The following is a 211,810-nucleotide window of genomic DNA, read 5'->3' on the forward strand; positions in this document are numbered from 1 at the left end:
AACAGACCAATTCTACATAGTGCTGAACTGCTGTGCAAATGCCTCCAAATCAAGCAGAAAGTCAAGATTCTGTTTCTAGTCCAGGGTTTATTCTTATTCAGCTGATAAGGCATCTCAAGAGACTGACCCAAGTTATGAACCGTCTACTTCAATTTATTGATACAAAGTGATTTAAATCATTTAGTACGTGGTTTGATTTTGTCTAAAAAACAAGCTGAGCTTTTGCGTTCTAGATTAAAAGACTGGAATCTACTTTCTCCTGGTATGAAAATTTATTGTTTCCGACATCGTGACGATTAAATGAAACCTTACTTTTCTGAAGCCGATGATTCAGTCCCTTGTAATAATATTCCTGTGGTGATAAATTTATTGAATTTTGAATATGATCCAAGTCACTGGCTATTGTTCATTGATTCTTCGAAAATTAGCTGAAAGCAGTGTTTTCATACAACGGAAACAAATGCCCATCAGTGCCAGTTGCTCATGGTTCTGATATGAAAGAGACTTACATGAAGATCTTTCTTGAAAAAATTAAATACAGTCAACATGCTTAGAAACTTACAGCTACAGGTTATACAAAATAGTGTTGTTTCACTTGTGAATGGGACAGCAGAGACAGAAAAAAGTATGGCCCAAGCGTGGATCACTTACTCCAGGGCAGAAGAATGTTAAAAATGATCCTCTAATGAACCCTAATGACATATAAAGCTCGACCTCATGCCTAAAGATGGCAGTGGATTCTTATACCTGAAAGAGAATAAATTTATAAATAAATAAATATTTATAGGTGCACAAATTCGGAAGCTAATGAAGGATACAAATTTTGAAAGAAAGCGGAATAATCTAGAAAAAGTCGCCTGGAAATGTTTTGTGAATGCTGTCCAAAATTTCCTAGGAAGCCATAAAGCACAGAAGACAAAGAAATAATAATACATATCCTGCACTCTCATCTGGATTTCTTCCTCGAGAAGTTGGGTCCTGTGAGTAACGAAAAGAGAAAAGCGCTCTCAAGGTAAAAAAGTCTAGGAATGCTAGCAGATTACTATTGGAGACTTAGAAGGAACCAAACACATTATCAATATACAATTGTTCTATAGTTTATGGTAAAGTGTCACATCCCTAAGGAATTAAAGTACGAAAGAAATTGCTCCGAGTCATTAGTCATTAGCCATGTCTTTGTGATTAGGCTTAAACTGAAATTGTAATCTTTGGAGGGCATACTTATGACATTCAATCAAAATGTGCTTTATCGTTAAATTGAAACTATAGTTGGTACAAATGGGTCTAGTGGTAGAAGAAATTAGATATCCATGGGTGAGTCATGGGTGGTCGATTCTTATGCTTCTTGCAATGGTTAAGTCTTGTTGAGGGTTTTGTATAAAGTGTAATAAAAAATTGAAGTTTTGCTGCCAGGTTATTCTGGTTTTTCTTTTGAAGTAAGATTTTAGGTCCTTAAGGATAGTTGTATTGTCGGTGATGGTTTGAGTTAAGTCACTTATTGTCTCCTGGTCTGCTAGTTCGTTATTAACGATGCCAATTTGGAAAGGTAACCAGATGATAGTAACTTTTATTTTTTGTGATGTGGCAAGTTGGTAAAAGATTATATTCCAAAGCCCGTCAGAATGAAAGGGGCCGAACTAGCCATTAAGTCAGATATTAACCATCTCAGAATGATCTTCTATTAGAAACTGACATGGAGACAACACTTCGAGGTAGCAATATGAAGCCCATCACCCAAAATGATGACCGAATGTACGAATCCGTTGCATGACATAACATGGAGCTTTCATGTGGTGGTCAGGAGCAAAAACTAAAATTGGGGCAACAATCCTAGATAAGCTGCATATGGCAGCTTGCCTTGCAATAACAGACACGTCATGGTCATATTCCAGATGCAGCACTATAAGAAACTTCTTTTATGACCTTTATAGAAAGTTAAGCAATAAATAAAGGCATACAAGGAACAAAGCATGAAGCCCGGCGACTCGACTGGGTCTAAGGTACTGCATCTAAGCATTCTAAAAGAATGTAAACTGAACTGGCTTAATCACAGATGCCATTTTTACAAATAATGCTTTATGAAAAACTATAAAGTCACGATAACTAATCGACAGCAATGAGCAAATGCGAAGATTGCGTTTTGATGAGAATGGACAAGTAGGGCAGGCATGTAAAACAAAGAAAAGAAGATTTATTTCTTTTTCTATCAATTTGTCTCACAAAACTCTTTCATTTAGCAAAGATAAACCAACAACAGTTACTAGTATGTCCGGTGAATGATCATCTGAAAAATATCGGAGAAACTCCCGACGGCTCTTCTGTAAGAAATCAAATACGAAGACCTCCTTCGTGAGTTTGATGCTGTCTATAGACAAATGCTTCGGTACTTACATTCAAGCTTCTTAAACCCAGAACGTATAAGCTGTATAGTCACCAGACAGGTTAGTTTGCTACTTGACTGGTAAACAGTCCGGGGTACACAATAGATAAAAATATTTGGTTAAAAGTCGATCCACAGCTTTCACATTTAAGCTGATCTAATCTATATCCCATTCAGAATACTCGTCATTACAACTAATACATTTGACTCACCGGTCCTTCTACTGTTTAGAACGTTCGTTTTACTCATATGTAGAAATAGCTGACAGATCCTTCTCGTTGCCCTTTTTAGAACGATATGTTTCAACTCGATCATCGTTCAGTCCGAGCCCGAGGACAAAGCTTACAGTAATCCTTTCAATTACAAATTTGGTACCAGTAACAGTATTAATTTTTGTGTTATTTTGAAAATATAAATACTAACTAGAGCACGTATCACTAGAGCACGTAGCACAGAAAAAAAGGTTATGTTTTGGCACTTAGTTCATTGTTCTGACAGTCAACAAGCGCGCACTCTGTTGGGAATTTTTTTAGTACAACTTAATAGCCGTGGCACTTAGCGCTTTATATCTGTTGTTGTTCATGGCACGTTTCGCAAGTATAAAATGGACAACGATTTTTTTTTGGCACTAAAGCAAATTAATTATTTCGAGTCATCAACAATGTAGAAAGTGTGGGATTAAAACAAACCCCAATTTCAATTCATCTACTTACATTTGATGTTTATTTTTTCCAACAGAATAACAAATGGAAGTTAAATCCTGATGGAACCACAAATTATGTACTTTAACTTTGAAACGAATAAAAAATGCGACTTTCAAATTAATTTGAGACCTCAAAAGATTCTTAAAAAAGTTGTAACAACATTTCAAGCCTTTTACTTCTAAAAAGTTGACGCTTTCCTTTTTTCTTTAACGAATAAAGTTTAGAATAAGAATCAAAAATTATTAGCACAGGCTACAACGTTAACAGAAATTAATTAAAGGAGAAACATCATTTCATGTTTTAATTAAAATTAAACAAAAGTGATTTTGGAAGAGTAGACAGCGCTGGAATTTTACTGTCTAAGTGTCACCAAAACTCAAGTATTTCCCCGTTTTCGATTTTCTATATGTCTTTGCAGGTTTGCCGCTGTCTTGTATCCCTATTCTCTTCATCATTTTACTCATCTATCATCTTTTTTTCTTTAACTTATTAAAACTATAACAATTGTGTTTTATTCGAATAAAGCTTTTGTATAATTACTAAATGCGTTACAAAATGCTGTTATATGAATGGAAAAGAGGAAAATGACTAATTTCATTATAATTCATAGTAGTTTTACTCTAGGTCTACTTGATATCAGGTTCACATTCTGTACATTCTGGGCAAATAAGAACGACCGGTCATAACTCAGGAGACGATTATATAACAGTTTCAAGGGAAGAAATTATAACAAAAGTGGTGCCGGGAAACAGTGGAAATTATTTTCAGAACTTTAGGATCACCACTAGATGGCGTATTTGAAAATATAAAATTAAAAATTCACCCTATTAAGTGGCACTTTATATACAATAATCGAATTCTGCGTATTAAAATAACGAAAACGGCATGTCGATATCTTTTTTCTGTCTCGAGATATCTTCTCATCTATATATGAACGGCGAGAATTTTTCTTCCAGCGACTAGGCTAGTTCGCCAAAACGGAAATTGAAAATTTTTCTGGATGGAAAGTTCTTACATTCGCATACCAGTAGTAATTTAAACTGTTCTCATGATAATCTTATTATTGCCGCTAGATGGCGTTACCTAAATGTATAGCTAATATTACTAACTATGAGAACAAATCATTAAATGAAACTTGTGGTATGAACAAAACGCAGAATGTATTGAAGAATTCGATTATCGAATATAAATTGCCACTTAGTTGGGTAAATTGTTTGAAAAATGGTTTTTTTTAATAGCGTATTTTCAAATACGTCCTCTAAAGGTGGGTCTAGCGTTCGGAAAATGTTTTCCATGCTAATTTTTTTCCCCTGAAACTGTAATATAATCCGTTCTTGAGCTAGGGCCATTTTAAGTTGCCCACCCGTTACATAATTTTTATGATGATAAATTTTATTATTTTCTGGAATAAATATCGATATGATTTACATAGTTTGTAGGCTTGAACCCTTTGAGGTAATTTGTCAAGCTATGAGGTTTGCCCAAGTATTTGAATTGCGCTCGTATGAGTGCTAGACACTCACAGAGTAGAAGTTGTATAATTAAAGTTTTGATTTTATCGTCTGCCTAGGTAGATATGGAAGAGCAGGAGAGTCTGTTCGATGACTAATTTAGATTTCCATTAGTCCAATAGTTTTCTATTGTAAGTATATTACTGCAGTCATTGGAGCGTTATTGTTCCGAATTATTTTTACTATGAACCGTTTTGCATAAAATTTTGGAATAAAGCTCATCTTACCCTTAACTTAACTTACCAAATGTGAAAATGATCTCCAAACCCACCCTGGTGGTGGTTGCCACCCCTTCTCGGTAGTGTCAATTTTTTTTTCAAAATAACCTCGGATATCAATAGAAGGCCTAATTTTGAGAAAAAATGTTCTATAAAGTTTTCCCAAAAACCCAATACTTTTCAAGTTATTGGTAATTGAAAATTCAGAATTTTTTCACGATTTTCATCTCCAAAAATATGCATTTAAACGAAAATTTTATGATGAAAAAATTGTAGCAGGTAAAAAACTAAATAAATCGGTTTTTTAGAAAGTGTTGTAATGCAATATTAAGAGAGATATTAAAGATCAAAGCCTCTTTTTCTTTTGTCTGAGATTTAATAGATGTATTCAATGCCATCTAGCGGCGAACAGATATATTTTATGCATTCTAATGAAATAGGGTCTTGTAGTGCTTGAAATAAGCTTCAAAATGATTATTGTTAAAAGTCTTTTGCATGTAAAATGAGTGAGCTGTAATGCAAATAAGAGGAACATCTGATGGTTTTTTTCTTTTAAATCAATGGGTTTCATAAGTGCCATTTCCACCAAAATCACACTTAACCATATTCCGTCTAGAATTAACTTCAATATAAAGAGTTTGATAGATTCTAGCAATTTGGCTGCCTTAGGACACATATTTTTCAGAAAATTACGATTTTAAGAAAAAAAAAACCACCTACTTTTCATAATATCTCAAAAATGATAAAAGATACGTATAAAAGTATGATGATGAAAAATGTGGGTCTTTTACTTACAAAAAATATGGATTTTTTTCTGTCTGTTTAAAGAGCGCGCGGCAGCGCATTCACAGTCTCTCCTGAGCCCTTTGACCCTTCACCGTTTCAAAATAAAAGGTTTTTCACTATATATTGTAATGAAAAAATTTTTGGTTCTTTTAATTACCTTTAAAATGGTTTTTTATAAGTTGTGATAGCGTCAACATTGAAGGACTTATAGTCCAAAAACTAATTCAATCTGGTAGAGTTTTAGACAACTTGTAAGTTCATATTTTATTCAATAAATGAGGATTTCTTACTCTATAATTAAATTATTTTTAAATGTGTAATCATATATATTCACTGTTTTAATTTAGAAATAGTTTTAAGGGTTGAAAAGCTTGATAATATGATAATCATTTTCGAGAATGTGGAATAAAGTTTAAATCATTCTCATTTTATGAAAAGAAATTTTTTTAAATATTTTTTTATCAAGGTGTTGTTTCTAAGGTTAAAAAGGGGGTTAAAAATTCGATAATTAAGATAGAGAACATAAAATATTATTTACTTTATACTTAAATCTTTTTCTGTCGTACCAAATTAATTTTTGATGATTTTTTTCAATTTAGGGGTTATTTGCAAGGGTTGTAAGGTTTTCAAGGAGTTAAAAATGATTTTATTATGAGGTAATTGTGTTAGAAAACACTTTACAATTTCACCCCTTAATATTAAACGTTTTCTAGCGATAAAATGACTCAATATCAATTTTTCCTTTAAGGGGTTGTTTACACCCCTTAAAAATAATAGGCGGAGCTCAGATCATTTTCACTTTTGAAGATTGCCTAATTGCAAAATTTCATGTAAATCGTTTCACAGTAAAAAAAATTCGGAGGTAAGACCAAATTTTTCTCTTCAATGACTGCACTATATTAGATATCCAGCACTCTCAATTTGTAATTCTTAGGCCGGTCGTACACCAGCGCTAAGCCACCGCTACGATACCGCAACGATATTTAAAATAAAGCGATTAGATTAGAACATGGGCAAACTTTCTATTGAGAGGATCAGAAAAAACAAAAAAATATATAGGGCGGCAAAAAAACTCCGGCTTTTTCCTTCCGTTCTTCCTCAGTGATACTTTCAGAAGTGGCGTTGTTATATTTTGTCATGAAGTGATATGAAAGTGTTCTTGAATAAGGCTACAGCTTCATTGCAAAGGAGGCAAACAGGTTTATCTTTTATAGGAGTAAAAAAGTATTTCCAAGTCTACTGGTCTTTAGAAACACGACATTTTGAATGAACTTTACGTTTTTTATTTGTCATTGTAACAATCAAAAGCAACACTCGAAATTGTTCCTAGGTCGTTGACCGTCCCAACTACACTGACTTTGAGAACAATCCGCCTATGCGAGGTTGCCGCTGCAAAGTGCAAACTCGCACGACATTTAATGTTAGGTGCTCCCCACAGATAGAGTCAATGTTTACGTTTACCCGTTTACGGGACAGGTAGTACATCGGTGCTTCCCTTCGTCCCTCACCCTCGGTTGACGAAGTGCTCCCTCTCTCTACCTACCCGTCGGCAAACTCGTCGTAAACGGCCATCATGCGTGTTTTTGTAATTTTATTCAAAACCCCGTTGCGGGCCAGATTCGAGTGGTACGAGGGCCGCATTTGGCCCGAGGGGTCCATAACTGGATTATATGATAACTTAAAAAACTCCTGATCCGTACACCAAGGCTACCCAACTCAATATTTTGTTTCAAAGCCTAAAAAATTAGAGTTGTCGAAATGTCGAGCAGTGAATCGAATATATCTCATGATGGCTTATTATTAGTATTATAAAAAGAGATAACGAAGGTGAAGGTATATCCGCATATCAAAAGAAACATTTAATATGTTATTGATCGCAGTATCTCCCCAGTATTTTATTTTTCTTACAATGTTAATTCACGCTTTTTGAGTGATATCTTTTCTTGAATAATCTGGCAAGGTAGAATTACAAAGGCACGGATAATTTTCAACAAGTTGGACAAATTTAATATAATTTGCTACTCCACTCATTTCATTAACGTGTATAATCACGTCGTTATTCCTTGACGACTGATGTGTCGAGTCGCACGACAACAATATTTTTTAGGTAGCGCAGCGATCGCGTTACCGTATCCTTGGGGGGACCGCTCTCACTAAAAATAATCATGACCTTCCAGCGACGAGGCGTTGCGGTATCGTTGCGGTCACGTAGCGCTACTGGACAAGCGACTTAACGGTAATCTTTACGGCTAGTGGACAAACGGCTTTATGGTAATCCTTGGCATGATAGCATCTCGGATTCGATCATTAGTCTTTGAATTCGGTGTAGCTAGTTTGAAACTCTTGTTATTCAATTGTAAAAATTATTTATTTCAGTCTACGACGTGTGGCTATTCAAAGCCGTTCTCGTATATTATACCCCTAATACACCCCTACAACGTTCTACGTGAACCTTCTATTATTTGAAATAGTGTCAGATGTGTTTTTCGGTTAGTTTATTAAAAACGCGCACCGTTTTCACATCTACAGCTCCAAAGTAACCAAAACTTATTAATTTTGGCGTATATTTCACCTTATGAACCAAAGATAAATCGCACGGTACAAAATCCTTGTGAATAACATAAATGGTCTAGCACTGGGTTGCTGAATTGAAGACTGAATAAACAGTCGTATTGTCTTAGTAGGTAACCACCAGATTTTTATCGATATTATCATCCATTTTTGATGTGGAAGGTCGATCCGGATGGAAGTTATCTAAAATATCTTATCGACTGTATTGTAAATGATCAATGATCAGATAAGCACTTACTGCTATAAACTAACTCCTTTCAAATTGCACGTAAGAATTCGTTGTTCTACATTTTCCGGGAAGAAAAGCAACAGCTCTGATTTAAACGAAGGATACAGCTGAACTGATTTGTTTAAAGTAGTGAGATGCACTACATTTGTAGCAGAAGATTTACTGATACACTGTTTACATAACCACTATACCAACACTCATAATTATACTGTCCGACGCGCATCTCGATAACCAAGTTATCGTCTTCAGGGATTGAAGAGTTTACTTTCATTCTGTAAATAAACAACAGATATCCCAAACCATTCACGGCGACCGGTACAACCAATGTTAATACATAGACATAGAATACTTCAACCACCCAAGGTTCCTCGACGAAATAGTACTGATCACCAAGAGTCCAAACGAATTACAACAACAAATAAATGAGCTAAACATCGGGAACATTGAAATAGCAAACATAAAGTTAATGTACAACGAACTGAATTAACGAATTAACATGGCGCTCATTCGGAAGAAACACCATTATATTAATATCAAGAATTCCAATCTACCAAAAGCGTTTGACCAGTACGTACCACCATGAGCATGCGAAGCCTGGACACTATTATCATAAGAAAACTCCAAATAATATGAAGATCTTTAGATCGAAGCATACTAGGAATAAAATACCAGCATACCGAATATACAAAGAGATCATAAGAGAGTGGATAAGACAGAAGACTTCATACCACTACACCAACACTCAAAACTACACTGAGTGTAGAAAACAGAAGATTCAGGTTCCGGATGTTATTCACAAAATAAAAGCACTCAAGTGACAATGGGCAGGATACTTAGCGAGAAATATTAAAAGACCTAGAAGAAGACTTTCCTTTCGGTGGAACTATGATACTATCTATATATGGCAAAATATTTATCATCTCTAAAAATTTACAGAAAATATTTAATATCTGAATAACTGTGAGGTTTAGGTATAGGAAGGTATACATAAATTTTCCTTATATTTTACCCCCGAATGCATTAAAATAGAAAAAAACCGGGTGGTTCTATTTAAAAAAAAAATAAAGAAATTTGATATTTATGAAGTTAAGCTTTGCACACTTTTTAACACACCCTGTATAAAATGAAAAATTTTTCAACATAGATTCAAATACGCCTGACCTTGGTAAAAGCAATCGAATAGAAACCAGTTTCTTATCTTTAAGGGTATCGTCGTAAAAAAATAATTTATAAGGGTCAAATTTTTTACAAAAAAATTAATAACTCAAAAAGTATGCATTTTTCGGGAAGAAGTTTTTAGACAAAAGTATACTAAAATTTTATGTAGATTTCAAAAATGTATTCATATACAGGGTATTCTATTTAAAATAACAAAGTTATAGACTCTACCTGAAGTCGGTAATCTTTGAAAATATTTTAATTAAAAAGATCGTATCCGAAAAATCACAGGTAGAAATTTTCATGATTTTACTATAAATATTTTGCAATATACTGATAGTTTAAACTCGTCGTGGGACACCCTGTATATGAAAAACAATATGAGTTAGGCTACAAATGATGATAATTATGTGTTTTCAAATAGGAATATCCATCCACGATATGACGTAATAATTTAAATTGCAAACTTCTGTTTAGAGTAACAAATATCTTCCACAAATGGGGTATTATTAACCCCCATTAACATAAGAAAATGGCATTGCGGGTCGTTTCAGATCTGATAAATTAACGTCTGTCTCTCTATTGTCATTTGTGTCATCTCAAGCGTGAGTTAATTACAGACGTGATAGACATAGTAAGGGCAGAGCTTAAACGTTTTTCAACAGAACTTGATGCAAAAAACGACGAGACTATATAATAGTGATATACAGCCATGTTATTGGAGCTGAATGGAAAAGAATAGTCTGAATCAAATGGTAATATACCCGATCAATTTGAAAAATACGAGCAGTAATATTTATAATATAAATTTATCAAGAACATACATAACAATGAATATTTTCGTTACGATTGTGATTTTTATGTAATAAACAAACTCAGACACACTACTGCTTTCTAAAATCAATGTGAAAATACTTTATACTAAGTGACATTCGCAATTTTAACAACTACTGTATTAATTACGAGAAGAAACAACATTACCTCGCAGCACCACTATAGTTTAATATACATCTCTTTTTCTAAAAGGATAGTTAGTCAGATATGCTGATAGTTGCATCACAGTTATGGAAGTCAGTCTACTAGCAACTTTGTATCATATTTCAATTCTTGGCTACATCCATTGAGGCTGCTTAACATGCGTAGATAAAGTTCAGCTGATTATTTGAAGATATCGCCCTTGCAGCATTATCGGTTTGGTGCCATCTTTATTGCGTGCAAGTTGCAATTCTAGAGAGAAATGAGTTTCTAATCTGGTAATATTACGTCTCTCGCAAAGGATTTCTTAGTTATCTTATGTTTTATTTTCCTTAAGAATTTTTCAAATGTTTCTTCAAGCATTCTCAAATACTTTTTGTATTTTTTTCCGTCTAATTCTATAGCTAAGTTCATATTTCTCCTTGTTCTATCTCCCCAGGGTCTGGCCCACCATCGACTAGGTGCTCTTTACTTTCCATCAAACTCCAAAAGCAAGACAGCAGCTGATATAATTATTGCCAGTGATGTATTGACTTTTTTCTACATTACTTCACCTAACTTTGTTATTTTCATTTTTAAACCGCCTACCAAATATTATATAAAATGTGAGGTTAGGAAATTTTTGAATTTACATTGTAATGGCAAGAGACTTATATAATTCAATATTCGTCTATGCTGTATATTGATGCAATTTCTTGCACGTTGTCTTTGCATTATGTCAAGTTGTTTACAATATTTCTATATTTGTTGGCATCAATCTTGATTTTCTTTTTGTCATTTCTGCTAAGGATCCTACATGAGCAAAAATTAGTCGTCGATTTCTCAGAAGCAAAAGCAGCGTCGCCTTGAATGTCGTGAAAGTTTTTTACCGCGAGGAGTAATCCGATCAACTGTAACGGATGATGAAAATATGATGTTTCACTATGATCCGAGATCCAAAAGAGATTCCATGAAGTGGCAACGTAAAGGAGAGCCAGTGCCAAAGAAAGGAAACGTCACGAAAAACACCAAAAAAGTGATAGCTAAAATATTTTGAGACTGCGAGGATTTTCTTTTTATTGGTATTGAGGAACCCAATACAACCGTGAATATGGAATATTAATCTTCCTTATTAAGAAAGTTGCGACAAAAAAATTATCCAGAAAACGCTTCATGACAATACTCCATTCCACACTGCTTCGCTTACTGTACACCAGTGGTCGCCAAACTTCTTTTGAGTTAGTGAGCAATCCTAGCATTTACAAATCTTTTAGTGAGCTACTTAGGAATATTGGATCAAAGAAAATACAAAAAAAGGAATTTAAACCAGTTTATTACAAACGAACATTTATTTCTAGTAGTACTCAAAATATATGGGAAGTGTAATAAAAAAAATTAAATGTTTATTTCAATGAGAGGAGTTAAACTTTTTTTGGCCATCAAGTATTTTCTTTGAAGTTTGGAGAGTATATTGTAGCCGCCATTCTGATGAACTGAACTGAACATAGCTTTCAATCTCAATGCAACTTGAACCATAATTGGATACTTTTCTTTGAGGACTAGAGGCCAGACATTTTCAGTGGTAGGTGGTGCTGAAAATCAACAGCTTCTATTTCAACGGCAGCCAGATCTCCACCAAAATGTTTTACAACACAAGCTAAAAAATCTTCTACAAAGGCCCGCCACTGTACAAATGAAGCGTTGATGCCTTCGACAAAAGCGTATTTTGCTGAATTGCCTCTGGAATAATTAAGTTTAATGAATATATATAACACTTAAGAATAGAATATTTTTTTATAGTAACGTGAAAATTGCTGCAAAATGGATCCCCAAATGTTTCAATGTTAATTCTTAATTATTAAATCGAATTTTTTCTATGGATGAGACTTGGATACATTTCTACGATCCAGAAACAAAGCAATAATCGATGGAATAGCGATACTCTGGTTCTCCAAGACCTAAGAAGTTTCGTGTCCAAAAATCTGCTGGAAAAGTTCTTGCTAATTGGGATTGCCATGGAGTAATCATGATTGATTTTTTGGATAGGGATAGACCACTACGGGAAAAAATTAAAGAGAAAAGAAGCGGAAAGCTTTAGCACATTAGGTCATCCTTTTTTATGTAGTGATATCATTTGATTTTCTTTCCAGTCTCTGGGTATTTTATTTGTAGTACCTTGCTGAACTGAATAATAAACATTCATTATAATCTTTATTTCTACCTTCAGGTTCTTTCTGTTTCCAGAAGTTTTTACCAATATGACAACTACCAGTCTTATAAGAATTGATTAGAAATATTATCCACGGCTTTGATTTAATTTCTTTAGTGTTTGTATCTTTAATGCAATAGTTTCCTTTTGTCCGATAAGGCATAAAGAATCTTCTTCCCACTTATCATTATTTTCATCGTTTATTTCACAAATTATTTTCGATTTATAATGTATATTACCACCTTCTCATTTACGGACTTTTTAGTTTTCTTCTCTTTTCTATTTTGAATCTGGTATATTCATTCTGATTTTAGTGTTTATGAAATAAATCGATCGTTATTGGAAGTTGTCTAGATGCATTAACGTAATGTAATTGCGTATGAATGAGAATGTTCACTTTCACTTATTAAAGCGTGATCTTCCAAAATGTGACTAGATAGATAACTACATATTTCTTCATTGCTCCTTGCGTAATTGGAAGAAACTATTATGTAATGGGAGGTTAGTACTTCAATGTATCTACGTTCTAACGATTTATACCTTTAATAGATTTGCTTTAATTTTTTTGAGTGATGTGCAGGTTTCATTTGGGTGAATTGTTCAACTTTTTGTCATCAATAAATAAATACAATAATTTAAATGTGTTTTATTATGTGAAAATATCATACGAAACTTTTTTTGGAACCATTAAATATAAATCACAATCTAGGAGATAATTTATTAAATGAAATTACAATAAATACTCAAAACATCAGTTCTCTGGCTTGTCGCTAATTATTGTTGATTTCATTATTAATGTGTATTTTACAGGATGATTCAAAAAGAGGTGATCCCGTCTCTATGATAGATATAAAACTAAAAAATATGTTTTGGAAGCTGATACCTCCAATGAATTTGTTTTTGTCATAGACGGCACTAGTTACATAGTTCATACCAAGTAGTATTGAACATAACTTTTCCAATATTAGATTTATTAAGCAAAATTTCGACTTAAATGCTATTGCCGTGTGAAATTCGAAGTTAAATAATAATGGGTATTCAGCTATTTGAGACATTAGTATGAAACAAATAACATTTTGAGTCCCGCAATACATGATCATCAAATTGTTGTTTGTTTCATACTAAGCCCTCCACTAGCTCAGTGTCCATACTTATTTAACTTTGAAAAAGAAGATCCTATAGTGATGAGATTTCTGTGAAATGTTACAAGAAACGAAAGCCATCAGTCCCATTTTTTTTTAAATATATCCGTTTTATCGAAAACTACTACTGCGGAAAAATTATTTAGTTTAGTTTCTGTTCTTTAAAAATAAGGTCTGCTTGAAACGGATTTTAAACAAATGAATAGGCAAGAGAGAGAAGCGCGAATTTTGTTGAACTTGAGAAATATTATTTTTTGAAAGGTTTTCGTCAAACTACCCTCGTATATCATCGAATAAAGTTCTGGAGGTCGTACGGGGGCCATTTTTGAAATCTACCCTTTCAATTCTCGATATAATTTATTTATTATTTGTATTATTATTTAAAAATTTCAATTTTCCGTTGAAATGTTGATATTTCCATCTTTCGCATTTGATATTTCTGGTTTTTTGATGAAATTTTTTTATATTTTTTTAAATGCGCGTATGTAGATACAAATGTTGTAAATTTCCGTAGTGGGGGGAGGATAAAGGAAATGGGAGCAAAAATATAAAACACAAATATCCCGAAATGTTTGTCGATTTTATTGATTTTTATTGAGTTTTTAACATTTTTTGAGATCTTATATAATTTGAACGGGCCTATGGAATAATAAAAATATACAGATCAAGCCCTTAATAACATACATTATATTTCAATCAAAATAGACATTTTATCTTTATTAATAATATTTAATATATATCTCAACTAAAAAAGCATAATCCTACACTAAGGACTCAAATACATCACACATCATAACATAACACTTTCCGTATCTCTCTGGTATAATATTTGTCAATATTTTGTCTTTTAGCTTATCACCGTTTAATACGAATAACTTTCCCATAAAATTGAGCATATTATATAGTGTAGGTGCAAAACAAAGTACTGAATTTATCTGTAGTTCTATCACTTACTAATTACTTAATCCATTTAGAGTATACACGCTTTAAATTGTTGAATACTAATTAACTTACTTTTGCAATATGCTAAGAAACGTTTGCGCTCAATTATGGACACGATTAGAATAGAAAAAAGTATCATTGTATACAACTCCTTCGATTACTTAGTGGGAAAAAACAAGGAATCCAAGAGGACGAATGGTAGGACTCACCGCGAAACGATACAAGCTGGTGCTGAAAACCAGGCTTCTCATCCTCATCAGAATCATCCTTATTATCATCATGACAAGAATAATCTTCACTCATAGCAGCACATCAACCTCATGCAAATAGTGAATACTACTTGGTACATATCGGGATCCAGCGGATCTATCGACAGGTGGATCAGATTAAGGTCATGGAGGAAATCGTCAAAATATTTCTATTGTTCTACCAAACCAAACATCCAGCTTAGAAAGCTGACACTTGAGAAAACTACTCCAGGTATCCAAGGTGGAGAAACAGCTGGATCACTATCAGCAATCAAAACAAAAATATGAATAAAGAAGATTCATTTTTAGTCGAATTAAATAAAGAGGCTGTGAGGAAAATACCAGAAGCTAATGCCAAAACGAAAAAAAAACTACACTGAATAAACGAAGAGGATAGCCTGCCACTAAATTTGTGCAAATACAATAGAGAGGAAACAACAGAGGAGATTGATGATTCTATTGAACGAGATTGGGTATAGGTAGAAACTGTTCTCGAAATGCATCTTTCTTGGATGTATGTATTTGGATTAGGTGTGGTATATTACTGATTCGATCCAAGCCAAGTTTAATGTATCATATTGATGCAGTCGTGAAACCATAAAAGTACGGTATCCCCAAGAGTTATTTAAAATAGTAAACCACCAAGAGTCAATTGTAGCAAAATAAAACTCAACTGGATTGGTTTTATGAAGATTATTTGATTAGATGAGACAAAAATTAATAGATGCGGCAAATACGGTAGAAAATGGAAAGAAAGAAAGAAGGAGACTAATGAAAGAAGAATATTCTATACAAACAGTGAAACATAGTGGCTGCAATATTGAAATGTAAGTTGTCTAATAGCTCAAGGCATTGTACCAAAATCTAGATAGCAAATGTACCATGCCTTACTCAAAAAACACATCGAAAGTACTGGAATATTGGCTAAATAATGAATAAAAAGCTGATATATGAACGAGAACAAGAACATTGGTATTATGGGTAATGTGACAAAGTGTAGAAAGTAGCAAAACGTCATTGGACTTCTTCAAGTACCACACACTTTGTATCGTGTAGGTATTCTCTAGTCCAAAACTTCTAATCTATTATCTGAAGGCACCCCTCTTCTGCACGACGAAAAATTGTTGCTGCACCCTGAATGCCACACCAGTCTCTTAGATTCCGTAGCCAGGAATGTTGTTTACGCCCTGGTCCTCTCCTTCCGTCGATCTTTCCCGTCAGTATGCGCTTCAGAGTTGAATATCTCGGTCATTGGACGAGTATTGAAATTATGAAGTCAGTTCCAAAAGTGAACCAAACGTATTTGCGATGATTAAAAATAAATGTTTTTAAGCTTATCGGAATTAGTTACAAATATATTTATTTCCAACAGTTAAACCAAAATGTTAAACATGAACATTACTCATTTCTGCACCTTACTGTATATCTATTAGAAGTTTATATGTATTTTATAGAAAATTAAGAATGTTCTATATGCAATCATGTTTCGTTTTCAAATATTTGCTAGCGAATGTACAAAAGATTTTTTTAGGAAATAATAAAATACTAAATAATTACATATAATGATAAGCAATTTTTACAGGGAGGTACGAAAAGTTTACATCATTTCTGTAAATCAGAATCGATCGAAAAGTCATGCTTTGTTGTAATTAGATCGACCTGCTAATTTCTCCCTTCGCTAATAAGTACTTTAATAGGCTTAGTTGTGGAGGTCACCATAAACAGTCTATTATATTTCTGTAAGAATCAAACGGAGTACTAAACTATAGTATGATTTTTGTACTATATTATATATTAATTTACGCTTAGAGCTAAAGATTGTAAAAGTAACATTTATAGTCTATATTTTACTTGTGATTTTTCTCTTACGTATGTACTGGTATTATATATATATATATAATTAGATATAAATTCGATATATAAGGAAGAACGATCAATTTAATACAAGGCGAGGTACAGTAAAACGTTCCTTGATTCCGCTCTCTCCAATCCTTATTAAAACAAATTAATGAATTATTGACTTACTACAAAGAGAATTTAATTGAAAATTTATCATCATTCTAAATCCAGAAAAAGATTTTAATAATTTAATCTCTTGAAACCGTCAAAACATTAATAAAAATGAAAGTTATTCATGGTCCATACAAAAGCAACAATATTTATTACAAGGAGTAAAACATGATAGTAAAAACTACTATATAACAAGGTATCTCGACTTTGGATTATTATAATTTGAACCAAAAATGTGAATCTATTCATTGAATCAATTCTACGTAACAAACCGTAGCTGGTAAAAATCAATGTACTCATATAAACGTTATCGATCAATGAGATCGAAAGCCGAAATTTCTATGGCAACTTACGAGAAATGCACGCAGGAAAATCAACTAGTAACGAAAAGAAATGTACAAAAAAGATTTACAATAGTTTCAATAAGTTAAATTGAAGAAATGAAAAAGTTCAAACTTGAAGTGTCAAGAAATAGAACTGAGACTTTTGTGTATTTACATTCCAATATTGTTTTTGTACATGGAGTAGTTTCGTTTTAGAATATATTAAAGATAGGAGCAAAGTCTGTGGACAAACTAGTCCAAATCATGAGTGTGAATAGTTTATCTCTGACTGGTTTAACCAGAATTCCAGTGACAACAACCTCACTATATTTTTTATCGGTGAAATAATACAGTTCACTAATAAATAACATAGCAATTTAATGATATTTATCCAGAAGAAAACACAAATTAAAAAGGGAAAAGTAATAAATTTACTTGATGATTGTAAATATTAGTACATAAAGGAGAAGTTACATCGATTTCAAAAACAAACAAACAGATTCGAGCTAATAATATTAGGTGTGAAATGCGAAGTGATAGCAAACGATAGACTAATAGACGAAAGCTTTATCACTATAAGGATGAAAAAATATCAACATAAATTTTGAAAAAGTAGATAAAAATACAGATGTAGAAAAGTATGAAATGAAGTTCCTTGATTCGAAATGAAAGGCCAAAAAAAAACAAAGTACAAACATGAAACTGTGAAAATCTTCATTGGATGGAAAGGATTAGATCAAATTCTACTGTGGAACTCAATTACGTCTTATAATTTCTTATTAATTCAACGAATAACAGCGAAAATCCAGACAGGATTTTAATAATTTATCTTCTTTAGAAATTCCTGTCTAATCAACTCTGTCAAAACGTTAATGGGAAAGGATAGCTAAAAGTTGGTAGTAAAAACCAAAGTAAAACAAGGTACTTCAACTTTAACACATGAGCTCTGATATAATATGAATAGAAAATGCACTTGCGAGTCAAAAATATCCAGTGCGGAAATCGTAAGAGACGAAGATACAATTAACGATTCTCAAATTTCTTGAATCGAATTGAAAACGTGAGAAAAACATGATTAAGACACAGAAAATTTACTACTAGGTAACTCAATTAGAAAAAAAGAAAAAAGTAACATTTAATTTTCCGTATGAATATTCGAATTTGATATGTTACTTACTACATATTTTATTTTAGTACCACACCACATATCTCAAAGACATTTTAAAAAAATTGGAACCAATCGTACGGAGAATAATTTTCAAATGAATGAAATTAGAATATATAAAAAAATAAATCAATTTAAGGGCAGTACGTCACGAAAAGTTTTTAATACATCACTTAATTAAACAACAATTTCTGTAAACTTTTATCGAGATAGTAAAAACAATTATGAGTATAGAGGAAACGCATGATGTCTACTTAGTAATATTTTTCTGAAAAATAACTGTTTATATTAGATTGGTACCGTTTTTTTTTAACAAATAAATTATAATCTTAGTTGGATCTACAACTCCGTCTGATTCGAGTATTAATTTTAATTTTATACTAAAATTACACGACCAAGGTTTCCGACCTAGCTATATAAGTTTAAATGACTATATTATATCTCAAAATATATAGAATATATAATGAGTAACCCTCCGATTTCCTAATCGTGAATTTTAATCGATTGGGAAAACTAATGAGGTTATTTACACTGGGCATATAGAAATATATGGAATTTTATTTTTCTATTCATTAATACTTATTGCGATTGGGCGATGTCCAGTAAAATTTTTTTTTACAAATGTCATTTCGCAACCTGAAGGCCTCTTAATAAAATACAAAAAAATCCTAACAAACATTTCTTTTTCGATTAGATATCAAACATACACAGTAGGTATCCCATAAAAAATAATTAAACTAATCAGTTACACTGTATAATTGTAATACCATAGAATGCGTTATTTTATAAAGATGCTACACGTGTTTAACCTATGTATGTGTAGTAAAAGAATGATTTGTTGTCGAAACCCCCAATTTAGATATTTTCTAGTTTACTTTATTGTACTTTAAATAGAACCGAACCAAAAATTGATAATTCTCATTCACGAGTTGTGATCATCAAATTTGAGCATGATACCGATAAAAACAATTAACATTTCCTTAAAACAATTATGAAATGAGAATAGAGATATAATAAAGAACGAACAATTTACGAGAAATGAATGAATAAATAATTTTTTTCGTAATTAATCAGAGAACATCCAAAAAATAATAAAATATCAGGTAAACTATGCAAATAAAAGGGACAAAAATGGTAAATATAAAAAGATAATTAATAATAACCCCACCTCAAGCTTAAAGAGGACTTAACAAGATAGCATTTAATTAAACATGGCAACTAAATTAGTTTAAGAAACATTTTAAAACGATTAAAAACTATCAAAAAAGATGAACTTTTTAATAAGATCTTGTGTTATACCCCCAGATACTTAGAAAACAAATAGACCTAATTTGGCGACTTGTTCTTTAGGAACCATACGAGTAAAAAATCATCAGCTTTCAATTTGAATCAATACACGATAAGAACAAGAAAGATTTGTAAGAAGAAAACACAGAACCTTTTAGGAAGGGAGTAAGTAGAAGATGATGAAATAAATTCCACAACAAGCTTATATCTGATAATATTTGTTGTTTATCGATACCGAGGAAGAGTATGACACAATAAAAACGGAGACCGATAAACAATTTCATGAATTTTGAGTTGTCCCTAAAGCTCTTTGATCTAGTAAAGTAAACATGGCACTTTGATAAATTTGTTTTACAGTAGGGATTTCCATAGTAGTCGATATCGAATACTTGGGGTCGTAATCGGTTTTCCAGAGGTCGACATAAACGAAAACTGATTTTGAGATTGGATGATAAGTTTATTCACTGAACCAAAAGAAACTTTTTGGAATTGGTGAGTATGTTGTATCGATAGAAAAAATCTTGAGATGGTAGTTTTAAAGTGATTAGTCTACGGGAGTCTACGACATTAAATAATTTTGAAAAAGGTTTTTTATTACCAAAATAGTTCAGAATCCCTGTTTTAGAGGATATTTATGAGTAAAAATGCGAGAAATACACAGAAACGATATTAAAGAGAAAAATAAAATATATCAGACCTGGTAATTGATATTTACATAACAATAAGGGATGTATTTGAGAATAGACATATACCTTATCACACGTAAATAAAATTATAGTGATTTTTAAGAATAACAAGAAAACAATACACAAACCAGTAATAAGATCCATGGTGATATTATAGAAGAGGACTCTACACAAAAAACAAAAGAGTATCAGACAAATTTATAGAGAAAAAACAATATAGAGAATGAACCTAATCGTATCTAATATAATTCAATCTGAAAAAGATGGAACAGGAACATCAAAGAAAAAGAAATGCAAAGGAGCATTAATGGTGATCTGGGAAAACTCGGGAATAGAGAAAAGAAGAAAATGTTTCACAGCAATAGTTAAATTTTGCTCAATTGATTGTTTTCTGAAGTTTGGGTAAATCTTTTAGATCCTTTGTGGTTCGTATTTAACAATAACTAAAAAAATGTCAATAAAAGTCATTTACCATCATTTTTTTATGAGATGCTGTTAATATCGTTCTTCCTTTTTCGCTTATTTGTATATAAATATGCATAGAAGATTATATATAGTTGTTGCAAACCCAACTATTTTTCAGTCCTGGTTTTTGGATAAAGTAATCTCTGAAATCTCAAATTCACTTTGAAGGTATAAATAGTATTCAAATTTTTATTTCATTATGGAATCGACTACAATGTATTATGGACATAATACAAAAAATTATTTTTCTATTACTGCACCTACATATGCATCAGTTATACTTTTCATTTATAATGTTTTGGAAGCAAAATATTTTTTTTTCTTTGACAATTTCTTTCGCTCACTGTATATATAGAATTATTGGTAACTTCAAACTTAAAAAATGATTCCGTTCATAAAAAAACATACTAAAAATTCACATACTTTGGAGTTTAACTTTCTGATGCTCTATGTTATTTTAAAATTTTAATAGACACGTGTTTAAAATTGCAAATCCGAAAAATTGACGGTTATCAATTATTATTTTGCTAAATTAACAAAGTGTATCAAAAAGTTATAATATTTATTTAAAAGAATTAAAGATTACAAAGAAGTGAACATACATATAAAACTTAAAAATCTAAAGCGAAAAATTGCATACATTTCAAGGAATTTTACTTTAAACTTTCAAATAACATCTAGTATTATTAAGTTTTTATCTCAACGTTCTACAACTACAAGATGAAACTCTTGAATTTTAAAGCAAAATTTAACTTCTAGCTTAAGATTTTTCTAATTTATATTATATGTGACGTTTTTACTTCTCTGTTTAATATTATCATCTTGAATCTCATTTTACTATATTAATAATATGTCTATACATGTTATGTTAAATATGCATAGGTACTTGCAGTCATTTTTTTGCAGATCTTTTTTTTAATTTCTTTCAAGTAACTATTGATATGTGTTATGAATATAAATATAACGTAAAATAACATTAACTATGTTAAATACTACATATCCTAACTCTAAAACACAAAATTTTTTTAAAAATATATGTTTTGTGTTTTGACAATTTTCAAAGCAATTTATAAAATTTAAAGCAACATATTATCGTTTGAAAAACAATTATATTCCTTAATCTAGGATTATTATTCTACATACACTCCAAGTTTCATGAAATAAAAATTCCAAACCATAAAAAAGTTAAATATTAACAAATTTACAATTAAAATTTTTTTCTCACAGATATAGTCAAACATCTAATGCCTAACTAACTCCATTATTTTTAATATTATGCACTAGTCTACACCAATACATTGATAAAATTTGAAATACTATTAGATTCAAGATGACAACTAGTTTATATAAAGCACACACAAAGTGTTTAAATAATTTTGTCCAACTTCTTCAGAAGCAATTAAAGAAGGACAAGTAAATAACGATAAATATGTCATTAGTGAACATAAATTTAAAATCGGAGCAAGTTCAAGTTTTTTAGAATAACAATATCATTAGTGACTGGCATTTCTTCTTATAGTTAGTTAGTAACATATTTTTTGTTTTAAAATTGTTGTAAACAAATAATAAACTTGAAACGCAATTTAGATTCCGTGATTCAATTAACCTCGAATTGATCGAACTGATTACAAAATATGCATAGTAAAATGGTACCTTGAATCAATCATAAAATCTATTTTTTCTTTTAATTACCTTATGATATGGTGGATTGGTTATAAGTATTAAAAGGTCGAGATAAAGAAAAACATAAAGTTTGGTTTGGACGATAGTGGACTTATACTAAAGGTGGTAGTTAAAAAATCTTCTACAAAAATGATAAGAGTGTTTGGATATCGCAGTAAAATCAAAATCTCGTATTGCCGGTTTTTAGTTAGTATCGACATCTATTGAAACTTTTATAACGCATACATGACAAAATCGTTTATACTGATGATGATTCAGCAAAATTTCGTTATAGAAATTACTTGCAACTTAGCGAAAATGTAAAAAACTCGTACCACGTTTTGGTGGAGTGTGGTATTTCAAGTATTGCGTAGTCGTTTGAACGTTTTACTTCTAAGGTAAAAATTATAAACATTGGAAGTAGGAGCAAGATTGTTGAATAATTACTAGCGTTCTTCCGCAGGCACAATGTTTTTCCAGACGGTCTTCAACTCGTATTCGGAACCAAAAAAAAGATTATTGTGTAAGTAGAAGTTAATTGTTGAATTTTTTTAATGCTTTCCTCGCATTACTGCCGTTCTTCCGCACACAAAACGCTTTTACAGGCGGTCTTCAACTCGTAATCGAAAGTGTACCAACTACATACATAATAAAGTCATGCTTGTTACCTCTATAAACGTTTTTCTATCACAAATGAGAAAGTTGAACATTGACTTATTTCATAAAACAATAAACTAATGTTACTTTTGTAAGCAAGGACGTTCAATGAAATGATTTATGTTCGAAAGAAAGCCGAGAAACAGACAAGTCGAGAGCCATTGGAAATGCTTCAATAAAAATGTTCAAGCTGTACAACTGGTACCTCAAGTGCAACCTACAACAAACAAAAACTGGTTCGTCATTTAATTAATTTGTTACGTATGGCACGAAGGAGAACTAGGAATGGATGATAACTGTTTTGCCTAATGTTCAATTCCTTATTTTCAGAGGGAGATTGAGGATGGTACCTGAAAACACATAATTCTTTACAATAATCGATGTAGAAGCCAAAAGTTACAATATCAAACATTCTTCTAGACTTTGCCATTATCAACCAGACTGTAACTATTTAAAAGTTCTTGGTTAGTGGACAATTTCAGATAGAATGGATAATGTCCATTCAACTATCGATCGGCGCGATATCTATTCACCATCAAACTCGACTAAAAAAGTCAGTATCAGGTTAAATACGTCAATAATGGATTTTTTAAAATATTATTCTATAATAAATCCCTAGTCGTCTATCCGTTCTGGTAAAAAAGTTGAAAACTCTACTGTTAAGGATTTTATTGTCCTATTCAGAACAAAGTATATTTTGATAGACTGGAAACCACTTTCACACTGCAATAGAGATATATGAAGGAGCATTGCTTACAATTCCTGAAAGCAGTTAATTACCATACGGATTTCATGACGCCTTTGTTTACTAACTTCATTCAACTGGTTTAACATACTGTTTTTGTTGTATTTATAGAAAATAAAAATATTTTCATCATTATTCCCATGCATTTCAATACTTTCATTCACTCGTTCATCAGTTATCATTAAAATTTTCAATTTTATAACCTCTTATCCCATATCTCTTTGGTAAATCTGATATAAATGTTTTCTAATACTCATTGATTATCAAAAAATTTAGTTAATTAATAAATCAAAAGAATATCAATGTCAAGTTTCTAATAAACTTTAAATTATATAATTTTTTGTTGCTCCAAAATTGCATTTTTACGATGTTTTGATTTTACGGCGACGATTTTCAAAATAGGAATGTGACTGTGACTAAATTTAGAGATACTCCAGATCCATTCACAATAAAAACTCTAAAACACTAATTTAAACATATTTTTTGCTAAATATTCCAATAAAACTAAGTGAATAAAACACTGATAAATGTTGAAAAGTGATGAAAAGTTGGTAGAATAAGGACTCTAGAGAAAAACATTTAATGTTAAAATCAGAGATGGAAACATTTGAAACCAATGTAGATACGTGGATTTGAGTTTACGGATTTTTAAAATAACAATGTGACTGTGATTAAATTTAAACTTGAATACATATTAATCTGAATAGAACATTAAGTAAATGGAATTTGTTTCTCAATCAAGCTGTTTGAAAAACATAAAAATAGGTTATAACCTTTAAAAATATATTTTTTTTGCAATCGGATGCCAAATCTTCGTTTTTGATAGAACATTCTACAATCGAATTAGAATCTGGTTTCAGTTAAAGAACAAGACTCGAGATGCTTTCACGATATATACCATCGAACACAAATTTTAGCACATTTTTTGCTAGATATTGTGCACGTGGACCCGACAGAAGAGATTTCTAAAAAAACGTATCAATTGAATGGATAGAGACCCAATTGGAAATCTACCGGAAAAAAAAGAGAAGTAAAGCTGGAATATTTTGTAGTAGAGCTTTTGTCCATCCAATAATGGACTCTTCAAATATGTGTATTGAAAATTATTAAAGAAGAAAAGAAGAGAAAGGATCAAGTATATAACATTATTATTTAATCTTATTCAACAATCCTTTCATTCGAAGTTGAATCGATTTGAATCGAATTTTAAATTTGTCTATGCAGTACAAGGATTTTATGATAATATATAAAAGCAAATATATTTTTTCATATTATACAAATTTGTAATGAAATAAAATTATGTTTACTCAATGAATAAATAAATTTATCTTCCATTATAATGTTGAGTAGATAGTATTCTGTATTATAAATTATGTCATAGTAAAATATAGATATAATAGACAAAATAACAATTTTCAAATGTGTTACTAACGATTTATAAACGAGATGGAAGTTTGAATGTAATTATAAAATGATTTCTATAAAAAGCTTTCATCACTATTGAAACTAACAACTTTCGGCATCTGTCTGTTAAAGTTATTCATTATATATGTTATTCTAAAAACTCCTCATACACTTTTCTATAAAAATATATATTATCGTGGTTGTGATGTTGAGCAAAATTTATGGACTCTTCAGGTTGCTCTTTTTTTTTTTAATACAAAAATCGCTCTCTAATCGCTATTTGTTTACATATTATACACAACCCAAAGTAACGTATTTTTTGTTTTTTTTTCACAGCCACTCACACCAAAAAAGTAATGCATCATATTTTAAGAAATGTCAGCCTCAAATTGCAACAAAAACATTACAAGAGCCATCTTAAAAGTTGAATATATGTATTCTATATAATATTTGTTTATAGTAAAACAGGACGTAAAACAGAAAAATGAAAATTCGTAATTATTATTATGTTGCTAATAATTCTACGTAGAATTTTTAGGTATAATACAAATTTTCTTTTAGTTCATATAGGTGAATAATCTCGTTTTATACAATTAAGTTTATAAATCAGCTATTTTAATAAAAAAACTCATCATTTTGTAAAATTGAATTGACAAATAATAGTTAGTCAAAGAAAAATCATCAAAAAATGAACAATCTGAAATCTTTTAACTTGATTGTAATAAATCTGAGATTGAAATGGTCGCAATATACCTGAAGCTTGTGATGATAGTTTAATTTTAAAGAACACGTAAATTTTCTCGTCAATACTGATGATGTAATTTAGCACTGACGAAATAAGTTACATTTTTATGTACTATAACCAAATATATTAAGAAAACTGTTTTGATTGCAATCATTGAAATGTATTTGTTTGTCTTATTTATATTTGTAACACAAAAAATGCTCATTTACAATCTTACTTGGTATAAGCTTTATATCAAAATTTCGATAATTTTATAGTAATTATTTTTTTGTTTTAGTCCTGTAGCAGGAGAAGGAATAATTACACAACTCTACAGAAACATTTTGTTTGTTGCCCTGGATATATTTACAAGTACCCATATTGGGAACGTATTCATGAAAGTACTAGTCCAGGAGTTGTCAATCTAAAAAGTCCCTTTATACCGTGTATGTAATTTTTTTATGAAAATTAGTGGTACAAAATTACAGGAAATAAAAACGCGAGGTTTGTGTGGATTTGCGAAGCCGGAAAAATGTTTTATTCGAAAGAAAATTTCATTCTCTTTTAGAAAAAATTTACGCAATCCAATTTCCTCCATCACACACTTTTAAAAAAATCTTGCCTGACTCTTCCGGCCAAAAAAAAATGGTTTGAGAAAATTTTTTCTGAAAGAGAATGAAATTTTCTATCGAATACACTTTAGGCAAACCATGAGAGATAAACATTCATCGATTTTTTCAATAATTCATTTTTTAAAACATTTTTCCGGCTTCGCATATCCACGCAAACCTCGTGTTTCCAATTCCTACAGTTTTGAACTATCAATTTTCATAAAAAATTACATACATGGTATGAGGGGACATCACGTGCTCCACTCTCTCAGACTCTACCTTACAGAACAGCTGATGTCTCTGTTATTTGACAATATTGATGTACTAGAACGTAAAGTGGATAAGATGTTATATGCAAATATCCTTCTAATATATTTATCTTGTCATGAAGAAAGTGTAAATATAGTAATAATTTATTTTGTTATATTTGTGCTGTTTGATTAACAAAATAAAATGAAGTATCACAGACTTTGTGAAGCAGTATATGTCAGTTTTAAAATGAGCAAATAAGGGTTCAATAAAGTTTGTGTTGAGCCTTTACAGTTGTAGATTAGACTTTGCTAGGTAGAATATTTGATTGGCCTCTAATACGGCAATTGGAAGATAGAGAATTTTTCATATCAATGTTTTGAAAGTTGTGTGTTTTTAGTCGAAAATGGTGAGCAAATATTGGTTAACTCCGCAATCGGCTAATTTAAGAAATTATAGCTAGGGTCCCTTGGAAAAGGCAATGTGCAATAGATTGCATGCAATTTCTTGCAAGATCAATGCAATGGACGAATATTCCGCGTCACTTGACATTATGCAAGTTCTTTGCCAACGCGTCATAATTGCCACTAATCAAAATTATATAAGTAATTCACTATATCAAAACGAGCAAGGAATTATATTCCCACGAGTATGAAGTTTGCAGTAGGCTCTTGCTACAAATCATATGAATGGGAAATCAGCATTTCATGCGAGTTATCCACTATATTTTGTATACGGCTTCAATATATCTAATAGATAACAGTGAAACACCTTTTCTATTGGATCAACGGACTATTAAGAAGAATAGTACATATTATTTTTGTAGTTCCAAGTAATAATTTTTTCTTTTTTCATGACAAGGGAAACGGCTACTGTTGTTCAATACAACGATCGCCTTAATGTCGGTCAGAATGAGGTCCTCATCTAAGTGAATATACGAATATTAAGTGAATCCGATCGGTGATCGGTTTAAAAATGAAAATAACAATGCTAAGTAAAGTGAATAAGAAAAAGTGCATCACACGCAGTAATTATATCTGCGGCTGCCTTGCTTTTTCAGTCTCATGGACAGAAATATCACCTAAGCGATGTTGGGACAAGCACTGGAATCATATGACAAACCGTACAAAAATTATTCGAGAATAGATGAGGAAACAATTAAAAAACTCTTAATGAAAATGAAATATAAGATAACTAAGAAATCATTAGCGGGATATGTGATATCAGCCAAATAGAAACTTATTTTTCTCTAGAATTGCAACTTGCACGCAATAAAAAAGGCACAAAACCGATAATGTTGCAAGAGCGAGATCTTGCATGAGCTGAACTTCATTTGCGCATACTTTTGATCAAGAAATATTGCCTTTTGCATTGTACTGCACGTTGTATTGCATCATGTCAGTCCTTTAAGAACACAAGAGAATATTGCAACATGATTTAAAATTGATGGATGAAAGAAATCGGGAAAGGTGAGATGGTCACGTAATGGTAGATTACTACTGGTCTTTAAAAAGAGATTATCATTCAATAAATTATGGAAGAAAAGCTAATAAGGCGTTTTATTGGAATATATTTTCTAAATTGTGTCCTCTATTCACTTCGATTTATCCTAATTTTTCAAAACAAAAGTGACATTATAAACATATCTGTTATTTTATTTAATTTTTTTATGTATTCAACGTAAAAATGAAAATAAAGATTAAAAAATGTGAAATCTTATATCAAGGGCAACAAAATCACTGTCGACCAGTGATATTTCATTCGCAATATTCATAAAATATTGAAATAATAAATTTTTTATCGCAACTATTTTTTAATTTATATTTAATAAACAAAAATTTGGAAACATGACCTCGTAGAGTTTTGATTAGGCCCTTATTATTTGAAAATGAAGCTTTGGAAAAATATGAATCATTTACCTTTAGTGTTTCAACCCCCACATCACAAAATAACATTTAAGTAGAATTTTAAATATTTCAACATCTCTTCCCAACTTTAAAATATTTTAAACAGCAAACTATTTTTTATGAAATAATATAGAAAAATGTGGTATACGGACATTGATTTTTTGTTCCGCACTTTAGAAAATTATTTTTCCACAGTGGCACTTATTCAAATATAAGAAAAACTCAATATGAGTCAAAATAAGCTTTTATAATACAAAATGAAAATATATGTATATAATCCCGCATATATAAACAGTTTTTTTTTGAATATTTAAATTTTTTTTTGTACACCAGGCAAATTTTTTAAAAAGACCACCTTTTGCTCGTTGATACTATATCACAAAATGCTTAATGCTTATTGGGTCCGAGTAATTTTTAAAAAATTGGCCCGATATAGTTTTTCATTTAAATGATATCATATATTGATTATAAAGGTAAATAATTATCCATATAATTAGAACGCTATAACCGAGAAAAGTTAAATAAACACACGACATTTATGAATATTTAAATTGTGTTTATCAGCTCAGCGTATACAAGTTTTCAATAAAAATCCAAGCAATCCAATTCTCTTACACTATATGAATAAAGTTATATCACTCCATGTAAAGTGCAAAAAATCTCTTAAGATAGCCCTGCACATTTTTTCTTTTCGACAAAATAGCCCGGTCCATAAACTACGACAATTTATATTTCATAATAAAATAGAGTCTAATTAGCAACAATCACAAGGTTTTAAAGGCACAAATAAATTATCGTATATATGCTTAGAAAACGCAAATATTGTAAAAACTTATTCAAGGATAATCAATTCACTATTAATTTATGAAAGGCTGAGTTTAATATTAAAAGGCATGAAATTAAATTCCGCGTTTATATGTTATACAATTTGAATTCAATTAAATATCTGAAGTTTAAAGATTGATGTTTATAATATTTTTTTCTTGTATAAGAAACTAATTTATTAGATCTTATAAATGAAGTACCATAATTTCGTGTAGAATAAACTAGCCTAAAGTAACACACTGGTTTCAAAAACTTTTAGATTTTAGTAATAATTCTACCTAAAAACTTTTAAATATCAAGCTTTGGCTAATAAAGGAATGAAAGTTGCCAAAAACAATTTTTTAGCTTTTTTTTTTGAAGAAGAAGTGGCAAGAAGAGGCAAACGTTATTTGGCCTAACATAAGTTTATACATCCATAAAGTTAGTTATGTATAAATAAGTAAGTTTCCACCTTTTTCAAGACCGATATGAATGAAAATGAAGAAACGAAAATATTTTTCGACTTTTAATTATAGAATTAATTTATTTGCTTTCACTTTAACCCCCTGTACATTGTTTTAATGGATGATTCAATTTAGTTAGCCACATATTCTATTATCGTAAAAGTTACTATATATTGAGATATTTCTACAAAACTATGTTGTCAATTATTTTTGTTGAAAGGACCGGCCTATTAAATTTGGAATGGTTTCAAAACTACTATATATATATGTCACTGAAGTTCACATACGAGGTGTGTCCAATATGTAAAGTTTCAAAAAGTCACTCACGCGTATTTACCAATCGTTATCGACGCATCACGAGCAGCACTGTGGCATCCATGCGGTATTGCACGTGCAATAGCAATTGGTCTGGATGATTGGAGCATAAACAATACCGTTAGCAAATACGAGTGGCGGCGGTGGTTGTTGGGTCATCATACGTTGTTGGTCTTGGTAAAGTACTTGCCAAGCTAAGCTTTTGATAAGTTGAAGAGTTTGACGCCTTTCGTGTCCCATTAGGCAGACTGTAGATTCTTCGACGACGTCGTGTAGAAGCATCAGGTATTGATGACGAAGGGCTTCTTCATCGGGTTCAACAAAGTGGTTCCATAGATAGTTTTCTAGCTTGGCTTTTTGCTGAGCGATGTCGGAGAAATCTATGAAAAACCTTGAGCACATGTACCTGAAACAAAATAAATAACAAATAAAATAATACTCAATGTATAAATGAACGAAAACATTATATAAAAAGGAACTAAGATTATTAACTTCTCCAACACTTGATCTATTCTGTACTCCAGACTGGGGAGGAAAGGAGCACGACCAAATTACTCAAGACATGTACATCAACAAAACGTCAGATATTGGTCTGATGAAAACCGTCGACTACTTCAAGAATGTCATACATGTTTAGGCAGGTACAATAGGGAATCATATTATAGGTCCTTTCTTTATAAACGGAAATTTAAGTGGAGAAACCTAGTTAGAAACAATCCAGGTGAATTCACCCATGATATCGCTGTTCCAGAAGAACAATGACTCAACTGGTAAAATTTTGAGTAATTGATTTTTATTGCTTAATGGTATCACGAAGCCATAAAGTGTATGGTGGAGCAACGACGTAATTGTATTTCGAATCTTGGCCGCTGGAGCGTAGTTGTGTCGTTTTTGAAACATCGGCTGTTTGCCCCCTCCATTCAGGAGAACACCGCCAGTATCAATTGAGGAAATGAGTGCCTAAGAGGATATACTTGCTAGAAGAACTGTGACGCAGCAGAAAAATAGGTAAGAACAACTCCAAAATAGCGTCTATGATTCGTATTGATAAACTAATATGTCCTTACTTTAGTTTTACCTGATAAACTCGTTCAAAAAGATATAATTTTACTTAGGCATGGTCTTTTTTTTTAGGTACAAGATATCAATGTATTTGTATGCCGTCCAAAATCTTGATATCACAGCTATCAGTCACAAGTATCTGATTCGTTGACACACACAAAATGAAGGAGACGCAATCCACAGTATTATTGATAGATCTGTTGATTGGGCGATGAAATCTGGACTAGTATACGTACCTCATCAATATGTTTCGTTGATCAGAAATGCGAAGAAAAGGGGGAAACGTCTTCAAGTTAGCGACTATACTAAACATTTCTAAGGATTCTAACAGAAATACTTTTAAATTATTAGAAGTGAAAGTATTGCGATTTGAAAAAGGAGCTAACAAGTTTTTGTTTAAATACAGCTATAAGCAAAACTACTTGAAGTTACATTCAAACCAGCTAGGGATAGGCGATCAGGCATTCAGGCAGGACAAACTAAGAATATTAGTTTGAAATATGCATATGCAAGTAAAATCACTGTGCCTGACAAAAAAAGATTTAATCAACTTGTCACGATTCCCCACTATTATAAAACGTTTTATCAAGCTCTGTAAATTGACGTGTTTTTTTATTTTTTGTTTAAGGGGACTAATAAATTATTAATAAGGTTCTTTCTATCTATTTCATATTAATTTTTCAATGTTAAGCAATGATAATTTGAAATGTATCTTTTTCTTGGAAGAATAAAATAAAAAAAGTGTTTTGTTTTTTATGTTTTTTGTTTTCTATATACCTATTAATCAGTTATCCATTTTATATTACATGAATCAATAAATATTTATGCATTTTTGAAAGTTATTTAAACAAATAATGAATGGAATGTTAACAGTTACACACCATATAGTAAGAAAAAACTTTGAAGGAACAGCGGCAATTAAAAATTGAAAATTAGGGTTAAATATTAATATTGTTTACTTCCAAGTTTGTCAATATGAAAGTAAATGTGCTATACATTGACATTTGCAATATTGTCAGTCACTTGATATATTTTCACAGTAAGTATTTCAAATAATTTTTTTCTTCTTTTTGGTCTCCTATAAAATTTCAGTTTTAGCAGTTGTGTCATTGTTCTTTTAGAACAGCGATATCATTTTTTAGCGGGATAGAGTTCACATTATGCTATTCGAGTTCGAAGATTTTTAAACAATTTGTATCAGAGAAGATGAATTGGTCATAGTGGATACATTGAATGGCCACCAAGATCACCAGATCTGACTTCTCTAGATTTTTAGCTATGGGGTTATCTTAAATCCAAAGTATATGTGAGCTATTTGACGAGACTTGCTAAACTTTGTTAATGAATAATGGAAGAAATATATATGATTGATTAAGACTCCACAAAAGGTTAGAGAGATGAGGAAACAAAAGTTTTACTTTTGCCAGGAAGTAAATGGAGTACATTTCGAGCATCTCCTGTAGTAGATCAAGTTTTCTTTAGGATAATTTGTCAAGTTTCTTTAATTTCAAATAATCAATGTAGTATATTATTTTTCTATATTTTTTCTTAATTTATTGTTTCAACGAAAATTTAAAAATTATACATTTTTGAATTTTGCTTCTCAAAGCCTTTCCGACGAAAAATCGCAGAACCCCCTCGCTATTATAAAAAGAGAGATTAATGCTTTATTGTCAAAAATTGTTACAATTTGTAGACAAAAGCTTGTAAAAACTAAATAACTAAATAAAAGATACAAATGAAATAAAATTTCAATATACAGAAGAAAACCACAATGAGTAACAAAATTTCAGGTAATAATAATAGGTAATAATTAGTATATAAGTCCATAACAAAAATTAAACCAGTATGCAGCATTCCCGTTATTAAATATTATTAGCATAGAAGTCGTTTACAGAGTAGAGGGCGGCAAATTATTGTGAAATGCGGGAAAATCTGAGGGGGCAATTATCAAGCGTAAAAGAGGTTTCATCTTTGTATAAAATAACGGAGATTCTTGGGGAGGGCGGTAAGACTTGATATCCGTACCGTAATAAATAACCTATAAAAGATTAATGAAAATAATCTAAATTATTTCATAGACGAGATTAAATTATTAATGCTTATAGGTGAAGCTGGATCTTATTTAAGATTTAATTTGACGTACATACACTAATAGAAAAATTGCTGTCTACTTCCAACTTAATTAGAAAATAGAACGCTTAGTATCTTTTACTAAGTAATTATCAACAAACTGAAAATTTGGGAAATTTTCCTTTAAAAGTTTGATAAAATAATGCATTTGGTATCTACATCTAAAAATGTCGTGTGAGATAAGTTTTCTAATCAATACGACATCTACAGACCAGAATTTAACACCTTGTCGAATATAAGGAAGGACCGGAATTTGATATCTGAGAGGATATAAAATTTGCTCTAGATTAGAACGTTCTGAATGTTTTTCAATTCCATGAATCGATATCTCAATTCTACTAACTTTACTACATCAACTTTTCATATGGTAGTTCAACCTCACATTACAAATGATGTGAATAATGAAAATGTATGAATGATTGGTGTACCATCTAATTTGACCGCTGTCTGTAATTTTCTTTCCATTCATTATTGATGAATTCAAGGTTGAGAAATTATTCGGTTTCATGTCTGTTAGAAGAAAATAATGTTTAGAAATGGTCAATTGTGGAAATTGCTGTGTTTTTACTAAACAACAGTACTTATTAAAGTACAGTACACAATGTTCTGATCATAAATTTTTTATATACATGAGGATCTACTCAAACTTTAACAAAGTTGTAATAAAGTGGTTCAACTAATAGAATTATAACAACCAATGGATTTTTCTATTTAGTGATATATGATGTAAGGTTATGCTCTGAGGTCGACAGTCACCCAAGGGTATATACGAGGTATATCCACATGTAAATTCTGTTCATATTTTTATCAGCGGCAGCGCTGCAATGGCAGTTCCAAGCATGTGGAGCAGTTACTCTGCCTCAAGCTATTTTCATATTTCTACTGCTAATTTGTACTTTATAATGTATAATATAGGATGTGATAAGTGCACGATGAATAATTATGTGGACGCTCGTCTGGTTCACGCTATTAAACAGAAGCTTGAGCAAAACCGTAAGTTTACAATTAGTGCTCTTGCTTTCGAATTTTCCCAAATCTCACGATCACTAAATCATGAAATTGTTACAGAGGAACCGAAATTTCGAACACTTTGCTCACGTTGGATACCCAGCAATACAAAAAACAACGGATGGGCAGTACACAATTTGTGACAGGTCACAATGAAGACGGTGATGATTTTCTTACTCAAATAGTTACGGAGAATAAAACTTGTGTATCTTACGACGCCCCAGAAACTAAACGGCAATCGACAGAATGAAGACACAGTTCGTCCCCAATGAAAGTTAAAAATAAGCCGCCTCGAAAACCCATGTGCACCGTTTTAAAATACAGAATTTTGATGATTGATTCCCTACCTCGAGGCCAAACAATTAATGCGAGACTATCAAAAAATTTCGCGGCGTAATACAGAACTAGTGCCGGGAATTACTGTCAAAACGTTTTGTTTTTCTCCACAGGATTTTTCTGGGACGTATTTGATCATCCGTCCTATAGTCAAGACCTCGCTCTTAGCGACTTTCATCTCTATTCACACCTAAAATATTTTCTTGGTGGTAAACACTTCAACGATGATGAGAAGCTGAAAGAACATGTTACAACATGGTTGAAAACACAGGCGGCAATCTTCTATGAAGACGGCATACAAAAACTTGTACGATATGAAAAGAGGCTACAAAATTACGGAAACTATGTACGGAAATTAGATTTTTGTACAATAACTATTTTTTCTGTATCTGTACACGTTTTTTATATAACCAAACAAATTTGGGAAAATTTCCTGTATTATATATTTGGGTTTGACCAATTCTGAAAAGTACACTGGTTATTATCTTAGTCATTGACTTTCATATTTCTTTTTCTTCATGATTCGAGAAAAAAGAGCAACCATAAAATTAAAAAAAATTGAGGTTGTTTCATTCATTATATTATATTTTTAAAACTAGTAGACGATTTTAATATATTGTCCACTCAGTACATATTTCATTTTTTCATACCATTTGGAGGGAAATTAATTGATTTCTTACAAGAAAACAATGCATGAAATCATAAAAAAGGTGCGGCTAGGCAAAGGTTATGGAAGGGGAGACAGAGAAATCAAGATTTTGTGCTATGCCAATGATAACAAAATATGTGCCGAAAATGAAGATGATCTTCAAAGATTATTAAATATATTCAATCTCAAAGAATAACAATTTAACGGAACAAACACCTAAAGCTAGAAACAAAGCCACGAATTTAAAAAACGTCAATCAGATCTATAATGACCTGTACATCAGAAACAAGACCAGAAATGTCAACAACTCTTGGAGACCACAGGAATGGAAATTTTCAGGTAGATCTCGGGATCTTGAGACGTATTTTAAAAATAGAGCTCTGGAAACAAACTCAATCCCATGTGTCGCTAAACTACTCAACTATCTTCAGATTCCGAAGATCTTCTTGATTAATATATTTTTTAATAAAAACATACACTTTATACGATTTTTTCATCTAATTACCACATTTTTATACTGATCGGTGTATGTTATTGAGCATGCACATGTAATTGAATTGACCCACATCTTAAATAAACACACAATCTAATTGTAGATCGTTCATAACCTAATTCTTCGAAGTTCTTGGCATTCAAGAATCTCCCCAAAAAAACCCACGGAATTATTTATGTAACCTACTTTCCCATATATTGAATTTTAAACAAGAACGTTATGGAATATGGTTTTATATAAAAAAAGCAATTTCGAATCACATCAAAAATATCATTCAATATGAGTTTTAGATGATGGAAAACTAATTTTTTATATTTAATTATTTTAAAGATATGTATATGAAGAAATGTTTGGGATAACTTGGTTTTCACAATAGAAAAAAAAGGTCTGTTAGTTCAAGTAGGGTTTTCCAATATTCATAATTCAACTCTTTGTGGTCCTGAATATTGAACAGTAGGGAATGATTTTTGAACGAACTCACGTAAATGATTTTGAATTTTTTGTGTATTCCTTTTTTGTAACTAGAAAATCTCTTTATGTGATATGTGATTCTTAAGTACAATCACGAATATTTCAGGGATTGGCAAATGATTACGTAAATATTTTAAATGCGCACAAATGGCAGAAACCGAATGAATTATAAAAATTAACATATGATTGAATAACAAATATGTATCCGATATGACTATTTTAATTCCACTTGCAGATCCGGACACATCATGAACAGAATTTCATATGGAACTGAGCCTTCTTCATAATAATTCTCGTTGCATAACATTCCAGTTCAACAATTTTTTTTTACTCTCCGTCTGTTTTCTTTTCTTCGTCTATTTTTTTACAAATTATTTCTATGCCTATTTTCAAATTAACGTTAGACGTTATATTTATAGCACTTGGACCGAGTAAACGACTCCACATCAAGATGTTCAAAGTCTGCTCAACCATTTGGTTGATCTTCCCACCGTGTTTTGCACCAAACATCCAATTCGTATTAGTTACTGTTTATTAACTAACTAACGTGAAGATTTTGTTTCTTAAATAAACCATCGATACCTCATTGAACTGATTTAGAATTCTTTATATTTAAACATTAGCCACTGAAAACCGTTGTGCAGATAGCCTGATAGATGCCCGATGAGATCTAGTTGGAAATTAATCAATCCGAGTTTACTTTTGTAAAATACAGAAGATGAGGATATAGCTGAACCTGTAGTCAAAATAAGAGGACAATTCAGTAGAGATAAAGTTGAAAATTGAACCAGTTGGGTTCCTTTTAAATAACGGAAAAGGTGGAGACATAACTAAATATTGAGGTCATAATGTGGAGAGGACATTTTGAAGAGATCTAGTTGGAAATTAACAAGCTGGGGTTGCTTTTGTACAATAAAGAATATGAAAATATGTTTAAACACGTAATCAAAATGAAAAGAGGACAATTAAATAGAGATATAATTGAAAGTGTGGGGAGAGAGATAATTTGGAACGATTTAAGGCTTTAATAATATGGTTATACAGTTATTTGCAGGGAATTCGTGTTGAGAATGTAGACGATAATTTCTATTAGTGAAAATTCATTGACTGAAAACGTTCTGAACGTCTCTTGAATTAGCTCAAATCAATCTTGTCGCATAGAAAATTTTTTCGAAAACTATAGGCAAATCTAAAGGGTATACCTACTTACTTCACCGAAATTTTAAATTATGGCGGATTTTTTATAATAACATAATTTATTTGATGAAAAACTGCATTGTCAAAATGACATGTTTCTCCCAAAGTTATTTTATAATTGATGTGCTTCACAAAAACATACGACATCGTATTCCAACAGTTGATATTGCCTACAGATGGGAATAGATTTATTCACTTTTTTTTTCAAGAGAATAGTTATTTGTTATTAGAAATGCAGTTTTAGCAAAACAAGGTACAATGCAATACAAGATGTACCATATCTTGTTCAAAAATAGGAACAAATGTTGTTCAGATGATCGAACCAAATGTCAGTCAATCAGCTGATTGATTAAGTATTTTAGTAAACCTAATCTTTCTAACTTCTAACGTAAATCTAACTTCTTGATGATTCTTTAGTTTAATTCCTGGTATGTAATTGGAAGCTATTTTATTTTCTTCCATCTCTTGTGGCCAACAGTGGATAAAGTACCAAAAAAATAAGTATTAGGAGAGATATGGGATAGTTTTGGTTAGTGACAACAGCTATACATAATGTAAAACAACTTGTAAGGTTAATCATATTGAATATTTTTATCTGCATGCAACTATTTTGGTTTCTATAAGAGACTCACCTCTGTAAACTCTTGATATAATCCGGTCTAGCAGGTTTGTAGTTTTTCACCAACAAATTACAATATTTCAACAATCCCCCACCTCGTATTTCTTCTGGATGTCTGGTGGAAATGAGTTTCTTTTGAAGATGATACAAAGCTTCTTGAAAATCGCCGTATACGGATTCTCCCACAACAGTCGGGTAAAAGTTCTCACTGATCGGCAATTCACTGCATTTGTAGAACAACAGCAAAGAATCTAGAATAATTTGGAAGGAATCCACTGAGAATTCGAATTGCCGTCGCATACAATCGACGAATTTTAGTTCAACACCACGACCGCGAGAGTTACCCAAAGATATCAACGACCATCTGTCGCCTCCAGTGTTTTGGTTTACCTTCACCATTTTGCTGACATAAGCTTCTTTCAAACTGCAAGTAGATATACGTTTTCTATTTACTCCTTCTGGTAACATCTGCAACAAACAAAATTCAATTACAAAAATCTAATAACTTTGAAATATTTTTTTTTGTACAGTATTAGAAGAAGAAACAACAAAGCTACATTATATTTGACACGGCCTTCGAAAATGTAGAATTTCAAGAGTGGTAGAGGATATGTGAAAAATTATACTGCCAGTCGAGACAACATCAGGGATATACATTTGAAAACAGAAAATAATATTACAGAATGCAACTGATCAAATAAAGTTGGTATAAATTGCTAGAACTCAAAACTTATGACAAAAGATTACAATTAATTACGAAAATCAAAACGAGAAACTGATTGAGGTGGGAGTAGAAGAATTCGACATACAAGACGTTTTAAAGAAGTTATAGAATAGAATATTAACCGGCTTATGACTACTTTGAAACTAACCACCAAAATTAAGAGTGTGATTACAACTTCCAATTAATAAAAAGGATTTAGATCGGGAAGGTAAATTTATGGAATATAACAAATCGACATATTTATGTTTTGTATACCTAGAAAAAGCATTCGATCTCGTCCTTTACCACCTAACTATAACAGTTGAAAACATACACGAGAAGAATCAAATTAACGTCAGAATTAATGATAACATTAATGAATTAATACTTGTAGAAACGAGTATGAAACAAGTAGATTTCTTAAGCCCACAATCTTATCGACAAAATTATAAAAAGCGTACGTTAAATCAAGACATTTAGAATAAGTGAAAGGAATTAGGATCGTAGATTATGCTCACGATACGACTTTTAATACAGAAAATGAAAAAAATCTACAGAGAATCTTATGAGGGTACAATCGGGCAGCCAAATCACTCAATACGGTACCACCAAAATCTAAATGCATTGCAACCAAGCGACAATTTGAGATTTAAATAGGCATTGGAAAATGGAGAAGATAAGATTGAATTTGTGAGATGATACATTTCGCTGAAGAATTAATACTAGAAAAAATTAAGAGAAGGGACAGAAAAATATAGAGGCGAATTGTGGCAACGGCTAAAATAAGCATCAGACGTTGTAAATTTACAATATAGTAGTAGTACTTACCTCATATAATGAGCTGAGAACGGCACTTTTAATTCTATCGAAATTTCGCATACTTGATAATTCCACTCCAAATATGAGATCCAGGTCGTTATATGGTTGGCTCTCGGTGGCGAGGACATGGGAAGCGGCACCACCGTTCAAGCGGATGTCCTTAACTTTCATACCCGCTCCCCCGACAGTGGTATCAGCCTCAAGTTTTTCCCTCACAACATTCACGAGGTCTTTGAGGCGGATCTCCAGCGTAGGAAAGTTTCCTGCAAATAAAAAAATTGAAAATATAAGAGAAATATTCGGTTTTATAAATTTATTTCCTGGTCTTGCGATTATACCAAATAATTATACTATTCGCTTTTGAGTGATTGATATTTATTGGAATATATGTGACTCTCATCTTGAGAATTAGATTCTTTTTTATACAGAAAAAACAATATGATGTACTAGCATATTTTAGAGTTTTTTTTTGATCCCGTCTTATTTCATCAATTTTCTAGTTCTTCTATTGAGAAAAGACAAAAATAATTCCGCAAATAAATTAAACGGAAGAAGTAGTGTATAGATATTTAGAGGAGCTACTGTTCTGGTTATAAAAAGAAAATTCAATTCTAACGAAACTACTAGCGCATTTTCAGTTATAGAGAGGCGTTCTTAAGAAGGGATCAGCACAGTTCGGCTCCAAAAGGAATTTAACTAATATATTAAACACGTATTTAGTAAAACGTTGAAATATTCCACATTAAGGTGATTTAATTATAATAAATATTTAATGAGGTTATGTTAAACACGAAACAACGCTCTACTACAGAGAAATCTCAATAAATGATTCATTTTGATATAGGAATACGAACCCTTTCGGTGCCTAGTTGCTTAGGTATAGGGTGTTCAAAATTTTAAATCAAAATCAAAAATTTGCCATAAATCAAGAACGCCTTTAAATTTTTTTCTCAAATTTGGTGTTCAATATGATCCTAATAAAGTAATATTTTGACATAAACAAACTATGGAAAAATTTAACCAGTAGCGCGCTGTCAGGGTTAGTTCTCACTTTTATCCCCCTATTTTTTACGCCACTGGAGCAAATTTCTTTTTTTAATTTTGTTTTAAATTGCCTGATTATTTTTATAAAAAAAAAATTATAAAATCTTTTATGGAGCTAAAATTAACGGTGTAGAAATTTGCCTCTAAACAAAAGTCTGCAGGTAATTAAATACGACTCAATATTTCTAAAGCATAAATATTCGGTAAATGTGTGGGTGGTTATATTTGGACATTACTTAATCGAGCCTTACATTTTACCAAATAAATTAAATGGAGCAATTTATATGCGCTTTCTGGATGAAATATTGGATGAATTTAAATATTAGACAAAACATGTAGTTTCAACACGATGGGGCATCTGTTCATTTTGCTGCATCGGCAAGAAATACCTTAAACAGACGCTTTAGAGAAAAATGGATTCGTCGGGGTGGACCCAATTGTTGACCTCCAATGTCACCTGACTTAAATCCTATCGATTTTATATGGAGCTATATGAAGTCCTTAGTGTACGAAACAATAATCGAATCTGAACAAGATCTAATAGCTAGAATTCAAGCTGCGGAAGAAATCATTCAATTCCATCCAAATTTTATTCTCAAAGACACGTTTTTCAATGACAAAAATTGTATTGGAGTAAGCGGAAAACAGTTTGAACAATTGAGATTATTAATGATTTTTATTTGTTTTGAACTAATTACGCTTAATCATTATTCGAAATTGAATGAATAATTAATTATTAATTTGTAAATTACTTAAGTGGTTACAGACTTTTGTTTAGAGGTAAATTTCTACAACTCCGTCCAATTTAGCTCCATAAAAGGTTATTAGTTTTTTTCAACTAAAAATAATCAGGCAATTTAAAACAAAATTGGAAAAAAAATTTGCTTCAGTGGCGTGGAAAATAGGGGGAAAAACGTGATAACTAAACCTGACAGCGCGCCACTGGTTAAATTTATCCAAAGTTTGTTTATGTCTGAATATTACTTTATCAAGGAGCATATTGGTCACAAAATTTGAAGGCGTTCTTGATTTATGGAAAATTTTTGATTTTGATTGAAAATTTTGAACACCCTACATCTCAGTAACTATGCCCGTGATGGTTCGTATTCATATATAAAAATGAATCATTTATTGAGGTCTCTATGCAGTAGAGCGTTGTCGGTCAAATATAGAAACATCCTGTATATGTGTTTAAATTCTATTTCTGACGTCTGTTGTGGATATTTTTATTTATATATTTACCGAAAATTTTCAAGTTGTTCAAAAATCTTCTATTTAAGACCTACAGCGTACCCAAAAAAATGTTATAATATAAATCATTTTATAAAGTGTAGTTTTAATTTAGTTACGAGGACCCCCAGTTGTGCCTATTTGTATAAAATCCAAGTAATCCTGCAAAAGTCAGCTCTCCATTAATAAACTAATACTAACTTTGGATTTTGTAACAAATGAGTTTGCTAAATATATCGAGGTTAACTACATAAATAAGATATAAGTAATTAAAAAAGTTAAATTTCTTTCTTAATTACCAATTCGTGAAAGGACGACCTTAGGAATATTAGTCATAACTATTATTTCTATCGAGTTGACTGAAATTTTGTATTGATTCATACGAATATTGTTGCTGGCATAATAGTCACGTTATGGAGGACCTCCACCGTTTCTACTTTACATAACCTAACATTAGATTAGTATGAACAATTATACGAAAAAAACTTGAAACGACAGATGATCTTGAATTTGATTTTGTTAGTTTTCTCATCACTTTCAAGAAGATATTGAACTAGTAAAGTGTAACTATGTAATTGGAGATTTGCATTCGACGTTAATGGAAATATGAATTATAGTAGAAATTTGAAAGTACGAATATTCAACTTATTCAAATTTCACTTATAACATTGTTAGAATGATGATTTGAAAATATACTATGCTTCTGACGTAACATCGTGACGTACTTGAAGAAAGCTGTGGTACAACATACAAGAATTCGTTTTCATTTTTATCAATTATTCTAAATAAAAACATGTTTATATTGAATTATCATTTCGGTAAAAATAAAAGCAGTTACACCACAAAGTCGATAACATTTCCTGCTTACTTTTTCTTAATAATAAGTTTCATGTTTTCTACATGTACAGAATTATTATTGTGGAACAGAAATAGAGTAGATAATTAAATGACTTTGAATTTGGTTGGGATCTAATATATTTAAATCGACCTACCTCTTCCATGGATACAGACGAGTTCATCCATGACTTCGTTGAGCCTATTAACTTGTTCGAAACTGAGCACGGCCAGTCGCTGTTGAGATTCCAAATCGGTTTGTTTTGTATTGACAGTGGTGTTGACGTAATCATTGATGGTTAGGTCTTTCATTGCGCCAAGTTCGTCGTCGTCTGAATCATCATCGATTCCACACTGTAACAAAAATTCAATATGAATCTGTTAAAAAAGACTCTCGATTTTATAATATGACGAAAAAACTTTTTTTGATAATGTTATGAAATATTGTGCAAAATTATTATCTCGAAAAATAAACGGAATACCTTAATCCATCTTAATCACTGATTACGTGACAATTTGAAACATTGAACCTCATAATAAAAGCCACTTAAATATATGTTGCGCATTCAAAGGAATATGTAATAGATTATTAAATGACAACAACTGTTAATTTTCATTATATTGTGAATGGAAACTAAGCCCACATTTCATAAGTAATTACATTGAGTGTCTTATAAGTATCGTCTGTTTTGATATGTGGAAATTCTTAATCTTCAATTTAAACACATTGTAACTTGTGAAGTCAAGTCTCTAATTCTATAAATGGTACAATTACTTTAGTTTCTTTTGATCTTTCTCTCTTTGTTTATTTCCTATTTATGGATAATATGGTTGTCCGCCCGCGTGTGCATTTCATTTTCGCAGCTCGTTCGGAAAAGTACTTCACACACGAGTATCATACAATATTTTGTCCACGACCATATTAAAAAAAATTTTATGAAATAAACTTATATCAATGATTGAATTTGAATTTATGGTAGTTTCCAACATTAGATAATGGGACTATAACGTTGATTATTTCCATTGACATTGGCTTGACTTTTTCGAGAAATATGCAATTAGAACATTTTCCGTGTAATTTTTGATTTTTTAGTGTGCCACCAATCCAAAAAATCGCCATATGTATATTTTTCTTTTTCGAGAATAAGGTTTTAAGTTACATTGCACGCAATTCCTGCAATTCCAGGAGGAATGCAATCAGATTCTTCTTCCATGTGTATTTAACTTAACAATCAGTGTGTTTTCAATCGAAATTTGAAAAATATTTTGCAAAAAGACGACGACGTTTTACACTTAATAACTATTACAATTACAGATCCTTTGACAGAACCCAAAACACGAAATTATCTAATGTAATTTGATAAATATACAAATAAAAAAGAAGAAGAAAAAAAATAAAAACATAACGCTACAATACTACAACAATTGTTATTGAAAAATGAATTTTGAATCTTTCAATTATCATTATTTTTCACTAATCTTTACCGATTATCACTTTTCGTTAATTAAATATTAAACTGAATGTTCATTCAAGATGATTTAATATGTGAATGTAATTAATTATACTTCTAGAAAAGTGTACTGAAAATAGGGTTACATCACTAAAATTTTGTTACCAAGAAAACACGCGTGAAAAAACAGATTTTAGTGCCCAAAACCCGTCAACATGTTTAATCACTAACAGTTAAAAATGTCATAAAACAACTTTTTATTTATTTTCAGATATTAAAATTTGATTAAGTCGTCTTTTATCAAAATTTTGAGTGTATCTAACAAAACACTACACCAACAGTCACAATTACACTTTCTGATGCTCGTTTCGATAACAAAGTTATCGTCTTCAGAGACCGAAGGTACACAAATATATTCTGTTGTGAGAACAAAACCTTAATAAAATATTCAACCTAACAAAATTCGGATAAAATTTTAAATACGAGTCTTAAAAATACTGAAACCATTTTGAGGTAACTAAGTTAACCCAATTTTTATCAGCAGCCATTTATGCATAAAATATTTAAAATATGAACAGGTGTAGAAAAGAGTGTAATAATTAATAGTCTCATTTCAAGAGGAACACTTTTAAAGCGAATTCAAAAATTAGATTATACTACATTGTAATAAATATATAAAAATTTTTTTTCAACGAGTTTTCACTAAAAACATATTAATTTAAATAATGATAGTCTGACCTATTTTTCCAAGATTAACCTACCATTTTGTATTTTTATTTTATTAAGACATAAAGTATAATTTTAAAAAATTACAACTCAAAAGTTTACATTCCATTCACACACAATTAAAAATCAAAATTGTCAAAATTCAAAACGATCTATAACTTCGTAATTTTCTATTGTATAAATTATATAAATTTCGATTTTTCAGAAATGTAGGTTTTCGACTTATGACACTTTAGAAATTTTTATACGGCATGCTCATGATATTTAATAGCATGTTTGGCATTTTTTTAAGGATTTGGAAATAATATTCACCTGAAATATATACTGCGGTTTTTTGTATAACTTGGATACAAGAAGAAGGTTGAATTATAATCCAAAATTGAGTACTTATGAAAAAAAAAATCGTTCATAAATAGAGAAATTCTTAGGTTTAAGATTTTCGATGAATAATCACGCCAACTTTTTAGACAATAGAAAAACTTTAAAATAATTTAGGCGTTTCCAGGTCTCTCACTCACTATACTATACTACACAATATACTATGAAACATTCATGATTCAAAGTGTAAAATTTATTAAAGACTTCCTAGATACAATTGAAATTTGGATAACATAATATCTAAAAAATAAATCAACCCTTAATGTAAATATAATAGTGTTTCTCAACCTTTCAGTTCCACTTTTAAAGCTGATCTATATAAACATTTATAAATTTATTGATTGTTGTCTAATTCGAAGTATCAAAAAATAAAACAGGGTAGTTTTTATTCCCTACCAACATACAGAAAGTTTCTACTAGGTATATTTGAAATTTTGCCGAAATATATATTTGGCAACCGTGCTTCTATAGTAGAAATATGGAAAAGTATTGAATATGGGACATATTGAGGACAATATCTACTATAGATGACAATGGTTCCGAGTCCAATGAGAGTCACAAGTGTTGCACAAAAAATTATGGGTGATAGAAGAATTCTAGAGACAGTTTCTAAATAAAGATAATATCGTATTTCTGTAAGCTTCAGTTTAAATTTTCGTAGGCCAATGTAATATCATATAGATTGAAAAAATTGATGAAGCTACTTATTGTAACGATTTTTATACATCCAATTAATATTCTATATAATTGAATGACTGTTTAGGAATAAAGATAAAATTATGATCTCTGAACAATACTATAGGATAAATCTAAATTAGCAATAGCAGATCCAAGGGATTTTAAAGAATCCCAAAATTATATTAAACTCACGTTTATTAATTTTTCACATCCTTATTATATCGATATCACAAATAACTTGAACATAATTAAAAAAAAACTTCACTCTACCTTGTTGCAAAAACCACAATTTCACTGTAACCATTTTTTACTAACCTTATAGAGATACTCCTTAAGCTGCATGACAAGTTTCAACCGGTTTTTCAATACACTGATGTTAACGTGTACCTCAGTTTTCGAAGTACGACTGGTAACTGACGTAGCAATTTAATGTGTGTACAAATATAGTATACACTACAATAAATATTTTATCTCACCTGATAAGGCGTGATAAATAATTTATTATTCATATGTTCGTTTTTTTGATAGATCAAAATTGTTCTACGGAATAATATATCCGATTTTATAATATGGTGTAGATTTTAGTTTCCAAAAATTTAGCAAAATTATAAAAAATATTTAGATAAAAAATCAAAACACAAATTTTTTTAAAATAATCTATTCACTGAATTTAGTGTGATGATTAGAATATATGATTTGTATAAGTTAAAAATTATTCACACGTAGAAAGTATCTATGGAAACAATAGAGGTATGGGAGAGCAAAATCCACACATGTGATCGAAAAAAATCTGCAATAAGACATTATATATTATATGTGGAACTGCAGGAGGCATATGACTGTACCACTTAACAAAGACAACACTAGAAAGTTACAAATTATTCGTGAGTAGAAAGTACGAGTACCTATGGAAGTATAAAGGGAGTATAAGGATTTTGAGGCGAAAGAACAGGCTGGTTTCAGAGTCGACAGATCTACAGGAGACCACCTATACTGTATTACACATGAGATCGAAAAAAACTGCAAAAAGACAAGATTTATTATATATGGAACTGCATAGAGCAAATGACTGTACCACTTAACAAACTGTGGACAACACTAGAACAATAGTATAAGAATAATTAAAACAAACCAGGATTTATCTAATGGTTTTACTGCTAGGTCTAAAACAAGGGTGATGCCTCTCGCCAACGCTATTCAAGATATACTTAGAGTGGGCACTCAAGATGTAGAAGCTGAAATGCAGTGTGATGGGAATACCTCTCAGTGATACAAAATACAATTAAATAACTAAGGATCATAGAGAATTAAACGTCTTTTCCTGTTTTCTAAATTTAAAGTTTCACTTTGTTTTTACAAACATTAATTGAGCATTTTGTAAATTTTTAACTTTAGTTCTATAGATGAAGTGTACTAGTGTTTATGATAAAGTCAAAATACGTAATCTCATCTGTGTTTTGTATTCCATAGTTTGTAATTTAGAATTTCGAGTGAATGTAGTTCTCAAGAGAGGTAGATCGACTTATGTTTATATTTTTCGAGATAAAGAATTATTTTCATACACGAAAATGAAGTTACATTCAATATTTTCTCCACAAAAACTTTGAGTAGCTTTTGTATGAAACAAAATTATTTTGAGAGTGGGAGAAATTCTAGTGCGAGGAACTGTACATCAACATTCTAAAAATGAACTTAAAATGGTAGGAATAGATGATACCAGCTATACAGACTAAAATTGGTTATCTTTAAGCGAACAGTAGAAAATATTTATTACTGACTTCGAACACAGCAGTTGTTCTTTTTTAGAATAAAGATGTGTATTATCCAAACCATATAATACAAGTAATAAAATATGAATATATGATTATCAATTATTCCTATATCGATATCCAATATTTACAAAAAAAATTGTTATAACAATTATTATATCATGGTTGTCACAAAAAGAACGAATCAGGCTTTATAATTTAAATTTTTAATTATTTGGTTTCAATACAATAGGATGAAGTTTTGCCTCAATTCTAACTTTGACAAAATGTTTGATCTAACAACTAAATGAGCTTTGAAATTCCTATTTTTAATTATTTTGTTTCCATACAAAGACTAATGACTTTTTCAGAATATTGATACTATAAGACGAAGTTTTCCCTCAATATGTAAACAATAACAAAAACTTTGATCCAACAACTATTATATTAGACTCCGTTGCCTTGGAGCACGACATCTTCCGATTTAAATTGCGATCGTTTTGCGATAGAAAGGAGACATTTTGCGGTATAATGCGACAACATCAAAAGAGTTTGCGCCGATCGGTAAACCTCAACAAATATTTATAAAGATGGAAAATATAAAATGAAATTTAAATTTGCTCAAAAATTGTTATTTTGTTGTTAGAACCTTTAATTTCACAAATTTTTTCGACGTATTTACCGGGCAGCGCCAACTCTTTTGAAAGTGTCGCATTCTATCCTAAAATGTCTCCTTCCATTCATCCTTTATTTGAGCTTGATCGCAAATAGTATGTGCTCCATCGTGACCTTGGAGCACACTTTTGACTATCGATTTCCAGCACTTTCCTTGCGGCGCAAACTGTTTTGATGGTGTAGCATTTTATCGCAAAATCCCTCCATCCATTTAATCTTTTATTTGAATCCTATCGCAAAAAGTTTTACAATTTCTAATTTCAATATTTTTTTCTTAGAAAGGGAAATATTTTTCCAATATATCGATTTTTTTTCCAAGTTGATTTATTGATATGGACTAAACTTAATCCATCACTTTCAAATCTATCGATGTTCATGTATACGAAAAAAATATACACGGACATATTTTTCAAATGAAATGAGGCTGTGATTACATCGAAAAATGTTTATCAGAAACCCACTAAAGTTATATCACCACCCACTGTTTTCATTTTCGAGAAACAATCAACTATAGACGTCACGCGCAATAATCAAGATATGTACGTCACGTGTTTAGTTTGCGAAATGTTGTAGTGTAATAATTGATAAAGCACCTACTTGCTCTGTTAATAGTAATTTCATCGGCTTGATTTATTATTTAGACAATAGACAGATTTAACAAAAACGCGAATCATAAATTATACCACGTAAGGAAAAGAATAACACCATTGCAGCACTGGCTGTAATTTGCGGCCTTTTTCGAAATTGCAGTACGTTATTCTATACCTGAAAACAAGCATTTTTACTTGTGGTCACTTCCTTGTATTGTTTGAAGAATAATCTCAAGCACAAAAGATAAGCTACAGGGGTTTCAATTAATTATAGTTAAAACAAAACTATATTACAAATAAAGCCGTTTTAACTTAAAAATATACCTTTGAAGGAAGTAAAATAAATATTGATTTATGAATGTTTAAGGTGATGGCGAATTGTTTTGAAGATAGCGACCGTTGTTGGACATGGCACTTTCTCACACTTCGATGATCGTTTTGACTGAAATTCTAGAACTGCATGTCGAATTGTTTGACAACCGCAAAATTCTCCAAATTTGGTCTCCAGCTATTTTCACTGTTTCATAACCTCAAAGAGATAGAAAAAGAGAAATGCTTTATTTCAAAAAATGAATTTAGTATACCAAGTGGACAATTCAATATTTTTGCAATGGGAGAATAAATGATAGTTTCTAATACTTTCTATGACCTACCTTCCAGGCGAATACACACCTGGAAGTCATAAATGGACACACCCGAACAAATTGTTAAAAATCACATGGATTTTATTCTCATCAACAAATGATTCGGTAATATAATAACGCTATAAAAACAAATCCAGGAGCAGAATGAAAGCAGATCTCTATCTCATAAGTGCTACAATGAGCTTTAGAGAAAAATACTTTATTGTCAACAAATTTTTACAATTTTTATACAGAAGCTTGTAAAAACTAAAAAAATAACTAAATAGAGATACAAATAAAATAAAAAAAGTTCAATATATAGAGAAAAATCACAATTAGTATTAAAATTATTGGGGAATGCGGGAAAAGACGATATCGATTAGATTTCAATTGGCAAGTGATTATGCATTTTTTTGCATTGTTAAATATTGAGCCCTTAACTAATTCTGAACGTGGAGTAGGTAGGTGAAGGTTGTGCTCCGCGTTCGTAACTGGATATTGTAGCAGCGTGCTTACGAATTAGGCAAACGAATTTAAATATGAATAAGGATGAAAGTCAGAATTTTTAATCTTTTAAAGAAGTCTAACAACTCTCTTTTGTAGTTTGAAGATTCGCTCAAATTGAGTCGCACCACTCGTACCCCAGAAGGGAAGGGCATATCGGAGATGCTTCTTCAAAAGGACTTAATAAACTGTTAAGGAGGTGAATAAATTCCGTTCTTTGGAAACTGATCTCAACGCAAAACAGGAGGATCTTAATTTTTTAGACAAGGGGGCAATATGTAACTCCCATTTCAAGGTTCAAAGTTCCACTTACAGTAGATATTATATTTTCATCACATGAGGACAATATCGTCTAGTAAATGCCTATTTTAAGAGTGAATATGAATACGAATTATTATTTTTAAGGTTGTACAGTACAGTCCTGAAAACAAAAAATTTTGTTATGATTTCTAATCAGGAATCTTCAGAGCTTGTGTTTAGGATCAATTTACGGTTTGAAATATTTTGGCAACCATAAAAAACTTCATATTTAAAGAGGATTTCATTAATTCATTAATTTCAGGACTTCAACCAACTCTCTTTCAATCTACCAGAGTAAATGAATTATAATTAATTATGATGAATTTTAAGTTATTAGAATCATAATTGAAAATATTAAAACAAGAGTTAGGGTGTCCTCGAACCCACAATAATAAGAATGTTTGACATATAATTTATTGAATCGAAAAGATTTTTATAATTTAAGATAAACCGTTAAGCCTTTCTACCACAATAGTAGATTTTGAGCAATGGATAAAAAGAAATTAAAAAAATGAATTTAACGATCCAAAATGGAAGTAAAGTTGAAGAAAACATATTTTTTTAATGAGGGCTCAAAAATAATAACCGACTTCTTTAAGCTAACCAATATCCAAATCTAATATCAAAGTTGAAATTTCAATTATTTTTTTCTCTCAAGGTATGTAGCTTTTTTAAAGCCATATCTATAAAAAGAAAATCATTTGTAATCTGGTGGTCTGGAAGTTCACATGTATATGTGTGCCATTGAATTTTCATTATTCCAGGAGAGGCCTGTGATGTGCTTCCCTAAAATTCCTTCCAAACTTTTTGTGGGCAGATTGAGTTCGTACATTTCCGGTTCGTTATGATTTTCTGTCACAATTCCAAAAAATTCCATCCGCTTGATGTTGTCCTGTGAATATTTTGATTTCAAGCATTTCGTTTTGTATATTTTGATCAGTTCTCGTCGTACAGCTCCACGCTCTTCTTTTGATATTGTTCAATTCTAATAACGAAGATACTGAAAGTAATAGCAGTATGAATCCAACAAGTTTATTCTAATTTATTGTACACAAGTGGATTATATATAATATTGACATTGAAATTCCTTGTACTCTATGAAATATTTTTCTGTACTGTATGAAATGCATATATCCTAGACTATTCGCATCTAAATCATAGCGCCAAGTTGGCACGTTATCAAAAATGTCGACTGATTTTTCAATACAAATCAATATTTCTAAGTGGCGCTTAAAATAGTTTAATATCTTTTCGTAAGTAATTAGCAGTAAATTGACCAATAATTATATGATTTTATTATCAAGTAGTTCCGTACAAAGCTTCTAATCAGAAATATAAATAATTTTACAACACTAAAAATTCCTATATATTCATATTGTTATGTTGATAAAATATTCCCGAGCGGAATTATACTGAATATGTTTAAAAAAGTTTAATTATATGTAATACGAGGATGGTCCTAGAAGTACTTGGTCTGACCTAGAGATTGCGGTAGATGCTCGGAAAATTGGTGATCGTTATGTGAACCAAAACTTTTATTTGAAAGTCTTTAGCTCAATCAATATAAAGATGAACAAGATAGTACACTGGATGAAACTTCTCCTTCGTAAAAGTAAAATATTGGGTAGCAGAGTTTAAACGAGGTCGTACGACCTGTGAAGACTAGCACCACAGTGGTCGACCAAAGGAGGTGACGACTTCAGGAATGTTGATGAAAATCCATGGTTATAAAACGGTACTACATGATCGTCAACATAAAGTGCGTGAACTAGTAGACATAGGCATTTCAAATAGTGCGGTACATCGCACTATTTGAAGGGAGAGTCGGCTCTAAAGAAGGCAAAGTCCGTTCCCTCTGCACGCAAGGTCATGGCATCGGTTTTTTGGGATGATCGTGGGATAATTTTCATTGACTATTTTGAAAAAGGAAACACTATCAACGGCAAGTATTATGCGAACTTATTGCAACGTTTGAGCAAAGAAATCAAGCAAAAACAGCCGCATTTGGCTAAGAAGAAAGTGTTGTTTCATCAAGACAATGCTCCAGCTCCCACATCATTTATTGCAATGGCCAAAAATTAAATTAAAGTTTAAATTGCTACTTCTGGGACCATCCTCGTATGAGGACAGTACAATTTATAAAAATAATCTTGTCGAAGTAACAAAATGACATAACAGTTATTGTCCTGTGCACGATAAAACGTTCAAATATTTCATAATTGCTTTGTACTTTATCATGTCTACCGTATAATACCAAAACAAATATTAGACAATAAACCAGAATTGTACTCATAAATTTTTGAACGGTATAAAAAGCTAATTAAAATGTTTTGAATTTTGATTGACACTTTTCGATAACTAAAATTTCAAAAAATACAGCCATACATATAATTTTTAGTTAATTGGGATCAAGAATTTAGTGAAAATAATACTAGAGACCATAATTACGCAGAATAACAAGAAGAGTGCTCTTGGACGTAGATAAGAGTGAAAATATACCTAGTTGTTCATAATTTAAAAAACTGATTTATGCGACTGATTTTTGATTTTGCAAATGATGTTTTTCTTTTGTAAACCAGATCTTTTTTAACGATTTTTTTCCTTTTTAGAGCTTATATTCAAGCATTTCCAAACCAGACTTAAGTTTTTCACTTTCCCTATGTCTAATTCTGTTAATTCTTCATAAAGTCCCCAAGTACTTGATGTCGTTTATTCAAATAGAACAGATGCTCGACCGGCTCTGCTTTTCCGCCACAATCCCCATTTCTGCAGTCTTGCGCCAACTTTACATTTATTACTTCTGGTCTGTTTCGTGAGTCCTATAATTTTTTTAATTTTCTCTCCGTTGATCTTTGGCCACATAGCTCTGGATATCTTTTGTGATTCATTGGTTTACTATTGAGCCGTGTTTTGTTCTGATGATTGAGTTTTATTTTTGTGTCAATAGTACATTTTAACAATTGCATCGGTATTATAACTGTCTCTTCGGCATCCTCTCCCCGCCTTGTCCTAATTTCAGCAAACCTACCTGCTTAGAGTTCTCTTTCACTTCAATGTATCCAGGTACTCAGCAGAAGTTTACTTTAGTAACTGTACCTGGGTACAGCTCCTCACAACTTTTGATTTTGTCATTGTGAATGGTTTTAAAGGCTATAAAGCTGTCTATATAAATTGTTTTCGATTCACCACGTTTTCTGGTAGCCATATCTATAGAGTAGATTTCCCTGTAAAGTAAATTACATCCAGTTTTCAGTCTGTACAACTTTTTGATTTCTTTATCCCTTATGATGGAATTTCTATCTCATTCTTCTCTTATAACAATATTCATTCACATTATCTCCTTGAAATCAGTTGTTGTTATCAATTAGTCCGCGTTCTGAGCTAATGGAGCCTTTATCCTTTTTCCTTCTACACTCGTAGTCCAAAAATCATTCTCATGAGTAATAACCATCATTACTAGTTCATTTAATAATATACTATTTTTGGAAGTTGCACTACAACTAATATTTATCGCATTCAGGGGACAAAATATTGTAATTAAGGTTATGTTCAAAAATGTAAAGTTAATACCGGAAAAACCTAAAAATATAAAGCGCAATTATCGTATCTCTGTATTCTATAAACTAACATTTTTAATTATAATTAGTTTAGCTTTAAAGTACATATATCTTTTTGCAAATAGTAAAACTGTATCATATTTTTTATTTGAAACATAAAAATGTGCCAATGGAAAAGTTTGCGGAAATGTAAACAAATAAATTATTGAGATCCATGCTCTATTGTTATTACAGTGTAATTATTCGAGTTGTAACCATTAAATGAATGGAATATATGATTCACAATGTTTCACAGCGACCTTTATAGGTAGCTACAATTAATTGAAATTATATAGAAAAATTCCATGTATATATATATATATATATATATATATATATATATATATATATATATATATATATAGGTGCTAAACACAGGCCTTTTAGACCCATAGCATAGAAGTGATTTCCTTCCACTGTTTCCTTTTTATTTGTCCCTTATTTCAACATTTCATCAGCCATAAATACAGGGTGTCCCAGAAATTGCACGCCAGGCTGACACGGGAGGTAGATCAGCTTTAGATCTATCAAATAAAAGCAACATGACCTCAGTAAAAGTTTTTTAGTTTTCGAGATATTAACACTTTTAGGTTTTTTCAGAAAATCTCTACTTTTTGCCCTATTTTTGTCTGTTATGGGCATAAAAAACCTCTAATTTATAATTCTTTTTTTTTCTGGGCTACCACTAATAGTTGGTTGAGACAACCCAGTATTCATTTTAATAAAAAGTAGCACGACATTAACAAAAAAAACAACTCAATCTTACCTTTTGTTTCAAAGCGAAAACCTTAACTAAAGTTTGGTTAGCGACTGTGAAAAAAAAATGTACCATACTGAGTCAGAAAATGTTCTTAAAAACTAGCCTACTTAGTGCTGTTTAAAAATGGTATAATATTCATAGAATTATAAATTAGAGGTTTTTTATGCCCATAACAGACAAAAATAGGGCAAAAAGTAGAGATTTTCTGAAAAAACCTAAAAGTGTTGATATCTCGAAAACTAAAAAACTTTTACTGAGGTCATGTTGCTTTTATTTGATAGATCTAAAGCTGATCTACCTCCCGTGTCAGCCTGGCGTGCAATTTCTGGGACAACCTGTATAAAGTTTTTCTTTCCATATATCTAATTTCTGTTCCTCTACTTTGTTAAGAATCCACGTTTCACCTCCGTAGCTCAATGTTAGTCTTATTATTGTTTTGTATAGATGTAGCTTCGCCTTTCTCGAGATTTTTTGGTATCTTATTATCGCGTTTAGCGCTTCCAACTGTTTACTTCCCCTCGTTATCCTCGCTTCCAGATTTTCTCCCTCGTCACCGTCGTCCTTGATAACCACCCCAAGATATACATAACTTTGAATTTGTTCTAATCTCATTGTCTTTTCTTCGTTCAGTGGTATTGACAAACTTCTCATTGCTCCTTTCTTTTGTGGTGTTAACATTATCATGAACTTCGATTAATCTTCGTTGACTCGTAGATTCAATGCGTTTCTATGAAGGCTCTGTAGGTTTCTTAAAGCTCGTTTTCCGATTTTGAAAGGGTTACTACGTCGTCTGCGTATGCCTTGCGTTGTTCTTGTTTTTGGTGTCCGTGTTCTGTTCAAATCAATTTCACGTACTATCCATTCTAACAGTATATTGAACAGCGTAGTGGATAAGGGTTTTAGTCCTGTGTTGGTCTGGAAACATTTTGATATCCTTTGATTTGCCTTTACCTGCGTGGGAAAAGAGCAATTAAGGAAATGATTAATAGGTGACTAAGAACATCATAATAGAAAGCACATACTAAAAGAAAGCATCAAAAGTCAGCGGCTGTCTGAGAGATATAGTGTGGCGATGAGCTCACAGAGCAAGACCAGAATCTATAAAACGTGTACGAGACATATGCCTCAGAAACCGGAGGCGAGACATCAACAACAAAAAGAATAATGAGAACCACAGAGATGAAAATACTGCGAACTATCAAGGGAGTCGCCTTCATTGTCCGAATAAGGAACAAGCTGAGTTGAGGTATACTTCCAAGATAAGCGGACAACTTGCATAACCTGTAAACAACTGTGAAAAACTCAATTTTGAAGCTGCAATTAGGCAAATTCCTTTCCTCCGCCTCTAACCGATTTATAAATAAAAACAATTATTTAGCATCACGCACGTCATAAATATCAAAATGTATCATGTTTTGCGTTTAAAAGAGTTGACTCCAACGCAAATTCAATTTTCGTAGGAATCTGTAGTATCACGTAATATGGTAAAAAAATCTTCATACGAAGAAAATTTTCTTGCAAAATTGGTAAAAATGGATCCATGAAATAAAGGATTGGTAATAACGATGTTCACCACCGACGAAAAAATTGAAACAGGTGACATCATGGAAACCATATTTTGAGATGCCGAAGGCGTAAGTTTAGTATATCATTTATGAAAGCTGCATCCGCCCATAGCTACAGAGTTTTCTTTATATTGTTAGCTTGATCCTATTCAATAAATTTCTCCATTTGGTGCATCTTCTGCCTATTTATATACCAAACTTTCTTATATGTATATTACTTTGGTCTTTCATTTTGTCTTTTCCTGATCTTAATATCTTTTTCGAAATTCTATAATAGTTCAGTAAGACGTGTTGATTAAATGATGATTGGTCTTGAAAATGTCATTATTTCTTTATTTGTTTTTCTTCTCCAGACTCCTTCATTACATTGTATTTCTCCAAAAATTTTGCTAAATATTTTTATCACCCAAACTTCTTCCAATTTAGCTGTGACCTCTTTGAAACTCTAGTTTCTGATATTGATAATGTTTCACCTTTATGGCTCTTGCTGTTTCGCTCCTCTTTCCAATTCTTATGTACACATTTTGAATTTCTAAACTTTTATTTGTAATTATTACACCCAGATATTCAAATTCGGTTACCTCTTCGAGAAACATTATTACGCAAATCCAAAATTGAGTGGTACAAAAAAATGCCGAGGGAATAAACGCAAAAGGTTGTAATATTTTGAAGATTCCTTTGTTCACGTATTTTGGAAAAGAAGTCACTTTGTGAGTTTTTGAAGAAATTCATTTGTTATCGACTTCCCACTCTATTCGAGAAATACAATAAAACCTCGAAATTGATTCGAATTCTCCTCTACATATCTGCACAAGTTTCTGGTGATTTTATTCTTTATATTCGATGTTTTTTTTTTATTATTGTAGTCACAAAAGAATTCCAGTTATCTTTATTAATATCATTGTGTTTTAAGAAAAGTTTGTATAATAGTTTCCTTGAAAATTCGTATTTTCTATTTACTTGGGAAACAAAAGGAATAGAATAGATTCAGTTTTCTAATATGCTAGACCATAACTCCTTTTTATTCAAATCTGTTCTTCTTACTCGTTACTTCTTTAGTAATTTCCACCTGTGTTTCCTTCCTCATTTTATTTTTTTCCCGCAGTTTTACAGCTGCCAGGTTAGGAGCTCAACCAAGGATTAAGTCCATACACCAAAAAAAAAAAAAAGAAACCAACCAATACGCCAAAGAATCCAATTGAGGACAGCAACTATCCCGCATCTCCATAAGTAAGTCCCAGTCTTATTTTTAATATATACTTTGTTTAATTTTTATTATTACTTGATGGCGTCCAATTTAATATTAAATGTGCACCATCTGAGTACCAGAACTTCCTGAAGAAGAGTCAGCTGCCGGGGAACTATAAGGAATAAGGTGCCAACGGCCGCAATAACTCAGACAATCTCATAATTTAAAAAACATTAACGTGGTAAATAATAAGTGGTTTTAGAGGTTAAGTAATATTTTTCTTGATACTCGATAACCTTGATGAGAGAATGAAGTAAATATTTTTTTTCTCATAAGTTAACTGAATGGAAATTCACAAAAATTGTATTCAGTTCCGAGTGCGACAAGCAAAATAAGCAAAAAAATAACGTTTTCAAATTGTTTTTGCGGTATAGATTTCAGTACTTCAGAGAAATTGTCAAATAGTGATTTCATTGGCGATCTTTCTTAAAGTAGTTTAATACGGAACTAAAACCAAAGTATATGGATCAAATAGCAATTTAAACTTTTCGCAAAATTAGAATCGTTAGAGGAGAATAATCCTATAATAATTAAGAAGGGTTTTGAAAATAATATGACCTTTAGTTTCCAAGGATGAAATACAATGCATATAATTTGTCCAAATAAGCAGTTCAACTCGATAAATATTAAAATTGTGTCTTATGCATTTTATTTTAACGAGATTGTAATAAATCAACATTGCTATTAATGGTATTATCCAGTAGATTTAAGACAGTCCCGTTGAATATAGAATGAGAGCCAGTTCCTACCAGGTAATAATGCTTAGGGGATTACAAGTCTTGACCAACGGAACTTAACCAAGATCAGATAATTAAGGTGTGTAATAAATGGCTACATTATCGTTAAAGTATGACCTCTGATATTTATATATGTTATCTAACACATCTCCAGAATCAGAGAGATGATTGTCTACGCGTGTAAATACAAGGTGTCTCAAAAGAAAGTTCACATTTAAAAAACAAATTTAATAAAATTAAAGAGTTTATGAAATGGTTTTTTCATAAACGACTTTTAAATGTATAACAATTTGTCAAAATAATATAAAATGGTTTCAACAGAGTCTATTTCTTTGGAAAAGTCTTTTCAAAGAAATAGCTTTTACATGTTCCGATTAAAAAAAATGGCTTTTTCCAGTCTAATTTTGCCAGAAACGGCTTTTAAATGTATGAAAATTCATCAAAAAAATATAATGTGGTTTTCTCAGAGTCTAATTTTGTTAAAAAACCTTTTTAAATGTCCATTTTTTTAGAAAATAACTTTTCCATGTCCACATTTTTAATAAAAATGGATTTTAAATGTATAAAAGATTGTCAAAATAGCATAAAATGGTCTTTACAGTGTTTAATTTGGTCGAAAAAACCCTTTCAAACGTCCATTTTTTTGTGAAAATAGCTTTTCCGTGTCCACATTTAAAAAAGGCTTTTTTCAGTGTAATTTTGCCAAAAACGGCTTCTAAATATATGAAAATTTGTCAAAATAGCATAAAATGATCTTTACAGAGTCTATTTTGATCGAAAAAAACCCTTTCAAACAACCAATTTTCTATGAAAATAGCTTTTCCATGCCCATAATTTGAAAAAAATGGCTTTTTAAGCCCAATTTTTTCAAAAACGGCTTTTAAATGTATAAAAATTTGTCAAAATAGCATAAAATGGTCTTTACAGAGTTGGAAAAACCCTTTCAAACGTCCATTTGTTTGTGAAAATAGCTTTTCCATGTGCACATCAAAAAAATGCTTTTTCAATATAATTGTGTATCTTTTAAATGTAAAAAACTCGTGGATCGAAGTAGTGTCGGATTAAGATTTAATTGACCCGATGCTAAAATAATGATGGGGCCTCCTTACGCAATTCGAAAACCCGGAAAAATTAACCAACACACCAAAAAATACAGAATGTTTTCCAAATGATGGGGTCCTCTTGGATCTGGGGCCCGGGGATAGAGCCCCCCAAGTCCCTAGCTTAATCCGGCCCTGGATCGAAGCTACTAATGGCCAGAGGCCTTTTAATAAGAATAATTCGTCAATTTGTAGGTCATTTTCTTTGTAAATCGTTCGGCAACCGTTCCAGCGAGCTATCGAATAATCAATATCCAGTTAGTTTGAACACATTCATACTGCTTTTCGCAAATATATATATTACTCCTATTTGGAGAGTTTAAATGGGAAGGAATGTCCCACATTCTGTAACAGTTACATCAATATAACGATAGGCATATGTTAGCATTTCTTGAGCTTATTCCGTACTTTTTGTTCATCTCCAAACAAAATTTAATATTAAAGCGTGGTTCAAGATATATGTTTCACGACAGACGCTGCAAATGCGATCTCGTACGGGACAGACAAGCCGCAGAGAGTTCACATTTATTACTTTTTGTCTCATTACATAGGGGTAGTTGTTGCCATAAATTTTTTTTTCTTAAACAATTATCATTTAAATAATTTATGAGGGGATTAGTTAGTCCTTTTGTTGCCTATTGTTGCCGTTGTATTGAAAAATGAGATCAGAATGATTCCAATACAAGTGACAGTTTTTCTAGAAGTTCGACAACTGTACGAGAGAACCCTTGCCAGTTCAGTAAAAAAATAAATTCATATAATGTAAAAACACGGAATTGAAAAATGGCATAATGAAAATTATAGTTTATAATTATATAAATGTTCTGTAACATGCCATTCGGCTTGTTACGTTTTTCTTTAAACATTTTGAATATTCCTTTGTTCCAGTATTGCGGCACAGTAGTCACTTCGGATTTATTTCGTAGTTTTTGAAGAAATTAATTTATCACTTCCCACTCCATTCTAGAAATTCAATAAAACCTCGAAATTGATTCGAATTCTCCTCTACATATCTGCACTTGAAGGAAAAGTAAATTTCAATAAATTTGTGGTGGTTTTAATTCTTTATATTCGCTATTCTACAGCTGCCAGATTGGGAGTGTCCAGAACAATCACCAGACTATAAACTCAACCTTAACTGTAACATCTGGGAATCCAGTTGAGAGCTGCAACCATCCCGGATTTCCATAGATAAGTGGGTGATTCCATTATAACTGTGATATTCAATGTCCTGTATTGTTTTTTTGTACTAGTCATTAATTAATAATCAATTAATAAAAATTTTGTGTTAATTGAATAATTCTTAAGATATTTAAACATTATTTTTATACAATATAACTTGCCACTTAAAGAAAACTTATACTACATCACTTGAATGTCAGTACCGTGTCATGTCCATTCCTAGAATTTACCGATAAATTATTAATTTTTTTTGTCGTAACAAATGATTTAAACTAATTACCTTATAAATTCTAATGTTTATGATCAAACTGAGGAAAATTGATGCACTTGTTGTTTAATATCTTAAGTTACCATGTCAGTACCGTGGATAAATGAGTCAGTACCGTGGAACTCAAAATCCGACATTTGTGTCTTGCTCGTGATACTTTGAAGTTGTAGTAAATTCCTCTTAGAGTTTTATTTTTACAGTAAAATAGATGAATAATATGCATAAAAAAGTTAGAAAAGTTAAATTTTAAAATCTTGAAATTTTGAATACAAAAAATCACAGTTAGAACGGAATCACCCAAGTCACAGCCTTATCTTTAATATATCGACAAGTCTGAGTTGTTTTTAATTTATAATTGCTTTTGTTCGTTGTACTCTTTTGGATACGCAGTTAATGCGAATTTATTATTTTAAAAATAAATTTATTTGTTGTTGAAACTTTTTTATTGTTCTTAGCAATAAATATTAATTTGAACAATCGTATCCGGGAATAGTTTTAGATTGTTCAATTTTAATTTAATTCCTAAGGTGCTTCCAGCTTCTCCGCATTTTTATTAATTTTTAACGTCGTTCGTTAAAAAGCTGGTGGCGTCCAATTTAATATTAATTGCTCACCCCATCTGAGTACCAGTTTTTATATAGTTTAACTGAGGCCGAATATTACTTCCTGAGGAAGAGTCTCTTGCCGGGAATTTAAGATTGCAGTTCATATGAATGTGGATATACTCGTACATCGTAAAAATAATCACACAAAAGTGAATCAACAAGCGTCATAATGATCTAATCCTGCGTCATGGAAAATGTTTTTAAAGGTGACGAAATAAGCTATAACCCCATCTAGAATCGAATTTTCTAGGGACATAACATTGTAATTCATCACGTTTTAGCTCGATATCGTTCTCTAGTTAGTAAATTGCGTACTGGGAAAAGGAAACAGCTTTGTAGTGAAATCAATCGAATGTTAAGTATTATCACCCTTAAATGGAACTCAAGTCAATAAAGAAGATTAATATTAGCTCCCTCATTGAAAATACATATGATATATGACTTGTTATATAGAGAAATGAATGCTCTATTATGTTATAGTTGATTGTAATATTCATTGTAAGCAATATTTACCTCACGTTTACTCCCTTGAACATATTTGAATAGATACGAAAAAATTATTAGATAATATAAAATAACGTTTCTTACTAAGAATTTAGTTGTGACGAATATTTTGGCACTCAATTCGATTAGGTTAGGTTAGGTTGGCACTCAACTCGGTTTTCTATTTTTTGCCATTAAAAACAATATGAGAAGTCAAAACAAGCATTGTATAATTAGTTTTATCTATAATCACTTTATAACAAGTACTACTTTATCTACTAGTGGAACAATCTTGAGTTAACAACATTTTCCTCTTTAAGAATATTAACATTAATAGACATTTCTTTCTTTTCCGGATCGTCTAGTATTCTTATTCGTATTAGTGTCTTCATAGGCTTAATTACATTTTAGGATTTCCATCCGGAGACTACATCTACAAAATCTGTTAATTTAATAGAGGTTAACTTTCTGAAAATGGCATTAAATTTATAGAAACAAGTTGGGAATCGACAGTCCACAAAATGCAATCTGTACGGATAATCATGCTATCAATTATCTAGAATCTAGGCTCTTTTTCTGCAGGACAAGATTATGTAGTAGCACTTAGCCGCGTATGAATAGAAAAACTTGATGCTCAAAGTCAACTGACATAGTCCAATGTCAGGCAACCGATTATAAGAGTGTGTTTTTCAATTTTAGTGAATCAAGCTTAATAAATATAAGATATAAGACATTTTAACCTTAATATGAAGATGTCAGCACTTATGGATAAAGCTGAGAAATATCAATATTAGTTACGAAATATATTTGCGTGACAATGAGAGATTTTCAATATAACTTTAGCCATTTCGGACGCTTAGTTCAATTTGACAATCGTATGAGTGAATCATTGTGAAGATTTTTCTTGTAATGGAAAAAATTGAGTATTCAGTTGTCATTGAATACTTGTTACCGAAATGCAATACGCTCATGTAAATGAAATAGAGAGACTCTGTACTTTTATGACCGTAAAATTTTAGTTTTTGACTAACGGAGAGCGTTTTGGACGGCTAAAAACTGCGATAATCAAATATATAATCGAAAAAGTGTCCAAATGGTACTGGGCGACCGCCGGGTTAAGGTTAGAGAAGTTGAAGACGCTATTGGCATAACTAAAGAAAGAATTTGACATATACTGATTAAAGAATTATGTATGCGATAGCTACTCGAGCGTTGGCTCAATTTGGATCAAAAGCAATCGAATCAACATTTTCTAGACCTCATGAACGTGGTTTAAGCAAAATGAATCGAATTTTTTTGTCCATGTAATCATGAAACTTGATTCTACCACTATAATCCTAAAGCGAGAATACAGTCAATATAGTTAAAGTATAAACTGTATTTTTAAGAACCCAAATGCTCACAAGCTCCAATTGCAAGCTTTTTAATATATGAAAGTGAATAGAATTGAATTATCATTTAATGTAATCAAGTAGATACAAGTGCATCTTAAATTTTTATTTGATAACAATGGGGAACAAATTTGTTTAAGCGGTATTAGAAACCGCTTAATAATTAATCCTGGTTGTCCTTTATATTATCAATACAATTATAAAAAATTTATCTCGAGTCTTTTATTGTATGTATGATAACATTGATAAGTGGATTATATTTTAAAACGAAAAAAAAGAGAACGATTCTTCAGTATTTATTAGTTTATTTTCAATATTCATTATCTGCCGAGTTTATCCCCAAGAACAAGTTCTATTCCTTCATCAATGTTTCCTGATGCCTAAATAACTGTGTACTTTATTAACTGTTTCAGTTATAGCCCTACGATTGTTATCTCTCTCTCTCTCTATCATCCATTCTACACTTCTTTGCCTGTTCTAGTTATTTTCTTACGATTTTTATCTCTATATTTCAGCTTCTCCTATTCCACGATCCATTTTTTCATCTAGTTTACTGATTTTTTATGAATATCTAGATAACTCCACTTTGTTAACTGTTTCAGTTATAGCCCCACGTTTGTTACCTCCATCTTTCAGCCATTCTAGTTGTTAAATTAGAATTTCTGAAACCGTTGGTGATATTCATACTGAACACACTATTTACGCTACAACTAGTGGTGGTGTAAACAGTGTGTTCAGTACCCTAGCTGTTAACTCTAGTTTTACATCAAGTTTTTCCAATTATTTTATAGATGTCTACACTTGGTTACATTTTCTAGTTATTTCCCTACGATTTTTATCTCTATATTCTAGCTTCTCCAATTTCAAGCTCTATTTTTTCGTCTAGTTTCGTCTGTTTCAGTTATAGCCCTTCGATTATTATCTCTGTCTTTAAGCCATTCTAGTTTCGTCAAGTTTTCCTGATTCTTCCATGAATTTCCACACTTGTTCTCGTTAATTCCTTTCGATTTTTATTTCTATGTCCCAGCTTCTCCAATTCGAAGCTCCATTTCTTCGTATAGTTCTCCTGCCTTTTTATGAATATCCAGAAATTATACTTTGTTAACTGTTTCAGTTATATATAGCTTTCAGTCATTATAGCTATTAATTCCACTTCTTTATCAGGTTTTCTTGATTTTTTTACGAATATCTTCACTTTGTTAAGTGTTTTATTTATAGCCATCGATTGTTATCTCTATTATCCAGCTTTTCCAATTCCAAATTCTATTTCTTTGTCAAGTTTTCCTGATTATTCTATGTATGTCTACAATTTGTTACCTGTTCTAGTTATTGCTCTATGATTTTTATCTTATAACTGTTATGTTCAAAGACGGAAAATATATTCATTGTAAAGTTCCTTCAAACTTGATGAACTTGAATGTACGATTATCTCATTTTATTTTCCGTTTTTCGCTAGAACAAATAATAAGAATCTCATCCAGCATCGACGTTTCTGTAGACTCATTTATTTGCTACATCTATTCGCTTCCCTACTACGCTTGGAAACTGTTGCATTCTGTAAATAAATAGTTGATGGATTTTTCTAGTTCTCTCTTTTATTAAATTTTCTGAGGTCAGAACGTTTGTTCGTAAAATTATCACGTAGAATAAATAATTATGTTGATAGATAGTCTCGCGAACTTATTAACGGTAAAAGTAATAAAGACATCAATAAATGAGTTAATATTTAGTACCAAATACATCAAAATTGAAGGTGATATTATGGATTAAAATAGAAAACATGTGAGGAAAAGCCTAGCACCTAATGTTCTATAAAATAATGGTATTTTATAAACGATATTATCCAAAACAATTGGAAATTTCGAGAAAAGAGTGGTGGAGAAATATAGTTTTCTCAATTTTTGTCTTCACACTTTCTCAAAAACAAGAAAGAATGGGTAACGTCCACAGAATAGCACACATAATAAAAGAATCACTAACAGAAAGGGAATATACGTTGAACACAGTAGAATTGCAATAACAAAGAAGATTATGAAGGTTTTAACACAATTGTGAACAGGAATAAATGACAGATTATTACGGAAATCACAAAAATTAAAATTCTTATATAAATATTTTAAACTTATAGAAGAACTAAATAGAAATAAAATTCTGTGTGAAGGATGTAAATAAAGAATATCAATGTGGTTTTACAGAAAACTGAATCAGTTATCAAACAAAAACTTGCTTACCAAGGCTGACCATTCACTTGGTATACAACCAAAGTAAATGTTAATTTGTCTATCAGTTATAATAGCCTCATATACTTCCAAAATAGATAAAACGAAATTTTTAAAATATCTACGTCACGCCAGAAATGTAAGAAGAATAGCTATGAACATTTCAATAGAAAGAGTTAATATTTTATAAAAAAAGATCATTAAAAAAATTATATTTAGCCAAAAACCATATTAAATAAATTAGATCTGAAATAACCAACAAAGAATATACTGTGTATTTTTGTACGATCCTGTCCAAGGATGTTACAGTATGATAAGCAGCCAGCCCAAAAAAGCAAACTGTATGTTATGATTATGAACAGGATTTATATGTCAATAAGCTAATGACAGTAACTAAATCAAAATTGCTTGAATTTTTCGTTTACTTTCTATGTTAAAAAGAACTTTCGATAAAGTTTCGGATAGTGATCAATACGAACTCAAGATTGTCGCGGCTTTCCACACCTAAACTTATCCTCCATTATGTTATTTCAACTAAAAATTAATTTCTACGTCCTTTATTAGTTACTACATAAACTAATTTCAATTTTTTCCATTCTCTAAATTTGCGTAAAACACTATAATCCATTCTACGTTTTTCAACCCAGAAATGATTCACAATTTCAAACTTCCCAGTAGAATTATGAAGATGGTAAATTCGATATAATTAACTATCATTAGAATAGTGAACTAACAATACATAATAATTATCTTCCATGAAATTTTAATGCGTCTGTAGATCAATACGTAGAATTTTGCTTTAGAAGGTCACACACAAAAAATATCATATTGTTTGTACACATGCATAATACTTTTTTTGTCGGTATCTTCAAATACGAGGCCTGGTTATTGAATAACGAGTCTGGTTACGGAAAAAGGTTTTATTATAATTCTTTGGTGAGCGCCTTTAGGAGCTCTGCCGTTTTTTGCTTAATCGCTTCCATCGATTCAAATCGGGTTCCTTTCAAAGCAAATCTTTTTCTAACCTTTCAAGGAAATCTGAGCATGTGTAATTCCTCGTGTAAAATTTTTCATCCGGATGCACATCCGAAGATCTGCACGCACAATTTGGTTGATTTTGGTCACTGTTTCCGGAGTTGAAACAGTCACAGAGTGACTTGGGCGCTGGTCATCTTCAGTGTTTTCTCGGTCATCCCTAAAGCGCTTATACCACTCAAAAACACGCGCACGAGATAGAGAGTTGTCCCCATAGGTCTCTTGCAACAATTTGTAGCACTCAAAGCGTTATTGCACAAATACTATAATAGTGACGGAAACGTGTTTTGCGACGTGCATAGACAAGATATATAGATACCCAAAGCACTACTCGTTTTTTACCCCATCCCTCTAGAGCTATTTAATAGCCACATCTCGTATATACCAACAATCAAAGATGTTTGTACCTTAAGAAAATAAATCATAAAGTATGATTTATACGTAATGAACAAAATTGTAAGTACACGTTCCAAAGGAGAAATATTAATAACAACAATGGATCCAATTATGCCCTAAAGTGAAGCATTTGAGGCACTATATGTTACATTGGAAAAAATGAAATGGATTTTTGTTAACAGAACAGTTATTTTTCGATATAAGGACTTGAAAATTAGATATGATAATGTTGTGATATTTTAATTGATAATAATATTAAAATGTAATCATGCAAAAATTATATACTAAATCACATTTGGATTTATAAAATGCTATGTCAATGAATACTTGAAACGGAATCATTTAGGTTTACTCTGAATATTTATAATTATCGACTCAATGTTATTAGAAGAAGATAAAAATCGCGAACTACAAGTTGACATAGTGAATATTTGTTACAATATGTAGTAAGCATGTACGGATATGATGAAGTGTTCATAAATAAGGAAATGGATGCGATGATATGCGTTGATCTTCACTAAATATGAAGAGCACATGGAATCCTGGAAATCTATACACGCAATGAGTTCGAATAATATTCTATTCTTTGATTGACTATGAAAAATATCAACGCATTTTAAACGCAAACAGATATACCGGGACTAGTTTTAACTCTTTCACTTCTCTAGTCTGCTCCAACCAAATATACTTGCGAATGTTATTCGCACTTACCAAACGGAGCGAAAAAGTTGCTGCGATGGCAACTGATCCTTTAAACATGACCTTTGGCGATAGCAGTACTTTCTAGACCGCTTTCATTATAGATTATATTATGTAGAATCTAACCGATAAAGAGTTGGAAGAAATTCTAGCTAGAAGCGATGACATTGAACAAGAATATAAGCCGGTTTCTTCAGATGACTGAAAATATTCAAAATCAACATGAAAGAGTTGCAGATATACAAAGCTATGTTTTGGATACACGCTAAAAAACTTGGATAGAATCAAGCTCATCATCGAACTCGGCAGTTTCGACTGGTCAACCAACGAATTTTCACCTGATGATTATGATTTAAATGAAAGCCCTACCTTATGTGATGCTCTACACCAGTTTTTCCTAACATGTCTAACTTTAACCTTTCTGAATTTCTTATGCCCCCCTCGTATATAACACATATAAAAAATGTAATTGTTTACTAAAGAAACATATAATATAAAACTGGAATTCTAATTACAAATAATTTCAATATTAATTTATTATTTTAATTCACTGAGATCCTTATACTTAAATCTTGATAAATAGTGGTTTCATATTAGAATCCAATTTGGTTAGCTTCAGTCTAATGTCTTCACGTTGTGTGATATTTTTTTATCAGTAAATTTATCACAGCTCTAAATAGACAGTGAGCTAAATATAATAATTCGATCGGTAATAATAGTTTTAATGGACATTTTATTGAATTTGAATAGTTGATTTCTGTTTTCTCACAAAGCTATATCATCCCTCATTTAATATTAAATCAAGTTTCAACTGACTCACAACCACAAACATTACCTGCATCATCCATGTTGATAACTGAATTTGTCTTAAATCAGATAATATTTGTTTTGAATCAGTAAATAGAATATTTCAAATGATTGACAATAATAAGCAAAGCGGTATGAGTCACTTCAAATTTTTGGAGCCAAGAAACTCAATAAAGGTAGTGAAAACAAAAATATCTTCGCTCTAGCACCGACAGGAGTTTTATTTATTCCTTGATTTAATATATAAAGTTGGAAATTGAGTACTTTCGCATTTTACTGATAGAGCCTTTACTTTATTTTTGAATAACTAATGTTAGTGCTGTACTGTGTCATGTGATACTGGTGACATTGATGTAACTTTAGAAGAAGATGGAAATATGTGAAGTTTATTGTGCTGATTGTCAGAATTGGTATAAAAAATTCTGTTCTCGTGATTTTTTCCTCAAAGAAGAACAACGTTCTGGTCGGCCAAAGTCATAATCGAAGAGGATCGTCATATAACTGTTCGAGAGGTTGCGAATTAAGAAGCTTCATATTTGGTACCTCAAAAAGTGAAAATGAATTCATTTAACATAGAATCAACATTTGCGGTATGCATCTAAACGAAATGAAACCGCCCTTTCGTGAAAAGAATCATCACTGGTAATGAAAAATTGGTTCTGTACATTCCTGAACCAGCACAAACCCCATCAAAATATAATGGATAAAGCGATCAAAGAAAATCAGCCAGTGTTGTCAAATCGGAAATGTTTAGTAACTTGGCAACTCGTGGGAAACTATTGGAGCTTGGCTGGGAAGTGATGCCACATCCCACATACAACCCTGATCTGGTACCAGTATGCAGAATGGTCAAACTGTCACAATGACGATGACCTCCAATCGCACCTGGTTCAGTTTTTTGCTGATAAGGACTAGAAATTTTATGAGCGCAGAATCATAAAGCTGAAAGAAAGATGGCAAAAGGTCATTCAGCAAAATGGTGAATATATAATAAATGAGACAAAAAAGTGTTTTATTTTATTCTACGAAACCGAAGTTACTTTGTCGCCAACTATATATTGTGTGAGATTAATTGTGGATATATAAGTTTAAACCTTACCGTTTCCTTCCAAAATTCTTCGTAAGAATCCTCGTAGCTACTTGTGGACTCACTATCACAACTCATTTTTACGAAATAGTTAAAAACACATTTTAAATATTATAGTTAAGTATGCAGATAAAGCGTCACAAGAATGTTCACTTATACAGATATTTTACTGTCTGTTACTATAATAGATTTCTCTTAATTAACATTTTTTAGTTTTTCTAGTATTTAAAATGAAATTTTCCACTACACTGTTCGCTACAGCTATCAACACTTCCTTAAAACTATTATTATTAACAATCGCTATTTATGTATATTATATTATATTAACACAAAAACTTTTGTTTTCGTTTTTTTTTTTATAATATCTATATAGTTTTTTTCTACAACAAATTCCACGTTACTCACTTAAACTATTCACATTTAAAACGTAGATATATTAATAACTAGAATTGTTTTCTTGTTGCTATAACAATTATTGTTTTAGTTATACTAATATTTTTCAAAATAACTTTAATAATTGCATCAACTGGTGCAAATATTATTTGAACCGAATAACCACTTGTTAATTGAAACAACGATATTCGTATCGCGGTTAAATATTACCTAAACTATTAAAATAAATTTATCGGTGGCTTCACTCGATGAAACATTGCGCAGTAACAGAGACTAGAAAATTCTCCGTACAATCGTAGATCGTCTAGCGTTGGCGTCGCGGCGAATTCGACTACGATTCGAGGGTTGTGTTACGACGGCGCTTATTTCGGTTACTGCGAATAGTGGATGGCGCCGTCTACCAGAGTGACGTCACAGCGTCGCGTAGGCGTTTTGAATGAACGACGAAATGCGGGGTTGCGTGGGGGTAAAGTATCACGTCGAGTGATTTGGAGTAGGGTAATACAGGGATGAAGTAGTCTCGCAAATAGTTAAAACTAAACAAAAATGTAAGATGCAACAAATACCTCTACATTAGAATAATAGATTATTAGATTGTGGTAAAATTCTTTGATTAGATTATTGACAGACTTTATACGGGGATATAGTGGAGCGAACGGCACGTGTTTCAGAAGCAGTGGTAAAACAATGAGGCCGCTATCCTCATGTGTAGAGTTTTTTGGGTTCTGTCCAATTTTATTAACAAAAACTCTCCATTTCTTTCTTGTTTTATCTATTTCTGTAGCCTCTTGAGTTTATCTGTTGTAGTTCTTTCTCGATAGTTCTTAACCATGTTCGTACAGGTATAATTTAACGCTTACTTGGTTAAATTTATGTACGATAATCGATTGAATTATTCTTATTTTCCAAGTTTCGGCCCCACGCAACGAATAGTCTTAATTGTTTGTTGTTCTCGAATTACTTGTTGAACAACATTTTATAAGTAACTTGAAAGCGTTTTACGCCAGGCCCAAAATTCTTCGACTTGCTTTATTTCTATTCTTCCTAGGTGTAAGGATCTTTCGGGATCGGTTTACTGTGTCATATCTGTGTTTTTTTTGCTGTTGATGTTTTGTCCAACTCGTTAAATCCAACTCGAGTTAAATTTGTTTTCTCTTGCATGTGATTCCTATTCTTCAGATTTTAAAATAGATTTAGGTTAATATCTGACCTTTTATACTCTTGTACATTACTCTCAATTATCACAATTGTTATAAAAAACTTTTGGTGTTCTTATCTGATATCCGACGGTTTTAAAATTCTCTACATTACTCTTATATTCATCGAGTCTAATACTGTTTCGAAATCTATGAAATTTAACCTGGTATCTGTATTTTGCGCTTTTGTTTGCTCCAATATTATTCTCAATGACAGAATATGGTCAATGCAATAGTTCCCTCTTTTGAATCCAGCTTAGTTTTTGCAGATTTTAACGTTCAGAGGTTCTCTTCTTCTTATTCAGTAACGTGATGGATCGTCAGCTCTCACAATAAGTTCATTTTTTTGCTAGTTCAATTAACTCTTCATTCTAGTTTCCTGGAATTCTCTAATCAATCCTGATTTTATTGAGAAATGGATTAAGCATTTCAGTTGGAAGACATGTATGTGCTTGTATTAGAACTGCTAGAATACCGTCATTACCTTAAGCTTTTCAGAAAAAGAAGATCTCAGAGAAACGCGAGAAGTGACTATGAGTGATTGGACGGTCAGAAGAAGATATAAGACAGCTAACTTTGAGTCGAAAATGCCAACTACTGGCCACAAATTAACTCACCGTGCAGCCCGTGTACTATTTGCTAGAGAACATTGACGAATAATGTGGCTCCGTTTTCTTCTAAGACGGAAGCAAAGTGTGCCTGCATGGCAGCGATAGTAGAGGACGGATCTTCAGATAACCTGGAGAAAGATACGCGCAGAGAGGAGGTTCCTGAATGGTTTAGGTGGTAATTTTATTGAAACTGGCGTTGGAGTGTCATTCTTTACACCAGATTTATCAACAAACACTTCATCTTAATGAAGAACAATGCCCGTCCATATATTGCAAGTTCCGTACAGCAGTATTTACATGACGACATTATTGTCGCTTTGCATTGGCCGGCGCATAACCCGGACTTAAATCCTATTTAGTATTTATGGCATGAACCTAAGAGAAAAGTTTTTTGACGACATTCTTTATGTATGTCCCTTTTCGCGTCAAATACGGCACGTTCAAACAATGGTTTTATCTGTTTAAGTTTATTAGATTAGATTAGATTAAGATTATAATAATACGAGGGCAGTTGAAACATCGATATGATACGTAAAATGCCATTTCATTTACAACATACACTTTAAATCTGTCTTTGTGCATCTTCACCATGGAATGAATTTCTGGTTATAGTAAGTAAATCTCTATGGAATTTTTTTGAATCAAGACAATCATAAAGTTTTATAACTATTTGTTCTTTTCATATTGACTGATAACTGATATTTTCTTTTAGTTACATATTTAAATTATGCCAGTTTTATAAGAAGTTAACATATTTCAACTACCTGTTAAACTTTCTATTTTTTAGTTTACTTCTATGTGGGTAGTAATAAATTTTTTTTTACCTGAAAGTCTTCTCCAGTTCCTTTTTAAAAGTTTTGAAACTGTTAATATTCAATTTTTACTAAATATTTGTTTTTGTGTTACCTTTATTGACACAAGGTACGTTAGTATAATTTATCCTGCTGCTTTTGTTTTCTGAATGGGATAACTTAGTTATCGAAACGAAACGTGCGTTTTGTAAAATATAATATATATATATATATATATATATATATATATATATATATATATATATATATATATATATATATATCAAATTATATAATAAGTCCATTGAAAAAGTATGAAATCACATTATAATGATAAAAGTCGTGATTTGCCAGCCTTGGTTACAGAAACTTTGAGAGAAGAATATTTCAAAACCTGTTGTTTTACCAATAATAGCTGTACAGAAAACATAGGCATAGAGAAATTAAGTGATATACACTCATAAAAATAATATCTCACCAAGTAGTTGGAGTCTGGATTTGATGCGACTGTTGACAAGCTTTCAATGATTTTTAGAACATACGTGTTAAAATTTATGACTTTTTTTGCACACAAAATTAGTTCTGCCACCTGCCAATCGTGACGACGGGGTAATAAAAATTTGTCATTACTGTTAATGTCAATATGTCATTCGTCATCATGTTCTGAATTCCCACTTTCCTGATGTATGTTTTAAATGGGAAAAATTTTGTAATATTCAATGGTCTACACCAAATTATCCCTTGTGTGAAAATCATTTTCATTCAAAGTGATTTTTCAAATTACAATAGAAAATATCTGAAGTATGAAGCTATCCCATCTATTCCTACCTACATCTGCTTGTCTATTTCCATGGAGATTACAGTTAGGCCAAAGTTCATGACTGTGTAGTAAACCAAGAATATTCATATGCTGTAAATACAGGTATATACACTGATATGATTATCGAGGAGCATCAAATTGATAGTTCAAGTGTTCTTACCATAACATCTGGCAATTTACCTATAGAAGAGCCATTGAAGTTTTCAAGTGAATTTTCAGACTACATTGTTACAGAGGAAATTAATAGTTTTGACGAAGAAAAATCGGATTTTTTTATTGTAGCTGGAACTAGCAAGAACAATTTAACACCTAGGGAAATGGTTATGTATCAAATTCATCGGAATACAAAAGCCAAAATATCAAAATTGAAAAGCAGTCTAAAGAATAACTGAGAGCAGTTAAAGGCATTGAAGAATATGTGTGAAATTTCTCTGTCTACAGAACTGTACTCCAGAAGCAGTTTACCCCCAACGAGGAAAGCATCATTTAATGGAAGTGGAGGACGAAGAGATGTATCTGATGGAATCATTTGGGATCAAAATTTTCTTTTGGTTATTATAAGAGGCTGATTTATTTTACAATTTTATTGATTTATGTTTTTCAAATTTTCTATATATTTTTTTAAAAGGCTGTGTTAGGTATAATTGATTTATTTTCTTTTTTTTTGAGAAACGTTTATGAATTTTCGAGACTTTTCTTTGTACATAATACATTTTGTGAATCACAAAATGATATTATATGATATTTTTTCACTGTTTTATTTCTGTTTAGTATTTAATTACATATTACACTTTTCAATTTGTTTTTTCCAAAAATCTGTATTTTATTAGTTCTTATTTTAAAAGTGATATTTTAATCATGTCTACTAATTTTCCTTGGTTTAGTTAAAAATGCATATAAATAAGTAAACGTGTCTCAGTTCTACGGTATTTTTTTATCGTGAAGTGATGGAAATGAATAACATAAAATACAGTAGATATTCTGTGTTGTAAATTTAAATGAACCGCGAAAATATATCAGTTCTACCACCTGCCATCGAGGGCACTGACATCGAAAATCTGTTGTTTCTAGTGAATAACAACTACGTTTGCATTTCTTCTTAGGGTATGTTCTGTGGAATTTATTCTTAAACCGCCAGTCGTGACTTGGATGGTAGAGAGTAGTGTTTTAGATTGTAGAAAAGGGAAACCAAACTGCGTTGATTGCCTCCAATAATAAATATTTTGTAACCTGTTTGTGACTTTGATGGTCAGTCAGTGGCTTTTCATAATTATTAGATATATTTGCCGGCACATCTCGAGATACAGGAAGTTGCCAAAAAGTTGAGGAAAGATCCAGCACACCCTCGATTTTTTGATAGTTATGAATCACAATTAAAAAGATCGTACAAGTTTTCAACAATCGATACAGTCCACTTACAATAACAAATAAAAAAACATCTCTAAGCGATCACAGTAGAAAAAACAGTAAGTTAGAAAGACGAAATGTGTAGAATGAATTTGAGAAACTGAGAATTGGCAATACCAAGCAAAATCTATCATTATAGTTCAAAATTTTTGACTCCAATGAAATTAAATTACAAATATGTTCTAACTATGGCTTTCGAATTAGATAAAGTTTATTGATGCAGTTTATTCAATGGACGCCGATAGTTGTTGACGTCGCATAAGCGATCGGACCCTTCTACGTATCAACTTCCAATAAAACATAACTTTAAAGAGTATGTTTTTCTCATATATAAATACAAATCGTCATCTATGTAGATAAAAAAAATATATTGAAAGTACTTTTGGTATAGTGATAAATCACTGACAGGTGATCTTCTTGTGCCATGTTAGCGATCGAACTTAATAAGCTCTCCTTTTACCACACAATGAACAAGTTTACGAAGAAACAGAATGTCTTTGTCGAGTGGTTAAACTAGGCATTAATTATATTGTTAGAATTTTGTCATTGCCTTCTGCTAGCTGGCACGCGGAATTTACATTTTTCGATGTTGTCTAATCCTGGTTTCCATTCCGCGCCGACTTAACAGATTTTTATACGACAACACGATATCACCATTAAAAGTTATACAAATTTTGAATAGTTATTATTATTATTTTATATTTTAAATTACTCTCTAACCACTTGTTATTCTTTTGAAAAATATTTCGCGTATGGTTGCAACGACTCTGTACTCCCGCGACGCCTACGCAACGTAAAAGGGGAACATCCCGGTTGTCGGCTGTATAATACGAGGCATCGATCCAGTTAGGAGATGCATTCATTTTCCAGGAATAGCTAGAAGGAGGGATATTAAACGTGTAGGGGTAGTTTTTGGCGGTTTGTTGTTTTTGTTAAGTTATTGCGTACTAGAAAGATTAATTTTTTACCATTATAGTTTGCGTGGGTGTATACAACAGCTTTTTAATTGGAATCTGGAGATATGGACGTCTCATGTAATCGAATTTATTTTTAGTGTTTTCACAGGATGTCATAAAAACGTGAATTGAAATTTGTAACTGATAATATGAGAGGCAATATATCTATATTAATTAATCCTGCAATAAATTTTATTGTTATTGTTGTACTAAATCAGACACTTTCGACGGCATTTACAGTAGTTTTACTACATCCATTTTTGTAGTTATCCCAACTTTTTATAAGAAATTCGATAATTTTACAATATACAAAGCTTCTTTGCTTGAGTTGGTACTGTAGCTTCATTTTCAACTCATAAGCCATTCGATTAATCCACATTCCTCACTCGACTAACCTCCTTAAACTTCAATTTGATCCAGTGCTTCCAGAGTCCAATTCCTTGTATAGAAAATGATTCGTGCCTTATTAAGACAGAAATTGAGTCGAAATATCAAAAGGTTTCTATAAACAGAAGTAATAAAGTGAACGTCAAAAAGCAAGAGCATTGATTTAAGAAAAGGTTCAAGGTTCAAATTCATTTTGGCGAATTACATATCATATTAATATCAAAACTCGATCTACTTCAAAAATACAAATATTTTTAGTTTTGAATTGTTTTAATTTTAACTTCTTATATATGAAAAAAAATTATAATTCTCTCTTTTTCTTTAAGTTTGTTAAAGGTTTTACCTTTTTTTTAATCGTATTGATGTTTTTACAATCTACTTCTCGAATAATACGATATTTGTCTTATATAAACTGAAACTTATTTTGATGGTGTTTTGAATTTTAATATAATTTGTGGAATGTTTGAGTAGTTTGAAATTTCAATCGTATTGCCCACACCTGGCCCCCAGGGAGTTTTCCCTATTTTCTAGCCTCAAAGTTTCATTTAAAAGAAATAGATTGTCACGTTGAAACTTTAATGAGAAAGTCGGCAACTATTAGTTGGAATGATTGAAAAGGTTAGAACATCGTTAAACTTAATAGATTGAGAAGAAAAAGATTTAGGAAAAATATCTTGTTATGTCGGAAACATTTCAGACGACACTCGTAATATAATAATTTGTTAAATGGTGAGAAAGAGGGAACAAATTCCAATTTGGCAACTGTTCTCTACAAAAATCGATGTGGCATTTTTCATCTCTTGTTAAATTAGGTCTGGCAATTCATCATGAATAGATTGACATAAACGATTAAAATTTATTTGGAAAAGGACGGCTCAGTTCTATACACATATTGGGTTTTATGGTGCTTATAATCGTCCTTTGAAACCATTCATTCGAGAAACTGTTGATAGTTTTGGTAATACTTTATTATAATCGAAAATACGTATCTCGTAAAATATTATACAGTGTGCATACAAAAAGCGATTACAGCGTTATGTTGGTGATTATTTGAATGTCAATTCCCCATCATGAAACGTATTAAAAACTTTGAGCAAATATCTGGGTGTTCGTGAATATAAATACGACTTTTCCAGGAGGCATAAGGAAACATTGCTATTGATTCACAATTTCCTGTGGAGAAGCACACTTCTGGATAAATGGTTATGTGAAAAATTAGAGAGGATTAATTTGGGGCAAGGACAATCCCCAATCTATGTTCGAAATACTAATACAATTAACCGTTTGGCGCGATTATGGGTTGATGGTACAATTGGACCTAAAGCTGATGGTCAAAGCGATAAATATGCAGATATGGTAGAATGGCGTCACATACCGCGCCAAAAAATTAATTCACAATAAGAAACTTCTAATCAATGATTAATTTCTGGTAATAGACCTGTTAACTGTCCACTGGGTTCATGCGAGGATAAACCAAAAACATAGGAGCTAATATGTAATTGCCGGATTACAGCCTGCAGGTATGTGTGTGTGTGCGAAGTATGTGTGAAAATTGGACCTCAAGATTTTTCTCAGTCGTGTAAGCTCTTTACAAATGGTAATTATAGATGTTTCGCATTTTGATATTTAATATTTGCTTTGTTTGTTAATTGATTGATTATTTTTAGTCATTATTTATATATATGTATTATATAGAGGATAATTATTCACTCTCAGCGCAGTTTTTACTTCAATACATTAAATATCAGGACCTCAGAGGTAGATAACTCTATCAACGAAGTATACTAGGAAATTAAGTTCAAATTTCTTGAGGAGCAATTGGTTTAGTATACCATTAAAAGCAGTATATGTTTGTAGGCTTGTTTATTTGAATAAATCAAACGTTAAGGAATATTTATGGTGTAAAATACGTGGTGCAATCCTCAGGTCTTAGACTCATAGTAAATAGTAAATAAAAACCAACACGAATCAAAAACAGAACGGAGGCTGTTTAAGTAGACGTGTGTCCATTAAGCAACAATTAAACCTTAGTCCAAGTTACTTCGATGGGGACGAGAATCATTAGAACAGGACCCACGGGTAAGAGGTCCAATGACGGTGACTACTCCAGAAAACATTGCAGTACAGACTGTAATTTCTAAGTATCCTACATGAGCATTTGAATGTGACAAAAAATGGGTGCCTCGAAATCTCAACGAAGTGCAAAAGTGGTGTCGAATAGAATGTTGTGAGAGATTTTTCGAGTTTCACTACGAGGATCATGAAAATGTAATTCGATCAATTGAAACGTGTGATGGAACTATGATTCTTTAATATGATCCGACAACCAAAAGAGATTCCATGGGGTGGCATCCGAAAGAAAAAAATCAACGATTACGAGAAGCACCAAAAAAATAATTGCTGAAATATTTTGCAACTGCAATGATATTCTTTTGAATGCCTTTAAGGAATTAAATATTACTGCGAACGCAGCATATTAGTATTAATTACTAAAGCGTTGTATCAAAAAATTATCGAAAAAAGGCGCGGCAAAATCATCCGAACTGTGCGCTTGCTTCATAGCAATGCTCCAGTCCTTACAGCTTCGTTTTCTAATGCTAAGGTACACAAGTGTGGCTTCTCAGAGATTGAACATTAAATATAGTCCTGATCTGACCCTGTTCGACTATTTTTTGTTCTCAAAGCTGAAGGCCAAATAAAGGGTAAAAGACGATGAAATTGAACAGGTGGTGTATGAAATTTCGACTTCTAAAATTCATCATATTGCACAGTGGCACAGAAGCTTTAGTCAGATGTTCTGGGAAATGTGTGGAAATAAAAATATAATATATGGAAAAATAATCACATTTTTTTTATTAGCGACCTTTTTCTCTATGTTATGCTCAGGCTCACAAATTATTCAAATGTTCAAATATTATTGTAAAAATTTATCATGAAGCTAATAGGAAATATTAGGAGGCTTACAACATGAGCTTAAATAAAGTTAAAATAAGATAAAGATAAAAATATTAACAATTCAATTATTTAAAAATCTGGCTTTGTGCTAAACATTTTTTGAAGAGAATATCACCAGTCAAAGAAATGTTTCATTGTAATGATTTGGGGTTGCAGGCACCGATAAATGTAATTTTATAGAAAAATTTTAGATATTTTTCGTCAAAAAGAGAAGGTGCAGGTCCAGTGAAAAGTGTACATACTGTGACAACTAAACAAGACTTGATATAACCATTGACAGAGCTACATTATTAACAGCAGAAATATTATTATTATATTTGCCAAACGAGATTTAGAGCCTGTTTGATGATATGCCGCTACAAACTTGACAGAAGCTCTCCTACTATTAGTTTAGATGTACGACAATTAAATACACTGCTGTCTAATCAGATCTAGAAGGTCCTTTTCCGAGGCAATTGCAATTAAGAGACTTAAATTCCGCAGATTCTCAAAAATAAAACGTATTCAACAACTGTGTAAACCTGTAAACTAAGAAATATTTAATAAATAGAATTGTGTTATCATATTTCTTTTTTCCTTCCGGGTTTCCTCCAAGGTTTCTGCTATTCACCATCTGTTCTATATGCCGTAACCATTGTAGCCTCTTGTATCAGATCACATCTACTATATATTATATGTTACGTGTCTAAATTGCAGGCTGCTAAGTGGTAAACGATGTTAACTATCTTGTTTCCTCAATTAACAACATTGGGAAAATCGAAAGCGAAATACGCCGTCGTTTGACTATGGCAAGATCAGCGACTACCAAGTTAAATAAAATAAGGAAAGACAAATCTATCACGAAAACAACGAAACTCCGTCTAGTTGATGCTCTTATCTTCCCCATTGCAACGTACGCAGGGACAACATGAATTTAATGTACCTGGAACAAATAGCTAGAATATCAGGATCAGGATTAATGGGACGATTAATCATAGAAGGGAAAGTAGAAGGCAGATCCACAACAAGATATGCAAGCATGGAAACAACTGCTGAATCAAATATAAATGGTGTCACTTTGGAGGATAATGGAAAGAGGAGGAGGAGGATGTACCCATTACTGTTATCTGCAAGTCTCATTTATTCTTTATATAGACTATCTTTCTTCGATTCTTTATTTATTCTTCTAATTCAATTCAATTTATAGCAACTTTTTTAGAACCCAGTTTCGCTTGAGGGCAGTGCATACAGTGGGTCTTAAAACTGTTTTATATGAGCTTATTATCGTTCCTGCAGAAACCTCTTTCGATTTGAGGTTGTGGTGTAGCACTCCAGCATATCTTTTGTCTTTAGTCAGTCCATTTCTACTTCTTCGTCATAATTGTAATTAATCATGTTATGTTTCTTCTTTATCAATTTGTTGTTTAATTCCAATTCTAGCACTTTCGTTTCTTTCAGTTTTAAATCCATAGTTTCTGATGCTAATGCTTCTCTTTTTCTACAAAGCTATAACCAACTCGATAACGGCTCAGGCCTTGCAACACCTTAAATTCATTATTGATATTTCATATGCATAGCAATGTTTAAGCATGAAAAGTGGAATACAAGTGTTGTCCTTATATATTTTCAGCTTGAAGCCGTTTTATTACCAAAAGCGCTTTTTGAAATCTATAATCTGTTTGATAACATCTCTTTTGTTTTTGATGGAAATTTGAAATTTAGAACTCAACCTATAAGAACCTTCGAGTTTTATTATAAAAGTGCAAAAATGATTTTTTATACTTTGGAAGTGGGAGGAGCTCATTTTGATTACTGTTTGTTCTTTTTTGTTGTAGACCAAGAGCCAGTGAACAATTTGCTAAAAAACTAATGATAAAATTTTACCGTTTGACACAGTAGAAAAATTGAATAAATGCAGGAGAATGTTAATCTGTGTTCATTGAGGATCACGACCAATATGATGGTGCACACGAGGATGAAGACTATGAAACAACAGAATAATTCCACAAACATAAATTTTGTATTTTTTAATTAGATTAATAAAGTTTTTCTTTAATTGTATATATCCAGCTAATATATATTTTACTCTCCACATTTGTTTTCACTTACCTAAAGAATATTCTAAATATACGTCCAATAAAGTCTAAAGATGCTAAATAAACGCTCTCACTCTAACTAACAGGTTTCCATATGCATTGCTCGCACTCGCACGGACACTCTAGCAGACTGTTGGTGATGAAATTTCTTTCTGGCATTAGATATTATGTCTTATTAATCTATTTTATTTATTATGTTGAAATTTCATGATTGATGAAATGACAAAATTGGATTTTTTTTTATAAAGATTTATAATGTTCTGTCAACAATTAGGAGGTATGTAAATGTTCTGACAAAAATTTTATGAAGTAACAATATTATCGAAAGTAATTTCCTAGAATTTTATGATTTATACTTTAACAAAAATCAGTCTTATTTCTGACCGTTTTTAAAAATTTAGGCCACAAAGGGCTGCCAGAAGTGGCTTTTCAGCATCTGTAGGTATTAAGGTTTGACTGTGAAAAGTTTCATGACTTTTGAAATGACCACCTAAAATTGGTCACTGGCTCTCCCTCTATTGGTCAGTAATTTTACTCTAAAGATCTATAACTTGTAGTATATAACATTTTCTTGATGGTTTAATAACTTTTTGTTTTTATATTTTGATTCAAAGCAATAGCTGAACCAAATACACTATCATTTGCTGAATATCTCATGAGGATCATTTTAACAGTTGGAAATTTGAAAATTAAAGTTTGGAAGCAATTTTTCGTAAAAGAGGGGTTGTAATGTGAAAGTTTATAAGAAGTACTAGCAAAATTTGGTTAAAACTGCTCTATCGTTAGAATAAGAATAAAAATTTTCATCATCTTGGGTAGCTATCTCATTACGTTTTTCATTGTTTTTTACTGCCTACTTTTTCATTATTTCCGGTTCCAATTATGAAAATTCCCACCTGGTTTTTAGATTTCCCGTATATTTCCCATTTAATATCGAGTAATAAAAGCTATCTCCGGGGATTGAACTTAATGACGACCGTAAATCTTCCAGGATAAAGGTGGATATTAATATCTTTAACCCAGTGACGTATCAACATTTCAATTAAATTTTCGAAGAAATTATTGTGTTGTCATGAAAGTTTTTTTAAAATGGGTGGTTTCATTCAGTACAATAAAAAATAAAATTCTATTACAAAAACATGTTAGGTGGATGGAAATTGGTTTATTTATCAAAATGATAGAACAAGCAAATATATCGAATGGTGTTTCACTAAATACTTCCCACAGGAAATGAAAAATGTACAAAAGCATGTCTAATATTATTATACGGAAAACGAATTTGTGCAACTCTTTGCAGTCTCGTATCAAACATATGTTCTAATATAAAATTATTAATTAATTCTATGTACACATATTTGTAACAGTAACAAGGCTTATTAAGTCGGACTACTACGAAAAGTTTAATGGTATGTTCTATTAACGAGTCGCGGTTACGAGATTTTGGATGTAGTACGATGTTTCATATTAGAGGGTTGCGGTTAGAAGTTGGGTGTGGAAGGGTGTATCCTAATAACGGGTTGTTATTAGGTCTAGATAAAAGATTTTCGTAGTGGGATTGTGGCAAAATTAAACATCAACGTATACTAACACTAACTCTAATATATTCCAAGCTTTCGAATATTTTTGTAATATCTTTCGAAATTTAATATTTCGAAAATGTATTCTGCAGTTCTTCAAATAATCAAACAACTACTTTCCTGACTAATGACTAAGCGAATATTGAATTACTTCTCTTCTGAAGAGCGTGATGTTAATTGACCTTTTTCTGGATATTAACATCCCCAATCGATCGCAATTGAAAGAAGAAGTTTATAAGCACTGACTAGTTTCGACGTTATTACGTCTCATTAGGGTGATATAACAACTCTAGTCTTTCACAGCTTTAACAGACGTTAATCTTGTTCTATTTAAGTTTTGCACACACTTTTCGTATGTTAAAATTTTCATACAAAATTTGAAACGTGAATTCTATGTCAATTCCTATAGATTCCAATCCCACTAATACTTAGCCGACGGTCAGGCCTTTTGATATTTAAAATCTAAGAGCTAAAGATATTAGTTCCTAAATGATATAAAATATTTTAATATCTCTTGGTCTTACGGTCCAACAATAGTGCTAATTATAACTGACAAACTGACAAACAAGAATTCTACCTGAAAATAGTCACAAGTGATAAGCTCAAGGCCAGAATCAGCGATTAGTGGCCAGTACCCTGAACAAGAATCAGTCTGCTGTTTCGAGAGTTTACCGTCGTTACCAGACTGATAACTTTCATGGAAGACGCGGTTCCGGAAAAAAAAAAGTGCACATCCGAGAAAGATGACCGATTCAATAAGAACACATTACTGATACATCGAGCCCTCTCCGGTGTTGAAGTCCAACAAGAGCTCAGAAAAATACGGCGAGTGGCTGTGAGTAGCGGGACAGTCAGACGAATACTCAAGGTAGCTAACCTTTAGCCAAAAAGGTCAGCTACTGGCCCCAAATTAGCCCCAGCTCCCTTTCGAAAGCAGAAATTGACGGTGGAGCGGCGGGATTAACGGCGAACCGATACATAGAAGAAATTTTAGAGAATCACATCGTTTCTTACGTCAGTTTCAACTGCACAAACTTTCTAATGAAGGACAATACCCGTCCATATACTGCAGCTTCCGTACAGTATTTATAGGATGTTGAAATTGCCGCTACGGATGGATCAGCGGATAGCCCGGACTTAAATCCCATCGAGCGTTTATGGGATAAATTTAAGAATAAAGTTCGGGGTGTAAATCCTGCACCAGCCAAAAAATCGGACCTCAAAACGGCGCTTAATTAAGAATCGAAGTAAAGAAACTTATTCCATTCATAATAAAGCGATTGAAAGCTGTTAAGTTTGTATTTTCTTTAGTGTTAATTATAACCTTTTTTCATTGTTTAAGATTCCTTTCTGTTTCATTTTTTTTCTTTACCAAAAAAAAACAATTCGATATCAACATGGACCACTCACAATAAAGCTAAGACTAATGGATTAGAATCAGAAAAGGAATGGAAGCCACAGAATTTTTGCTAGAGACTTTTGACCCCGAACGTTCGACTTGAGTTGATTTTTTTAAATAATATTCAACGAGCACGTTTTCAAAGATAAGTTATTAGTAATTATCGCATTTTTCCAATTGTGCGTCGTTGAGTGTTGAACCATTAAATTTTGTAAACTGGCGTTGATAGAGTCCTTAATCGTTTGCTGGTTTTTGAAAGCATGTATAATCGATTTAAAATCATAATGAATTCATATCGCGGTCTTTTAGGAGCGGATTTAATCCGTCTTCCAAAGATCATTTCACATTTTCGATATTATCGGGAAAAAAGTTCAAAGCCTAAGGAGCAAAACTGCTAATAATGGGGTCTTGATTTCTTTTCATCATCTATTAAATACAAATTTATAGGTTTTTACATAAAATTGGTTATAAAATGAGGTTGAATCTATTTTCTTATAAAAAATTCAAAGTATTGTTTTTCGTTTCAAAACCTCTATGCAAATTTGAGATTCTTCCAGAATGTGAAGGTTTTCAATAATTTTTAGGATTATAAAATAGATTGGTAAAGTAATCAGAACTTTAATGCTAGAAAGAGACATCACCGCTGAAATGATGAAATATCATCATGGGTTAAGAGAGAATAAAGAAACTAAAAAAAATTACTTAACGAGAAAATGCCTAATAAATAATAATAACAAGTATACAAGCAAATATAATGAGAGAACAACAGAGAGAAAGAAGAATAAGACAAAAAAGGCAAGAATCAAAACAAAATAACTACTACTTTCCTGGCTAATGCCTCGACGAATATTGAATTACATTTTCTCTGAAGATCGTGATGTCAATCGACCTCTTTGTCGATATTAACATCCCCAATGGATCACAATTCAAAGAAGAGGTTTATAAGTACTGACTAGTTTCGACGTTATTACGTTTCGTCAGAGTGGTATAACAACCCTCGTTCGGGCTTGAGCCCCGCACTGAAGAGCGTCGCTATTTGGTTATAAACACGGCAGAAAGAAGAAAATCGCGACAGGACTCATTTTAAGCAAAGAAAATTTCATTTTCCAGGAAAATGTCAAAAGGCAGGAATCATAAAATAGAGGACAATCACTGGTCCCATCCCCCCCAGTCTATAATGATTTTTTCAATAATATTTACGAGTTCATTCCTTGTTATGTTCTATTGGTTTTCAAAAATGGTAAGTCGATAGCTTGCGACCATGAATAGATCTTCTAATAAATGCCATTTTTCTGAAGACGATATATACTAGAGAAATATGTCTGGAATATTTTGTTTGAGGCAAGACTTTTTTTATTATCTAAAGTTTTTCTATAAATTTTATGGGTTGTCCAGTGTGTCTGCAGAACAGAAGATACCGCATGAAAACATTATGTTTATTGCTACGACTAGTATTTTCTGCAGTAGATGCGTTCAATTATCTGATATTTAAACCATTCGAAGTCCAAGGATTTTCATTACAAAAACGACATAAAAATGGACACAATCTATCTATTTAATTTTTTGGTGTCTCGCAATTTAATTGAAGTGTAAGTAAAAGAGTTGATTAAAAAACTTACAATTAATTGAAACTTGCAATAGTCGTCGTCGGTATGCTCTAGTTCTGACAACCTACAGATTCCTTAGCGCTAACAAAATAAAATCAAAAAAATTGAGAAACATTTTAATACTCGCTTTCTAAACGTATGTTCTGGTTTATTCCGTTAATAAGTAACCAGCACGTTTGTTACAAAATCGGTATTTCTGTGTATTAAATAAAATATTAAACTATTGAATTGCAAAATGTTTTAACCGTTCCATTCATTGTTACGACATAAATACCAAAACACATTTATACAAAATATCTTTACAAGACGTAAACTTAAATAAACCTTTAAAAGGTCGACTAGAATTTCCGCTCTTTGACTCGAAACATTTTAGATGTTACTCATAAATCTTACGTATTAGATGATTGTTTATAAAAAGAATAAAAGTTATTACAGAAACACAGAAATTGTTTTTTGAAATTACAATTTTGGTCATTGGATATGACTATTGTTTTTCAAAATATTCCCCATTACGATCAATATACAATTGCAAGCGTTTGAACCAGTCGTCGAAGCATTTTATTCATTTCGATCAATGGTGAATTTACCAGTAGGTTGAGTAGGCTGTAGACTAGAGCGGCAAATTTTCTTTTCATTTCAATTTACAAAATTTAGAGAAAAAATTAAAGTTGACACTGCTGCTGATATTTATGAATCACTCCTAAGTTTTTCATAGCCGAAAAAGAAAATTTTAAGTAACTGTTTCGAAAAGAAGACGATGGAATTGAACGCATTAAAAAATATATTAAAGAAATGGATAATAAGGAGCTAAAGAGAAAGTTGAATAAAGCACCTGATGATGGACTCATATCCCAGTTAACAAAATTACGTGAGTGCAACTATCGGCTCTAAATAGCTAGTTTACTGGAAAAAATCCTTATTAACAAGGATGTATTTGTTCCTTCGAGAAAAGAATTTAAAAAATATTTATCTATACCTTAATATAGCACTTTGTCTCACTATTTGTACACCAACAAACAAATTCTTGTGGTGAGAGAAGCTTTTTTGCTTGAGAAGAGTGAATAACTATTCACAGTAATTTCATTAAACGATATACCTAATTATTTTGCGAATTCAAAGGCTACAAATATACTGTAATGTTTTTATAATTTAACTTAAACTGTAATGCCAACAGATAATTAAGTCAAAATAGTTATTTTGTTTTAAAACTGTGAGTGTAATAAAAAATATTTGTCAAAGTTACTCGTTGTGAAAGCTTTATTCATACTAAGATATGAGGTTGAATGTAATCAAACATACAGCCTACTTCAAAAGTAGTAGATCATTGTAATTTTATTTTCTTAAACAGAAAAATAATAACACTCCTATTCCGTGAGAAACGGATCTTACACGAAACCTCAGTTATCAAATTGTAGTTGGAATGGAATACTTGTGAAATAAGGTTTCAAATTTCAGAGGTTAGCTTACAGGCTGCAATTCTGTAAATTCGCGACTGATTCGAATTAAGCTACTTCCAAAACATGTGATTTCAACGCATCAGTCGCTTCTTCAGGTGTAGAAAAACGTTAAACCTCGCAATTTATTTTTTTTTCTGCAGGAATAAGAAGAAATCATTGGGTACCAAACAAGGACTGTAACCGGTTAACCCATCAGTTCGATGTTTTCACTGTTCAGAAACGTTTTTGTTTGTGGACTGGACTGATTCTTCTACGACGTCTTTCAAAGCACCGCGATTGAATTTTTTCAACATTTTCTTGCACCAATCGACACAACCGTTTATTTGAGCGATGGTCAAATTATGCGACGCGAACAAATCTTTTTGCTGCTAAATATTCAATGTATGCGAGTGGAACTAATGCCCAACTATGCTTCAAGATCACTGTATGTCACATAACGATCTTGGAATATCAGTTCACGCAACCAGCGAAACGTTCACCATTAAAAATGTCAAATTTCATGATGAATATGTCAGATTTGACATATTCACATTACTATGGCCATAAATCAGAACTCAAATAGCCACCCTCGTATAAATTAACAGAAAAATCACATATTTGGGAAAGCATCTTGCAAAAAACGCGCAGAATCAATTTTGCGAACTTTTAAGTTTTTGATAATAATAAATCCTTATGAATGAAACAAGAAAAACTATAACAAACATTTTGAATAATAAAATGTTCCCGACTCTCAGCAAAACTGTTATTATAAAATATTATTGAATTGGGAAAAGGGAGGATAACAGAAATAAAAACAGAGGTATTTTCTTAAAATCAAAAGGTCTCCAAACAAGAAATCTACGATCAGATAAAAATATTTTGAGGAACAGGAAATAATAGAGGAATTAGGTTTGAAAACAACTAACATGGTGAACTATTTAGAGAGAATATGGAAATTTATGAGCTTGTTTACAAAGAAAAAAACGTTTAGTCAAAGATCATATGCATTATTAATATACTTCCAATACATCTGAGAAAAGTCTAAAGTGATTCATATTTTTCAGTTTGGTAGAAAATAGTGAACTTCAGATTTAGTCAAATGAGAATAATCTGTGGACTGAAAGCCTTCCAACTAGTGGTGAATCATGACATCTGACGACAACATTCACAGGCCCAGACAACACTATTTATTTTAACCTAAAACACCACCAATTCAACATTTAACTACGACTAAAATTCTTCGGCAAAGATCTGGGCTACATATTATTTAGTGAAACATTTAAAAGAGTGTAGTACATTGTTGAAATGGTTGATATTTATTGGTTAGTCACACAAACAAGAAGATACATATACTGAGAAACTGTGTACATAAAAGCAATTGTCGTAGAAAAAAATGTTTTGAACTTAGGAATTTTCATAATGTCAGACGCAAATTGTGCGTATATAGATAGATCATTCACGGATATGTGGAAATCAACTTTTTATCTATTCAACCGAGTTGCTATGTGCGTAAAAAAATTTAAGATTTATTCGGTTTAATGATGCAAACACACTAGAAGTACGTAAAGGGGGAGATAAGACAGCGTCGGACCGCGATAGATAGACAATATTGAGTGCCAATTTATTGGCACTTTACAAATCAACTGAGTGTTTGACATTCGATAAGCAACTTACCCCTACAGAAAGCAAGCTAAATTCATCCAATATATACCATCAAAGATAGCAAAGTATGGAATTAAAGTATGGTTAAGGTAAGCGATGCAGAAAATCATTTCCGTTGGTTGTAGGTTGTATTTACCCTAGCAAATCAACAACTGGCTTCGAGATAAATCACGGTGAAGGAGTAATAACAAATTTCGCCACACAATAAAAAGGATTCGGAAGCAATATGCCAATATTTTATTCATAATAATAATAAATAATTCTTCCACACTAACTATCTTGAGCTATTTCGAAAGAAAACTACCAAAGTTTATTGAAATATACAAGAACAAAACTTACTATATATACATATACCAACAAAACTTGTACACAAACATATATACAAAACGCGTGCTTAATCTCTAGGAGCAGCGTAGTTCTGATAGAAGCGACTAAAGTTAGGAATAGAAAGGGGTGTCTTGAAACCGTGTGGAAGAAAGAGGAATGTAGGTTTGTTGGTTTTTCCTAACCATGCTACCAGGTATATCGGTGAGGTTCAAGTTAATTGCATTTTGTTAGGACAAGTCAATTCCCTGGGTCAGGCATTGGAGACACTGGGTGGTCAGACGATTATTGGTTTATTGAGGTGGGGAATTGTTCGGGGAATTTGGTCGAAGGGTGATTAAAAGTAGAAATATTTCATCTACCTATATATAAATTGATTGTAAACTATGCATTTGATCATGTAATGATCTTTAACAAAGTTGACGAGCAAGAGCCAACTCAAGTTTATGAGTGGTTTTGAAGAAGAATAATGGGTACGCAAATTTTTGATAGATGGCGCCACCACCAACATCCGGTTCAATTGTATTGTGAGATGCGGATTGCTGATTGACATCTAATAAATTTAAAGCATTTTCCGTATCTTTCCAGTACAACTATGTACTCAAGAATGTTCTGTATTTGAACGTTTCGTGTTATAAATTAACTGTTCAACAGGTTTGGATCAAAAACGTTATAAATAATCTAATAGTATTAAATTGAACGGGCACATATGGTAGGCAAAGTCTTTATTATAAATTACTGAAATGATCACCAACTTGAACTCATCTTTTATCTTTTTATATGTTTTTTTGATAAGAATTTGAAGTCATATTACCAGAATCATCGCAGAAGTAACTGTATCAACAAAGAAAACACAAAACTTTTGGAAACAATATATTTTTCAACGTAAACTCCTTTTAGCTCCATACAATTTTCCCAGCGATGTTTAATAATGCGGATGGAACGGTCTTTGCCTTCTTTGGAGCCGGATTTTTCTTTTCAGTCCATTGTTTTGATTATTCTTTGGTTTCGGATGTGAAGTGATGGACTCTCATCCATGGTTTTGAAACGGCTTTATTTTTAGATGGAAACATCTTCATGATGCTGTTTTTGTTCGATTCTGCGAAACGCGGCATCCATCTTGCGGCATCTCATGTCCAAATTTCCAGTTAATATGCGATGTACCGCACTTTTTGAAACGCCTGATATATCTGCTAGCTCACGCATTTTCAGCTGACGATCATCCAGTACCGCTTTGTGGGTTTTCTTCAATTTTGTCACCTATTTGGTCTACCACTGCGATGCTGGTCTGCTCAAGTCGTACGGCCTCGTTTAAAATCTGCAACCCAATATTTTACTGTATTGTATCAATGACCAAATTCACTGAAAAAGTTCACTATTGATGGCTGCCAAATAAATACTAAAAGATGTGGGATCTTCAAACTTGAAACATATGCTGTATAGATTGTGTACTTTCTAATACATTGGTATTTTTCAAACAACTACTACCAACAGCTGGGGAACTTCAAATTTCATCTAATTTCTATTAAATATTTATTAAGAAAACAAATTCATTATACCTACGAAGTTTCCCACTCTGTAAGGTTTCTATAGTACTTATTACTTCTGCAAATGTTGTAGGTCTGGGAAAGATTCATCAGGTTTATTGGTTTCTTTTTGGAAGTGACCTGCTATTAATTGTTTATAAAAATATTGTTCAATTCTGCCTGTATTGTTTTCTTATGTTTGCTTATTTCTTAGGGCGATTCTTTATCTATGTATGTACTCAATTTTCTACTTTACTATACTGATTCTTTTTTCCATACTGTTCGTTAATAGTAAACACCTACACTGGGCTAAAATTTCATATTTTATTCATATATCATTAGTTAATCAACGTGACACTTAGGAGAGTAGGTGTAGCGAATGAAATAGATGTACTTGTGAGGAAAAATAAAAAGGAGTGAATCATCAGATTGAACAACCTCTACGACCTTGCCAAATTAAGAACTCGGTTGTTCAGCTAATGCGATTCTAAGAAAAGAAGGATTGTCGATTAGACTTTTAATTGGGCAACTCGGCTACAACCGTAATTTTTTTTTCTTAATTCACCAGTTAATTGGATAATTTTTACAGTAAGAAATATACAAATGTTTAATTAGACCGTCGCAGAATAGGCTCCATGACATAAAAACGATATGAAAAGTATATGTAAATTTTATTTTTTATTGTTAAAAACTGATTTAGTTTGTTGAAATATCTTAAAATAACAATAATTTGTGTGTTTTTTTTCTAAATAAACATTATTAACTATCGTTGCTCACTCGATATGAATTCAGTTGAAATTTTTTCTACCGAATAGAACATTATTGATTCACAGATATTTTTTACCTCATCAGGTGCGCCAAAAGGTCTAGAATTTCCAGCGATAATACTTTCCTTCGTTTCTGTGGCAACTTCCTTAAGCTAGTAATAATTGAATCGGATGACATTAGTAAAATACTTGAAAGATCTGCATTAGTTAAGTACCTTGAAGATTTTCTAGTGTGGCTTCTCCGATATGGTCTCAAATCTTTACGACGATGGTTCCAGAAGTACCTGGCCTGACCTAGAGATGGCGATAATAGCTTGAAAAAGCCATTGTATTAGATAGATCTATACAGCATACGTTCCAAGTTTGAAGATGCCAGGTTGTTTAGTATTTGTTTGGCAGTCATCAATACTGAACGTTTTCTACTCTGGGTATCAACAGTAGCAAAGAAGACCAGCTTCATAGTGGTAGACCAAATGCGGTGACGACTTCAGAAATGTTGGAGAAAATCCACAAAGCGGTACTGGATGATCTTCGACTGAAAGTGTGCGAGTTAGCAGGCATTTCAAAAAGTGTGGTACGGATTATTTTGACATGAGAAAGCTGTGAGCAAGAAGACAAATTTCTGCGACGTTTCATAATTTCACACCGGAAATAAAAGGACAATAAAAAAAATGGACTGAAAAAAGGCAAAGACCGTTCCATCTGCAGGCAAGGTCGTGACGTCGTTTTATGGAATGCGCGCGGTATAATTCTCATTGACTATCTTAAAAAACGAAAAACTATAAACGACGAGTATAATGGGAACTTATTGCAACGTTTGATCGAAGGAATCAAGCAAAACCGACCGCATTTGGTTAAGAAGAAAGTGTTGTTTTCTTTGTTGGCTCATGTACTTCTGTGACCATCCTCATATTCCTGGATTCTTGTATTTCTATGGGCAGAATTGCAATAGAAATCAGAAGTGATCTGTGAAATAATATTTTGTGTATTGTTATAAACGGCAAATATTTCTGTGTTATACAACTTTGCTCCTATTATTATTTTTTCGCAGGGATTTTTGTGTGGTTTGCAACAACAAAGAGCGTCAATGCTACATCTGGCTTATAAGCCATTTTTACATTATTGTCACGATTCTTCCAAGCTTCTCTTATCCTCAAAGAACTCGTGGGCGTAGTATTCATCACTTCTGTAATCAGTTTCGACTCATCCAATTTTCCTTCTATTCTTAAACCCATTTAAGCTGCGTAAGCCAACTCTAATGCGCCTAATTCTACCCTAACAGATTTTGTTTTTCTTCTTTTAGTTCTCTCGCTACTTCGGGCCGTCTGATGCAAAAAGTTGATGGTGTCTCATCAGGCAAATAGACAATAGGTAATGAAAATAATTCATAAATCCAAGCAGCATTTTGTTTCCAGTCTATTAGTGATGCTACGTTCTAAAGATTTCAAAGTTTCTTCGCCATGCCTTCCAGATATTCAAAGCTTGCGGGCAAATGTTGCCATTTTCCGTATTATTTTAACCCTTCAGTTCATGGTGAACAGATTCTTACGTTTTAAAGGAAAAGCCGTAAAATGGAATAACCACATATAAATATCCGTTACTCATAAATAAGGATATTTTCAAAAGGGGCAAATGTGTGCAGTTAATTTGTGTTTAGCAGGTTCTAAATACTATGCTCTTTTATTAAAACAAAAAATTACAACTTGACTAATTTCGTATCTGAAAAGAAAGTTTAATTTTTATTGTTTTTTCTTCGACTTAAATTTTTCATTAAAAATAATTTTTATATTAATATTGAATTATGTACCCAGAATCCTTTTACCTATAACTAGATTATATCCAAAACACAAATAAATAGTTCAAAAGTTTCTTTAGATTAACATACTTAGACATTTCATGAACAAACGTACCGGTGCGTACTTTCAGGTGACAAAATGCGAAAAGAGAAAGTTTCAGATATATTCCATTCCACCCCGTTACAGACCCAATATCTCTTTTGCATAATTAGCAAGTTTTGCGGTATTCCTGAGCTCATGACAATTTGAACTTTTGATCAGGTTTTCACTGTAGGTTGTGGGTATGTGAATCAAATTTTTCACATAAATTTTTTTCATAAACTATAAAAAATATATGGGTTGGAATCGATATAATAATTACACTATGCTTGGTAATAATTTAGATATTGGCGTTTTTTATAGTCGTAGGTGATTGAATATAAAAAACTTATCTAAAATTTTCTCAGGTTATATGTTGACCTTGAACATTAATCTTGTTACTGATTATAGTCAATTTTTAGCATGCATAAAGGAAATTTTTATCAGCAATTATCGCAATATTTGAATATTAAAATATGGACTTGATTAAATTGGTCAAAATAAATGTACAATAATACATAAATATACAAAATGTTTAAACAAGCTGGATTATTCAATACGAATTATTTCATCATTGTTATCAATTAAATTTGAATACAATGATGATATAAGGTCAATAAAAAAATTAGAAACCACAACACTTAGAATATAAAAAATAGAATTTTTAGCTTAAATCTTGGTTCAATTGGTTTAGTCGGATTTAAAAATTGATAATGATAATAACAAAGTTAAAGAAAATATTGTGCACATATGGGTACAAAAATGAGAAAATCATATAGGGACAATTACTCTATAATAATTAGCTGAAAATCCCCTATTGACTAAAGTTAGAATTCCATGCATTTAATGTATACAGTGAGTGAGTATTCATTACGCCCACATAATTTCAACTCATTGCAATTTGTACATTTAAGGTAGAAACTTTTTGATTTTTTCGGGAATAGTTTTTCAGTAACTTAATCTCTCATTTTAGGTGGAGTACAAGTTAATTAATTATAAGTAGTTTTTACATATTTTATCATTTAATTATGAAATGAAATCTTCTTCTAATCGCAACGAAAACATCAAGCAAACAAAAATTTCTGTTCAAATGTCAGTTATTATTTTGAGCCTAATAAATATTTTTATAAAAAGTAAATAATCTTCAACTTGCGTTCCTAAGTTACTTGATTTTCAAAAGAAAAGATTTTATTTTCAATTTTACTATTAAATGTGGCGAGTAGTGGGAAAAATAATAGTATATACAACAACAGTGAAGATGTTGATGATGATGGTCCCAGAAGTATCTGGTCCAACAAAGAAAAAACCAAAAAGTTGGTGATCTGCTTTTAGTTCCATACACTTTTCCCGGCGATGTTCGATAAGTTCATTGTTGAAACTTCTGCGACCACCGACCCTTTTTTCAAAGTCTAGGAACAGAAAATACTCCGAGGGGTTAAAACTGGTGCATTGTCTTCATGAAACAACACTTTCTTCTTATCCAAATTCGGCCGTTTTTGCTTGATTTCTTCGCTCAAACGTTGTAATAATTTCGCATAATACTCGCCGTTGATAGTTTTTCTTTTTTAAATATAGTCAATGAAAATTATCCCACTAACAACTCAAAAAATTGACCTTGCCTGCAGTTGGAACGGTCTTTGTTTTCTTTTCATTTCATTCATCTATGGTTATGAAACGGTGCAAAAATTCGGCTTCATTTCTGTGGAAAATTGCTAAACACTCAATGAAAACATATTCACGATGTTGTTTTTATTCCATTGGGAGCAAACGCGGCTTTGTGGTATGTTTCAAGCAACTATCGCCATCTCTAGGTCAGGCTAGGTACTACTAGGACCATCCTTGTATAGCCACCGGCAAAGATCTTGCGAAATAATCTTGGTGGTCGGTCAATAATAATAGTCTTCACCATTTTAGTGTATAATATACTGTTTTTTGCTATTTTAAACTCGTCTTTAATATATATAGATGTATCGATTATTTTCTAACTCTGAAACGCGTTCATCTAGTTTCTTAATCTCATGCAAAGGATACAAAAAGAAACTCATGAATCCTTTAAGGAGAAAATAAAAATCAAAGTAAAAATATAACATTCACTCTTTTCATGATCATTAAAAAAATAAATAAAAATGAGATAACACATTTTGAACTTTATTAGCTGATATACGTTAAAATGCTTGAAAACAATTATTTATATTATAATTCAGTAGCGTTAGCAATTAAATTAATTTCTTTTTTTTATTTTTTTACGGCGAAAGAACGTTGCTACTTGATTCAAGGTTATCGGCATTTTTATTTTTAAACCAGTCTTACTTTCTGTAAAACTGGTATATTCCATTTCGCATAGTTTTATTTTTAGAATAACCGAAACGAGATGTTACGTTATATTCAGTGACGTGGAAATTATTTATCGGATTTTTTTTATTGAATTATCTATATTTTAACGTGGACAAACTAATAAAAGAAGTTGGCATTGAAATTATAAACTAGAGCAAATATTTAATGTTAAATGAATATAAACAAGAATTATGAAGTGACGGCTAACAATAAACTATAAGATATAAAAAAGAGCTCAAATAGAAGACTACAAATATCAAAAATATTTATCATAAATTCGAATTATATTACTAACTATAACATAATGACTTTAGTAGGTAATTGAGTGTTTTTATACAGATTATCGTTAAAAGTTTTTTTTAATGTGAAACTTACTGGTAGATAATAAAAATATATTATTTACGTGATAAAATGGGGACAACGATTCAAAAAATATAAATACACTTTCTAAGGGACGGATGTTTTCGAGATAAGAGATTATATGGAGACTTTTATAAGGCTATCAAGGCCGAAATGGGAAAAATGTTAAAACAACCAGATATTCAAGTGGAACTATGATAGAGTATTATATTTTTTACGACGAATTTTTATGTTGAAAATATAACTGTTGTGGAAAATTGGATACGAAACATCGATATTAAATAAGGGACAACCAGTACAACAGAGTGTCCATGCACTAAATCTAAACAAATCAGTATAGCCGAGACTTTCGTTTGTATTAGAAATGTTTTTTGTTTCTCCAGACAAATTTTAAATGTAACAGTAGGTATATCATATCAAATATCACATAATTTCTAGAAATAAGTGTAGGGCAGTGACTGTTTTTTACATGAACGAATATTGGAGTTGATCAAGATGATTTTGGGCTGCGTGACTATGTGCAGAAGTGTTGTAGTACTTATGGAGTATTTACACGACTCAAACGTATTGGAAATGATTATAATACGTAAAAATTCATGGCTTCTTTGCCTTGCAATGCTGCTACAAAGCGCCCATCTTCACCTAGAACCAAAAAAGCTCTTATGGGCAAATCGAAGATTAAAGCATTGATGATTGTTTTTGTCAATATTCATGACATTGTGTATCTCCCCTATCAATTACTTAGTCTTCGAGTTTTTACTGGAATTAGTGAAAAATAAGGACAAAAGACCCGAACTGTGGCAAGTTGTTTTATTCAACATTATCTGTCAAGAAATTTCTGGGTAGATTTATAATTCCAGTGTTAGACTATCCGCCTCATTCGACGGATCTTACGCCGCGCGATTTCTATTTCTTTCTTGAAATCAATTCTACAAGAAACAAGATTGGATTCCATTGGACATGTTCTGCAGAAGCTGATAAATGAAGACTTCCCTTCCAGCACTGTTTCCAGTTCACATTGCGCGTTCAAAATAACATTTGATATCCACACCTCCTTTATTTAAAAAGTCTACCACTATTTAGATAAGGTTGGGTTTTATATTATTATTAATCTTATTTTCTTAAAGTGTATTTCTCGAATATTTCTATTGCTGTTTGAGATATTACTCATAGCCACACTTTGTAAGGTGAAAAAATCAAAACTTGCTTTTTGGATGTTTCAACTTTTTATTATTTGTAACGTGAAATCCGGCATCTACTCTGTTTAACTTGAATTAGTAGAAACATGAGGTATCAATCCAAACTTTGGTCAATAAATTCGATTTTTCTTATATTTAAATACTCGTTTTGTTTTAAGCGATGTGTACGAGTTTGCTTTATCGAAATTGGAAAAATCTATAAAACAGATCAGCCTTTTTCTTCTAGCATACTATAAATATTTTATAATGAAAGAGCAAGCAACTCCATTGCCACATTTTTGAATTAGTTATATAAAACCAATATCTCTTGTTCTTGAAATATTAATGGCAACCTTTAAGAAGTGTACATGAAAAAAATCTTACAGAACTCTATAAATTTATTTATTTTTGATATACAAAACATTTGTATTTGTGAAACTGAAATAATAAATATTTGTTATATAGCGCTATCTATAAGACACTACAACTCGTGTTATCTATTGAAAATCATCCGAGCAGTCTCGCAAATAGAAAAATGAAAACATTTTGAGATACTATCATTCTTTATGATCTCTTATGTTTTTGAAAACAAAAATAATTCCAGTCTCTTCAAATTAGGAAATTACTAAATTTTCTCCTGAATATCATTACAAAGACTTTTCAAAGGTAAATAATAGTTTGAGAGACATTAGTTGAGAACAAATCATAGTTTGGCATTGAATAAGTCAAAAGTCAAACACGATTGATGCCCATTTGTTTTTGTGTTTGATTTTTGATAACGACAGTTTTAGACGGTAAATGCTTAGTTGTTTTTGACAAAAACGGTTTTCAAAGACAAATTATTGGTACTGAAAAACAAAAAACTTGTCTTCGAATGATTGGTTTCAAAGGAAAATTTTAGTTTGTTATTGTAAAGGGCAATTTTCAAAGAACATTAAGATAATAATTGAGAAAGAACAGGATTCTAAGACAAATGATATTTTATAACTGAAGAAGATAATACAAGAAAATTTAATAATTAAATAATTCTAAGAATATTGGCAAACTTTTCTAACATTCACAACCATTGTTAAAAGGGTAAAAAAGGTTGTAAAAAAATCCCACTTCTTCGAATAATTTTACTCAATTTTTCCAAAAGGAACTCTATCAAACCACTTAAAAGATGTTGTTGTACGATGTTGCATAACATGGTATAACATTCCAGAGTGTCTACTAATAGCAAATTTCTTCTTCTATAAGTATCTCGAGTTAAGTTCCATTTCTTTTTTACATTTAAATGTATATAATTATGATGTCCTGGTCACACTATTTTTGAAAAGATATTTACACTACCTCTAAAATAAGATGTCACTCAATCACCATTTCTATTTGAGATTTTAGGCGTTAATGAAATTTAATTAAAACCCAATCTACAAACTATTCCCTTAAAAATAAGTGGAACGTCACTTTGCATACTTTTGAATATCCTATGTCGGTCGAAGTTTAGAGAAAAGTACGTTATAAAATTCACACTCTGTATAATTTTCCGTTCAAGTAGGTTTCGTCTATATTAATTAGTAATAAGTAATTATAGGTACATAACTTTTCGTAACGTCACAGAACCACAAATGGTGTATATTTCCTTCAGTTTAAAATATTCTGTTAATAAATATCAACTACCGGATTTTTTTTCGATTGATACCATTTCCGGCAACAAATTTTCAATCGGTATATTGCCCGCGGATATTAAAATATTCACATTATAATTTAAACAAGTTTTTTAAAAATTAAAATATATAATCGTGATTTATACTGTCTGATAAATTGCTATAAAACTTGGTTCTTAACAATAAAAAAATTATTGGAGTAACAATTTTTTTTGGATAAGTTTCCCCTAAGTGGTCGTCAGGGCAAAAATCAAATATTAGTACAAGACATGAATATTCATTCATATTCACTTTAATCTATGGAATATTCTTAATAAGTCAGCTACAACATCCTCATAATTTTCATATTTTTCATTTCCCAAACTTCAACAATCTCTCTGAATAATTTTCAAAAAGTCTTTGGATTGACAAACTTTTATAACTTACCGAATCTGTGGGCTAATAAATATTCCAAACAAACTTTTTTCGAATATACCATACTTTTTTTATATAATAATTCTCTCTGGCCCCACTGTTTCACAGAAGAAGCAAAAGTATTTGCTAAATTCACTCTATAAACCAAATAATAAACCGATATTGTGCTTTCTAATATGTAATTTCGATTGGTGTTGCAGGTTGAAGACTCAAAATAAAACTGCCCAAGAGGTTTTTAAAATGCCAACGTTTCGATCCTTTATGTGATCTTTATCAAAGCTTCAACATTCGAGCTTTGATAAAGGCTATATTTCAAGAATTTTATACATATACATTAAGACGTCCAGGCAACCAAGAAAACAAGAAGGTATAGCCAACAGGCTAGTTCTTAACAAAAAGATAAGACTTCCCAGAATATTCCATAGAACTCAGTGAAGAGGAAGGAATCTACAAGCGAAACTGTGACGCGTACGAGAATGAGGACCTGTCGAAATTACAGGGGATGGTTGAATGTCTATCTTCACATCCATCCGAGGATTTATCCGAAGGTGGATGCTTAGAGGAGCGGGCTTCCTCGCGCGCAGTTGTGTATATACCACTATCAGTTATCCATCAAACGTCAATGGATATACATCTCCCTCAAAAATACACAAGAATTCTACCGGAAAATTGAGACAACAAGTGATAAAGTTGCTCAAGCGGTCATCCCATTGCGACAAAATCAGAGTCAGCCAGAAGGGGCCAGTGCGCTGAATAAGAGTCAGTCTACTGTTTCCAGAGTCCATCTTCGTTACCGAGAGACTGGTAACTTTCATGAAAGACGCAGTTCCGTAATAGAAAGATGACCTATTCATTATCAGCAAATCGCTGAGAAATCGGGGTATTCGAGTCTAACAAGGGCTCAAAAGAATACGAGGAGTGGCTGAACAATCCGAAGAAGACTTAAGTTAGCTAACCTTGAGCCAAAAAGGCAAGCTACTGACCCTAACCCAATGAGCAGCCCACCTACGATTTGCCAGAGAACATGTTAATTGGACTGACGAACAATCGTGTTCCGTTATCATCTCAGACAAAAGTAGAGTAGAGTGTGCCTGCATGGTATCGATGGAAGAGAACGAGTCTACAGAAGATCTGGAGAAAGATTGAGTATTGTTGCATAAAAGAAAACGTGGTTTTGGGAAAGGTACCTGGATGGTTTAGAAGGGCATTTCAATAGAAGCAAAAACCGGGTTGGTTTTTATTGAAACTGGCGGTGGAGCGGAGGGATTAACGGCGAACCGATACATAGAAGAAAGTTTTGTCCAAATTGCCAGCGCGTAGCCAGGACTTAAATCCTATCGAGCATTTATGGGATGAATTTAAGAGCATAGTTGGGCTTCACTGATTAAACTTACTCGCACCATGAAAAAGCGATTGGAACCTGATACACTAAATATTGATGGGTTAATTTAAAATATTATTTTGATGAATTAATTTTCGTCTGATATTTTGTCTTTACCAGAAAATGCTTCGATAAGCACATAGACTTATTATAGAGCTAAGACTAATGGCTATCGAGATGGTAGAATCAGAAAAAGAATGAAAGCTTTTTATTGATGCCGACTTTTGAACGCGAGTGTGCCACTTGAGTCGATATTTCTTCGCGAGTTTAGATTAAGACTAAACTTGGATGAGGGCTATTTAGAAAATAAGGAACGTTTATAAAATAGAAAAAGACCAAGAAAAAATCTACATCTTAAAGAGTAATTAAGTTTCTACTTTCTTCAAATACGGGCACTTTTCATATACTATTTCAACCAATAAGTGACACGCACGTACAACCTCTCGTTATCATTAAAGCGCTGTGTTGATAGCTATTTCTCTATCCTCAAAAATAAGAGTACAAGATCAACTTTCATCGACGTATGTTTTCAATCGTGAGAAATTTGACGATAGCTTTTACAAGTTGTTTTCCTGTTTCACACATTTACCAATGAATATTAATAGATTTTAGGTTATCTGGCTTATTGAATAACGAATTAGAATTACGGATATTGAGAAAATATTTCTGTTATGACGACTGAGATTACGTGCATGCAGACAAGATAGGCATTTACAAAAAAAGAATATACACATCGTATTTGTAAATCACAAAGTCAAATTAAAAACCATAGTAGACAAAAGATCCAGCGGAAATGTTTATGCCATTAAATATGAGCACTCGAACATAAAATGGTTGAATTGTTTAGAAGAATTGTTTGAAGCTGTTCAGTTACAATCCAACGGAATTTTTGTATCGATTTATTACTCTGACGACAGCATTGGAATAAAATTCTCTTTATTTCAACTTCGAATTTTACCAGTATCCACCAAATTTTCGAGAGTTGGTAACCAAGTGGGGAGAAATGCTAACGTAATGAGGAAGTCATCGCTGGGAAAAACCTGTTTTGAAACCAAAGAAATATCATTGAATGGAAATGATTTAAAAATATTGGAAAATCGTTGGATGATATCATTTTGGAAGGAAATTATTTTTGTTAATATTTATTTTTTTAGTAGTTTTTAAAATGAAAAATATTTATGGTTAGTTATTATAATAATTCGATATTATTATGAGAATAGTATGGGCTGTAGTGGATTGTTGAACAAAGAATAAAATGTTTGAGCTGTTTTTAGTATTTATTTAGTTTTCCGAAGTTGGATATCAATTCGATACGTGATATAAAATAGAAATATGTGCGCCGAAATATGATAAAAGGGGATTTGAGGATTTAGTTTTTATCTCATTTTATATCATTTAAATGAAAATTTATTACGTTCTCAACTACAAAATTCAGTTGCAAAAATATAACAATTTGGAAAGGTAACAACATTTATATGTCACTAGCGTCAACAACAAACTTAAATACTGCCACTAACTTTGTATTTAACAACAAAATGACGTGAATAACTGTCTTGCAAGACCTTTACTTTTTATTTGTGTTGGTAAATATTCGTAAATCTACACAGCTCTTCTGGTTAGTAGGAATATGATAAAATGGTGTCTATTTTTTTATCAGGTTCAGGTATAGAACGTCCAGTATTATTTGATATTTCTAAGGGATCCCGCGCGATTTTCACGCGCTCCTGCCTTAGGGAGATGTTCATTTGAAAATGATCATTTACGTTAGCGGATCCAACACCAAAAGTTAACTCAACCGCTTGATAAGTACAATTTGTATCTTCTAATACCAGCAAAACACAAATGTTGGTGACAGACCTTGAAATCACAATATACAACAAATCAATAGTTTATCAACAGAGTCATATTTGCCTACTAAAGAATCTTCACTTAAATTTATTAAGCCCTCTAAATGTAGCTTGAATATTACTTTGGAGAATCGTTTTGGCTTTATAGCCACTCTCTACGTATACCTAGAAGATATTTTGTTCGAGACTCTACATCTTATTGTTCTGCTTTCAAAATACATAGACTCTTCTCAAAGGAGGTTATTGTTTTGAAGTTTTTCTGTTCTACTTCTCAAGGTGTTAGTACTACTCCTTTTAGCAAAATTAGCAGGACATTCTCAAAGTAAACATTCTGCTGTTAACATGGTTTGCTCGCAGAATCTGCTGTAGTCATCCCCTGCAATGCCCATCGTCTTGAGGTGATATTTGATGATGCTGTGACTTGTTAGAAGACCGACCACCAGTTTCATATCGTTTCTGATCACGAGAAGTTCTTCAGCCTTCAGGTGATATGGTTTTGAATCTTTTGAATTGTCTAAGGCGCGTAATGTTTCTCCAATAAGACTCTTTAGCCATTCATTCAGTTCGTTATTGATGTGGCATCTCGAGAGGCAACAGAAGGGTTCTGGTTCAATTGAGTCGTTACCTCTTTTAGGGAATGTTGTCTGCTTCCTCATTTCCTGGTACACCCTGGTGATCTGGAGGTTACCTTTTTTATGTAACCTAGTGCTGTTAAGAGTTTATTTACACTCGCATACTAGTTTGGACGTGCACTCAATAGCTTTCAAGACCTCTAAAATCGCTTGGCTATATAAGAGAATGTAGATGTTCCTTTTAGAGAGGTTTCTATCCAAACAGTCGCTAACACATTTGTTTATTGCCAGCAACTCTACTTGAAGAATGGTAGGTGAGCTTGGATGTTTGGACATTTTTTGGATACCTTAGAATAAATTATTGTACAAGGCAAAGAAGACTCGAAATCGTCGAAATTCATTATTTCTATTGCATGAGAGGGAACAGAAATAAGAAAAAATTGTGGCTTAAAAACTTGGGAGCATAGAGTAATCCAAGATAATAACCTTTTTGAAATCAAAATACACACGAAAAGGTAATTTTTGATATTTAATAATACGAGACGGGATGAAATTCTTCTATTGGTTTTCAATAAAAAATACTCGTGATATAACTTTTTTGAATACTTATTAGTACAAAGCTCTCATTTGAGATGTTTTAACCCTTAATTAGCGCTCAGTTTTCGACTTATACGTTTACTGTTTTAAAACAAACTATTCTGCCTAGGAAAATATCTGGATTCACGTCATTCATGTTTTGGTCACATTATTGAATAGATACAAGTTTTATTTACTAATTGGTAACGATAATATGAGCTTTTCCACGTAAACATAAAATATAATCCAAACAAAATAATTCCGTTGAATAATATTATGTGTATGATTCACGATGTGTTGCACAACACCTTGTAATTTACTATTTAAATACGAATTAGAGCTAATTCATATAATATATTTAATTATATTGTTAATTCAATTTATGCCCAGGATTTCATGAGTATTTGTATGATATGGAAATCTAAACATTAATCTGGCATCTATCAGGCCCGGATTTAGAGAGCATACCGGGCGACAAATTCAAGCGAATGCACAACTTGTAATTACCGCTGATGATTCTTAACTTTAAGCACGTAAATAATTATTTTGTGCATAAGCACAGGCTGGGATTGAGCGACGACAGGTGCAGTGAATAAGTAAATCACGCTGACATTGATACATTTGTGTTAACCTGCCATCAACTAATTAGTTCTTGTAAAAAGTACCTTTCCAAACCTTTATATCATATCAGATCACTGGATTTAATGTTTTATTTACTTCTGTTCATGCAATGAACATATAAAAATTAAGCTAGTGATGTAGTATTGTAACAAAACGGTCAAACTTGTGTAGCGATCATTAATATACAGGGTGTTTAAAAAAACGTGATCCCGTCTCGATGATAGGCAGAAAACTTTAGATTTCATAGGAAAAATATTTATATAATATTTTTGTGATTTTACAGAAATTACTGGCAACATTGCAATCAAATTTTATAAGAATATATTTTGGAAACTGATACACCCTATCGATTTTTTTATATATCATTCTCACAGAGGCCGCTAGTTACACGATAAGTGCTAAGTAGAATTGATATAACCATTTTAAGGTTATATTTATTACTCAAAATTTCCAGTGAACTTAAAAATCATTCAATTTTACATCAAAAAGGTAGTTTTTGTAAAACTCGACATTGAGTACGATTTCGAAAAATTTGAAAATTATAAAGTAATAACCGATGCTGGTATAAAGTAGTTATTAATTAAGCAAAAAATCGACTTCACAAGAATATATTAATCTTGGGAATCACGCTATGAGATCTTCCAATTCTTAATATGAATTCGCCTCGGTAGTATAGACTGTTTTCTCAGAATCCGATCAGATGCAGTCCAAAGGATGGAAATCGCTTGACCGAAGTAACCAATAAGTTAGAGCTTCTACACTTCTACCAATGCCTCGATTCGGAAAATGGTTACTTAAATAATTACAACACCTTTCAAAAGAGTGGTAGGGCTCCATTCATACATAAAAAACGAAGACATTAGCTCGTTTAGCGTTAAAACTTCTAATATCTCAAATAAGGGATTGTTAAAAAAATCCAGGTACATGTTATTTAAATTTCCGCGAAGGATGTGATGTACTTAATGTTGCTGCCCTAATTTTAACTTTAAATGAGTGTTGTTAATGTGATACCCATCTGGGTATCACATGGGAGTTGAAGATATCTTGTCACGAAAAGGTGGTTTCGTCCGTAAAAAGAATACAGTTTAAGAAAATTGGATTGAAGGGTGTCCTTTCTTGTAAAACTCCATTCTAACCGTTAGGTGAGGTTAGGTAAAAAAAACTTGAACTGTAGTCTGTAATTATAAGCATGTAGCTGCTGCTCTTAAAGTAACCTCCAAGTAGGTACTCGAAGAAGACATATTTGTTTGTCTTGTCAAATTCCTTACACTAACTGTTGGGTGGAAACAATTTGAGAAAAATTAGTACATAGCTATTAAGACAATAACAGAAACTTTTAGAACAAAATCAGAGCAACGGGAGGAAGGAAAAGAAAGGGAAATACATAGAACAATAAGAGATTAAATATGGCAAGAATTTTTCTTCCACAAATTCTGCCAAAGGGACAGAAACATGACAATGAAAAAGAATTGGAGAATGAAAGATAATTATACTAGGATAGAAGAAAATTACAGAAGATGAAGTAGAAGAAGCAATAAGGAAAATCAAAATAGGAAAAGCGAGTGGAGGTGACAACATAGAATTGGGATTGATGATATATTAAGGCAAACAGGATGGCTATTGAAGATATTCAATTCTAGAGACTGGGAAGAAAATCAATTGATACCACTACATAAAAAAGATGACATAATTTGCTAAAAGTAGATGGATAAATGGATTATTATATGTAGACAACATTGTAATAGAAGCAGGTATATTTAATAAAATAGAAGAAAAAGTAGACATATGGCTAAAGACAATTGACAACTTTAGAATGGTAGTACATCAAAAGAGGGAACATGGAAAAGATATAATAATGAGAGGATAAAAAAAGATAGAGTTTGAATACTTGGGAGTTATTTTCACAGAAGTCGGAAAAACATATATAAAGATAGGTAACATACGACAATTTTCTGCAAAAAACTAATAGGCGAAGACAAAAATAAGAGTAATAAATTTCTTTAATTTCTTAGACCTTTTGATATGTTTATGTTTCTAAATCTTCTTGATTTTAGCTCTCTATGTTTCAAAATTAGTTTTTTTTTAATAATTTTTGTAAGATAGATAAACTTATGAACTACCTGAAAGCCTGCAAAGTAAGTAATAAAATCTAGATTAAACCTCAATTACTCGTTAATAACCGCGAGTGGTTTATGAGTAAAAAAAGATCAAACTTTTATTCTAGAGTGAAATCAAGTTAAGCGCATTTGTTGACATGTATATTTATATACATGATCTGCCTTTTCAAGTTAAAATATCAACCGTTGTATTCGTATATAAACTAGTGCTCGGTGAGTATAACTATTAAGCGGTTGTGTAATAATTTCGCCATTAATTAAATGAAAAATGTTGGGCAAAATCAAAATTAGAACAGCCCAAGAAAAAAAATTAAAAATTAAGCAAGAATTTCAGTGGTTAACTAATTCATAATGTTAAAGTGGTATGAATAAACTTATTAGCAGATTAAACTTTACATAATGTTTGTAAACAAAACAATATTAAGAGGTAAATTGCTGTATCTGATGTAATATTCTCGCAAACTAACGTGTATTGCTGAATGTAATTCAAGCCGAGAAAAGTGAATGTACTAAAATTAGACAAGGTGTAAAGCAAGGTTAAATGATATCATGATACTGTTATTTTATAGTTTTCATTACTTTTCAAATATTACTGTTGTAAGTGAAATTCGAGGTTAAATCTCATGAAGGGTATTTCGTGAATGGAAACGTAAGTAAGAGGTATTTATCATTTAGATATATTAAAAATACCAATGCGATAGAAATGTCATCAACGTAATTGGTACCCCTAATTGCCAATTCTATATTTCTAAATTTTTAACAGCTTCCCATAAGTGCTTCATGTTTTATTGTCATTATGAAGGTTATTTTTTGACCTAAGTGAATTTAAAATTTCATGAAAAATGTGTTATACCGCAATTCCTTGATGATAAATACAAATTAATTCGAAGCTTGGAATGTATATTGAAAAAAGTACACTTTAGTTCCTCATTGCGACAGTCCTACAACAATAACGTTCTTAAACTAGTTGGTAAAGACTTCTTTTCAATTTACATACAAATTTGGGATACCTTAAGAAAGGTGTTTGAATCGTCTAAGCTGTTGTCTATTAATTGTTTGGATTAAAGGTTCAATATTCAAGTATTCGTTTTTTATTCGTTCCATTCTAAGGTCATCTGTGACTGTGCGTGAATACCTCATTTCTATTTCTTGAATTTTGCTTTTAAGTGAGTTTGTTGGTACCCAAATTCCACGACAATGTACTAGGACTTGTCGGTTCTCTCAATCCCTCCGCTGCTTGATTTTCAACGCTCTGTATGTTTTTAAACATTTGAAATTATCCACTTTTTCCAACTGTACTTCATCTATTTGAACTTTGAGATCTTATTTCTCCACACCACCATTATGTTTATCTTCTTCATATTGATATTCGTATTTCTCAATTTTAATACCTGCTTTCAAGTTAATAAATTATGTTTCAATTCCTCATCATGTTTAGCAAACAATACTAGTATGGCTTTGAGAGATTCCAACTATTTCTATATTTCTGTTACTTATTTGTATCTGTTTCGCTCCTTTAAATACATCATCCATTATCAGTACAGATGGCACCGGCCTCAGTACTCTTTATTATTATCCTTCTTTTTTCACGGAATTCTCGGTCATTACATTTCATATTGTTTATCAATTTTATTCCAGCTCCTCTTTGTTGTGAACTCCCATATTTGCTTACCAGAAGCTAAACCATACATCAAATTCTACCGTGTTGAAACTACGATGTCATAATTATTGATGAAATATTTTGAAAAGATTGACAGCAAACTGACATTAACAAAAGTCACTAGAAGGAAAATAATTATTAAGTATGTAGTACAAATGTTTATTTATTCATTCATTAGTTCTCCATGGAATGCTTTATTGTGTTTTAATTTAATATCTTCTGTATGTATTTTTCAATAAATAATTACAATTTATGATAATTTTCTTCAGAATGTCTTTTTATGGCGAATGGTTTCCTTGGCATATACAACGATCTCAAAATCTACATATAACCTAATCCATAGATTTTATGGAGTTAAACACGTTCACGTCATCTCACTCCCGAATTTTTTTAATCAAGTCCCGGAACACTCTTTACACCATTATTAAAGTATTCAGACTATGATATCATTCCATTAATTACTCAATCACTGTCAAAAAATTTCAGTCATTTACTACTACTATTTACCACCCCTTAAAAATGAAACGACTCTGGATTTTTGTTGTATTATTTTTTATGTTCCAGCATTTTTATGTAGAAAAAATATGATAATTAGATGTAATGTAAGAAAAATTAATAAAACATTCCAAATTTATACGATTGAATTAATTATTTAGATGTTCATCGATTTTCATATAATTGTCGCTATTATTTGAAATTAAATCGAACTTTACGAAGCATTTGAGGGGATATTTGAATGTATTCATGTTCTATTCGTCGTCTTTCAACGAACCGGGATCGGTTTTATGAATTGTGCCCTTTAAATAACCCCAACATGCACACAGTTCAAAAAACAAACTGTCTTAATATCAAATTACTGTTTTCGCGCAATATTTGTGGCCCAATTTGTATTTTAGACCGGGGGCTGGATGGTCTGAGAGACAGAGGGAGTGTAAAATTTGAACAACACGCACATTATGATTCTGGATGTTGCCTGTAGGTAGTCCAATTTTCATAACCCACATCCTTTCTATTTTAATAGACTAGTGGGTAAATGAGATCAGCTGACGTTTAGTTTTTTGAAGTTTAAAAATTATTAATTCCCATTTTATGGTTATCTATGATTAGTTGTGTAATTGATAGCTTACTGAGGCTTTTATACTTTTTGGTATAAAAAAGCTTATCGGTATTAAATTGTAGTGAAAAATGTTCTACCCATACGAAGTTTGTCTATTAAGTAACGAAACTAGCATTGTTGCAGAAAAATTACGCATGGTTATCAACTGTCGGTTGTTCAGCCTGAAACCTAATCTTTCGAATGCGATGTCTACCGTGTCTGTAGATAAATCAGAGTAGCGGTGGCCTTTGTTTGCATAGGAGCTATTTTTTTGTTTTGCCGTAAAAATGAAAGTTAAAAATACCGCAAGGATTATTGTGATCTTTCACATGAAATTTGGAAAAACTGCCACTGAAACCACGTATTTTTGAATGATTTAAACGTTTTCAAGATGGCCGAGAAGATGATTCACGTTAGGATTATTTGACAGTCGAATAAGTATTCGTGTGATTGCTGAATCTACAGGAATTGACAAAGAATGTTTTACAATTTTAAGACATGGAAAATGTCTGCAAAACTGATGCCTTATTCCGCAAAATCTTTCAAGAGGTTTCTAGTACAAGTACAACATCCCAGTGTTAGACCATCCACTTTATTTGCCGTATCTTGCACCGTGCGACTTCTACCTCTTTCCTAATCTGTCAAATCTGCATTGAAACTGACAGAAAAAGACTTCCTGCAATGTTTCGAACAACGGAAGATTAACATACAGCGATGTAGTGATAGAAGAGGGGTATATATTGAAGGTAATAATAAATAAATATACATAATCAGTCACTTTATTCAATAGCCATACTTCGTAGAAATGTTTGTGCTGAGGCTTTTAATATATGTAATTTTAAGCTATCTGATGTGCAAATAACTTTAACAAATTCAAAACCGAAGCAGATATGTAGAGAAATTATTTTCATCAACCGTTGAGTTTTTTTTATGCTTTAGAGCTTCTCGTATGAAATCTAACGATGCAGCATTCAAGCATTTTTTTAGAGTCGAACAGCAACTACTGAAAGCGTGTAATGCTAACAAAAATGCACAAATATTTTCTCCAAAAGGATGCTGCAGCCAGATATAATCCTAAAATAAATTCGTTCTAATAGGAAACGTTAAACCATAGACCTTAACAACCTAGACACGCGAGCTTGTTCTCGAAGTAAATTCTCAGGATAAAAACATCTGTATCAGCCAAGTTTGATTTTTTCCGCGTAAAATATCATCAAATTCCATACAAATATATCTTGCAATCTTCATATCTAGAGGCAGAGGTAACAATCTGTTACTTATGTTCAGTGGTTGAAAAGAAATTATTACAATGAGTTGGGATTTGGTGTGCTCATTCGAAATTATGCAATTTCTTATCATTTGACTCAATTCTGTACAGCTGATTCCAAGTATTTCATTGATATACCCGTATTCGTATAATTCTGCCAATTCGTTTTAGATTTAGGTCCAAAATAGATTATGAATTCTATTGAAAAATGCATCAGCAAAATTGCCAAAAAAAAAAAACAAATAATAGTATGTAGATAGGTCGTTATAGAAGAATGGTTTTCTACTGACTACTCCAAACGCTGTCTTTGTAACATACCGATCGGGTAAAACGGCGAAGAAAACATAAAGGAACCAGCACAGTTGCCGGCAAAATGTTTTTTTATTTAACATCTCACTTAAAAAATTTGAGTATAGTTGGCTCTATGGGCGCCTGGACTAAATATTCCTCGACTTTCCAGACTATGAGACGTAGCCAAGTTGTATCGACATATCTTCAGCTACGGTGATGGCATTAAATCTTCTGTAAATCAAAATTGCGCTCTGACAGTATTATTATATCGATGAATTTTGATAAAAACTAATGTAATATTTATATTCTTCTCAATATTTAATCTAAACTCATGAATATTTATGATATTAATTTTATAACGAACCAATATTGTTTGGTAAAACATCTGTGCCTTTATTGATTGAGCTGTATTAATAAAGATATATATTGAGTTTATCAATTTGTTTATACCGAAAATAATTTTGAAAATTAACCAGAAGTATTACAATAGAAAAGATACTTGAAATAATCTACTAATAAAACTACAGATATTAGGTTAACAAAAATATCATTGATGGAGAACTTATGATATCTCTTGAGAATATTGTACAAGGGTTGTTTGACGAAAGATTAACTTTTCAGAATTTGACGCGAAAGCATAAGTGGATGATGCAGTTACTGATTATTTTCACGTGAAAAAACAATTAAAGATTTCCAGGAAGCTGGGTGAATATTATCTTGAAATCGCTCCGTCCATGGAAATGTCTAACTACTCCAGAAAGTTTTTTGAAAATCCCTCTATTGGTGTAACGAAGATATTGAGGACGCACAAGTTAAGACAGATTCCACATCGCGTGAGGAATCAACTGAAGACAAATGTTAGATCTAAACTAGGCGAGAACTTCTTAGACCATATCTTGTAGCAAGATTTTCTGCAGGTAACAGTGATGTGATATCAATCAGGATCACTAGAGGATAATAACTCAAAAACTTGGAGCTTTGATGACACCGGGCAGAATGTATCATCATGGATAGGATGAGGTACCTACTTGAGGTAGCCGATGACGTAAATATTTCAACAGAACGGGTATGCAAAATTTTACATAAAAGGTTACACATGTAAAACCTATCTACAAGGTAGGTGCCCCCAATGCTTGATGTTGATGTAAAGCTCACTCGCATTAGAGATTCAAACGAAGGTTTGGATATCTTTAAACATAATCCAAGTGAATTTTTCCATCGATATATCACATTAGACGAAACGTATACCTCAGAAACAAAAATACATAAAAGATTTGAGCCAAGAAACGTGCTCCTCAGAAATCATTGAATGGTTTTTCAGTCAATGATCATAGTGATTTGGGATCTTAGAGGAGTTAACTTTATCGATTAGTTAGAAAAAAGGGGGCGATAAATAACCAGTTTTTGTGACGTTTTTTTCCATTACTGCAGTGCGCCTGTCTGTTCGTCCACTAATTTTGCCAAACAATTGACCGAATTCCTTCACGATTCTCAATAGTCCGATATATTTTAAAAATTCCTGGAATATTAGGTACTTTTCAGTAGGTAACATTCTGGATTTTTATGAAAAAGCTTTGCTTTTCATGTATATAATAGAAAACGAATTATAAAGTAATCAAACAAGTGAAAGTAATTTTATACGTATGAAAGTTCAAAGCAATTTTTTGGATAAAAGCTCAGACTAGTTTATTAACAACACCAATTGCGATTTTCTGCATATAAAAATAATGTATACTGGATGTCCCGTTAAAGAGTTATAACGTAATCGTTACAGGATGTTTGCGGTAGTACATAATTTTCAATTTCAAGAAAAATCACCATTCTGGATACAAAAAATATGGTTTTTGCTGAGTCAATTTTTTTTATTGAAATTTTTCACAAGAAGGAACTCAAGTACCTATTCAATAGAAGAATATATCGATCTATCATATCGCAAAGAATAAAGGGACAATTTAGGAAGAACGGGATTTTAAGGAAGCAAATATTTATAGACAAAACGCACTAGAAATAAGGTTAACGATAAAGAATGGGAAAAAATTCAAGAGCTGCTTGTAACCAATACAAATGATCAATTCATTGGAAATGGGGTTTGGTTTTTTGGAAATAGATCAGAACTTATATCATACTGTTCAGATTTGAAAAAAGATTCAACAAGGAAAGTTTCCAAAAAAGTCCTACCTCTCGGACCTGTAGATTCAATATTTATAATTCACCGAGGAAGTTGCAAAAACGATCAAAAACGGGAATTCCCGCTTAAGTAAGTTTGGCCGTTTTAGACCTTTAATGAATATATGAGGATTGTCTAAGGATTGAGGATGGTGATGAGGTAGCACAATAAACAAAATTCGATGTAGGCGTTCGAGAACTGTTTGCTTCGCTGTCCTGAGATAGAATGTGAAGGGAGAGGGATAAAGTTATGTTGGTATATCATAAAACGTGTATAAGGTGTATCGGAGAGGATTAATTTAATTGCATTCTATTAGGACATTAAAAAACTAGGTTATAAAAGGAAAGTAGCTTGGAATATCCAGAAGAATACTTGGATTTCTCGGGGTGGTAGGATTATTGTTTTATTTATGAAGTTTTTCGGGGAAATATGTATCTGTTTTATTTCTTTTTTAATGCGAGGGCACATCACGTGGTCGCAATAAATATATATTATTTGAACTTATTAAATAAGAATTTGGAAAATTCGCTCACCAACAAGATAGATGAATGAACCGCAGTCAAAATTCTTTCCCGATTCTTCTATTAGGTGTTAGTTGGTTAACAAATTACTTCAACATACGCAAGTACGATTATTAACAAACAACAATTCTTACATGTTCTCACTTTTTGAGAGATATTGCGGAAAAATCTCAGAGAAAAACTTAAGAAGCTTCCTCCCTGGTTAAAAAGAGAGAAGCTCTTTGTGTCGCACTACTCCGCTTAACTCAGGATATACCGATATACACAAAATAACTTGATGCACTTAAGAAAAACAAGGCATCTCCCATCACTTCTTTCCAACATACATTTTAAACAGACGATACCCAATATTTGTTTCTCAGCATCTCATGGAATAGAATTTTACCACTATTCTTAACCAAATACTGCAGACATAAGTTGCCCGATGCCCTACCTTTCCTTGATGGAATCTGTACAAAGCACACATATACGCTGATATTTTAATACAGTCTGTATACCTATATAAGAAGGCTGTCTTCTATCTAAACGTAGCTATAACTTTGTTTTGGGTACTTCCAAATAATGTAGATTGATTAGCAAAAACAACATAAACCTCTCAACCGTAAGAAATCAGTTATTCAAAGATCTTCAAACTTCAAAAGATCAACTGATCATGGTAAGACCAAAATCTCTTCTAAGTTATCTAACACACAGCCATGTCTTCTGACCCACGTTTTTGATACCTTCGATGCAACACTCATCCGTCAAACAGACGCTAGCAGCTCTCAAGTAGAAGACAATAATTTGAAATCTCAGCTATGCTGGAAAAAATCGGATCATTGATTATCGTTCTAAAATCTGAATTCGAAGTACATTTTTTTTTTATTTCTTCTTTTGCCAACATATCATAACTCAATGTTAAGTATAATTTAATTAGTTTTTAAGCTTTTATAGGACAAGGACAAAGTATTGTTTTCGATATATTTCAATTAAATGTCTATAAATTTGCAAGAGGCTCTTGTTTGGTGTTAAAAACCCGTTGACCCGAAGAGCATTTGGTGACTAAACTATTAAATTTAAAGATACGTTTCGATATTAAAGTTAGACGTTAGTAGAACGAATCCTTAAAGCACATAAATTCCATCCTACATTCATTTTTAAAAATCTCAATATAAGACTGAAGTTTTGTAAAAAAATATGGATCAACTAGATCGACATATTAGTTGAGAACATTCTGTTTTCAGATGAATCTACGTGTACATCTAATGGTGAAATGAAGCTAAATTGTCCATAAAGTACAGAAAAGGTCATACTCAACGCCTAGAAAAAGTGAATATTTGAGCAGAGATTGTAGAAAATATAGTATGATATTTGGGTTTCTTGCAAGTAGAGTTAATCACGAATATGAATGTTTGGATTGAATAAATTATTAACACCTGCTTGTATGAATCCCCGTTGTTTACCCAGGCACATGATTAGGTAGAAAGGGATATTTTGAATGGCCACCGACATTCCCAGATCTCAATCTTTCTGAGCTTCTTATATGGTTACAACATGTATAAGTAATGATGTGGATTAATTGTGCTTGAAGTGATCAGAGATATATCTTAAATTAATATACACACCCTGTTTACATTATTACTATAAGTGAAAAAACATTAAATGAACTGCTAATATGATGGATTCCGGAGCGAAAGGAAATACAGTAGCTGATAAGCTCGATAAAGCGGAGACAGACAAGCCCTTGATGGGACCCGAACCGTTCTGTGATGTCAGCTATAGTACAATGGAAAAAGTATTGGAAAAAAGCTAGGAGCAAAACCAATTATAGGGACAACTTATAGGTTGTTCTGTTCTATCAGGGCACTGTCGCCTAAAGAAACACCTGAAGATTCTATACCTAGCAGATAATGCAGCGTGCAAGTTTTGTTGCACAGAGGACGAAACCTCTATCCATAATCTCTCGAAGTGTGGAACACAAAGGAACTCCAGAGCACTACACCTGGGCGCGCACGAAATAGAAGACGAAGATCTCTGGAAATGAAAGACATCACACATTCTAGACTTTTTGAAAGAAGTGGGATCAATGGATGATATGTAAACAGTGGGTCCTTTGGGTCTCAGACCCCAAATCTATATGTACATACATACATACAATATTACTTCAAATGAAAAAACTTTAAAGGAAGTGTTTATATGAGGGTTCGATAATTTGTACATAAAAAAAAATAGTAACTTAACCAAATTATATGGTATGGTCAAATATCGCTTTTTGGAGGAAAATAAATTGTCGTATTTTCAAGTAATGTATAGAAGTAACAATGTCATTCACAGTTCAGGACTATTTTTAGGTAATTATAAAAAACAAATACAAAAACTTATTTTCAAAATTATTCGGTTTCAATTTTACGTAGTAAATTGAAGGACACTTAAAAGTATAATGGCCTGCAGATCATTCAAAATTAGTTACAAAGCCACGGTAGACTCTCTATAGTCAAAATGTGCCGTTAAAGGTCGACTTAGTTTCGGATTTAGATTGTTCATTAAGACGCTGGACGACATTTCACATACATATATGAAACAACACAATGTTAGTTACCTTGAACTTGGTTCAAACTTATGAACTTTTGACGTATATAGTAAACCTGAATGAATATCGAGTTTTGAATACATCAAAAAAGTACATTGTCAAGATTTTCTAGAAAAGAATGAATACATATACATCGTCGAAATTCTTGTTATTCCGCTTTCCAAGACTCATTCCATACAAGTATTTTCAATTTACTGACTTTCTCAAGTTTTCATATCTATTGTAAATTACCTTGTCGGGTCATATATTCTTTGTCTTGTGCAGAGATGACTAAGTCATTTACAAAATGTAACGCTATATACTTTTAGGTACAAGAAAACTAAATGTCTTTTTAGGAAAACGATTTTATTTGGGTGCGCTACAACTCGTGACGATCTTTGAGCTGTTGAGATAAGAATGCGCCAACTCGAGGCGGGGATATTTCTGGTAAACGAAAAGGTAGTCCAAGTACATTATACAACTCGTGACGGATTCATTAAGAGTATTATCTGCAATTTCTAAATCCTTCAAATTGCATTTTAATATTAGGTAGATACTGAACAATATACATGAGAGAAATGAATTTTTAAAATTTGGCCGATGTGCAAAAACTAAGCGATCTAAGACATAAGCGATGTAAGCAATGCATGCAAACGTAAAGCAACTACCGACATATGCGAAAGACCTGTAAATATTGTACATTGGGAAATTGTTGAATCACCGTATATAAGTATCATTTAACTATAAAAGATATAAATTCAATTCGAAAAACCATTAATTGAAATCGTCTCAATATTACCGGAAACATATAAACGAAATTCACAATTTTATAAAAAATAGAGATCTTTTAAAAATTGACCGAGAAGAATATTTTTTATTGGACAATGATTAAACTAATGAAATAATTACATTTGGATCTGAAATTAATTAAAATTGTTTAAAAAACTAATTTTACATAGATGGCACTTTTGAATACTGTACAAAGTACTTTTTCTAGTTGTCCGCCATACAAGGCGTTCACAATGGTCATTATATTCCGTTGATCTTTTGCCTTTTACCGAATAAACTTTCAACAACGTTTGACGTATTGACTTTGAACTGGCTATTCATAAAACCATAATCACTGTTTGGTCATAATCAATCGTATTTGGATACATATTTCACCAAACGCAAAGTTAATTTAGGAAAATACAAACATTGGGATTAGTTTTGGTGATTGACCACCATGTTTCGTTGGTTTTCCGAATTCAATCGTGTTAGCACTTCGCTACACAATGAATTTCGTGAAGATCGTCCAAAATATCAGCTGTTGTACCAGAAAGCATCGATGAATAAAATGAGGTAAGTTTACGTGAGATTGGTTAGTTCAATATTGCATCAACATTAGGCTCTCTAAAAGATTTGTTCGCGTTAGATACCTCGTGGCGATTGGTGTAAAAAAATGCTGGAAAAATTTAATAGCGATGATTCAAAAGAGTCTATTAGATCGTGACAGTCGGATCATGGATCTATGCATGTAATCACGAAGCTAAACAAAAATCGATTGTATAGGTCTTTCAAGACGAGCCAAATAAAACAAAAGTTGTTCGCGTATGAAGAACTTCGAAGCAAACGATCGCCTATTTTTTCTAAATAACTGGACATGTCGCCGCCGTTCCATTAGAGCAGGGTTCTCTAAACTATGGCCCACGGGCCAGATCCGGTCCGCCAGTGCCATCAATCCGGCTCACGACAGCTCAAGACTAATGTCATCAATCTGACCCGCGACAGTCAATATTTTATTGCTGTAACTATTGTTGCGATAAGTTGATGGAAGATAATGGAAACACAGAATGATAATTACTCAGTTTTATTTACTGACAAGGTAAAACTTTGATGGCGCAGAAAACTCAACTGAATTAATAAAGCTTAAGCATATTTATAACTAACAAATATGAAATTAATCCCAACCAATAGAACAAAAACAAAAAAAAAGCAATAATGACATTTTTGGAGTTTTGTTTTTTCGAATGCGTGCACGTTGGTTCGAGCGAACAGATTACATATCGAGCGCACATTTGCGCAGGTATAAAGACGGTATCTTCAATTTCTCTATTTATTACCGTAAATAAAAGAAGAAAAATTATGAAAAAGTTAACAGACAGAGTTAATACTTTTTCATCAATGCGATTATAGTCATATTCTCCTAACCCAATCTGACCACTCTTTTATTAAAAGGCTTTTTTGTAGAAAATTCAGAATACGCAATTTTTCAATTATATCTGGAACCTAATACAAAAAATGCACTCATTCTTAGAAAAAGTAAATTTTTCTATCAATTTTTGTTCAATATTTTATATAATATTGAACATTTGCTCATTTTGGAAAATCTTGGATGTTGCTGATTGTTTTTCGTTTTGTCTTAATGGTAATACTTATTCAAAAGTTTGTATGTTTGCCCAACTCGACAAATCAAACTTTCTTGTGCGCTCGTCGAACAATGTTTCGGATTCGACACAGGTAGTATGCGCTAGATGCACGAAATTTTCTCTAATTGTGCCTGTGTACCAAAAACAGAAAACAACCCATGAGCAAATTTAAGCTAATTCCCAAATTGTTCCAACGGAAGGCAAAGATGAATTTTGATATTTGTTCCTAGACATATAACTACTATGTAAATCAATAATTTTCATTTGGGTTTCCAGTGCTAGGGTTTTAATGTCACAATCAAAAGTATTTTGAAAACGCTTAATTTCTTTCGCTATTACATCAAAGTCTGAGAAACGAATATCGAAATTTATCAATATTACATCACCAGTTCAACATATGAGAAACAGCACAAATTTAGATACAGATGTTCCCAGAGAAACTTTATGATGTTTTTAAAACTTTCAGTCTCTCTAGTAGTCTGGATTAAGATTTCCGTTTCTCAAGTTTACTCATTTCGTGGGATAGGATAAAATATGCAAATTAAATATCATACCTAAATGTACTGTTGACGCTTTTATTGGGGTTATTCACCTTTATGCAGGTAGTTCAAACTGATTTGGATATTAGTTTCCAGCAACACAAATAGACCGTTACAGATATGAAATACTAAGCATATTAACTACTATTTTCCTAATTTGGATACAATGACATCCACACAAACCGTCATCTCATAGAATTTCTTCCATAATACAATCAAATCATTCAAACTTTCTACATACAAGTTGAAAACAAAATTGGTTGGATAGAGGATAATTTTATTACGTAAAATTGTACAATTGCATTTGTTGAAGGTCAGGGATTGAATAAAGTCGTAATGTTGAATAACTTTCATTTCACTTCCTTCATTGTGATTAGATATTGACGGAATCGCCAATAATTACGTCTAGTAAGGTCATTCGACAAAACAGAGACTATACGATAATTTTTTCGCTAAGGGGATTTGAGTGAAATGAAGAATTACTAAATTTGAAAATTTTACGAGATTTACCAGATTATTTACTTTTCGTATAATATATAATGTAATAACGAGAGAAGTTTCTAACTAATCAGTTTTAACCTAAAATTAACAAGGTCGTACTTATTGAATCGATCTTTCACTTTTATTGTGGTCTATAACTTAATTCGTGCGGTTTTTTTTCAAAATTTGAACGTTTATTTAAAAAAAAACATGTACAATAGTATTATTCAAAGTATTGCCTATCTGAAGCTATGACCTTTTCCCATCTTTCTGGCAATTTGTGGATCCCATCCCAAAAGAACTGCGCCGGCTTGGCAGCCAAGAATGAATCAAGCCAATTTTTGATATCTTGCAGTGATATAAACCGTTTTCCAGTGAGGGCGTTTTGCATCGACTGGAACAAATGGTAGTCAGAGGGGGCAAGGTCTGGGCTATAAGGCGGGTGAGGTTAAACTTCCCATCCACCGTTTTCCAAATAGTTCTTAACCGGAATAGCAACGTGGGGCCGAGCGTTGTCATGATGGAAAATTATTGCCTCGTGTCTGGTCACGTATTCCGGGCGTTTTTCGGCTACTTCTATCTTCAAACGGATTAATTGTGTTCGGTAGCGTTCCCCATTGATGGAAGAATAGAGAGAATTACCTTCGCGCCATGGATAATCGGCTTTGCCGTTGAATTGGTTGGTTGGCCAAATTTCACATATGATTTTTTGCTCCTGAGTTTGTCGTAATGGATCCATTTGTCATCATCAGTAACAATCCCATGGAAAATGACTTCCTTCTGTGGCGTTCCAGCAGCATTTTGGACATGCAAAACCGCCTTTCGACTTAGGTTGATGTGGAACACAATTTCTTTGCTTTTGAATATATCCAGCTGCTTTTAAACGTTTTGAAATGGCTGCTTGTGTTTGGCATCAATCTTCATCGAGTAATGCTTCCAGTTCTTCATCTTCAAACTTTTTTGACTGCCCAGGAGTTCATCGTTTTCCAAGCCACTTTTAAATCGTGCAAACCACTTTTGGCACGTTCACTCAGCTAAAGCATGTTCACCATAACTTTTCACCAAAATACGATGACTATCGGGCAGCATTTTGCTTCATATTAAAGTAATGAAGAACTCCTAGCAAAAATACTTTTTCAGGAACAAAGTTCGACATATTTGAGTGAAAAAAAATTATTGTTGTTAACCCTTCAAATGAATGACATATACTGAAAAGACGTATAATAACAGTAGCTTTCCAACGCAGGTTCGAAACATTGGAACGATGTAATATTATACAAGTTACGCCATCTCTTATCAAACCTTCGTTGATTCGGAAATTTATAAATCGTTAATTCTCCAACTCCGATCATATTTGAACACTTAGAAATTATTCTTTGAACAATACTATTGAAATTTAAAGTACATCAAGGTTTACTTGCACAATCGATTTTCTAATATGTACCCGTGTAAGCTTTTTTTGACTTTTCCGTCAGTGAGAGTTGCTTTGTATTGTTTATTTGTTTTTTGGTGTTGAGAATACTTTTTCGATCTTTGTGTGACCGAAATAGATTTTTTCAAATATATATATTTTCGTAATGAAATTGTGGCAAAATTAAACACCAAAGTGTACTAACTCAAATATATTTCCATGCTTTCGAACACCACGTATTAATCATCAATTAATTAGTTAAGAATTGCGGAATTTAAGTTTTGTTGTTTATTTTAAAAATGATTAAATTCATCGAATTCAAACATTAATATTCGAATTGACGCTTGATCAACAAAATTTAAACCCCGCAATTCTTAACTAATTAATTCACTGATGATGAATTTGGATAATTGGATAATTTTGGTACAATTCCACAACAAAAGCTCTCATAAACTAGCTGGAAAAACTTCATTCCAATTCATATATATATATATATATATATATATATATATATATATATATATATATATATATATATATATATATATATATATATTTGTAGATCTTAGACTTTTTGTTTATGTTTCTAAATTGTCTAAATGCTTTTAGCTCTCTTCTGATTGAAAATTGTTTTTTTAAGACAAGTAGAATTTTGACGTTTCGACCTCTTGCGGTCTTTATCAAAATATTATTTGACATTGACAACTTTCAAAATTATATTGTTTAATAGAGCCCCAAAATCTATGTAAAGCATTTTAGGACAGGTGCTTTTGATTTACTGGTTTGTAACAGTTCCTCAATAATTAAAAGTCTTTTGTGGTTTGTATCTTGTATTAAACTTGTACGCTTTCAATACACATTTGTCAATTTTTTGTAGATTTTCTTTATTCGAATTACATTTCATCTTCTTTCTATTTTACGGCCAGTGTATATGAGAAATTATTTTATTTCAAACAAAGTAAAAAATGGGTGATCCATAATTAGTATAGTAAATAGAGTACGGTCTCAAAAAACTTTATGTACACGTCATTGTCAGAGTAAATGAAGTATTCTACCAAAAACACTGAAATCAAGAATACATAGAAAACCTATATACCTGAACTTTCCCAAAACTAATTAAGACGTGCAGGTCTAAACGCCTGTGGAGGTGAAAAAAATTAAATTTCAATTCTTCTCCGGTAATCTGTTCAGGTTGCTACGCTTATACATTTCTTGCTTGCTGGATCCGATCATAGCCCTTTTTAAGGACTAAGGACATATCTGACTTCTTATTTTTGAAAACATTTAATAAACTCAAAGAGGGTTTCGCTAATTCCACTATTCCACGTGAAATTAATGTATTAATTTAAAATATAATATGTCGATCCTAAACATTTCTCCACTCTAGTTTCAACGTGAACAAGAGTGTGAACAATGGATTAGGGACAAAACATAATAAGATCCATTATGTATTCATGACCTCATCCTTGAAGTAGACTCGATCTGAGACTGAATTCGTTACCACACACTAAATATTTCTAATCGAGGAAAAGACAAAGAACGAAAGCCAGAACTTCGTCGGCGACGCGTCGTATCTATCGGCGCCAGGCGTTAGTACGCGTTGTCGATCACAGTAACTATATAATTTAAAGAAAAATGATCAATTAACCCCGACGTCGCGACAGGTTATCAGAAATGCGGGAAAGATGAAGGACTATAAATGAGGAAGCCTCAATTATTTCGAAAATTTTGTATCAATCGTGTTTTGTACTATCTTCAATATAATGGAAGTCTTTATATTATTTTACATCGTTACGAGGGTTGCTTCACATTTTTAATCGTGAACGTACTCAGAACGTGTTATCATACGAGTGATACTTGAGTTATTTACAGATACTTAAAACATTAATCTTGGTCAAGAAGTAGAATTAAATTTTTGTGCGATGATTTTCTATGACTTGGATTGAACCGACTGCAGCCGATCAATCTCGCTTCGACTTTTGGTGATGAAGCAAATTCAATAGTTGTCGCACTAACCTAAACTAATATTTCAATATCATCTTGTGACTTACCGTGAGATTTTGGCCTATTTGGGCATTAGCTCCACTCGCATACGTTCAATATTGTATGAGCATTTGGCAGAAAGATTTTTTCGTGTGGTATACCGCATATTTCGTCAATTGGTGCAAAGAAATGATGGAAAAATTCAATCGCAGCGCTTCAAAAGTCGTCTACAAGATAAACAAAAATTGACTGTATGGGTCTTTCAAGACAAGCCAAATACAACAGAAGTTCTTCGCACACGAAGCAGATGGTTGCCTATTTCTCAGAATAGCTGGGCATGTTGCCAACATTCTATTAGAGCAACGTAGAAAGGTGAATTCTGATTGGTACACAAGCAACTGTTCGTTAGAAGTGTGAAAAAAATCAGAAAAACCATTAAAATTTTTCAGCAAGCTCGAAATGTATCACTCTAGTACACAGATGGTTGAGAGCTAGGACAAGAAGCTGGATTGGGCATTTTTGATCAAAATGCAGGTCTCCATACCTCTGGGAAAATCACTATTTTTCTAGTGGAGTTGAAAGGAGGATATTGAGTGGTAATATAAACAAACTTCAAAATTATCCTAATGTCGCTACTTTGCCACCATGGTATACGAGGCAGGCAACTTTGCCAAGAAAACCTCAACGACTTCATATATTGGATCAGAGGCCTTCCGTGGCCTGATTAGATGTCACATCAGTAACGAACTGACCAAATTGCCAAAGAATCATATAGAATTTTTCTGGAGAAACACTGAATTCTTAAGATAATCCAATTTATAACCAAATCTGGTATGATGTCTGGAGGAACTTCTTGTGATGTCCAGAAACGACGTTAAACTGGGCAGTCGATCTTTTGGCTTGTAAGGCATGCCAGAGAACAACAATTATTCGCTAGAAGTGTTCGAAATAAATCAGAGAAACCAATAAAGTTCTTCTGAAAGCTCGAAATGCATCACTCTAGTACACAGATGGTTGAAAGCTAGCACAAAAAGGGGGATTAGGCATTTTTTGATCGAAATGCAGGTCTCCATACCTCTGGGAAAATCACTATTTTGCTAGTCGAGTTCAAAGTCCTGGAGGATATTAAGTGGTAGTATAAATAAACTTCAAAATTATCCTAATGTCGCTATTTTGCAAACATGGTATACGAGGCAGGCAGCTTTGCCAAGAAAACGTCAACGACTTCACATTTTGGATCAGAGCACTTCTGTGGCTCACTCAATGCCTAGGATAATCCAATTTATAACCATATCTGTTAAGATGTTTGAAGGAACTTTTCGTGATGTCCAGAAACGACGTTAAACTGGGTGGTAAATCTTTTCGCATGGTAAGGCATGCCAGAGAACAATTGCAGATTCCGCAAGCAAGTAATAAATACAGCAAAGTGAATATCCTGCATATTTCATTAAAAGGCTTATGTATCTTGTAAGAGTAGTACAAACACCTTGGGCAGTGAGAGGATGCTACGTGTTTTGAGAAAAGAAAATTGAAATGGAAATTCTTGTATAAAATATCTTCTAGGTATAGGTACATTGTGGCTGAAAAGCCAAAAGGTCTTCCCAAATAATCTAAAATCAACAACCTCGTCAAAAATAATTCAATAAAACGTGGATAGCAGTAATATAAATGGAATATCATCGTTGGACTTTTGATGTCCTGAATTGTGTTTTACATTATACATTCGTCTTTCTTATTACATAATACGACCGTTAAGATGTGTCTGTGTCCAGCCTGAAGTAGTTAGAAGATTATCTTTAACGCTTAATAGAGTTTGAGCTTCATGTTTTCTGATACATTAAGATGTTCAGCATTTTGAATATTTGCCAGTTTCTCTAATTTTTAATGTTACTTACTGTTGATCGACTGATAGATCTATTTGGGTAATTTGCATTAATCAAATTGCTTGTACCTTTGAGTTGGGTTCCACCTTTGATTTTGATGTACTTGGCAAAACATCAATTGATGTTTCAATTGACATGAGATCATAAACTTATTTTATTCATTAACATCAACTTGGATTTTTAAGGGGCGGATGTAATTTGGGCGCTAAAGGATTAATGTACTTTTTACAACATGTAAACTAGGCGCCAAGACCGAAGGGTCATTTTGATCCTATGTGTATTTTGGGCGCTAACCGACTGAAGTACATGATTTATGAAATACAGTTATTTATTAAATCACCGACATTTATAATAAGATATATTTTTGGATTTTTAGATTTTCCTATAAGAGAAATGACCTATTATCACTTAAGGTCTGAAAAAATTTACCGTTAGAGGGGGCTACTTTGCACTTTTTTTAAATGAAAAATCAGCCCTTAATAATGTTTCCTCACAACATTTTTGTAACACTCTACAGAATAAAGTAAATTTTATATTTCTTTATATTTTTATCTAGTACTTAAGTACATATTACATACAAAATAAGAGATTTACATAACCTAACCTAACCTACTTAAAAATCTATCAACTTTCCCTCTATTGGGTTATTTTATGACTCGACCTACCTGCACTTCTTAGCGCCGAAAATACATGTCGGATTATCTACCCTTCTTGGTCAGACAGGTAAAGAAGGATGGTTAGCGCCCAAATTACACCCGCCGTTTTTAAGATTGATTGGTGTTGTGTTTTTGTGTATTTATATAGTTTCGTCTTTTTTTTTTCAAAAAAAAAGATGAAATAAATTGTCTGCAAAATAATAAATTTGTTCCATAATTTAGCCGCGCTCTGTATATGTATTAGGAATCGATTGTTTGATAATTGGAAGTAGACAGGGAGCGATGTAGTAAATATGTTAGCGGTCTGTTGCAAGGTCGGGAATTTAATTTTTTTATGGCTTCATTATAATACATGGAAAGAAGGAACGTTATATTTATAATGAATAAATACACGTGTTGCTATTAGACAATATCATTGCGGATGTTGAGAAATATCAATCAAAACGAAACTATAACTTCATAGTTGTATATACAATCAAATTACTTTGGATGAGCTATATTTTTGAAGAACGACCATAACTTTAAAACATGATTTTTCAAAATGAAAATATTAGAATTAATGACAGAAAAAATAGTGAAAAGCGATTAAATATTATTGAAAATGTTTTGAAGATAAAAGACAAACTGATATTTAATTATCTCTTTTACATTCTTAAATACCAATCAAGTCACATAAGGCATTTAAATTTCAATTAATCAACCTTTGGGCGTGCCGTCTACAATTATAGACCAGGTATATTTTAAGTAACATAATTACCAATAGATGCCGCGCTTACACACTTTCTTCTCAGTAGCTATTCTAAATTTAAGGAGAAAAATGTAAGATGATTGTTATATTTTTAGGGATTTTTATAACTTCAAATATCGATGTAAACATTGTAAAGAATAAATTACTTAACAGAATATCGATTGAAATAATACAAAATTTGATTATGGTTCGATCAACACTGCAACGGAATGTTCAAATTATTCAATGTCAATATACAGGGTGCGGCAGCATAACTTCCTTTTTTCAAAAGTTAATAAAACTTATTGTATGAATCAGAAAATTTTTATTCGTTTTTTATAATACAGGCACATACATAAAGTTTTGTTTTACTGAGTTTTGAAGATCAAATCAGTTAGGTGACGTCCCCCATTCTCCATACACTGAGTAAACCGATTTCTGGCGTTTGTCATGACTCTTGCCAGCATAGCAGGCGTTATGTTGGCAATTTCTTCCTGAATGTTCGTCTTCAAATCTTGTAGGGTCCTTGGACGGTTCACATACACACGGGATTTCAAAAAACCCCATAGGAAATAATCACAAGGGGTCAAATCGGGAGAGCGGGCTGGCCACTCCAAATCGCCCCTAATTGAGATAAGGCGCTCTGGGAAGTGTTCCCTCAAAACAGCCATCGATGTTCTTGAAGTGTGTGCCGTTGCTCCGTCTTGTTGGAACCAAGTGTCCCCTAAGTCCAACTCATCTAGCCGTGGGAAAAAAAATTCCTGTAACATGTTTACATACCGGTGCGAATTCACTGTCACTGTGACTTCATTTTCCTCAAAGAACCAGGGACCAATAATTCCACGTGAGTAAATTGCACACCACACTGTGACTTTAGGTGAATGCAAAGGCCGTTGATGCAATTGTCGAGGATTGGTATCAGCCCAGTAGCGCATGTTTTGTTTGTTTACGGATCCACACAAATGAAAATGGGCTTCATCACTAAAAAAAACAATAGCGTCCTCAGGAACGACTTCCAGAAAAACCTCACACGCGTTCCTCCGAGAATTGAAGTCACGTTCAGAAAGTTCCTGCACAATTGCCATCTTGTATGGATGAAAATGAAGATCATCATGAAGTATTCTCCTCACAGAACGATCGGAAAGTCCAAGGGCAGACGCATGTTTGCGCGCAGAACGCCGTGGTGATCGCAACACTGAAGTTCTAACTAACTCAATGTTCTCCGGTGATCTAATGGGCCGAGGGACTCCAGTTCTTCGTCTTGTCACACTTGCAGTTTGTCTGAACGTAGTGACCCACGTAACAATTGATTTCCGGTCCGGGACAGGGGCCAAGGGGGCTAAATTAAAGCGATTCCGAAAGGCGCGCTGGGTTGCGATCACAGAACATCCGCTCGAAAAGTAAACCTCAACGGCAAACGCACGCTCCTCACTGTTCCAACGCATGATGGCGACTGAACTGTGCCGGGACAAAACTTTATAGTCCCCCCTCTCGAACGAGACCACTAGCACTCCGTTACGACATCTACCGACTAAATGGCGAACTTTTTAAAAAAGGAAGTTATGCTGCCGCACCCTGTATATGATTTAAATAAAAATTATAAAGAAGTCTTTGCCATCTATGTTATAAGAGGTTTCTTCTTATTGGGAACGTGGCAATGAAACACCAAAGTGGACTTTAATATATTTTTTGAGCTTTCGAATACTTATGTATTCATCATCTGGGAAATAATTAATTAAGATTTTCGGTGGGTTTGAATCGTATTCTTGTAAAAAAATTTAAAATTCATAGGTTTCAAAATTCAATATTCAAATTGACGTTGATAGAATTACTGATTCAAAACCACCGAAAATCTCAATTAATTATTTCCCAGACGATGAATAAATAAGTATTCGAAAGCTCGGAAAATATATTAAAGTTAGTCCAGTAAAGTTAGTGTTTCATTGCCACGTTCCCAATAAGAAACCTTTTATAAATAATAAATCCTTAGTAATTGAGGGGATTTTAGGGGTTTCTGATTTTTGAAAGTTGAGAACATTGTATTTTACATCCCCAGTGTAGTTCTATTTAGTTTATTTACTGATGAATTCAGTTGGTCTTCGATTTTAGACCGCGCGCCTAATGACCTCACATTTTTATTTAGATTGACTTTTTGTTTCGTTTTGAATATTCCAATGCATTTTGAGTTATATTTTTTAAATGCTTTGAATAACAAACTGTTACAGGTACTTAGAAGACGTGCAACTCTTGGAGAAACTCCAGCAACCCTTTTGGAAAATACTACGTGGAAAAATTAGGTTGGATATTATAGCATATGTCCAAAATTTGTGCATATGTCCAAATAGCTCTTCTAGGCGAGATTGCTGTAAATTCCACCAAAAGTACAGTCCTCTTATTAGAGTTTAGAATTCAAAAAATTAATTTCTGTTTAGTTTTTTTTCCTTTAATTTAATTTTTGTTTTTGTATGTGGAATGATTATTAAAAATGTATAACAATATAGAAAAGAAAAGAATGAACGACGACTTCTTAATCAAGATTTCTCTTGTTGTAAATGTAAATGTAAATGAAGGTCTGCGAGAGTAGACCGTGCGCCTAAACACCTCAGTAAACGTCGTACACCTAACAATTAGATGATAAATTCAATTCAAAGCATATTAATGCCTGGAGAAAGCAAAATCTTGTTTCAAATTATATCACTTCACAAAACTACTACTTCTAACTGAAAATATACCTATAATACATTTTTGGAAATATTCACTAATAATCTATCACCCTTGCACATTCATCTTGAGTTTCCAAAAAATCCAGACTTTTTACTGATGATAATTTTATTTTATTGAAAAGCGCAATTCAGCCTTTCTTCTATTGGTCTATAGTGAACATGGTGGAGGTGGTGGTTTTACTACTGACACCTGCTGTATCTCTAGCTCTTTTCCTTGTGGCGAACCAGCCTCGCGAAAACCTACTATTTGCCCCCCAATTAAATTCTGTATTGATTGGAATTTTCTCGTTTTTTAACAGTACTAGACATTAAAAACACAATCACTTTTTGTATGATAACACCAAAACAACTTTGTAGATATTGTTAAGAAACTAATTGTTTCTTATCTTGATTTGAAAAAATATATTCGTAGAAATTATTTCTAATAAATCTATTAATAATAATTGTCACTTAGTATGATTTTTTATAAATTACAATTAATTTTTCATAAAAAATTTGTACTTTTCTCTTATCGAACCAAAAAAAGAGTTCCATACAATCATAAGGGGCAATACAATAATTACAGTTTCCGGGAAAATTATATTTAACGATAGTTTTTGAGGGTAACGCAAAAATCATAGTTGCTAAGAAAATTATATTTCACGAAACGAGAATTTTTTATTTAATATCTTAATCCATCTCTCAAGTGTGAGAGTCTCAATTTATTGAGATAATCTTATAAAATTTCTTTTCTTCAATATTAACGGACCAAAAAATATGAAAAACATGAGAATTCTGTAACATGGCAACTTGGAGAATCATTTTCAAAGATGAAAGTTATCAATCACGCAGACTCTTACACACTGGGAATAACTTTTCGGGACGTTCAACTTTTATCTATATCTTTTATCCGTTGCTACATTTTCCCCAAGGAAAAATACGTGATACTAGAAACTATATTGAATAATACAGTAATTTAATTTTAATATCCTTGTACAGATTTTGTGCGAGTTAAATTGGAAATGAGATATTGTTCACAAATTTCAATTCTTGATTAGCTTTGTCTAGACTATGACATGATTTGACCCTTTTGTTAGTTCATCTTACAATATTGGTAGTTTATAGTAATTGATTTTGACATGCTTTATGATTAATTGGAAACCTCCCGAATTATAGCACATCATTTGACACACTGCTATTAGAGATTAAATTATATATGTATACCTGCATCTTAGTATTTCGTAACACTAACAATTATTTACACTATACATTTAAGTAGATACGAGGGTTGCTACTGTCGTTTTGATATACACAAATTGAAACAAATATTTATGATTGGATATGGCATTATTGTTTTTCAAAATATTCTCCATTAACCCTTTTAGCACCAGTGGACGTACGCCGAACGTCAAATATACGTCGTTATGATTTTAACTTGGATTTTTTGCTTACAATGAAAAACTATTAATATTTGTATACTTCAATTTATAATTAAAGTTCGTATTTGCAAGTATTTTAGTTTAAAATTTTGATTTGAATTAAAGTCTTCGTTAAATTATTTATGCAAATATCTGCAATAAATTCTCCTCTTCTCATGAGTGACAGAGATTCAGACTCCGATTTTTTGTTTAATAATATTACATCAGACAGTGAAAATGACAATTTTACTAGTACTGATGATGAAATTTTAACAGACCTTCTTAACACTTCATCTGTTGATGACGATCCACCTGCATGGTATATGACATTTGATCCTTTTGGGGATACTCGACTTGATAATGTGCCAGAATTCCTTGGAATTGCAGGTCCAAATCCTGATGTGTTTCCTCATGAAAACGTATCTTTTACAAGGTGTGTAGATGCCTTTTTGCCATATGAATTGTTTAATTTCAATTATATTTTGCAAATCAACCACATATAGATTTTAAAAATCATGGTCTACAATGGTGCGATCTTACCACAAAAGAAATTACAATATTCTTTGGAATTTCAATGTATTGGATAAACTATATAAAAATTATAAACTAAATACTCCATGATTTCAGAAGAAAGGTTTGAGTCGAAACAGATTTTCATCAATATTGAAATTCTTAAGATTTGATTACCTAAATGCTCTACAAGCAAATGATTATGCCGTATTAGACCATTTTTAGAACGCTTCAAGAACATCGCTTGGATTTCCGACAGTTAGTTAAAGCATTCCAGATTTCGAGAAAAATTTATTAGTTTATGACTCTGATGGATATATGTACAGCTTTGTAATTTATACTGGACAAGGTCAGCAGCAGTTTTTTCTTCCTGACTACGTTGATAATAATAGATTATCGCTTTCAGAAAGTAGTAGTTCATCTTGGAAGGAACTTACTGAGCTTGGGTTATTCTTTCTAAACAGATAATTGGTATAGTAGCACTCTGATTGCTGAATATTTATTACAAAGAGAAACGCTACTTAGTGGTACGATACCATCGGATAGAGGGGTTTCTAATGTATTAAAAAATTCTCCACTCAATAAACACCAGTCAACATTTGCAAGAAAAGAGAATGTAATTATTATAAAATATTTTCACAAAAGTGTTACGTTCTTTCGACAGAATTTAGAGCGAAGCTTGCTGAAAGAGTAAGATATGTGGTTTTTGGTCAGCGAATTTTTTATAAAACCCACATTAATTCAACAATACACTCAGTGTATGCGAGGCGTCGAAAAAATCGATCAATTATTGCATGCCTATAATTGTTGACGTAAATCATACAACTGGTTCAAGAAATTAGGAATACATTTTGTTCAACGTGTAATATTGAATTCACATTATGTTTACAAAGAATTTAGCGACCAAAATATGATATTATTGACCACTTTGTAATTGAATATTTCGTGGAAGGGTGTTCAGAAGAAATCGAAAGAGTAGATGCAAATGAGCCACTTCCTAGACGACGTCGACGGCAACAAATTGAAGTTCGTGATGAACCTGTTGTTCATACTCTTTCAACATTTCCACCTAACCGTTGTTATCAGTGACCACAACGAAGACGTGTTATGTGTTTGTCAAATAACATCAGACGCGATACTAGATATCTTTGTAATTTGTGCCCTACAAAACCTGCATTGTGTATGCCAAACTGCTTCAACCGTTATAATCACTTTGTTTAAATTTGACGTATAATAAATTACGTATAATGAATTTTAATAAAATATTTTGTTTTGTATGTTATCTTTCAGGATAGATTCAATATTATGACGTACAGCGTACGTTCGTTGGTATATAAGTATGAAAACGAACGTCCGAACTTAAAGTCGCTGGGATTATTTATTTTAAATAAAAATGTTAGCTAGGGCAGAAAGGGTTAAAATAAATACATTTTGGCTTTGGCTTGGCATGCCTTGGAGCCAATTGTCAAAGCATTTGTTCCATTCTGATTGAGGTACCTACAAAACATGTGATTTGATCACATATACCGCTTCTTCAGGTGTTGACTTTGACCTCACCCGTTGACCAATTGTCGATTGAGGTACCTCCGCATCAACCGATTCTTCAGGTGTACATAAACGTCGACCTCGTAATTTATTTTTAATCAGCGAGAATAAGAAGAAATCATTGGGTGTCAAACAAGAACAGTACGGCGGATGACCCATCAATTCTATATTTTGTCTGTTCAAAAACTTTTTTGTTTGAACTGATGTGAAAGCTCGCTTTGTAGTGGTGGAAAATGATACGTCTTCTTCGTTTAGTTTCTCTGGTTTTTCCGATCACTTCTGGCAATCAAACGCTGGTGTATAATTCAGATTTTGACAAAAGTCGAAGCGAGTTGATCGACATATTGCTGTTGGTTTAATCCCCGAAAGTCATAGAAAACCATCGGATGAAAACGTTCCGGATTTAATTCCATTTTTTGACCAAGATGAAAGTTTCAAATATCACTTGTATGACAACATATTCTGAGTACGTTTACCATTAAAAATGTAAAAAGTTATGTCAACATTGGAAACCTACATTATCTACGATACACTCTTTATATATTTATCGTTGACTGTTGAGCTCTCTATCACTTGGATATAATATGGTTCATCAACGAGTTAGTGGGTGTTTAAATTTCAAAAAATATTCGCATCGTAATGCATATTTTTTATATTTACGTATGCAGTTCAAAAGCGACATCCATCAAGAATATTATTTTTGTTCAAGTGTTAAAATACTTTTATAGGATGTCTTTATTATTACACATTCGGATAATTGGACGACGTTAGGTATAAGTAGGTCAAGCGCAATTTTTTTCAAAATTAGTTCTAATAACATCCTGTCAAGTAACATGATACTAGTAAAGATTGAATAAGAAAACGCATAGTACAATTTAATACCTATAAGCTTATTCTCTTTAAACAAGGTACAAGAACTGAAATTTATAAGCAATCGTCTTGACTTTTAGACTCAATTCAAGTCGAATCATTACTTGTTACTATCATAATTGGTTGGATAGAGTCTAAAACCACAAATTCATCATTCAAAAATTTTATTTGATCCTATGATTAACTTTTTTCACTTACTTCATTTTGATATTTTTACCAGTAGTGCGTACGATAAGGCAATTAGAATCTCATTTGTTGAATTGGTTTTTAAATAGTACCGGATGTGTGCACAATATTTATAATAAAAAATTTGATAATTTTCAGTATTTCCTCTCGCATTAATTCAATTCAACTCCAAATAGTTATTTGTGAATATGTTTATTTAAAAAAAATTGCGTAATTTATATTATTTCATTTGAATTATAACTGTATGTTCATGATAATTATTAATGATTCAAGCTTTCATTTTAAACTGTGAATCCCTTGTTTGGCTGATCGGAACGCAAAGAAAAAAGCGACAAATATTAACACATACATTTCAATAGAACATCTTTCAGCAAGACCAATAGCAATGCTTTTTTACGCTCTTAAAATCGAGATAAGAAACTAACGAATTCTCCATGAAGATTCCAGGTTCGGTGTGGATGAATATTAGCTCTTCTTGTGCTTTTGCTACTTTGCATAACATCAGAGAGTAAATAAACAATTACATACTTACACTTTTCGTTTTACAACTAAAACTAAGATTGATATAGGACAGATTTATTATTTTTCTATAAAGTCTCCATCTTTTGTAATACATTTGGTCCAGCGACCTGCAAGCCCCCGTATGCCTTCTTGGTAGAAGATTTTCAATTAGCCATGAAGTCACTTTTGCAGATACATAAACAAATCGACGACATAAACTTCGTTTAGCGATCCAAAGAGAAGAAAATCTGAGAAAGCGAGATCTGGACTGTATGGTTCTTCACAAACCCAAGCCTGTGCAACCGGACAGCAAAAGCAAAAAATTTTTTGGTCGTAGACCGCGTTGTTTGTTTCGTATCAATGGCTTCAGTTTGTTAACTAATAAATCAGTGTCCCTCGCATTATTCATGTTCAATTAGTCTATGAGCATAGGACTTTTCGTCCTAAGACAGGTTTGGCAAGTTATTGAATTTTTTCGTTTTAAGGAATCCTGGGTGTTTTCACTTCACACTTTGTCGGTCACTATTCTGCTTAAAACTGTATTGCATTCCGCAGATTTCCAAACGTTTTATTGTGTTTTGTATGGGTATATCGCGCATACACTTTACTACTCTACTGTAACCATCTCTCGAGCTTGATGAACGTTGTCATCAGTAGTAGAAGTTGACTAACGCCTAGGTCGGTGTTTTTGCTACTCTTGTGCAACTACTTTTTTTATACGATCTAAAGCACTTCCTCTGTATAGCGACGTAAATGATTTTTCGTCACTTTCTATAGTCTCTAAACACAAAAAATTTGTAGCTCCTAGTTATTCCTCTGATATAGCAGAGCTGATTCTTCTAGATAACTGTCACAATTCAATTACACACACGTGTCATTCTAAGTTGTAGAACCAAAAGTGTGAGTAATTTTTCACTTCCCTCATAATACGTATATTTAAACATATATATAGTATATTTAATTGTTTTCTATCTTTGAATGAAATTGTATATTTGTATGTAAATATTTCAAAAGCACGTAAGCCAAAATGTACTTTTTTTAAAAAAAATACAGACTTTCTTTTGGGATAGTAATTAGAATTCTCATTTAATTGATCCATCGTGTATTATACGTTGTTCCAGTCGGCTGAGGGCAGATTTAGTAAGCAGTATCTATCTCCATTTAACAATCGTTTTACTTTAACGGTTCATTTGTTCTAGTGAAAATCATGTGAAAGTTCTAAATGAAGTATTAGATCTTTTTTAACGTACCCTAGTTTATTTGGAATATTTTGTGTTATGATAGATTCGAGCTTTCTATCCTGAAGACACGCATTCAATGAAGAATATTTGGTCAGTTAACACTATCAGTTCGTTCATTTACTTTGATAGAATGCCCTACATTAACAGTATAGGATGTACTGGTGTACTTACCTAGAACGGAAACGGAAAAAGCACTGGTACATACCTGTAACAAAAATTTTCTTATATAACAAATATATTTAATTTTGGATTGAATGAACAGCAAAAGATATAATTCTTTTAATATAATATCTACCGAAAGGAAATTATGGTTAAAACTTTTTTTGGAATGGTTGGAATTGTACTATTCAATGTGAGGAGCTGTGTCAAAACGTTTACTTTCTAACACATTGTTATTTTTTTTTGAAAAACCAATAAAGGGTATGTAGACAGTCAAATAAATATATAGCAACCAAAAACTACTCGCAAAAGAAATTGCCATTGTCATAAAAAAAATATCGTTGTCGGACTTTCATGATTCTTTCTCGACAGAGCTCTCGAATAATAAATCGCCTGTTTAGGTAAACAACTTTTTCTATTACCAATTTTTTTTTCAATCGTAAATTTTTTTGATAAAAAATTAATTTTCTATCATGATTTTTTCACATTTAAACATTTCTATCACTTCACGGCATTTTCTAAAACAGCAATTTTAATAATTCATATCTATTCATGTTATGCAGGGTGTTGCAAAAAAGGTAATCCTGTCTCTAGGATTTTCGGTTTGTTCGATAAAAAATTTTTCACGCTTTGGTCCAACTACTGGCAACAATGTATTAAAATTTTATACGAATATGTTTTGTAAGCTGATACATTCCATGAATTTGTTTTTATGTCATAGAGGGCGCTAGTTACACGGTTCGTACCAAGTAGTATTGAACATAATTTTTTCAATATTAGATTTATTAAGCAACATTTCAAGTGAACTTAAATATTTAGTTTTACACCATAAAGATAAAACTTAATTAATACATTTATCATTCTAGAACATATTTCATTAGAATGTTGCCAGTAGTTGTGGCAAAATAGTAGAAAATGTGTATAATTATTTTTTCTTCAACGCCCCTTACCAATGGCGTTACGAAAATTTTTTACTGAGAAACCCCAAATATTTTTCCGTTTTTTATCTATCCTAGAGATAGGATCACTTTTTTTGAAACACCCTGTATGTCCTTCAATTTGAATTTATCAACATAGTTGTGCTTAAAATATAAAGGCGTCTATGATTTAAATGAATACAAAATAACATATGTGAATTTATAAAAAAAAATACCGTTTCCTGCACAAAAACTAAACTAGCATGTTACTAAAACTAAAGGAGCTGAAATAAGTGTCGAACATACTAGAAAATGTAAAAAATGTAAATACAAAGTTAAATAACGAGACTGTGCGCCTATAGGGCGCCCTAGACGGGTGGGGTAAAAAACAAGTAGCCCGTTGGGTATCTAGATATCTTGTCTATGCACGTCCCAAAACACGTTTCCGTCACTATTATAAAAACAGGAGAAAAATCTCAAATTTCTTGTTAAATTGGAAAAAAACTCCGACTGAGTGCTATAAATTGTTGCAAGAGGCCTAAGGGGACAAGTCGCTATCTCGTCCGCGTGTTTTTGATTGGTGTAAGCGCTTCAGTGAGGGGCGAGAGAGCACTCAAGATGACCAGCGCCCAGGTCGCTCTGTGTCAACTTCGAAAAACTCCGAAAACAGTGAACAAAATCAACCAAATTATGCGTGCAGATCTTCGAATGAGTATCCTGTAACCGCCGATAAAGAAACGTTTAGAAAAATTTTACAACGGGTCTCATCATATTTCCTTGAAAGGTTAGAAAAGATCTGCTTTGAAAGGGACCAGATTAGAGTCGATGAAGCGGTAAAGCAAAAAAAAGGCAGAGCTCCTGAAGGCACTCACCAAAGAAGACATCCAGCACTGCTTCGATCAACGGAAAAAACGTATTGAAAGGTGTGTTGCGAGGGAAGGGGATTATATTGAAGGGGTGCATTCGAATGTAGAATAATTCGACACTAGCAAAAATTGTAATTTCTGTTATCAATGCTACTTATAGCTCACAACACATTTCCATCTGTTTTTCAGGTCGTAGATCGTTTTTTGTCCTGTAAAACTTGTTGATGCGCTATTCAAAATCGATGTTTCACAACAGAAATCGAAAACACTCTCTTACTAAAACAGCTATAGAAGCAGACGGAATGAGTTCGAAATTGTCATTGCTTGCCTCAAGGCATAAGAATATGATGATTATCGTTGAAATAGATGTTGTTGCTGATAATTCAAACCTCTTTCAATGCAAGACCGAAATAAAGTACATTAAATTTCTTCTTTTTCAACATTATTTTTAATAATGATTACCAAAAATCCTATGTACCTCTCTTTTTCGTTTATAAAAGAAACTTTTAAGTGTTAAATACATACAAACATATTGTGTTACTTTTCATATGCTGTTTCCGCGCTGATTGACCTTCATTTTTAGAATATTGCATTTACTCTTCCAAAGTTGTATTCGTTAACAAAACATTACATAATTTCGAAGAAATTATTTTAATATACAAATTAGGAATACGCAGAAGCATTTTTAATTCTCATAATTCTCGTCTTATAGAAGGTTCAAATTATTATTTGTATTGCAAACACGTAAAAAGAATTTAATGATGGATATAGTGGTTAAACCACAACATTTATTTACGTAAAATTTTCACAGAAAACATTACGAGCTCATACATGTACAACCATGTTAAAAAGTATAGAGAAAAAAGTAAAAAGTTCGCACTGGTGAGTTGTTTTTATATCCGTAATCTCACGACACAATATTGATTTGAATTATGAGGTACTTAAAAAGCCCAAATTCCCATTCCCAAAGGTTACATTAGCGAAAATAGGATTAGTTTCACTAGAGACTCTTGTTTTCCATAAAATCTGATTAATTTCCTTTAGACTACAAAAACATATTTCAAATAAACAATAATAGCATACTGTTACGAACTGGCTCACTGATATAGATCGTGAAGCCGGCACTGGTCTATTATATTGATCTACACTTAAGTTTGGCTGATGCGCTGGATACTTTTTGGTATTTGGGAAAAGAAGATCACTAAAATGAAATTACAGCTAGAATGCAGCGGCTTTTTATTCATACATTTTCAGAGAGAGATCAGTGGAACAGAAGCTGACGATAAAACGAAGCACAGACTGGATTGATGTAGTGCTAACGCAATTTTTATAGTCTTTCTCGCATCGTTGCGCGGAGAAAAGGAAGAGAAGATTTGTCAGTGGGTGGACACACTACCCATCAAATTTTTCCTAAGCGATGTCTCTTTCAAAGATTTTTATTTATCGATAAAAAAGTACCGTCAGGCCACATCTTAGATCTTAGAGTTCGTAGGAAAGATTATAGAAATAATATTTATGAGTAATTTAAATTGATAATGATGAAAATAAATTCTATTCCAGTGAGACATAAAGATTATGATTCCATGAAATTAGTATCACTTAATATAGCTAAGTGTACAACTGTAAAAATAGTATTGTTACGAATTCGTCCACTTACATGGACCTTGAAGTCGGTCATGTCCAATTATGTTAAACGATGCTAAATTTTGGTGACTACGCCGGTTATAAAACTATATTTATTTGTTTAGTTTTTATAGGTTATTTACATCGTGCTGTGACTGTTTTTATGCAGATAGTTTCTTGGAAGTCCTTTTTGTTTGTTTCTTTACGGCATTCTAGACCAGAATTATCTAGAAATTGTAAATAAATAAGCGCTAGTTTATCAGTAAAACTCAGTAAATAAGAATTAGAAAATGTATAGTAATCATTGTTAGTGGATAATTTAGTGAATAGTGTGGAGTTTAGTGTAAGTGCATGAATAAATTCCGTGAATAAGATAAGCAGCACATCCCATTGGGTTGCAAGAAGACATCGTTGTATCAACCCTTACAAACTGACTTCTTCTTATAGTATGTTCTAGACATCGAGAAGTAAGTATAAGGCAGGGACTCACGCTAAGGAGGATCTGAATATTGGAGATAGATTGTGAGTGATTTAAGATCCAAATCCCAGTGGTATAAAATGATTATTGATAGTGTGGAAAAAGTGGAACCTTCACCCTAGTAATATTTTTTCTCCATATTTACTCAACAACGGAAGCAGTTTTCTTTATATAAGAAAAACTAATTTACAACTGAGATATATGTAAAATAGCGGAAGCTAACGACACAATCATCGTAGCAAAAATATTGTCAACCTCTGAAAAGTCACTCAGTCGTACCGTTCTTGTATAATGTATTTAAACGAATATTATTTACAATAAATGGAATCTCCGGTTAAGTTTCATCGGAAAATAATCATTCGATAAGAAATTTTTGCGATTTGAATACTAAACTCGTAACGACTTTTAGTTGAGGTTGACTCATTGCCTGTCACGTGAAAAATCTCGTTTGCTTACCGGAGCATACTTTCAAAACTTCGACTGATAAATTGTTGTGCAATTCTATAAAGTTGATCGATATCATAAGTGAAGCATCCAATTTATGTTCGTTATTGGCACAATATTGAGTTCAGCGAACTGTAATTCAAGGAGGCTTGAATGTAGAAATGACATCTGACTGAGATGTGGATCTTTATTATTACACAACATTCGAAGTATAATATTTTCCATGTCGCATTGTCTATAAATACGACACCATTTTTTATACTAAATTAAAATGAAAATTATATAATTAAAAGAAGCTTTTCAATTTCCTTGTTGACTGTTAAGTAAACCAATTAACTATGTGACGAACACGCTACTGATTTACACAGTTGTATGCTGAATACATCCTGAGAAATATCAAATTCAAAACTATCATGTAAATGGCTATTATATAAATATGAATAATGTGGGTCTAATGTATTAGACAATGTTGTAAACACAAGGTAGTTCAGATTTATAGAGTGATTGATTAAGAAAAGTATTCTCCGTGTACTTCAATGTCCCAATTGATCATACTGAATTTTCATCTAAAAAAATATTAGCGTTTACTATCAAGTGGATGTTAATATTCAACAATTTCGGTAAAAATTTAATCACTTAAACAATGATGAATGCGTAAGAGCTCTAAGTAAATGGTAATCTTCTAACAATTAATTGGATAGCTTTTCAATATTTCAGTCGGAGAATAGGCCGATTAAACATCCTATGGATCAGACCCACGAAAAAGCCAATTTTGCCCGCATGCAGAAATATAATGAAAATTTAACAAAAACCACCATAGTCCAGTTTCGATTTTTTTGGGAAAGTGGGAAAAACTTTATGTAGCGCAACGTTTTTCTTAATTTGGTTTTTTCTCATGTAATACATATTTTATTTTATAATTATCGAATGTCGACAAAAAAAAATTAATCAAAAATTTGTCAATATTTCAAATAACAACGTAATTTTTCCTTTTTTTATGGACAATGGTTGTTTTTACGGGAATTTCTATGGAACTAAAGATTTCAACGTGCCAAAGATTAAAAGAAATGTTTATTTATTAAGTTGTAATAACTACAAATAAAATCGGCATCATTGTTTAATCTTCTTCGCCACTGCTATTGTCTTCGTTGTCTATTTCATCTCCAGGTCCAGTACTAGTACTGGTGCTGGGCAAGGTTTGATTATGGATTAAGATAATAGTGGATATTCTCGGGAACTTTCAAGTATTTAGCAAGATTTCGTAGAAATCCTAGATTCTGGGGTTTGATTTGAATCTCACCTTCATACAGGGGCTTTAATGTTAGTTCGGTATCAAGCTTTTTCCGGTTTCACAGATTTATTATTTCCCAGGCACTGTGTAAGATTACTTAGTCTGTATATAGTCTACTTCAGCAGTTATTTCAATCACTCTTACTGATTTTATTTTCATAGGCGGCTTTGGATTTGGCATAAAAAATGGCTTCGGAGCTTCGGTCATTTAAAAAAAAAAGGAGAAGGCTTTTCTCTTGCTACTGATATTAATCTATCCCAGTCAGCCTCCTGCAGTGTTATTCCTTTTTTTGCCTCAATTAAACTAAAATCTTGATCGTTGGGCAGTCGGAAATATCCTCGAATAGAAAAATAATATTTTATGTTGAATAATGCAACAAAAAAGAAGTAACATCATTTTGGCCTTTTTTTCCAACAGTTTCATCGTATACGAACATAGTAGCATCGTTGGTTGCCAAATCATGCATGCCAAAAACATAGTACTAGACCAATTTAAGGTTTTAGCTTAAAATCGAGTAATTTACCTCTACTATTTACTCAATTTCAATATTCGATTTTATTTTCTCGATTCTGTAGTTGAAATTTAGCTTCACATACCACCGCGGTATAAATAGTTCGATTTCCAAAAAATTCGTTTCTTTTTCAAATATGTGTATCAATTTAATCATATTACAAAATGTTATGTTAACGTTCTAAAATTAGATACTGTTTTCATTACGTAATAAATACTCGAGGCAAACTTACACTCTCATCCTGATGTCTTATGCTAATTTATTTACGTTGTCACTTTCTCGAATACATTATAAATTGATCCACATTAAAAAAACAAGTAGCGGTTGATAGGAACGTGACAATACGTTAATAATTAAACATGACAAATCAGTTTTACCACAGTCTATAGTCTGAGTTGCAAAAATAATTGAAAAAAACCTACTTCCGTTCAACAGAAACAGTAAATAATTGTAAAAATATATTTGTATATTTTCAACGTCACCTGTGGGGCTTCTTGGACACACAAAAAAATTGGGATAAGACACTTACCTAATGAAAGTGGCAGGACATCATCCAGATAATATACAGTTGCCAACTATATTGTTCCACACAGTATTATACTGTTTTTCACCAAATTATACTTTTTACTGTTGAATAAAAATGGAGTATACAAAATACTGTTTTCAGCATCAAAATGCAACCACATTATTATGTGTTAGACGCTCACACAAATTTGGTTTTATTTATTCAGAGGGCGCTCACTGCTCAGTGCAGCGCAATCACAAATCACGAACGAATCTGTCAATGTGAAATATTCAAGACTATCACTCACTGACAGACTTGCGAGTGTGTGCGTTCTCAGAACATAACCTTTATTCGCGTGGACCTTGTTTTTGTAATAGTAATAAGGTACAACTCGTTGGCTATCTCTTCTACCAGCAATTAATGCAATTATACTTAATTGGACACCAATTTGTAACTACTTTGTTAGTTTGGATGTTGACTGTCCAATGGTTATACAAAATTTATTAATGTTGGATAAGAATGTAGTTATCGATACAGTCTTTATGCTAGTAATATATCAAATGTTTTCAATAAAGCAATCAAAACATTAGAAGGAAATAATGTAACTATTTTAGATGTTTATAACATTATTGTTGGTTAAAAGACTGAGCTAATTCAAAGAAAAAATGATAAGTATTTTGTCCATGAAACAAAATAAGTATTAAATACTATTGCAGAGTCTTCCCAAGAAGTTTTTAATAGAACTACACGGCTTAACATGTGTTTTACTTAATATATTTTAATTATATAAGCATATACATAAAAAGAAATATGATTGGAGTTTAAAAATATTTTCTTTTCAAGAACTTTTGTGCCCAATCAATGTCGGATTTCGCATGCTATTGGAAGTAAGAGGGCGTGTGGGCAGAGTTTCTTGCATCGCTCGTTGTGTACGACAATTGGTGTTTGAATATTACAGAGAAATAACGTCTTTCTAATCAATATTCACTGTAACAATCTGTGCAAAATGGCTACAAGAAATTGTAAACGAGATGCTGACTAGTTTTGTTATATTTGCGGCCAATTTATTCAAGTGTGAGAGAAAGTACGATTCAAGTACAAATTCAAAAATTTGCGAGGCATATCAAGCTTACTATAACCCGTCAAAAATCAAGACAAAAATGGACTCCACATATATCATGTAACTGTTGCAGATACAATCTTGACGTTAAGTTCATTTTCTCTTTTTTATTCTATTAACTATCTTATAACAACATGGACTAGGTTTACGTTACCTTACATTTCATTGTAGAATGGTACCGATTGTTATTTTTGTATTTTGAATCCATGTATTTTGAAAATTCAAAGAATACAACTTATTCTGACCTACCATCTACATCTGCTCCAATACCACATACCGAAGAAAATCCTTTACCTGCTCCGCCATTGTTGGAAAAGCAACTACTCTCTCAAGGCAGCCCCGCAATCACGAAGTTCATCTGTATCCGTATATTCTGAATTCGTTTTTGAATCTGAACCAAAAATACGACATCTCATCCACTCTCCAGATCTCGATGACTTAATAAGAGACTTGAATCTTCCAAAAAGTAAAGTCGAGTTACTAGCATCGAGTTACTAGTTAAAGTAATGAAATTAAATTAAATCTGATATTCGAATATTTCGTCAAAGAAAACGTCATGAAGAATTTTCTTGTTTCCTCTGTAAGGGAGATGGCCTCTGTTTTTGTCATGACGTGAAAGGTCTATTTGCCAAAATCGGTATTCCATGTCATACATCTAAATGGCGTCTTTTTATTGACTGTTTAACTAAAAGTCTGAAAGATGTTCTAGTACACAATGGAACAAATTAAATATATGGAATAGAAGTGGTAAGTTATTGGTTATTCCAAGATGGTGTGTTTTTTGCCTACCAACAAAAACATTGGTCAGCACGTACTGAGCACGAAGTAGGAAAATACAATGTTAAACAGGAAGCAATTGTCGAACGCAAAACTGTATTAATGCCACCATTGCATATTAAATTGGGTTTTATTAAACAAAACTCCAAAGCTCTCAGAGATGAAAATTAGAGCTGGAATCTTTGTTGCTCTCCAAATAAAAAAAAATTAGTGGGTATATTTTTGTACAGCTACTTGGCAATAAAGAGAAAAAAGCCTGGATCAGTTTTAAGGCAGTAGTTCATGGTTTTCTTGGAAATCATATAGCTGAAAAGTACGAAGTACTGACTCTAAAAATGCATATGTCACATATGAACAAGGGAAACGCTTCCATCAAGACATAGTGTAATTTGAGGGACGTTACCAAGGCCAGTAAACTGAAAGCATGATGGGAGACTATATTTGAGGTTAATAAGAGAAACTTCTAGCGAACATGACAAAAAAAGCAAAAAAAAATTGTCGAAACTGTTGATTTTTGATATGCTTTAATAAATTGTCTCTTTATCGATTTTCTAAGTACTTTAAATGCTTTTATACTCATAAAAACAAATTCAGAAGTATTGTTTGTTCAATTCTCATCTCTAGGTATAAAAGCAATGAAAATAAATAACGTATAACCCGTGCGCAAAAATGTTGTAGACCGGTGATAATAATAACTTAATACTATTGATAAGACTAATTTGTATTTAGAGAAATGGTTCGATTTCCATCAGACTAACAGTCTTTCTTTAATTAGCTGTTTATCAGTGAAGTCCTCGGTCACACTTGATCATTTAAATTCAAAAACCAAACTAAAATTGTCTAATATCTACTTTCTCTTCCAGCCCCCTCAGCATTTACTGAAAGAGCTGCTCATTTAATTTAATTTCAGTAATAATTGTGGTAAAGCGTATAAAGTTTTTAGAAAACATAATAAATTAGTAAGAGGTGCAAGAAACTCTAAAAAATATGTATTTAAAACAATATATAAATAAAATACTGTTTAATTTTCTAAAATATTGTCTAATATTCTTCATAGACTTGAATATACTTTATTTCTTGTAAAAAAAGTTAGCAAACCTATCCAGATATGTGGGCCTGAAATACTGATGTGAAAATTGACATTAAATATCAGAACAAAACAAGCTATAAATCTTGCTGAATATAAGGATTAGATCAGATACCAATTGAGTAAATATATTAGAAATCTAAAATCTATAAAGTAAGCTACAAAATGTACAATGTACAGAACAGATAGTAATTCAACCGAAGTCGAAAAATACTTCCCGCTAGTCAGAACTACCTTGAATTTGTTCTGAATTCACTGGAATAAATTAACACTTCATCTGTCATTATGATGAAGGTATGAAAGAAATGAGACTGCGTTTGTGGTCACCCTGGAACAATAAAACTTTCACCACATAATGTGTTAACCATACACTATTACACACATACGTATTTTTTCGAGCTAGGTGCAATCATTATTTTTCTCTGAGGTGTGTATAACGAAATCTCGAGTAACGCGTAAGAAATTGAGCTATTTAGTGACTGAAACTTACAGTAAAGTATCACAAGTTTTTGTTGATGATTTGATGAGCATTGTACAAGTGTTCAAGAAGGCAGTGAAACTGTGGAAGACGAAGCACGTGTAGACGTCCTAATACGTCAAGTTAACAGTACGAATGATAGCAGATGCCCTACGTATCAACCGCGAACCGTCAAACAGATTTTAACCAAAGATTATATCCATGTAAGTGGAAAAAACATGTTAAAATCGTTTTCTGTAGGCTGAATCATAGGTGGTGTAATGCTACGACATACTTCATGAATGCGTTCTTTAAGATTTTGATCGAAATATTGCTTGCATACGATAGCTTGTGACAATCTCCATATACATACACCAGTTATATTACATTATAAAGTGCTAGATGTTAAGTTTCTCCTTAAAAAGTCTGCTAGAACAGCGTTTCTTAAAGTTTTTGACGAGTGGAGCCCTTTTAAATGTCCACTTTTTCCGCGGAGCCTTTGGTGCGCTTCAATTCCATGGTTTGAATGAATAATTTGAGATAAAAGTATTTATAATTACCTAAAATTTTTATTTGCTTCAAAATTTAATTTCAAAACCAATTCAAGTTTTCTCAAAATTTAAATAAGGTAATCAAACAGGAAAATATTAATGAGATAATTGATATTGCTTTTTATTTTCGCAGATATTTTTAATATTAGGTTTTATGGATGTATGTATATATGTAGTCACAAATGGAAAAAGGGTTGGTACGGTCTTTCTTGACAAATTGGGATATTCAATCTTCAAACTACACCAGAACTCGTCTAAGGTATTAATTTAAAATGTTCTACCAATGATGAATCTGTTGTCATTTCTATAAAATTTTAAAATTCCTCCGTTGACAAGGAAGACGGTTTTGTGTGGACACTAAAACGATTTTTAAACCACAATGAATTTTGATATTTGATATCTTGTTCCTTAGGACAATAGTAATTAAAGGTGTAGCTCAAACCTTCTAAGTGTTGAATAATATCCTTTATATTCTTCTTCTAAAAAGCTTTTCACAGATGGAAAACAATTCAAGTCGTTGAAGATCACAATGTCTTCCGGAATCTTATTTTTTTCTTAAAAGCAAGAACCTTCTTTTGTGCAGAAAATACTTTTACCAGTTTGCCCTGTAGAGTTAAATTAAGTCCATTTATTTTGTTAAAAATGTCACTCAAATAGGCAATTTTGAACAACCATTTCTATCGAATAATCGATCTTTTCAACTAAAAATTTTGTTCTAGAAGAAATATACGGTCCTCGTCCTTTAGTTCAAATATACGTGATATAATCTCTCCGCGGGATAATCATAGGACTTCGTATGTAAAAGAGATGTATCTCAACTTTCCATGTCTTCACATGATATTTTGTACAAACGATTATTCAACGACCGAGACGATTGCTTTCGATTCATTTCTCAATTTCGTAGATTTCAATTTATTTATTTTATCTGAATTATGAAATATTATGAGAAAGCTTCGCGGAGCCCTTGTATGGTCTACACGGAGCCCTGCGGGTCCGCGGAGCACAGTTTAAGAAACGCTGTGCTAAATAAATTATATCATTAAGTATCAGAATCGTCAGCAGAATTCATACTACTTAACAATAAAAGGGCCAACCCTCTTTTGATTTGTCACATTAATCGAAAATAAGGTTTCCTAACCGACTTGTCGTGGAACAGAATTAGGGTGATTTATTGGGGTATAAATCAAGAGTAGAATAAAAGTTAAGGTTTCAAATTATTATGGAACTTTATTCCTTTCATTTAACCTTGCAATTGAATTCTTTTCAATAAAAATGCAACTTACAAAAAGTACAAACTTCAATTACCTGGGCAGGTGAAAAGGAAAATAGGAGAACAAAAACCAAAGGAACAAACCAAGTATACCAAACAAATAAAATCCTATTAAGAACCAGATTATTGACTAATTAAACAGAGGCGAACATATACAGAACAACAACAAAGATCCGTAAGAAAATTTACAACATATACTATGACGACAATGGAAGAACAGAAGTTGATGATAAACAAACAAAAAAAATTATGATAATTATGAATCAAGTGTTAATGAAAGAGTAGGAGTATCGAAGATGGATGAATCAACAAATATGACAGAAAAAATTGGGAAGATATAAAGAAAAAAATTAAGGTTATAATATAATGAAGTCGCTGAAGCATTTATTGAGGCTAGGACCAGAAGGCTATGCAACCAAGCCATCCTGAAGGAAGAATAAAAAAAGATATATGTAGATCTAAATAATCAGAAGAGGTGGCCTTACTCAAAGCAGAGATTTTAAGACGGAGACAAAGAACAAGAAATTGGGAAAAACTGAGACAAAATGGAGAATATGTATAATGATAAACAGATGATAGTTGATTGATCTATAAATTTAAAGCGTCGCAAGCTCACATGTGATAATAAGCCAGGTAAATATGGGTCCATTATCCAGGAGAACATTCTAGGCGATGCACAATGGGGCGAACCTATGCATTTGGTGGACCTAAGACCAATATATCAAATTTCGAATTTCTCCATATTTTTCTGGTGTAGTTGTTCATCTTAGTTTCCATTAACGTCTCTTTTTGTTTATAAAAAATACCACCAGTATTTTGATGAACCAAAACATATGTATCATCTTTATAAACGTTCATCACGTTCATATAGAAAATCGCTCCAACTTGCTCAGAAATCTATCTCCTTTTTCTTCAAATATTGTCCCATGAATTCCAGTTTTTTTGTTTTTAATGTTTGCTTGTACTTTACGAACGTATTATTGTCTTTCATCCTCATGAATTGTGAAAACAAGAAAGTCAATAAAGGAATATTATTCAGTATATAGCATCAAAAGCCATATCCGGAATACCCCGTAACCCTTTTATATGATTGCTTCTAACAAAGTTTGGAATCATTTTACGACGTCAAATAATAGGGTTCCCATAAAAAAAAAGTTTCTTCTGGGCCACCCTGAACATCACAATTAAAATTTGATTACAGAAATCGATTCCTTGTTATAAATAATGGGGGTTTACGTTTAACTTTTGTTAGGCCTTAAAACTACAATGTCCAATAATTTGGTGTTTCGCCCCAGTGTACGATGGTTTGATTTCGTCCAAGATGTCGGTTAATATTATCCTTCACTATTGTTTCCTACGACCAATGTTGATATTAGAACTGGAAACTATTGGGAAAGAATCCAGTTGAAATTTTGGACAACTATTTTGTTTTCCGCTTTTATTAGAAGAAATTGAACGATTAAACGACGGTGAAAGTAGAACAAAGATAGTGAGAGGGGCTGATGAAAATAAATTAGTTACAAGATAATTGGCACGTTAAAGTTTACGGTGATTATTGCATAAATGAATTCGATTAGATCTGACAACACGGCTTCGTCATCGATCTACCCGAAACAAATTGTTTACAATAATTTCGAACGATGATCCGCATGATTTGATTATTATTTAACCAATTAACAAATGTTACTCGATTAGGAAATAAGAAATAATTCCAAGGATTTTATTTCCATTCCGATGAATGGAATGTCGGCGTGTGGGAGAGTTGTGCACGCTAATTTCTAATTGTGGTGAGGCTACGACGAAGCACATGTGAAGTATAAACTTAAAAATAAGCTGATTCAGACAATTTATATTATAGTACACGTACCGGGTTTAATGGTAGCTTACAAATTTCGGAGTTTGATATGAAAAAAAAATTAGAATTAGAAAATTTTATTAAGATATCGATTTTCATTTTGTACTTTTTTGTGTGGTAGTAGTGTAGGAAAATTGGTAGCTGTGTTTTTATATCCAAAGCCAAAAAGAAAAACAAATGATGTTTAGAGGTTAGTTTTCCTTTTCCAATACTCTGTGATTTTGCGCATTTTCTCTCCTTCACAATGTAGTTTTCTTTGGTAACACCTCCATGACGTTTCCTCACTTTTTAAGACCTTGTCTTTGGAAAAACTAACATTTTCGCAAACAATTAAACTTCTCCCGTGTTTTCTTTCAATAACTGATATTTATCACTATGATTCACTTCGTTCGAAGGTAGAAATAGCAATGACTGGTTTTTTTGTAAGTTAGGGCGTCCGGTTTTAGTAGGAATAGCGCAGTGTACCGTTGCCAATCGCGTTATCGCTGTTAAACATTTGTTAAAAAAGTAATGAATCTGTTATTACTGTTCAACGGCTCTTCCGCACAGAGTTCAATGTTCCACGAAATGGTTCGATACCTGATTGCAACACAATACTTCGTTGGGTTGCCTCTTTTCGCACAACTGGATCAGTTATGAAGCAGAAGTCGTCCAGTCGTCCTCGTACGGCGTGAGAATGTCGACAAAGTTAGGGCGTCGGTTTTACAAAGTCTTCGCCGCTTCACTAGGCTCCAATGAACAAACTCATAAATTGGGTAATCTAAACATTCTAATCTTGTGAGTCCATTTTGTATGTAATCAAAATAAAGCAAATTATACTGATGTGAAATTCATGCGTTCTTTTTGCTATATCCCAAGTAACACATAGCTTACACTAAATTGTTTTTTAAATAATATGCGGATGCTGCCTGAACAATGTAATAAGTTTTAAAGGTGATCTGAAGAACGTATTGTCTTATTGTATCTTTCGTTGATCGACGTATGTTTTATAAACTTCAAGAAAAATGTTAAACTCAATTAATAAGTCTACAAGTACCGTTGTTCGCATCGTTTCGCAAAGTTATTGAAGTTGGTGAATATATCATTTCAGGTTTATTATATCTGTAGTATGAAGGTTCCATCTATTCAATTTATATTTGATTCATACCACTTTTTCCATTTTCTGATAAATCAGTTGATAGTAGAATGTGATGTCATTCTCAAATCTCAAAAAGAAGTTAGTGGTGATGTCATTTGAGTCTCCTTACCGAATTTTTAACTGAGAAAATTACTAAGGGCAGGTTTCTTCACGTTCCAATAAAGTGCCAACTAATTATTAGTCACATAACTTTAGTAGGAACTTTTAATTGTCGAATAAATGTTTACCGTTTCTTCACCCTAGTTGCTTTGAATCCTAACTAACTAATAAGTATTTGTCACTTTATTATGTATTTAACAAATAGTCTACTGTTGGTAACACTAAGAAATAAGCGAAAAAACGTTGTTCTATTGAAGGTTTCATATGATTTGTGTTTGTGACAACGATCTGTGCGTAATTATATTTGGACGTGTTTTTTTTATTAAAAAATTCGCATCAACCGTATACTGGTTATTAGCGATTTAGTAAAGATTAAGTATTTCATCTATGAATATTTGTTAAATTAAATTTGTGATAGAGATCTGTTGAAGGTAATTTTTAAGGTATTTAGGTCCTAAAATTTCACGTATTGTTCCGAGTGATAAGAGATGGACATTCTGCGATTATGTGTTTTATAGTCAATTTGCAATTGCAGTTGCTACATTTTGGTTTAGGTTCGCATCAAATAAGTAGCTATGGATCAGTCGCGTATGGCCTAGAAGCAGACGTGTTAGAAGAACTTCATCTCAGCGATTTTTCGGTAGTATTGACCATGGTTTTACTGAGTCTTTCACTTCACGAAGTTTATGTGTGGGTGTTGACCATTTGTTCTCCCATTCATTAAGCACTTTACGTTTTAGGATTGTTTTAATATCGGCAGCAATTGAAAAGTCTGCCTCTTCGTTTCCTTTTATTTCAGCGTGAGGGGATCCAACAGAATTATATTTTTTTGTTGTTGTCTTGTATGTTTTGTTAAGGTTAATGTTGAGTTGTCGCTAGTTGGAGAAATATGTGTTATAATTATAGTTTATATTGAAAGTAATTGATAGGAAAGTAAAGAGAAAACGATCAAAAAATTTCATCATCGGACAAAAAATTGTAATGATCAATTTTATGACGAGCCGAATAAGCTTGTTCTGAAATTTTCTGTATTTCCTCTATCAATTCTTCATCAAACAAATCTTCTAAATATTTCCAAAATGTATATAAACAAACAAACCACTTTTGATGTATATTGAAGGTTAAGTTTCTATTAAACTCTTTAATTGAAACTTGTGACTGCCTAATAACTTATTTGGCAAATAACTCGATTTACTCGGAGGTTAACTTATTAGAAGGTGAAGACATCGGATTTTCATTTTCAGGAAATTTGTCATTGATCCTGAAGGAAGTCATTAACAGAAAACAGTATTAACATTTTAATGATATTTTTTGTATTTTTGCAAAATTGCATTTGCTCACATTCAATAAGGAGTCGCCTTTTTTGGAATGATCTTAAACAGATATCACAGTAAAGTGGTTTTTGTTGGTAAAAGAATTATCTTTAACGAGATGCACGTGAACGAAAAAAAAAATGAGAAATTTATACAGCTTTTAACGGCAACTGGAATGATAAATACCAAGTGGAAAAATATAATTCTTTACTGATATAATTACTTAGTAGTGGTTCATGAGAATAACAAAAAAGCTAGAAAACAGTACTCTTGTGGTGTTACAGTAGCCCTATATAATTGTTCTTTTGTGAATGTTTTGACCACCTCAATAAAACGGTCGAGAAATAAAATCGTCCTATTCAGATAAATAAGAGCTGTTATGTATTTCTAACTATATTGAGCACCGATCAGCTTCCGAAAATTGTTAGTAAACGATTATTTTTCGTTAATAAAACTAGTTGTGGTACTTGGGACACCCAATAGTCATTAACTAATTGTTCCGTACCTACAGATGCAGCTAGGTGATCAAGAAAACGCCGCAAACGAAATCACAAGTCATTAGTAGCAACCCTATTCGAAATGTAGGTAAAAGGCTAACCTTTTGCGACCAATTTACATTCGTCCCAAATATGGATACATATTATATTAGATCCAGTTATTTACCTGTTTATTACAACCTGTATATTTGAGTATTTTTGAGTTCACATAATCACAATTTTCATTATTTTTAAAACGCTAAAATTTTCATAGCATGTCGTGCGGTCCATGAGTTCTTGGCCTCATATAGTATAGACAAGCTTCACAAGAAGTTTCAACTTGTTGCTTCGATCAATTTTATTATAGTAGAGTTCGAACGATCACTCAGTCAGTTGTATTGAAAAATATCACAAATTGAACTTCGCACCGTTATAAAACTTTCAGCTAAAGAAGGATTAACTGACTACTCCAGAAAACATCAAATTAGTGGAAGAAATTGTTGACTGATGCCCAAAAACAAAAGAAAATGGAGCACAGAAGGGTCTTCCCAGAAAAAGTGTTCTAAAGAATGTACATGAGCATTAAAATATAACAAAATTAGTGCAAGGTGGGTTTCTAAAATATTTTGTGAAGTGCAATAGCAGCATATCCAAAAGAAAATCCATGGTGTCAGAAAGCAGAACCATTGCCAAAAAAGGTCACGAAAAGTGCCAAAAAAGTTATGGCTACATTATTTTTAAACTGCGAGGGTATGTTTTTATTGATTTTATAGAATCAAATATAATCATAAACGCGGTATATTACTCTAACATACTAAGGCAGTTGCGTGAAAAAATGATCGAAAAAAGACTTGGCAAAATCATCCGAGGTGTGCGCTTGCCTCTTGACAATGCTCCAGTACACACTGTTTCGCTTTTCAAGACTACTATAGCGAATGTAGCTTCACAAAGATTGAACACCCACCATATGGTCCTGATCTGGCCCCGACCATCTTTTATATGTTAGTACGTAATGTAAATTTAGTGAAAAGCTAAGATTACCTTAAGAAAAAAGTTGTGAGAAGTGATGAGCACTCAAAGAAACAACTAATATCAATATCAGTATTACCTAATGAAAAGCGAGGAAGTACTACAGCTTGTTTTTATGGGAAACATATCAAGAGGTTCTTATATGCAAACAATGTCCTGTTTGAAAAAATATCCTGTATTACAATCGATTTTAGAGAGGTAATCGAAATTCCTCCAATTATTTCCATTTTTGTAATCAAACAATATGTAAAAGTACCGGGGCCTCTTAAGGAATTCAAACCGGAAAAATTGAAAAAATAATATCAATACGTTAGATGTGTGGTATCAACACATCAAAAAATACAGTGTTTTCCAAATGATGGGGCCCTCTTGGACCTGGGGCCCGGGGCTATAGCCCCCCCAAGCCACTAGCTTAATCCGTACTTTTAAAAGTACCTAGGACTCCTTCAATATTGTACTAGTAGTTTAAGAATTGTCAGAAAGTGAATGAAATCTAGAGTTTCTACAGTTTTGCGATTTTAAATTTTCATTTCTATTTTAGACAATTACATTGACATAGACCTGAATAAAATAACCTCTTCATCTTTTCAATAGCAGCAACATCTGGATGTTGGATGAGAAATAGTCGGCCGTCGTCGTGCTATATATTATACTGAATATAAATAGTGACTGGAATATTCTAGAATGTGAGATAATTTGACTACCCACTTAAAAAATTATTTCATGAGCGGTAAATAATGTGACTAAAGCAATATCTATTATAAAATTATATATTCTCAAACTACATATGTGTTAAAAGCGAATAAAATCGTACTAAAACTAGAAACATAAACATATGAAAAGGTCTAAGAAGTAAGAAATTAAATTTCTTTAATTTCTTACTTCTTAGACCTTTTGATATGTTTATGTTTCTAGTTGTTCTTGATTTTGGGTCTCTTCTGTTTTAGAATTAGTTTTTTGTTATAGTTTTTTAAAGATTATGATTACGCAAAAATAAGAAGAGTTAGGCATTGTAGACGGAGACTCTGCACTTTCATACGCTATTTTCTTTGTTAGCCAGGTACTTCTTGGACCATTCTGGTATACGGCTATTAAATAACTAGACTGGTTATAAAAAAGGGTTTTATTATGAAAATTATTTTACATTCGAATGCTCCCCTTCAATATACTCCCCTTCCTTCGCCATACACCTTTCCATACGTTTTTTCCATTGATCAAAACAGTGCTGGAAGTCTTCTTTGGTGATGGCATTTAGGAACTCTGCCGTTTTTTGCTTCACCGCTTCATCGACTCAAATCGGGTCCTTTTCAAAGCAGATTTTATTTTCGGAAACAAAAAAAAGTCGCACAGTGCCAAATTTGAAGAATACGGCGGGTGTTCGAGCACAGATAGCGCGTTATGCACAGTTGCGTTGTCCTAGTGCAATATTCACGAGTTGTTCTTACACAACTCGGGCCGTTTTATACGAACTCATTCTCGCAGTGTTGCCAAACTGACAAATAGTAAATTTGGTTGACAGTCTGACCCTCTGGAACCCATTCACGAAAACGTTAATGTCGAAACAACGATCAATATTTTCTTGAATTTTGATTTGCTCTCTCGGCCCTCACTAAAGCGCTTACATCACTCAAAAACACGCGCGCGAGATAGAGAATTGTCCCCATAGGCCTCTTGCAACAATTTATAGCACTCAGTTGGAGTTTTTTTCCAATTTAACGAGAAATTTGAGATTGATGCGTTGCTTCTGTTTTTCGGCACGGGAAAAAAAGTTCGTTTTAAACCGCTCCTGCACAAATACTAATAATACTGACGCAAACGTGTTTTGGGACTTGAATAAACAAGGTATCCAGATACCCAACGCACTACTAGTTTTTTACCCCACTCGTCTAGGGCGCCCTCTAGGCGTGCAGTCTCGTTTTTTAATAGCCAGACCTCGTATAAATTCATTACTCGTTAACAATGATGTTGCTGTATGCAAGCACAATATTTGTATTTGTTTTGCATAGTTTTCAGCAAATATCGTTAAAAAAGCCAAATATTTCAATATTTCTATCAAACAACTCATCGATTAATATTAATCAGGATTGGTATCGACTACTACAAAATTCGTGATTAAACTGTAAAAAATTTATAAATTTTCTTTATACCGTTAAGTAATTCTAAAAATTCCAATGAAAAGAAGTGAAAGTGTTTCGAATGGCAGGTCATAGATAGATAGCAATATCAATCAACTGTAGCTAACAACCGATTGCGATTGTCTGGCTGTTTCCATGTTTTCGACCCGTAGCAACAGACCATTCAACGGTAGATATCGTACGCGGTATAAAAATAACCAACTATTTGCGATGTTGTAATTCTAATGACCATTCGTCCAAGCATGTGCTTTTAGAAACAGTGTTACCGGTAAAATACATTGTGATTAATGTTTTATATCTTAGATTACTTCAATACATCAATGTCAAGTTGATAAAAATGCGATACCAGTTTTAAAAGTGAAAAATTACTGTAACTGATAGAAAATTAGAATTAAATGAAGACGTCCTATCAAAACATTAATGATAATGATAAGAACATGGGTAAATGAACCTTACGTATAGGATTAAAGATGAGCGAGGAATAGAGCTCTTGTAGGAGATGGAAGAGGCGGAATAATATAAGTATACACGATATCCACAATTCAGAGACAAATATCATAAACAATAACTTGAAGAAACGTACGTAAAACCAAGTTTATTGAATCTCTGATCAGTACTAAACATAGCAAAGGCAATAAACACACTGTACCTGCTTTAATCTACAGCTGGACAGACCCTGAACCTAGAGATTAAAATATAAAAACAAGAAAAGAATTCTTCAAATATAGATAGAACCAGAAGTACAAGTTCTCAACCAAAACATTTCGCTAGCTTCGAACTGTGTAATCTGATGTTGTACTAATATTTCGAATAATGAACGTTAGTCAGAGCGGTGGTAAAAACCTACAACTACGTCTTGTTGATAAAAAAACAAAAAACGTGGAAACCTCACAAATGAACGACTGGTTCAGCAATGGAAGATTAAAGCTTTGAATGGTAAGTACCTGGCAAAAATTGGGGATAAACCTCATATCTCTCTTCAACTAAACTGTATCGACGAGATCTAAAGGAAGCCCAGGAAGCACTGAAAGCTTTTTTGGATCAACACGATAAAGTAGGTAAAATTATTTACAAGTAGCTATGTAAGATCCATAGCAACCATCCTATATTATGCAGCTGTTTGTGAAAACGATGTACGTATGTTTTGGAACATAAAGATATAAGATGAAACTTGTATAATAAAGCATGGAAAGAAATTTGTGTTGCTCACGTTGAGGATTCTGTAACTAATTGGTTTGAAGTTGCCATTTTGGAAATTTGGTTTTGAAAAGCTTCGATATGGTTTCTCTCAATAAGTAATCCGATGAATTTTAAAACTAATCGATACACATCAGTATGCAAGCTGTCAAGATATCGTTGATGCATTTTCCATCAAAGAATGGACTAGATATACAAAAAACTGGTCTTTGAGGCTGAAATCCAATTGGACCCATTTCTCCAGAGATCAATAACTGGCGATGGTAATCAAATATGACAATATGAACGCAGACTATCATCGTGGTCGAAGCGTAGTGTTATGTTTAATATCTTAGAAAACTCGTCCAATATTGATTGAATTTGGTTAAGGAGTAGGTCATATTTGAGGTTTCTCTATACTCCTGTGCTGTGTCGTTTTTTATACGACCTTGTATAATAATAATAATAATAACAATGAATATAATCACCAAATCAGTATACATCTCACAGGAAAATATACAGGAAAAACTGGAAAATACAGAAAACTAATAGAATAGAAAGAAAGAATATAAAGATAGAGTTGAGATAATCCCAGTAACGTACCATCAGAGTGACTCAGTGACTTCAAAAAACACAACTTACCACAACAGAATATAATAATGGATTGCAGAAATCAACAATATAAGAAACGTAGGTTAGTGAGAAAAACTATTACATAAGTTAACGAGATATGAATATTGCGAAAGCCCTCATACCTTTAAACTAAATAAAACGTGTGAAAAAATGATAATAATAGACACTATGATGAGAACTAGTGTTACCAAATATCGAAGATATCGAAGAAATATGGAAAGGCACGGGAAGAATAACATGAACGAAAGTAGAAGGCAGAGATTTGTTTTCACTATAACAAATGTCTACAAATATTACATTTTTTTTATTATAAAAAACAATATCCACCCTTACTAAAATAGCTTGTTCAAGTGACCTGTCACCATAGACTCAAATTGGCGAGGGAAATTTCAGTAACTAGATGAAATATGGTAGAAAGAAAAAACATTGAGTACTGTAGAGTAGCAGAAAGAGCGGCTGTTCAAAATCAAATAAGAAATACCAAAAAGTGGTAAATGACAACTACCTTTACTATACCAGAAAACAATGTTTCCGTAGTTCATATATTTATTTTAACGCACTGAAAATTGTAGTTCAATGACTCCTATTAGTGAATAATTTTCTATTAATCAACAATTTTATTACATGCAACCCAACGTACATTGTTCTTGCACATTTATATAACCGGAAAGATCCTGGTACAATCATGATTGATTAGTAGTTCCTTTTTTATTTGTACTACCAGAAAAGTACTATTAAATAATTGACACCCTCCAAAAAGATGACGAAAATTGGGAATAGCCGTGCCATTTTAATTGAATCAATGAGTGAATATTTCAATTTGTACGATGACAATTTTTTTATATTGCGTCCCTTTAAAAAAATTATTATTCAAGGGCGGATCAGCTGTTCCAATTGTCGTACCTTCTGTGCATATATGGTAGAAAATCCTGATTCTACCAGAAAATGAATTAAATTTTTTTGTTTTGTCCGTCCATCCGATATCTCATCACAGGAAGCATGTAGCAACCTCCGGTTTTTTGCATTTAATTTCTGTATAGCTGTAGATGTGTCGAAACGGAACAAATTTTAGGTGTTATTAGGAAAAATTTGAATAAATCAATAAAAAAGTGACCCCATTGACCAAATGACGTCAAATTACATAAATTGATGTGTATCGACATCAAAAGATATCTATCAAAATTTTGGGCTTTATTAGGAAAAAATTGAAAAAATCAAAAAGAGATGATCCCTTTGACCAAATGACCCCAAATTACATAAATTGATGTGTACCGACATCAATAGAAATGGAATAACATTTTGGGCATTATTAGGAAAAAACCAAATAAATTAATCAAAATGTAATCCCATTGGGTAAATGACAAAATTGACGTGTATCGACATAATAAGAGATTGATCAACATTTTGAGCAGTACTAGGAAAAAATTAAATAAATTAATTAAAATGTGATCTCATTGGTCAAATTACCTCAAATGACACAAATTGACGTGTATCGACATCATAAGACATCGATCGACATTAAATGACAATAGACTTCAAAAGACGTCAATTCATGTCATTGAGGTCATTTTTTATTTCATAAACAAATTATTATAAGAATTTTCGAGAAATAATAATGGGAGAATTATTAAATGAATGAAAATGGAGAGTTCCTTTTATAAATTAAGATTTTTGTTAATATTTACTAATTGCTAAAGGTTAAAAAAACGGGCTGTAGTCTCTTGCGCCGAGAATATGACGATATATATATATATACACAAGTGAAGAACGTGTTTATATAACTTCAATCTGTGGTTAACTTATAAAAAAAGATCATTTCTCTCACACAATCAAGAAATCTACTTTTACCAGTTCCTACGTACCCACTGAAACTACAGTTAGATGTGGTTATACTTTTCTATCCTTATGTTTATTATTAACATGCATATGTGCAGTAATTGTTCAAAAATTTGATTATCGTATAAAAAGTGTCAATAAATAGGGCGAATTTTGAAAAATTTTGCTTTTTCTATTACTCTCGGGGCCACTTTTGTTATAATTTTTTATTTTCATTTTCTTTATCAGAGCGATATGTCCAATACATAGTTAATTTTCAATTTAATTTTGAAACTATAATTCTGCCATATTATTTACTATACACAAAAAAGTTGAAGCTTCCATACTTTTGGTAAACCCACTTAGTTGTTATTCTTTTAAATTTCCGGACCGATTTTGTTGTACATAGTTGAAGTTACCGAGGACGACCTATCCCTAACGACATTCCTATCTTCGATCTCCGAACAATCCAAAGTATGTATGATAAATACTTAATAAGCGTTTAAGTTGTTAAATCACATTGTTTATGTTGGTTATAAAAGAGTTGATGTGTTGACACGGCGGTTAACGGCCAATAAAACAATTGAAATATTTCTAGTCAAGAATCAAGTAGCTGTGTCCAATGGAATGATTTCAAAGGCTATTGAATTGAAACCGACGATGCCGAACAATATCTTCGTAATAGTTGATAATAGCTGGTTGTTTCCTTCTCATTTGTATGCTCTTTAATTCAATTTACTTTTCGTTGTACGGAGTAATGCGTACTTAATTTTTACGATATGAATTCTTAATACGAAGGTCATTCGAAAAATTTCCTATACTTCAGATAATAATTGGTCATTACACAATGTAATAAATTATCGATATTTTGAATAAAAGTAACTTCAAGTTCAATTACTAGTATTAAATTAGATCGAGACTATTATCTTTAATTTTCAAACAAATAATGATCAGTAATACATGGTTCATTGAACAAAGACTTATTTCAGAAGGCATTTTAAATATAATCGAATCCTATGAGACTTCAGATTTCGTTCTCAATTCCAAAGAAACAAACTTAATACGAAATTACTCAGTTAAATTACCAATATGCAAAATTCAGCTACTTACTACCTATTCATTAACTTGACATACTTCTAACTTTTTCCTTAATTCCACCATGATTAGAAAATCATTATTACGAATATTTACAAGCTTCTTTGTTTTTTCACTTCTAATAATAGTCTTCAAGTTCATTTCCTTTCTCTTTATGATGTTTTGATTATTTCCCTTCATATCTAGTGCTTCTAGTGTATTCTGTTGCCAGCCAAATACAAGGTTTACTACTAAGTTTTGAGATGTAGCAACGCTGATGTGAATATGTCAAAACTGACATTGCTATCATAAAGTTTGACATTTTTACTGATAATTGGAACATTCATCTTGGTCAAAAAATGTAACATTTTCGTGCCATGATGAATGGTGATGAAGCACCATCTCCAGTTACTATGGTTCGCTGGTTTTCTGAATTTAATCGTGGTCGCACTTCGCTACAGGATAAATTTCGAGCAGGTCCTCCACAATCGGCTGTTGTGCATAAACTGATATTGTGAAATACCCACATACATTCAATATTGTATGAACATATTGCTGTGAAAAAGAAATGTTCGAGTTGAATACAGCATGATTTGACAATCGCTCGAAAAAAAGCTGGTGTCGATTGGTGCAAAGGAAATTTTTGAAAAAAGTCAGTCGCGGTACTTAAAAAAACGTCTATAAAATTGTGACTGATGACGAATCATAGATATATGCATATGAACCCGAAACTTAATAACAATCTATTGTACAAGTGTTTAAAGACGAGCCAAATCCAACAAAAGTTTTTCGCGCACGAAGCACTTCGAAATAAAAAGTAGTATGGTTTTTCGAAATAACAGGACCAATCGAATCAGCTCTCACACAACAGTTAAAACATAAACGTTATTGAACAGTGAATACATCGAATTGATGGGTCATCAGCCATACAGTCCTTGTTTGAAAATGTTTGAAAATTGGTTCAAACATAAGCAAACTTGTGATGTTGTTAATATTTTGGATAACAATAAAGCCATATCCAATGATAAATATTTGTTATTATTTGTCTCATCGCAAAACTTCAGTAGCAACCCTTGTAGTAGAAAGAACCAGATAAAGGTTATCATAAAATCTGTTCGATTTCTACTTATAAAGGAAGTGTTACCATTTTAGCTGAAGCCTAGCCAGGAAGCGTGAGTTCTAAATAGAAATTGTACCAAAAATATTAAGTCTACCAGGCCGGCGCGGCGGTGCGGTTCATGTTATAGGAAGGCTAAGTGAGTTTCGTAGTCCTATATGTGGCAAGATGTTCCTAACGCTCCTATGCAAGATGATGGTTATAACTTTGTGGGGTGATCTGTCATATCGTTATCGATGTGACCTGGAACACATGTCCTATAATACTTAGCAATATCGTTAAGAGATTTGCGGCATTTTATATACTGCTTGGTATATGCTACAAATATTATGGAATTACAAGAAGGTCTTTATTCCAAAATCGGCTCAGTAGTCACCTCCCCTACACATACTATAATCGCGGATCGTGAAGGCATTAAAATCAGTGGTTCTGAGCAGGATTTTATTAGCGCAGTCTTTTCGCTACAAAACATTGATTGGTTGATTGATTGATTGAATTAATCCACATCCTAACTTCCCTGGTCCCAAGTGCTGTACTTTTAATACATTCTCTTGTTGTCAGAGCGTTAGAGAGGTCGTGGATAGTGTTCTGTTACTGCAAAGAGCCACATATATTTTAACCCTGTTAAATTATTTACAAATTGTTGAAGGCCTTTCACCATATCAGAGGTACATAAAAAATCAAATTATTTATCCTTAATCATAGCGTGAAAGTCGATGACTCTTTTGAAGGAATCGAAAGTTAAAACAGGAAAAAATCTTAACAATGAGATAATGGTGTGGGGACAGAAAATACGTACATTTTTAGACAGCTGAGCAAGTGACTGAGAATGTAATTAATTGTTTCTCGTAGTTTAGCAATTTTCAAATCTACCAAGTATAAACATTTCGTTTCTGTTAGAAGTTTAGTTTCAAGTATGAAAAATCTAAAAGAAAACGAACGACGTGAAATAATTACCAAGGTTTATGAACCAAATCAAGATCTGAAGCCATCGTTTACGGTTAATTAGTTTGTAATAATTGGAATGCCAAATAAGAAGAGATAAGCTTTGGTTAAAGTGGTTCGCGGAACATTGGAAGTCAGTATGCGAAAATTGGGCAGAAAATTCAAAATCCATGAGAAATATGTAAGTAACATATAAAATGAACAGAATGTAGTTCAAAAATCAAGGAAATGGGCACCCAAATATTTTGCAAAAAATGGAGCAAAAATCAAAGCTTAAAAGTCTCAGAGACGAGTTTTCGCTCACTGAAGATTTGGAAATCATTATCGACGACGAGCGAATAATAAGATTTATTATTGTCAGAAAGGTGAGGAATTAATGTATTTCAAAAGACACAAAAAGTTCAACTCGAAAGTGTTGGTACGGTGGCGATATCTTTTCGTGGTAAAACCGCCAAAATATATGAGAAAACCGTGTTAGATCTAGATCAATAAGGTTCATAAAGAAAATGGATCCAGAATGAAATTTTGATTTTGGCCATATATGATAACTGCTTATACAGGGTGTTTCGGAATAACACTCCAATCTCTCAGGAAATGATTCTATAGGTAAATATAAAAAAAATTTGCTACATATAACAAAACTTCCAAAAATGCTTCGTAAGAGAGTTATAGTGAGCCACCAATAAGAAAAAGCCATATTGAATGTCTTGAGTCTGAAATTGTCGTGCAAATTTGTTTGGTCTATACGTATTTTGACCTGAAAAATTGAATAAAATGATTTTCAGATCTGTAACGTAAAATACAAAAAACTCAACTCCGAAATACACTTTTTTACGTTTGGAGTAAAATAACTTCGTTAAATGCCTAATAAATGCATTAAATTTTCAAATAAAACTTATAGAAAATTTAATTCTGAAGAGAATGATGTTTATACCCTCTATAAAAAGTTGAAAATATCTTTATTTTAGTGAATGAAAATCAAAACAAAAATGAGCAAATTGTGTATTAACCTTACTTTTAACCATCTTGTTGAATACAGCATTTAACACTACAAATCCATGCTATTCTAACTCTTCCAAATGTGTCGAGATTATTTCTGACAATTGCATCAGCTTCAATATTTCGGTTTTTAAGCTCTTCTTGTGTGTTTATTTGTGATGAATAAATCAAACTCTTCTTCATTTCAACTTGCTTTTACTTTTTATTGAGGTTGTACACATCATTCTCATCAGAATTAAATTTTCTGTCAGTTTTATTTGAAAGTTTAATGCATTTATTAGGCATTTAACGAAGTTATTTAGCTCCAAACGTAAAAAAAGTGGATTTAAAGTTGAGTTTTTTGCATTTTACGTAAAAGCTATTACAGTTACAAATCTGAGATCTATTTTATTCAATTTTTCAGGTCAAAATACGTATAGACCAAAAAAATTTGCATGACAATTTCAGACTCAAGACATTCATGGCTTTTTTCCGATAGATTGGAGTGTTATTCCGAAACACTCTGTATAAAATGTGTTAATTATAGTGTAGTAACCATTTTTGATAAAAGTAAAGTACAAATAAGTAAATTAAAACAGTTTGTACGGATACCCTTAGGTAACAAATTCAAATCAAAGTTTGCAATAAATGTTTAACTTTTAAAGATAAAGGGGGAGGGAGGTTTGTCCTATCAAGTTTAAACAACTGGGTTTTATAGGTTTATTAACTTATATACCTGAATTAATTAAGAAAAATTGTTCATGATAACTGATTAAACGGAAATTCAACCGATAATTCTTTTAGTATCTTTAGAATATGACGGGAAAAGTCAATGACAGATAATAGACAACCAAGTGATTGGAATAATAAGCTGTAGGTGATGTTATTGACCGTTTCAATTTCCAAACGTAATTAATTAAAATTTCATGATTATAAATTTTCAGAATACATCAATAAAACTTAATTTTTTTTCAATCTAGATATTATGAAGTATAAAAATTTGTAAGTTCTTAATGTACAAGTACTTATTCAACTTTTTGGAAACCGCTAACTTAAATTCTTATTTTTTTATAACAGATGGAATTTAGTATGAATGCTAGAAATTTTTGGGTGCATCAGGACTTTTACTTTGTCTAGCAGAGTTTGAAAATGAATTAATTTATGAATTAATACTCTTTAAAGGAAATTATATATTAAACAAAATTATACAGTTATGCCAACTCAGCGTCAAAAATAAATTACCTACGAGAAAGCTTAATGATCAATTACTTCCCAGAGTGTATGCATCTATAAAAAATTAATTATACTACTGTAGTAGTGAAAGACTACCTCTGCTGTTAATAACTTTTGCTTTTAATACCCGTGAGGATTTCCACCTTTTTCCGATTTATATTTATAATATTTCATGATCGTAAAATAGAAGTTTCTGCGTTTTTTGTATTTCTGTTTTTGGTACGGACATAATTTTTTTTCAGAATAAGTATTTCCCTATATTTCACTACCAAAAACATACATTTAAGTGATAAAATTCGATCCACGCCTATTTTATAGAGGAGAAAATTTTTTTGGAGATACAAATTTTAAATCGGGTATAATTTCAAAATAATCCCGTCAAATTAGTTAAAAAAAATATTCGTGGGGTACACAAATTCGTATTAGGAACACCAATATATATGAACCCGGAAAAGTTTCCATCCATTCCGTAGATTAAAGATAAAAAACGTTGGTTTTTCCCGTTTTCATTAAAACGGTTAGTTTTATTTAAAAAACGAAAATGTATAAATTCGTATCCAAAACCAAGGTTACTACAATTAATAATAGAAGGTTTGTGACATGCGCATGTTTTTGTAAACAAACGATCAGCTGCTAGAACACCAGCTACGTCATTATACATTTTTGTTTTGTTTATATTTTTATGTCAAATAGAACCTCACTAATCTTATGTTCGAGTTATAAGGATGTGTGTTATCTCTTAGGGCCCTTTCACACCAAACGAATCCGAATCAATCAGAATCACTCCGAAGCAAGTTGAATCTGATTGACCAAGATTCTGCTTCGAGCGCTCCGTTTAAAGGGGCTCTTTTCCCGCCTTCAGACCGGACGAATCTGGTTCAATCAGGTTTGATTCAACCTGTCAGATTACTCGTCCGGTCAGTCTTGAATCAACAACCATACGAGATGGACGCGGAGTTATTAATTTTAAAAGTTAAAGAAAATAGTGCGATTTATGACGAGTACGAAACACTATTGCATTTAAAACAACTGCGTCCATGATGATAGTTCAAAAGCAACTAAAAGAAGGAAAACAAAAAGAAGATGAAAGGATTTTTATAGATTCAGGTTGATTCAGCTGGTGTGGAAGAGTGGAGATGACGAATCAGATTCAACTTGATTCGGAGTGATCCAGATTGATTCGGATTCGTTTGGTGTGAAAGAGGCCTTACTGATCTGGCTATACAAACGAATATATTTCCAACTAACGAATTTATTGAGACTTGTTGCCGTTCTCACAGCTGTGTAGAACCGGTGAACCGGTTGTTATTGTCACAAACCTTCTATTATTCTAGTAACCTTGTCCAAAACGTTTTCCAATGCCTAATAGTCATTCTTTCCTGTCGTTGTAGTTCTTATCGTTCAGATCTCGTATACTCTTACTTGGTCTCTTTCTGTAATCCCGTAGGATCGATTCCTTTATTTTTTTTTGGTTATATTTCCTCCCTCATTATCTGCACGTGCCCGTAACAAATCATCACATTTTTCTCAATATTCTTTCAGATACATTTACTCTTTTACTGTGGCGTTTCTAACCGGTCTAACGCCGATATTCTATTTGTTCTTCTTATGGCGTCCATTTATGTGGTTTTCTTTTTTTTTATTAGTTTTCATTCTCGACGTTTCCCATGCATGTATAAACGTAGTCCTATTCATTCATTGTAGATTCACAGTTTTATTTATTTATGTTTATACTACTTTACTTTCTCATTGTATCATCTGCTTCTACTTTGTCAAAATCAACTCTTAGATTTTTATAGTTCTCACATCTCGCTATAATTTCGTTATTTTCTAGTTGTATGTTGGTTGTATCCTCTCATATACACAACATTCATCTGCAGTCTCTATTTTTCCTTTTGCTTACATATTATGTGTTCTAAGTCATCTTTGTCGTTTACACATATCACCTGGATAGTCATTCCTTTACATTTCTGGTTCCTTTAGAAACATACATTTTGAAATATGTTGGGGAGATGTAGCAATCTTGTATCAGGACTGTGAATTGGTATTCTCAAGAGCCACCTATAATTTTGATATTGGTATGTTACCGTAAGCCTTTTATAGATCTATAAACATTAGGGGTGTTGGTCTATATATTTCTGTTTTCTTCTCTATCAATTGCTTCAAAGAGGACACGTTGTCTGTACCTACAGGACCCTCCAGTTTCAAAGAAAAATTGTGGAGGATAAAATAATCTATATAATCTTTCCCTACGGTCGAATGTTTTTCTAATAAAAAGGTGGAACAGTTGAAGAAGCTGTATTTTCCATAATTCACGCTACCTACAGGTAGGAAGTCTATTATTATCCTGTTTAATAGTGAACCGATGAATAAGGAAATTTATGTATTTTAACAGCATATGGTATTATCCTAAAATTGAACTTATATAAAATAATGTTTGTTATTTCCTATTAATACCTGGTGTTTTTCCTCGGATCTTAGAATCTGAATACTTGCCTCAAGAACCGAACTAACCTTAGCCAAGCTGTTTCCACAAGGTATCCAAACTTAAATCTGTTTTCCTAGTGTCTTCCATAATGTTCGATTCTGACTTCTCTTGAAGATTTTTTGACGATATAAACACAATAGAGACTTGAGGTATCATTTACCACTCCCAAGAAACTTAATGCCAGTATTATAAATTAGGTTCCTTCAGTTGTGTCTAATTATTTACATCGAATCACATGGCTTAATCCTTAACTTCTACTTGACTGAACTGCTGACTGGCTCTTTGATAGCACAACAGCTGCATACTATTTATTACTACCGTCTTGGTGTTGAAGTCATTTTAATTAATACAATAAAAACCAGGAATAATAATTCTAGAGACTACGGCGGATGAAGGAGTAACCCACATTTTATTCCGTGGATTTTCCACACTGCGCAGCCTTGCATTGTTCTGGTGAACTTTACGACTTTACCAAATGAATTACTTTTTAATTTCAAATCCTCATTAAATCTTTGATTACCGTATGGATCCGAAAAAGACTTGTGCCATGAATTTATTGACTGACCAACTCACCCACAATTACGGAACGGGGCAAAATCTCGTGCATGTTGTGTTTGAACAACGTTAAGCTGTTTCTACTTGAGCAATTGAAACCGCTCATTTCCACATTCTTTCGTATTTTCATTCTTCGATGGTGTAACATAAAATTGTGAATTTTTTCAATTGTGTCGAATGAAGAGATTTCAAATGAGCGTCTAGAACATTCGGCATCTGTCGTTAATGTACGATCACAACGAATTTTAGTAAACCTCTTTTTTTAACAATGGAATATGGAATTGATTGTGCAGAATTGCCAGTTTAATTTAAACTGGCTTTAGCATCTCTCGTAAAAAAAATGTTGTTAAACACAAACTAAACGGCCCAGTTTGTTTAATGTTGACAAACGTTGATTGACAGATGTCTGTTGACCGCAGTATTGTCTTCCAGTCAAGAAAAATCGAAAAGTCTATCGTCCATGTTCACCGCTATTTTATTTAAACTCTTTATTTGTTATGTTAAGGTTTTCAATTGCTTTCTTATATTTTTCGTTTTTTTTTTCAGATTCTGTATTGAAAATATTAAAGTACCTTTTTTTAAAATTCAAATACTATGAAAAAATGAACAAAATTTTGATGTCATCTACATAAATATTTATCAAGTGTAATACTTATTATTTTAATTGTTTCAAACATAATAGCAACAGTTAAAAGTTATCAGGAATATTTTAGCTCCTATTAAATTATTTTTATGCAAATAATGAAATTACATTGAGCAATATATTAAAATTTTCTGAATTACTTTTAAAATTATCTAAGGATTAGATAATTGCAATTGACGTATTCTCTTACATTGGTCGTACGAATAGAAAAAATAAAAAAATTATCGTTATGAAATGTACAATGAGAATTTTTACGAAAAAAAGTTATGCTTTATGAAAATCTCTGCTTTCGAAAATAATATTCAGGTATTAGCATTTGACATTAGGTGTACAGGATGTTCACAAATTGCAAATGATTAATAGGAATTCATTTCGACTTAAATTTTGCTAATTTTAGTTGTGAAACACGTCAACTTTTATCTTATTTCACAAGTAAATACACCTTAAATCTTTATTTGTTATTTGAAATATTTTAGCATTGAATTCAAATCTGTAATAAATAAGTAATACCCAACAGAATAATGTATTTTCTACTGTAACACACAAAAGAAACGGAATAATTTAAAATCTAGGTGGCTCTGACAATGACATTTCTCCTACCAAAAGTCACTCAAGTAAAAGCTTTCAAGAAAGGAATAATACTTTCCATCAAGTTAATGTGGATTGAAATTGAAATGTAATTGCAACTACTTGTCAACTTGTCAACAAAATTGAAAACGTCAGTGTATATTAATTGTAATTCAAAAAGTAGCAGAAATGCCGTTGAAATTGACTCTTAACGAAAAAATTTAATTTGTACTAATTGTCGAAGATAACTTCAAAACCCATAGGGAAGCTGCAGTAATATTCAATATCATATATCAATATCAATAATGAAAAAATTCAGGTGAGATGGAAATGTTGATAAAAAATTCGCAACTGAAGATATTCAAAACCAAATAAAATCAGCAGTAAAAAATCCCAAAGGTCGTCAATATTTAAGGTAAGTAAAGATGTAGTTGCGAAGATATTAAACCCTAAAAATCCCAATTCATTCATACTCTAAAATCCGAAGTTTTTAATAAAAGGTTTGGATTTTGTGCTTGGTTCCAAGGGGAGTTAGAAGATAATCATTATATGGAACGGTGCATACTATTTTCGGACGAAGCAACGTTTACTTCTAATGGGACAGTTAGCCACAACATTGCCACTGGTGGAACGACACTAATCCGCATTTTACTGTCGAAAGTCGCGACAAATATTGTTTTAAAACAAATGTATCGTGTGGAATATTTAAGGACAGAATAGTTGAACCCTTTTTTTCAAGAATATTATGAATTCTGAACGTTACTTTCCGATTTTATGACGGGGCACCATGTCATAGTACCAGAAAGATTCAAGAATATCTAGTGCAAACTTGTAATGGAAGAGTATTAGGTTCGATAAACTGTCTTTCTTCGGTGGCTACCATGGAGGCATATTCTGGTCTCAACTGAGAACCGAGCAGATCCCCATTATTCCAACGTCTAATTAGATGATCCTGTGTAAAACGTAGGTGTGCTTTCCGATGAGCTGGAGGACTAATACTCACTCCGCGCACTCCGCGATTTGTCAATGTTGTTGATACAATAGAGCGGTCATCCCGAGCGGTTGTAAATCGCCTTCTGTCTGTTCCAGGTCGCCTATGGAAGGATCCAGTATCCTCATAACGGTGGCTCACTCTTCGAACCGATGCGCGGGTCATATCCAATTGCCTAGCAACAGCTAGCAGACCAAGTCTATTTTCGATTAAAGCAATAGGACGGGTTCTTTGGTCTAATAAGCATTGAACAAACGCACTTTTGAAACACTATTGAGATTATAAAAAACGAATAATATGCAAATTTCTGTTTCGATATTTGTCATTTTCGTTCCAATTACCACATAAACACGTATCATTTGTTCACCGGTGTCTACGTATATAAACGATAAGCCTGATAGCTGATTTAACATTTTTATTCATAGGGTTAAGGTCAAAAGTTTACAGTGGGCCTATTTCTATGCACATAAATCATGATAATCATGCCGAAATTACAATACTGAGAGTACAGGACTAGAAATTTAACAACGCATAAGTGTCAAGAATTATCGGTACATTAAATTCACTATCATGGTTTAAATAAATAGCTACAGCACTATTTTTAACGTCACTTCAGTGTAGTATAGTGTTGTTCAGATGCGAAACCTGGCAATAAAAATTAAACAAAACCAACTTATAGCAATGGAAATGTAAAAGCAGTAGGAAATATAAACGGATATTTATGCTTAGAATAAGATATTTTAATACCCCATTTGCATATTTTTAGTAGGTATGTGAGATTCCCATCACAAGGAAAACTTGTTTTATACTGTTTATTTTTTCGTGTGTAGGTTGGAACGTCCGTTGAAAATGATTATTTTAAGTTTAAAAGAATATAGTCGTTAATGGCTCGTTAATTTTATCAATATCCCCTGCACAACTGACCATTTATTTCAATTCAATATACTTTACTAATTATGAAGTACTTTATACATTGAGCTATATATTTTTCCACGTTTCAAATTGCCACGAAAATAAAACACTTTGTGTTCTGGTAAATCTTTATTTTAAATAAAGAACCTAAAAAGCTTAAACCTTAGATTGTCAAAGACTCTAGATATAGTCCCGGATATATTACCAATTTATTAATGACTAGACTTTTGAGAAAACTCCATAAAAAGAAATCAGCGAAAGATAGGTCTGGGTTGCAATGATGCCAAGGAATATCTATTATACGCGCGATAAATTTGTCTGAGAACATTCCTTCAACCAATTATGGCAACCACGTCATGCGCAATCGAATTTGAAAATATATAATACAGGTACACATTTCCCCGAACCACTTCTTAAATAAAACAATAATTCTTCGATCTCAGGAATTCAAAGTTACCTTCTTTTGAGAATTCAAAATCACTTTTCTTTTACAACCTTCTTAATATCTTAATAGCAAGCAAATAACTTAATATATACCTGGTATACGTTACTCAAGTCAAGAACATTTAGAACAATCATGTCAAATATACGGCCCGCGGGCCGCTTCCGGCCCCTGTGCCGTATCGATGAGGCCCGCGATCGCAATGTGTCACAGAAAGAAGATTTATGTTTTTTAGAGCCTTTAGACTTCATTCGATTCCTATACGGATGTTTTAAATACTCGTTCTCTTAAGTCTACGGATGTCTATAAGTAATTTCAAGTGCATCTTTCACGCGCTTCGAGTCTAGACTAGAACCTTCTTTAACCAAATATTCTCAACTTTTGCAAAATTTGATTACGGAATGCAACAATCGTTTTGGAGACTTTCACAAAATGAATGAAATGGAATTCCCAATTTTCAACAATCCATCCAATTTTGAAACTTCACAGGCACCAGTTCATTTGGAAATGGAGTTGATAGATCCTCACTCGGACAGTATTTTGAAAGAAAAATTGAATGAGATTAACGCTCTTAGATTTTATACACAATAGTTCAAAAGTTTGGATAATTATCCGGAATTAAAAAAGCATGCAGCACGCATTCTCTGCATATTTGGTAGCATTTATTTATATGAGCAGATGTTTTCCGTCATGGAAATAAATAAGAACAAACATCGCACAAGACTTACGAATGAACATCTCCAATCAATTCTTGAAATAACTACGACGAATACGATACCTGACATCAATGAGCTTGTCAAAAACAAGAGGTATCTGGATCCTCAGCATAATTAACTACCATGATTTTTAACAACCGCATATTATACAGTGTGATTCATTAAGAATGTCCAATCTTTGAACTGTAGATTCTAGACCTCAAAATATGATGATTCTGATCAACATGCCTTATGCATGTTAATGCTAGTTTCCGAGATACGGGGTGTTCAAAGTTTAAATTTTGATTTTTGCACAATGTTTTGTGTTTTCACAATTTCTCTTTGAATATTGACAATTTTACGTTTTTTTGCATGAGGAACCATAATTTGCACTCTAATTTAACATTTCTAACTAAAATAATAAAAAAATATTAAAAAGCGTTAAATTCTACAAAAAAAAAGTTACTCTTCTTTGATTCGTGTTACTCAATCGGTTATCGAGTTATTTGCTTCTAAAAAGTTCAATAAATTTTATTTTTTTTTTTATTATTTTAGTTGTAAGTTTAGCCCAAAACAGTTTACTTTGATTCAATTAACACAAACAAGTGTAACTAGCGCCCTCTATTAGCAATGTTAAATTAGAGTGCAAATTATGATTCCTCATGTCAAAAAAATTGCCAATTTTCAAAGAGAAATTATGAAAAAATAAAAGATTATTGCGTATCTCGGAAACTAGCAATATTCGCATAAGGCATGTTGAGCAGAGTCATCATATTTTGAAGTCTAGAATCGACAGTACAGAGATTGGACATTCTTAATGAATCACCCTGTATAATATAGCTCCCATTTATTATAAAAAAAGAAAAATTATAGCAATCAGCGACTCCAACTGATAATAAAAGAAATGTTTTCGAAGTTTGTGTAGGTATAATGAATAAAATTCATTATAGGCGCAATCAATTAGTTTGGGAACATTTTTTTAATAAACTCTTGTTGGTATATAAAGGGTTGCGCCTTCAAATTATATTGTTCTAACCCTCAAAATAATGTAAGTTACCTCCGCCGCTCAAACCGTCACTTTTGGAGAATGTAAAAACCTGTAGTGTTTTAATTGAAGGTTTTTCTACTTCAAAATGTATTATTTATTTTGTTAACATGCCCACTTAAGTAAAAGCGGGTTTCTTCCGAGAAGAAAATGTTATTGACAAATATGTGTATTAAAATAAAAAATCTACCCCTCTCTAAATATATTTCCTACGCTAAACCGGTTACTAAAGTGCAAAAACTCATGGCGCACCCTGTATGTACATCTAAGTGAAGTGATTGTTCAAAAAGTCCTCGTCTAATATGTCGTTTAGTTTGTTCAGAATGTTTCTTTGTTTGTTTCCCACGAAATTTCGTATGTGGGTATAAGCCACAAATTATGACAAATTAATTTAATTAGAAAAATATGGTAGGGTAAGTAGGTACAGTGCATTCCAAACGGTCGAAATAAACCGGAATGTTTATAAATAAAACGGTGACAACGAAAGTTTGAATGGCTACGTGAAGAAAATGATGACTGAGAGTCAGGATTAAGAGACAAGCAGATATTCAAATGCCTTATTCATCAATTGGTATCTTTAAAAACGACAGTTAGATTACTTTGTAAGATGTAAAAGTCAATCGAGAATAAATCCTATTTAACATCTATCCGATTCGTCTGTAAGATTTGCATTATTAGTAATGGAGCATGCGACTGCGTCTGTCATGAAAATTTTGTGTTATTGGTAAATAGACAAGCTAAAGTGGAAGAACATCAAGGTTATCATTGTGACACGGTCATTACGTATCAAATCAACAAGGGTTATAAACCTGAGAGTTGCCCTCAAATAGTTTGTTACAAAAAGTATTTTTGAACAAATCAATGTCAGAATTAATTTTTCTATGAATTTTTAGAAAATGGTAAAGAAGTGCTACAAAATAGAATACAGAAATAATGAAACTATTCAAAAGAAATAACTGTGAAAATACAAGACTAGAAATGAAGAGCGTTGACAGGCTGAAGTATCGAGAGCCAGTCGTAAGACCAAATGGAAGAATTGACAGTACTTCTACATATACTGATCTATGGTTGCGAATCCTTGGAGCTATTGAACAAATTGAAGCAAAAAATAACAAACATTTGAAATGGAGATACTAAAAAAAATTCGGAGCGAATTAAACGTAGCGAGTGCAGTGCAAAAAAACTCGAACAACAACAATTGAGATGGTTTGGTAACATAGTGAGAATGAAGGAAAACAGAACAGTTAATATGATAACATAAAACCTGGAAAAAGGGGACTAAACTGGAGACGAGCTGAAAAGGAAGTAAAAGAATTAAATGGAGAATCAATATCACCTCTAAACCTAAGTAAGTAAGTAAGAAAATGCAAATGAGCTGTTTGTATCTTTGGTAAGGGATTCTCAAAATTTCAAAGTGAGAAACTAATGAGTGGAATAATATTTTCAAAATTGGGTGTATCATAGATTTAGTTTAATAACATATATTTAATTTATTAAAGATTAAGATTATTATTACCGTAATTGATTATTTATTTCGGAAGGTTAAACAATATTATTATAATTCTCACTTTAGCCACAATAATCAATTAAACGAAACACTATACTTGAACTTTCTGTACAAAAAAAAAATTTTGATTCTTGATACTATCCCTTTTACATTTGACAAATATATCATTTGTTTTTAGGGACAATTTTAATTATTTATCTTTCTTTTCCACTAACATTAATTTTGTTTTAACTTGGAAAATGCAACTGGACAGACTGATCATTTTTATATAAATAAAATGCGCAATTAAGTTGTAGGTAATTGCATAATTTTTACCTGATATTTTAGATTGGATAGGAGATCAATTTATCGAAAAGCAATTCTGTATGTCCAGAATTAGCCTATGTGATAATACATAATTATAAATGAGCGAGTAAAGTTTCCAAAAATGTGAAAGACGGATTTAATTTATGATCTATTGTAATAAAAAAATTTTCATTTGGTGTTATTTTCTTTCACTTTCTTAAAAGTATTTTTAAATTTAGTGAGTGTGTACATGATTAATTATTTGTAATTCCTCGAAGATCAAACTTTATTAAAAATATTTTTGAAATAGTCATTTTCTTAAGTTTAAAAGTGGTGTAAAACGGATGGAAAACAAAAATAAGTTGTTCCCTCCATACATACATATTTTGTACGTATTTAAAGTAGGTATAAAAATTTTAGAAAGTAGAGAACTATGTAGTAGATGACTTGACGAATAGTAGAATAAAATACTTATCAAAATTATCATTAAATTATTAATCCACAAGAGTTTCAATTTGAAATGTTGAGAATCTGTTAACAAAACTATAAATCATTTATTTTGAGCTTTGAAAACCCGTTTTATAACAAAATATATTGTGTTGTAATTAAGCAACATTATTGAAAATTGGGTAAGATGACAATTGAGACAAATTTTCCGAATATGTCAGATAGTTTTTATGGAAATTTTGTAAAAAGCTACATAGCCGTAATTTTGATTAAGTCTTAGATATTTGTAAAAGAAGCACTAATTTCATACCAAATTCCATCAATTTTCATCAAAGTATTTTTTACACGGAATAACAGAGCGCGTTTTTCCGTGGTGGCGTGTACTCATGAAAATAAACACTTCACAACAATCGATTCTAAATTTACCCAGGTAACAGAAGCCTTAAAAACCTTTGTGTTTGATAATAACGAACGTATCGCGCATCCTTAAGACTTAACATTCGTTTTACTGACGTCAATGTTCACTAAAATCTTATTAAAGTGAAAACTAGCTTCACGTGAATTTCCTCCTCGACTCTTGGCGAGTAAAACGTGTAATTCGAATCAAGTTTAAATTGGTAATTTAATAGTACTCACAGAGGCTTTGTGAAAGTTTTAAAATATGAGCCAAACGACGATTATATCACGAAAAGAAATATGTAAAGAAACGAAAATAATTACAATAAACATCATATATAAAAGGGAATGGGATAATTGAATGTTAAACACGAACATTGAAGTATCAAGAAATAAAGTATGATAGTCAGTGACGCCAGCTAATAATGAAATTAAATAATGATTTCACGGTTTGTGTAGATATTATAAATAACTAATAAGGGCGTGAAAATATACTTTTATTAACTCTACTGTGAAAAATGGAGATCCTATTTGTTCGTATAATGATATGATCATTTTCTAGATTATAGCTTATGGTAACAGTAAAAATCCATCTAGAGGTGGATAGTTTTAGCATGTAATTAATTGTTGCATCAAAATTTGCCCCGTAAAAGTGTGAAATCATCATTTTCTAGATTATCACTTATGGTAACACTAAAATCCGTCTAGACGTTGCTAATTTTAGCATCTAATTAATTGGTGCTTCCAAATTTGCTTCGTAAAAGTTTGAAATCATCATTTCCTAAATTATCGCTTGTGGTAAACAGTAAAAATACGTCTAGACGTGGCTCGTTTTAGCATCTTATTAATTGATGCTTCCAAAGTTGCCCCGTGTAAACTCCCTATAAGTACATCACTAATCTACTCGTAGCTAGTCGCTTTTAACTTTAACATGTTTGATAATATAAGTGCCGTCGGGCAATCTACGTATATTATACAGAAATTATGTCGAGGCACGGTCACCTCAGTAAACACCTGAAGACTGCCAGATTGAGCAGCTAAAGGAGCGTGCAGATTCTGTTGCGCAGAGGACGAAACCTCAATCTACATTCTTTCGAAGTGTGATACACAAATATGAAGATAAAGATCTCTGGGAGCTACTGCCATCCCACATTCTGAACTTTTTAAGAGGATTGGGATTAATAGATCAGGTGTAAACTTGGGTTCCCCACTACGTTATTAAATTGGCTTTAATTTCCTATTAAACTTATTTTCCATAATTTCGGATACAGTTTCACTCAGTTGCGGAATGAACTCATCCGATGCACCTATTTTTTTAAGGATTATCTTCATAGTTGCTTGTAATTCATCGTCTCCCTTATTTCTTGTGATCGGCATTTCACACAATTTAGTCAAAAACTAATTTATATCATAAATTAATTGAATATGAACGTTCTGTAAACAGACTTTGCTAGAAGTAGACTTTAACAACTTAATTGTGCAGAAACAAAATTATTTTATCACTTTTTTCACACTAAAATGGAACTTTTATACAGAGCACGTGTATTCAGTAAGCACAGCAGGATAGAAGGGGTCACAGTACATCCTTTGGGTTGCGATCACTAAAGGAGTGTTACCAAATAGAGCTTAGCAAGCAGATTGTGGAGGAAATGCATCATCACCTACACATAAATGAGGAATATAGCATGAAGAGCTTCCGGTAAAAAGCTTGATATAGTTGTAACAAGCATACCAGTTATTTGAATGTACATATTAAATGTATTAAAAGTGCCAAGAGTTGTTAAAACTTCGAAGGGTCCATTCTCGAAAGCTTAAAGTACTCTGTGAGGTATTACTCTTCAAGATCTATTGGCAGACTATTCGAAGCACTCAAATTTCCTGTTCCTCGCTCGTACTAAAGCGAATATTAGCGACTAAAAAAATGTCCATCCGCTCCCTGACTACTTTTTACTCATATATTGAAAATAATACTTGTTTAGAATATAAATTGAAACATAAAATCACACATAACATCTTCCATTCTCTTTCAAACGTTCATCTATACATAATTTATTATAGATAGTGAAAGTAATATAAAATAAGCCAGTAACGGTAAATCTTACTACCGTCATATTATGCAACAAGAAAGAAACATTCACTTATTAGTTTCTGATATAGATAACAATATTTTTTGATTTGATATCATTTTTTCCCATTTCTCAATATTGTCTATTCATAATCTTAATTAGTTTTAACAGAATATATATATATATATATATATATATATATATATATATATATATATATATATATATATATATATAAAGAACTTCACATTCTCTTCCGTATGATTAATAAATTTAATAAAAAAGATTAATCTTGATAGCAAATTTTATTAGATCACTTTTACTGTTACCGGACGTAAACGGCATCTTGGCCGTAATGTGTAGACAATTCAATATCTCTATTAATAAGATTTAACAGAAACTTTCAGACAAAGCTGGACAAGTTTCTCTCAAAATTTCATCAATTCTTTCATCCGAATGTGCCCAGTCAGAAACCTCATTTCCGTACTAGTAGTGGGCCGAATTAATATCTATTTGAGCAGAATATGGAAAATTAGATAATGAAATAATAGAAAGAACAGCAAACATAAGAAAACTGTTCAGCATAATTAAAATATTTTCTTGTGAACATTAAAAGACTAAAAGAAATAAGAGTACAAATTCATAAATAACTTCATAGTTATACTGGGTTCCCAGCAAAATTTGCCTGATAAATTCCCTGACTTTCCCTGACCAAAACTCAAAAAATTCCCTGACCAAAAAGTACGCGCAAAATCAGCTTGGATTACTTAGCATTTTAACAACTTTCCACAACTCTGCGAAATTTTTATCATCGTCCAAGATGTCAAAAAAGAACTTATCAAGGCCAACTTCATCTGTGGGTACTTTAAAAAAAGTTTCAAATTCATGTTGAAGACGCAGATTGGCTGCATTGGTTAAATTAATGTACTGCTGCTTTGCTTTTTCGGCAACATCATCCTCAACTCTGTTAGCGTGAACGAAGCACTGAAGGGCCACTTGAAACCTCTGAATACCAATTTTGGGCTTATGTTTAATAATAAAAGGATCTAACGCAGAAACACCCCGAACGATCAAGAACTTCACAGGACAGTTCATAACATCTCTCTCATCTACTTTGACTTCTCCAAGAAATTTTCTGGCCAACATCAATTTTTTTGTAATGAAGAAAGTTTTCAGATTGACATAGGTCAATATCAAGCAGTTGCTTCACAGTAATTGCAGCCTTTAATTTATCATCACTGACAAATCTTGTCATGAGGGCTCTGATTACATCATGCAGTGCTTCATACAAAAAGAGAGCAAGTGGCTTTGGACTCTGAAATCTTTTCAAAAAGGGTTCCAATTCAGCTGCAATTAATTTTAAAAAACTCAGCTTACATTTCATCAGTGGATCTTTAGCAGCTTGTTTTATCGTAGTGGCAGGATTACTTGAAAGAGATTTGTTGTTTTCAACAAAATTTTTAACATGATCAAAAATTTCAAGTGCCCTTCCTAGACACTGTACATTTTCCATCCATCTAGTGCTGCAAAATTTCAAAGGAAATAATTTACTGCCTGTAACAGCAGTAAATTCTGCACGGCGAGAAGGAGAATCCTTAAAGAGAAAATACATATGGGTTAATAAACTATTCAAATCCCATTTAACCACTTTCAAGCCATGTTTTAAGGATCCATGGACCACATGCAGACCACAAGTACCCATATCAAGCAGCTTTTTCCCATTAAAATTTGAGACATCATCTTCATATTTAACTATTAACTTCCGCAGAAAGCAGTTGTTCACATTTGGGCCATCCATAGAAACCTGAAGCACATTAAGAAGTGGCAATGTAAATAAACCTTCTATAAATTTTTCAAGCAAATCATCAGCAGTAGCTTCACCTAAAAATACACTATTTAAGTAACGGGTTGAAACCTGGTGCGAATGTTCATCCCAAAATCTTATTACTAAATCCATTTGCTCTTTATGGGCAACTTTATTGAATGCTTCATCAAAACAAATAACAAAATCATTACAAAGCTGGAGTTACTCCAGATTTTACTTTATTTTAGGATTTTCCCTGACTCTTTGAAATTTTTTGTAAATTTCCCTGACTTTTTGAGAATATTTCCAAATTTCCCTGACTTTCCCTGACCATTTTGCAATTCACTGACTTTCCCTGATTTTCCCTGACTTTCCAGGTCGCTGGGAACCCTGTTATACTCATACTAACATATGGCTCCGAAACACGGATCGAAAGATAAAGGAAAAAGATAAAAATAACTAATATGAGATTCCTGCGAGCTAGACCCGATTATACCATAACGAAAGGAAACATTAAACAGAAAACCCGCAAAGCAATACATAGAAAAAAAATCAACTATGATGATTCGGATATGTGAAAAGGATGAGTCAGTAAAAGAATGCAAGAAGAATATTAGAAGACAGAACAATAAGAGCGAGAAATAAAGGAAGACATGGATCGAAGGAATCAGCAAAGCGAGTGAGATCAGGAACGAAACTATACGAGGACCGAAATAAATGCGAAGGATGTTCGAAGAAACACTCGATGAAACAAGAAACTAAACCCCACGTCCTACACCCTTAGAGTAAATTCAATTTGATGTGATACAGATAATAAACTAACTACAGAAGTAAGAAAGTGAAAGGGAGTGGGATAGAAACGGAATTTGTAGAGTTTTAAAACATACTTATGACCTATAAAAATTTTTTTCGACATTATAAAAGAAAAACTGATCGAATGGGGTTAGAAATTGGACAGAAAGAACATAATGCCCAAAAAACTACACACTAAAGTTAACCAAATGAAAGAAATATGATACTTAATATTGTCACGAACTCGTCCACTGACATAGATCGTGAAGCCGGTCCTGTTGTATTATGTAGAATCCAATGTTTGGAGAATTCGCCATATACAATTCCCATTTACATTATGTTTTTTATATACGTCGGCAATTTCTTTATATCGCTGTTATAACTTATCCACAGGAAGTTGTGGCCGTTTTTATAAAATCAATTTCTAAGTAAGACTTTTTTTGTTTACGGTAAATTGGAGATTTCCAACATTCTGGATATGATTATACTGTATATAAACGAGTCTCTAACAACCGTAGTACTCAGCAAATAATCCAATGACATAGTGAATAAATTAGAATAGTGAAAAGTAAACGGCGTATTTATATAAATCAGTATGTTAAGAATTAGATAAATGTTTAATAATAAGTAAGTAAGTAAGATGTGTGTATAAGTCGTTTAAAAACAGTTTAAATAAATAAAAAAGACATTACAATATCAAGGCTTCCTTAGGCCCAATTTCCACAGTTGTTTTATACAAATACTAATTAATTTAGGAAATGGAAGGAAGGTTATTAGGTTTGTTTTCTTCCGAATTATGAAATGCGCTGATAAGTTAGCAGTTTGTGAAAAATTCGATAATCCCAAGGAAGGATTGTCTTCGTGAATTCCTGAACTGCCTCCCCGACTTGAATTTGCGAAAATGCGTCAGCATTTCGGTGGTGCCTTCTCAACTTAGCCTATTTTTTACAAGACAATACAAATGGAAATTTTGCAATTCGTTTATTGCAAAATTCGACCAAATTGAAAATAAATTATAATAAAAACATGAAAAACAGTATTCAATCAGCTACCAAGCAAATATAAAAGAATTTGAAAAATAGCACGTTAAGGATAAACAGCCTAACGCTAAATAGAAAAAATTGTTCCGATATTATAATATTTCCTCAAAAATATTTGTGGGATGACGGATAACATACTTTTAATAATAATAAATCTCCAATTTATCAACTACTATCAGTTTTTTGTATCTGACATTTAATATATTGATATATATCTACAGAAATGATTCCTTAAAAGTTTATCGGCAAACTTATTTCTCAAGATTAGAAAATATTTTGATAGTCAGCTGCGAAAATTACAACATCATCCTTTCTGGTGCCATAATATCCCAAAATATTTTCATTTCAATAAATCAAGGAAACATTGTAAATAAAGTTCATTGGGCGATAAAATGATAATTTTATTAAGTGTTTAGCTATTGCTTACTGATTTATTGAAAGTGTTTCAAAATATTCCTACCAGTGTTGTTAGCTGCCTAAAAAGGGCAGTAGCTATTGTCAGTAATTAGCATATTTTCGAATTTAACAAATAATTAATGGGATCAACCGAAATCTACAGTTCCACTTCTGGATCTAGCGATCTAGTGTAAGTTAAGTCGGTCAGAATTTTTTGTGATATTATATGTCTTATCATAAAGAATTCACTTCGATAATGTGTCAGGATTGTTACAGTAACCCAACATTTCAAAATATGATTGGGGTAACGTCTAGAAAATTCCAAATAATTTATAAACGCTACTTCTTTGGCGCCAGAATGGATAATGTTTAGAAAATCAACGTGAAAAATAATATTCTAGAGATAAAACGACAATACGAATTACCGATATGTGGAAATATATTAGCAATAATCATTTTATAAAATCAAAGAAACATCTTTATCAGACACACCTTAAAAACATTCATCTAGTTTTCATATATTATAAGCAAGTTTGAGATGCAAGTTATATGAAGTTTTAGCCCAAGTCCAAAGAATTGGTGAAACTGACTCAGGATATAACTAAGATCAAAATATTGTCAGAAAGAAGTTTATCTGAAAGATTTCGTAAAAAAGCGGGCTGAAGCAAGGGAATCTCTCATCCTCCTCTAATCATAATGAAACTACTAATACAGAGACAAGGTTTATTCTAATATTGTATTAGACAGATCCTGAGGTGAATTAGAAAAAGTGTACAGTAGGCTGGAGGATAAAAAATATTCAGGCTAGAAGTGAATGACGAAAACGGACTTGTCTGGAGAGTATAATAGAGGGAGAGGGAATTAGAAGTAGGAGCGGCAGGCCGAAAAAGAAATGTATAGAGGAGGTAGTTTCAGATTTAAGAAGAATGGGAATAACTGAGTGAAGAGAAAGAACAGAGGATAGAAACGGATGGTAAAGATGTTTAAAACATATATTTTTTAAATTGGGGCCTCCAAAACCTGAAATGCTATAATATATATAAAAAATTGCTTTGTTCATTACTGTACTGTTTGGTGCAAACCTTTCAGTACCTGATAAAAGACGCGCATTAACAATCTTTTGTTAAATTAACGCACGTTAGCCATATCACAATATTATGGAGGGTAGAGCCATCTCATATAGGGACGTATCTTCAAAATTTGTCGCTAGCAAAAAATTATAGTTCAAAATTCGAATAAAATGGCAATTATACCTCAAGGTTATTGCAGGTTTTGCAAAATAAATCTTCCAGGACAATTCCAGGGATTGATCTTGATTTCCAAGACACTTTCAAACCAATGAAAATTTTGTTTTGTTTGTTTGTTTGTAATTCTCCTTTGTAGCTTATTACTGTTAGTATGTCCTACCACTTCAATTGCGTTCTTTAGCCGAGCGGGCTAAAGCGTGAACCTCTGGATTCGCCGATTGTAGGTTCAACCGGTTAATGATGTAAAAAAATTGTTTATTCGGATTTTTCAAATTTTCTCTTTACATCGAAACAAATTTTACAACTGTCTGCCCTCTAACGGAGATTAACTATACTACCTGCTTCAATATTATTTTAAAATTAAACAGCTTTTGTTATTCGAGAAGAATTTTACATCCGTGCATCCTCATTGAAGATGTACAATACTAATGACTAGAAGTTGAAGAAACACTTTATTTTTGACAATAAATCGAACTAAAGAGTGAAAAACAAATGTAAAGAGAGATAGAGAGAATGCATTATCATTATTTTATCACTTTTTCTATACATGGAATGAGTAAATATGAAGACATTTGAAGGTAAGAAAAACTGCGAATCCCAACATGTCAATGAAGGAACCGAAGTTCCAGAACAAATATTATAAGTCCAGGACAAAATGTAAAATTCTAAAACAGTCCAAGACTTTCCCAGTTTTTCTAGTATGTTCTTCATATTTCAGGTATTCCAGGACGCGCAGGAGCCATGTGGCAAATGATGAACGATATGATCAATTATAGAAAACTTCAAGTATACTGATTTCGAAAAATTATTCTTCTTCTTCTTCTTCTCTAGAACTCTTTATGCACTTTTGAGCAGAGTAAAGGGATTTTAATTTTCATTCTCCTTTCTTTCAATTTTTCCAATCTTCCCGATCTTTTGCTATTTCATTCATTTGCTGTATTGTTTTCCTTTGACTTCTCCATTCCTGTGCTACTTGTTTCTGTCGGTTTTCTTATTAGGCTTTGTGGTACTCCTCTCTTTATGTATCCGTACCAGTTGAAACATCTTTCAAACTATTTTTTTTCCCTTCTTTTCCCGTTTTCCCTGCTACCTTCTTCAGATACTTCATCTCCACCGATACTATTCTACTTTTCGTTAAACAACGGTTGCAGTGAAAATAAAGACATAACATCATAAATTGAAAGTGTATATTTAACATGAGAATAAGAACAAGTGTGTAAACAGAACCAGAATCAGTTAATTTAGTAAAAACTTGTTCCAATCGAAGCGCAGGCCGAAATAAAAAAGTGAACTTGCTTGAGAAGTGAGTTCCACTCCGAGAGTTCGAATAATTAAAATATTTAATGAAGTTGATTATTAAAAGTGAGGAATTCTCTAGCAACGGGGGTTTACATAGTATAAAACCGTTAAAAAATGTAATAACGTTAAAAAAATTGTGACATATTATTATACTAGATGTAAAACATTATAGAAGTAAAAATCGATCCATTATCTATCTTGATAAGATATGGTATGATACCCATGATACTTGAAATGAAGGATGTACAAAAGCACTATGAAATAGAAGAAGACACATCACAATCATTCTTGTAAATTTTGCTGTTTAACCCCTTGGTTATTAAACTAAATTGGTAGAAATCATTACGATGTATGCAGTCATAAATATTTTGTATATAATACAAAATGATAACAATTTGTTATATCTATTTTTATATCCATACGGTCCAATAAGGATATAAATTTCTTTTTTAAGTGCTCCCTTATCACTGTGTTCATGTATAGTTTCAATAACTGGTTTTTAATAATAATATTTGCTCAACTGGAAGATGACCTAGATAATTTCACACAATTAGGGGATTATGTCATTATTATTTATATAGGTATTAATGCAGTTCTGATTATTATTTATGTTTTCCCGATCGTATAAATCGTCGGAAATTATCAGCAACAATAATGACTCTATTATTCATTCGTATATATAGAAAAAAAATACAGCATGTAAAACTTTCGAATATCGAAAGAATTTTCAAATTGATTTTATACAAACAAAATATTTATACAAATCAATGACATTGAGATAATTTTAATTAATTCACTTTTATCGTTCTGTAATTAATGAATGGTGGATGGTTTAATGATAATATTGAATTTATTGTAAACAACTGCATTAATTAAAATTTAAGATAATACAAATACAACAGCAATATGTTGTTGATTATTTATATTAGCAAAATATTGACCGGATAAATATTTTGGAAAATGGTTTTAAGCAAAACAGTTTCAAAGGAAAACCCATTCAATATTCTTCAACATATTTTTACTTTGTTCGCAGCTTCATTCGGAAGAGTCGCTTCGCCAGTTTGGTGTATGATTGAGTGCTTAATCGCAATATTATCTAAATCAGTCATGTCAAAAATACGACCATAGGGCCATTTCTGACTCCTGGGCCATATCAATAAGGCCCGCGATCACAATGTGTTACAGAAAGAAGAATCATGTTTTTTAAAGCTTTTAGACTTTGTTTCAAATGTTTCAAATACTCGTACTCTCAAGTCTATGGATGTTTATAAGTAATTTCAAGTGCAGCACGTGCTTCAAGTGAGAGAGAAAGACAGTATAGCCATCTCTTAGCAGCAAGCGGAAATATCCTATTATTTTTGTCGAGAACGATAGACTAGAACCTTCTTTAACTATAGAAAACGAGTGCGTCGGTGCGACGTGAGTCAGTTGAGTAGAGTAATCGAAGCGATACGGTTGGAGGAGGATTTTAATTGTACTGCTTAGTAGTGATTGTGAAGGTTTTGTGCATTTGTTTGGGTAGTGCGTGTGCGATATCCATAATCATTGAGTCGAGTTCCATAATTGTTAGAAGCTTTCATGTTAGAAAAGGGCAAATCAATTTTATATGACAATAACTGGTGGATTGATTGTGCCTTTTTGGTAGATACGAATAAACACACTCGACTGATCTGAATATAAATTTACAGGGTAAAAATCTCATTGTCACTCATATGTATTCATATATTCAAGCCTTTGAAACAAAGTTGCATCTGTGGGAAAATCAGGTAAAAAATCAAACTTTGGACCATTTCCCTCATTTAAAATCATTTGGTACAGTGAACGAAGAAAAATTTGGATGAATATTCTCAGCTTCTGCAAATTTGATTACGGAAATCAACAATCGTTTTGAAGACTTTCACAAAATGAATGAAATGGAATTCCCAATTTTCAACAATCTATTCAATCTTTCAACCGTTCATTTGGAAATGGAGTTGATAGATCTTCAATCGGACAGTATTTTGAAAGAAAAATTTAATGAGATTAACGCTCATACATTTTATACACAATATATCAAGAGTTTGGATAATTATCCGGAATTAAAACAACAAGACAAGTCAGGTACCTGGATCCTCGAGCTCAACATAATTACCTACCATCTTTTATAACTTTGATATTATTTTTAACAACCGTATATTATATACTTATATAATTCAATAAGTAAATAAAAATAATAATTAAGTTTTTTTTATTTTCAATCTGGCCCACCTACGAATTCAAAATTTGATATATGGCCCTCTGCAAAATTGAGTTTGACACCTCTGATTTAAATTTTTATAGCATATTGGATTGGAAATATAACATAAAAAGTTCTTCCATATAACATAATATCATCAAATTTGACATCATAAGTAAGTAAGTAAGTAAGTCTTTTTGGTCTAATCCTTTCCTCATCGTAGCTCAAGGTTGTCAACCCCACCTCTTCATGGTCAATGTCTAATCCATTTTCTAATTTCAGATTTATCTCTTGCTATTTTCACCAGTCTATCGTCTGTCTTTCGACTTGTTGCTTCCATCGTTTCTTATGCTGTGATACCCATTCATTAATGTTATCTACGTCATATGATAGTCTGATGTTTACGGCTTTCTCGGTTTAGTAGTGCTTTTCCCAAGATCCGCTTGAGAAATTTTATATCTGTGGTCTCCAAAATTGTGAAGATATCCCTTATACCACAATATTTTCTTTCCTCTTGTAGTGTGACAATAGCTTCAGTTATTTTTATTGTGATATTAAGATATCAATTTGTAATCAGTAGACCTCTATATTTTTGAGTTTGTTTCATCTTTTTTTTTTTCGAATTCTGGAGAAAAGTGATTAACGTTCTTCTCAAATTTTTATCATTTTATCGTATCTCTTCTATAAAAATCACTAAATCTGAAATAAAAAAGAAAAAACACTCATCGATTTCATGCAACAAGGGATGACAATAAACTCAGACAGATATTGTGAAACGTTAACCAAACTACGGCGAACAATCCAGAATCTCTGGGGAGTGCTTTTGAAAAAATTAGATTAACTGTTATGCCCCAGCCAACGTTCAGCCTGGACTTCTTCTCATCTCCTTCTTAAGCTAAAGGTGACAAACGCTTCAAGAGCTACGATGGAGTCCAAGCCGAGGTTACGATTTGATTTAGTAATACAAAATTAGTGCACTGTCTTCAGAGGTGTCGAAAAAAATGAAGACTATGTTGAAAAATAGACAGCAGTGTGAGCTTTTCAGCTATGTATAAATTGATAACAATAAACAATGTTTTCTATTTGTAAAAAACTTTTGGTACAACCCTATTTGAACATTAATGCCAGAAGATTCCCTATCCAGTGAAGCCGTTCTCAATAATATTATATTTTTTTATTTTCTAATGATTTGAACTTGTGTAAAAAAATTATGTTTACAACTAATAAATTATTTCTTATTATTACATAGGGCAGATATCTTAATATTTATAAAATAGATAAGGAACCTTCAATTTTGGGAAATGATTTATATACAATAATTTTAGAAATCTATCAATGGTAAAAATGATCGAGGCATTCTGAGCAAAATTTATAATTTTCATAAATATAAATGTAATTATGGATAGCTTGAAACACAAAACATACTCAATAAGGTCAACTTGCATCTTAATTTCAGCAACACAAATTTAGTTTCGCCACTTACCAATCGTGGCGCTAGTGTAATAAAAATGTGTCATTACTGTTAATGTCAATTGTCAAGATAAATGAACATTTGTTTCAATTTCCCAAAGGCTTTCCTAATGTGTGTTCTAAATGGGAAGAATTTTGTAAAATTCAATGCTCAACATCAAATTTACGTTTGTGTGGAAATCATTGTCTGAAAAGTGATTTTACAAAGTTCAAAAGAAAGCGTTTGAAGTATCAAGCTGTTCCTACTTCTCATCTGCCTTCATTGTCTACTTAAATTTATGAAAATCACAGTTACGCCAAAGTTCATAACTGTATAGTAAACCAAGAACATTCATATGCTGTATATTAGACGCTAATAAGATCGCCGAAGATCATTAAGTTGATGTTCATGCCTTAACATCTGGCAATTTACCTATAGAAGAGTTGGAGTTTTCAAATGAATTTTTAGATTTCATTGTTGCAGAAGAAATTAGTAGTTTTGACTGTAGTTCATCTGAATACAACTAAATTATCAAAATTGAAAACAGCTTGAAGAAAAACAAAGAGCAGTTAAAGATATCGAAGAAGATGTATGAAATTGAAACATTTGAGTGTATGAAAGAAAGTTTTAATAATGTAATGAAAGATATCATTAATTCACAGTTAAAAACTATTGAAAGACAAGTTACAGCAAATGCATGGACTATACAGGATAAAACCTCTGTTCTTTCTTTGTACAAAAGAAGCCCTTGATTTTAGTTGAGTTTATGTGAATTTAGTTTTTACTACTAAAGTTCTGTGATATGATATGTATCTCTGGTATCACTATTGCTAATTTTTGACATATCCTGCGGGATAAATCGACTTAAACCTTTTAATGTACCTTAGGCTCACTGGTCCCCATGGCAAAATTTTTTTGTTTAATCCCAAAATGATGATACTATTCTTTGCAATCTGTTCAACTGAATTACTGAGTTATTTTTGATTAGTATTTATTTAGGATGAACCGCGAAAATATATTAGTTCTGCCACGTATCATCGAGGGCACCGGCATCGAAAATCCGCCATGTTGTTTGCACTAATAACAACTAAGTTTGCAATTCGTCTTAAGGTATGTTCTGTGGCTTCTTGAACCGACGGTTGCTTCTATTTTCGATATTGAAATGTATAAAATGACAATTCAGAATAGAAAATCTTTGTATGGTTATAACATATTTTATTCCGATAATATTAGCATGTGATCTGTTAATTGACAATAATTATCGGAATTGGCAATGGACAGAAGTTAGTTCAATGCGTCAAAAATTGTTTCTACGAAAACACAAAAATGAGAACAGAAATGCAAAAAATTGAATGTAGAATGTGAACTAAATAATTGAAATAATTTTCAAATTTCCACATTACTTTTTTTGATATTAATGACCAAGTTATTACATTTATAAATGCTCAAGAATTTTCGTTATTTTTTCGTATTATCAGCTTAGACATATTTTAGTCAATTCGTGGTAGTAATAATGACGTAAGTCTAACGTCAGACTTAATCAAAATGTATATTTATGTTCGAAACTCATTAATTAGGTGAATGTTTGAAATCGAAATAGAACCGAAACAATTTAGTATATTGCAACTATTCGTTCATAATAGCTACAAATTTCATCTAAATTAAATTCTTCCTGTCGAAAATATCCGACGACAAAATTACCATTGCTAATAATAGTTTCAATTATTATCAGCCAACTGGTTATATCTTCTCTTTTTTTAAAAGACCTTGAAGCTATTATCAACAGTGATTTTTTATTACCTTGAACATGACCGTTATTCCGTTGTTATTGGTAAGCCACAATATAGTAATTTAATTACATAATTCATATAGATATTTAAAAATTTCAGTGTAAATAAATACTGCAACTATAGTTGTTACAGACATGCCACAATAGAAGAAACGGTAGTGCAATTGGATGCATCTTGTTAGAAAATAAGTCCATCATTTAAATTTCGAGCATTAGATAGAAACCCGACTAGAATGTTTTGTGGAGGATATCAGGTAATTCCACAACCTGGTCTGGACAAGGACCTGATTAGGATGTAACGCAGATCACTAATGAGGTCCTAATCAGGTTTATCTTATATGGTCATGATCAGGATTACCTTATATGGTCCTGATTAGAAATGCATCATAAGATCCTAATCAGGATTGCCTTGGAACTGGTTTAATCACGATTACCTAGCATATCCCTGATTAGATTTTCATTCTGGTTTGGAGTAATTGGTTCACACAAGCAAAATATATGCTTGAGAATAATCTATTAATTATAGAAACATATAAAACTAATAAAACCAATTAACATCATTTTGAGAAACTTTTTAGATAAACCAAAAAACAAGAATCATAAATCCTGCCTTTTCTTCCAAAATTTCAATAAATACTTTTTGCACTTGTTACATAAATAATTATTAACAACCCACTCATCGCTATAAGATTTTTACATTTGTTTCGTACAAAAAACTTGTGAACACATTAAATACATTCCTAACAAAAGACTTTCATTCACAAATAGGAAAATTTGACATTTGACAGTAGTAATGTCATACAACTGGATGTGAGCCAATGAAAGAGAACGTTCGTTAGATCCGAACGCTTCTAATATGAACATTGATGAAATAGAAGACATGACTTATCCAAATTTCTAAATTTCGTGTAAAAATATTATCGTGTCAGGTAAATTTGAGAGATTCTTCGTAAGGACATGATCAGGAAAACCTGATGAAAAATTATTTATTTTATATAGGGTTATCCTGATGTGATCCTATTAACCTGATAAGAAATAGTCTTAATTTTAGTAAAGTGATCCTCACAGATTCCTTGCATGGACATGACCAGCAAAGCCTAAAAAAAATTAATTTATTTTCAATAGAGTCAACCTAGCTCAGTGTTATCTTAATGTGGACCTCGCCAGGATAACCTGATATGAAATATTTTTCTTTTTAATAAGGTGTTTTATATTTTAACCTGATAAGGTCATTATGATGTATTAAGGAAATGAGGAAAAAAGTCTAATCGTGAAGATAACTACTATATCTGTATTCAGGCACTCGTTATCTATTCTTGTTCTATTTCAAGAATTCTAGATTCTCCTTTGATGCAGTGTAACCATCTTGGATTCGGCTTTTTCCAGCTAATTCGACACTGGAAATTCTTTCCTGGATTGACTCTTCATCCATCCGTCCGATGTGACTCACCCACTACAATCTATCAGTCTTATAGTCGTGACCATGATCTTGTAAACAGTGTAAAGTTCTTGATTAGGACGTATTATCCATTGGTTATTTTTTTTTTACTGGACCGAATATTTTCTTCATGATTCTTCCTTCAGAACGGTAGTATGATCTTTGCGTCACATTTTAGTTAATATAGTCGCTCGTATAATATTTTGTTATAGCGAGATGTTGAACTTGAGTCCAAAAATATTTGTAACTAGAAAAACTAGACAAGGAGATTTATTTATAGCAAAACTTGTGAAGGAGGACCTTGAAGCTTTGTCTTAAGCGAAATTAATATGAATATTCCATTTTTCGTTATATAGATGATTACATTACTGCTATACCAAAAAATGAAATTGGAAACATAAATCAAAAATTCAATTCTTATCATTAAAAACTTCAATTCACAATCGATGTGATGTCACATTATATGAAATCAACAATAATAGAAGAACATAATGGTATACAAAACCATTTTGGCTCTCAAGATTCAAACTTTTTTATCATACTTTGTCACAAAAGAGATCAGTACCTAATTATTAGTTTGAAGTTTGACTAATAGAACTGTCCAACTATCTAGATACTTAGCTATTCAAAAAGCAAAAACTGCATTGAAAAAATAACTGGTAACATATTCCAGAAAAGGATAACAGATACATGAAACAATTTTCCTTGTTCCATATGTACAAGGACTTTCCCAACAGCTAACAAATCATATCAATAATCCAAATATTTTATGTATATTTCATATCCAAAAAAAAAAATAGTAATTTTATGTAGCAGGTATCTTGTAATGATTGTGACGCAGTTTACATAGGACAGACATATCAGTCTTTAGAAAAACGAATAAATAGCATACAATAAAAATGTTTTCTATCAAAACCGACCTGAAATCAAGACTATCGATTACGAAAAACATATAAAAAGTTCTAGGAAGTAAAGTTAAAAAACTAAAAGAAAATTTATTCCTCTTGTTTAAACTAATATTCTATTTTGATTTTAGCATGTAATATGTTGTGGGAGATCTATTAATTAATCTTAATGCAAATTGTCAATGTCAAATCATATTTTCGTAAAGACCGAAATAGGTGGAAACGTTAAATTTTTACCTGTTATTTTAAACCGATTTTCTATCAAAAGAGAGCTAATATCAAGATAAATTATCACGAAAATTGGATAGAAAGGTCTAAGAAGTAACAGGTTAAAGAAAATGAAACAAGTAGAAAAGTTCTCGCACTCTCGGTCCCTTTTTTATTGTTACCAATCAATAAATATTAACAAAAATCTTAATTTATGAAAAGAAATTTCCATGAAACGAGAAAAAGGATAAACAGATACATGAAACTATTTTCCTTGTTCCATATGTACAAGGACTTTCCCAACAGCTATCAAATCTTATCTATAAATACATTAGTATAAATCGTAGAGGACATAATATGTTATCCAAAAACATAAGTAGTAATATTATGTAGCAGATTACATTGTAATGATTTTGACGTACTTTACATAGGACAGACATATCAGTATTTAGAAAATCGATTAAAGAGCATACAATAAAAAATTTTTCTATCAAAACCAACCTAAAATCAAGAGTATCCATTAAGAAAAACATCTAAAGGTTAAAGAACTAAAGTTAAGAAACTAAAAAAAAATTTATTCCTGTTGTTAAAAGAAGTATTCTATTTTTATTTTATTTCAGTATTCTTTTGTAGGTGATCTATTGATTATTCTAACTATGCAAATTGTTAATGTCAAATCATATTTTCGTAAAGACCGAAATAGGTCGAAACGTTAAAATTTACCTGTTATTATGAACTGATTTTTTATCAAAAGAGAGCTAAAAGCAAGATGAATTATCGCGAAAATTTGATAGAAAGGTCAAAGGAGTAGAAAGTTGCAAAAAATAAATCGAGTAAAAAAGTTGTCGTACTCTCGGGGAAGTTTTTATCGTAAGCAATCAGTAAATATTAACAAAAATGTTGATTTATAAAAAGAAGTTTCCATGAAATATAAACTGGAAAAATATCAATAATTTTGACATTATTTCTGGGTAAATCTCAAAATAATTGATTATTTTATGGTTTATTATAACTTTTATTTTAAGATACCAAATCAATGTTATATGTTGCTTTCAAAAAATTCTCAATTTCGGTGGTTGTTCAGAGATCTTGATTGAAATCTTCACAAGTACGACATTATCGTGATTTAACAAATGTATCTGTTGACATATAGCAACATTAGATGGAATTTTGTATGGGAAAATCACATATTTATTAATTCACTAATTTTTTCCTAATAATGCCAAAAAATTTCTATCGTTCCGGCTCATCTACAGCTATACAGGAATTAAATGCCAAAAAAGAACAAACTGGCTACTAGCTTTTGTAAAGAGATATCGCTGCTACAGACAGACAGACGGACGGATAAAACGCTACTAGCTACAAAAATGCGCTAAAAATAAAGAGGTCTATGCATTCAAAAGATACGAATGACTATGTAAATATATTGTTGAAATAATCTACCTACATTAAAAACAAAATTGATTAGCCTAAATTTCACAATTGGGGTTATCGTTTATAATTAAATGTAATAATATATTTTTCAATAAGCAACTTAATGATTCAAATGAATGAATTTGCATATCATTATTCAGATTACGTTGAAAACTAATTATTACATATCCGAATTAAAATTATATAAGGAGATTTATGTGTGACACAATTTTGCCAAAAAACGATTTTATTCATAGATGTAATCTCCTTCAAGAGCAATACAATCATTTCTACGTTTCACTAACTTCTCGATACCGTGCTTGTAGAAGGATTTGTTATTTGCCTCAAAATAGACTTCGGTTTCAGCAATTGTTTCTTCTCATTGGAGCTGAATTTCTTACTGGCAATCATTTTTTTGATATCAGCGAATAGCCAATAGTCACAGAGGGCCAGATCTGGACTATACGGTGGATTAGGAAGCTATTCGAAGTGTAATTCGTTCAATTTAACCATCGTTGCCATCGACTTTTGAATCGGTGCATTGTCTTGGTTTTTGGATTTTTTCTTCGACATATGTGGCTTATTTTTATTGATTTTTGCATTCAAGCGATCCAACAACTCTAAATAGTATTCCCTATCGATTGTCTCGTCTTTTTGGCGATAAACGATGAACCATATTCCATGCGCATCCCAAAATACTGAAGCCATAACCTTCCCAGCTGACTGTTGTACTTTTGGACGCGTCGGACGTGTATCACCGACTGCTCTCCACTCAGATGAGGATCGTTTTGATCCCGGAGTGAGGTGATGGATCCATGTTTCATTTGTGGTCTTTTTTGATATTTTCTGGAGTAAGCACCTCAATTGGATGACCAGAACGTTCACCATAATAGATGTCTATACGACCACGTTTAAATTCAGCAAATCAATAACAAATTGGTCTTTTCGATGGAGCAGCACTTTTGAACCCATTGCTGATATTGCACAGTATTGTTTTCATCAAGAAGCAATAATAAATTAGCATAAGAAATTGTTTTGAAAATATCAAAAGTAGCTTAAATGGCAGTCACTTTTTTCTGACTAACCGAATTGTCATGAAATTTCACACATGGTGTTTTGAAAGTTGGTACTTCATAAACGTCATATGGATTTGACAAAGGTAACGCCATCTGTGTGTCAGTCACACGACTTATTGAGTGATGGGGGATAATCCCCTATGATGTTCTCTACAAAACCCATGAACAAAAATATTTTGTGGTCGAGACCTGATGTAGCATTTTGAGAAATCTAATAAAATCTCTACCAAAGCTCACACAATAGTACGTAACGTAGATACACAGAAGAAATGTATGCTTGTACACAGAAGAAATGTATGCTTGTACACATAAAAACGGTTGATAAAGACAATAATTACAATGGGTATAAAATATCAAGAAACGTCTAACGGTCAACGTCTTCCTTCATTTTAAAACAATTCAGAGTTGCTCGTTATTTTTGTTTGGTACAATTTATTATCCGACATAAAATATAAATAATTTACAATCAACACACATTACCACATACCTAATTTATTTATTAATATATGTAAAGTTCCTCGTGACATCCTGTATAAACTATAGATACTTTTTTCATTAATGTATCGTGAAAATTAGTTTATAATGAGTGAATCTACGTCGAATATTCATGTTCAAAAAATAGTTTACACAGTTTTCCGAATCTAGGACGGGAGTTTCAATGAAAACGTAACAGTCACAGGTTTTACTCATGTTCCGATAGTCGTTATAATTTGTCGAGGATATTTTTGCATTTGTACCAGTTGTTTTTCTAAAAATAATTCAATGTTAGTGACGTCTGAGAGTAATTAGATGTCGCGTGACATTCAAATCACACCGATCGCGTTAGCAAAAGAGATGAGTTGGCTGACATGGAGTTTCTGTTCAGATCCGCACTGGTAGTAATTGAAATTAAGGAAAAAATATTATAAATGAAGTAACTCTAAATTAAATTAAAGAATAAGGTCAATTTCGGTTTATTAATTACAAGTCTTCGAAAAGCTATAAATATAGTGATGTTTGAGTCTAAAGTTATAATAGTTTAAGTAGTTTTGTTTCGAAATTAGTAGTGTTTAATCAAATAAAGACAATATGGATAATTTAAATTGAATGGTCTATTTATAGCCTTCGATAAAGTAAAAGTAGAATTTATGAAATAAGTAATAACATTTGACCTAGCTAAGGAGCCGATATTCATGCGATTTTGAGGCATTGATGTTAATTTTAACTATTCGTATGAACATGTTTAACAAAAGTTTTCGGAAAAAATTCGTTGCCTTCAATTCAATTCTAAATAACTTTAAATCTAGTTGCCATACAAAAAATGATTTTATAAGGTTTCAATTTCCATATGTCATTTAAATTTTACCTTAGTTATGGCGTACAAGTTAGATATCCGAACAAATATGTATATGGAATTTAGAAGAACGGTTGTTAAAAAATGACATTGTGAATATATTCAGAGAGCAGAGTATTGCACTTACGACAATTTATGAAACAATAAGTGAATTTGATCAAGGAATACCATGTTCAAACCTTCCAAAAATTGGGCGGCCTAAAGCTTTGACTACTGCTTAGTCGAATAGATTGGTGGAATGTGCAAAAGACAAAATCAACTTGGAAGTTAGCTCACCGATAATGGGTTTCTCACATGACCATCAGTCGCGAACTAAAAAGAAAGAGAGTTAAACATCAGAAAAGGAAGAAATGTCTAAAATATACTGAGCAACAGTTGCGCAGAATTCCGATATGATGCAGTGCATTAAGGAGACGTCATTTCACTGTGACAAAAAATATTTCACCTAATCAAGTTCAGAAATTAAATGGATGGATGGATTTTACACGGATGATATAGAAAAACGTCACAATAACGTGAAATATAAATCCAAAAAATAATATGTAGATAAATTTTTGGTCTGGTATGCCATATCCGAAGCAGGAATTTCACGTCCTTATGTCGGGTATGTGAGGGGTGAGGAGTTGGATGCACATATTTATACAGGGAGATGTCTTCCAAAATTGGAGGATTTAGCCTCTTTTTACTAAGCCAAAATATCCAGGTTATATGTTCACGGCATACCATTTGACACGAAAGAAGATAATGCCCCAAATGTTCCTCAGGCTTTCCCTATTGAAGAGTTTTGGGCGATATTGAGTAGAAAAGTGTATGATGATATGATGTAAGCAAAAAATGAGCGAGAGCGAGAGCACTTAACACCGCCGAGGGGTTGTCGAGATTGAGTCTTGGGTGTAGTTTTTGGGATTAGACACTCGTGCTATCTTTTAGCAATTAATTAGCAATGTATTACCCCGGAGAGCGCGAGTCTTTGACTATTTTTGTCGACGTAGTAACGTATCCAGGTTGCCGCAGTTTAACACCGCCGAAGGGTTGTCGAAATTGATTCTTGGGTGTAGTTTTCGGGATTAGACACTCGTGCTATCTTTTAGCAATTAATTAGCAATGTATTACCCCGGAGAGCGCGAGTTTGGACTATATTTGTCGACGTAGTAACGTATCCAGGTTGCCGCAGTTTAACACCGCCGAAGGGTTGTCGAAATTGATTCTTGGGTGTAGTTTTCGGGATTAGACACTCGTGCTATCTTTTAGCAATTAATTAGCAATGTATTACCCCGGAGAGCGCGAGTCTTTGACTATTTTTGTCGACGTAGTAACGTATCCAGGTTGCCGCAGTTTAACACCGCCGAAGGGTTGTCGAAATTGATTCTTGGGTGTAGTTTTCGGGATTAGACACTCGTGCTATCTTTTAGCAATTAATTAGCAATGTATTACCCCGGAGAGCGCGAGTTTGGACTATATTTGTCGACGTAGTAACGTATCCAGGTTGCCGCAGTTTAACACCGCCGAAGGGTTGTCGAAATTGATTCTTGGGTGTAGTTTTCGGGATTAGACACTCGTGCTATCTTTTAGCAATTAATTAGCAATGTATTACCCCGGAGAGCGCGAGTCTTTGACTATTTTTGTCGACGTAGTAACGTATCCAGGTTGCCGCAGTTTAACACCGCCGAAGGGTTGTCGAAATTGATTCTTGGGTGTAGTTTTCGGGATTAGACACTCGTGCTATCTTTTAGCAATTAATTAGCAATGTATTACCCCGGAGAGCGCGAGTTTGGACTATATTTGTCGACGTAGTAACGTATCCAGGTTGCCGCAGTTTAACACCGCCGAAGGGTTGTCGAAATTGATTCTTGGGTGTAGTTTTCGGGATTAGACACTCGTGCTATCTTTTAGCAATTAATTAGCAATGTATTACCCTGGAGAGCGCGAGTCTTTGACTATTTTTGTCGACGTAGTAACGTATCCAGGTTGCCGCAGTTTAACACCGCCGAAGGGTTGTCGAAATTGATTCTTGGGTGTAGTTTTCGGGATTAGACACTCGTGCTATCTTTTAGCAATTAATTAGCAATGTATTACCCCGGAGAGCGCGAGTTTGGACTATATTTGTCGACGTAGTAACGTATCCAGGTTGCCGCAGTTTAACACCGCCGAAGGGTTGTCGAGATTGAGTCTTGGGTGTAGTTTTCGGGATTAGACACTCGTGCTATCTTTTAGCAATTAATTAGCAATGTATTACCCCGGAGAGCGCGAGTTTGGACTATATTTGTCGACGTAGTAACGTATCCAGGTTGCCGCAGTTTAACACCGCCGAAGGGTTGTCGAAATTGATTCTTGGGTGTAGTTTTCGGGATTAGACACTCGTGCTATCTTTTAGCAATTAATTAGCAATGTATTACCCCGGAGAGCGCGAGTCTTTGACTATTTTTGTCGAAGTAGTAACGTATCCAGGTTGTCGCAGCTTAACACCGCCGAGGGGTTGTCGAGATTGAGTCTTGGGTGTAGTTTTCGGGATTAGACACTCGTGCTATCTTTTAGCAATTAATTAGCAATGTATTACCCCGGAGAGCGCGAGTTTGGACTATATTTGTCGACGTAGTAACGTATCCAGGTTGCCGCAGTTTAACACCGCCGAAGGGTTGTCGAAATTGATTCTTGGGTGTAGTTTTCGGGATTAGACACTCGTGCTATCTTTTAGCAATTAATTAGCAATGTATTACCCCGGAGAGCGCGAGTCTTTGACTATTTTTGTCGACGTAGTAACGTATCCAGGTTGCCGCAGTTTAACACCGCCGAAGGGTTGTCGAAATTGATTCTTGGGTGTAGTTTTCGGGATTAGACACTCGTGCTATCTTTTAGCAATTAATTAGCAATGTATTACCCCGGAGAGCGCGAGTTTGGACTATATTTGTCGACGTAGTAACGTATCCAGGTTGCCGCAGTTTAACACCGCCGAAGGGTTGTCGAGATTGAGTCTTGGGTGTAGTTTTCGGGATTAGACACTCGTGCTATCTTTTAGCAATTAATTAGCAATGTATTACCCCGGAGAGCGCGAGTTTGGACTATATTTGTCGACGTAGTAACGTATCCAGGTTGCCGCAGTTTAACACCGCCGAAGGGTTGTCGAAATTGATTCTTGGGTGTAGTTTTCGGGATTAGACACTCGTGCTATCTTTTAGCAATTAATTAGCAATGTATTACCCCGGAGAGCGCGAGTTTGGACTATATTTGTCGACGTAGTAACGTATCCAGGTTGCCGCAGTTTAACACCGCCGAAGGGTTGTCGAGATTGAGTCTTGGGGGTGGGTTTCGAGATCAGATACTCGTGCTATTTATTAGCAATTAATTAGCATATATTACCTCGGAGAGCGCGAGTTTAGACTATATTTGTCTACGTGGTAATGTATTAAGGCTGTCGCAGCTTGAAACTGCCAAGGTTGTCATGTTCGAGACTTATGGTGACTTTCAGGGACTAGTGCTGTCTTTTAGCAATAAATTATCCACTCGAGCTGCCTTCTATAGGTTTCACCGTTGCCGAGATAATTAGCTGCCCTAGCTAATATTAAAGTAAAAGGAAACGAGTTTCTTGGCAACGGCGTGAGCAATAAAATCGCTTTTTGTGTTTAATTAAGTAGCAAAAAATTATGGTACTGGTCCAGGTGCTTCTTCCTAAAATGGCTGTCGCAACTTAATATAAATGGGTAACTTAGTGGAAATTCTTTGATAACGTGTACCGAATCTACGATATAAAATTAATATCAACCACCCTAAAGGTTTTGTATCACTCAAGAAAACCCAAAACATGATCTATTAGCATACTTTGAGTAAGAAACTATTTTACAAAGACAAGTGAAATTTTATTGGTACGAAATCTGATAAGTGACACCATCAATTCCAATCAATGTACTTACACACATAAAATATTATCAGATGTTTTTACACATTTATCATTTCACGATCTGATATTATCTCACGTATATTTCAGTTTTAGTTCATAATTGTAATATAGTTTATTTATTATTATTAACTTCCATTACACCATTCGAATAATAAATAGATCTAGTTATGTTTATAATTCTATTAATTAATGACCCACTTTCTATGTGATCGAAAAAAAATGACATGAACAAAGTCCGATGAAACTATAATCGTGTTATATCGTAATTAATGAAACATAAATTCCGCTTCAATAAAACTTTTTAAATTCTATAAAATAATTTTTCCGTAACGTAAGCAAGGGGAAATTTAAAAACATACCACTCTCTTCTCTAATGGGACCATCCCCCAAGATTGACCCCAACAAAAATTTTGTAGTAATCAAGTAAAAGCGTATTTATATGCCAAGGATAGTAAGTAGATGATTATATTAATACATATAATTTGTTTAAATGAAAATTGATTTACCACTTTTTTATTTTTATTATATATTGGCTCTACAGCCATTACGGATGATAGCCGCCCTTTCGGGTTCTGTTGATTCATCTTCTGCCGAAAATCACTTCCCTCATTATCCTTTTACATTTCTGTATACTTTGGGCTCTTCTATGGTTGACTTCCACTCGGTTACCTTCCGTATCTCTTCTTGGATTATGTCCAAACCAATTAAGCCTTGGTATCTTTATCGCTGCTAACTATATCACCATCTTTGACCTCGTTGTTGATCCCGTGGTTCATTAACCTTGTTGAGTATCCTCCGTCGGTTTTGACGGGTTCCAATTTCTTCCTTAGGATCTTTCATTCCATTTTATTACCTTAACATCATTATTTTCCGCGTTTTATTGTTAGAAAGATAAGTACTACTATTTTTAATGTGGGAAAGTCAAAAGCAGTCAAAATTTTCGAGAAAATAGTGCGTTCTTTCGAAGTGGAAGGAAAATTTGCATGTAGGTGGGAAGTCAATTTTTTTGCTTTTGATTTAGGTTTTTTCGGGTTTAACATATATTTTATTTTGAGAGATCAATTTTGATAGAGCCATCATATATCTACATACATCAGTGTTTATGAACGGGTATATCTTAAGTAGTATTTATATATACACTTATTTCGCTACGACAATTGAGAAATTAATTTAGAGGAAGACCTTCAGATGATTGACTTGATGAGTTTGGTAAATTTTCTCTTCTTTCATAATCTGAATTAGGTTTCCAAAAAAACAAAGTTGATATTCGTGAATAAAATCAAAGATTTCTTTAGATGACATCAACATTATTCAATAGATTTGAATTTTTTTAAGATGCAAACATGTTAACATGTAGAAACAATACAACATGACTCGAAATAGTTCCTACACGTTTCGCTAATTTATCGGTCTCTGGACAGAGTGATTATCGTAAAAATGATATATAACTTTAAGGACGTAGATGTATTGGCGCTAATATATACCAACCAATAATATATATAAGAATATATACAAAACGTAAAATTAAATTGAATCGCGCGTGCCGTATTTCTAAGAGCAGCGTAGCTCCACTGAGATCTGGGCGTTTGAGATCTGCTCGCTTCGCTGTCTCGAGTAAAAGTGAACTTCTCTTCGATACAAAACATCTCGCCTGGGTTCGTGCAAGTAAGGAATAGAAGGAAGTGCTATGGAACATGTAGAAACTAGAAGGATGTAGGTGTGTTGGTTTTTTGTAAAACGTGTACCAGATATATCGGGGAAGATTGATTTAATTGCAAGCTATTAAGACATTAAGAAGGTGATAAAAGAAAGATAACTTGGGATTTCCGGTATCGAATGATTATAGTTTAATTGAGAAAGGAAAAAATGTCGTGAATGAATGTGTTCGAAAGGCTGTATGTGATATTTGAAAAAAAAACCTAAAGCGCTTCCCCTCTTCCAATAAAACTGCGAACTAAACGCCATAGCAAATAACATCCCGTCCCATCCAATAGTCGGTTTAAATCCGTGGCTTCAAAGGAAATGTTGCAGGATCTCATTCGTTTTCGAAGGATAATTAGTACTTGGACACAAAAAGCGGTTTGATAATTGTAATTATTATGATTAATTATCTATTGATCATACTTGAATTATATATGAACTAGTCAGAAGAGGCACTCTAAAATCTCTTCTGAAATGAAAATATCAATTGAGAAGTCAAAAAAAAAACGATGAATGCCATATTATTGGTAATATACATGTCAAAAAAGAAGAAAATTTCTAAATCATAATAACACCATATTAAAATGATGTCAAACGCGTTTAATAAATTGGATTCTCTTTTCCATTGATGGAAGTGTTTTATCTTTAAATTTTCGAACCTAACAAAAAACCAAGACATACAGTCTATACACTCCGTTCTACGAACCTTTTCAGCCCTTCATAATAATAGTAACCGTATTTCTCCTCAAATTTTTAAGATTAGAAAACAGGAAAAAGTGGCTGGGTGCTGGATCTGATAAATAATGTGGGTGGTTAATCAATTCGAAGTGGAATCAATGGAGTATCAATAATGGCTCACATGTTTACGTCGCTTTAGCACAACGCCGACTGACGCCTGAATGTCAAAATTGGCGGAATTATTTTCGTTTTTTTTGTTTAAATATTGGGTAAAAATATTTTTTCAACATCAGAAATTAGCAGTTTGGCTACTGGTTGGACCACACTGTAATAGAAAATTTGAGATTTAAAAGCGATTTTTTTTTTATTTTATTGTTCTTAACTTGACATACATTTTTGAAATAACCTACCTTTTCACATTATTATCATCACATTGTGTACACTTGTAGATTCTAAATTGTTGACACATTTTAAATATTATCAAATACTTTGTAACGTAACATTAAAACAAAACATTGTGGATTCAAGTCAGTTTATAAATTACATTTAGTGCATACCGATACCATCACGACACAAATACTCGCGTTTAGAGGACTGTATATTTCGTTTCCATTGAGAATACACTGACTTTGATCTCTTATTTATTGACGATGTATATGTTATAAAACTACCGGGAATATGTCCATTTATTTCTTTCATCCCTTCGGAAACTTATTTGGGGTAATATAGCGGTAATAAAATAGTTCAATAAGATTCGTGAGCTTTCAATGAAAATTCATCCATAATGAACCATTTCAACGTTTCTTCATACAAAATTATTCCATTTACATACTTACAGATGATTGACTTGACAATGAGTTTGGTAAATTTTCTTTTTCTTCATAATCTGAATTAGGTTTGCAAAATAACAAATTTTTTCAGCTGATAATTTAAATTATGATGATATGCAAATTTATAAACGTGGATGACAATATATAAAAGAATATATCCAAAACGTAAAATTAAACTGAATCGCGCGTGCCGTATTTCTAAGAGCAGCGTAGCTCCACTGAGATCTGGGCATTTGAGATCTGCCCGCTTCGCTATCTCGAGTAAAAGTAAACTTCCCTTCGATACAAAAAGTCTCGCCTGGGTTCGTGCAAGTAAGGAATAGAAGAAAGTGCTATGGAACATGTAGAAACTAGAAGGATTTAGGTATGTTGGTTTTTGTAAAACGTGTACCAGATATATCGGGGAAGATTGATTTAATTGCAAGCTATTAAGACATTAAGAAGGTGATAAAAGAAAGTCGTGAAATAGAGACGTGGCAAATTTATTATGGAAAAATATATTCGGTAAGCCAACGTGTTTTAATCGTTAAAACATTTTATCAAAACCAATCATCGATCACTGTGACGATGAAAAATTTACGAGAAACAACGTACCAACAAGACGCACTATTTATCGTGTAGTGAGTGATTTCGAAAGAGGGACTGTAGCTGATAGGCCCAAGCATAGACCACAACGTACTGCAAGATCGACTGAAAACATTACTGCTGCTCAAGAAAGTGTTCAAAACAATCCATCAACCTCAATTCGACGCCGTGCTCAGGAGCTTGGTCTTCAAAGAACAACTTTGATCACAATTTTGCACAAGGATTTGCATTTGTTTCCATTTAAGATTCAGTTGACACAAGAGCTTCTTCCAGAAGACTATTTACGAAGACGTGTGTATGACAATAGGATGTTACAACTCGCCCATGACTACCCCGATTTTCATGAAAAAACCCTAATGAGTAACGAGGCACATTTTCATTCGGATGGATATGTGAATAAACAGAATAGTCGGTTCTGGGCAATGGAAAACCCTCAAATTATTCATCAGTCACCTTTGCAGCCATTGAAAGTGATAGTCTGGTGTGCAATTTGGTCAGGAGTATTCATTGGACCTAACTTCTATGAAACTTAAAACGGCGTAACGTTAACTCTCAATGGGAAGCGATATCGGGATATGATTGAAAACTGTATACTTTGGGTTCTACATCAAGTTATTTCAAGAAATGGTGATGTTGATTGGCCTCCACGATCGCGTGATTTGACTGCTCCAGACTTCTTTATGTGGGGATAACTGAAAAGATTGGACCTAACTTCTATGAAACTTAAAACGGCGTAACGTTAACTGTCAATGGGAAGCGATATCGGGATATGATTGAAAACTGTATACTTTGGGTTCTACATCAAGTTATTTCAAGAAATGGTGATGTTGATTGGCCTCCACGATCGCGTGATTTGACTGCTCCAGGCTTCTTTATGTGGGGATAACTGAAAAGCAAGGTTTATGCAAACAAACCAAAAACGCTTCAGCAACTCAAACAAAATATTCGTGATGAAATTAATGAAATACCGCGTGAAATGTATGAGAATGTAATGAAAAATGTTCTCAAAAGGGCTCGTATTTGTGAGGCTAATAGAGGCGAACATTTATATGATATACTGATAACAAACAAAGTAGTATATCTTCCAGGCGGACACCTTATAATTTAAAATTCAAATTAAAATTGTATGTATGCGAGATTATAGATTCACTCAAAACAAACGAATGGTGGGGAACGAGGAACGCACTTTTGAATAATTTTTACCATTAAGACAAAACGAAAAACCATCAGCTACATCTACGATTTTCCAAAATAAGCAAATGTTTAAGGTGGTTAGGTTAGGTTAGATTAAGAGACTATGACATTGATGAGAAAGTAATAACTATTTGTTACTCTGTTGTTAACTCTTTTATAATTTTTTTTTTATTAAAGGTAATAAACAAATCAAGCTAAATACAAGGAATGAAGATACCGTCTTTATACCTGCAAATGTGCGCTCTATGCACCCTCCTATGAATCTGTACGCTGGAACCGAACCACCGTGTGCTCGATGCACGCATTCAAACAAATAACGAAGAAAAGTAGAAAGGAGAATATAATATAAAAAAAAATCGGAGTGTCTTTATGTCCACGACATATGGTTCACTACAGTTCGCGGTTTTGTTACAAATAGGGACGCATCTTAATAAAAAAAATTATTTTGTTTAATCTGCAGTTTTTTATATTTTCGTTTCGAAATATTTTGATATTTATATCTGATTAAAATAATCTAGACTCTAGAGAGATCAAGTTAAGAAATTGAATACTAACTCAATATAAATTGCCAATCAGTTGAAGAAGAATAGACAAGTAGAAGTGGACTAGAAGCGTCAGACAACATTAGGTAACATTATAAAACGATGCAGATTTATTATATATACGGGGTATCTCAAAACTGATGCCCTGCCTTTCAAGAGAGAAATATACGAATCCTCTGAACATATTTTCGACTCATAGTATCACAACACATCTATTCGAACTATAATAATTACATTCAGCGGACGAAACCGTTGAACAACTGTTTTTGAGCACTAGAAAAATCGTTCGTTGGCACAGGTGACAGAGACAGACCAGATATTGGTTTAATCAAATGTGTTTTCTGTGATCAAACGTTAATTTCTTATTACTCAATTCATTTATGAGGAGGAGTAATATAAATTTGATCTCCATAAATTATTCTGCATAATTTCGTTTTAAATTATAATGTCCGTTTTTATATACAATTTAACAGTGGGTAAGTCATGCATACATCTCGTAATTTTTCAAAAAGCAATTAGAAGAATTACTACCAGATTCACCACTCGTTAAATTCAATAAAAATATTTCGGTTGAACAAAGTAAACAGAGCAAAATGCAGAAAAACATCCTTTATGTAAAAAATAACTGACAGGAATCAAAAACGGCTTGACAGCGAACGTTTAACACATTCCCGATCACTATATCGCCGCTAGATGCGACCAATATCTTACGACCCTTCAACAGAGTCGATCTAATGTTATAGCACGGATTCCCTGCTTTCAATCCAAAAGTAATAAAGTTTTTAATTTAGTAGAATTCTCATTTGTCTTCCATAATATGTAGGGGTTCCATCTTGTTTAACTTACTATTCCATCTAATCTATATTTTGATTAAGACCAAAAAAGTTGAAACTTTAACTTACCAGTCTTACCAGCTATATTTTACATCTTCCGAAAAGTAATTCTCAATCAGTAGAGAACTAAAATCAAGATTTATCAACAAAAATATATAAGAAGGAAGAAATAAGAAGTTAATATTAATCTATGCCAGTCGTTTGTTTTTAGATGAAAATTGGAAAATATATTAAAGTATGCACCCAGAAAAATTTGAAAAAAATGAAAAAAACATCTAAATAAACACGTCTAAAGCATTCGACTGGGCTTTTGGCTCTACCCAGTGCCATCTACTCTAGGAAAATGTGATAAATAATATGGCGAATAAATTTATGGAGTGCAATTCCATTCCAACTAGTACTGGAACAATTCTTAAACGGCTGCCTAGATAAATGAGCCAAATTCTTCTTTTTCTCCATTATGACAATATTTACAATTCGCCGTGTCACAAGTAGCTTTTGATTCGAGAGTTTTGAGAGCTAAAAGTCTTCATCAGTCCACATTCTGCATTATTTGCAAGCTTCAGTACCCTACTCTCCCATGAAATGCAAAAGGAGCAGAAATGGAAACGGTTTTTCACAATTCTTTACTCCTAGGAGTGTACAGACACGCGTTGGCAAAAAGCCAAAACAAACGCATCCTATCTACCGCATTCCAAAAAATCACAAAAATAAGTTACTGTTTTCTATATAAAATAGTATAATTTGAGTTTTTTTACATAACTTACAATTGTATGCTCGTTCCAACCTAAACAATCTTTACTCCACTGCAACAATTTTCTGTGATTTTTCTAAGGCTTTTGATTGTGTGAATCATGATATTTTAATTAACAAATGTAGTACTACGGTTTCAGGGGATCACCTCCGTATGGATTAAGTCATACTTTACCAAATAAAGTTAGTTTGTAAAGGTTTATACAAAGATGTCTTCTTGCAAGCCAATAGAATGTGGATTGCCTCATGTCTCAGTAATAAGCCCTATTTTGTTCCTTATATTTATCAACGACATTGTCTATCTAGAAATCAGAGGTAAAATATGTTTCTTTGCAGACGATACTAGTTTCTTTTGGAGTAACACTGATGTCACATATATTCATAGGAACAAATCTAGTCATCTAACCACCCTTAAATCATGGTGCGATTCTAATCATCTTTGCCTCAACGTTTCTAAAACTAAATTTTGTCATATAAAAATAGCCCTTTATACGAGATAACATTATTGACGACGAAGAATCTGTCTTGTTCTAGGTTTTGTTGTTAACAATTCTTTGGAATGGGAGTTACATATCGGCGCTCTATCTAAAAAATTAAGTTCTGTCTATTTTTCGATAAGATCCGTTTCCAAGGAGCTAAGCTTATCTTTCCACGTTCAGAATTAGTTAAAGGCTCAATACTGTAAAATGCGGAGAAAATGCTTAATCATTTGCCAATTGAAATCAAATCTATCACATCTTTTCCCGCATTTCGCAAAAATTTGAGTTCCTATTTACTGGAAATTGCCTGCTACGCTCTAAACGACTGGTATTCGAATACTAATATTCAATTCTGATCAATCGACAGACTGGTTTAATATTAATATTGATTTTTTAAACAAAGTTTTACATATTATAATATACTTGTAATGTATGTATATTACATATAAAAATGTTAACAATTTAAAAGATAATATCGTTATTTATTGAATTTTTCGTGTGCATTCATTTAGTTATTTGAGTGTTTTGTTTTGTAGTGATTTACAAGTTCTTCTCTAAAAATTGTAAAAAATTTTTTGACAATAAGGCATTCTATCTCTCCTTACTGTCCTCACTAAAGACCGGAAAGGGAAGACCTATTTAATGAGTAAATTTCGGAACGGAAAAATAATTCGGACTAAGCTGAATAGGAATGAAGCCCAGATCCATTAGTTACGCTTTACCAGTTAAGATTTCTAAACACACCGCATTTATATTTCAGTCACCAACATAAGAGTCCCACCGAGAAACACTACCGTCCATCTTATCGTAGAGACCCATTTCGAGCTTATAAATAAAATGAGGAAAGAATAATGGAAAGGGAAATTTCACTCAGTGAATAATTTCCAGTCGGAATCAGACTCAGATCTATTGGTTAAAAAACGCAGTCTTACAAGCAATCCACTCTTTTATAATAGTGACATTCTTTTTCTCATCAGTAATTTTATTCTCAAGCCAATAATTATTTTTTAATAACTTGTGTCTCAAGTGCCAATTCTTATTTGTAAATCGTTTATTCTTTAAAATCTGATTGTCTCTATTCTTGATAGTGAGAACATTCTACAACAGAACAGATGAAAAATGACTTCCAAAAATTCTTCCAAGAATACATGCATGCTAGCCAAACGCAATAATTCAAAAGATATAAATTCAAATTTGATTTCATCTTTCTATTTCATTCCTAAATAATTTACATTAAATACATGATATTATTTATTCAATCTTTATGATGAATTCAATGTTGTTTAACATTTTTAATTCCATTTAGTTAAAACACAAAAAGCTAATAGACAATTAAAAAACTAGAAGAATGTTTATACACGTATATATCTATTAATTAATAAATAAAATGATTGCTAGGTCGTATCCAGTGAATGGTTAAATGTAAACAAAGTGAAGGTGGATTCTAATCGTTATTACTTAACTTTAAAAACAAATTTATTATAGAAAATTTATGCGTTTTGTTTAAAGGTTTAGTCAAAAACATTTCTTTTACTTTTAATACAAATTCTTTGAAAATATTTCCAGTCCGTTCTTCGTATATTGTAGAAATAAAAAAACTACTATTGAACTTGACAAATTTTTGTTTTTATAGAAAAAAAATTTAGTAGTACGGAAGCTTGTTGCATTAGTTACTAAATAATGGAATTAATACGGTTAATAACTTATCAAACATTAGCAAATAAAGATTTTTAACCTCCATTCTTGTACGGTAGGTGTTAAACAGCTACTTCTTTTTTAGAACGAACCAGCAACAGATTCATTCAACCAAAATTTAAAATACCTTAGCTCTATTTATAGCGTATTACATTTAACTTTTCAAAATCTAAATTTGAAAAATCTTTAGTCATCTTTTGCGTAGTTGTCATTTCAATTGTTATTTACAAAATATGGAAAAAACCATTGCGTGAATAATTCAATTGTCCTTGGCGAAATTTTTACTCGCCGTACTTTCCCACGCACCCCGGTGTCAAAACAAATCTGTTGCGCACGTCCGTTCCATTTGCAAAATTATCCCCTTGAGTAGAACTAAAGTTTTTACCAACCTGTAGAGCATGTGAATCGGTGTCGTTTTCAATGTCAGATATCTGCACTCCATCAAGATCAGTATACGATGGTCCACTGTAATCAGAAACTACACTAGATCCACAGCTATTTCCAGAATCATCCATGTTCGAGTCGGCATGCTTGTATTCCGTACCCATAATCTCACTAATGTTAATCACTGATAGGAAGAAAGACCAGTAACCACTTGCACTCGGATTTTTGCACCGTATAAAATTTTTATAATTTTTTCGGTGCTTTTTTTTTCTAATTATTAATGCGCTTTGACGGATTTAGTGAATTAATAACTTGTTCTACCTCGCTTCTCAACTGATCGCGCCGCACTGCTTAAAGTTTGAGGTAGAATTGTGTTTGCTCCACGCGAAAGACCGACACCGTCTCGCAAATTGTAATAGGCGCCTGCGTTTTGTGCGGTGCCTGTATTTTGTGCTGATTAAACTCAACGAGGTTGCCACTCTTACGTGGAATTCTTCGGTATCAGTAACAATATAGAACGGTTGTTGAAATGCAAGTTTCATAAACATAAATGGATTTTATTAAATACATTTTTTGTATTCTTCTAATATAATATTTTCACGTGGGATAAAAATTACAATATAAAATAAAAAGAAATTAAATTGATACAAAAGTTATTTAAATCGAATGGAATTCAAAGGAAAGTTGTATATGTACTATCCTTGAGAAACTTGGAAAAAGTTAATTTTTTTTGTTTTTAAAATATGTCATGAATTTGGAAAATTCATACATACATATAATTTTTGGAAAAACAGAAAGGAAGTTTTTGTATACCTTTATTTTTTAAACAATTCTTTATTTGTAACTTTTTCTATACAACAGTACGATTCTCTAATCAGTGCTTACGACTCTCGCCTGGAGAATAGCTGAATTATTCTCTATATTCTTAATACTATCAGGTATTTTATTAAATCCTTCACTAGCTTGTGTGAGCAGACTATTCAAGCAGTTTTCACAGTTAATTACTACACATTATCTTGAGATCCAGTGATATGATTGTATTTGACGTCGGAGTCTTTGTATTAGATTTTTTTGTTTTATTTATGATTATGTATCTGTTTAATCCACTCTAATTATGGCCAATTTTGGGACATGTATATAAGACTATATAAAGTTTCCGTACTAGTTAATCTATCACTTTGAAAGAATATTATATTTTGACAAAAACAATTTGTTCTAAACACGATGTTTAGTAATTTTTTTTTTAAGAAAGTTCAACTCAGTTCAACATCGCCATAGTCGGAGTACTAGATGAGATACGTGTGGGAGAGACTTTATCTCAAAACAGAATGCAGAAATGGGGTTGGAGGTGAATGTTCAAGACACAAAGTACATGTTGGTGACTAAGAGAAGGACAAATAAAGAGAAGGAGATCATTCTGGGATTTCAACGAGTAAAAGATGTCAAGTATTTGGGTGTGACAATAAGCGAGGCAAATAATAAAAGCATAGAAGTGGAGGAGAGAATCAAAGCGGCAAGTAAAGCGTACTGGAGGTATGTGGGGTTTCTTAGGAGTAAAGTACCGTGCACGAATTCAAAGCTAAAATATACAGAACAGGAATTAGACAATGGACCAGTTATTGCATATGGAGCCGAAACCAAGAGTCTGACGAAACCATGTGTCTTAAGGAAGATAATGGAACCTATCAAGGCCGATGGAGGGTACCTAGAAAGGTTAATGAACCGCGAAATCAAGAACGAGGTGGAAGAGAGTGATATAGTGACAACGATAAAGATCCAAAGGCTCAAGTAGTTTGGACATATACGAAGAAGAGATACGGAAGATAACAAAGTGGAAGTCAGCCATGGAACGGCCGAGAGGTCGACCCAAAGCACGCTAAAAATAACAATAGTAATGGAGAATATTGCAATATTGCAGCGGTGAGGGCTCAACAATAAAAAATATAGTATGACATATTAATGACTGTACTATATTTTTTTTTAATTATAAACAATCGGTTTTCTATATTTCTACTAATGTCAAGTATTTTATTAGATGCTTCATTAGCTTTTATAAGAATTTAGTCTGCTTCAACTGCAGTATCATGTCCAGTTTTTGTACCTGTAGTTCTCCATATAAAGCTCCCGTATTGTCTAGTCTATCATATTGAAAGAATATTTCATTTTGAATAATTTGAATACACCCCATATCTGCAGCAAATAACGCAAAAATATCAATGAATAAATTCAATTAATAGAGCAAGAATTGATAATACATAAGTAAAAGAAAACAAATTGAACTAAGAAAAAGAGAAGGAGAGTGTTAGTTAGATAGAAGTTAGCGTAGT

At 32.3% G+C, this 211,810-nt stretch overlaps 1 protein-coding gene across 3 annotated transcripts; it reads right to left on the reverse strand.

The window, feature by feature from the left end:
• Positions 1–18,157: 18,157 nt before the first annotated feature.
• LOC130900094 (terminal nucleotidyltransferase 5C) lies at positions 18,158–209,937 on the reverse strand. Of its 3 annotated transcripts, none has more exons than XM_057810439.1 (5): positions 209,489–209,937; positions 43,287–43,482; positions 40,030–40,283; positions 38,512–38,966; positions 18,158–30,936 (listed from the first exon to the last, which is right to left on the reverse strand). In XM_057810439.1, the coding sequence occupies exons 1-5, from the start codon at positions 209,645–209,647 to the stop codon at positions 30,570–30,572; spliced, it is 1,431 nt and encodes a 476-aa protein (XP_057666422.1). In that variant the 5' UTR covers positions 209,648–209,937; the 3' UTR covers positions 18,158–30,569. The 3 variants fall into 3 exon arrangements, with proteins under 3 accessions (XP_057666422.1, XP_057666423.1, XP_057666424.1); XM_057810440.1 differs by lacking the exon at positions 209,489–209,937 and adding an exon at positions 69,993–72,201; XM_057810441.1 differs by lacking the exon at positions 209,489–209,937 and adding an exon at positions 46,677–46,906.
• Positions 209,938–211,810: the final 1,873 nt, after the last annotated feature.

Source organism: Diorhabda carinulata, chromosome 12, assembly GCF_026250575.1.
Source record: "Diorhabda carinulata isolate Delta chromosome 12, icDioCari1.1, whole genome shotgun sequence".
Taxonomy (NCBI): domain Eukaryota; kingdom Metazoa; phylum Arthropoda; class Insecta; order Coleoptera; family Chrysomelidae; genus Diorhabda; species Diorhabda carinulata.

Coding starts and splice junctions, on each gene's coding strand:
- LOC130900094 (XM_057810439.1), bottom strand. CDS start 209,647: ATGGGTACGGAATACAAGCATGCCGACTCGAACATGGATGATTCTGGA. Junction 38,967..40,029: donor TTCTCAGCTCATTATATGAG/GTAAGTACTACT, acceptor TGTTTGTTGCAG/ATGTTACCAGAAGGAGTAAA. Junction 30,937..38,511: donor TATATCAAGAGTTTACAGAG/GTGAGTCTCTTA, acceptor ATTTTGTTTCAG/GTACATGTGCTCAAGGTTTT.